This window comes from Ovis aries, chromosome X (assembly GCF_016772045.2).
Source record: "Ovis aries strain OAR_USU_Benz2616 breed Rambouillet chromosome X, ARS-UI_Ramb_v3.0, whole genome shotgun sequence".
In the NCBI taxonomy this organism is placed as follows: domain Eukaryota; kingdom Metazoa; phylum Chordata; class Mammalia; order Artiodactyla; family Bovidae; genus Ovis; species Ovis aries.
The window spans coordinates 123,538,056-123,781,848 of record NC_056080.1 but is presented as its reverse complement, the minus strand read 5'-3'; the positions used below and the strand labels follow the sequence as shown (position 1 = coordinate 123,781,848).

The 243,793-nt window shown below is 41.2% G+C and overlaps 2 protein-coding genes and 1 non-coding gene across 14 annotated transcripts; all 3 read right to left on the bottom strand.

Moving 5' to 3' along the window:
- Window positions 1-8,047: 8,047 nt before the first annotated feature.
- Window positions 8,048-32,787, bottom strand: CAPN6 (calpain 6). Of its 3 annotated transcripts, none has more exons than XM_004022417.5 (13): window positions 32,676-32,787; window positions 26,094-26,273; window positions 17,570-17,701; window positions 16,316-16,524; window positions 15,608-15,800; window positions 14,860-15,053; window positions 14,516-14,593; window positions 14,224-14,410; window positions 12,195-12,317; window positions 11,794-11,996; window positions 11,096-11,217; window positions 10,231-10,367; window positions 8,048-9,663 (listed from the first exon to the last, which is right to left on the bottom strand). In XM_004022417.5, the coding sequence occupies exons 2-13, from the start codon at window positions 26,256-26,258 to the stop codon at window positions 9,481-9,483; spliced, it is 1,926 nt and encodes a 641-aa protein (XP_004022466.1). In that variant the 5' UTR covers window positions 26,259-26,273; window positions 32,676-32,787; the 3' UTR covers window positions 8,048-9,480. The 3 variants fall into 3 exon arrangements, with proteins under 3 accessions (XP_004022466.1, XP_060263225.1, XP_060263224.1); XM_060407242.1 differs by having other exon boundaries at window positions 26,094-31,428; window positions 31,863-32,705; XM_060407241.1 differs by having other exon boundaries at window positions 31,986-32,705.
- Window positions 32,788-56,724: 23,937 nt separating this feature from the next.
- DCX (doublecortin) lies at window positions 56,725-181,616 on the bottom strand. 10 transcript variants are annotated; one of them, XM_042241818.2, is made up of 7 exons: window positions 181,538-181,616; window positions 179,390-179,775; window positions 169,569-169,909; window positions 95,917-96,019; window positions 93,790-93,927; window positions 79,024-79,121; window positions 56,725-65,313 (listed from the first exon to the last, which is right to left on the bottom strand). In XM_042241818.2, exons 2-7 carry the CDS (start codon window positions 179,751-179,753, stop codon window positions 65,257-65,259), a joined length of 1,101 nt encoding a protein of 366 aa, XP_042097752.1. In that variant the 5' UTR covers window positions 179,754-179,775; window positions 181,538-181,616; the 3' UTR covers window positions 56,725-65,256. The 10 variants fall into 10 exon arrangements, with proteins under 10 accessions (XP_042097752.1, XP_060264415.1, XP_042097749.1 ...); XM_060408432.1 differs by having other exon boundaries at window positions 79,027-79,121; XM_042241815.2 differs by having other exon boundaries at window positions 79,027-79,121; window positions 93,805-93,927.
- LOC114111848 (U2 spliceosomal RNA) lies at window positions 127,386-127,576 on the bottom strand. Its single transcript, XR_003587585.1, has one exon. It is a non-coding gene; the product is annotated as a U2 spliceosomal RNA (small nuclear RNA).
- Window positions 181,617-243,793: the final 62,177 nt, after the last annotated feature.

The following is a 243,793-nucleotide window of genomic DNA, read 5'->3' as shown; positions in this document are numbered from 1 at the left end:
TGGAAGCAACCTAGATGTCCATCAGCAGATGAATGGATAAGAAAGCAGTGGTACATATACACAATGGAGTATTATTCAGCCATTAAAAAGAATATATTTGAATCAGTTTTAATGAGATGGATGAAACTGGAGCCTATTATAGTGAAGTAGGCCAGAAAGAAAAACACCAATACAGTATACTAACACATATATATGAAATTTAGGAAGATGGTAATGTAACCGTGTATGCAAGATAACAAAAGAGACACAGATGTATAGAACAGTCTTTTGGACTCTGTGGGAGAAGGTGAGGGAGGGATGATTTGGAAGAATGGCATTGAAACATGTATAATATCATACGTGAAACGAATCGCCAGACCAGGTTCGATGCACGATACAGGATGCTCGGGGCTGTTGCACTGGGATGACCCAGAGGGATGGTATGGGGAGGGAGGTGGGAGGGGGGGTTCAGGATAGGGAACACGTGTACACCTGTAGCAGATTCATGCTGATGTATGGCAAAATGAATACAATATTGTAAAGTAAAAAAATAAATAAAAGTAAAACAGAAAAAAGAAATTAACTAACACCTTCGGTATTGAGGTAGAGTGATCCTGTAACAAGAAGATCTCAGCCCAAGGACTTCCACCTATGTGCCTCTCTCTTAGGTTAACACCCGTGGCAGATTCATATTGATGTATGGCAAAACCAATACAATATTATAAAGTAATTAGTCTCCAATTAAAATAAATAAATTTATATTAAAAAAAGAAAAAAAATGAACACCATCAAATGGAAAAGACAACTCACAGAATGGGAGGGTATATTTCCAAAATTACATATCTGTAAAATGAATTAGATCCAGAATATATAAAGGGCAATTATGGTGGCGCTAGTGGCAAAGAGGTCACCTGTCAATGCAGGAGACATAAGAGACATGGGTTAGATCCCTGGGTCAGGAAGATCCCCTGGAAGAGGGCATGGCAACCCACTCCAGTATTCTTGCCTGGGGAATCCCATGGACAGAGGAGCCTGACAGGCCATAGTCCATAGGATCGCAAAGAGTTGGACACGACTGAAGCAACTTAGCACACACACACACAGCTCAGCAATAAAAAGACAAACAAATTAAAAAATGGACAAAGGATTTGAATAGATACTTTTCAAGAAAAGATGTACAAATGGCCAATAAGCACATAAAAAAGATGCTCAACATTATTAGCCACCTGTTCTGTTCAGTTGCTCAGTCGTGTCCAACTCTTTGCAACCCCATTAATTGCAGCATGCCAGGCCTCCCTGTCCATCACCAACTCTCAGAGTCCATCCAAAGCCAGAGAAATGCAAATCAGAACCATGAGATGGCAACTTCATACCCACTAGGGTAGAAGTAATATAGAAGACAGATAATAACAATTATTGGCAAAGATGTGGAAAAATTGGAATCTTTATGCACTGCTAGGGGGTATGCCTGTTACTCCAGGTGTTTCTTGACTTCCTACTTTTGTATTCCAGTCCCCTATAATGAAAAGGACATCTTTTTTGGGTGTTAGTTCTAAAAGGTCTTGTAGGTCTTCATAGAACCGTTCAACTTCAGCTTCTTTAGTGTTAACTGGTTGGGGCATAGACTTGGATAACTGTGATATTGAATGATTTGCCTTGGAAACGAACAGAGATCATTCTGTCGTTTTTGAGATTGTATCCAAGTACTGCATTTCAGACTCTTGTTGACCATGATGGCTACTCCATTTCTTCTGAGGGATTCCTGCCTGCAGTAGTAGATATAATGGTCATCTGAGTTAAATTCACCCATTCCAGTCCATTTTAGTTCACTGATTCCTAGAATGTCGACGTTCACTCTTGCCATCTTTTGTTTGATCACTTCCAATTTGCCTTGATTCATGGACCTGACATTCCAGGTTCCTATGCAATATTGCTCTTTACAGCATCGGACCTTGCTTCTATCACCAGTCACATCCACAGCTGGGTATTGTTTTTGCTTTGGCTCCATCCCTTCATTCTTTCTGGAGTTATTTCTCCAATGATCTCCAGTAGCATACTGGACACCTACTGACCTGGGGAGTACCTCTTTCAGTATCCTATCATTATGCCTTTTCATACTGTTCATGGGGTTCTCAAGGCAAGAATACTGAAGTGGTTTGTCATTCCCTTCTCCAGTGGACCACATTCTGTCAGACCTCTCCACCATCATGGAAAAAGCAAGAGAGTTCCAGAAAAAACATCTATTTCTGTTTTATTGAATATGCCAAAGCCTTTGACTGTGTGGATCACAATAAACTGTGGAAAATTCTGAAAGAGATGGGAATACAGACCACCTGACCTGCCTCTTGAGAAATCTGTATGCAGGTCAGGAAGCAACAGTTAGAACTGGACATGGAACAACAGACTGGTTCCAAATAGGAAAAGGAGTACATCAAGGCTGTATATTGTCACCCTGCTTATTTAACTTATATGGAGAGTACATTATAAGAAATGCTGGACTGGGAAAAAACACAAGCTGGAATCAAAATTGCTGGGAGAAATATCAATAACCTCAGATATGCAGATGACACCACCCTGATGGCATAAAGTGAAGAGGAGCTAAAAGCCTCTTGATGAAAGTGAAAGAGGAGAGTGAACAAGTTGGCTTAAAGCTCAACATTCAGAAAACGAAGATCATGACACCTGGTCTCATCACTTCATGGGAAATAGATGGGGAAACAGTGGAAACAGGGTCAGACTTTATTTTTTGGGCTCCAAAATCACTGCAGATGGTGACTGCAGCCATGAAATTAAAAGACGCTTACTCCTTGGAAGGAAAGTAATGACCAACCTAGACAGCATATTCAAAAGTGGAGATATTACTTTGCCGACTAAGGTCCGTCTAGTCAAAGCTATGGTTTTCCTGTGGTCATGTATGGATGTGAGAGTTGGACTGTGAAGAAGGCTGAATGCCGAAGAATTGATGCGTTTGAACTGTGGTGTTGGAGAAGACTCTTGAGAGTCCCTTGGACTGCAAGGAGATCCCACCAGTCCATTCTGAAGGAGATCAGCCCTGGGATTTCTTTGGAAGGACTGATGCTAAAGCTGAAGCTCCAGTACTTTGGCCACCTCATGTGAAGAGTTGACTCATTGGAAAAGACTCTGATGCTGTGAAGGATTGGGGGCAGGAGGAGAAGGGGACGACAGAGGATGAGACGGCTGGATGGCATCACTGACTCGATGGACATGAGTCTGAGTGAACTCCGGGAGTTGGTGATGGACAGCAAGGCCTGGCATGCTGCAATTCATGGGGTCACAAAGAGTCAGACACGACTGAGCGACTGAACTGAATTGAACTGAACTGAGGGGGTATGCAAAATGGTGCAGATACTTTGGTAAATAATCGGTCAGTTACTCAAACAGTTAAGCATACAGTTATTGTATGATCCAACAATTCCACTCCTAGCTACATACCCAAAAGAATTGAAAATACATGGCCCAACAAAAATGTGTACACAAATCTTCATAGCAACATTTTTCACAATAGCCAAGAAGAGGAGCAACCCAAGTTTCCATCAAGTGGTGAGTCAATAAATGAAATGTGATATGTCCATACAATGGAATATTGGGGCTTCCCCTATAGCTCCATTCGGAAAGAATCTGCCTGCAATGCAGGCGACCTGGGTTCAATTCCTGGGTTGGGAAGACCATCTGGAGATATAAAGAAATGAAATATTAATCCATGCTACAGTGTAGATGAGCCTTGAAAATATTGTACTAAATAAAAAAAGCCATACACAAAAAGTCACAGTTTGTATAATTCTATTGACAAGTAATGTGCAGAATAGGCAAATCCATAGACACAGAAAATAGATTGTGAAAGTGAAAGTCGCTTCCTCATGTCTGACTCTTTGAGACCCCATGGACTATATAGTCCATGGAATTCTCCAGGCCAGAATACTGGAGTGGGTAGCCTTTCCCTTCTCCAGGGTATCTTCCCAACCCAGTGATTGAACCCAGATCTCCTGCATTGCAAGTGGATTCTTTACCAGCTGAGCCACAAGGGAAAGTAGATTAGTGGTTTTCTAAAGTGGAGGAGAAGGGGATTAGGAAGCAGTGGGGAGTATAGCATTTCTTTTTGGAAGTGATGAGATTGTTCTAAAAATTGATTGTGATGATTGCTGCTCAACCCTGGAAATAAACCAAAAACCATTCAACTGTACACTTTAAATTGGTGAGTTTAATGATATATGTTATGTTTTTTATTAAAATTGTCATAATAAAAAATGATATATGTTCATTACAGAAACTTGAGAAAATTCAGAAAAGCAAAAAGAATAAAAAAGAAGCTAAAGAGAAATTAAGGAAACAATCCCACTTACCACTGCAACAAAAAGAATAAAATACCTAGGAATAAAACTACCCAAGGAGGTGAAAGACGTGTATGCACAAAACTATAGGACACTGATGAAAGAAATCAAAGATGACACAAAGAGATGGAGAGATATACCATGTTCTTGGATTGGAAGAATCAATATTGCAAAAATGACTGTACTACCCAAAGCAATCTACAGATTCAATGCAATCCCTACCAAATTACCAATGGCATGTTTCACAGAACTAGAATAAAAAATTCCACTGACATTGAATTTTTTTTTTCTGCTTCCCAATTGTCCTCAGGATATATTAAGCCAAAACTTCCCCTCCTAAAATATACAACCTCTCATGATTCATTCTGTTTACTCCTTGAACATCACCTTTCATCATTTCCACACTGGCACCATATGTTTCAACTGAAATGAATTGCTTTTCTCCAAACAGTGCATGTTCCCTTGCAAGTCTCTGCACTTGCACACATCATTCTCACTACCTGCAACTGTTGGTTCCTCCCTTCTTCATTTGGCCAATTGTATTCATCCATCAGATTTCAGCTTAGACATCACCTTCCAGAAAGCCTTTACTGATCCCTGGGATTGTGTGTACCTCCTTGGTATCTAACAGTTCTCTATGCGTATTTCTATCAAATCATTCACACTATGTGGATTTTCTAATTAAAATCTAATTATGAACAAAACTTCCAAGATCTCTGGGACAGTGTAAAAAGATTTCATATTCACATCACAAGATCCAGAGGGAATGGAAAAAGGAATTGGTGCAGCAATTTTTGAATAAATAACTGCTGGAAATGTCCCAAAATTTGATCAAAGACATATTTACACATTCAAAAACTCAGTGAAATCCAAATATGTAAACATAAAGAAAATCCTGCCTAGATAGATAACAATACTGCTGAACACTAAAGAAAAAGAAAAATTTTGAAAGCATATAGTGCAAAATGACACATAATACACATAATATTAAGAAAAATTTGAAATACTGTGGATTTCTCATCAGAATCCATGGAGGGCAGAATAGAATAATGTCTTTAAATCACTTAAAGGGAACAACTGCCAACCTTGAACTCTATATCCAACAAAAATATTCTTCAGAAATAAAGGCAAAATAAAGATATCCTCAGATGAAGGAAAAACTAAGAGAATTCATCAACAGCTCTAAAAGAAATGCTACAGGGAGTTCTTCAGGGTGAATATAAATGATACTAAAGAGAATCTTGGAACTTTGGGAGTAAAGAAGTGAAACAAAATGGTAAATATAAAATACTATTTCATCTCCTCTAAGTTCTTTAAAATATGTAGGCCTGTTGAAAGCAAAAAATTGTAACATTGTCTGGAGGAATTGTTTATGTACTCAGATATGATATGCATGAAAATTTGAAAGATTAGAGGGAGATGGAAAAGTGTTATAATGCTTTATTTCTTAAAAATTTATTTATACTAAAAATTCAGTTGCGTTTGAGAAATGTAGACAATTGAGTAGGCTTCCCAGTTGGTGCTAGTAGTAAAGAACCTGGCTGACAATGCAGGGGACCTAACAGACTGGTTCCATCCTTAAGTGGGGAAGATCCCTTGGAGGAAGGCATGGCAAGACACTCCAGTATTCTTGCCTGGAGAATCCTATGGGCAGAAGTGCCTGGTGGGTTATGGCCCATAGGGTTGTGAAGAGTCAGACAAGACTGAAGTGACTTAGCATGCACATAAACAGTTGTGTAACCAACTGGACAATTGATACACAAAGTTTCAGAATAATGAACCTAATCATTACTCCCCAAATGATCCTCAGGTTACTTTGTATTTCTTTCTTCTCTCCTGTTCCCACCTCCCCAGGCAACCAATGAGAAATTTTACATCCCTATAGAGTCGAAGGAAAGTTATGACCAACCCAGATAGCATATTCAGATGCAGACATTACTTTGTCAACAAAGGTCCGTCTAGTCAAGGCTATGGTTTTTCCAGTGGTCATGTATGGATGTGAGAGTTGGACTGTGACGAAAGCTGAGCGTTGAAGAATTTATGCTTTTGAACTGTGGTGTTGGAGAAAACTTTTGAGAGTCCTTTGGACTGCAAGGAGATCCAACCAGTTCATTCTAAAGGAGATCAGTCCTGGGTGTTCATTGGAAGGACTGATGCTGAAGCTGAAACTCCAATACTTTGGCCACCTCATGCGAAGAGTTGACTCATTAGAAAAGACCCTGATGCTGGGAGGGATTGGGGGCAGGAGGAGAAGGGGACCACAGAGGATGAGATGGCTGGATGGCATCACTGACTCAATGGACATGAGTTTGGGTGAACTCCGGGAATTGGTGACGAACAGGGAGGCCTGGCGTGCTGCGATTCATGGGGTGGCAGAGTCGGACATGACTGAACGACTGAACTGAACTGAACTAAACTGATAGAGTAGTCTGCATTTTTGAGATTTTATGTGAATGGAACCAGGCAGGATGCACCCTTTTCTCCCCTTACTTCTTTCACCCAACGTTATTATTTTGAAAGTCATTTATGTCGTTATCCAATACATATTGATACATGTTCATGCACTGGATTTATTCTGGGAAGACCAGGTTGACTGACATTATATATGTGCATACTTAAGTATACACATGAGTATATAAGTTAGAGAGGTAAGGATTCTGAGAGAAACATTTGGTGTGCTATTTGCACACTTTTTCTATGGATACACAGGTGGTAATACAGATGTAGGGAATGTTACCACTTTCTGGAGACAGCATATTTTCATGAAAAAGCTCAAGTTTTAGGCATCAAATGGACATTATTATCTGATTAATAATCATTATATAATTACTGACCAGCAACCTTGAGTTGTTATTTATTTATGTGTTATTTAGCCTCTCTGTTCCTTCATGTCATTTTTGAAAAACAGAGACAATGACAACACTTCATACGTTTAAGTGAATTCAGATGAGTTCTCATTTTTAAAGCATAGCGCCTGGAGTCTGACAGATAGCAGGCAATCAAAAAACTGTTAGTCCTTTTCTTTTTCTACCTTTTTATTAGGGAAAAAATTTCTCATTCTTAAAATGGTAGCGCATTTGAGTTTAATCATGATATCATAGTGCCATCTGGTGACCATAGAGAGCTATTACATCATCTGTATTGGATACTTCATTTCTGACAAAGTTTCTGCCTGGAAACACCCTGGACTTAGGAATTCATCTCTAGTGTGTCTGGGTTAGCCTTGCAAGGACAGGGAATGAGAACTGTGCTTGAAGACAGTCCTGTGGAGCTTGGGGATGCCTCCTTTGCGTGGGCATCCTCTCCTGTCGGGAGGCAGAGCTCAAGGAATAAGGAATTTTCTTCACAGCCTACCCTAAAATGGGCAGAGGTGAAGTTGAGTGTGGCAGGAGTGAGTGAAGTCTTGAATGACCTGGCCACTGTAACTTTGGCCTTGAGTCCAATCTCAGAGGGGTTTCAAAACCATGTAACCCCGGACACCACACAAATATCCCAACTAGAAAAGGAACCCCCTTCTCCAATCTACCAGCCCCACCCCCACCAGGATGAATAGAGCCAAGGCTTCCACATTCATCAGACTCGTGCCTGGACTCAGGTTACACCAAGTATCCCTTCCCTCACCCCACATCCCACCCCTTGAACAGCTCCCAAATGAGTCTCTGCAGATGGCTACTCTTGCCATCTCTCCGGTGCCGCCAAATCAAGTCAAGACTAGTCAGTTAATTAAATGTGAATTTTATTGTGCTTTGGATTATATAAGGCATTGCGGTGGAGGCAGTGGAGAAGTTAGAGCAAAAAACGCGATAGGAAAGAGAGAGCTAAAAATAATCAACAAAATGATTTTTTAAATGATTGCGTGCTAAACTAGACTAAGGGCTACAGCTATGTCATTTTATTCATTATTGCAGAAGCATTGAGATATTCTAGGAGGTGGAGGTTGGAGGATGGGGAGAGGCTTCATGGAGGATGTGGCATTTATGCTGGGCCTTGAAGGAGGGATAAAATGTTGATAGATGAAGTGGAGGGAAGAACATTTCAGAGAAAATTCTGTAGAATGACTGAAAAAATACAAGAGGACAAACAAACACCCCCAGGGAGTGATGCTTCCCAGCTGGGAAGCCTGAGAGGGCTCAAGCCCCCAGATGGGGTCTTCAGTACCAATGATATTAGAAGGCACAGGGCAATGGGCTTGTTTGTAAACCTAGCAGCAGCAGGAGGTTTCACAATGCAGTCAGGGGCCCCGAACTGGCTGAACTACGCCTGGATGGACTCTCATTCTTTGATCCTGTGTGGTCCTTATTCATCTTTCCTCTTGCCCACTGACTGCCTGAATGGTAGTTCGTGCGCGCCCATGTGCGCGTGTGTGAGTGTAGGTGTGTGTGGATGGGTGGGGGACAGAGGCTTTGTCTCCCACTGCAGCTTCTTCCACTTTTCCCTCTTGTGGCACACAGCTGGTTTCCGTGGAGCTGGAGCTCGGGCCCTTTCCACTGTCTGAGCCTCAGGGAACTCTAGCTCTTGATTAAGCACCTAGGAAGCTTCCTCAACATGAAGGTAAAACCTACTGTAGGGGGTGACTTGAATTAGGGCAGGACTACTCTTTCCAGAGGTGGAGATTGATGGTGGTGTTGGCTGATGGTGGTGGTAGTGATCGCGGTAAGGGCTGGGGACGTATGACCAGACTCTGGGTGCTGTATAAAATGCTGCTGGGACTGCTGTAGTGTTCAGTCAGGAGCTGGGATGTCAGGCTAGACCTGCTTGGCCTCGATCACCCCTTCCCCTTCCTCAATATGCCCTACAGGGGAGACATATTGGGGACCTGAAAACAGCAATGACATTGGTAGAGTATCCAGGCTGATGTTGTCCTGCTCGACTCTCACCCCTAGAAGCCCCAGAGATCTTTTATCTTGGCCAACATCTGTCTAATCTCCAGATGGGACTGTCACCTCCCCCTGTCCAGCTGCTGGAGGTAAATAGGTTATGTAGCTACTTATGCTACTCAGATCGAGAGGTATAGGGAATTTATCAGAAGAAAAGGAAAGTTAATTACTGTTAATTTTTCTCTCAAAAGATTGGTAATCTTAGATAAAATCTAGCATCTGACAGAAAATGAAAGGATGGAAGAGCTCTGTCAGGCTTCCCTGGAGCTGGACATTTAGAGCTCAGTGAGGTCATCGCTCGAAATAACCTTGAAGCTGATGTGGCCTTGTTTCACCTTGGCGGTTGGGCCACCCTTCTTACGCAGGTACAGCGACTTTAGTTCACGGCAGTCGCTGGGGTCAGCATCCAGGGTAACTTGGCCCAAGAACTGATCACAGAACTTTCGCTTGTTCCATACCTGGAGAGACAAGCCAACAGAGTGAAGGTGAGTAACCCTCTCTGTGACACTGGACTCTGCCCCTGTGGCATGTGGAACCTAATGCTGGACTTAGAAAGGGCTGTTTAAAAACCAAGGACTTTTCCCGAATACTGCTCTGAGTAGGGGGAAAGTACCTCAAAGAGCAGAGATGAAAAGCAGAGTTCAGGATCAAACTTGGCAGCTGGTCAGAAGCAGTAAGTCAGGGGAACACAGCCAAACCATAGTGATCCATCCTGACCTAGCAGGTTGAGGGCCATGTGAACTGGCATATGCTTCCCTACATGGGAATTTGCCGTGCCTATGTTAGCATGTGAATCTGACAGCATGTGGGTTTCTAGCCACAATGAAATATGTGGAGGAGAAGATATTTAGAATGGACATTCATAAGGAAGTCAGTGATTGTGCCTAGTGGGAGGTATCTGAGTACAAAACAAATAACCCAAAATAACCCTTGCTCTGTATCCTAGTCATCTGTGATGCACTTGGGATCATCTAGTATCTAGTAGTGAATAGGAGCCATAAGCTGGTCCCTGTTCACATCCTTACCTGAATTATAATAGGAATGTCAGTGGTCCTTCTGTAGAAAATGGCCTGGGTGTCAAAAATGGCATGAACGGTGTTCTTTTGGACAGGAGAACGAACTTCTTCCTTTCCACATTTGATGATCAAATATGGGTTTACAGCTGAAACAAAGTAACCATTATTTTGAATGCAATGATGAAAAGTCCTCTTCGTGGATAGTCAAAATGATCTCACTAAGTCTACTCAGGGACTTTTAACACAACACCTGGTTAGTAGAATGACCTAGGACTTTGGTGTCTACTTTCCTTTTCTTTTCTATATTTTATAGAAGGATATAAAAATGAATACTAGACAGGCCTCCCCCAAAGACACTTATATCCCATTTTCTCCTTTTTAATTGAATTATAGTTGATTTACAACATAGTGTTAATTTCTACTGTATAGCAAAGTGATTCATTATAGCCAAAATGTTTGTTCAGGTTTTCTGTAAGATGTCGTGGAAAAACCCAAACAAACTTTTCTGTCAATCCTTTATATATATATACACATTCATATATATATCCTTTAACTATATATACATACATATACAATATATAATCCTTTAAATATATATGTATATTTATATATTTTATGTATACAATATATATACATTATTTTTAACTATTCTTTTTGATTATAGTTTATCACAGGATATTGAATATAGTTCCCTGTGCTATACAGTAGGACCTTGTTTATCTATATCCCATTTTCCTAACTTGGTTGACAGCCATTCTGACTTTTCTACATTGAAAATACCACTGGAGAGACTCATCTGTGACCATCTTTTCTAATCATATATGCAATAAGTGAAGCTGCATTTTGCTTTCCCAGACAGCCCTGCATTTCTTACTTTCATTGGCATACTTCTTCTCCAGGCCCTCAGCGCTATGCACCGTGATCTGGGTGACAACCTTGGGGTAGCCACGAGCCAGATTCCAGCAGGACATCTTGGGCATGTCCATAGTCAGCTCCCTGGAACATCAAAAGGAAGACACGTCATCCACGACGAATGCCCTTTGATGAGGAGAAAGGCTAGCCAAAGCAGACCTCATTGTTGAAAAACATGAAATGCCAAGGGGCCTAGCCCATTCCTCCCCAGACATGGCTTATGTTTTATGGGTATGTTTTCCTTTCCCCTTGCTTTAAGGCCCAGAAGATAAAGATCAGAATAGGCAGGGCTGGGGTGAAAAGGTAGCTTTGGTGACCCAGCACTCAGAACATAAGAGAGATGCAATGAGGAGGGCCAGCTGTTTAAGAGAAGAGAGAGTCAGCCAGAGAACAGAAGATAAAGTATAAGCGGAAAAACTTAGGCTATAGGCCCGTTCTCCTTAAACGGCAGCTCAGAGCGCTGAAGCCCAGACCTCCACGAGGAATTCCTCACAAACCACCCCTTTTTGAGACACAGTTCTCCTGCCATCATTTCAGTTAAACCTGACTTGCACAACTTGGCCCTCTGAGTATCCATCTAGGGGGAGAGGGCCAATGGGGTTAGGACTTGAAGGCAAAGCCCAGAATAGGAGTTGGCAGGGCTGGCCAAGGAAACGGCACCTGAGCTGGACAGGCACTTCACAGAAGATTCTCAGGAGGAACTCGCTAGTACGGCCATGTTGGAACATGGTTGGGACCAGCACGTAGTTGCCCTTCTTCAGGTACTTGCTCAGAAACACAGTGCGGGTGTCAATGTAAGTGGAGGTCCCGGCACGCTCCTGAATGTAGAGGTGGTGGAGGCGGAATTTGCGGTTCAATTCCACCTGGAAATGCAAGAGAAGGAAATGCTCCATTGCACTCATATCATAGTTGGTTTTTTTTTTTTTTTTTTTGGTTTTAGAAGATTCTAGGTCCTCTTACTAGCTTCATCCCTCCACCATTCTTAATTCCCTTAACCCCAAGGCATTCTAATTTTGACACTGTTTGCCATTACTGTCTCTGCTCCAAAGGCCTATTTTTACCTTGAAGAGCTCAAAGCCAATGATGTAATTGTCAGGTCTTCCCATGCGGCGGTAAGTGCGCAGGTCCTTTTGCTGTAGAGACATGATGACCTTGTGCTCATCCTCTGGCACAGTGAAGATGTACTAGAGAAAAGAGGCCACCAAGGAGTTTAGTTAGCACACTTCTGTTTTAGCTGGGTCAGCTCAAATGTCAGGGTGGAACACTCTACCTCTCAAAGCAGAGAGCTGGGTTATGTTCTGGGCTTTGCCACTGACCAGACAATGAAACCTTGGATAATTCATTGACTTGCTAACTGTGAATTCTAATGTTTGTTTCTCCCTATGGCATTCAGCATGTGTTGAGAGACACAACTTCATGCCCAGGCGTCTGATTCCAAAGAGGGTATGCTTTCTTTTAATCAATTATTGCTTAGGCTCTTGGTCTTTTTTTCCCCAATTATCTCCTTATTTTTAAAGTTGTACATAGGAAAAATCAAGAATATAAAGACAGAAAGCATTCTTGTTTGACTTAACCGGACACAGCAGCATTCCCCCAGGCTAACCTCTTTTTGCCATCCCAGATGTGTGACTTGTGGGAGCAGTTGGATGCAGTTCCTTGGTGAATTGATGCTTTGCTATCACTATTATAGGGAAGCTACAGGGCTGTGTTGGAGACTTTCCAAACATAATTTGGGGAATCATGCCATTGGGAAGTGAGTCCAAAGGGCCTCCTATTTTTCTCTCTTCCTCTGTCTCTCTTTATCTCTCTCTTTTTCTGTTTCTGTCTCTGTTTCTGTGTGTGTGTATGTGTGTGTGTGTGTGTGTGTGTGTGCGTGTGAGTGTGTGTGTGTCTTTCTTTCCCTCCTAGAAAGAAACAGGAAACAGATGCAAAATCATAGGTTCACAAGGCCCCCATAGATCTATCCTGTGAAGACACTTAAACACTGAAGCCAAAAAAGCCCATTTCATCAGTTTGGTATATGTGCCTGACAAAGAAAGCATTTCCAGGGTTGTAAATGAAGGGAGGTGGTAATACGAGCTTTCTTCTCTTTAGGGACAATTAAGGTAGAAGGAAAAGAGAAAAGTATGAGTTAAGTAAAGCAGCCCACCAAATTTAGTATCTTTCAAAATGGCTGCCAGTGAGGTTCATGGAAAGAAAACACTCATGGCTAAGGCTGCAGTACAGTCAGAATTCTTGTCTCCTGTGGATTAGCTCATCAGCACATTTGTGGATCAAAGCATCAAGGTTATTATAGGTTCAGGCTTTGGATGTTTGTAAATTTTGCTTTGAGACCTCTAATGTGTCACCTGGCATAGCATTGTAATGGGAGGTGAAGGGAATGGGTTCATCGATATCGTAGTGATTCAAATCCTGGGACTAATGACCTGGGATTCTAGACCAGAAAAGGGAGTCATAATGAGGGGGTTCAGGAGAATCACCTGCCTGAGAAAGAGGACACATATAGTAAGTGTGCACCCCAGGGAGCAATTCGGCAGTAAAGATATAAAAAAGAATTGAGAAAGCATCAAAGGGCAGATCCTTTCTCTCCAATGTGGGGCCATCACAAGGAGGCAGGGAGTGTCAAAGCATACCAGCAATATAGCCAAGAGAGAGGCAGCCAGAGGAGGTGGCTTGGATTTGATAATGTTGCCAAATTACATCTCTGCAAAAAGACACAGTCTACTGTGCCTTACAAGCATCTGAGCCCATCCCTCTTCATCTTGGTTGATGAATATTATACAATAGTGGCCAGTGGGAGAATTGATGTCAAAGAAACATTCCAAAGTGAGACCTGGCTTCCTATTGCCTTGATAGTGAAAAGTGAAAGTGTTAGTTGCTCAGTTGTGTCTGACTGTTTGCAACCTGTGTCCATGGAACTCTCCAGGCAAGAATACTGGAGTGGGTTGCCATTCCCTTCTCCAGGGGGTCTTCCTGACCCAGAGATTGAACCCAGGTCTCCTGCACTGCAGGCAGATTCTTTACTGTCTGAGCCACCAGGAAAGCCCTATTGCCTTGATAACTTGAAGACAGAAAGAATTTGGTTCAAACCTGGGGGTTCTGCAGGAAGGTATCACGGTTGTTATAGCAGCCTCCTGAACGATTCATTAGGGGATCATCATTCACAGTCCAGCATCCCACCACCGACTCCAGCTCCTTGTGGCCAAAAAGTGGGTTGTTCACATTGCGGCAGACATTGAGTTCATGGAAGTTGCGGCAAAAGTCCTCTAGGCTCATCCTGAATGGAAGGAGTGCAGGAGAAAGAAATGAAGATGGTACTTAATACCTACCCCTGCAGTTCCATGTGAAAGCCTCAATTCTCTTAGCACAGAAAACTTCTTACCAAAACTCTCCATCATCAGACATAACAATCCCCAGGTTCTTGCGATCTGCTGCAGTCAGTTGTTGCCACTCCTCAGAACTAAAGGCAAATGAACAAAAGAATAAGCCAGTATGTTTGCCACTGACGTCCTACAGGAAGCAGGATGCCAAAGGAACAGAATGCATGAGGACTGGGACAGCTTTGGGACAGCTTTGTTTCACTGTTAGCTAAGTCACAGACTCCATGCCCAAGAAGGACCCACAGATGTCAGTAAGCATTGACAGCCCACTAGCAGCCTGAAGGATGGGATTGGGAGAAGGCATAGTGTTTGGGGGATGCAGCCATCAAAGTAGAAAGCCACTCACATCTCACTCCAGGGGCCACTCCATTCCTGTCTTCCCAAAGGGTTCCTCAGACGAATCATATACAGCTTCTCAGTACTGAAGACTTCCACAAGTCTTTCTCCAAGGCGGATCTTGCGAATATCAGTCATGGTGTAGGTATGGCCCTTCAGCAGACCCCAATCAGTTTCAACTTCTTGTTCCTCCTGGTCAGGAAACTGAGAACAAAAAAACATACATAAGGGCACAAGAATTGGGAGAGCCAAGGCTTGGCTCCTCCTCTTCCTTGATTGGTTTACACCAGTATGGTTGATACTAGTTCTCTTATGTACATGAAATTTGTTCCTGCTGCCTAACTTGACACAAAGAAAGGCAAGGAAAAGAAGCAAATAATTTAATATAACAACTCAAACAATACAAATGACTCCTGGTAGTACATTGATGTGAAGAGCATCAGAATTTCGGGGGACTGGTTAATTCTTTGAGCAAACAGCTATAACCTCCACATTCAGGAGCACAGGTAGGAGGAATAATTTAGCAGAGGCTATTTATATCTGCTTGAATGCTGCATCACCAGGTTGGAATGACTGGTACAAAAGGATGATACGTTACATATCCTTAGCCTCTGCACCAGGGCTCAGTGTCTATTGTTAGCTTTCTGAGTTTCACAGTGGCTTGTCTTGGATCTCCAGGGTTAGGGTCATGTTCCACACTAAATGTCATGGTCTCCTCCACCAAAAGTGAGTAAAGAGTCGTTTTGATGAGTACAAACCTCAATGGAGCAACAGATCAGACCTCCTTTGGTAAATGTCTTGTACAGTTCTTTAAACAGCTTGTACTTCTCCTCAACAAGATCAGTGTATCTTCCCTTCTGCATGTCAACAGTTTCAGCCAGTGTACCAGTGAAGTCCACAATGATATCACTGGTGGTCAGACCATCAAGGGCTTCATAACAGCCAAGGAGCCTAGGGGCAAATATGCAAAGTTATCTTTGTAAAATTATTTTTCCAAGTCTAGGACATCTCATTCCCTCAAAATTAGAACACTGCTTGCACAGGCAGTCCTTACCAGCTAGCTTTTCTCTAGGCACAGAAGGAGAGAGATTTGGAGACCATAGTCATATTTCTAGGCTTAGGCTATGTTGATCTAAGTCCATGCATGAAACTTCTTTCTACCAGTAAATATTAGACAAGGAGGAAATCTGAGGCCATAATGTCATGTGATCCTTAGATTAGCCTCAGAAAGGGGGCACCTTTTTGAGGGAGCAGGTAGGGGTTTAATGGAAATTGGAACAGCTTATTTCTTTCTTATCTAAAATTATGGAGGGCCAGTCCCAGGTCCAAAGCACTGCCTTGGATCTGCCTGACATCCCACCCGAAGCTAAGCTGGGAGAGCATGAGTATGAGTTCCCAAGGATGAATATGACCTTCCTTCCCTTGTGTAGCCTGACCACTGACTAGTCAACCCCCCACCTCCTTACTTGGCATAAGCTTTTTCCAACAGAGCATTCCAAAACTCATTCATGGAGGTGGAGAAGGAGAACACAAGGTCTCCATTGATGGTGGGCAGCAAGTCATCAATCACCACCTCAGTCCATTCTCCAAAATGCCAGAACCGGAAGTGAAATATCCCAGCATATTTATCTAGTTTTCGAGGGTCCCATTCCTGTTCCTTATAGTTGGGGATTGTCTGGAAATATAAGAACATTCAATCAGTCAACTTTTATACACCAGGCCATATTCAGATATTGAGATTACAGTTGACTTCTGAAAAATTCATGGGGCAACAGAAAGCACACCAAATACATTTGGCTTGGGTCTAAGTTAGGAAGTCCCTGGTAGGGCTTTTTTCCCCCACAATTTTTGCTTCCCCAGTTCAGTTTTGCTGAGAATAGTATTACCATGCTTGCCCTGAATACACACAGGATCATGGGGGGGCAGCAAGTTGTGGCTTAAATTATTTCCCACAGATAATCTACAAAGTTGATCATGAGAAACTGTCTACACAAACATATTCATGGTTGCATATTCAGCCCTAGAAACCAGGCATTTTAAAAGGCAAAAATTATTCAAAACACAAGGCCCCCTGTGGTTTTAGAGATCCACCCTAGAGAGTTTATGCAGATTCTATAGATGATAGATTTTATTCACACCTTTCCACATTTTGGAAAGTCTCCTTTTAAAATTCAATTACACTTTCAGCTTCTAAAATTGTTTTTCTGAAGAAAATGCTCTACCTTTGTCCCAAATCAACACTTCATTGCCTTGAACTCTGCCTAAATGCCATAGGAATTTTTGTACTCTTAATAATTTATTAGAACCTTTTCAAGGATATATTTCCATCTTTCTCACCTTTTCTTTTATTTGTATCTGTCAGTGAATTCCTGGCTCCCAGTGGGTTTTTTTTTAACCCCAGTAGGTACAGAGAGTGTAAGTATGCAGAGCTACTGAGTCAAAGTACTGCAAGTGAACAAAAGATCAACTAATACGTGTGACAAAGCAAATGGAGCCAAACGTTACTGGCAGAACGCAGGTGAGTAAATGGATGTTGACTGTAAAAATCATTCAACTTTCTGTATTTGTGAAACTAAGTGGAGGAAAGTCACCTCCAATCGTGAATACTTCTGACTTCAAGAATTAAACAAACTAAGAAAGTTATGAGCTGACTTTTCCTAAAGTTACTAAAGAAGACAAGAAGGTAGAAGTCAAGTGAGGTCCTGCAGAAAAGAGAATACCTTTGTCCAGTGACACTCCTGAACAGCCAAACAGGAAAATGCAGAGACCATTGGCTTGTGCCCCAGTCTCCCTTGGGTCAGCTGGTGGTTGCTGATGTTGCCCACAATCAGACGAGGGTCATCACAGATGTCCTGTGGATACAACAATTGGTTCTAAGAATCTGAGATGTGTTTCCCATCAGACAGTGTGAGCTCAGCTGCACAGGACAGACCTCACAGATGAGGTAAGATCAAAAGACGACCAGGCCTTCCATGGGTGGGAGAAAGGGAAGGTTGTGGGGTGGTGAGAACAAACACAAAGCAGTAGATCATCAAGCCACAGGAAAAGGGTCATGGGAGGGGGTGGAAGGAGAGGGTGAGAATGAGACAGGATGAAACGTGCTGGTGCCCTCAGACATAGTTTTTGCAGTAGCGGCCAGCTTGTAAAGAGGAGAGCAAGGGATTAGCACATTACATTTTGATCCTATTTGTCAGGATGAGATTTCCTGAAGTGCCTGTACTTGGAAGGGTGATTGCATTTAAAAGACAAGGTCTGATGGAGGTGGACATTAATACTTCTCCCTCTCTAGGAAAATTAGTTAGGAGACCTTATATATGAAATCCATTCCTAATAAAAAGCAAAGGCAACAGTGGTCTCCATGGCAACTAGATTTCCCTACATCCTTGGATGAATTACAGATGGCAGCGGCACTAATAGCAGGTGGTAATAGACTGTTCTGAGGAGCACTTCAACAGACACTCTTTTTGTCCAGTGGATATTCCAAGGGAGGCTGGACAGACTGGCTGCAGTATTTGCTAGGGGTGTATGTGTGTCTTTCCCTAATGTATCATTAGTTGTGCCATTCCCACTGCAAGGAGGAAAATGAGGCCCAAATAATACAATTACAACACGAAGTAATAGAGGCATTTTCAAAGTATAACCAATGCCTGAAGGAAAGATCCCCAAGTTTCCCTTCTGGGAGGTGGAATAATTTGAATAGCAGTGGCAATGCTCAGGTTGAAGCCTTAAGAATGACTAGAGTTAGCAATTGGGCACAGGAGTGGTACGGAGGTATAATGAGTAGAGAGACAGGCATGGATAGAGGCATAGCCACATACATGACACTGTATAATTGAAGACACGTTTGCGTGACTCAGAGTATCAGCCCTTGGAGAGTTCAAAGGCAGGAAATACCAATGAAGTCTTGGGTAGTTGGAGACAGCTTCGTGGAAGAGGCCTTTGGCCAGTACCTTGACATTCTGCTTACCCAGCAGAAAATAAATCCTAGTCTCAAATGGAAAGAAAATCTAGACATATATCCTTTAAAAAATTATTAAATAGACATCTATATTTTTCTGGTTCTCAAAACTCTTTTTAAATGGACATAATTCCCTTTGATGAAGGGTCTGGTCTACAGAATGAAACATTCCATATATTCTTTAAAAGCCAAAATAACTCTGGAAAGGAACAGACATTCTGGGCAAGGACAAGACCAAACTGAAGATTAATTGGTCATCCTTTTGCCAAAAGGAGAGAGTTAGGTGGGTCGTCAACTTTGTATTTTCTGGCATTTTCTTTTAGGTGTCTCATCATTGCTTTTTTGTCTTAGAAGAAGACAAAATTTTTTCGTGAGTTGGGAACTGCCTGGTTTTTTCTACTTATGGAGCATAGAGCAGGTGTGTTGGGTGAATTCAGTTTTAATATTCTTTCTCTTCTGTTTGTTCCTTTGCCCTTTCTAAGATGAAATGAAACCCAATTTTTCCTTTCTGAGCTATGCATTACCATTTTATGCAGAGCAAGATGAAAAGTTATACCATGATTTCCTGGACTTAGATAATCCATATAATAATTTCCTAGCATGAAAAATCAGTAATGTGAACACTGATATGTGGAAAAGTGTGCTTTTAGGTTATTAAGGCAAATTACTTGCTGGTTTTGTGTGGAGTTATTAGTGGTTGTGGTCACATTAGTCTTGAATTTCCACAAGGCTTTCATTCATAGCAGGGATCTAGGCTCAGCAAACACTTTTGGTATGTCAACTTCTATTTAAGACCTAAAGGATCATATAAATAAGCGAAGAGACGTGGAAGCAGAACTCAAATAGAGGCACTGTATAATTATTCTCTTGTTGACTACTCTGAAGGTGATTATTTTATATACAATGTGTGTGTATGCATGTGTGTGTGTGAGACAGCACGTACGTGCATTTGTAAAGCTATGTGTAATCATGGGAGAATATATATTTGGGCAAAGGAAAACTCACCTTATGTTCCATTTCCTCTCATAACCTGACCCATGCCCCAGTTTTACTTCACCACTCTTCATACATGATGGGTGGCTATTTAACAATGGGTTTAAAAAAATAAGTTAACAGTCCATAGACTGTCAAGCCTGAAAGGAATTTAGAGACTAGTCAACCTGTTTATTTTACGAATGAGGAAACAGCCTAGGAGAAAGGCAGTAACTCACCCCTCCTGGCATTCAGCTAGTTAGTAGAACTAGGATTAAGTCTTCAGATTCCTCACATACAGATAGAGAAGGAATCTCTAAACATCAACTAGCCCATCCTTTTCCCTTTAAGTTTATTAATGGCCACCATGTAAAGGATAATACTGTGCAGTTCTTCAGGGGTGGAAATACAACCAGCTCTCTGTCATCCATCCCAGGGTTTTATGTCTCTGCTTAATGCTCCCCGAAAAGCTCTCCCCCAGTCTGGCCTAAGACATGTTTTAGCTTTTGGTTCCAGGCTAAATATAATATTACCAATGAGCTTTAATCTCTTCAACCTCATCCACTAAATATGAATCAAACTCTTATGTATGTCAGCACCATGATGTGAAACATGGGAGAACATTTTTATCAAGCCACTTTTTTTTTTTTTACCTCTTTAAGGAAATGAGACTAGAAACAGCTAAGGAGGTAAGAAGGGTAAAGGGTAATGAGCCAATACAAATCTACAGCCAAGTGGACTTTTTGGTGACAAATTTGAAAACAATGAAATGGCTTCTCATTGCATTTTCCCCTAGATTTGGACAACTGGGTATAATTCATGTCGGGGTAAGGAAGCAAGGCTGGAGAAATTTTCCTGTAAGTCAAAGCTGAGATGCAGAGTGCAGATGGGACATGTCAGCCCAAGCTCTGCTGAAATGGTAGGGAGTGGAGTTGGAGGAGAGGTCACAGCTCACACAGTCACATATTTGGGTGGCTTGAGAAGTAGGAAGATTGCTGAACCCCTAATGGTTCCCAGCTGTGTTGGCGTACTCAACATGATCCTGGAACTGGGCTGTTTCTCAAGGCAAATCACTTATTAGCAGGAAAACACACAACTAGGAAGTCAAGCACCAAGAGTAAGTCCAGGAATGTTCTCTGCAGACCCCCATCCCAGAGCCAAAGGCTTCTACAAGCAAAGTAGCGTCTCTAGGCAATATGTTGCCTTAGCTGAGCACCGAAAGACCCTCTCATTGTCCTCACCTCATCTCCCCTCCCAGACTCCTCGGGGTCGGGGGAGAAGGGGGCTTACCATTATAAGGTTTGGAGCCCCCTCAACTCTATATGGCACTTACCACATCCACATCTTTAGTGATTTTTTTTTTTTTTTACACAGGTGAAATTTGCTGACAATAAACACTGAGGTCCAGGGTAAACCTCAAGAACCACAGTAAAGTGAAAGGCTGCCTAGAAAACCAGCGGCCAGAAGAACAGAGGCACTCTCAAAAGCGCTACGGGCTGTCCAGCAGTCCTGTGGGACTGGGGTCAGTGTGGACACTTACAAGTGAGGCTGGCCCTGTAGCAGGTACATTACGAGTAAGTCTAGGATTCTAAGTCATCCTGAAAGGCCTAGGGTTTCCATTCGGGATCCGAGGGCCTTACCAGCTAGTTCAAACAGTTATCTTATGCTTAGAAAAGTGTACCATCTCTGGACACAACATGTAGGTGGACTTCCTCTCAGGGGCAACGTTGGCCCCTCTGCTAAAGGAATTCACTTTCCAGAAACATGGGTTCTATCCTTAGGTTGAGAAGATCCCCCTGGAGAAGGAAATGGCAATCTACTCTAATACTCTTGCCTGGGAAATCCCATGGGCAGAGGAGCCTGGTGGGATATGGTCCATGGGGTTGCAAAAGAGTCACACATGACTTAGTGACTAAACCACCATCACCACCATATGTAATCTACCACCGAGGCTTGTGTATCCAGCTTCTAAAATCTCCTCTCCTCCTTTTCCTTCCATTCCTCCCACCTTTGCTTTAATACAGAACTTCATCAGCCTCTTCCCATACAAGGTAGCAAAATGGCCCCCAGGGAGAGCAAGGTCAGTGGTAGTGGAGGCTGAACTCAAAACTTGACCAGAAGAGCTAACAGATCTTGTGCAGGTGCTGGGCCTTCTCCCACTACTGGCTGTGCAAATCCCTACAAGGCCTTGCTCCATTTTAGTTGGAGATTAGTTGAGTCTGACCCGAGGACACGATTGTAGTAGGGTGTGAGTCAGTCAGGAAAAAAAGCCAGAGGCAGGCTGGAGGGGAGAGTGGCTGGAGGGAGCTGGAGAAGAGACTGTCTGTGGGAATTTGGTGGTTAGATTTGAGCCTAAAAATCCTACCTGCCATTTTAGGATCACATGGTAACTCAGTGGAACTCAGCTCTTCGAATTTTCTAAGGTCCAGGAGGACAGGAAAGCCCAGGAATACAGGTCTCGGGGAATATACCTGTGTACCCAGGAAGCAAGGCCAGTAGCTGGGGTCATTGGACCAATGGAGGCCTTAAGGAGAAGGATTTTCCTCTGGAAGATATGGGCCAATGAACTGGCATTGAACAACTGAAAAACCTTCTCATAATCCCTGTCAATCTAAAATGGCTCTTCAGGACACAGCAGAGAAGTGGCAAGTGGGAAAAAGAGGAGCTCAGTCCTGCCCTAGGATGGTGGGGCTTGACTGCAGTTGGTTGGTTCAATTAGCAGTGATGTTTACAGACATGGAGGCCATTCAACCCGGGAGGGGCAAGAGACAGAAAATTCCAGGTTAATCGTGCTTCTTCCCTTTTAGAGTCTTCAAAAAATAACCCTGCTTGCCAATGAGGCAGTGAGTCCAACGACCCATTGGGTCTCTCAGCTTTCCTAATGGGAAGCCAGAGAACTTTGACGTGGTTCTTGACCACAGGCTTGGCCTCCACTCTGACTGGAAACTACTCTCCAGCTTTTTGAAGATTCAGATGGTCCAGAGCCTTGTTTCTTCCCCTACTCCCCCTCCGCAAGAGGCCCCCCTCCCCAACCACTTCAATCCACCATGATCTCCCCTTCTTCAAAACCCTATGTTGATTTACTGTCTGTATGCCTAAAGTAGCATTTCCTCTATCCAGCATTCATTTATTATTTAACTCTTTGATAGCTCAATATCTATCTCTTCAACTATAATGGGAGTCCCTCATCTCAGATCTTGTCTGTATCTTGCATAGAAGCTGGCATAGAGTAAGTGCTACATAAATATTTCTCAACTGACTCTCCCTTTGGGCTGAATAAAGACTAAGCTCAGAGTATGCTCTCAAAAGGGAGGGTATGGGTCAGTTAATGGATGTGCAGCATCAACATGGTGAGGAGGAATGTGAGAACTCACTGGAGGGAAGCTATGTATTTTATCAAAAGACACACAAGCAAATCTATGTTCCTTACATGGCAGTGTGGTTGAGTAAAAACTAATACAGGCTTTGAAGTCAAACATGGATTCAAATCCCAGCTTGTTAGCAGTCCACACCTGGGAAAATTCTCAGCTTCTTCCTGAGACACAGTTTCCTCATCAATAAAATGAACATAGTATCTATCTTTCTTTTTCACACTGGGAAAAAAGAATTATATCAAAGTGAATTTTTCAATACCTACCTTGCTTTGCTGTTGTTGTTTAGTTGCTAAGTCATTTCCAGACTTTTTGCAACCCTAAGGACTGTAGCACACCAGGCTCCTCTGTCCATGGGATTTCCCAGGCAAGAATACTAAAGTGGTTTGCCATGTCCTCTCCAGGGGATCTTCCCAACCCAGGAATCAAACTCAGGTCTCCTGCATTGCAGGTGGAGTCTTTAACCACTGAGCTACCGGGAAAGCACCACTTACCTTGCTAAGCCATTGTAAATTAGTATGGCATTTAAAAAAATGTATCGAAAACTCCACACACAGTATTTGGGCAAATAGCAGCCAAGCCCTAAATGGCGATTCCTTCTTCTACGATCCCCATTTCCCTTCTCTTTCTGACACTCCCTTATCTCCAAAGGAGTATCACTTACCTCAGAGGCAAGATGGAAGATTGCCTTGGTTATTTAAGTTCTTTCTTCAGTGCTAATCCATCTAGGACTCAATCCACAGAATTTGAAAGATGAAGGCAAAGGACGAAGGTCTGAGCCAAGAAAGAGTGGGGAGGATGTGCCTAAAGATGGGCCAGTACAGGAAGCACTGCTGGTTTGGTTCACAACTGGGGAACGGCTTCATGTTGGCTTGTGATTTTATGGCCCATCAGATCCCCTGTCACCTCCTCCAGGACCTCACCCCCATCCGTTATCCCTTCTTTCTTCTGAGTCTTTAATCTCTTCTACTTTACTATTTCTTCCTTAGCTTATAAATATGTTCAAGTCTGTCCTATTTGCAAAAGACACCCTCCCCTAGAAAACCTCCCTCAATTTCCTGCTTTCTTTTCAGCTACTTCTAGCCTACTGACCTCTTTTTTTTTTTTTCATAACCAGTTATCAAAACAGAGTGATGGCGCTGAATATCACCATCCAGAGTGGCTCTCAAACAGCATATTTCTATTTTCTTCATGTGTTTTTGGGGAAAAAAACTTACCTCTCTCTATACTGAATGTATGGCTAATGAATTCTGCTCATGTTTTCCAGGTTTGTTGATAGGTCAGTGATCTACAAGGGTGTCAATAACTGGAGGCATAGAAACCCAGCAGGGGTTGTAATTTTCCTTTTGATGGAGAGAACTTCTCCAAGTCATATTCTCAATGGCTATCATACTTTATGGGCAAAAACAGAGACATGCCTTTGAATGATAAAGAAGACAAGCAACTTAAAGTGATCCATGTGTCTTGGCACCCCCTGGTGGCAACCTACATAAAGTGAAGTAGCTCATGCAAGAATCCCTTTTAGGAGTTCAAGTTGTGGAAATTGACACTAAAGAGTGACATAGCTTGTTCATTGAAGAAGGCAAATCTTGAGTTGCTGACTGAGATGGTTCCACAATAATGCTCAAAAAGGTATAATCATGAAATAAGATCAAAAGGTCTTCAGGATATTGTGAAGGTCTATGAATTTGCATTTCATAACAACCCTAAGTAACCTGTATACCTGGTCACCCACTTTGGGAAGGAGCCCAGATTGAATATCCTTCTATCTTGGTAGACTCTTTAGATTTAACCAGGTTACTATTTATTCTCCAAATGCCATCATCCTATCATTTTATACATTGACCTCCTGCTCACATAGGACTTTTGAAGGGATTCTGACACTTGCTTTAGAGATACCATCTACAAATGCTCCACAGAGAACCACAGTAACTATTAATAAGTGGTGAGAGAGCTACAGTCTTACTTGGATCCCACGTTGCTAATAGTGGGGGATGCAGATGATGATATCTAAAGAGCAGCAAAGAAGCCTTCCTCCCCCCGTTCAAACTCCATCTTGTTCCTGTTGAGTTCTTTTCATTTATGCTCACCATATATAAAGAGTAAAGAAAAGGTAAAGAATCTGCCTGTAATGCAGGAGACCTGGGTTCAATCCCTGGGTTGGGAAGATCCTCTGGAGAAGGAAATGGCAATCCACTCCAGTATTCTTGCCTGAGGATCCCATAGACAGAGGAGCCTGGTGGGCTACAGTCCATGGGGTCACAAAGAGTCGAAAACGACTGAGTGACTAACAAGCCTATATAAGGAGCTTTCTCCTTGCTGGTCTGAGATTATCTTGAAGTTGCTGTGAGTGGTAACTTAGTAAAGAGATGAGAGTAGAGCTTTTTGAGTTACCATATTTACTCAAATGAACTTCCGAAAGAAAACAAGAACAGTATCTCTTTTGGTTCTTTCTAAATTACTAAATCTGATACAATGTGATTAAAATTCAAGATTCCTCATGTTAGAGTCAGAAGCCCATATCAATAAAACTTCTCATTATAAAGTTGTCTGCTGGGAATTTTTAGGGGCAGTGAAAATATTCTAATACTATAGAATTATGGATGTATGTCACTATACATTTGTCCAAACCCCTAGAATGTATACTAGGAGTGAACGCTAAGGTCAATAATGAACTACGTGTGATAATGCTGTGTCAGTATAAATTCACCAGTTGTAACAAAAGTACTACTCTGAGAGGCGGCATTTATATGGGAAATCTCTGCACCTTCCTTTAAATTTTGCTGTGCTCTAAAAACATAAAAAGGATACTGTGGTATAAAAATTAAAGTTGTCTGCTAAATTGGTCTATACACAGCAGGCTGTATGAGTGAAATAGTGAACCAAGTAGAATTGTGGTGAAAGAGATAAAGAGGGAGACAGGAATTGAAACCACAAAGTTACCTGGGGACGTTTCCATATCACCTTTCCAGGAAGCAGTCGGTTGTAGAAAAGTGAATCATTCTCAGGCAAAAAGGTTGGATCACAGAAAAGTCTACCATCCCTGATGCATTCCTGCTTCAGTTCCTGGTACTTCTGGTTTTTGAAGAACTTCAGAGGAGGACCCATAATGTCAAACTACGTCTAGAATGAGAAAATTGTTGTTATTGAGGGAAGAAGTTCTCAAGTTTTTGAAAGATTATATGAGATTAGACCAACAGATGCCATCCCAGTGATTTATTCCTGGATCTAGGCAACTTGAGTTTAGTTTTAAAGGAGAAGTCACCATTTTCAGGGAAAGGAGATCTCAGACTCTGCAACAAATTAGCTTGGGGCTTGGGGTAAGGCATCCAAATCATTTCCAGGTCTCAGTTTCCTCATCTGTCAAATGGGTTAATCTGCACTTTAACAATCTTACTGGAAAAATAGATAATAAATGTTAAGATTGAGAGTTAAACACGAGCCATTATAATTTAAAGGGCAATGTTCCAGTTTCCACTGGCAGAGACAAGTTCAATCACAGAACAATTCCGAATTTGAAGAGAAAGTGGAAAAAATAACTTTATTATGTTCAGAATAATTTGGTGCCTTGAAGGGCCACACACTTTGTGCTTGAGGAAGAGAAACAGCCCCTTTCACTTCTAACGAGCCCTTTTACACAATTCCTTTCCTCTTATCATTAAAGAGTTCTGCATTATTACTGGCCAGGGAGACTGACACAAAAAACAGAGCTCAGCAGATGGCCTCCAAAGACAAGGAAAGATAGAAAGTTTGTATGTGTCTTTCTTCTTAAAAGTCTAGTGTGCAATCATTTGCCTGCGATAAAAGGCAGACTGTAAAATTCAATTACACCAGTTCGGTAGACTATAGATTCTTATCCCATGGCAATACACTGTTGCTTTCTTTTCTGAAAAAAAAAAAAAATAATCATGGCTAAATAGAGAATTAATACAGTGGCTCTTTAGGCAATGTCTATCAGAATGCCCCACACTCAGATGTCCCTAACAACTGGTTTTTATGAGGGTAATTTGAAAGGCAAATTTGATTTTAAATAGCTGGGTTTTCAATGCCTTTTCATGATTCACAAAGATATATTTGTAGTGATTTTAATGATCCTCTCATGACAGTCAATGTTTAAATGTGCAGGGATGTAAAATTTATATGGCACCAAATATTTCAAAAATTTATTTTAAGGGTAACTGTGTCTACATTCTGTGATTACATGAGGGGTGAAACAAAAGAATCAGGCTAAGGTCAGAGTATCTGCTAAAAAATGGACCAAATTTGGCAGGAAGCTAATCAGCACTTTCAAGAGTACCTGTGTAGTAACACAGTTCAAAACTTAGTTATTAATGAGGCAGTTGCTATTTTATAACAAGTGTAATATTAATCAGACCTCTTTATCTCATTTTGTGTTCCTTCAGCATTACTTTGAAATGCCTTACTGGTGAAGAAGTCTCCCCACTTGAAAACCGTAAAAAATCTTTAATTTGATGTTATTTTCAACCTCCAGTATATGTAAACAAACTTACCCTTTCTCTGAAGCCAAGGACTAAGAAGCTGAAAATAATTCTTTCCACCAGTACTTGTTTATTGGAAATTGTTTTTCAAACAAAAGGCTACAGGACGCTGCAAATACCAAAATGCTTTCAGTCTTCAGGTTTAAGTCTGTCTATAGGTTTGAAATATTAATGTTTATTTCACTGTACGTGAAATCCTGGATGGTATCAGTAATACTTTTCTGTTAAGCAGCATCGGAGCCAGTCTGAATGTGTGCCCAGGCTCCCTTCTGGAGCCTTTTACAAATGGATCCCAATTTTCACGTGTGCTCAAATTTATAACAAACACTACTGTGCCTCTTGGCTTTTCCTGGAAGGTTGGGTGGATTGCCAGAGGCTGGGGACCACAAATGGGGGGTCGTCTGGGGTAATTAAGATATTTAGTTTGCTAGAGCCTCCTGGTCCCGGAACATTTTGGATAAATGAGTATTTCCTGTTCTTGGGAAGCCCCTCTGCCCCTGCCAGTCTCCCTTGTTAGCCGGTCAACTGGGGAGGCAGGCAGGAACCTGCAAATGGAATCCCCATTATATCAAGAGGGCCTGTCTACAGACAGGAATGGCATCAACTGAGAAGAAAATCAAGTTTAATTTTCAAAACTGGTATGATCCCAGTTGACTTTAACAGAGGCAGGATGTACAGCTGGTGCAGATAATTCAGGCCTTTGAGTGAGGGCACAAGTATTCTGGAGGAGCACAGAAAATAAGGAAAAGCAACCTACCAGCCTCAACTTTGACTGGTTCTGGTTAGAGTACAATTATAGTCCCACGTCCTGTTGGACTTGCAGACTAGAATCGACCCCAATTTCTGATTAGGCAGCAGGAGAACTATATTCCATTTGTTGTGACCTTGGTTTCTTTGTGCCTCAATTTTCTCATCAGGGGAGTGGGGCTATTTATCCTATCCTTACTCTGTGGCTGTCCCTAATGAGATGGTTAGTGTCTAGGTTTTTGAATACAAAGAAAGGGCTCCATAAATGCAAAATATACACTGTAAGCCCTCTCACTGCTTGGCACAGAGCTAGGCATACAACCATCATTCAGGAAACATTTGTAAAATGGATGAATGCCTTATGGAGAAAATTCATGTTTGTGTGGCAAATTATTGCTTGATGGGTGCATTTCAGCTCATATTCCCTTCATGAAAGCTGTGTTTAGTAGATGTTATCTGGGTCCTTCATTTTGTATCTTCAGAAATGGCTGCTCAGACAAGGAGCAGCTAGAAAATGGTGGCTCTGTGACACCAGATTTAGTGTCCTGACTTTTTCCACACCACACTGCTTCCTTTGCTCACTGCTTTCTTAAATAAGGGTTTGTTTTTTTTGTTTGTTTGTTTGTTTTTAGCTCAGATGAGGAAAACCCTCCAAAGTAAACATGATACCTAACTTTGAGGCACTCTGCCTAGAATTTATTGCCGTGGTGAATATTTAAAAGGCCCTTTATTTCGATGGTTTGATAAGCATGGGAGAATCTGAACCCTTCATATCCCAAGGTTCATCCCATTGCATTTCAGAAAATTTTCAGAGACTCAGAAACTTGGAATTGGGTTCATCATCAACAACTTGCCCTGTCAGGGCACAAGAGAGTGAAGAAGGGAATGTTCCTTCTTTGCTAACTTGCTGCATCCAGCTGTGAAGACCAGGGAGCCTCTAGGTTAAAGACCACATATAGGAAAGTCGGTAAACAGAATCAAAGCTGGGGCTGCTTTGCATATCAACGAAAGAGAGCCTTCAGCTAACGAAGGGAACGGAGCGAAAGGAACCTTCGCATTTAAGAAGAGGGACCTTGCGTCTCAGACGGCTAGTATTATGGGAGGCTGGGTGTAAAAGAGTGTGGAGTTTTGTATTGAGATAATGGTCTTCAGCCGTTCCGTTTGAGCAGGGCTCCTCCACACCCCAGGGTGTGGTGAGTTCAGAATTGCCAAGGGAAATTGAGGGAGCCTGCCACGTAGAACACGAGGTCGCACTTAGGAGAGGGAGCTTTTGCTGCTCCCTCAACTGGAAAGCTTGGGCAGCTGGACAAACTCTTAGGAGGAAAATCGCTTGTTCTTTACCTGTGGGTCAGCCTTAGAGTAGAAACCAGATTTTGCTCTAAGAAGTGTATTCTTCTCAGTTTATTCAAGAGTGATGATCAGATAGGAGAAATTCAGTCTGCGGTTTATAAACTGGTTTCGATTGGGATGAGAGAGAAGGGAGGGGAAGGCATTTAAGGAAGGGAGAGAGGGAGGGAAGGGGGCCCCTGGGGTGTTGTTTCTGGCGGGTTTCTCCTTTCCCCCCAGTTTTCCCCATGCGCTCTACTTGGGGCACATTTGGAGGGCAAAGCAATTAGGTGTTTGCAGAGCAAATTGAACACTCAAGACTTGACTCTGCCCTGACATGAAGTCACAGCCACTTTCAGCACAGTGAGCGACCCCTTATCCTCACTCCTGCAGCTGTGTGGGATGAGAGAAACAGGGCTTGCAGAAGGAGAATTAATAAAAATCCAGCATCCACATGTTATACGGCAGAGTATGTTCCGGGTCCACACAGGCAGAGGCATAGCCACACCTGTGGGCACATATCTGCTGTGGGGAACATACGGCTGTTCTGATTCAAACAGTTGGCCAGATATCCTGAGGTCTGAAGTGTTAGTGTTAGTCACTCAGTTGTGCCCGACTCTTTGCGAACCCATGGACTACAGCCCACCAGGCTCCTCTGTCCATGAGATTTTTCCAGGCAAGGATACTGGAGTGGGTTGCCATTTCCTTCTGCAGGGGATCTTCCCAACCCAGGGACTGAACCCAGGTCTCCTGTGCCGCAGACAGATTCTTTTACCGACTGGGCTACAAGGGAAGCCCCCACAAAAGTCGTATGACCCAAACTTACATAGGACACATCTACTCTGCCCAGAGAGAAGACTCTGTTCAAAGAAATTCCAAGAAAAACAGAAAACACAATTTCCTTTAATTACGTTGTTGCAGACCTCTATAAAAAAAAAAAATTCAAAATCCTACAAAGAGCACAGGTAGTCAGGAGATCCAGGGTCAAGTCCCAAATACCATCATTTAGTGTAAATCACATCTCTGTCCCTCAGTTTCCCCATAAGAGCAATGGGACTAAAACAGCTGTCCCATTCACTTCGGGGTGTTACTGGGGACAGCTAACAAAATTAGGAATATGAACTTGCTTTTTAACTATTACAGAGAAGACCAATGTAGGGCAGTAGTATTAGGAAACACTCATTTTGAGCAAATTAAATCTTTTTCTTGTCCTTATTGGGAAATGAGGATATTTAATCATATATAAGACACTCACAAACATTCAAAAGACCAATGTAAAATGGCCCCTCTGCCTTTCAATACCTCCCCTCTGTTCCACCTCTCCATTCTGGCTGATTTGCCCCCCTAACCCTTTTCTCCCCCTCTTGGCTTGAATAAGCCCATCCTATAATTCTAATTTTACAGTCTTTCAGAAACCTACTTTCAATTTTTCTAGAATGTTATACTGGATGGACTCTTAGAGGCAGATTGCTTAGTCCAATTCCTTGCTTTTACAGGGAAGTAAAGGGACTTGTCCAAGGTTACACAGTTAGTGACTAAAACCTGGACCTCCTGAATCGTCGTTTTCTTTGTTTTTAACCACAGTTTTTTAAAAGAAAGCGGGGCTTGGGGGAGCATGCAAACGCAAAACCTGAGGACATCGCTTGTGAAAATGTGTATTGTCCTCTTCTTATGAGAATGCACTCAGGAGTTTTGTTTTTGAATTGCTGTCAGAAGGCGAGATGATTTCAAATCAAGGCTAATCAAAGAAACACTGTTTGGGGGTCACAAAGGGGCTTTTTCTGCTTTTAATTTGGGAACTGAAAACACCCAAGGATACAGAAAGCCAGAAAGGATACAAAAAGCCTGCTTTTTAACCTATTCCTGACGACACAAGTGCTTAGACTCCCTTGCCTGCTAAGGACTCAAGGATAAAGAAAGAATGCTATTCAAATCCAAAGTATTCATACAGGCACACGCGCGTGTGTGCGCGCACACGCACAGACACACAAACTGCAAGAGGAATGCCAGTTAGCCGTCCTCCATAGATTCTTTTTCTACATTCCTTCAGACTATAACATGTCCTTAATGTCACAACAACGATTAGCAAATGAGATATTAGCTGATTTTCGATAAAAACATTAATACAGACAAAGGATACTTTATCTTGAAGCCAGAAGTGACTGTCAGAATGGCAGAACCTGTTGAATTTTCCTCCGTGCTTTTCACTATATTTCAAGTCTCAGAACTAATATTCAATTGCAATGCTCCAGTCCCTTCTCACCTCAGCCTGCTCTGGTCAAGTGGCCCAGCTGAGCCCCAAGAACAGGGCAGTTCGGGGTTGTGGAGAGAGTCCCAGCTGAAAATCAAAGTTTAAACCAATGCAAAAATCAGAGGAAAATAAAACCAAGGCTATCCTGAAATTGTTGAGATCAACCTGTCACCAGGACAGGAGGGTCCCAGCTCTGCAGACAGGAAAGACCTTACAGCCATTCCCTCCCGCGCTGCAGTGCACCGTCCAGGCACCCCACTGCCAAGGCTTAAAGACCTTGTGCACAGAGTGTGGCTCCAAGATTTTGCCTGCATTTCCACAATGTGTCCATGGTTGGGGATCAGCAGAAGCTAGAATAAAGCCCTGACAATGTGGTCTCCCTCCTACACTATCCTCCCAGGAATGGAAAATTAAAAAAAAAAAAAAAAAAAAGACAGCAACCAAACAAACAAACCCTGAGCAGATATCACCAGAAAAATCTCATGGTAATACCCACCTTAGACATACCAAAAGAAGCAATCCAAAATTCCATTAGTTTTGAAGTTTACAAACTGTTATGCACACATATTCAATCCAGACAAACTGTAAAACGATAGCTGTGGAGTTTACCTATAAAGTTCAAGTTTCTTCACTTCATTTAGATACTCAGTTATCCAGCAAATAAGATTGCAGGATGAGTTTGTGAATGTCTGCTCTCCTCACCTGAGTTATCCCAGGAGACTTGCTGCTGCTGCTGCTGCTGCTGCTGCTGCCGCCGCTGCCGCTGCTGCTGCTCTGCACCAGGTAACCCCTACAAAGTCTGTCCAGTAAGTGCGGCTGAACAAAGATTCTGGCTTTCTTAACCTGAAAACTATTTGGGCTGTACCAAGCTCTGCTCACAGGGGGAGGTGCCCTGCATTAAATTCAGGAGACTTGGCCCCGCCTAACAGTCAGAAACTGATCCTGAGTCATGAGGAAAATCTGGAAAGTGCCCCTACCAGATGTGCAAACGGGATGCCCACTCCAGATCCACCCACCAGAAAATTGAAACAAAACAAAACAGGAAAGCCATGTTTGAAAGTGCTTTTTGTTCCAAGGAGAAAGAGGACTTTTCAGGAAGGGGTCTGAGAGATTTCTGGCTTTTCCATCCCAAGGTTAAGAGTGCAGACCTGAGCATGACTCAAGGGAGGACATGGAGAGAAAAATCTCGAAGTGCCGGCAAAGTTCTGGTGGGCTCAGCTGCAGTCCCAGCCCTGGTACACAGATCTATGCTGGTGATGAACCCCTCAGAGAGTGGGTGGGAGTGAAATAGGACCTGGTGCGGCACAGGGAAGAAAAGGTTGTTTTGTAAAGCAATAAGTCACCTCTGGCCAAGGGCAGAGAGAGGGTAACAGTAAGAGGAAAGCAAGTGGAGTTTGACTCCATGGCAGCTGGAAGAAGCCTAATTTCCAGCAAAGGGGCTGTGGAGAGTCTGCCTGGCCATGTTTTGTGTAAAGCAGAACCAATAACTGGGTTTGCACTGTCGACCAAGAGGCTTCAGGGAGATATTCAGAGCCCTGTAAATACTATAGTGCACCCTCGCTAGGGCCCTATCCCCTGAGACATTCCCTGGGCCGCAGTTCCAGGGACTAGATTCTCAAGTTTTCTTTGTTTCAATTTTCAGAAAGGGTGAGGGCTCCATATCTCATTCCCCAGCTCTCTAACCTCTGATCTGAAATTACCACCCTCTGCGCCATCCCTGCATCAAATGTGCTGCTGGCTCATTGAGTCTGAGTGGGGAGAGACCAGGAAGGAAAGGAAGTGTGCTCACCCTATGCACTGGCCCATACCAGTATTTTCATGAAACAGATGTGAGCAGTTCTCTAATTCTGGTGTCTGAGACCTCCTCCTTGGCACTTCCCCACGCTCCCTCTGTGCCATCTCACCCTGTATGCCAAGACTGAAATTGAACGAGAAGTTTGAGTGCACCTGATTTGGTTCCTGAGTGACAGATTTCTCAAGCAAGTATCCTCCATATTGTGGGGTTACAGCTTTGAAACCAAGAGGAGAATGTTTTGTCTGGGATCATCTTGGTCAGCCATCTTTTCCACCTCTGTAACTTTCAAATGAGTAGGGAATCATTGAATCTGAGATTTAGAAGAAATTTTAGAGGCCATACCTACCGTCCCACTCAGTGCAGAAATACCACCCTGATAATCTAGAAAGCTCCCTCTCGAAGGCAACTTCCTTCACATTGGGACATCCTCTAATTGCTAAAAAAAAGGGGGGGGGTATTCCTTAGGCTGAGCAAAAATTAGCTTTACATAAATTATTTTTAATTCCTCTTTAATATGAGAGATATCTGTCATGTCAGCTCGAGTCTTTTGGCCCCCAGGCCAAATATCTTCAGTTCACTTAAATCATGCCTCATGGGACACGGTTTGCAGGTCTCTTGTCTGCTCAATATGGAGCTTGTAACGCAATTAAAACTCTCTTTTGCTTCTTACACAAACTACTATTGTTTGCCAGATTCTATGCTTATACAGTTGACTTTTATTTTAACCTAGATTCTGGGCTTTCCATACATCCTTGATAACCATCACCTGTTCATTTTTTATTTCAATTTATCCTTTTATGATTTTTCTAGATTTTGAGTCTCTCACCTAAAATATTGTATTCTTTATACAAATGTTTTTCAAACTTTTAAAAATTATCAACCCCCTAGGGAGACTTTTAAGACATTTTTTCACCTAATCTTGTCCCATGAAATTGTAATAACACTGATAAGCTGTGTGTTTATTTACTCTCTACAGATCCGTGCTCTTTATGTATGTTTCTTTTCACTCCTCAAGAACCGATTTTGCCCTCTTGGGGGCGATATCGCCTCCATTGAAAATGCCTGCTCTGTATTACCAAGTTTCTTTTATATGCATCTTTGATCAACTTGACTAATAAAAGTATTGAATAAGATAGGGTCCAGGACAGAATTCTGCAGTATGACCTTAGGGCCCACCCCTTATTAAAAATCACTTTTAATATGATTGCTCAAACTTGAAGCAATCCATGTAAATTCTGCTACCATTCAGCTTCAGTTTTTCAATCTTTTCCACGAGGATATAAGACTTTTTAAACTATCTCTCTGAAATCCAGATACATTACACTGCAGTATATCCCCTTCATCTACCCTTTAAGATACCCATTCAAAAAAGGAAATGGGCTTAGTTAAACATGACTTGCTTTTACTGAGCTCATGCTTACCCCTAGTGATTTCCGCTCCCTTTCTAAGGCCTCAGAAATGATCTGCTTAATAGTGCATTCTATGCCTTTGCCAAAGACCAATGCCATGCTCACTGGTCTGCAGTTTCCGGAATATATTTGTACTCTGTAACACCAACCTCCCTCTCTCGCTTCACTAAAACTTGAAACATTTGCCTGCCTCTTTCTGTCTCTCACCTCTTCCCTTTGCCATAATTTCTCAAAGGTTACTAAGACTGGCTCCGTGATCACATCTGCATGTTCTTTCAGTAGCCTTGGATGTAATTTGTCCGGGCCTGGAAACTTGAACTCATTGAAGGCAACTAAGTACTCCTTTATTATCTCCTCATCTATCTTAGGCTTTAATTCTCTTTCCAGTTCAAAGATCATGTTCCTTGATGGAGAGGTTAAGTAACTTGCCCACAGTCACACATCTAGTAAATTGGCAGAGCTGGAATTTAAACCCAGCCCAGTCTGACTCTAAAGTCTGGCTCTTAACTGGCATGCTAGGTAGATTTCAAGTATCAAAAGAGTGGTATGGCCCATGGGTGCCATATGAATTCCCAAGTGGGAGAGAGCTCTTTTAGCAAGAGCAGTCAGCGCAATCTTGGTAAGAGATGAAATTTGCACTGAATCTTTAAGCAAGAGTGGGATTCTAATAGGAAGAAAGGAGTGATGTGTGTGTTAATGGAAGGATGAGAGGATACTGAGGATAGCATCCCAGGCAGGGGAAGTAATCAAGAATCGTCACTGTGGGTCTGCCTCACAGTACATTTGGTTGATCATTATGAACACAGAGAGAGCACAAGTGGTCAAGAGATAGCCAGGGTGTTCCTGCCTTCCCTTAGGAAGTAACCATTCAAGCTTGGTGGCTGACTGCTACTGCTAAGTCGCTTCAATCGTGTTCAACTCTGTGCGACACCATAGACAGCAGCCCATCAGGCTCCCCCATCCCTGGGATTCTCTAGGGCAAGAACACTGGAGTGGATTGCCATTTCCTTCTCCAATGTATGAAAGTGAAAAGTCAAAGTGAAGTCGCTCAGTTGTGTCCAACTCTTTGCAACCCCAGGGACTGCAACCCACCAGGCTCCTCCATCCATGGAATTTTTCAGGCAAGAGTACTGGAGTGGGGGGCCAGTGGCTTACTAGTCGTGGTATATCCTTGGGCAAGGAACCATCCTCTTGAGCCTTGCTTTCCTGTGCTATAAAATGGGAATAATAATGAGCCTACATTAGAGGGTTGTTGTGAGGATCCAATTAGCTAATTAACACATGTAAACTCCTTAGGGCACTGCCTGGGGTACAACTGGGGCTCAACAAATATTGATTAGTGTCATTACTATTATTACTGTGATTCATTTATTCATCTAACAAGCACTGACTGAGCATCTACTATGTTAGGTCCTGGGGATTTGATGAACAGTAATAAGAAACATGATCTCAGCTCTCCATAAGTTAAAGACAAGCCATTCACTTATCTTGTGGAACCTTTTAGTCTGTGCTATTTTTGTTTGTTTGCTTCATATTCCAGATAAAGGGGGTACATCTGACTTATTCTTTCACAAATTTTGACCTCCTTCAAAAGTTTGTGGGTATAGTTGTAAGAATCCTTTTCATTCCGTAGCCCAGGATTGCTAGAGTAAGTTGGTGGCTACTCTCTCCAAGAGGTTCCAGTTAACTCCATGTCAATCCACACCCAGGTCTTGGATTCTACCCTTTTGCACCCTCCAGCTGCATTCCGCTCCTGATCTCTTCTCCCATCTCGGGCATTTTCCACCCTGAGGTTGTAAAATCGAGTTCTCCTATGGGGAAAATCCAGCTACACCCAGAGTGGAGTGTCATGGGGCACTGTGGGGCAGCAACATTTGGTTTTGGCCAGCTAACTGCAGCCTCTGCTTCTTTTGAATTTACAATCTCCCAAGGCCAGTAAGAGTGTGAATAGAAGCCACAGAAGAGGTTGGACTGTCAGTTTCCAAACCAAATAGCTTTGGGCCAGTGTGGGGTGGAGTTCAACCAAGACTTTGGGAAGGGGTAAATTGGATGTCTTCCCTGCTGGCCTGGTTAACACAAAAATAGGCTTCACTGGGCTGTCGGCTGAACTTCCTTTAATTAGGGGAAGCAACTCATTTGCCTTGTCAACTAAAGGGCTCCAGTTTCTTAATATTAGTCAAAGGAAAACTGTGTCCCTAGTAATAGAAATAAATGGTCACGGTGGTTCCTAATCTCTGACTATATCAAATCTATACCCCTCTGCTTGGTGACCAAGGCCCTTCCTCCACCATGGGATGTCATTTTAGCCATTTCCCATGACTGGTTTTCCCACTACTCTTTGGTGCTAGTCTAGCTCTCTTTTGCATTCCAAATCTCAGGGCTGGACAACATTTTCAAGAACATCCCTCCACTGTTGGGTGCCGGGGTAGGGAACTCAGGTCTGGGAAGGTTGGATGGGATGATACTTTGGATACTTTGGATACTTTGCAGCTGTCATGCAAAACTTCAGTATACATTGTAGCTGAGTGTCAGCCCCAACAAACTGAGCGCTGGGTACAGGGTGAGAGTGGGCAAGGCCATAGAAGGCAAGATGAGGAGTCAGGAATTGAGGTGATCCAGAAGTCAAGTCAGGAAGCATGATTCACTCCTCCCCCACTCTCATGGTTTTACTCAAGATGTTCCTCTCCTAAGACTGTCCTTCTCACTCTTCCATCTATCCAAGTCTGGCTTATCCATCGATTCCCCAACCTTACTTTCTCCATGAAGCCTTCTTTCCCCCTCACTGACCTTCAACCTCTCAGATGGATCATCTCACTTTGGGTCAGTGTCCCATCTCACAGAGCTCTTCTTGATCACTCTCCAACTGTCTCACGTGGGTACTTGGATTTCCTTAAACTGCAAACCCCTGGAGGACAGCAGCTCTGGCTTTTGCATTCCTCACAGTGTGAAGCACAGGGTGAGGCCTCCCAGTAGATGTGCAGCAAATAGTTGGCAATAGACTCCAAGGATATTGGGAATGAAGTCAGTAGCGACTTGGCAAGACTCTCTGAGATAGGCCCATCACACAGTCACAGAAAGTCCTCAGAAAATCACGCAGAACTATCTTCTGGGATTTCACAACAACAACAACAACAACAAAAACAGGGAAAGTCTGAGGAAAATGATACTATCTCTTGGCCCAAGCTATAAATATATCTGTACATAGCTCTTTGAGTGCTGGGAAAGCTTATAAAATTGAAATACAAAGTGTGGAGGTAGTCTTGAGCTCAAGCGCGAAGGAAATGGGGAAAGGACTCTTTTTCAGTCCTCATAAAATGTTGTTCATCCGGGCTCTGCTAATTTAGGAGTCTTGAAAAATTGGACTAAGGAAGGCTGTAGCTTCTTATAGCCAGATCTTGAAAGAAAAGAGTCGCTAAAATAATTAAGCCTCCCTGAAGTTGGGAGAGGGAGTGGGAGATGGGACAAGGTCTTGTTTGACTTAGTTAAGTCTTCCCAGCTCCCTCCTAGAGCTCTTTAGAAGCCTTATTAAGCTAATTGCAAGTCCCAGTTGTACAGTCATTCTTGTCCCATTTTCCCATTGTTGTAAATGCTTAGGAGTATTGAAACAGCATTTTCAAAGTGCACAATTTCAACTTCCCACTATATTTAATTCATTTCCTCTTCTTAGCTGGTCAAGGGAGCAGGAACTCTGGAACACCCCAAAGTACTGGGAGCTTTTATGTGCTATCTCATTTAGTCTTTACAAAAACAACTTTGCACAGAGGTATTGTTTTTCCTGGTAAACAGAGATAGGGGAGGTGAGAGTGGAGACTGGGGTGATGGTGGGAGTGATGGTGGTGGAGTGTTAAGTAACCAGCCTCGGGCCATGCAGGAAGGAAATAATGGAGCCTTGTTTTTATAAAAAACAATTCTTCCAACTCCAAAGTCCTACAGCTTTCTCCTGGCCCAGGTTGCCTCTAAATTGAAAAGAATCATTAACTGAGAGGGTATTCAAAGACTTTTCTCAACAAATCTTGCTTTACCAACTCATTTAAAGTGGTCATGAATTCATGAGGAGAAAACATGGTAAAAAACAGAGGTGATATTCATGATAGCCAAAACCTGCAACCAGCCCAGATATCCTAATTTTAGAAATGGTGAACAGATTAGTATTTCCCATGGGTGGGAAAGAAGGTTGTGGGAGGGATGTGGGTGCAGCCATGAAAGGGTAATACCATGAAGGATCCTTGAGGTGATGGCACTGTTCAGAATTTTGCCTGTGGTGGTGATTACATGAACCCACCTGTGATAAAACTCCAGAGAACTAAATGCATACATAGATGAGTATAAGTGAAACAGGAAGTTGGGATAAAATCTGTGAATTGAAACATGTATAATATCATATAAGAAACGAATCGCCAGTCTAGGTTCAATGCAGGATACAGTTTGCTTGGGGCTGGTGCACTGGGATGACCCAGAAGGATGGTATGGGGAGGGAGGTGGGAGGGGGGGTTCAGGATTGGGAACACGTGTACACCCGTGGCAGATTCATGTTGAAGTATGGCAAAATCAATACAATATTGTAAAGTAAATAAATAAATAAATAATTTTTTAAAAAGAAAAAAAAATCTGTAAATTAACAAACCAAACCAATTAACAAACCAAACCAAACAAAAATAAACATATAGATACAGAAAACAGAGTAGTGGTATCCAGAGGGGAAGGCTGAAAAAAAGGGGGTCAACTGCATGATAACAGATGGAAACTAAAGTTCTAGTGAGCACACAATAGTGTATACAGAAGTAGAAATACAGTGTTGTACACATGAAACTTGTATAATGTTGTAAACCAATGTTACCTTGATTTTTTTAAGGGAGATTATATGTAATGGGGAGGTTTACATATATATATATATATATCAAATGTATTCTGTCTAATAAGACAGAAACCACTTTTGAAAGTCGAAGTGCCAGTGGTCTGGTAGATTTGAGCAACATAGCCAAGACTTGGAGGTACAAGGGCACTCGGCTCAGGGATAAAGTTCACACAGGTCAGTGAGCCTGACTGATTACAAAAGAAGGGGAATATGGTGTGAAATTCACAGGAACAGATTTCATGCTTGGGGGCCTTCCTTCAAGGCCATAACTTTGCAGGTTCCTCTGCTTTTTTCTGGGAGAGTGAACCCTGCTCTCAGAGAACTGTAGGATGGGCCTCAGCCCAAAACAGCTACATCATTTGTGAGGCCCAGTGCAAACTGAAAATGCAGGACTGTTTGTTCAAAATTTATAACAAATTTCATGATGATGATGGCAGAGCACTAAGCCAGGCCCGGGGCCTCTCGAAGCACAGGGCCCCATGTGACTGCACAAGTCCTGGCCCCAGTTAACATTTCTGCTAAATCCCCACAGCTGCGATGTCTAGAGGATACAGAACAGTACCTCCTTCCCAACCCCTCCCTGCTGGTCTGGATTGACTGGGATGACTGAAGTCTAAGTGACCTTTTGGAACGTATTTACTGTGAATTCACAGTACTGGGCACTTGGAAAGTTCCTGCCAACTGATCTAGTGCAAGAGAGAGAAGAAGGTGAAGTCTTGGAGTAGCAGGGGAAGGCAACCTGGAAACCCCTGGGAGTCCACTCTCAAAAGGAGGCTGGTGAGTGAGAAGTAGATCTGCTTGGTGGCCATTTTTGATGTGTAGGTTGAAGGGAGCCCTAAACTGGGGCTTGGAGGCCTGGGCTTAAATGTCAGCTCTGCCATTACTGGGCAAATAAACTCATCTCTGGGTGTCTCCTCAACTATCAAATGGAGATACTAACAATAGTATGTATCTCATTGAATTGTCATGAAGAGCAATTAAAATCCTGGATATAAAAGCTCTGCTGAAACTCTCATGATGTACAGAAAGGTACGAAATGCTTATTATACACACATCCCAAAGCCTCTCTTAGCAGGTGGTGGTGACTGACTTGATCTAATGTCTAAAATGAGATGTCAGGTTACAATTCATGGTCCAGACTTCTGGTCTTGGCCAAAACAGAAGGATACTGTTCCCCTCTCCTTTCCTCCAGATCCTCCTTCCAAAAACTAACAAACACTGGACCTACCACAACAAACAAGCATAGGAAGACTGAAAGATGTGAAGAAGACAGGCAACCTAAGGACCTCTTGACTTGAAAACCAACATAACCTTGAGTTCTCTGAGTTTTCTTTTTTCCTCCCATATATTCCAGATAGGACTCTTCAGAAACACCCAACTCCAAACTTCCAACAGGCACCAATCAAAAAAGTTCTAAAGAAAGTCCCTTCCTCCTAGCCAAAGGCCTAGGAAAAAAGTAACCTAATAATAGAACACCTTTTGGGAAGCACTTCCCACCCTACTCTAACCAAACATCAGTGGAACAACAGCACACCACTCCCCTGGGGGTTCAGTGGACCTGAATGGGGAGCTGATCTTTAAGCCCTGAGTGGCAGAAACAGTCAGCACTTCAACTCCCCGGCCATAATCCCGCTGTGCTGAGTCTCCACGCCCACCTGCAGGGAGGAGACTGAACAGGCAATGTGAGGCAGGGCTAGTTGGCCTCCATGAAAGTATTAGTAGCTCAGTCATGTCTGACTCTTTGCAACCCTATGGACTATAGCCCACCAGGCTCCTCTGTCCATGGAATTCTCCAGACAAGAATACTGGAGTGTGTAGCCATTCTCTTCTCTAGGGGAATTCCCAACCCAGAGATAGAACCTGTGTCTCCTATGTCTCCTGCATCTGCTTTACTGTCTGAGGCACAAGGGAGCTGCACAAGCAATTATGAATTCTTTTGAAACAAATGAAAAACATAGGAAATCCCAGCAAAGAAATAAAAAATGTAAAGAAGAACAAAAGAGCAATTATAGAACTAAAAAGCACAATCACAGCAAAAGTACTCATTGGATGGGCTCAGTAGCAGAGTAGAAATAGCCTAGACTCAGTGAATGTAAAGACAGATCAATAGAACTTACCCAATCTGAAGAGCAGAGAGAAAATAGACTGAGAAAAGTGAACAGGGCCTCGGGGATCTGTAGGACAATAGCAGAAGAGTTAATATTTGTATCATTGGATCTCAGAAGGAGAGGGTAAAGAATATGGGGCTGAAAAAAATATTTGGAGAAATGGTGACTAAGAATTTTTCAAATTTATCAAAAGATATAAACCTACAACTCAAATAAGCTGAATGAACCCCAAACAGAACAAGCCTAAAAAATCCAAGACACACCATAACTAAACTTTTGAAAATTGGAAGTCATGATCCAAAGGAGAGAGTTGATTTGGGGAAGTTCAATACAGAAGATCTTCAGGGCTATCAACCTCCTCCTTCTGGCTCTTGCCAGGCAAGAAGAAATCTCAACTACTTCAAACCCTAGCTTCCTATCATCAAATCTACCATTCACTCATTCAACAAACATATACGGGCACCTAGTATTTGCCAGTCATTCACCTAACTGCAGGGGAGACAACAGTGAACTAACCAGAGTCCCTGGGGGAGGCCATGGCAACCCACTCCAGTATTCTTGCCTGGAGAACCCTGTGGACAGAGGAGCCCCGAGGGCTATAGTCCATAGGGTTGCAAAGAGTCAGGACTAAAGTGACTGAGCACGCCGGCATACACACAGTGCTCTAATGATCCTCAGAACTCAACCTGACTTTCCCTTTCCCCAGGCCCTCCCATGTGCCCTTTTCTCTACCTCAGATACTTTCCCCTAGCCAGTGACCTCAAATGGTGTAGCACTCCTCTCAAATCTTTCTTTGAGGTGTTCACCCCACTTTGAGGACAGGGATTGTGTCAAGTTCATTTCTGTAGCTCCAGAGCCTAGCATAATGCTTGCCCATTGAAGGAATGCAACAATATGAAAAAGGGAGATTTGACTGGCCCTAGCTCTCAAATTGGGCTTGAGCCTCCAGGAGGCTCAGTGGTAAAGAGTCCATCTGTCAATGAAGTAGATGTGGGTTTGATCCTTGGGTCAGGAAGATCTCCTGTAGAAGGAAATGGCAACCTGCTCCAGTATTCTTGCCTGGGAAATCCCATGGACAGAGGAGCCTGGTGGGCTACAGTCCATGGGATCACAAAGAGTCAGACATGACTGAGTGACTGAGCCCAAGCACGCACGCGCGCGCACACACACACACACACACACACACACACACACACACAGCTTTCAAATTGCCTCCATGCTGCATGGGGGAGGCAAGGCAAACAGAAATGAAGCAGTCACATTTCATACAACCCAGCTTGTTAAAAGTGAATACGTGTAGAATGTATTGATCTTAACAATGATAGAGCATGGGAGGAGGATTCATGAGATGAGGAATTTGAACTGGACCTTGAAGTATAAGCCTGGCTTTGATAAGATCAAGGGGAGGGAAGAATAGCTAAGGGATGGGGGTGGGAAAAGATAGTGGAGCACAGCACACTCACCAAACGGCAAGAAAACTAAAGCCCAGAGAGTACAGGCTGAGACCTGCCCCATGGTTCATAGGAGGTCAGCTGCAACTCTGAAGTCTGGCTAAATCTTGGCTCCTTTAAGCAAGTAGCAAAGGAGAGGGTTATAAGCGTGATGAGAGGGCTTCCCTGGTGCCCCAGTGTCTAAGAACCCACCTTGCAATGCAAGGGACACTGGCTCAATCCCTGGTTTGGGAAGATCTCACATGCCCGTGGGCAACTAAGGCCCGTGAGCCACAACTACTGAGCCCATGTGCTGCAACTACTGAAGCCCACGTGCTCTAGAGCCCGTGCTCCACAAGAGAAAGCCACCACAATGAGAAGCCTGCACAACACAGTAAGAGCAGCCCCTGCTCACTGCAGCTAGAGAAAAGCCCAGGTAAAGCAATAAAGACCCCCCACAGCCCAAAATACGTAAATAAATCTAAAAAAAAAAAAGAGTGATTGGAACTCTAGACTAGTGGAAAATACTGGGAATAATATTTTAGAGAATGAGCACAAGCACAACGCCCCCCAAATGAGCTGATGTTCCAAGCACAAGAAGCGAATCCTTCCTTAGCACCTCCACTTCAGCTGACTTTGACGGGACGCATGCAATGTACAGTGTGCTTCCTGTTCATCATCAAGTTTAGTTTTCACACCAGTAATGGTCTTTCCATGGCAGAGCTGAGATTCAGATCCAAGCTTCTGGATGGAAGACCTGGCCACTTCCTCTGTGTCATACTGCCATGGTGAGCTGAGCCCAAGTTTGGGACCTACTGGCAATCTTGTCATGCAGGACCCCAACAAAGAGCTTCTTGTTTCCCTTGAGGTGAGAGGTAGTGCCTATCCCTCAGTAGGGAAGACCCTGAGGCTTCTGTAGTTAGTGCCTCATGGTGAGTGGAGGGGGTGGGGTGTATTTCTCTCTCTCTCCCCTTTCCAGAAGCTGAGGAGCGGGAGTGCTGTCTACCAAGTGGTACTTTGTCCAGTTTGGCCTTCAACCAACATAGTTCTGCCACTGCTCATTTCCTAAAAGCGCCTGCAGTCTCTCCTCCATCAGGAAGTCAGCCTCTTCCTTTCCCAACAGTACAGACATTCACTCTTCTCTGCCATTCCAGGGGCACTTTGCTTGAGTTGTGCATTTCCGCTTTTTGTCAAAGCTTTTCCCTAGAGAATCTTCAGCCTAAAGAAATAGGGACAAACCCTCCGTTGGCGCTTACTGACTCTTGGATCATATTTAAGGTCCTGGAACAGAAGGGAGTAGTCCTGTATCAGGTGTTTACATGCATGGTTTCACTGAATTTCTCCATTAGCCCAGTGAGATAAGTACTGTTCATTTCCCCATTTTATAGATGAAGAGACTGAGGTTCAAAGAACTTGAGTGATTTATCCATAATTAAGCAGGTAATAAATAGCAGAACCAGGATTTGAACCTACTAACTCCATTCATCACACTTTTACTACAATTGTCTATTTTATTGTCTATATCCTCCAGTAGATTGTGCATATTTAATTATTGTTTTCTTTTCACAGAATTTAGAATTGTCCAGAGCTTCTTCATGCAGTAGATGAGATAATCCTGAAGGATCATAGTCCTTTGAGAGAAAGTAGGCATTTGAGGAGGGCTTCCCTGGTGGCTCAGTGGTAAAGAATCCACCTGCCAATGCAGGAGACAAGGGTTCAGTCCCTGGGTTGGGCAGATGCTGTGGAGAAGGGAATGGCAACCCACTCCAGTATTCTTGTCTGGGAAATCTCATGGACAGAGGAGGCTGGTGGGTTACAGTCCATGGGGTCGCAAAGAGTCGGACATGACTGAGCGACTAAACAACAACAACAGGCATTTGGGGAATGGGGTAGAGTGAGCTGCAGAGTTTCTGAGCTTCAGAGTTTCCGGCCCTGAGTCAGTCAGATGGGAATGTGGTGTGTGTTGGGGATGCGCTTCAGGAAGAAAACAATGAGGTGGATTGACGGGGCTGGATTTCAGAGTTCATGTTGGCAAATAATGGAATGGGAGATCAGACAGGGAATAACCCACATCTGGAGGAGTGAGGAGTTTACCTGAGTTCCCCAAGCTGGTATGTGTAGACACAGCAGGCTGCCTAGCCAAATATAGCTGTAGGTAGTCATGGATTAGTTGACCGGGGCAGCTGGGAAGCTGCCACTGAGAATGGGTATAATTGAAACTTGAATGGAGGCAGTGAGCAAGGGCCCACCCAGGGTGGGATCACGTGCCAGGGATCTCCACACCTGTGTATTTCGCCTAGCCTTCTCTTTGGATACCCCAGTGACATCCCACCTGCTCCTTGCAGAACTCTCACCTTCTATCACTGGCCAAGTCTCACCCAGGACCACCTTGTCTACACTGCCCTTTTTTCCCTCCATCCAAACCATATTATTTTTTTCCTCCAGGCTCTATCATGTTAGGAGCATAAACCTGATAGGCAAGTGTGCAGTAGATGTTACTGGTTGATAATGTCTTAATAACATTTTCATTTGAATGGGAGCTTACAATGCCTTTGCTAGAAGCAGGGATTATCAAGGGGACTTGGGCTTAGAGAAAAGGGGTGTTGGGATGGGGTGAGGATGGGGGTAGAGGTGGGAATTTGAGAAGGGGGCCTTTGGGTGACCTTTGCATAAGGATAGTCCTGGTTATCTCTTAAATACTTGGAAAGAGGCTTCCCCCTTTCCCCTCCCTGCCCCCTCCACATTCTGCCTACCTTGTTCCTGCATTCCACTATCCTGCCAGGAATAACTGTATTAATTTAAAAAACCTTCAGATGCAGAGAAAATGCCCAATTTGGTTTGGAGATAGAAGCTCTTCCTGAGTTGTCCAGGACCGCACAGAACTAAAGCTGGGACTCTGAGAGCTCATGTTCACAGCTTCCTTGGACACTAAATTTAACAGATGGGACACTTCAATCCAGGCCACAGTTGTCAAAAACCACAGTTTAAATCAGTCACAGACAACTGTTTCATTCCCCACACTTGCCTGGGTGTAACAACTGCAGGAATGCCTCTGCTTAAATTACACTTGGTGACACCACAGGGAGAGACATGTCTCGGCCACATTCATTCTCCATCGTTTCTGAGCTTCTTTTATAGCAGGGGTCAGTGCCCTTTCCCAAATGGGGTGCCAGGGCACTGAACTGTGCTCTTTTATGGTCCCAGTGTTATGTTGGTATATATATTCGATCATGGCAAGGTGGGAGGGTGATGAGGTAGGAGGGAGAGGACAGGGTTATACTGAGTGTCACAGAAGGGGGTGTTTACCCAAGGATGAGCTAGAGACATGGCAGCCCTGGGAGATGACTTACAAAACTAAATGGTGAGGAGCAGTTATACCTACGGCCTGTGACCTGTGTGCCTGTAATAACCAGTCTATGGATCATCACCTGGAATCCAGCTGCAAGGTACCATCTCTGGCATTATGGAATCCACTCACACATCCATCCATCCAGGCATTTACTGAGTGACCACTCTGGGCCCATACACTGTGCCAGGTGCTGGGAACACAGATGTGAATGACATAGTGTCTGCCTTTAAGGAGCTTGGAATCTAGCTCCGAGAGTTCAACTATTAACCCACCCTAGAATGCACTGTCAATCATTCCACTAAACACATGCTGGTACTTGGCTCTGCACCGCACTGACTGGTGGAGATGTAGAGTTACAAAGAAAAAGAACCAAGTCGTTGACCTTAAGAAGATTCCAGTATGGTAGCACAGAGAGACAGGCTTCCCCGGTAGCTCAGCTGGTAAAGAATCCACCTGAAATGCATGAGACCCCAGTTCGATTCCTGGGTTTGGAAGATCCCTTGGAGAAGGCATAGGCTACCCGCTCCAGTGTTCTTTGGCTTCCTGATGGCGCAGATGGTAAAGAATCTGCCTGCAATGCAGGAGGCCTGGGTTCGATCCCTGGGTTGGGAAGATCCTCTGGAAGTGGGCATGTCAACCCACCCCAGTATTCTTGCCTGAAGAATCCCTGTGGACAGAGGAGCCTGGCGACTACAGTCCCATGGGATCTCAAAGAGTAGGACACAACTGCGTGACTACACAGCACAGCACAGTGTGGAGAGAAACATAGACATATCCATTTATTCCATGTGGCTTAGATGAGTTTCCAAGGCACCATCCAACAGAAGATCCTTAGAAGTTGGGAGCAAGGGATCTGGGGGAGGCAGACTCATGTCTGAGTCTTGTCCTGTCATATTACCAGGCTTCTAGGAAGGGGCTTGGTAAGCATTTGTTATTTTTGTTTGAGGAATGATCCCTTTCATCACTCCCTTTGCATGAGAAAAAAATGAAACACTTAAGCTAGAGAAATACGAGTGAAATAAAGCAGGGAGGTGTCCTGATAAACAGATTATTGTCTACTTCTGGTTCATGGACTTTGGAGCTTCTTCAGCTGGTCGTCACCCTGTCAGGGCACCCACTACCTTGTACTGGCAGTTCTCAATCTGGAGGTCTCTAAAGGGAGTAACTGGTGCTCTTAAGTTATTTTTTAAAAAAACATTTGTAAAAAGTCTAATAGAAATTGTACATTTGGCCAAGACAAAGCCACAGAAAGCTAAGTACAATATCATGTTTCTTCGCTTTTGACTGGAATTATATTGGCTTGGTATAGTTATCTCATGCAGATCTGAAGCACTGAGCGAGTAAAAATTGGGAAAATGAATTATTCCATAATAAATGTAGTTTTGCTAGATAAAAAAAAATTTTCCAAATGTGGGGCCCACAGGGGAAAGAGTAATAAGAGGGATCCTTAGTGGTGAAAAGGTTGGAAATCGCTGGCCTCTACGTCTGGATGCCAAAGTTTGGCTGCATATTCAAAGCCTATGACCACAGAATCCTGGGATTATTGGCAGCTGACACCCCTGATGTGGTTCCTGTTGGAAAAGCAAACATGCTCCCTGCCCAGCTTTCTAAAGTGTTATACATTAACCGGCTCACAAAGCACCATTCACGGGGGGACGGGGTTTTTTTGGATCACGGTTTACTGTGTTTTCGTACCTGCAGTGAAAGAACATTTCAGAGGAAGCATAGGCTTGCCTGAAATCTACAAAGCTATGCTATTGCTGGGCAAGCGCAGAGCTCCTTGTAACTTAACGGGGCTGGAATAAGTTGTCCACACCTTTCTCCTCATCAACAGTTTTCATCCACTACCTCTGAGAATACACATTACATGAACACACTGGAAACAAGAACATTCATCGGGTATAAGCGAAAAAGGAGGGTCTCTGCAGGCTGGCAGGATGGTGTGGGAGGAGATTTGGAAGTGGCCTTGTCAAAGAATCATTCCCACTCTTCCCATTGTCTGAAAAAGTTTCCTGGAGGAGGCTCAGAAATGCAGGCAAAAGTAGCGCTGAGGTTTCTGCAGAGAGAAGGAGCTCTCTGAAATATGTATTCTAACCCACATTTGAAATTTTTTTAAGACTGTAATTGTGATAAAATACACATAACATAATATTTACCATCATAATCATTTTTAAGTATAGTTGACCCTCCAACAACACAGGGGTTAGGGGTGCTACACTCCATGCAGTTGAAAATCCAGCCTCCATATCCACAGTTCTGCTTTCACAGATTCGACCAATTGAGAATTATAATCCTGTAACATGTATCTGTTGAGAAAAAAATGTGTATATTAAGTAGGCCTGCACAGTTCAGAACAACAAACCCATGTTGTCCAAGGGTCAGCTGTATATGGTCAGCTGTGTTAAGTATATTTACATTGTTCTGAAGCAGATGTCTGAAAATTTTTATTTTGCATGACTACAATTCTATGCTCATTAAACAAAAACTTCCACTTTCTCCTCCTCTCACCTCCTGTTAATCACTGTTCTACCTTCTGTTTCTATTAATTCGACTACTTTAGATATGTCATAGAGACGAATCGCACTGGCTTCTTTCACTTAGTGTAATGCTCTTCAAGTTCATCCATATTTTAGCATGTGTCAGAATTTCCTTCCTTTTTAAGGCTGAATAATATTCCATTCTATATTTATGCCACATTATGTTTATCCATTTGTCTGTCAGTGGACACTTGGGTTGCTTACACATTTTTTGGCACTTGTGAATAATGCTGCTAAGAACATAAGCATGCAACTATCTCATTGAGCTCCTGCTTTCAATTCTTTTGGATATATACCCATAAGTGGGATTAATGAATCATATGGTAGCCCTATTTTTAATTTTTTGAAGAACTGCCATACTGTTTTCCAGAGTGGCTGCACTACTTTGTATTCCCAGCGGCAATGAATAAGGGTTCCAAATTCTCCAAATCATTGACCAGACTTGTCATTTTCTCTCTTTTTTTGTTATATATGTATATATTAAATGATAGCCATCCTAATGTCTGTGAGGGGCTTCCTAGGTGGCCTAATGATTAAGAATCCGCCTGCCAAGAAAGAGATGTGAGTTCAATCCCTGGGTCAGGAAGGTCCCCAGAAGAAGGAAATGGCAACACATTCCAGTATTCTTGCTTGAGAAATTCCTCAGACAGAGCAGGAGCTACAGTTCATGGGGCCACAAAAGAGTCAGACACAATTTAGCAACTAAACAACAATGGGTGTGAAGGGGTATCTCATTGTGGTTCTGATTTGCATTTCTCTAGTAGTGATGTTGAGTATTTTTTCATGCATCCATTGACCGCTTGTGTATCCTGTCTATTTGAGTCCTTTTCCCATATTTTAATTGGGTTATTTTGTTGTTGCTGAATTGCAAGAGTTATTTATGTATCCCACACATTAACCTCATATCAGATATATAATCAGCAGATATTTTCTTCCATGCCATAGGCTGCTTTTTCACTTTGCTGATTGTGCCCTTTGATACTTCAGCCCACATTTTTAAAGACAAGGAAAATATGATAAAATGAAGAAAGAACTGGCAAGAATGATGCCTCGGGGCCTCATTGGGTGATTCTACCAAGTCCTTTGAACTCTGTTCTTGGATTCCAGTCTTCCTGGTGATGTTCCTACCAAGCCTTTTGTACACTGCTTGGTCTTGATCCCATTAGCTCTAGCCTGCTTCTAGAGAGAACATGCCCCATTCTAAATACCATCTGCCTTTAACACCCCACCACTTTCTTGCTGCTTCCTCCATGCCGGTGAGATTTGCTTTGTCATCCTGCAGTAGCTTCAGCCTTGGGTGTTGTAACACAGCAGCCTCAAATACACTTGCAACCTCACTGTCATGCCAGGCAGAGACGAGATTGAACTCTCTGCTTTTATGGCAACCTTCATGGTGGGACTGAGTGTAGAGGCGGTTTGCTGTATGTATCAGAAGTTCTCCGAAATTTGATGTATGACCCAGGAGGGCACCCAAAGCCGGTGATCTGTGACAACCTGGAGGGATGGGGTGGGGAGGGAGGTGGGAGGAGGTTCAGGGTGGGAGGGACACATGTATACCTGTGGCCAATTCATACTGAGGTATGGCAAAAAACCATCACAATATTGTAAACTAATTATCCTCTAATTAAAGTTAATAAAGAAAAATGTAAAAACTTAAAATAGCTAAGGTGGTAAATGTTATGTTTTGTTTATTTTACCACAGTAAAAAAAATACATAGGTGATAACTGGAAAAAAAAGAAAAAGAACATCATTCTATCACTTCCTGACTGTTGACAGGTCATTTCAACTCTCTGAGCCCCTCTTTCCTATTTGTAAACATGAGGATAGCACCTCCCCACCCCACTCTGCTGGGATTTGGTGAGCCTTGCTTGGGATAAAGCTTGTGGGGTTCTGAGCTCAGTTCCTGGTGCATCTCAGGAGAGCTGGGCTATTGGAAGTTTCTCCTTCTGGGCCCAGACCCTTCAGCCAGAAGGAAGCTCACCCAGCCAGGATGGGGTCCACACAGAGGCTGCACAGCGCTGAGAGGCAGGAACAGAAGTACCTCATCTGCCCTTGGCCTCTGGTAGCTCTGTGCCCCAAATAGCCCAGACTCTGTGAGAGACTGGTGCTGCCCAGCAGAAGGCCCCTACATGTCCGTCTCTTGGTGACTCGTTTCTGTGGCTCTCAGATCTCCCTGGCCTGGAGTTCTTACTATCTTCTGACTCATTTCCCTCCAGCCAGAACTAAAACCTTTTTTGCCTCACCTTCCCTCCCTTGGTGAGATTTCATCCTCAACAAGCCCTGTAGGGTCTACTTCCTGTTGGCCTGCACTGCCCTGACCCTTGTCCAAGCTGTTATCAGTTCTCTCCTGGATCAAGGATGTCAATGCCCAGGGCAAATGCTCTCCTTATCTCTTGCTCCAGGGTCCCTCCAGTCCAGTCTCTACAGGAGGAGAGCAGGATTGACCTACCTTCAACTTGTATCTGTTCATCTAACTCTCCTGCTCAAAACTTGTAAATACCTCCCTGGGTGCTCTTCAAAGGGGAAGTTCAACCTCCCTAACTTTGCCTACAGGCCTCTGTGCTCTGGCTTCTGTCTAATCTCCACACTCCACAGTGCAGCCATGTTGGAGATCTTTCGGTTGCTCCAACTAACTTTTTTCAGGGCTTTCATATATTGTTTCCCCCTAACCTGGAACATCCTGCTCCCTCTGGCTAACTTTTCTTCATCTATAAGTCTCAGTTAAGAAGTCACTTGCTCTGTGAAGGCTCTTCAAACTACTCCTCAGGCTGAATTAGGTGCCCTACAGATAACCCTGCCATTTTGCATTTTCTCATATTACTGTCTCCCCTAGCTAGACTTGGAGTTCTGTGAGGTCAGGAGCCATGTCTGTTTACCCCAGAACAGTACTCAGCATGCAGCAAGTTGTACGTGGTCAGAAGAATGAATCCCTATTTACCTCGGCAACGTGGTCTTCATCTCCTTACTCCCCTGCCCTCCACCTCACTGGAGGACTTTCAGACCCCCAGACACATTGCACATGGACCAGACCCTTTGACTTTGTGCATACTGGTCTTTCTGGCTGAAATGCCCCAGCTCTCCTCTCCCCCTCCCCCAGTCCTCCTTCACCAAACAAACTCTAACTTGTTGTTGAAACCTCGGCTCAGGTTTCATCTCAGTGAAGCCGATGCCTGAAGGGGATCATTAAAATAAAGATTTATTCTCGGCAGGGTAATTCTTAGCTCATTCTTCATCATTAATGGTTTATTATTCTAGCTCCAATATCTAGCAGCCTTCATCACCCCACCCCAGAGGCCAGACTGCCCCTCCTCTGGGCTCTCCCATCTCCTTGCAGCACCTCCATTATAGCACTTTCTCAAGGCTTTGGGTGATGGGGTTTTGTTTGTTTGCTTAAGTCGGTTGGTTTCACTTACTTTTGTTTTTTTCCCTGGAGAAGGTAGGAGGACATTGTGTGACCTTAACCCTTCTGGCTCCTTGTAAGGGGACCTTGGCTCATTTCTTCAATTAAAAGGAGACATAAATTCTGTCCCCTTCCCCACCCTTTGTCTTCTTGCAACCAGTGTACCCACTCATTGCTGAGACAAACCAGGGCTGCTTCCCTTTCAGGAAGCATCATTTTTCCAATTAGCCTTTGATTAGAAGCAGTACCATTGCAGCTGGGCTGATTTTAGTGCCTGCTAGTGATAGGCAGCCTGGTCATATGGAAAGAGCACACATCCATGTGTCCCCAGTGCTAGCCCATCTCTGCCTCTACCCCAGTGTTTGAATGTGGGCAACTTCCCTTCCTTCCCTGGGCCTCACTTTCCTTCTCTTCTGAATGATGGTGGAGTTTGAATGTAATGTTTTGCTGCTTAAAGTAAGATCTGTGCACCAGTGGGACTTCCCCAGTGGCTCAGTGGCAAAGAATATGCCTGCAATGCAGGAGATGTGGGTTTAATGCCTGGGTCAGGAAGATCCCCTGGAGGAGGAAATGGCAACCCATTGCAGTATTCTTGCCTGGAGAATCCTCATGGACAGAGGAGCCTGGCAGGCTACAGTTCATGGGGTTGCAGAGTCAGACACAACTGAGCAACTGAGCATGCACACCCACACCACGCACCAGGAGCATGGAACATCCATAGGTAGCTTGTTAGAAATGCAGAATCTGCCCCCAAACCTTGTAAACCAGACTCTACATTTTAACAAGATCATCAGGTGTTTCTATCCACAACAAAGTTTGAGAAAGTGCTGGGAACTTCCCAGATGAAAGAATCACTGAGGCTCTTGTTAAACATTCAGTTTCCTTGGCCACTGTCCTGGAGTCCTAATCAAGTGGGACTGGGATGGACTCCCAGAACTTGTAATTGTGACAAGTACCCCGTGTGACTCATATCCCTGGGGAAGTATGAGGGACACTGGGCGAGTGGTTTATAAGGGTTCTTCCACCTTGGACATTCTACAGTTCTGTATGCAGCTGGTTCATTACTGAGGATAATCAGTGTGTGTGTGTGTGTGTGTGTGTGTGTGTGTGCGTGCTCAGTTGTGTCCGACTCTTTGCAACTCCATGGACTGCAGCCTGCCAGGCTCCTCTGTCCATGGAATTTTCCAGGCAAGAATACTGGAGCAGGTTGCCATCTCTTCTCCAAGGGATCGTCCCAACCCAGGGGTCAAACCGGCGTCTCCTGCGTCTCCTGCATTGGCAGGTGGATTCTTTACCACTAGCGCCACCTGGGAAGCTGAGGAGTCAATAGTGGTACAGAATGCAGACCCCTAGGACTTACCCTTCTTTAAATTGGGTAAAGAATTTTCAGAAGCATTTAGGGCTATGTAGGTGGGGCATGGGGTGAAGGAAAAGGGATTACAGCAACTGAAGGCAAGTCTTTTTGAGTGGGGAAAATCAGCAGCCTCCAGTGTTCAAAGAGAAATTACCTGCTTACTTAACACTGTTTGCTTGAAGCAATCAGGCTTGATACAATCAGACTATCTGAAAGACCCTCTTGGAGCACTGAAAGGGAGGACTAGAGACAGAGGGGCAGCATCTCTCCCATACTGGCAATGGGATCCAGGAGACAGGGCAGACGAGTTAACAAGGAAACCTAGGGAAAGCCTCTCCCGGAAGGGAATCACAATTTCCGAATGCTCAGTGTGGATGTGTGTCCTGACAAGGGATGTTTTCCCATTTGTTGAGTGTATTTATATAAAGACTTTAAGAAAGGTCTAAAAATGAAATCACATTTAGTTATATGTTTAACAAATCACCTTTATTTGGAAAAAGAAAAAAATTACATAAGATCAGGACTGCCCTGGAAAGTCCAGGATAGAAAGTCGCCAGTTTTTCTCCAAGTTAGAATTTGTTTTTCTTATAAATATGCTTTAAGTTCCGTTGCTGGTAGGTTTTGGCTACATCTGAGATTTAGACAGGTGGGGAGAATGTGGAAGGGCATTCAGAGGGTATTTTTCTGGGCAGAGAAAGAAGGGTAGACTCTGTCAGCAACAGTGAAGTGTGAATGAGCACAGCATATCCAGGGCTCGAGTCAGGGGAGGAGGTGGATAAGAAGGAGGCTGCTGAGCTGTCCGGAGCTGAGGACCAAGTCTGGTGACAAGGGAAGCCAGGACTGAATTGCTCAAGTCAGGGCTTTCCCTGGGTCGTATTCTCCCATATATCCAGTTGGCCCACCAAATCCTGCTGGTTCTGTATCAACTGCTCTTTCCTCTCTGCCTCCACTGCGTGCTGCATGCAAAGTTGCTTCAGTCGTGTCTAACTCTTTGCAACCGTATAGACTGTAGCCCACCAGGCTCCTCTGTCCATGGAATTCTCCAGGCAAGAATACTGGAGTGGGTTGCCATTTCCTTCTCCAGGGCATCTTCCTGACCCAGGGATCGAAACCAGGTCTCCTGGACTAGCAGGCAGATTCTCTTCTGACTGAGCTATCAGGGAATCCTCCAGAGGGCTTATAAAAACAGGAATTGCTGGGCCCCACCTCCCCAGTTTTTGGTCCAGTGGAGGTGGTGTGGGACCTGAGGATTTGCATTTCTGGCAAGTGCCTGGGTGGTGCTGATGCTCTGTGAGCACTTGAAGATAAAAACCCATTTTTATCTCTATATCCCCATGGTCTTTGCATAGGGCCACTGTTGAAAGAGGGCTTCCCAGGTGGCGCTTGTGGTAAAGAACCTGCCTGTCAATCTAGGAGATGTAAGAGATGCAGGTTCAATCCCTGGATCAGGAAGATCCCCTGGAGGAGGGCATGGCAACCCACTCTAATATTCTTGCCTGGAGAATCCCATGGACAGAGGAGCCTGGTGGCTATGGTCCATAGGGTCATAGAGTCGGACATGACTGAAGAGACTTACCTTGGAAGAAAGTGACACTGTGAGAAATCATCAATGAGAAAGGCCTGACGATATTGGGGACGAAGACTGGCCTGGCCTGTCCGATTATTAGATCTTTTCTTTGGATTAGAATCACTAAGAAGTCCTCCCCGTTTACTTTCATTGTCTCCACCAAAGTGATGGTCACGGGGCTAGTTGATAAAATACTGATTGGAGAAAGCATTTTTAATCATCTTAGTCCTTGGGAATAGCTAGGATACTGGCAGTTTGCTTCTCCAAACACAGGTCAGATGCAAGCTGCAGGGTTGACCCTCATGGCGAGGTTGGTCAAACTATTTCCCAGGATCTCTGCCTCCTCTTTCTGTGCCCTTTCCTCCCTCCCTCCCTCTCCATCAATCTCTTCACAAGCCCAACACCTTGTGTTCTGTTAATAAAATCCTAACTGAGAAAAACACTCAATTAGTCATTTATGCCTGAAGGTGAATAAGATACGTAGGTGTTCCCTCTCCTGGAGAGTAGCTGCAGATCAAATCTTGGAGAGAGAAGAGCCACACTGTCAAGGAATTGCAAGCAGCAGGAAAAAGTGTTTTGAAAGAAGCCATATGGAGACTGTTCTTGGGCCTCTGAAATAATCGCAGCACTAGAAGTGACCACCTATTCTGATGACGTGGACTAACCTTGGCTTATGCATCATTAAACATAAAGAGGTCATTTGATTCCTGCTCAACTCCGGAAGGGAGATCTGAGACCTTACATGTTGTAAATGTGCAGTGCTGTTAATTATGGTCTTTCCATCCCACACTGACCCTCAACTTCCCTATCTATAAAATTAAGGGGTTGGACAAAATAATGTCTAAGTTTTTCTGCCAGCTTGGACATTTTGTGGTTATATGATCATTGCTTCAATGCTTCAAAAAAAAAAAAAAAACAGGGAGCGAGAGAGAATGTCAGCCAGAAATATTGAAATTGAATTTTATTTTTGGAAAATGACATTACACACATCTTGCAAATGTACACAGAAATGAGCATGAGATGAAGAACAGAGCTTGAGAGCCAAAATGATTGCAAGAGCAGCTCTGCGGCTGCCCGGTACCGAATGCTGTGAATCTGCAGCATTCACAGTTCACAACACATTTCACACATGGAGAACTTCTCTAGACTTTGAAGTCCTCTGACCAAAGAAAGCCCTCATCAAATTGTGGAGGGAGGAAGAGGGATATTAACAGGCACAGGAGATGAAAAGGGTCTGCTCCAGCTGGTTTACATGGGCCTCACCAAACCTACCAGTCCAAGTGGGAACAGCAAACCATCAAGGAGGATGCCTTCTTGGAACACTGCTTTTGCATCTCAGGCTAAGAGCAGGCTGGGCATTGCCTGGGAAACTGACAGCAGTGCACATAAACCCGTGTCCCTGTCTTTTCTCACTATAACTGTTCTAAAGGGGCAGCTAAAAATCCCTAAATATCTATTGTCTTTCTCTTTTCTAAAACACAATTATTGGTCATTGGTCAAGCAGAACCTTCTGAGAGCCTCTGAATATCTCAACACTGCTGCAAGGATAAGTGTTGCCCACTGTGTTTCGATTATGGGTGATTCTGAGAATTATTCAATTTGCAATGTCATCAAATGGCCAAAGAGGCTCCCAATTTGCCACTGATTTTTATTCAAAGGTGAGCTGAGTCTTTGATCACAATGCCATTCCTTGAGAAATGGTCAATAACTGCTGAGAGACCATTGCGAAATGTCTTTCTTTCCTCCCCCTTTCTGGTTTGTTTGTTCTTTGCTGACTTTACTTGGCAAAAATTATTGGGCCTTAAATCAGTTATTTACAACCATAAGACATCTGGGAGCAGGGGGAGGGAGAAGGCAAGGGAGGGAAGAGGGACCACAAGGAAGAATATATTCTTTTCAGAGGTTAAAATGAGTTATTTAAGAAATGTGATGTACAATAATACCATGCATTTACTCTCCAAAGCTAGTCACTAGCAAGCTAACACCTCTAACACTACAACCACCAATTACAGCTGTTTCGCTACAGTAACTGAGTTCTAACTACAGCTATAGGGTAGAAAGGGTGGGCTGTTCCATTTTGAACTTTCTCCCTTTGAAAATGGCCATAAAAGCGTTTTCTGTACAAGTTTAATGGCACAAAAAGGTGACCGAAAACATTGTAAAGAACTTACCACACGTGAGAAATGCAAAATTCAATCAAAACATGCATTAGTTGTGTACAAGTCATAAGGGATCATTGGCTTCAAGCTGCAATATATTACAGGACCATACATTGGAGACATTTTGGTACAACCTCTTACTTGCTCAAATCCCTTTAAGAGAACTTAAAAAGAACTGGCATTGGAAAGGGCATTCCATAAGGTCTTGCTAAGCAGTGACATTCCCAAGGGCTATGCACCCTGTTGAATAAATTAGTACCTCCAAGATGGCTTCTTTAGTGCCATTAATTACTCTTATATGGATTGCCTGCATGGGATCATGAAGAATTGGCATCAATAGTAAATGTTTAGGTGGATTTAGTAACAGAAGGAAAAATAAAATTTAATTATGTGAATGCTTCTGTTTATATTATGCAATTGCTAAACACCCTTAACATTTAAACCAATCCCAATCGCCTATAAGTTTAGCTTTAAAAAATTCAACATTTGGCAAGCCTTAGTGTTTATAAGATTATTGTGGAGAGCTTATTGTGTAACAGTAAAAGTTAAAACAAATTGCCCCCCACCCCACCCAACACCCCTGTCCAACCAAACCATATGACAGGAGAAATTACCTGTGGTCTCTCACTATATTATATTGCAGCTTTTAAAATTATGAGGAAATTAAACAAAATCAATTCATAGTATTTAGCTGGTATGAATCCATAGGTGGATTTTTCTGTTCAGCTGATTGTTTTTCTGAGCATACTTCACTGCACCACAAAATGGTGGACTAAAATGAACCACAAAGTATTCTGTACAATGCTTGGAAGGCAAAGACCCAAAGATATGTGAGCTATAATGAAACTGTGTGTGAGGATCTGCTTCGATGAATTACAACTGAAATTGTTGGAGAAAGGGCCAGGCTCGGATTGCTCCCCACCAACAGACTTCTAACGGGACTCTCGTAGGATCAGGGCTCATTAATCTGGAAATAACTACTCATCACCAAGGCAAAATCACAGGGCTAAGAAGAGGTATACATCCAATACTTAGATAAGGAGGAAGGAAATATTAAAAGAGAGAGAAAGAGAATTGCAGAGGACAAAGGATAGATGTCTATAATGCGGGAAGTATAAAACTGAGAGCAAATATGGTGAAGTGGAGAAATAAAGAAAAGACTGAGATACACAGGGGAGGTAAGGTAGAGACTGGCAAAAAAACACATTGATTTCCTCAGATTATTAACCTCGAAATGAGAAGTTCCAATACTTTTAAGTCTTCATCTTAGTTTACAAGATGTTTGCTCTGACTTCTCTGTGCCATCTTTCCTCTCCCAACTAGACTGTCCTTCTCTTGGGAGCAGGAAGATGCCTTAATTCCCGATGAGAATTCTATACACCCCCAGCCCCAGGCATCCAAGGTAAGACAAGATAGCTTCTGATTCCAGAAGATGTTGAAGTCTATAAACTAAGGAATAAAATGTTAGGCAGTTAGAAGGGGTAGGTGATTCAAGAGTCTTGTCATATGATAACCAGTGTCACACTAGGAGGCCTGAAAATAAGCAAGAAGCTTATTTACACTCAACTCAAAAGGTTGAATGTAAAGATCACACTAGAACTGTGGGGATGGAGACAAGTTTGGAGACCAGGGTAGGAGAGACAGAGGAAGAAGTCACCCTTTCCTGAAGAGATAGGAGGAGCAGAATTCTTCAGCCAGATATACTCAAAGATTGACTGATGGAGAAGCCTTCTTGTCTCTGAAAAGAAAAAGAGGAAGGGGCTTGGTGAAGCTGTTAAGTCTCAGCCCATAGTAGGTTGCCTGCTGGAGCCAGTGCTCTGTGGGTTTAGAAATGCATTTTCTTTCCTGAAGACGTGTCTTGCCTGCTGTGTAGCAAGAACCTCCAGCCTTGTATCTACTAGGGAAGTGAGTTCTGCTAGCCAGAGGAAGAAGAGAATTGGGAATTTGTTTTTAAGAAATGATTTGTGTTGTCTCAGCCCATTATCATGCCACTTAGAGCTGACTATGGGCAATCCATTGAGTGTCAACATCACCGGACTGGGTCTGGGCCACCCAAAGCCAGAGAACCTGCTGGAGATGTATCTCTAGCCAAAAGGTAGGTGAGCGGAATCAAGGCGGTATCCTTGTTCCAGGTGGTCATACCTGTAACAAAGAGTCAACCCTGAATGGGATTATCGAACTGTGGATGAAGCTACATATGGGGTCTCCTTCTTGGGGAGAGGCAGAGTGTAACAGCCTCAAAGTTCCACATCAGGAGAGAGACCCAGGAAGCCCAGCAATTGTAAGGCTCCATGGCTACATAGGAGGTCTCAGGTCATTTCTGGCATGTCAATCGCTAGGCCTTTATTCTTTCTAGGTTCCCAGGACTAAAACATTAAGACTCTAACCCCTTGCTACTCCCAGATGAGCTTCAAAACACAGATGGTTTACTTAGGAAGCCAGCCTAGGCCTCTAGGTCAAATCCCTTAATGCAATGGCAATACAAGAGTGAGGCCTGGTCTTAGAAATCCAAATGACTCCATGTGGCCAAGGACAGGTTCCAGTGGCTTTAAAAGAAAGAAATATGCATGTTTTTATTGCCGTGGTAAACTGGACAGTAGGGGGAGGTCATTCAAACACCACTATCCCACTGTGTCTGTCTGGGGAAGTCCCTTGGCACAGATGTTTTTGAGGAGCACTGAGCTGGGGGAACATTCTCATCAGTGTGCTGGAGCTCATCTTGGAGACATGGCATGCTTGTACCCTTGTCCAAGGGAGATGTGTGTGTGTGTGTGTGTGTGTGTGTGTGTGTGTGTGTGTGTTTAAGATAAGCTATTCAGAAATAAATATGAGGGGGATTAGGGACATGTCCATCCAGAGTACTAAAGGGACTAAGAAGCTGATGTAATTTTGTCCAAGGCAAACATTCGATTGCTGGCCTAAGACTTGGGTTGGGTGACTCAAAGAAGAAAGAATCTGGAGATTCAAACCCGCTCTTCCTGCCTTCTTCCGATAACAATACATTTCATTTAAGGTTCCTTGATTACCACTGAGGGAGGAGGAGAAGCAAGAAGGAGAGAGAATTTCCAGAGGAGTGAGGTAAGCCTGGAAGGAGGTCTTTCAGAACTAAACTGATGAATACCTAGTTCCCAGGAAGAACCTCACTGTGGGGAAAGCTACATGTTCAGACCCCATTGCCCTGGTTTCTGCCATGGAAGGCCACATGAGCAGTGTACACAACAAGATAAGTATGGTGTATACAGCGCATAGCTTGCTATTTTAGTGCAAATACAAGGAGTCAGTGTTTAACATCAGCCAGGGTACATTTTAGTCACAAAGCCCCTTGCTTATACCTGGAAATTGTCTCCATCGATGCTGGATGGCTATGGGAAAATTGTGGATGAACACAACCACCGCAAGGTCAGGTTATTTTCTCTAGCTAGTCTCATCCCCATATTTTAAAAGAAATCATCAAAATACTGTAAAGTAATTAGTCTCCAATTAAAATAAATAAATAAATAAATAAATAAATCATTGCCAGGGAATGGTGCTGTGCTGTGCTTGGTCACTTCAGTGATGTTCGACTCTTTGTGACCCCATGGACTGTAGCCCCACAGGCTCCTCTGTCCATGCGGATTCTTCAGGCAAGAATGCTGGAGTGGGTTGCCATGCCCTCCTCCAGGCCAGGGAATGGTAGCCACACTCACTTAAAAAATACTGAAAAGTCACCTCAGAAAGTCAGGATAAACAAAGCTATTATTTCTCCCTCCCTCTCTCCCTTCTTTCCTTTCCCTGCTCTAGGAACAAGAACCATTTACCTCAGCCTACAAAGACCAACCCGTATGAGATGAGATGAAGTGAACTGACAGGAGAAACCAGTCTTCCCCCATCCCATTTGAACAGAGCAGGAGCTCCAGGGACTGTTCTGAGGACTCCTCAAGGTGGGCAGGGATCCCAGGTGCTTGATGGACAAGGGCAGCAACCCCACTATTCCTATTGGTCCTCAATGCCTGCTTCTCTCTGAGGACCTCTGCAGTCCATGTGGATGGGAACCATGTGAATATAGGGAGAAAGAGCTGTATTAGGTTGCTGGGTGGATTTCCCACTGAGATCAGGGCAGCAGCATATGGCTCCAAGATGCAACATGACCCTGGGAAAGAATTCTCAGCAGCCTAGTGGAAGGCAGTACAGTTCAGTGGGAAAGGCCTTGGAATGAGAGCCAGGAGATATGGGTTCTAATCCCAGCCCTGCCCCTAGCCAGCTGTGTGACCTTGGGGAAATTACTTTACCACTGCATCTCCGTTCCTGGCCTGAAAATGAGGAATTTGGAGTAATGATATGATCTGAAGATTCCTTCCAGCTCGAAAACTGTATGATTCAGTCTAGGCTAATACTAAAGTCCGTAAGGACACAAAGCAGTCATGCTAATGGCTATCCTTTCCAAAACAGTGAAGAGAAAAGGAACTTTTCTCTCAATTTACCCCTAGTTAACACTACTTATGAAGTTGTTCAGCCCAGCCCCATATATACATTTTCCCCTTCTTTGTCCCTATTTCTATTTCTGTAAGGGAGAAAAATCAGGAGGTAGGAACAAGCAATAGATGGATTGTGTGTGTGCATGTGTGTCTAAGAGGGAGGGAGAATAGGGGGAGTGGTGGCAAATCCTTGTTGACTGACTTGCTATTTGCTGACTGTGCAGAAGGTAATACAACGGGACATTTGTGGTAAAACTGGATTGGGTAAAATTGTGAATGACAGGACTGAAGGAGCTCAGTAACAACCAGATTTTTTCTCTTTTGCCTTGAAAATGGGCCAATTTAAAATGCAGTTGTTAAAGGCTTGAAGTTTGAACTAGACCAAAGTCCCCTAAATTGGCAGTACAGAAACATTTCCTGATTATTTATTTTTTTTAAAGATAGAAATTCTATTATTATTATAGAAGATAATAATAGAAATGCATTGATTATTATAGAAGGTTGAAAGATCATTCTGAGGAAAATATGGCCACTGAATATTTTCTAATGATACATGTGGCACAAGCAAGGGAATGCTCAGAGAGGTAGCCTAGGGTGTGGACATGAGGAAATCTGAGTTTCTTCTCTGGTCCTGCTCTTCACCAGATGGTCATTTGGCTGCCTCCGCCTGCCTTTCATTTTAAATGGAAGGAATTGGACTAAATGATATCTAGAGAAAGACTGTGGGTGGAATCTTTGGGGAATCTGGTCTGTAATTTAGATACTGACCTCCTACCCCTCTCTACAGCCTCCAACCCAAGTACCAATTTTTCCCAGTTAACTACAAATTTTTCTGGGAGGCACTAAGCAAAACTTTAGCTTCCAGAAAGAAGTGGCGGGTAAGTAAAATGGGCTTCTTAATGATTTCTAACAGCTTACAAACAAAGGAGAGGGGGCAAAAAGAGATTCTCATACTTTGGGGTTTTTCAATGACCAGTTTTACCAGGAATCAGTACTGCCATTATCTGGATTTTCCTTGTAGCTAAGGACAACTGAAGCTTGTCTCGGGGCATCTGATCTACCCCTTCCATCAGTGCATTTCCTCCTACACAGTGCACATCAGCAATGCCATAAAGTTGCCACTGATTCATGTCAGGGTGTCCTGTAATATCTCCTAAATATGAATCAGCTATGTGTGTGTGCATGCATGCACGCATGCATGTGCATGCACGCGCACACACACACACACACACACACACACACACACACACACACACACCTCAAGCTCATTCCAGTTAAAGCAGAGGAACAAATGCAAGCCATTCAATAGCCAAACAGCAGCTTGACTTTGAATGTTGCACCTTTCCAACTATCTGAACAATTACAATGAAATAAGGATATCTTCATATCTGCTAAAAGCAAACACAGAATTGGCATGCATGGCTTTCACTTAAATTTAGTTGTCTTTGCCATTATGGGCTATGATTATAGACAAAAAGCAGTGTTATGAACCTGTACCTCAAAGACTGAGAACTATTTCAAATGATCAGTCCTTATAGCAAAGAGAAAGGATTCTGTGTCTTCAGTATGAAATATCAGGAATATAGATAAAAAAGCTGCTTAAAATATGCCATAACATTTCATTTAAAATATAATTAGAATGTCTGGTCCACATTGAAATTATTAATGTAAGCATAACTGTTAAAAAGTTATCAAAAGACTGATTCTATTGAATTGGCCTCTGCTATTCATTTTTTTTTTTTCCTGGAAGTTTCTGTTTGGCAGTGACAGCATGGTTTCTAAACTACGTTATTCTTCTGCATTTTTTTTGGTAAATTTTCTGCATGTGTTTTTTAGACAAAAGAAAAATCACCAGTTTATAAAAAAGGAGCTTGAAGAGTTTGCTCCTGAAATACAGACACAAGGTTTTATAAAAAGGATATTGGTTTCTTGCTATAAAAAGCGACTGAAAGGTGTCAGACCTGAAAACAAATTCTCACAGTGTTTTCAGTGTTGGCTGTTAACAAGGCATTCAATAGAACAGAGATAGATGGATACCGTACAGTTTGTGTCCTAACTCACTAGGTTAGACAGCTTCTTAGAGGGCCCAGGTATATGAAAGCCCCTCACCCCCAACTGTTATTAATTGCTTATTGACTCTAAATTGCCCCAGTGGAGATGTTGACAAGGAATTCACTGTGCTTTATAAACACTATTGAAATGTCTACAGTGTTTTCCAATTTTGCCTAGTCTCTTTAAGCGATCCTACACCAGGGTCCTAAGCCTTTGGTGTCAGAATGACAAGTTGCTGGTGTTTCTCCCCCTTGGCAGCCAGAATTAGTGCTAAAAAACAAACTAGAGTTTCAATCAGGAGTGAAGTGTCAGGCTGGGGAGCTGCCTTGCTGTCCTCCCAGGATCCTCCAGCTTTCTTGAGATGGAGAGACAAGGGACACTTATGTTTGTCACTCTTGGATTTGCCAATGATTTTCCCCTCCCCACCCCCACACACATCTTAAGTGCTATGTGTGTAAACAACTCTCTGCAGAGGGAAGACTGTCATGGATGAGGAAAGCGAGATGGGGGAAAATAATGCAGGTGCCTAAGTATCCAATAGAAAGATCACAGACTAGTACATTTTGCATCCCTGGAAAGTTACCCCCAAAGGATGGTTATCAATCTATCTCTTATAACTGGTAACTGTGGATCAGTGGCCCAGAGGAGAAATCACAGGAAAATAAACCCAACATATTACAGTGTGTTTTTAAAAGTAACAACAACAACAACAAAATAAAAATTTGAAAGCACCAATAGCCCTGTTGGACACTTGAGCAGAAGTACCCTATTGTAACGGTAAGCTTGCATTTGTACTCTGGACTCTCTCCTCCTTCACATGGAATCACCAAGTGAGTCTGAGTCATCCAAGGACAGAGGCAGGTACAGGTCCTGTAAGAAGATAAGAGATAAAGTTAACTCTCCTTTTCTTAACATCTTGGGCTCTGCAATGGGCAAGATTATGTGACTGCTTTTTTAAAAACTAACATTTTTTCTAATTGTTATTTTGAAATATAGATTCACAGGAATTTGAAGTACAAATAGGTAGCAATTTCCCCCAATGGTAACAATCTTGCAGTTTTCCATGCATTCATGTATGTGTATGTGTGTGTGTGTGTATAGCATAGTTGTATGTGACTTTATCATATGTGTATATTTGTATGACCATCATGACAGTCAAGATACAGAACTGTAGTCTCACCAAAGGGCTCTTGTGTGCTACCCCTTTATAACCACATCCACTCCTCCCCTATCCCTAAGCCTTGGCAAACAGTGTTCTGTTTTCCATCTCTACAATTTTGTCATTTCAGATGTTATATAAATGGAAGCATACAGTATATAACCTTTTGGGATTGGCTTTTCCCATCAGCATAATTCCCTGGAGATTCATCAAGCTGTTGCCTGTAAGAGTAGTTCACTCCTTTATACTGCTGAGCAACATTCCATGGATGTACCACAGTTTATTTAACCATTCATTGGTTGAAGGACATGTGGGATGATTCCAATTGAAGGCTATTATAAATAATACAGCTATAAACATCCATGTACAGGTTTTTGTGTTGACATAGTTTTCACTTCTCTGGGAGAAATGCTCAAGAGTACAATTTCCAAGTTGTATATTAATTACATGCTTAGTTTGGTAAAGACTGCCATATTAGGTTTTCCAGAGTGACTGTACCATTTACAGTCTCACCAGAAAAGTATTAGTGATCTAGTTTATTCACATTGCCACCAGTATTTGGTGTTTTCACCACTTTTTATTTTAGCCAGTCTTGTGGGATTGTAATGATATCCCATTGTGGTTTTAATTTGCATTTCCCTGATGACTAATGATGTTAAACATCTTTTCATGTGCATAATTGACATCTATAATTCCTCCTGAGTTCAGTTGAAGAAAACATTCCTAGAAATGTTTTTTCATGTCTTTTATTCATTTTTAACTTGATTTTTCTTATTGTTGAGTTTTAACAGTTATTTTTATATTCTATATATGGCTTTGGTTAGATACATGGCTTGCAGTCTGTAGCTTATCTTTTCATAACTTTTGCATAGCCTTTGAGAGCAAAAGTTTTTAATTTTTATGAAGTCTAATTTGTCTAATTCATCATTTTTTCTTTTACAGGTTGCACTTTTTGTTGTAATATCTAAGAACTCTAGCCAAACATCAGAAGATTTCCTCCTGAATTTCATTTCTAAATGTTTTACATTTACAATTATAATCCATTTTTTCGTTAATTTTTATGTAAGATGTGAGGTCTAAGTTGGGATTTTTTTTTTGGCCTAAGGGTATCCAGTTCCTCTAGCACTATTTATTGAAAAAGCTATCTTTCTTCCACTCATTGACTTTCGTACCTTTGTAAAAAATCAGTTGTAGATGTATAGGTGGATTCATTTCAGACTTCCAGAGAGCTGCCAGACCCTGAACAAATGGATAACTCAAAAACTGTACCCCGTCACCTAATTTCAATTTATTTCTTAATATTTTCATTTCCCACCATGACTCCAATACTGCCCCAAGTCTTGTCTATGTCTTGAGGAGATGAGATGATATAGCAAAGGTTTTTTCCACTGTTCCCAGAGCTCTATTTGGAGATCCTTGTGATTACTTGTAGACTTACTTCCCATATGGTCTAAATCAGTGCTTTTCAAATCTCTCTCATTCTCAGTCTCTCTCTTTCTCACTTCTCGTTTAAATTTTCTATTCAGATGAAATTTTTCTTGGAAGCCAAACACACGAGACAAATAGAAGCGTAGTTATTTTGGTCAAATCAGACATGGGGGAGGCAGAATCTCACCCATCTCCAAATGAAGTACTGTTTGAAAACCACTGTTTTCATTTACATTATCAGCAAGATACTGAAGGAAACTGGAAATCTGAGGGTCAGGTCTCTGGGTGATTAACAGGCTGTCTTTGGTATAAACACAGAACTTCAGTAGAGAACTGTCCAAGAGAATTAGAGAATGCAACTTCTTGAGGTAAAGGAAAAAGTGAAGATGATGAACGGGGACAAGAGTAGGGAGGAGAGGGACTTATTTATGTAACATTGAGAATGCTTTTCGCTGAGAAAGGATAGGAAGTCTGTTAGGCCACTTAGAATGGAAACAGAAGTAAAGTATACTCAGAACTCTGAGGGTGTAGTTAAGTAGTACTCTGACACCGAGTAAGTCTTTATGTCTTGGTTTCTTCATCACAAAAATGCAGAATGTACAATCTGTAAGGTCTCTACCAGCTCTGAGGACACTCAAAGAAAGACTGAATCATTAACACACACATGCATGCACACACACACACACACACACACACAACAAAGGCAACTGTAGCAAATGGATTCACTTCTCACCAACCTGCCATCCCTACACTGTAAATCAGGGGTTGGAAAACTTTTCTGTAAAGGGCTAGATAGTAAATAATTTAGGCTCTCTTTACTGGTCACATATGGTCTCTGTCACACATTTTTTTGGGGTTTTGTTTCTTTTACAACCCATTATAGATGTTAGAAACATTTTTTTACATTGGGGTGCCATCCAAAACAATCAGGCCATACACAAGATTTGGTACTCCTGCTCTTAATTACCAAACAAAATTTCTTAGAATACTGATAAACAGGCAGGGAGTACAACACTGAGGAGACAAGAGGAGAGCAATAAAAACATGTAGAATGAAGTTGGGGCAAAGTGGCATACTATGGAGTTGCATCTCTGAAGGGATTTAGTTCTCCAGAAATTGAGTAAAGTGAAAATTGGACATACTCAAAGTATCTTTGAGCCTTAGACTTTAAGAATAGTGGAGAGACTCTCTGAAAATCTGATCCTGCATAAATGCAGTAACACTGGAAAAAATTGTCAAAATCAACTTTTTCAGAACTCCAGAAATTAACCAAAGGCTTGCAACAACCCCAAAAGTATTCCTTCAAGAAAAATGGCTGACTCTCAGTAAGAATACCAAAGTCTGTGGTGCTTTAACAGGTCCTATTTCTGTTCTCTCTCTCCCCAGCTCCAGTATGTCTTTGAAAACCAACAGCCTCAGAACTACAGTATCTGAAAAACAGCGATCTAGACACCACTAGAGGATGCAGAATGGAACTGGAGTTCCCCCAAATGCCATCTTTCCAGAGAACTGTCACTATTTGACCTGTTGGTTGATTCCCACTTATGGGGCTCTTCTTTATTTGACCTGACTCAGAGCACATTCACTGTGAACAGCCTTTACAGGGAGCATTAATCAATTGCAATTGTTTAAAATCACAGCTGCCTGATGTGGGGGAAACAGTTGGGGCAAATGAAGCTGCTCAAAACCTTAAAAGGAAAAGCTGGAGAATTCATGTTCATAGGGGACTTTGAAAAGCTCTGACAATATTCCCAGGAACCTCTAGGGCCAGGCACATGTTCAGGGTGTATTCTCAAAAAAGACCTGAGAAATTCTTAATCTCTCACCTCTGGTTGGCCTTGAAGCCCTGAACAAACAGCAAGTGAAGGCTAAGGCAAGCCGCCTGACAGAGCATTGAAATCAGGCTCCAACACACACACACACACACACACACACACACACACACACACACACACACACACAGCCCTTCAGCAGAGGCTGGGAGACTTACTGAATCAAAGTATTTAAGGAAATCTAGCAAAATTATCCTTTAAGAATGAAGGAGAAATCAAGGCATTCCCAGATAAACAAAGACAGAGCTAGCAGGCATGTCATGTAAGAAATACTAAAGAGAATCCTCCTGGGAGAAATGAAAGGACAGTAACCCACATGACCCATATAAGTAACACACATAACCCACATAAGAAATAAAGAACAATGAATGATAAAGGTAAATATGTAGGTCAAGACAAAAGAAGTTATTATAAATTTATTTTTCTAACTCTTTTCTTCTATTATCCAGTTCCAAAGACAACTGCATAGAATAGTAATTATCAAGATGTGTTGGTGGACTTATTATGCATGAAGATGTAATTTGTATGTGAATAAGAACACAAAGGGGTGGGGGTGAACAGAGATATACAATAGCAAAATTTTTATATCAAATTGAAATGAAGTTGATAGTAATCCAAAGTATATTGTGTCAAGATGTTAACTGTAATCCCCAGGGCAACCGCTAGGAAAATAACTTGAAATAAAATTAGTAAAAATACAGCAAGGAAATTAAAACAGTATACTGGAAAAATATCTATTTAACACAAAAAGGACAAACATCCAGGAGTGAAGGAACAAAAAAGACATATACAAAATAGCAAATGGCAGATGTAATTACTAATTTACCAACAATTACATTAAACATAAGTAAATTAGGCACTCAAATGAAAAGGCATAGACTGACAGAATGGTTTTTAAAACATTCAGCTCTATGCTGTTTGAAAGAGACATAATTTATATTCAAAGACATAAATAGGTTGAAAGTAAAATGATGAGAAATATTTATCATGCAGTTAGTAAGCAAAAGAGAGCTGGAGTGGCTTATACTAATGTCAGAAAAAAATCGATTTTAAGGCAAAATCTGTTACTAGAGATGAAGAAGGACATTCATAATAATAAAATATAATTAAAACATATCTGTGCTTTAACAACAGAATACCAACATACATGAAGCAAAAATTACTGAATTAAAGTAAGGAATAAAGAATTCAACTGTAATGGTCAAAAACTTCAATACCCCATCTTCAGTAATGGATAGAATAACTAGGCAGAAGATCAACAAGGAAACAGAAGACTTGAAAGACAGACACTACAAGAAATTACACATCTAACCTATTCTGTCCAACAACAACAGAATACACTTTATTCTCAAGGTCCCATGTAATGTTCAACATGACAGATCATATGTTAGGCCATAAAATGAGTCTCAATAAATCTGAAAGGGTTTAAAATCATACACAGTATGTTCTACAACTACAATGGAATTAAATCAGGAAGCAATAACAGAAAGGTATTTGGGACGTTCACAAATATGTGGAAATTAAACAACACACTGCTGAATAGTCAGAAATCACAAAGGAAATTGGAAAATACAGCGAGATAAAGGGAAAGGAAATCACAGTATACCAAACGTTTTGGGAAGCAGCTAAAGCAGTGTTCAGAGGAAAATTTACATGAAATGTTCAGAAGATGCTAACTCATAGAAACAGAGAGTAGATTAGTGGTACCAGGGATGTGGGTGGAGGAGAAAGAGGCTGTGACTACTAACAGGCATAGGGTTTCTTTTGAAGGTGATGAATACATTCTTGCATAACTTTGTGATTATTCTGAAAGCCACTAAACTGGGCATTTTATTTAAAAAGGTGAATTTTATCTCAATAACATATTGTTCTAAAAAGTAGTACCTTTGAAAAATCCTTCACATTGACAGTTGAATACTATATATTTCAAATTTACTTTTTAGTGTAGTTGAATTATAATGTTGTGTTAATTACTGCTATATAGAAAAGTGACTCAGTTATACATATATGCTCTTTTTCATAGTTTTCCATTATGGTTTATCACAGGTTATTGAATATAGTTCCCTATGCTGTACAGCCTTGTTGTTTATCCATTCTATATACACCAGTTTGCATCTGCTAATCCCGAACTCCCAATCTAACTCTCCCACCCCTCTCGTCCTTTGCAAACACCAGCCTGATATCTATGTTTCTGGTTCTGTTTCATAGATAGGTTCTGAATCTTGTTTATGTGATTCCTGAGCAGCTAACCTTATAGAGCAATATGCATATATTGGTATATAGTGTATACAGTAATATTCAGTGTGTAGTGATATGTACAAATGTAAAATACAGTTTTGTAGTAGTTTTGCTCTATGGCTACATTGTGACCACTGATGAATTCCATAAATTTACACATAAATGCAAGTCCACTGTAGTAGAAAGAGCACAGGATTAAGAACCAGGACAACCATCCTAAGCCTAACTTCCTCTTTCAGGATCTTTGCTTCTATATCTGAAAATTGAGGAAGATGAAGACTATGAGATCTTTACGTTTTGTTCTAGCTCTAAAATTTTATAAAATATAACATATATTTTGCTTTTCTCTAGTTATACCAAAGCCAGGGGAAGGGAGGCAGGCCCTGCCAAATTAGTGACCTCCCTGGGCACTCTTCAGGCCAGCACACAAGGGTCTTTTCATGATGGAAGTCACTTTGAGTCCCACCACACTGAACACTGAACCACTGGACTTCAGTGTAGCTCTGAATCATTCATGTAATAGACACTTTAGTGTAGTTGGTTGGCTAGTGGAAATAATTATATGAGAAGATTGTTCCAGACTGTTATCTCAGAGGAAGAGGAGACAGGCCTGGGGTAGAAATGGGAGGCTGTGACTTGTAATGGGTGGGGTGAGATGTAGGCTATGGAGAAAATCCAGAGAACTAGGCCTAGGTATGAACTTCCGTACTTCTATCCTCCATCAATTTCTTTAGTATTCAAAATATATTTTCTTGTATGAGTAGAACACTGTTCAGGGAAAGAAATTATCTCAACATTCTGTTATTGTTGATTGATATGTAGAAATACAGAAACACACATATTGCTTAACAATACAAATAATTTGCACCTGAAATTCATTTGCTTAGTCCCCTGGAGCCCTACAGAACAAAATGTTTGTAACAAATGCAGCTGTGCTGGCGATACTATTGCTTTAGAGAAAACAAAAACTTGGTCTCTGGTCCAAGAAGCTTATAGTCCAAAGGAAGTCAGAGAGAAGTTTTGAGAAACCTGGCTTCCAGTTTGGGTTTGCTTTTTCCCAAATGTGCCCTGTGCTTTTCTGATGGTGTGGCTTTGTTCTTGCTGATTTTTTTTTTTTTTTGAAAGCTGGAATGCCCGTTCTCTTCACCAGCCATCAAAAGCCTACCCAGGCTTTAAGGTTCCAATGTCACCTAGTCTGTAAAGCTTTTCTGTCTCCCACAGTTGGATGTCTTTCCTCCTCTCCTTTGTGCTCTTGCAGTTTTTTGTTCACTCTTGATTATACTACCAAAATCCACTTAGAGTGCTGTCTGTGATTTAAGGTTCAGGACCCTGCTTTATTCATCAAACTATCTCTGTAAGCACTTCCAGGATGACAGAAGAAAAGAGTTTGGAAACAGAGGATAATGTATATTTAAATAATGTTTGTTATGTTTTGAAATACTATGTCAAATACATTTTCCTTCAATCTCCAGGCAACTTGGCAAGCAAAATGCCTCCAAGTTTAAAGCTATGATGGTGATCACTAATCTGGAAAATTTTTTTAAAATAAATGAAAAAGTTTCCCTGTGCTTCTAGGCATTTTTAACATCTTTAATATGGTGTGTGCATGCTAAGTCACTTCAGTCAAATCTAACTCTTTGCGACCCTAGGGACTATAGCCCACAGGCTCCTCGTTCCATGGGATTCTCCAGGCAAGAATACTGAAGTGGGTTGCCATGCCTTCCTTTGGGAGATCTTCCTGACCCAGGGATCAAACCCATATCTCTTATGTCTCCTGCATTGGCAGGTGGGTTCTTACCACTAGCACCACCTGGGAAACCCCCTTTTATATGGTAACTTCTCTGAAGGGTTGAATCATACTGGGGTTGTCTTTATGACTGGGCACTTTCTTTTTCTCATCTGTAAAATGGAAACACTAATCTGCCTTATCCCTTTTGCAGGGTTATCACAAGGGTAAATGAGAAAATGGATATGCAAAAAAGATAAAGCAGGATGAAAATGCAAAATGTTGTTCTCATTAACTATACAAGGATTTACTTCATGTCCATATTGCAGCATTCGAGTATGCGGACTTTGGCTAACCTCATCACAGCTGCATTAAAAAGGATTCTCCATGAGTTGCTTAAGAGGAGAAGCCAAGCAGCTGATTACAGCTTAGGGCCCTGACACAGCCATCAAAAGTAACTAAAGGGATGCTGGGACTTCAAGTTTGTTTCCAATTGTGCAGAAGGAAAGTCATGGCCTCAGCCACCTGCTTCCTGTCTCCACCATGACTCACACCTTTCAGGTCCACTTGGATGGAATTTCAGATGAAATCTGCTCAGGCCCACTGCCCAAGGACCTCGATGGTGCTAAGGCTCAGGTAACTGTGAAAGGAGGAGCAAAAAGCTGAGCCTGAGCCCCAAGAGGACTGAGTCAAGGTCACAACACACTTTTTAGCTTATTTAGAAAAACCAATTTGTCCTCTATCACTGGTAGTGTAAGCATAAGGCTACTGTTTCCGATAGGATGCACCGAGTGAGACACAACATCACTTCTATGACATTTCTGTTCCAAACGCAGTCTGAATTTAACCACAAGGAAACATCAGACAAACTTAAATCAAAAGACATTGCACCAAATAATTAGCCTGTGCTCTTCACTTCTATAATATACTTCCCTAAAAGATTTTTGAAAAGACTCAAGAACTTTTCTGAATCAAAGAAAACTAAAGAGACATGACAACTGAGAGCAATGTGCGATCCTAGGTTGGATCCTGGACCAAAAAAAGAATGCTCTTGGGACAACTGATAAAATTTGAATATGGATGAGAGAGCATATAACAGTATTGAATCAATGCAAACTTCCTGATTTTACCATTGTACTATGGTTATGAAAGAAAATGTCCTTATTCTTAGGAAATACAGATTGAAGTATTTAGAGGTAAAAGAGCATGATGTATGCAACTTAATTTCAAATGGTTAAAAATTTAGTAAAGTGTATGCATAGTGAGGAGGGAGAAGACCCACAAAAACAAAGTAAATGGGGAAAATATAAATAACTGGTGAGTCTTTATAAAGAGTACATAGAAGTTCTCTGTATTATTCTTGCAACTGTTTAATTTGAAATATCAAAGTAAAAAGTAAAAAAATTTATGAAAACTATACCAAAATCTAAATGTTTTTTAAAGTTTGCTTTAGAAAATTATATAATTTGTTACTTAATGTTGGTTTCATTAACTGCCATAAAAAGGGCAATTTTTCAAATATAAATTTATTTATTTTAATTGGAGGCTAATTGCTTAACAATATTGTATTGGTTTTGCCATACATCAACATGAATCCACCACGGGTGTACACGTGTTCCCCATCCTGACCCCCCTTCCCATCTCCCTCCCTGTACCATCCCTCTGGGTCATCCTAGTGCACCAGCCCCGAGCATCCTGTATAATGCATCGAACCTGAACTGGCGATTCATTTCACACATGATATTATACATGTTTCAATGCCATTCTCCCAAATCATCCCATCCTCGCCCTCTCCCACAGAGTCCCTAAGACTGTTCTATACATCTGTGTCTCTTTTGCTGTCTCATATACAGGGTTATCATTACCATCTTTCTAAATTCCATATATATGTATTAGTATACTGTAATGGTGTTTTTCTTTCTGGCTTACTTCACTCTGTATAATCGGCTCCAGTTTCATCTACCTCATTAGAACTGATTCAAATGTATTCTTTTTAATGGCTGAGTAATACTCCATTGTGTATATGTACCACTGCTTTCTTATCCATTCATCTGCTGATGGACACCTAGGTTGCTTCCATGTCCTGGCTATTATAAACAGTGCTGCAATGAACATTGGGGCACACGTGTCTCTTTCAATTCTGGTTTCCTTGGTGTGTATGCTCAGCAGTGGGATTGCTGGGTCATAAGGCAATTCTATTTCCAATTTTTTAAGGAATCTCCAACCTTGTTCTCCATAGTGGCTGTACTAGTTTGTATTTCCACCAACAGTGTAAGAGGGTTCCCTTTTCTCCACACCCTCTCCAGCATTTATTGCTTGTAGACATTTGGATCACAGCCATTCTGACTAGCGTGAAATGGTACCTCATTGTGGTTTTCATTTGCATTTCTCTGATAATGAGTGATGTTGAGCATCTTTTCATGTGTTTGTTAGCCATCTGTATGTCTTCTTTGGAGAAATGTCTGTTTAGGTCTTTGGCCCAGTTTTTGATTGGGTCGTTTATTTTTCCAGAATTGAGCTGCACAAGTTGCTTGTATATTTGTGAGATTAGTTGTTTGTCATTTGCTTCATTTGCTATTATTTTCTCCCATTCTGAAGGCTGTCTTTTCACCTTGCTTATAGTCTCTTTTGTTGTGCAGAAGCTTTTAATTTTAATCAGGTCCCATTTGTTTAGTTTTGCTTTTATTTCCAGTATTCTGGGAGGTGGGTCATTGAGGATCCTGCTGTGATTTATGTCGGAGGGTGTTTTGCCTATGTTCTCCTCTAAGAGTTTTATAGTTTCTGGTCTTACGTTTAGATCTTTAATCCATTTTGAATTTATTTTTTGTGTATGGTGTTAGAAAGTGTTATAGCTTCATTCTTTTACAAGTGGTTGACCAGTTTTCCCAGCACCACTTGTTAAAGAGATTGTCTTTTCTCCATTGTATATTCTTGCCCCCTTTGTCAAAGATAAGGTGTTCATAGGTGTGTGGGTTTATCTCTGGGCTTTCTATTCTGTTCCATTGATCTATATTTCTGTCTTTGGGCCAGTACCATACTGTCTTGATGACTGTGGCTTTGTAGTAGAGCCTGAAGTCAGGCAGGTTGATTCCTCCAGTTCCATTCTTCTTTCTCAAGATTGCTTTGGCTATTCGAGGTTTTTTTGTATTTCCATACAAACAGTGAAATTATTTGTTCTAGTTCTATGAAAAATACCATTGGTAGCTTAATAGGGATTGCATTGAATCTATAGATTGCTTTGGGTATACTTATTTTCACTGTATTGATTCTTCTAATCCATGAACATGGTATATTTCTCCATCTATTAGTTTCCTCTTTGATTTCTTTCACCAGTGTATAAAACACTGGTTTTCTATATATAGGTCTTTTGTTTGTTTAGGTAGATATATTCCTAAGTATTTTATTTTTTTCATCGCAGTGGTGAATGGAATTATTTCCTTAATTTCTCTTTCTATTTTCTCATTATTAGTGTATAGGAATGCAAGGGATTTCTGTGTGTTGATTTTATATCCTGCAACTTTACTATATTCATTGATGAGCTCTAGTAATTTTCTGGTGGAGTCTTTAGAGTTTTCTATGTAGAGGATCATGTCATCTGCAAACAGTGAGAGTTTTACTTCTTCTTTTCCAATTTGGATTCCTTTTATTTCTTTTTCTGCTCTGATTGCTGTGGCCAAAACTTCCAAAACTACTATGTTGAATAGTAGTGGTGAGAGTGGGCATCCTTGTCTTGTTCCTGACTTTAGGGGAAATGCTTTCAATTTTTCACCATTGAGGATAATATTTGCTATATGTTTGTCATATATAGCTTTTATTACGTTGAGGTATGTTCCTTCTATTCCTGCTTTCTGGAGAGTTTTTATCATAAATGGATGTTGAATTTTGTCAAAGGCTTTTTCTGCATCTATTGAGATAATCATATGGCTTTTATTTTTCAATTTGTTAATGTGGTGTATTACATTGATTGATTTGCGGATATTGAAGAATCCTTGCATCCCTGGGATAAAGCCCGCTTGGTCATGATGTATGATCTTAAAAAGGGCAATTTGAAAAATAAAGTGATACACTGAGAACTCAGTGATACAAAGAAAATAGCGAGGCTCTGACAAGGCTGCCATCTGTAGCTTATTCTAGTCCTTCAATGGTGAAATTTGTTTTTAGAATGGAATCTAAAACAAAAGCAAAATGAAATACAGCAAAGAATGCCCCCCCCTAAAGCCTGAAAACCCAACCAGAAGAAATAGTTTAGCAATGCACTCATCCAGTGGGCTTATGGGTGGTGGAGCCTCAGCCTAAATGAACTGAACATATCAATTAAAAAGTGGAAAGACTCAAGTGTATGGGCCAAATAAATGCCTAGACTGCACCCCCACCCAGCCGTTTGAGAAAGGTACTGGTGGAAGGTACTGGGATAGGTCACACTTCCCAGAAGGAAAGTAAGGGCAGAAATGCATGGAACAAGGACATAGTAGGAAACAGTGGAGCATCCCTATGCGGTTCTGTGTAGACAATAGAACAACCAAAGTAGGCTATTCCTCATCCTGGTATGTCCACATGAACAAGCCTTGTTGCTCAGAAGAATCACTGAAAGTTGAATGCTAAAGCAGTTCTCATCCATCTCACAATCTCGGGGTAACATTGGCTACACAGACAGTTCAGCAGATCCTCCTTTGTTAAAACCAAGTAGCTCAAGAGAACAATCCAAAGGTTCCAGCCAGGGGCACTAGCAGAAGTTAAAAGAGACATTAAAGGAATGGAATGAGCATTAGGAATTATGGTGCAGGTAATGGTCGAGTTAACCAGGAAATTAAAATCCTGATGTAGAGAAATGGAAATTTAAATGGGTGGCAGGTAGTGGTGTGCTGTTAAATGGGTAACAACCAGCTTTCTGTGTGAGAAAACAACAACTCTGATTTATAGCATTTGCTGAATTCCATGGTGTAAATATTCCCATCATGGCTGAGCTCTAGTTACTAGAGTTGGGAAGCAGTGTACACAGTCAGCTCTCATGAGCTAGTGTAAACCAGCTCCAGTACACCAAGGGTCATAACCTTGGTTAGGACCTTATGTCTACTGCTGCCTAGCCATGTCACTCCAGTAAGTAACTTCACCATTCTGGGTCTCAATTTCCTCATGTGTAAAATATCAATCCCACAAGATCATTGAGGAATCAAACTAAACAAATTTACCTCTGTCTCAGATCTTTTCTACCTCTGACTCTCTATGGTTCCGTGATGGAACTGGCCACATTGGTGGCTTTTTTGCCTTTCTCCATCTCATGCCAGGTCTTGTGAGCCAGGGGAACACAAGAGAATCCTAGAGGAAGCCACTCTATGGTGTGGTAATCAGAGCAGAGGGCTTCTGGTGGCTCAGGAGTAAGAGTCACCTGCCAATGAAGAAGATGAGGGTCTGATCCCTGGGTCGGGAAGATCCCCTGGAGAAGGGAATGGCACCCTGCTCCAGCATTCTTGCCTGGAGAATTCCATGGACAGAGGAGCCTGGTGGGCTATGGTCCATGGGGTTGCAAAAGAGTTGGACATGACTTCGGGAGTAAACAACAACAGTCACAGCAGAAACCACATCTATGTGGCCTGAAGTGAGGTGGAAGGCAATGGCCACTGCATATTTTTGATACAGAAGAGATTTCTAGGTGGAAATCAGTTTGGAAAGTGGAGGTAGAGAATTTCTACAACATCTATTATTTTAATGGTATATTTATTGGGGCTAACTCAGAGGTGTAAAGGGTACCTAAGGTCAGTGCAATGAATATATGCCCTCTCTCCCCACAGTGTACCAGAATTGGCCTGAGCACGAAGAATACACAGTGAAATTAGGGTCTGTTCATATTTGAATGTCCCACGAATCTAAAGGGAGTAACTCAGGACTAACTTTCTTTATGACCTTTACCGGACCTAGGAACTTAAGTTGCCCTCACCATCCTGTTTGCTGTGCCTCTGAATCAGAGGGACAAAGCTCAGTTTATCCCTTGGGCCATCATTTGGTGACACGATTAGCTCAGAATGGGGGTATTTGGGTCCTTCATACCACTTCCTTTTGGGTAAATAGAATTAAGCCAGGGGCCAGAAGAATAAACACAATGATTGGAAGCTTGACCCCTGCTGGGATTCCTGAGGCTTCAAGCTAATGGACCAAAAAGTCCAAGTGAAAGGGAGTTTAGTAAGGTATAAGAGACATAATACCTTGTGCTTCCGGAGGCTGCCAGGACTGGTGGGCGTAGAGATGGGAGACTGCTTAGACTTGGGGGTAGAGAGCTGGCTGCTGGAGGTTCCGTTTGCTAGCCCAAGGCAAGAGAAAAGGAAGGGAGAAAAATCAACAGCATACAAAGGAACATGTTATCCTTCCCCTCTGAAGACACTAAGAACATTCAAACACGCTACACAGACGACCAAGTGATTTGATGAGTAGAACAAAGGTGAAAAGAAACACATTCCTCAGAAAGGCAAGAACTACAATCCTCAGTTAATTAGATCCCCTTGTGGTGCAAAGCAGTAATCTAACTCCCGCCCCCCCCTTCTCCCCGCCTCACCTCCTCCCAAGTACTTCCAATTACAGGGATCTGGTTCTTTTCAAACCTTTTTCATATTCATTCCCAAGTCTGACCCTAGCAGCATCTCTGGGAGGTAGTCCGGGAACATGTTACTCTGTTTCAATTTTATAAATGACATTAAAAAGGCATGAAGAGGTCATATGCCTCACCTTAAAGGGGAAGGCATCTGGGTGATTTGGGCATGTCCCTTTTGGTGGCAGATGATGTGGTGCAGGACAGCCCTATTATCTATCTCTTCCCCTCTCTATTTTCCTGCTCATCTTCCCCCCCCCCCCCCACTCTCTCTTCCCTACCTCATTATGGGTGCAAAGACCAGAAGGAAAAAAGGAGAGAGAAAGAGCTAATTAGGAAGCAGAATGGAAAAGAAAATGGAGGAGAAACAGTGTGAAACATAAAGAGAGGTGCATACAGCAAAATGGGCAGAGGAGAGAATTGAGAATGAGAGAGAGAGATCAGGAGTGAAGGAGACGAGAGACAAGAGGTTGCTAGGAAAGAGAAGGAAGAAGTTTGAAATCAGGAGAAAGGCTTACAGACAGAAAAAGGATGATGGCATTAATAGCCAGAGTCAGGGTGCACCTCCATTTGTCTCTAGTCAGTAAAATGTTGAAAATGCAATGATTTAGTATTTAACATCTCTATATTCCATTGTTGTTGCAAATTGTCTTATATTCCCTTGCTGACCAGATTTTTAAAAGATCCAATCATGTAAAAAGAAATGTGGTGCATTGAAGTGGAACAATTAAACAGCTTTCAAAGGGAATTCATGTTCAGACATCTCATGCTTAAGTTAATTTATTTTAAAATGTAAGGACCTACATTGTTCCTCAGATATTCTGAAATGTGCTTTTTAAAAAAGGCAAATATCCCAAGGGCACTGTGGGGAGAGGGGAGGAGACGAGAAAGAGGAGGAAGGGAAGACAGGGGAGAGCGGGTAGAGGAAGAGAGAGAGTAGGAAATTGAAAAAATTGAGCAAGAAGATGGCCTGAGAGTGTTGCTGTTGATCCCATAGGTAAAGCTTAAACTGATGTATCATGAATATTTCCTGAAGATATACTTCCTCTGCACCACTTTGGTAATGTTTCCCTAGGTTCTGGAACCTTCACATCAACTATAGAGATGAAAGAGACATCAGTGTGGTGGTAGCTGAATTTATCCAAGTGCAAGTGAGCTGAAAAATGGGCACTTAGGCATCCACCATCTGGTTTTACCTGTGTATTCACTTGTCTTTAACCCACTCACTGAGAGGCCTTTCTCCCTGTCAGGGCTTCCTGGGAGTCATTCATTAAATTGGCCAGTAGTTCCAGAGTACTTTCTCTAAACTGAGCCAAGAATTAGACACTGGGGTTTCAGAGATGAGTAAGTCACTTCAAATGGGGAGGCAGATAAGAATACTGGAGAATAAGTGCTATGACAGAGCCAGACAAGTGGTGTTACTGGAGCCCAGCAGAGATGCTTGGAAATCAGGGAACTAGGAGGCAAACAAGAGGAGGCAACACCTGAAAAAAGTCTGGAGAGATGACTAGAGAATAGACAAATCTACAGAGACAGAAGGTCCAATAGATCAATGGTTGCCACAGGCAGGCCAGCGGGAAGCAAGGAGGCTGGAATGGAGAGGGTCTGCTAACAGGTACAAGGTTTCTTGGCGAGAGGTGGATAAAGATGTTCTGGCATTAAATACTGATGGTTGTACAACTCTATAACTAAACTATCAACATCCAGTGAATTGTACATTTTAACTGAGTGAATTGTTTGTTATGTGAATTATATCTCAATAAAGCCATTAAGAGAAGAGGAATTGGAGCTAGTTAGGCAGAGAGAGTAGAAAGTGTGGTCTAGATCAGAATTTCACTGGGAGGGGCAAAAGGAATGGCAGCGTGAAAGAATACAGTACATTTACAGAAGTATAAACAGCTCCAAATGGCTCAAGCATACATGCCAGCAGTGAGTTCTGAGAGGTGAGACTGGAGTTGAGGATAAAGACCAGACCCTGGGGGCCTCTTGTGAGGACTTCAGTTAAGTTTGGGTTTGATGTGTGAAAGAAATCATACATTGTCAAATGTACATTTGATAATACATCACAAGTTTGAGACCATCAAAGTTGTATTTAAAAACTATGACTCCAGTCGTGGTGGGTGGACTGGATTAGGGTGGGGTAAAGGTAGAAGCAAAGAGATTGGTTGAAAGACAATGCATTCATGCAGGTGAGAGGTGGTGATGGCTTAAATTGAAGCACTGGAGAGGTAAAGCATGGACTGGGAGAAGAAAAGAGACCTAGAGGTCAGGCAAACTTAGGGTGTTATGTACACATACGATGCAAGCCACCCAAAGAGGAACACGACTTGTACCAAACAGCACAGAGACTGGGGGAGGTAGGCTTTGCCAGGGCACTAGGCTTTCTGGCGAATAAAAGAGACACTTTGGAAGAAGCAAGAGTCCATGGAGACAATGTGGCAAAGGAGTCAAATACTCTGCAGGAAAAAGCAGGAGTTACTACACCACCTGCAGTGCCTCAGGGTCTCCAAGCAGGACCTGGCCCCCTAGAATTCAAGATGCAGAGCAATCTTGGTCATGAATGTGAACTGACATAATGCAAGTCTTTCAGAAGAGCCCTGACCTCAGCCAGGAAGTCTCAAAGATGTAGGTATCCCCAGGTAAGTTCTGCCATTTTGTTCTACACGGTTGCTCTGTCCTTGGGCAAGCAAGTTTCCCAGCGTTCCTCAGCCATGGTACAAGAGGATGACTACTATACTTCCAGTGTGAAAACTGTCTTTTTTACCTACCCTTTTATCTAGCTTTTTACCTGAGCATGAGCCCACTGGTCTTGCCAAAATGGGGGAAGTTATTAACCATAGCATGTTTGCATAGGAATCAGTTCCCACTTATTGGCCATAGAGCTACACACACAGGTTGTTGTTTTTTTTTTTTTTTCCAATTTCTAGTTCTTTTCTCAACATTCTCTGTAACTCTCTCACCCCAAAATTTTAGAGCACTAAGGTTCCATCTATACCTCTCTATTCTCTGTATGTCTGTGTATGTTTATATATGTTCCACTGCCACTCTCCCAATCAATCAATCTCCAGATCAATCTTAAGCTACCTGCAAATAAAGGATTTAGTTTTGTCATCAGCATTCAATAAGCATTTTGAAAATCAGTTTGTAACCATTTAACTACAATTAACAATTTAATTGTTGGGGAAAAACACGGCAGACACTTTCCCAGACTTTCATGATGGAGTTAAACCCAAAGATGGACACAGAGCAATGAGAAAATGTAAACACGAACAGGCAAAGGTCCCCCTGGAGTAGGAAATGGCAACCTGCACAAGTATTCTTGCCTGGAAAATTCCATGGACAGAGGAGCCTGGCGGGCTACAGTCCATGGGGTCACGAAGAGTCAGACATGACTGAGAACACACAGCACACAACTCAGGCAAAGGTCAATTCCCTACAAGCTGAAGGAGCTCCTACGTCTACAGAGGACGTAAAACATATTCTTATATGCATTTCTTCTATGGGTTCTGTGGGAAAAAAAATCTGGAAGAGTGCCATTTGACTTGAATTATTAAGCCAACTCATATAAATGTCAAGTAAAAGAAGTAGCAGGAAAAGATGAAAATAGGGTCTGATGAACCGTGCTTAGTTTCGGATTGGCAAATCCACATGGAAGGCTGTCGCACATCATTTTGAGCGTGACTGGAAATAACACCAGTTTGATAACCCTCATTTTTACTTTATTCTGCTCAGACATCTTTAGCTTCTGTCTTGGAGGTTCCATTTCTCAGCTGCAATTTGAGAATGTACTGGGGGAGTCTTTGCCATCTTTCACTGGTCTCTCTCATTTCCCTTCTCATAACCACAGCCTCGCTGTTGGCATCTTTTATTTACTCATATTCCAAATCCTTTCATCCCTTTCTTCTCATTGTACAGTTCATTTTTACTCCTTTACAACAAGGCACATCAGGAACTGTTCAATCTCCTAGGCTGCTTTAACAATCTTATCAACAAAAACCAGGATAATAATGCTTATTTTGTGTCTGTGATAAGCCAGGAACTCTTTTTCTCTCTTTCTCATCTCTCGCTCTCTTTCCCTCTGTCTCTCTCTCACACACATACACACAACCTAGTCTAGTCATATTCTAATTTCTGATAGGGAAACAGAGGTTTGTTCCAGTTAGAGACAACAAATCCTGTGTCCAGGATTTGAACACAGGTCTTTCTGATTCCAAAGCCTATGTATGTTTCGGTTTGTTTTCAGTTTTTGCTACATTGCTCTTCCCTTTTCACACTTTGCTCCTGGGGCTCCTTCCTATGACAACTTTCTGACATGGGTAGGGAGGAGGGAGAAGAGTTGTAACAGAGAAAAAAAAGAAAGAAATAGGAGCACGTAGAAGCAGACACCAGAGCTTACACCCATCTTCTAGGCTTTTTATCCTACTCAATCTAGTTTAGATTGGAAAGTGATTAGCAAGAGCTATCTTTCATTCACCCTGCCAACATTCATAGACAATGTCCTGAAACAATAGCAGAGAGAGTGGCCAGCCAGCCATGTAACTACCCTCATGCCACAGAATCCTCTGAGAAGATGGTATCTGCGCCCTGTCTGCCACTTCCCTCAGCTTTGCAGCATAATTGCCAAGCTTGGCTTGGCACAATCTTGGCTTACTAGCTTCTCTGAAGGCTCATGCTTGCCCATTTCCCAGTGCTTGTCTTTAAATCCTTGGCTCCCTCGAATGGAACAAGACAAGCCCCAACAAAAGATGGTGGGTAAGGTCGCTAAGTTGAATTAACTAGATTTATAGGGACCTAAATGTGTAGGGGAATAGGAGCTCCCAGGAGTCAAGAACAAGGTAGAAGGAGTCAGTTTCCGAAGAACAAGGAGAAATTTCCGTTTCTGGCATGGGTGGCCAAGGGCAGAGTATGGTCACCAGCCTGGCAAATTGATGCTGAGCTCTTAGACTCTGAATTCCCTTGTCTGGAGGCTGGACTGCTTCCTGGAAATCAAGATGCAATCATGTGAAAGGTGGGTATAAGTAGCCCCAGGTACAGAGATTAAAGATTTGTCTGGGCAATGAGTTAAACAAGTCATTTACTTTCTGGGTTCAAGTTTGCATGGTACAGGAAGAAAAGGGTCAGTTTGACATGTGCTTTTCACCCAGCCTTTGACTGGAGAGCAAACTGATTTAGTATTACTTCTCACTTAGCTCTGGCTTTCCACCCCCCATTCGAATCTCCACATTTGAGCTCAATTCAAAATCAAGTCTGCTGGTTTGGGTTTGAGGTCTATTTTGAAATACTGCTCACTGAAAATAAATAACTCAGTCTACAAAAAAAGCTATGACAATAATTTCAGAGCCACCTTTAAAATTGCAGATGTATTTCTACAATTGTTTTCAAAGCATTTTGCACTATATGAATTCACATGATTCTCCTGATAAGCCCAAGAGATGGTAGCCAGGAATTAATGGTCTCCTTTTAATCATAAGAAGAGCCTCAGAGAGTTTAGGACTTGCTTCCTGGGTATAAACTGCTTCTTCTCAATGGATGGTGGACTTCAGGATTTGCTTACAGATTTATTTCAAAATTCCCCCAAAGTTAGCATATCACATACCACCATGACTTTTCAGTGATTGGTTCTCTGTCTTGTCTTTTCTAATTTCCTAATGTCTTGAAGAGGGAGATCTCAATATACAATTCAGTCACTTCCTCATTCTTTTCTCATACTGAGATGCTCTAATGTTCCTTCCTTCCAGTCCAAAGACACCCTGGTTTCTTCCTACTTATACAGGGAGGTTTTCTGGAAGGCCATCCAAGTAGAACCAAGGTGGTTTCAACTTACTTCAGAACAAGGCCAAGAGACTGAGCCTGTGGTTTTCATACATTCATTCCAAAGAGCCCTTGGGCGGGGTGTGTGGATTGGTTTGGCTAATTATTTCTGCTCAGTGGGAAAGCTTTTGTCCTTCTCCCCAGACTCATCTAATAGGGAAGCAAAAACTAAGGGCCCAACAACAGTTTTTCACTGATTTGATCACAAGTCTGGTTCTCAGGCCAAATTCAATCATAGGTTGTAAGACTCTGTAACTTCAGAAGTTGGAATTTGAATTTTAAATCAATTCCCTACAGAGTCTTGGACAGCATGCAGTGGTGGATCTTTTAAATAAAGGAGAAAAGTAAGAGTCTTCCCTATAGCAAAAAAAAGAGTGTGCACCCATTTCTGCACTATTTTGACACAGATCAGTTTCCTTCAAGAAGAAGACAACTGTAAGAAGACTGACAGATGTGCCAGGATTGTTTCCTCCGACTTGATAAAGCTGACAATATTTATTTCTAGCTGAAGGTGGTTTTGCTGAGAACATGTTTCTGGTGGAGCAAGCCTGTTGTCAACACTCACTCCCAGTTTTATGGGGCAGGAACTAGAAAAAAACTACACTGCCCTTAGTCTGTGGAAAGAACATATGCTTTGGAATCAGCCAGGGTTTTAAACCCGGGCTTAGCCATTTCTTAGATGTGTGACCTCAGGTGGAACCTACCCTCTGTGAGTCTGTTTCCTCATCTGTAACATTTGAATAAAAATAATGTGGATGCCAATTCTTGTTGTTTTGAGCATTACATGACAGACTACATATAAAACACTTAGTCAAGTGCCTTAGCAGATAGAGAGGGCTCAATAATGACAGCTTCCTTTGCTATTACTACTGGCCACTACTAGAAATGGAAGGAATTGAAGCATTGAGTTAGGAAATCCCCTTCCACGGTGTGTGATTCACCAACTTAAGGAGGCTGAGGACTAATTCTTTAGCTAGCAGGTCAGACATTAGAAGACTGAAGTTTTCCTGAGTGAAGCCCATTACTTTTTATTTGTGCAGGTTATGGCTGTGTTCCCCAAAGCAGAGCCCTTGGTTCTCGACTCTCTCAGCGGTACCATGGGGGTAGGGTGGTCAATGAACTCCATGTGGAATCATTGAAGGTTTCGGAGCAGGGAAGTTATACAATGGCTGTGTTTTAGGATGAAAAATGTGGTGGCACCACAGCAAACGCCTAAGTGGATAGAGATTTGAAGCAGAGATACGATGTAAGAGTATGTTGAGCAATTCAGGCATCAGGTGATGAGGGAAAGGAAGGGATTTTTTTGTGAGAAAGGTGAAGACGTTTTAAAGGTTCAACAACAACAACAGGCACAGGATATGGTAGACATGAAGGACTGAAGAGTGGGAAGAGTCAAAGATAATGCCAAGGTGCTGGGCCTAGGGAATAGAATTGATTCTATTGTCAGGGGGTTGGGGAAGGGAAATATTTTTGTTTTGTAGACACATTGCATTTGGCACATGGAGGCAGAATTGTCTGGTCAGCATTCATGGCGCTGATATCCAGAAGGAAGGTGGGGGCTGGAGATGTAGGTTCAATGGCAGCCTGTCTGTACCTCAATATGCTATACTCATTACCACCTCTGCTCTTTTGTTCATGTTTTCTCTGCTGCCAGAAACATCCACTTCTTTACCAATTGAAACCTTCCTTCAAGCCCCAGTTCTTTCAGGAAGCCGTAACACCCTAGCCCACAGTAAACTCACTTTCCCACAAACTCCAATACTTCCAACAGCACTTACTGCCTGTGTCTCTCATGTACTCGGCATCTAAACAAATCATAAAGTCTCATTTTCAGCACCACAGTTCAATGGTTGAATTGTAGAGTGTGGGGCCAGATTGCCTGGGTTCAAACCCCAGCTCTACTACTTCCTAGCTGTGTGGTTCTGGGTAGGTCAGTCCACTTCCATATGCCCTAGTTTCTTCATGTGCAAAATGGGGACAATAGCACCTACCTCATAAGGTTGTTGTAGGAATTAAATTAGTTAATATATGTAAAATGATTAGAATGTTTGCTTGACACATAACTGTGTGAGTATTTGTAAATAACAATGTTTGTACTCCACCAAAAATTTGGAGAATCACTTGTATTTAAACACAAATCCCAATGTACAACATGTTGCTAGGACTCCTACTTCAGGGATATGGGTCAACACCACCACATCCCATGGCCTGTGGTGTGCTCTGGGCCCCCATTATACTGCTTCTCCAACCATTTCCTAAGCAATGGAAAAGTTGCCTTAGATATAGGACTGTTCTTCCACTTCAACTAGACATAAGTCGTGGTGTTAGAAAGAACCAGAATGGGGGAGGAGGTAAGGGAAGTCTTTTTCTCTTCCTATGGCTTCACCAAGGGCACAGACAAAGAGCACCACTTCCCCTTGGATGGACAGGAGGGGAGCTGATGGAGGGTCTATGATGGGAACTGGAAACAAAGGTGCTTAATTTATGGCTATGTTCTATGCTGCACAAAGAGAATGTCACACATACCACCCCCACCCCTGCCTCCCTACAGCTCTTTTCTGAAAGCCGAGGAAGGTAGAAGGAGCAGAGAGGCAAGGGCCATCCAAGAGAGACTGTTTATTCACCACTCTGGAGCCTCTACACCCTGCCTCAAGGAAAATGCAAGGATTATTTTCATGGGAGTCAGGAGAGCTGAGCTCTCATTCTTGAGTCATAAATAGATATTGGGAAGACTGCAAGATTTACTGAACCTCTTTATATCTTTGTTCTCCAATCTAAAAAAAACCGACTGGATAATTTTCTTTTCCCAACTTAATTTATGGTGCTATTATGAGTGACAACTGAGATGATGGATTTGGGAATATTTTGCAAAGTGCAGAGCATTTACGTCACATAAAAGATCACTATCTTGAACTTCTCTCAGATGCAGAAGAAGGATATTGTGTGTTGAAGACCTCCTGGAGAAGAAAATGGCAACCTACTCCAGTATACTTGCCTGGAAAATTCCATGGACAGAGGAGCCTGGCAGAGCAGGTTATAGTCCATGGGGTTGCAAAGAGTCGGACATGACTGGGCAGCTGAGCCCACACACACAGTCACATGTGGCAAGTGAGCATTTGAAGTGTGGCTAGTCAATTGAGGTGTACTGTAAGTATAAAATACAATCCCATTTCAACGAATGTAAAACACCTCAATAATTTGTTACATTGGTTACATGACAAAATGATAAGATTTTGGATGTATTAAATAAAATAAATGATCAAAACTAATTTCACCTGTTTCTTTGATCTTAAATGTGGCTATTAGAAAATTTTAAATTACATACAAAGCTTGCATCTGTGGCTTGCATTTTATTTTTATTGGACTGAGTTGGTACATCCAGTCACATTCAGGACAGTCAGAGCATTCGGTTTCCTCCATCTTAGGCAACCCAAAGCAACCTGTTTAGTTCAGAAAAGAAGGACTCCTGGATACAGTAGTCCCATGGACATCCTCCCTCCAACCTGGCTGTTTTGTGGTCCTTGATCTCCCCTTTTAAAAGATGTGCATTTTGGTAGAAAAGACATTCATTCTCGGGAATTTGGGAACAGGGAAGATTTGACTTTCAGGAATAGGTGCTCATAGGTTGGGGGACAAAGGGTGGGGAACATTGGGTTGCTACAACAATGACTCACTGTTGAAGAATAGCAAACTAATTATTACATTACAATCCTCTCAGCCTACCAGGGTGGGTAATTAGCTTCCTTGGAGGCTCCTCAAAAAAAGAAAGAAAAAGAAAAGATTCCTTCCCAGCATCTGGCTGAATTTGTCCTTTTAATCCAATCCAATCCAATTCAATTGGGAGGTAGTTGCATACAGAGAGAAATTAACACATTAAAGGCTGAAATAAAAATAGAGAGAGATGCGCAGAAACATCTTCCTTTAGTTCTGAAGCCAGCCTTACCTTTGCCCATCAAATAGCAAGTCCTGGGTTAATCAAAATGGAGTACTGCATAAACTTCCTTCACACATTCCACAGGAGTCCTCTGGGCTCAGGTTTCACCTGCTTTCCACACAGTCCCTTGCCCTACTTTAAAGACAAACTTGGCTAATGGGACTTATATTCTCAGAGTCCATCAGCTTTGTCCAGCGAGAATGAGCGCTCCTTATAGCTATATTATATAGACAATCAGATTTTTCCTTAACTCAAGTTTAGGCTTAGCAACAGACATCCCATTTGGGGCAATACTGCCATCAATATTGGCAGGCAGGCGTGGGACTGAACTTGAGGGGAATAAAGTAGAAAGATTTTGATTTATTCATGGGCAGAAGAGGAAACAGACAACTTAAACACTAAGGAACAAAGAATCAAATTATGATGCACATTACAGACCAAATAGCATCAATTTACTAAACCTCAATTCAAACTGAACGCAGATATTAACTGAATCATGAATTGGACTATATATATGTATATACACATATGTTTGTAAAGCTAGAAAACTGTTCAGACCAAAATCAAACCTACATATTTTCTAATGAACTAGAACATCAAAACATTCCTTTAACTGAACCTGAAATGAGCCAATGTTTCATTTGGTTTGAATCCCGACTAAAGAGGAACATTTTTGGCTTTCATTTGCCATCAAAGGAAGGTAGTTAAAATTCCCTGGAAATGGCCTATCTTCCGCAACCTTTAGTTACTCAGGCTAAATGAAGAAACGTGGATCCATCCACAAGTCTCAGATCCAAGACAGACTGACAGAGAACAGAAACAGGGCAGAATTACCAAGCCCTAAAAAAGAACAAAGTATTTCAGCTCAACCCAATGCCATTATTCTTTAATGAAGTAAGTGTTAGTCGCTCAGTTGCGACCACCTCTTTGCAACCCCATGAACTGTAGCCTCCCAGGCTCCTCTGGCCATGGAACTCTCTAAGCAAGAATACTGGAGTGGGTAGCCATTTCCTTCTCCAGGGGACCTTCCTGACCCAGGGATCGAACCCAGTCTCCTGCATCGCAGGCAGCTTCTTCACATCTGAGCCCCTAAATTAATCTGTATATGTTTTTCGCTGACAGCTCAGAAAACCTTGATGCTTTATGAAAACCTGTGTATTGTCTATAGCTCATCCTTCTTATTATCTAATTCTGTGGAATCTGGTTAACAATTCTGGAAATAACTGATAACCATGGAGAACGATTTTTGTCTAGACATGCAAGTTCTGTCTTATCCAAAATGGGAACCAAGTCTTAGAGAAGGTAAGAAACTTGAACCAAGTCACAAAGCTGGGAAGTGGTAGAGTTGGGTTTTCCTAGAGGGATGTCTCTCTTTCCTCTTCCATATCCTATCCCCCTACGCCTCCCAGCTCAGAATAGTCCTGAGTGAGGAGGAGCTGGAAAAGGGAAAATGGGTATGTCAACTCCAAACTTTACCTAAAGTACTGGTTTGCCTGAGATTGGCTTTATCCCTGTGGAATGTTCACTGAGCGAATGTCCTACTCTTGACCCTAAACTCCCTTTTACCTTTGTGGGCTGAAATCATGTGAAGGCCCTAAACACATCATCTAAGATGAGTGCAAATGTTCTGAAAATTGCCAGAACATGAAGGCTGGCTAGATTAGAGTTTGACTTCACTTATGTTCATGAACTATCTGAAATGAAGATTTAAATAGTCTCTACTGAGGATACCACTTTAGGTGTTTTTGTTTGTTTGTTTGTTTGTTTTTTACTGGTAAGAAACAAGGGCTGTTAATAATTCTGATACCAAGTAAGGTCCCATTTTTCCTACCTCAAATTGGTTACTTTGTTTATCTTGTATGTGTGAGTGCATCCTCATTCCTTCTCTTTAGCAAGGGACTTTTGAAAGAAAGAGTTCAAGACCTAAAAATAGGTCTTGCCTGTTTAAGCCTAGGTTGGGATCTATTAAAACTCAATTTAATACATGCTCATTGAGTCCTAAATGCATTCCTTCTCTGTCTCCAACACATTATACTCAGTGAGGCGCATCTATTTTAGAAGGGAAATTCTGTAGGTAGCATGTTGGAGATCAATTATTTGACGTATGTATAAACTGTGTTTAATTACAGGTAGTCGTATTCATGTGTGCTGGGTAACCCAATTGGATAGTCTGCAAAGAGAATCTACTTACTTCAAACTTTTGCCACCCCAGCCTTTCTAGCTAATGGATTATGTGATGGCTTAAGAACAGGCCCACAAATTCTCAGATATCTTTCCCTTCCAGAAATGGAGGCTGCAACCCCTTCCTTGAATGTGGGCTGATCTTAGTCACTGCTTCCCAAAAAAAGGCTAAAACAGAAGTGACAGTATATGGCTTTGGAGAACAGATCATAAAAGGAACCACATCTTCTTTCTTCTTCATTCTCTTGAATCACTGTCTGGAAGAAGATCCTGCCAGTGGCCATCTTGGAAGTTAATTCTACCATCCCAGTTGTGTCTTCAAATGACTGCATCCCCTGACACCTTGACCTCAACCACATGACAACTACATGAAAGATCCTGAACCACCCGGCTAAACCACCCCAGAATTCCTGACTCACCAAAAACGTGAGATAATAAATGTTTGTTAGTATGTTTTAGGGTGATTTGTTTTATAGCAAGAAATAAGTAATACAGGTTAAAAATCCCAGAAATAGCCAGTGATACTCTGAAAAATTGATTAGCTAAGTGATTATTGCCAGGTTTTATGAATATTTTTATTCATGTATGTATTTGGCTATACTGCACGGCATGTGGGATCTTAGTTTCCTGACCAGGGATTGAACCAGTGCCCCCTGCAGTGGAAGGGCAGAGTCTTAACCACTTGGCCACCAAGGAAGTCCCCAGACTTCATGAATCTTGATCAAGTGTTTCAAGTACATTTTTTTGCAAGGCCCTGCTTCGAACCTTTACAAACAATTTCATTCTCAATCCAAGTGTTAAAATCTAAGTCTTTGTAGTTTGAGCAATATGAATTTGCTTACATAGTTTCATGTGCTATTATGTTTAACCAAAATATCACAAAACAGCTGTATTTTTAAAAGTTCCTTCAGCAAGTATTACCTACAGGTCTACTGGGTTTCTAGCACTGTGCAGGGTGAAATAGGTGCTCTTGTGCTTTACAAACACTGTTAACATCTACTAGGACAAAGGTACTGTGCTCAGCACTAAGAATACAAAAATGAACGTGACACCTTGCCCTTGAGGGACCCAGGATTTGGTTGAGGAAGTAAATACATACAAGCAAATACATACTTTACAACACAGCTGTGACTATTACCCCAGAGATATGAACAACATGCTATGATATTGTGGAAAATGGAACAACTATTTCTACTTGAGGTATTGAAGGATTAATAGTTTTCAAGCAAAGAAGAGTGGTGGGTTTGAGGGATGGCATTCCAGGTGCAGGAGAACAGGGTATGCAAAGACATGAAGGTATGAAAAGCCTGAGTTGCCTCTTCACAGTTGGGTTCCTTCTTCCTGAGAATAAAGAGATGCCCAGTGATAGGCATGGTAAGATGAGGCCAGCAGGACCAGCTGTTTTTCTAGGCCACGGACATTTCAAAGCCAAGAGAGGTTGCTCAAGCTGCCTCAAATCGAAGATGTGATAAGGAGTGCTTTTGTTCTCTGCCCCAAGGCTCTCTGGCTAGAAGAATTCTCATGGTGTACCCTGAGCTTTGGGAGGATAAATGTGTAAGTCTTCCGGATCATAGAATTTGTTATACATGAAGAATTCAAATTGTCAGTGCATGAGTCTACTGAGCTTCTACACTTGGACTTCTGTGGCCCTTTTGCTTTTTAGATCAGTGCCACTTAAAATGTGGGTGCAAGGCCTTGCACCAGAATGTAAACCAACACACTGCTGCCTTTATCAGTAAAATCATACTATGAAAAAAGAGCTGGCTGAAGTAAATGGTTTGCTCAGTGGCATGATTTACATTTGGCACCAGCTCCAGTCTCTTCACAGACTGATAAATAGTTCATGCGTCAGCAGTGATCCCTAGACCCCTAGATCACATTTTTTACATCATGAACTATCCACTAAATAAAATCCTATATATCAAGTCTCTTTATTTCCTTTGGGAACCTGACCTATATGTCCTTTACTCCTGTGAGAATGATGCAGTTTATTTTGTTTCCCTTTTTGTTTTGACTTCTAAAAAATTCAAAGTTACATTTAAAGCTCAAGGGCATCTACCATGTTGACACTTTGAGGTAAGTAGCTCTTTTTTTTTAACCTTCTTGTTTTTGATTCTGATTTTCTATTCCAAATTTATGTTTGACTTGATTATATCACTGACGATGCATTTGCTGGATGACGTTGAGAATAATGGCAATGAAGAGAACCATAACAAACAGCATTACAGCAAGCATGGAAAGTGGGCCAGATTTCTGGTCTGTACCCATCTGAGTAGAATCGGGGTTGTAGCTGTATCTCCATGAGGCCAAACAAATTGAACTGGTTAGTCTCTGAATGGATAGGATTGGTCTCACGGAGACACAGTGGTGTTCATGAGGAACTCATTCCTCTGCATGCAGAGGGTACTGCCCTCCATAAATGAAGTCAGCGTGCACAGTTAGGAGAAGAGCACTCACCGTCTTGGTCGTTACCTGAGTCAGCTGGAGACTTGCTCCGGCGCGTGGGGCCAGGGCTCTTAGCTGAACTCTTCTGAGGTGTTGGGGATGCCTTAGGGCCAGCTGTGGCTGATGGGTTTCCCTTCATGACTCGGCATTCTGGTGGAAAAGGACACAGATGGCTTAGTAGAGCTGGGGAGAATCAAGACTCAGCATATTACCAACTTCTGGAAACTGGAATAAGCACCTCATGCCAAAGCACTTCATGTCTCAGGACTACAAGGTGGTCCTCAATGTTTGAAGGAATGATGGCTCTGGAGAGAGAGGCAAGGGAGAAACTTTCAAAGGCACCTGGGCTAAGCCAGATGTTTCAACTCCTGGATCATGGAAACAAGGGCAGGAGTTGAAAAGTAGTCCGAGCAGGTAATTAAATAGTCAATGGTCAATCATTTTTGGACAACTTAGTCATGGCTCAGAACAGCACCTGTTGACAAAATTGATTTCCTTGGAGAAGAGATTGACAGCTCAGAGGTTGCAGCCACACAGATGAAATATTCATGAATAATTTAAAGGAGGGGGTAGGCGCCACTATTTATTATTCATCACGTCATTTATTGCAATAGGCATATTAAGGACGCCATGTCATTTTATAAGTAAGCAATACTACCACCACCACCACCACCTTGCATTTATAGAGTTCTTTATGATTGTCAGTCTATCTCATCATAATCCGTTCTCCTGGTTTAATGAATAAATGGACCAGTAGAGACTATGCCACTCATGACTTACAGAGAGAAAAAGGCCTTGGGTGTGTAGGAGAGTCTGCCAAATGTTTCTGCTACTCCCCCAAGCTCAGTCTGACATGTTTGGAGTACCCTTTCTATGCAGGTCACTCAGCATCCCTACCATGGTAATTTGGGACACTGATGGTGCTAGTATGTTAGGAGGATTATTATAATCATTTTGCTGATGAGAATGCAAAGAGCTTAAATCTCTTGCTTAGAGCCACAAAGGAAGAAAACAGCAAATAAGGATGCACAGTCAAGCTTCTTGAGTCCCAGTCTAGAGCTCTTTCCACTATCTTTCTCCAACCTCATGTGATCATGCTCAAAGTGGAACCAAACAGCTAGGCACTGGGTTATCTCTTCATTGGACACCACCTCATCACCTTCTACTTAAAGACACACCAAAAATATTGGTTCTCTGAAAGATTAGGAGATCTTTTCTGGCATATTAAGCTTTGGTGGAAACTGAATTAAGCAGAAAGCTCATTTTTGTTTTTTGTTTTTTTACTTCTTGTTTTGATTGACAAACTTTAGTGATCACTGTCCAGAGCTGGAGATATACAAGATACAAGAAACTGGACAGTCTGGGATTTGTTTACCTATTATATGGTCATCTGCCTCTTCTCAAAGGGAACACAGCAGAAATGCCACCTCTTTCAGGGTCCTTGTCACTTGAGCTGTTTGTAAAGTCTGTATTAGTGCAACTTGATATTTTCCCCATACTTTTCTCCTCATGATTGGGAAATACGTTTTGAATGTGTTTTTCCGTCAGGATCATCCCCTAACTCTGTGACTGTGTGAGCTAATTCACCAATAACTTACTCACAGAGCTTGGACTCAAGTAAAGGGAGATGGGCAGATGTTCACCTCCTTCCTGAGATTCACAATCTTCTGGAATCTTGAGTCACAAAGTGCGAGGAATGGGGCAGTAAGCCAGGAGGTAGGAAGAGGGAAAATGTTTGACACTAGGAACACAGTGGAAAACAGTTCTAAAATGGAACTACCAACCTAGGCCAAATAGCTGGAGGATGTTGACTAGAAAAAAATATATACACATACAATAACTAACTTCTGACTCCAAATGTTCCTTCCCATGGTCTGATTGAGCCTGTCAGCCCAGGTGAAATAATATATGGTTCAAGAAACATGGTCACTATGGTGGCAGGCAGTGAGTTTTATTGAGTTTGGAGGGTCAATGCATCTGAGATAGGCAATCAACTTTCACTTAGTGGCTCCTATATCCAAATATATGGGACAGAGGGACCACTCATGGATGTTCTCCAGGTCATATGAACCCATGAAAATCCTAAGGTATAGAAGGAGTGAGAACAATGAAACAATACAATTCAGTGGTTGTCCTTACCATTTTCATCCAGAGAAAAGTCATCCTGAGCATAGCGAAATTTTTCAGGACCGCAGGCAATAAACACATCATCATCACCAAAGAAATCATGGAGACAGGTTACCTACAGAGAAAGCAGAGACAGTGATTTGATATTCGATGGTCTTGTGACAATGAACTTCATACATCATTTTAAGTCCCCAGGGATCTCCTTTTTCTCAAAATACCAGGCTCATAGCCTGCGCCATAGCCCCTGGCGAGTAAAAGATACACAGAGAGCCATTTTCTTTTCATGGTGCGTGTGTGGTATTTTATTCCCATCTTATCAAGAGTAACTTCAAGACCATGTCAAATGGAATGTTCCCCTCTGAATAAAAGTCAGCAAATAGATAGCCCTGTAAATGTCACCTTTCCTCAGTGCTTCATAGATGGAGTGTTGCTAACTCAACTCTGGAGTCAAGGGTGTAGGCCAAGGAAGATGAGAAAGATCTTCCGCAGCTTGAGGTAGACTGACTCCGTGGCTGACTGAGATGTGGAAGTCCCTCTCTCCAGCTTCATGAGTTTTGAAGGAAGGAGACCAGGTTTTTTTTTTTTTTTTTTTTTTAGACCAGGTTTTAACCTCTCTGGACCCACCCAAAATTGGACCTTTTCCTAAAAGTGTACCAAAAACCTAGTAGTGGCCCGAAATACCATCCTTTCCTAAAGAAAAGGGAGGGAAAACCTGTCCTGACCACTTAACATTTAATCAAGAGCAATGGGCCCCTGTAGGCACGAGGCTCTGCTGGTAAATTGATGTTCCCAGGATCCTTCCCACCCTCTTGTGTCCTATGCGTTGCTGCTTCTCCACAGTAGAGAGACAGTCCCCCCAACTCCTTTCTGCACAAACAAATGAGGGTCCCTGGGAAAGTATGCTACTCCCTGCAGTCTCCCCACTTCTCAGCTTTCCTAATTACATTTGATAATTAGTCCAGCACACCAGGGAAACCCCAGGAGAAACCATAGAGTCAAAACATTCTTATCCCAATCCTTAGCTTGAAAGTGTTCAAAGCTTCTAATTGTTTTAAGCTACCCATTCAAGCTGCTTTCAGTGGTTTTCCAAAGGCACAGTGCTCACAAACTAACAACAGCTTGCTGGGTGCAGACAGCAATATGTTACATTTGAAAAATGTTTATATTAATAACATCATTCCCCACCCAGGATCTATTCAATCCCTATTCCCCCAGCCAAGATGATTGCAAGCCTTACACAAAGCAAGAGAGGCTTAAAGATTATCCCCATTGTCTCAGCCTCCCAATCACCCAAAGGATGCCAAGAGAAGGGAGGGAGACTTGGAGCACTGCCAAGGTTGCTCCTATTAAGCCTCTTCCTACCCTGGGTCCTGATCTCATCAAATAGGCCACCATCCTTCTTTAGCCCACTCATCCTCACCCATTCATTCCACAATCATGTAATGACAAACAGAGCTACCACTAATTGAATGCTTACTCTGAACAGGCACTCTGCTAAGTACTTCCAAAACTGTCATCCCATTTACTCTCCGTCAATGTTACTGTCATCACTATGTTACAGATGAGAAAACTGAGGTCCAGAGACAATAAGTAAATGAGTCAGGTGGAACGTGATGAAGTCACATAAGTACAAATTGACGTGATCCTAACCTGTGCTTTTAGCCACTCAGTAATAAAAGCACTTACACGTGGTTCAGGCATTGGGGAGACAAAAATGAGTAAGACTTAGGCCACGGACTTCATGGAGCTCATAATCTGATGGATGAGATACACTGAAATAGAGCATTTCAATATTGTGTCAGGAGTGCTAGGAATATTTGCAGGTGCCATAAGAGCTATTTAGTACCACATCCAGGTGACCCAGTCACTAGCTGGCATGTTAGTTCAATAAGCAGCCTGCATATTTCCCTGGTGGGTTTCCAAGGTGGCTCAGTGGTAAAGAATCTGCCTGCCAAGGCAGAAGGCGCAAGAGACATGGGTTTGATCCCTGGGTCGGAAAGATCCCCTGGAGGAGGAAATGGCAACCCACTCAAGTATTCTTGCCTGGAAAATCCCATGGACAGAGGAGCTTGGCAAGCTACAGTCCATAGGGTCACAGAGTCAGATATGACTGAGAGAACACACACACATATTGTTCCGGTAGTGGAGACAATTATAGAGGCTACACACATGGCTTCGAACCCTTTTGCAGACTCCCACTGACATCTTGGATTAACTTTGAAACATTGTATGTCTCTGAATTATTTATGCCCCTGCTGCCTCTTGACCTTGAAGATCTCTGCCACACTCTGTATCTGAGGTTGCCCCCGACTGGCTTCATTTAGTTGTGGTCATGAGTGAGGGAAGCCTCTCCCTTGGGTACCCCTCCATTCGTGGTGTCTAGCATTTAGCACTCTGTTTCAAAACCTGCCTGTATTTTCATGAGTACTCACCTATTCCTTCCCATTAAATCACAGGTCCCCTGACTGTAAAGACAAAATTTAATCCCTCCCTCTGTATCTTCCCATGGTTCCTGGTAGAGCACTTAATCACATAGTAAGAATTTAGTCAGGGTTGTTTTTGCCTCAATTGAAAGTACAGAAAATAAGAAGGAGGCTTTGAAAGGGTACAGAAAGGCAGAAAAGTAGAAACAAGAACTCAACAGTGACAGACAATGCGACCTAGCATTCAAAGGTTTTGACAGGTAACAGAAATACAAAAATTTAAGAATAAGAAAGGAGCAATGACTGTGAATTAAGAAGTTATTCTTTGTATCATTATGCCAATTACTTTGAAGACAGATGAAATGAATCATTTTTAAAGGAAAACACAAATAAAGAAATTAGCAAAAAAGAAATGGAAAACCTCAACCAACTACTGGTCATAAAAAGAATTTAGTAAATACTTCAAACGGCAACCCTTCCCCCAAAGGTACCAGACCATTCATTTTGGAGGTACTTGTGAAAACCATTTCCCCAGGAGAAAGCCCAAAAGCTCAAAAGCAGCCATTGTGTTGGCATGCCATGCTATCCTATTGTAGAACAACAAAGCCTTCATGGATTGCTCTTGGGGTTGCTGTAAAAATGACCCACCCTTCTCCAACTCCAAGCCTCTCTGCCCCCACCCAGGCTTTGGGAAAGCCTTTGGATAACCTCTTCTCTGGGGAGCTTCTAAGAAAGGCAAAGCCCCTATGCTTCTGACAAACTCACAATGGTGTGGCTGGCTTCAAACACGTTCATTTTGCAATCCAGCTGTTCAGCATCAGGTTTCGTGCGTGATCCCACCCCACATTTTACTGGCTCCTGAATGTAGACAAATTCACATGGTGCATGTGGATACCCAGCTTTCCCAAACGCCTTGAATACTGAGACACAACAACCCTTCCCTGCTTGGTTACAGAGTTGGGAAAATAGAAAGCCCTCCATGTTAAATATGAGGAACCCAAAAACATAGAATGTCAAAGTGGCTGAAGGACACCCAGATGGATCATAGCAGAGCTGAGACTAGCACTCAGGTATCCTGATTCAATTCAGGACAAAACAAATCAATTGCCTGAGAGGACATGCCCCTAAGCCCTGATTTCAAAGGTTTGTATACAATGCCCGATATATATTAGAATGTTTTAGTGGATTGAAGAAAAAAAAAAAAACATCTTCATGGATCACATTTTTAATCTATGGATAAGAAAACTCCTTTTCATTACCATAACTGGTAACTGAGTACGCAGTAGAGAAGGACAGGAGGAGGAAAAGAACAAAGAGGAAGAAGGAAAAAAGGAGGGGAATGGAGTGTAAGGAATAATTTCCAAATCAAACTCACATTCATATCTGCTTTGTAAAATTTCATTCAGGGGCTTCCCTGGTGGCTCAGTGGTAAATTGCCTGCAACGCAAGGGACATGGGTTTGATCCCTGGTTTGGGAAGATCCCACATGCCTCAGAGCAACTAAACCCATGCACCACAATTACTAAGCCTGTGCTCTAGAGCCTGTGCTCCGCAACAACAGAAGCCACCGCAATGAGAAGCCTGAGCTCTGAAACTAGAGGCTAGCCCCTGCTCGCTGCAGCTCAAGAAAAGCCTGAGCAGCAATGAAGACCCAGCATAACCAAAAAAAAAAAAAAAATCTGTTTGGTTAACATAATACAAATACACTTTAGGTTACGTTGCAAATATCTAATTTTGCAAGCCAGTTTTTTTGTGATAAAACTTCTGTCGTGAAGGGGCAATGAAAGTGGTAAAAATAATAATCATTATGATACCACTTACAGAATCCTCAGAGATCAAGGGTCTTGCTGACATCAGCTTTTGTTTGAAACACACTTGGGTATTTAAGTCAGAGAAGGGAACACAAAAGCTTGACACCTGTCTGTGTAATTAATCAACTGCCAGCACAAAATCAATAAAATCAATCAACTCCTATTAACATTAAACCATTTATTCCCTGTTCTTCCTTAAAAAAAAAAACAACCAAACCAGCATGAGTTGGGGGAAGAGAGGCTAGCTTGGTTGTGCATTAGCATGAACAATAGACTATATGGACCATCCAGTGGCTTCAATGTCGAACTACAACTGGGGAAATGGAGACAACAGATCACTGTGTGTGGGCAGCCTGAGTCCATCAGCTGCAAATGGGAATTTCACTCTGTGATTCGATATAAGCTTGATTAGATTTTCCATCCACATATTACAGATGCTGGTAATTATTATTAGTTCTCATACATGTCTGCTGCTGGTAGATTCTACATTTCACTATCTAACTGTTCAGAAAGAAATGTTATCTCAGGAATTAAGGCCTTGCTTGTCTATGAGACTCACTTTCAACATGCAAAATATTTTCATTGAAAGTTAAATTCCACTAATATTCATTCATAAATTACTTACTGTGGCAAAGGAACTATGTGAGAGATATAGAAACATACAATAAAAGGCCCCTGTGTTCTGAGTTGACAGCATAATACGGAAGTCAGAACTTCACAAATAATTGGACTACAAGGCAGACTGTTGTTAGCACTATAGAGGCACTCAGAGCAAGTGGAGTATGGGAGACAAAGAGAAGAATTCTAATCAGGAGAACTGGGGAAGGCTGCCAGAGAAGACGACATGAAGTCTGACTCTTGGAGGATGGTTGGCATAGAGATTGATGAGAGAGGAGTAAAAGGTATTCCAGATAACTGCAGAAATAAATGCAAGGAAGCAGGAACCTGCCTTTTCCTCTTTCCTTTTAGCCCTCGAAAAAGAACTGAATCTTGTCCTCTAGAGACACAGAGATTCTAACTCTCTATGGCACAATTGCCCAGACCCATCTGCCAGCCTTCTGCACAGACAAAACATTCAGTTGTCGACTGGTGGAATTCAGGGTGAAGAGAGAGTGTCTATGGGGAGAGGAGTGTCCCCAGTGGTGAACAACAGGGAACCTTGTGGCGAGGAAGTCAAACCACACTGATTTCCTGGTCTTGCCAACAGTGTGCCCTGCCCATAGTGTGGTTGGCAAGCTTTCCAAAATGAGTTAATGAAAGATTCAGTAAACATTACGGGTGAGGCTTTTTCTAAAAGTTACTGCTAACTCTCATTCTGGAACATTTCCTGCCTGTCTGCCTTGGATGGGCTCCAATCACAGGCTGGCACAGGGTTGGTGTGGTGATCTGAGATGCTGTTCCTTATCTCTAGACTCCTATATTCAACTGCTTGCTTGATAGTTCCACTTGTTTATCTGAGAGGCATCTCAGATTTAATAAGCCCAAGATGGAACTCTCATTGCTCCCTCTCCAAACCCTACTTCCCTTTCCGCTTTCCTCATCTCATGCACTGGTACCACAATTCCCCTAGCTTCCCAAACCAGAAACCTGGGAGTCCCTTTTGACCAGAAGTCACATTTTACCTTTGTCCATTGTCACTCTTCTAGTCCAAGATACAATGCAGTAGCCTCGTAACCAGCCTCTGTACACCCACTCTTGGCAGCACACCCCCACCACCCAGTAGACATACACTCGCAACTCTTCTTACTGTGGGCAGAGTAATACTTAAAAAATTTAATAAGGCATATCACTTCTCTGTGAAAAATCCTCCAAAGCCTGTCAACCAGAGGTAGAATAAAATTCACTTTGTATCTTGGCTCTGTATTATCCAGTCTGTTACCTCACATGTGCTAGCTAGCTCTGGTCACACTGGCCTTCTTTCTTCTTCTCAAACACATCAAGAACTTTCATGCTTCAGAGCCTCCCTCTTGCAGGTCCCTCTATGTAGAAAGTATCGTCCCAGATAGTCACAGACCTAGCCGCCTCTTCACCAGCAAATCTACCCTGGTGACCCAGTGGTTAGAACTCAGAGCCTCCACTGCTGGAAGCCTGGGTTCTGTCCCTCATGAGGAAACTAAGATCCCACAAGCTGAGGGGCTCAGCCAGAACAAAACAAAAACAACAAAAATATATATGAAAAAAATAAAGTACCGTATACTATATTTAAGCCTGAGCAACCCTCAATTTGGGGCTTCCCTGGTGGCTCAGAAGGTAAAGAATCTTCCTGCAATGCAGGAGACCCAGGTTTGATTCCTGGATTGGGACGATCCCCTGGATAAGGGAATGGCTACTCACTCCAGTATTCTTGCCTGGAGAATTCCACGAACAAAGGAGCCTAGCGGCTCCTCTGGGGAGTGACAGTCCATGGGGTCACAGAGTTGGACACAACTCAGCAACTAACATTTTCATTTTTCAGCCCACATGCCATCCTCACTTAGAGTTTCAGATCTTTTATTTAGCCCCACAAATTAGTCACTATTTTAAATAATTAATATTGTTTTAATTTATCTACATACATGTTTGCCAGTTTATTTGATCACCATTTATTGTTAAGCCTCAGGACTTTCTTCTGGGGCCATTTTAAAATTATGTACCTGTTTGACCTTCCTACCTACTCTTATCTTCCATATCTCAGTCTCACCATATTTTCCATCTTCTTAACTCTTAGGGCAACATTCTGGAAAATATCTCCAAATCTGAGGTTTGCTCTGTCTTCAGATATATTTAACTTGCTGTTTTAACCCACTCAAACAGCTTCAAATTTCAACAACAATAATTTTGACTTTTAGAAATTCTATTTTATTTTTCTACCCAGATTTTCCAGGTCATAGGTGAGTCCCTTTTTCTTATCCCATTTTGATTACATATTTTGTTTATCTAAACAATCCATATTAAGTTTCTTTAGGTCCTTACCTGATCATTCTAGTATCTTCGGTCCTACAGAACCAAAATCTGTTGTTTCTGCTAACTCTCCCTCATGTTGATTTGTTTCCTTGTGTGTTTGATACTTTTAAAATGTGGAGCTCCCACTTGATTAAGTTAAATCTTTGGGACCCCTGAGGGGTCTAGATTGGGGATGCTTTCCTCTGAAAAAGATGGCAATTTATTTCTGCTGGGTGCCAGGGGCACTAACAATGTGGGGGCACTTTTTATTCACTTATGGTTTCTCTAGTGACATGAATAGTATGAATTTGTTTTAGACCTGAGCCAGAGCAAGCTTTGGGCTGCAAATTCTCAAGTGAGTACTTCCAGTAGCACCAGTCACAGCAGCAGTAAGAGTAGTGCTCTTGTTTATTTTGTTTCTTACATACGGTCATGACAGAGACAAACAGTTTATGTGTAGGTTTTGGGAGTATTCGCTTTTAAGGGTCCTGATTAATGCAGAGATTGCAGCTTCAGGTCCCTCACTTTTTAAGGACCTTGTGTCAACTGAAAAAAAAAATACAGTCCCTGCATAACATAAGAGTATGAGTCAAGTTTATTCAGTATCTTACTGAGGACTATAGCCCAGGAGACAGCCTCTCAGACAGCTCTGAGAAATTATTTTAAATAGGTAAGGGAGGAGGTTAGCAGATAGGTGATTTCAGGGAAGGAGGTATGTGCAGCTACGCACACATCTTGGTAGAAAGTTGCTGCTAGTCACAAGGAACAGATAGTTAATGGTTTTAGTGCTTTTCTAAAAACAAAAAGATGCAAGAAGCCAGGTTCATAAAAAGTTGCTCATGAAAATAATCTACCTGAAGGCTTGATCTGCCAGTTTCCTGGAGCACTGAATGCCTCATCTTGATCTCTGTCATGAACTCCATTTAGGGTGGGTTGAAGGTCAGTGACTGAAGTGGCTAATGACTCCCCTTGTAGACCCAGATGATAAGTACATTCTTTAGTTTGCACCTGCATGTCCTGCATTTCCGATAATATCTAAAGCACTGGCTCCAATGATGGGGGTTTTACCCTCAGGGACGCTTAAACTTTTACATAGTGCCTGCTGTTCTGGTTTTAAAATCTCTTGCCGCTTCCCTCTCCTGGGTTGGTTTTTTTTTTTTTTTTTTTGGTTTGTTTTCCCGAAAGTTTAGAAAAACATTTTTAAAAGTGTGTTGCAGGTTCCTCAAAACACTAAACATAGAATTACATACAACTGGATTCCTGAAACCAATTTCAACTTCTGAGGGTGTGTGTGTGTGTATGTGTGTGTTTTCTTTGTCCATGCCGCCAATAAGTAAAACCTGGATACCAGCATGGTGTCCTACAGTTCAACTCAATTATGACACTATCTGGAGATAGCATCAGATTCCACTGGTTAAGGGTTCAGTCTTACAAGACTGCCCCTAACCCCTCAGAGATAAGTCACAAGCCCAGGTTGTTGTTACCTATACTTCTGACCAACTGGCTATAGGTCAGGGGTTAAATTTCTTCCCATTGGAGTAAACAGCAGACTTGTTTGGGGTCTTCTAATGCTGGGGAACCAGCAGGAGGACGCTTTGACCCCATCAATGTCAGCCTCATTTCTTAATGACCATCTAAAGATTTCCACCTTCCTGTCTCCTCTTTGTTTCACTCCTATGAATATTTACTTTATACATCTCATTTCTCAATAACCATTTCAAAATGTTCACCTTGTTGGAAAGAGTCCCTTGACTCTCCCCTCAGCCCCTCTCTAATCCCTTGTTAATTAACCTAATGATTTAAAATTTTTTTTCTTTCTTTATTGATTGTGCTGGGTCTTCGTGGCTGTGCGGGCTTTTCTCTAGTTGGGGTGAGCAGGGGCTACTCTCTAGTTGCAGTGTGAGAGCTTCTCATTTAGGTGGTCTCTCGTTGCAGAGCACAGGCTGCGGGGCACAAGGGCTTCAGTAGTTGCAGCACAGAGACTCAGGACTTGTGCTCCTGGGCTCGAGAGCGCAGGCTCAGTAGTTGTGGCACATGAGCCCAGTTGCTCTGTAGTATATGGGATCTTCCCAGACCAGGGGTCAAACCCATGTCTCCTGCATTGGCAGGTGGATTTTTTACCACTGAGCCACCGAGGAGTCCAAACCTAATGTTTTTATTAGCATCTGTAATACCCCTGCAGGGAAACTGAGGCAGAAAATTCCATAAGGCTTCCAGAACTGTTTTTGTAAGTTTTGCAACAGTAAGATTATAAGGGGTATCCATGTGAAAGAGCCCTGGATAATGGGCATAATCAGCTAATGGATATTCCTGTCATCACAAAGCCAGTCCTCCATGGCTTGCATACAAGCATCAGCTGCTTAATCTGGAGTACTCTACTTGACATTCACAGGGGGAGATGGACAGCCCTTTTTTTCAGGGTAAATGGACCTTACAGTGCACTTTACCCAGTCCACCAGACTGGCTGTTCCCTTGGAAAGAACCTGCTTTCTGTCTGAATCACATATAGACATTGGTGATTGTTTCATAGTGACCTGTAGGTCCTGTGTCAACACAAGCATGCTCTTCCACTAAAACCAAAGACAAAGACACAGTTTCTAAATTAGTCACTCTCATAATCCATTTTGGTAAAGATTTTTCAGGAAGCTGATGATACTGATTCATAAAATGAGACAACTCCTTCACACTACACTTCCTAGTATCAGTAGTTCCTTGGTTTTTCCCTCTTTCCACGCTGACTACCTGTCTTGATAGCCAGAGGTCTTAGAAGGTACTTTCTGTTGTCCTTGCACAATTTTTAACCTTGGTGGTGATGGTGGTGGTGCAGTTGCAGCTCTGAGTCACTGAAATCTGCTTTTCGTCTAGCATCAAAATCTGACACAATATTCTTGTTTACTTTTAGTTTATCTACTATAGATCACAATAACCAAGGGAGTGAATATTTTGCCTGTCTTACTAGTTTACATTTCCTTATGCATCCAGTGACTAAATTCCAAGAGTTGGATCCATCTCTAAATTCCACTGGTAACTTTTACCTTTAGGAAATGATTGCAGCATGGTGGCTGCTCTGTACTGTGGGTGACCAGATGACCTTTGATTCCACATTGTTCTCCTATCCTTTTATCCTTTTTCTTTCCAAATCACAAGTTTCTGCGAGCCAGGGCTCTTTTAGCAAATCCCACTTCACTGACACCAGTCATCAATCCTAAAGTGTGTGTGTTTGTTGTGTGTGTCTCTGTGTGTGTGTGTATTGGCAGGGACGGGGTGGTTTTCCACACTAACAAACAACTCTTGGACACCAGCTGGGTGCTCTACAATTCAACTCAATTCTCACACTACCTACTACCCAGACATAGTAACAGATCCTACAGGTTAAGGGCTCAGTGCCACAAGTCTGCTCCCAACTCCTCCATTTCCTATGCCAATCACAAGTCCAGGTGGTCATGGGTGCTTCTAAATGTTTGACTATAAATCAGAGGTTCCCAAGACCTTCCTTGTGTTTAATTTGCTAGAGTGGCTCAGAGAGCTCAAGAAATTATTTACTTACTAGATCACCAGTTTATAATAAAAGAATATAACTCAGAAACAGCCAGATGGAAGAGATGTTTAGGGCAAGGTATGGAGAAAGGGCATGGGGTATCCATGCTTTCTCTGAAGGTGTCAATCTCCCTTGCTGTCCATGTGTTCACCAACCCAGAAGCTCTCCAAACCCTCTCTTTTGGGTGTTCATGGAGGCTTGATTACATAGGCATGATTAATTAAATCATTGGTAATTGGATAGCCTTTCATTCCCCAGTCCCTCTCCCCTCCCAAGAGGTCTGGGTGTGGGACTGAAAATTCCAACCCCTTAATCACATGACTGATTCTCCTAGCAACCAGCCCCCAACCTCAGTTGCTTTCAAAAAGTCACCTCATTGACATAATAGAAACATCCTTATAGCTCTCACCATTTGGAAAATTCCAAGAATTTGTAGAGCTCCTTGAAAAAAAAAAAAAAAACAGGGACAAAAACCAAAGATTCATTTCTTATTATGAATCACAATATGAATTATGAACCACAGTTCAGTTCAGTCACTCAGTCGTGTCTGACTCTGTGACCCCATGGATTGCAGCACACCAGGCTTTCCAGTCCTTCACTATCTCCTGGAGTTGGCTCAAACTCATTTCCATCGAGTCAGTGATGCCATTCAACCATCTCGTCCTCTGTTGTCCCCTTTTCCTCTTGCCTTCAATCCTTCCCAGCATCAGGGTCTTTTCCAATGAGTCGGCTCTTCACATCAGGTAGCCAAAGTATTGGAGCTTCAGCTCCAGCATCAATCTTTGCAATGAATATTCAGGATTGATTTACACTAGGATTGATTTCCATTAGGATTGATTGGTTTGATCTCCTTGCTGTCCAAGGGACTCTCAAGAGTCTCCTCCAACACCACAGTTCAAAAGCATCAATTCTTCAGTGCTCAGCCTTCTTTATAGTCCAACTCTCACATCCAGAAATGACTACTGGAAAAACCATAGCTTTGACTATATGGACCTTTGTCAGCAAAGTAACGTCTCTGCTTTTTAATATGCTGTCTAGGTTGGTCATAGCTTTTCTTCCAAGGAGCAAGTGTCTTTTAATTTCATGGCTGTGGTCACCATCTGCGGTGAGTTTGGGGCCCAAGAAAATAAACTTCTGTCATTGTTTCCATTGTTTCCCTGTCTATTTGCCATGAAGTGATGGGACCAAATGCCATGATCTTAGTTTTTTGAATGTTGAGTTTTAAGCCAGCTTTTTCATTCTCCTCTTTCACCTTCATCAAGAAGCTCTTTGCTTTTTGCCATGGGGATGGTTTCATCTGCATATCTGAGATTATTGATATTTCTCCTGGAAATCTTGATTCTAGCTTGTGCTTCATCCAGCCCGGCATTTCGCATGATGTATTCTGCATATAAGTTAAATAAGCAGGGTGACAATATAGAGCCTTGACATACTCCTTTCCCAATTTGGAACGGCTCCGTTGTTCCATATCTAGTTCTAACTGTTGCTTCTTGACCTGCATACAGATTTCTCAGGAGGCAGGTGAGGTGGTCTGGTATTCCCTTCCCATCTCTTGAAGAATTTTCCATAGTTTGTTGTGATCCACATAGTCAAAGGTTTTGGCATAGTCAATAAAGCAGAAATAAATGTTTTTCTGGAATTCTCTTGCCTTTTCTATGATCCAACAGATGTTGGCAATTTGATCTCTGGTTCCTCTGCATTTTCTAAATCCAGCTTGAACATCTGGAAGTTCATGGTTTACATACTGTTGAAGACTGGCTTGGTGAATTTTGAGCATTACTTTGCTAGTGTGTGAGATGAGTGCAATTGTGTGGCAGTTTGAGCGTTCTTTGGCATTGTCTTGCTTTGGGATTGGAATGAAAACTGACCTTTTCCAGTCCTGTGGCCACTGCTGAGTTTTCCAAATTTGCTGGCATATTGAGTGCAGCACTTTAACAGCATCATCTTTTAGGATTTGAAATAGCTCAGGTGGAATTCCATCACTTCCACTAGCTTTCTTTGTTCATAGTGATGCTTCCTAAGGCCCACTTGACTTTACGCTCCAAGATGTCTGGCTCTAGGTGGGGTCATTAAGATCTTTTCTGTACAGTTCTTCTGTGTATTATTGCCACCTCTTCTTAATATCTTCTGCTTTTGTTAGATCCATACTGTTTCTGTCCTTTATTGTGCCCATTTTTGCATGAAATGTTCCTTTGGTTATCTCTAATTTTCTTTAAGAGATCTCTAGTCTTTCCCATTCTATTGTTTTCCTCTATTTCTTTGCATTGATCACTTAGAAAGGCTTTCTTATTTCTTCTTGCTATTCTTTGAAACTCCACCCTCAGATAGGTATAGCTTTCCTTTTTTCCTTTGCCTTTAGCTTCTCTTCTTTTCTCAGATATTTGTAAAGCCTCCTCAGACAACCATTTTGCCTTTTTGCTTTTTTTTCGTGGGGATGATCTTGACTGCCTCCTGTACAATGTTACATATGTTCGCACATTGTTCTTCAGGCACGCTGTCTGTCAGATCTAATCCCTTGAATCTACTTGTCACTATCACTGTATAATCATAATAGATTTGATTTAGGCCATACCTGAATGGTCTAGTGGTTTTCCCTACTTTCTTCAATTTAAGTCTGAATTTCGCAATAAGGAGTTCATGATCTGAGCCACAGTCAGCTCTAGCTGCTGGTCTTGTTTTTGTTGACTGTATAGAGCTTCTCCATCTTTAACTGAAAATAATATAATCAGTCTTATTTTGGTATTTACCATCAGGTGATGTGCACGTGTAGTCGTCTCTGGGAAAAGGGTGTTTGTATGATCAGAGTGCCCTCTTGGGAAAACTCTGTTAGCCTTTGCCCCACTTCATTTTGACTCCAAGGCCAAATGTACCTGTTACTCCAGGTATCTCTTGACTTCCTACTTTTGCTTTTTAGTCCCCTATGATGAAAAGGACATCATTCTTTGTGTTAGTTCTAGAAAGTCTTGTAGATCATCATAGACCCATTCAACTTCAGCTTCTTCAGCATTAGTGGTTGGGTATAGACTTCGATTACTGTGATTGGAAACAAACAGAGATCATCCTACTGTTTTCAAGATTGCACCCAAGTACTGCACTTCAAACTCTTTTGTTGACTATGAGGGCTACTCCAGTTCTTCTACAAGATTCTTGCCCACAGTAGTAGATATAATGGTCATCTGAATTAAATTAATCCATTCCAGTCCATTTTAGTTAATTGACTGCTAAAATGTTAATGTTCACCATAAGGCCCAGCAATTCTACTTTTAGGTATATATATCAAAAAAATGATAGTAACTCAGTATAAACTTGTATGTAATGTCCATTATAGCATTATTCACAATTTCCAAAACGTAGAAATAAATATCCAACAGATGAATGTATAAACAAAATGTGGCATATACATACAATAGAGTTGTACTGTATTGATGTATTCATACAATTCAGCCACAAAAAATGCAGTTTTGATGCATGCAGATTGGACTTTGTAAACATTATGCTAAATGAAATAAACTAGACACAAAAGGACAAATATTATATTTAATTCTACTTAGGTGATATATATAGAAAAGACAACATCATTGAGACACAAAATAGATTGGAGGTTACTACAGGCTAGGAGAAAGGGGATTGGGGAGTTATTGCTTAAAGGTAATAGAGTTTCTATTTGGGTGATGAAAAAAATTCTTGAACTAGGTAGTAGTGATGATTGAACAACACTGTGAATATAACTAATGCCGCTAAACTGTACATATGAAGTGGTTACATGATAAATTTTTATAATATACATTTTACCAGAATTAAAAACATTAATCATATAGTATATAAAAACTATTGAATTTACTTTAAATGAGTTGTATATTATATAGATTATATATCAATAAAGCTGTCAAAAAGAGAGAAATGTAAAGAAAAATTTTTCTCTAATTTATCCAGGATTTAGTTGTAGCAGGAAGATTTGTGGAATACTTAGTCTGCCATATTGCAGAAGCAGAAGTCAAATTTCACCTATTCAATTGTAAAGTCTTCCTTATGTACCAGTCTAAGAGAACCACCACCACCAGCATCACAATATAAGATCTAAGTGAGTAGAGCCTCATCTGTCTTGTTCACTGTTGTATCTCCACTAAGTTTAAAGTGTCAAATATTTTAAAAAATATTGTTGTAATATCTTGTAATAACAAGAGTAGGAAAAGTCTAAGAACCATGATAATTAAAACTTAGTGTCATAATTAAGGATATTAGAGTATAATAAGGTGATTCTAGACTACTAGTGACCATTAGCACCACTTATTAGAGAAAATCATAAGAGATAAAAGATTGACTTGTTTACTAAATTCTAGATCTATTTGTGTTCTAATTATATGCATTAAGAAACACAATGTCAATGCCCTCCCCGACTAAAGACCATTTCTTTAAGTACCTTAGTTACCCTATGGGTTTTACCTTTTCTCTCCCTTTCAACTGTCAAAGCATGCATTTCTTTTCTTTTTTTCAAGAAGTTTTATTCATGCATATTTTTTTTCATTTAAAAAATTATTGAAGTATAGTTGATTTACAATGTTGTGTTAGTTTCAGCTGGATAGCAAAGTGAGTCAGTTATACATATACATGGATCCACTCTTTTTTTTTTTTTTTTAGATTCTTCCCCCATATAAGTCATTACAGAGTATTGAGGCGAGTTCCCTGAAAGATACTTGAAATGTTCTTGAAAGCACTGACCATGATTTGCCTTGTGGTACCTTAGGGTTTCCTTGGTGGCTCAGTGGTAAAGAATCCACCTGCCAATGCAGGAGACATAGGAGGCTCGAGTTCGATCCCTGGATCAGGAAGCTCCCTTGGAGGAGGGCATGGCAACCCACTCCAGTACTCTTGCCTGGGATATCCCATGGGCAGAGGAGCCTGGTGGGCTACAGTCCATGGGGTCGCAAAGAGTGGGACATGACTGAGCAAAGCACGACACACCTTAGGAAACAGTGTGGACTGGCTGATTGTGCAGGGAGGGATTGATAGTCTCTTCCCACTATCTTGCGCCACCCTCTGGAAATTCTCTGCAAGCTAGTTTAACTACTCCTATGGCAAGTCATATTAAGGTTGACTCCCTCTTATCCTCCAGCACCAGATCTGATTGGATCTCTCTTCTTTTCCTGGTGAAGAGTGACTAGTCCTTAGAAGCTCTTCTCACAGGTGTCTAGGAAGTAAAGTATCATGTGAAACTCTAGGAATAAATCACACTTCTGTCAACTGACTCCTTCCACTGGTCTTGGACTCAAAGCCAATGGTGACTTTTCATCCCACTTATTCTAGAATTTCCCCCCGGAAAACCCAGTTAGACTGAAATCTAGGCAGCTAGATCTCTGCTGGGCTATTAGCCCTCAGGGTTATTCTTTTCAACTTTCAAAATAATTTTTCTTTGAGTGGTGAGAGGTCATAACGACCCCACACATCTTTTGGTATATTGCATTTGTCAAGTGATATCACCTCCATTACTTCATTTGGTTCATCAGCCTCATGTTTTATTAATGAAGCATGAAAGCCCATCAGGATTAAGCAACTTGAACAAGATCACATTGCTAGTTAGTTACAGAGCTGATACTAGAACTCCAGATTGCTTTTATTCTGCTACACTGGGTATCTAAGCTAGATGGCAAAGGTACTCATTTTCTACATGGGGAGACAGAGGTAAGGAAATACAGTAGGGGATCCTGGATAGTATGAAAAAGACATGTGACCTGGGAAGGAGAGCCATAGAAGAGGGCATGGGAAGGAATAAGACTTTATCCTCTGTTTTACCAGGCGCTAGTGTGATTTAATAACCTGAGCAAGGCTGTGCCAGATCCCCTGGAAGCCTGGCAACCCCTCAGTGCTAAAGGGTGTTTTTCCCTTAGCTTTTCTTTGCCATTTTCCAAGAGTCTCTGTGTCAGCTCCCACTTGGGGCCTCACAGGGATGAGAACAGCTGCAGAGGCTCTGGAGTTGGGCTTCTGAGTCCATGCCCAAGACCGACACCTGCCCCTCCACAGGGCCCTGGGGACAAGTTGGCTCCGAGAAACAGGGACGAGACAGAACTCCATTCATCAGAGGGAACTGGGATGGAAAAACCCTGCCTGATCCCTTGGCACCACTAAGCTCTCAGGTTGGCCCTGAGCCCCACACAGCACCAGATTCTGTTCAGTAGGGTCAATTAAGAGAAGCAAGTGTACTTATAGGGCCCACTGCAATTATCAGTTGCATGTTAACAGTTATCTGGTGTCTACTGGGCACAAAGTAGAATGGGAATATGGCTTTGGAATTAAGTAGAGGAAGGAAGGGTTTGCATTTTTTAAATTTATTTTTTATTGAAGGATAATTGTTTTACAGAATTTTGCTGTTTTTTGTCAAACTGCAACATGAATCAGCCATAGGTACACATATAATCCTCTCCCTTTTGAACCTCCCTCCCATCTCCCTTCCCATCCCACCCCTCTAGGTTGATACAGAGTCCCTGTTTGAGTTTCCTGAGCCATACGTAATCTCCACCTTGGTTCTAAGGTTAAAGCTTAGACTCAACTTGAAATCTCCAATAAGTTGCTATCTCTCTGGGCCTCAGTTTCTTCTCCTATAAGGTGAGCATGCTGTTCTAGAGCCATTTGTGGTCTATCTTTCTTTCTGTTATAAGCCTTTTTGAGAAATTTGATTAAAATTATGAATTTTCCTCCCAGAAAAATACATGTGTGTACAGAAATAGCTAATTTTGCACATAATGTAGGGAGTTTAAGGATTTCCCTGTGGCCAATCTATAGACCTTAAGTTTAGAACCTCTGGACTAGTTGATTTCTGAGGTATCTTCTAGCTCTGACAGTCTACAAAACATTCCAGGTTGGACACGGTTAATAAGCAGAGACATCAGGGCCAGAATGCTGGCAGCTGTCATGGAATCCCAGAGGCTTAACTGTACCCCCCTTCCCAGGCTTCCTGAGACTCCAGTCCAAGGGAAGCAAAAGGATATAAGCTCATTCTCTGCAAACTTAGTCCAAGGGAAGCAAAGGGGTGCAAGCTGATTTACAGCAAACCATAGTCTGGAGTAAGCATCAGACAGTTGCCTCCCAGGATGCTGGAATTTAGAAGGATACAAACTTTGTGGGAGAGTGTAGGCACGAGACTTGTGGCCTCTAAATGTTCCTCTGTAGTTGGTTGTGGATAAGACAAAGAGAATGCATGGTGCAATTGGTAGGGAACAGATAGCTTGATTATAGATGCTCAGAGGTGGTGACTTAGGAGCTAACTCTCCACATGGCTGCACAGAATACTAACAACCAGAAACCTACTGCATTTTCTTCTATAATGTTCAATCCTTTATAAGTATATATTTTACTACAATAAAAAGTCAGGGGAGAAGTAAAGAAAGAGATTGGGGGTATATCAGTCAGGATATTAGTAAAAACAAACAAACACACACATGACATAATCAGAGCAGATAGAGTTTAATAAAGGCAACGGATTACAAAAGTATGGGCAGGGTATAAAGAAACCATAGGACATGCTGAAGTATCTCAGGACTAGTAATAATGGGATCCATTACCACCTTTAGAGCTGAAAGATAGAGGAGAGGTAATAGATACCAGAACCCAGGAGAGAACATGACAATTATACAAAGAGAGCTTCCTGATAGGAGCTGTGACCTTCAGTGAAGGGATGACCAGCACCCTTGCTGGCAGGGTACCAGGGAATAAACAGCCTAACCTCACTGCTCTCTTCCTTGCCAATGTTTCCCATTGACCAAACACAACTGGAATTTTGGAGACAAGGGAGCCTGTTGATATGGGGCAGCCTCCCAGGGCACAGAGCAGGGTGGAATAGGGTAGAAAGGAGAGAGTAGATCTGGAGAGGAAGGCCTAGAGAGTAGGTCTGCTGCTGCAGGTAAGAGAAAAGAACTGTTATTATAGCCTTGACTATGACATCTATCTGGTGGGCACTGTGACACTTGGGGAAGGATAACTGAAGATGTGTGAACTATAATTAAGTGATAATACTAATATAATTTTGCATTTGTAAAAGCTCTTCCATGTTGCATACTGCTTTCCATCCCATTGTCTCTTTGGAACCATATAGTTACCATGGAGGCAAACGGGTAGTTCTATTTTACATGTGAGGAAACTGAGGTTCAGCCAAGGGAAGGTGATTTGTAAAATCAAATATCTATAAAGAGGGAAAGAGACTAGAACCTAGGTTTGGACTCCTGGTCCAAGGTCATTTCCACTATACCCTGTCCACAAAACTGTTCTGACAGGCCTTCAGAGGACTCTTCTGACAGACATGAAAATCCACCACATGAGCAAAAATGAGGAAAAACAGTGCATAGACTTCTTCCTTACTCTTTAAAAAAAAAAAGTGGTAAGAAAATAGGCTGAGTTGGAAGACAGAGAAGCGAGTACAATATTCTTTGCAAGTATTTCCCAGAACAGAGGTTCTTAGACCTAGTTCTTACCAAATGACCCCAGTCAAAGTTCTCTAGCCTCTCTCCTTTATTCCTAGCCTCTGGGTGTTCCACCTCATCAGTTATATACTTCCACTGTAAATGATATGGTTGAATGAAAGTAAAAAGAAATGGAAATGAAGAAATTAAGTTCAAGGCAAAATGAATACAGGAACTTAACATGTTTTTTAGAACTCATTTGCAAGAAGTATTTTCACATTTGTCCCAATTTGCATGTAAACCAGGAATGAAAACCATGAGGAAATCTACCCTTCAGTTTGCAATTAAGTAGGATTTTAAGAAAATTCTGAGGGCTCAATATTCTTAGGAACTGCAATAGTGCCTAATGGGAGAGATTGAGCCTGGCACTGGATGTGAAAGAACATGTGTTGGGATTAACTTCCCAACAGATCCTTAGACCTGCTACCTTAGATTTCCTGCTCTGAAGATAATTTAGAAGTCTGTGGACCCTAGAAGGCTTCAGACCAAAAAGCTTTCACAATCCATAGCTTCGAGAGCAGTGGTTCTCAACCAAGGGCCATTTTATCTCCTAACTCCCCAAGGACATTATCTGGAGACATTTTTGGTTGTGACAGGTTGGATGGATGCTACTGACATCTAGTGGGTAGAGGTCAGAGATGCTGCTAAATATCCAACAATGCACAGAACAACTCCACACAACAGAAGAACTATCCCTGCACCAAACATGTCAATAGTACCAGGGTTGAGAAACCATACTCTAGGACATTTCTTGACAGTCAAGGTAGCACCTTTCCTGTGACCACCACACTCTCCACTCCCCACCTGTAAAGATGGCTTCCTTACTCCCACCTATGGATCTCAGGCTGGCCACTCCCTAAAATCAGTTCAATTTTAGCAGGCTTCTGGGTGAAAGCCGAATTTATCTCATTTTCTAGGGTGGTATTGTTGTTGTTACCATTGTTCATTGCTGTTTAGAGTTTTTGACACTTGGCCTTGCTTTAACCCCAGTAAGAAGCTTATTTCCTAGTTCCTAACTGTTTTTTTTTTTTGGTTAATGACTCACAGCCTGCCTAGACCTCTGGTTTTTGCAAAGTTCTTGGCTCTTCTAGTCCTGGCATCCTTCACAGGCTCTGAGGTCCAGCTTCATCCATGGTTCCAGTACAACACTGCCTTACTCATTCCATTCCGGGACACCAAATAGGGTTTGGGCTGGTAATTACACTAGACCTGCTGCCTCTTGAATCTGTGTGAGAAAGTTGCCAACTCCAGGAAGGAAAAGACTCAATGAAATATCAGCAAGAGGTCCTCTTGCCATAACTGTCAAAGAAAGCTGTAAGAGAAAGAGAAGATATACTCTGGGGCAATACATTTCAGAAGACTTCTATGTCAGCTGGCTTAAGCAGAGACAGAAAGAGGTCCTACCCAATGTTGTTTGAAATGTATTAAAGTGTGCACTTCATATTTGAAGGGAAAAAAGCTGAGGATAAATTGATACCTTACAGTTGCTATAATGTCTGATTTGGCAATTTCTCAAATGTCAGGCTCATAGGCCTAGAAAGGAGTATAAAGAAGGAATTTGAAACAATATAAAAAGTATGAGGATTATAACCATGAAGACAGTAGCACTATCTGCTGTTTTCCTAACAAACCTCCATTGCTGAATTTTGAGACTTGGAGTGATATTGCACCAAGGGATTTACTTCCAGTTTTGGTTCAGTCACACATTGCAATGTGATCATGACCGTCACCTACATACTCTACACCACAGATTCCTCATCTGAAAAATGGAACTAATACTACTTTGACTGCTTCATAGTGTTTTTTTTTTTTTCAAATTCAGAACAAAAAGAGAAAGTGTGTATGAAAATGCCTTGAAAAGCACTAATGCTATATGAATGCAAATTATTATAATTATTTTGCAAAAGCTGTGTGACCTAAGGGGAAATAAGGTAGGGCCAAGAAAAGTTGGCAAAATTTAACACAACATGGTAAATCAACTGTAGTTTAATAAAAAGAAAACTTAAAAAAAGAAAAGCTGGTAAAGTAAATTAGGTTTTGGCAAAGAAACAAAAAACAGAGAGAGACAGACAAAAAGAGACACCCGATACGAACTATCTTCACCCTATTTCATAGCACTCAAGAACTAGAAGGAAAATCCATTGTCTTTCTCTGCCCTTTTTTTGTGAAGAAAATAATTTATTGACTCAGGGAAACACAGAGCACTTCACTTTCACATTCTGTGCATAGTAGTAACTACCTTCTTTCATAAAATCTCTGCAATACAGGACTCCCCAAAATTATTTGGCAATACATTCCAGAATCAACTCTTCCATCAAAAAATTGTTCTTTGTTCTGACTGTGTTTACTTCCTGAATAGCACTCACTGAATGCTTGTGAGAAGGCAGCCAGCATGGTAACTGTCAGGGATACAGAAAGCAACAGACACAGCTCCCATCCTCAAGGAGCTGCTAGTCTGGTAGACATTTTTGGGTTGAGTCCCTTCTGTCACAATTTAGTTTTCTTCTTGCATCTGACCTACATTTAATGGCCTGAAAAATTGACTTCTGGACCTTGTTTATACAAGCATTTAAACTGCATAGCCATTCCAAGTTTTTACTCAAACCAATTGCTTTTTGAGTCTGTTAAGATTGCGAATTTACACAATTAAATTAGTTCCCTTAAGAATGGGGGACATCATCCAAGTCAAATGTACTGGCAAGGAACGCCGACTGGTTGCTGGGAAAGGATCAGTTGCCTGCAAATTTCTGATAAGCTAAATCATGCTAGAGTGTTCATAGCTTAATAGTGCATCCCACCCAGCCTTGGAGGTAACGCCTAGAGAAGACCATAACTGAACCCTTAGGAATAAAGCTCTAATAGTAGACAATTCATACTCCTTAAAATCTGCTGAAAGATATTTGAGGGCTTTTGATGGTCCCTTGAAACACTCTCTTCATGTAAACCATCTTTAAAGTTGTTTCCACCTTTTTCTTGCCATTCACCTTCCCATTACACAAATCACCATTTTTTTAATGAGCCAAATCGGTTCAAACTCAGCCAAAAGTCAAATGCATAAAGAAGTAAGGCTTATACCCATGCTAAATGAGTGCTTCTATGACAACCCTCAAGGAAGCCAGGAGACAAAATGCTTCTCTCAAGATATCCAGGAGGAACAGCCGGTGAAAGTCCTGTATTCTCCCCCTCCTCACAAAAAGGCTTTTCTTTTCCCTTCTTCAAATCCATTCCACCTCCCACACAGAGAGGCAGGACTAGTGGCAAGTTTAAGCAGGAATGCAAATTGAGGGATGTGTACAGGAAGACAGAAATAGACTGTATAAAATGGCAGCCCGTGTGATCGCCTGGAAGGAGATCAACTCAAACCTTTCCACTGAGAGCAAAGCAGCTTCTGTTTACATTTGTCCCTTGCATGAGCTGCTGGGATCAGGAATCGGGCTTTCAGTGGTTTATAGCAACAGGGCACAGCCCCTTAGAGGGCTGAAGGCCCACTTCTCACTGTACCTCGGACCAAATAAGTAGTAAGATTCACACTGACAGGGACAAGAACCTGAGCTGGGCTGAACCTGCATGATAAGATTTCCCAGTCCCAATAAAAATCAGACATGCTGCAGCTTCTGCAAAGCAATCGCAGTGCTGGGTGGGGAGACAAGCTGCAGTCACAGCAATGTCATTTTCTTTGTGTGTACACAGATCAAGGGTCATTTAACTAATTCATAGTTGGAACAGAGAGTTTAGATGAATTTCATTTTCCGGTCATTGAAGGTTAGCCTTTTTAAAAATTCACTTGCATTTTGGTTCCAATCTTGTTCAAGAAAAGCCTTCTTAAAAAAAAAAAAAAAAAAGCCTGAACACCGGATTTTGGCTATTTGCCACTCTCTTATTAAGGTGGTGGTTTAGTCCCTAAGTCGTATCCGACTCTTGCAATGCCATGGACCAGGCTCCCACCAGGCTTCTCTGTCCTTGAGATTCTCCAGGCAAGAATACTGGAGTGCATTGCCATTTCCTTCTCCATGGGGTCTTTCTGAGTTGAACCCAGGTCTCTTGCATTGCAGGCAGATTCTTTACCAACTGAGCTACGAGGGAAGACTTATTAAGGCAAAAGATTTTACAAAATTACTGCAATATCTTTAAGATCATTTCCTTGTCTTCTCTCAGTGTCTAGCACAGGACTGGGCACATGGTAGGTTCAGAAAAAATCTGTTGCTTTTAGTATTCTAATGAATCATCATTTTACCGTACTTTTTGTGTGTATATACATAGCTGATATTCTTTTTCACATATATACAGCTGCAGTGTGTCTATTATTAACGTAATATCTGCAATTTCTTGCAACTGTTTTGTTTATTTTCTCTGTCACTAACAGTCACTGACCTAGGTCCTCATCTGGAACTCAAGGGCAGATGTGCATTTTTCTGGTCATTTTTGTGCTGAGGTTACACTTTAGCCATCCAAATTCAGCTCAGAGGAGACAAACTAGAGCAAGAGGAGAACACAGAGCCAAGAGAAGGGGAAGGGAAGAGAGACAGGAAGAGCCATCTGAAATGCTTGCTGGGCCAATGTTCAGAGAAAACTGCCTCCCTAGACTTGGCTGTCTTTCTAGGCCAGGCCTCTGTCAATAACACATTTATTGGCCATCCTGACTTCAGCCTCTGATTTGCCCAATTCAAATAGACATTTTCCAAGAAACAGCTCTCCTAGTCATGGCCCCTGACCATTACAAACAATGCTGTTGAAAGGTCCGAGTGAAAAGGGCCATTTTCTCCAAATGAGTCACCACCACCTGGAAAGTTCTTGGAAAATGGAAGAGGCGCCAGAAGACTAAAGACGAGAAAATGTTGTCCTAGTTTTTGAAAAGGGCAAGAAGTATATCTCAGAAAATACAAACCAATAATTAACTTGATGTTGGTACCCAAAAGAAAAAATATCTTAAAAGGGTTATTAGAATATTGTTTATGAATACTCAAGAGAAATTATGATAGTAGACACAAACAGAGGTTGACACAAGCTATGCCCACTTTACTTTTCTTTTGATAAAGTAGGCATCTCAGGGTGTGGATGCAAAAATACATTTAAAAACATACTTGAATACTGACTATGCCCTGGGCCAGGGCTGGCAAAACATTGCCTCCTGAGCTCATGGCTCATGCCTCACAACACTCTTGCACTGAGTTCCTACCCAACCTCACAGTCTTCCTCAGTAGATAGTCACCACAGTCCACCTGCTGACCCAGACTCAGGTCCTGGGGATGCAAAGAATATATAAGACCTGAAGGAATTCATAAAATAGCAGAGGAAGTATGTTATTTAATATAATTATACTGTATAGAAATGGGGCCTGTCAACACTGCTTAAAGGAGGAGGAATTTGGACATAGTAACATTTTACAGTGCTCAGCCCCTCAGTCATGTCAATTCTTCATGACCCCGTGGACTGTAGCCCATGAGGCTCCTCTGTCCATGGGATTTTCCTGGCAAGAATACCGTAAGTGGGTTGCTATTTCCTCCTCCAGAGGATCTTCCCCATCCAGGGATTGAACCCACATTTCCTGTGTCTCTTGCATTGCAGGCAGATTCTTTAGTGCTGAGCCACCTGGTAAGCCCCAACACTTCACAGAGGAGGTAGCAATTGAAATGGGTCTCAATAGATGAATAGGAATTCTCCAGGTAAGGGAGGAGAAATGCCACAAAAATAAAATGTGAGTCTGAAGTTTTTGAAGTTAAGTCTTGGTTATGTATTTGTTGGTAAATTGAAGAACTGGGGGTTGAATATCAGTACAAGTTAAAGTCTTATGTCAAGGGCCTTGCCAAAACAGATTGATGTTGGATGACAGAATCAAGATTTAGAAAAAAGTTTAAAGGCAGGACTGATGGGCCAAAACAAAGGATTTCTAACACTCCTTTGAGTTCTAAGAGAGAGTATATTTAAGGCATTTAATAAAGTTCCATGTTTAAATCTCCAAATTCAACAGTATAAGATGGAACAAAATGGATTTAACAGTGGCCCTAGGATTTTAGTTGATCTTAAGGTTAATATGAGTCATTACAGTGGGGGATGGCTAATAGTGAGGAATAGTATGACATCATTAAAAGATCTATGGAATGGAAATTAAGAGACCTAAAGTTTAGTTCTATCAGTTTTGCTAAGTAACTGTGTGGCCTTAGTGAGTCATTTCTCTTCTCTAGTCCACATCGTCTCTGAAGAAGGTGGACTCAATTCATGGTTTCAAATGTTCTTCAGACTCTCAGGAATCTCCTTGGGCTGGCTACTTGGGAAACAAGAAGGAAGTTGAAATGATAAAGGTTCTATAACCTCTCACCCTCCTTTTGTTTCAACAAAGAGAAACTTCACAGTTAGCTGTTTTAAGGATTAGGGTTCTGGCTAAGACTTCATTTATAAAAGGATTCCATTGCAATAAATAAATAAATAAAGCATTTAGCTTTAACATTGCAATGTATAGCTTCTCTATGTTCTGCAAGGGTCAGACAATATCTGAACTCTCTTCCAATTTGGACATTATGCTTTAAGAGGGACATTTACAAAATGGAGTGCAATTAAGGAAAGATGACTCAGGGTGGGAAAGGTGTATATATTGAAAATAATTGAGTTGCTCTTCTTGGAAAACTGAAGATGTAGAGAGTATGATAAACATACTCAAATATTTGGGTGGTTATCCTATAGAAGAAGGAATTATCTTATTCTGTTTAGTTCTAAAAAATTGAACTGGAACTATTGGACAAAAAAATTTCAGAAGAGATTTTGACTTATGAGAAGCAACTTTTAAACATGTAGCTTTACAAAATAATGAGATTACAATAAGAGTAGAAAATGAGGAATAAATTTTGCAAAATAAGAGAAAAAATTATCACTGTTTTCATACTGTATGATTGTCTACTCAGAAAATTAACTACAAACCATTTGCTCCAGAACGAGAGTTCAGCAAGGTGGCCACAAACAAGATCAATTTACAAAAATAATAGTTTTCTGGACTCCAGGAATAGTCATTTATAAACAGTTATAATAAAAGCATTCCACTCACAAAAGCAAGCAAAATTATAAGATACCTTGATATCAGAGGATGAGATGGTTGGATGGTATCACCTACTTAGTAACAGAACAACAACAAAGAATAAATTTCAGAAATGCATTGGACTTACTTGGGTTGAAAACTATAAAGTCTTTATTGAATAAAATAAGAGATTTTCATTTAAAAATAGGTTTTAAACATTTCAAATCTCCCTAAATATAGATATAAAATTCAAAGCAATGCAAATAAAAGTCTCAATAGAACATTTATGAAAATTGACAAACCAATTCTAAGGTTCATATAGAAGATAAAATATACAAGGATAGCAAATGATACTGGGGGGTAACTCCCAAGAAGTGGGGACTTATAATATCAGATGTCAAAATAGACTATACTATTTGAAATAGGGTAATATTAGGACAGGAACAGAGAAATTAGTATATAAATGGAACTTATAGATGAATTGATAGTTAAGATGAAATTTCTTATCAATAAAGAAACAAGTAATTATTTCATAAATTTGATTGAGACCTTGCCTATCTATTTGAAAAAAGGTAGACCCTTCCTCCCAGCTTACACCAAAAATACACAAAAAAGATGAACATAAAAGAAAAAAAATGTTTGAAGAAAATATAGAAGAATACTTTTTATCATCTTTGGGTAAAGAAGGCCTTCTTCAACAAGACCCAAAACACAGTAGCCATAAAATAGAAACAATAATAAATTTGATTTTGCCAAAATTAAAATATTTTAATTTCATTTTCTACAAAAAAATACATAAATAAATACAAAATTCTATTTATGCTTTAGGGTTGCTTCAATCACCCAGAAATGATAATGAGCTAACATATTATGTGTTTTTTTTAGACAATGAAAAGCAATGAGTTTCTTGCTTGGGAGATGTTCAAAGTTTAAAAGATAACTTACAATAAGAAGAGGTTTTGTTTTGCATGGAAAATGAAAGTGGGTGATGAATAAAGTCTTTGGCCCTAAAAAGTTTCATGCTTCTAAGAGGGGAAATTGTCAGTATCTTTAAAATAGCTAGACTTCAAACTCTTGCTTTTATTTCTATACCTTTTGAAGTTTGGTTTTATTAATTTCAGCTAAGCTCTTAAACTGTTATTATAAACCCAATCTTCAGGTCCATTGGGAACTATCTCCTTATAAAATGTGAAACATAAACCAATCCCAAATACCCAGCTAAGGAAATAAACAAGTTATTTTCCATCAAAGGTTCATTTGTAGCTTCTTGTTTCCTCTATAACTGATTTCAAATCATTTGTACCTTTCATTTACAGCAAAATTTACAGCTACAATACACAATGCTAATCCAGGGTTTACCCTTATCATATCTGACTTGTTTTTGTCCCTCAGTGAATGATGGCAAACATGAGCATAAAAATGAAATTAGTGATAACCAAGCCAACTGCTTTATCTACGTCTTGAGTTTAAGGGATTAGCAATGGTCTCCCTGGAAATCTCTGGGTTTTATGAAAAAGAGGTATTCCAGTCAGTAGCCAACCGTGGAGGTGCTGTGGTAAAAACATTCATGATTTCAGCTTGCTCTTCATTTCTGTATCAGGATCCTGGGTCATATGGGAAAGGCTAGGGATTCAGTTAGAATCTTCTTTTTTCTGTCAATGGGACAGAAACATAAGAAAGGCCTTGCAAGAATTCACAGTAATAGATAAGAGGTCAAGAAAAGGATTGTGGAAAAAGAGCAGGGTTTGAAGAGGTAAAATGGAATGGTTGAGAAGAGGTGGAGAAAGCATCACTACTTCATAAGAATTCTCTAGAATCAAAGTTTGAGTCAAAGTTTGTTCAAAATGCCATCTTTGTTCCATTTCCAGCATCTGCATTACCTTTCATCCTTTTCTCCTTCTGAGTCAATTCTCTTTGAGAGACACTGAGTGATATTTTGGCAGATTTTAGGAATAATTATGATACAAGAAATGTACTGGTATGTCCTTGCTTCAATTTTAATGTAAATATAGTTCCCTGGGGTATTCAGTCCCTACCTCCACTGGCCATCTCAGCTATACAACTTGCAGGCACAATTTTACCCTCAGGCCCCAAGGAGCAAGATAGGCTTGTGCCTGCTAATGAGCATTTGTTGTGGAGAAGACAGTGGCGTTGAGATCACAGGAAAATAGTAAACTATCAAAGGTAGGCTTCATTCAAGATCACTCACAACCTTCCTAGATGAAAGCACTATTGACAAGTTAGGGGATTACTGTGGCAAGTGCGTACGTGCTTAGTCACATCAGTTGTGTCCGATTCTCTGAGACCCCATGGACCACAGCCCTCCAGGCTCCTCTGTCCACGGGATTTTCCAGGCAAGAATACTGGAGTGGATTGCTATTTCCTTCTCCAGTGATAAAGTATGAAGTGAGTGAAGTGAAGTTGCTCGGTCATGTCCAACTCTTTGCAACCTCATGGACTGTAGCCTACTAAACTCCTCCATCCATGGGATTTTCCAGGCAAGAGTACTGGAGTGGGTTGCCATTTCCTTCTCCAGACTGTGGCAAGGGACAACCTTATACAAAGGCAGACTCACAGGGTGAGATGTCTCCCTGGGATGCGAGTAGAGAGATGGTAAGATGCCCTACCTTTGAAAAATGCCTCTTCCCACGTATGTGTTCATGTTCAGTTCCTCAGTCATGTCTGACTTTTTGTGACTCCATGGATTGTAGCCCACCAGGCTCCTTTGTCCATGGGATTTTCCAGGCAAGAATACTGGACTGGGTAGCTATTCCCTTCTCCAGGGGGTCTTCCTGACTCAGGGATCAAACCCAGGTCTCCCAATTTGCAGGCGGATTCTTTACTATCTGGGCCACCAGGGAAGCCCCTGCCTCTTCATATACTCCTGCCTGAATACCTGGCTTTTCTTCATTTTAAAAACATCTGAATCACAACTTTTTCGCTTTTTAAGTCAAAAAATTATCTTTAGCACCTATGTGGTAGATGCCTGCCAAGTGCCGGGGTATACTGATGAACAAAAACAGACATGGGTTTGGGCATTCATGTTACTTACATGCTGGGAGGGCAAACATATTGATTAAATGGCCACCCAAACAAATGGAAAATTACAATTGTGGTAAGGCTACCAAGGTGAGCTACATGACGCCTATACAAAGGAACATAATTTACACTACTTGTCTACCTATCTACCTTCTTATCTGACTCCCCCATCCCCTGCCACTGACTTAGAAAAGAAGACCATCACCATAGTAGTTGACGGTAAGGAAGAACTTAACCTGCCTAAACTCAGACAAAGGTGCAGAAGTCCTTCCCCTTCCCCTAATACCTCTTTGGAACTGGTGAGAACATCTGCTCCATCACAGATACAAGCCAACTGGGAGACTGATAAGGCAGAAGATGCCATGTACATGTGAGACAGAAGGATGGCAGCCAAGCAACATGTTGGTAGTGGTGATTTGAAGTGGTTTGTATTCACAGTCCCCTGGCAAAGATCAGGACCCCAGTGGACAGAGTAGGAGGGTGTATGGGATAGAGCAACCAAAAGAGCAAAGAGGACCACTCAAGAGCCAGTTTTGGCTGAGACTCTGGAACCCTCATTTGGTGATCTTGAAATTCACTAGGACTAATCATTCATCTTCTTCGCCACAAGGGCCATTTACAAGCACTCTGGTTTCAAATAATACTCAAGAGTTTTGAAGATGCTGTACATCTAATTTTATTCCTTAGTCAGTATATATCAGATGTTATACTTTTCCTGCTTTTCCTTGCCACATTTCTTTCAGTTTATGCCTGAGGGTGGGCAGGAAACTCGTTGATACAACTACTTATTGGGAGTGGTCACAATCACCCCACCCCATCTTTGGTTTTCTCATGTGGGCTAGACAACAGATGTTCTTAATGAAGATTAACTGAAATTTAATGGTCCTAATTGCCATTTGCACGGGCAGCAGATAACATTCAGTTCACACGCTGCCTTTCATGCTCCTTTATGCTTCATCACATATCAGATTTGTATTTGACTGGAGCGAATCTGACTGGCAGTACCTGCTGGCTATTCAGTGTCAAGATGCTGGCATAGCAAAGGCTCACAGTCCAGGGAAACACAGAACTGGGGTGAGAATGGGCTTTGCTAATTTGTTTCCTAATATAGCTATGCTCTTGAGTTCTCAGTAATGGCAAAAAGGGGTCATTTTGGTCTGGATCTGTGTTAGGGAGAAAGGACAGACAAGACACTCGGTAGACTGATTTCTGTGTTTTTGTGCAACTTGATCCTGCTCTCTTCTGTTTTTTAAAAAAAACTATTGGAAAGGTCTTATAAAAGTGAGCAAGGGATGTGAACATCACTGAGGAGAATATATGATAGATTCAACAAATACATGAGGAAGATGCTCCATCTCAGCAGTAACCAAGGAAATCCAACTTAAAACTAAAACAAAAGAATTACACTATTTCTCAACTATCTGATTGGCAAACATGAAAAACAAACTGTCGGGATGGCCAAAAGTTTCATTCAGGTTTGAACCCAAAAAATATCAAGTGTTAGTGAGGTTTTCAGGAAATTAAATTTGTTGGCTCTCTGAAAGGCAATTGCTTGTAACTGATAAAATTTTAAATGTGTGTTTTTTCCATAACCCAGCAATTTTTATACCCTTTTGGAAACCCTGGCAAGCATGTTCAAGGAAGCATGCACAATGCAGCATTTGTCATAATAACCCCAGACTGGAAGCAAACTAAATGTTTTTTCAGTAGGGAAATGGATAAACTATAGAATACTATGAATCTGTAAAAACCAATGACACAGTAGATATATTTCCATAGTTACACACAATATATGTATAAAAGTATAGATAAAGCTCTGAAAAGTTGTAGCCACAAAACTGGTGATCTCTGGGAAGGGGTCTGAGGTGGAAGAAACCAGATTGGTCAAAGGCATCTTCACAGTTTTATCTTTAATACTGTAATATTTTACCAGCACAATGTATCGATATTATTTATGTAATTAAAAATCAATTTAAAATTTAAAAGCAACATAGTTATGTTAAAGAATTTACAGACCAGAGAAAAGAAAAAAAAATGCATTATCTTGCCACCTAAACACTCCCCTATGATAACTATGATGTGTATCCTTCCAGTATCTTTTTTTTTTCTTTCCAGGAGATATGGGAGGAGCTTGGACAACAGAGAAAAGATGGGTGTGAGGCATGAGAAATGAGGATGGAGCCTGGTGAGACTGACCCTGATGGTTCAGATCTGAGTGTCAGGGCTTCAAAAATCCAGTTGCCTGTGAGTTTAGAACAGCACTTTCATTCAGACTGGCAGTTTTGTCCCCAGAGAGGATGCACCATTCCTGGAAGTACTGAAATGCCAGGCTGATGCTTGGAGTGGATGGAGCAAGCTCCTATTCCAACTCCCTGCTCCAAAAATCCATTTAATATACTGTCCTCAGATAGAGGACATATCAGGTATTAAACTGATAAGAGAAGATACTACTCTTGATCTTATTCAAAAGACTGATAAGCGATCCAGTATCTTTTTAATATTTCATATAGTTGTGATCTATAATCTGTATCCTGTGCCTCTAATACAGTCATCTGAGTTGGATAATTTTCTGCTGTGCAGGGCTGTCTTGTGCATTGTAGGATGTCTAGCAGCATCCTCAACCACTATCTACTAAATGATAGCAGCACTCCCACAGTTGTGGCAATCAAAAATATGTCTAGACATTATTAAATGGCCCCTAGCAAAATTGTCCCTGGGTTGGGAACCATTGATTGAATACATAATTAGCATAATGCCATGAAATGAATCTTCATAACCTATCCTATGTTTCCAAACTTAAATCCAGTGAGTTGTCTCTATTCTGTTCTCAGCTCCCTGGCCTGTGGATTTCAACCCTGGCCTTTAGAACTTGACCTTGCTCTCTGACTGCTCCTTTTCTAGGTAAGTTGACTTGGGACTCCTTAAGCCAGAACTGTACTCTAACTTATCACAACTAAAGCAATTAGACAGTAAAAGCCAAGTCTCTTCCCCTGACATCTGTGGACTAATGTTCAGCTCATGGGACAGGGAACAGGGAGAGCAATCAGGAAACCCAAAAAGACTGTAGAAAGTAATCAGTCCAGAGACACAGCTGTGGGTCAAAACCACTGGGCTAAGGGCCAAGGCTGAGAAGAGGAAGCCAACTAGATTTTACCCCAGAATCAGCTCTCAGAACAATCAGAAGCATGGTTCCCTGGCTAACAATGCTTGACTCTTCCTGTCTGTTTTATTTAGATATTTTCCAGGCCCCCGGGGCATAATCAATTCAGAGACCATGGAAGGGATGGCATCTGTGCTTATATTCCAAATCGATAAGGAGAGGTTAATGCCAGAAGTCAGGCTTACTCTATAAAGACACATTTACTAAGCACCACGTATCAAACATTGCTAGGCATTGAGGATGCCAAAATTACTCTGAATTGCTTTTGTCTAAAATCTGTTTGCCACGTGATCGCCAGAAAAAAACATCTCTCAGGAATCAAAATGTAAATCTAGTGAGAGCTCCCTTCAGTTTGAGCCCTTAATTAGACCACGTATCACCAGTATTTCACTTTGCCTCTTACAAGGGCCTGGGGAGTGAAAATTGCATTATGAGGTTCTGTGGCTCCGAGACCCCAATTCAAAGAGAGGACTGAGTTCATTTCCAGAGCATAGGGAGGGTGGTATCAGATTTCATCCTGTTAGCTCACAACATGAAAATTGGAATTTCCTGCTCCCTACACTCCAAAAGTGCTCATGTGGCCCAGGTTTCTGCAGCTCTGAGTGAAGTTGGAGGAACCTCCTCTTGTGTCCCTGTCTGTCTGGCCCCTCTCTCCGGTGCCCCAAGGGAGTGCAGACAGGTTGAGCACTTTATTTCCTCAGGGGCTGGATCACTTCCCTGTCTGCCCATCTGGCCTTTTCCTGACAAGATGTTCCCTGACAATTTGAGATCTGCAGACACAAAGGAAACAGAGCCAAGTGAGACTGACCCTGGTGTGAAATCTGGAGAGATGATAAAATATCCTCGTAGCAGGAAAGGGAACGTGGCAGGATACGCCTTGTAAATAACCCACTGTCTTCTACACAGTGAGATGAGTTCAATCAGGGGAGTTTCCACAATGCTTTCTTGAAATTTGGGGTTTTATTGTACCCAGGGTCAATCGCAGGCCAAATGCTGGACTGCCTCCTGTTGGAGTCCAATAGATAATTCCTTGCTGTGAAATACATATTTAGTAACTGTACTTAATACCTATTTCCTTTGTCTTCTTGTAGTCTTTCCTTTGTCCTAGGTTTCTCTTGCACTAATGGGGCCTAAGGGAGTCACAAATAACAATGTGCTGTGTAGTAGATTACTCAGTGGCTGCTGGCAGCAGGTTCACGATACTGGGTCCCAGGAATACCCCCTTCTCAATTTATATTTCCAAGTCCAAGAATTACTGGTCACAGTAATCAGGGGAAGCTTAGAGCAAAACTGAGAAAAAGATCAATTTGTTTTGTTAGCCCCCAAACTCCTAGTTGTCATTCCTTTCTTAGGACAGCCATTCTTTTCCTGACTTGAACAAGCCATCCTGTCCTACTCCTAAGACCCTTTATTTATAGCAAGATGTAAACATAATCTTGCTAAATAGCTAAATACATTATTTTTCCTTCCAAGGCATTTCCAAGACATAAGTTGGAGGGCGAGAGAGCTCTTTATTACATTCAAAACCATGCTATTGATACTTGCATGTTCAACTCGCACGAGCTCAGCCGTAGGAATAGGGGATCTAGGTTCCACGCCCTGTCATTTCTGTTTTCTCAAAAACATTTATTGAAGTCATTTATTGAAGTGACCCTGCCATTTATGCTTCATCTGTGACATGCCAAACTATTAAAATTACAGTGGGTTCATGGAAAGCCACATGCGGAGAGACAGGGATTCTCCCTCTGTGGTTTTGGAACCTTTAGCCACCAGGCTATATTAGATAAGTGTGGTTTTAACTTTGCCTCTTCCAAAACCATAGTCTCCATTTCAATGAAAAAAATATCCATTTTTCTTAGGCCTCAGGTCTTGCAGCTCTCTGTGGAAAACAACAATGGTCCAAGTGGCCTGACTGAATTTAAAGACCTTCCAGAACCACAGGGTAGTGCCAAACCCTACGCTTTATTAATTATGCCATGATTATTTTATCTTAGGGGACCTGACTCTTTTTGTTCACTACATTTGAATATTTCCTGGCTCCTATCAGTCTAATGTTGGAACACGTTGATAATAGTTGGGGTTACTGGCAACTGGATTCAAGAAAGTAGATATGAATTTATGGAGAATTGAAAATTGAAGAATCCCGATTACTACCCTGTATCTCTTGTTTCCATGTTTCCATCCCTGTGGATGGAACCATCTTTTCTCCCTTACATGAGGTTCTCCAAGATTCCCTTGAAAGTGAAAAGCAAAAGTGAATTCGCTCAGTTGTGTCCGACTCTTTGCGACTCCATGGACTGTAGCCTACCAGGCTCCTTCATTCGTCCATGGGATTTTCCAGGCAAGAGTACTGGAGTGGGTTGCCATTTCCTTCTCCAGGGGGATATTCCCAACCCAGGGATCAAACCCGGGTCTCCCACATTGGAGGCAGACCCTTTTACCGTCTGAGCCACCAGGGAAGTCCACTAAGGTTCCCCTGGTTATCTCTTAATCTGTATCTCCTAATGTAATTCATATATTTATGTATTTTTATAACAGCTTTATTGAGAGATAATCCACATGCTATTCAATTACCCATCTAAAGTATACAATTCAGTGGGTTTAACATAGTCACAAAGCTGTGCAACCATGACCACAATCAACTTTAGGATACTTCCATCACTCCAAAAAGAAACCTTAGGGATTTCCCTGGTGGTTCAGTGGCTAAGACTCTACACTCCTAATGCAGGGAGCCCAGGTTCAATCCCTAGTCAGGGAACTAGATCCTACAGGCTGCAACTAAGACCCAGTGCAGCCAAAAAAATAAATGATAAAAATATTTAAAACCAAACAAAAGAAACCTTGTACCTATTAGCAGTCACTCTCAAAATCCCTCCAACTTCCCCAGCCCTAGGCAACCAATCTATTCTTTCTGTATACTAGTTCCATATATTTTAACAAGAACTTTTAGAAAACCTGTATTATCCAAGGGAATGACTCCCAAAGGGGTACTTTCTGGTGTGCGGCAGGTCCACAAAAGGAAGCATGTGGCACAGTGGTGGCCCTATGGTTGGCACATGTCAAATCGCACCCATTTCCAAGAGTCAAAGGTAGTGGGAAAAGGTACCCTGACAGCTCAAGCCAGCACAGCTGGAGGATCCCTCTCTTTGGCCGTTTCTTCTCGTAGGTCCTGGGTCTTCAATCCTTTACCACAAAGCTTCCTTTCTGACAAAGGAACAGGTAAAGTGCCCCCCAAACGCCCACCACATACACACTCACCCTGCTCCAAAGATTTCTAACAAGAAACATTTTAAGTGATCCTGCTGCCATCCAAGGGGTAAGAAGTATATTTTGGGAAGATGCATCCAGTTTAATGATACCCATTCACATAAAAAGATGCCAAAGGACATTCCTTTCTGACCTTAAAGAGGTTCATGACAGTGCTCTGCCCCAGTAGATACTTTCCTCTGTTGTTCTAATAGCCAACGGTTTTTCAGAAGCGCAGAATCTCAGACCTCACCTCAGACTTCCTGAATCAAAAGCTGCACTTTCACAAGATTCCTATTTGACTCATAGGCATTTCTGAGAAGCACGGGTCTACAGCAGAGTTTTTCAGCCTTAGCACTACTAACATTTGAGACCAGATAATTATTTCTTGCAGGGGGTGGGGGAACTGTCCTATGCATTAGAGAGTTTATTAGTATCCCTATACCTACTGGATGCCAGTAGCACCCCTCCCACCACGTTGTGACAAACAAAACTATCTCCAGACATTGCCAAATATCCCATTGTTGGGTGGGGAGGGGGGAATAGATTACCTCAGATTGAAAACCACTGGTCTATAGCATGCTTTATTAATTTTCAGTCATTCAAGTATAACCTTCAGAATTTTTTCCATCTCCACATACACTTTTTTAAGAACTGACTATTTTTTGTCCATAGAAATTAGCCTCATCCTAAATAGTAATAGTGATGAAATAATAGGACAGATGTGCCATTTTTTCTAGTACATCTAAAGCCAAATATAGCTATTAGAATTTGAAATGCTTATCTAGGAAACCCATAAATAAATCACGCATCATGGGTGGAGTGTCTACCAACTTTTAGAAACCCTGGCCCTGAGTATAGTTGTGGAGTAGGGCAGGTCCAAGGCATTGGACGAATTTGGGTTGCCAGGAATGTTAACAGGGTACATAGTGCTTGGAAGTAGAGAGAAGCCATTAAAAGCAAATTTATTTCTCTACTCAACTTTGTTTCTGGTCAGGCCAAAGTAGTAGGTTTAGCTATTAGAACATTACACCTACCTAGATTATTTTAGAGACTCCAGGAGTAGCCGTTTTCACTTGATCTAGCATATGGCTAATTTCATTTCCCTCCAAACTACTGGTGACTACACTGGTTCCCCAAATGACTCCACTATAGTCTGAGACAAATTTCACACAATGCTTCTTTGGCCATATGTCAGTCTAATTAAAGAGTCTGTGCTTCTCCTGGCAGAACTGCCTTTCATATTCAGGGGAGATAATAATCCCATCTTTGAGTTGCATCAATGATAAAATGACCTGGTTCACTGCTTCTCAGCTGAATCAGCAGCCTGTGACCCCTGGCACATTGATTGCAGAAGGAAATATTTTTATGTGACTTTAACGTATGGGTCATTTACAACATGAGTTCCTTCCCACATAAAAGCCATTATAGATCCATGAAACTTGAACAGGGGGAAGGGAGAGAGGGGGGAGGTGACAGAAAGGGAAAGAAAGGGGAGGTGAGACACAGAGAGAAAGAGAGAGAGAGAGAGAGAAATTCTATGTAGGGTTGGCAGCAAATATATGCTCAGTGCACTTAGGAAAGCCCACAGGCTGAAACTCTGGGATTCTGGGGTTTCTGCTCCTGCTCCTCTAGAAGAGACCTAAATGATATTTGTTGATAACACAATCTCCCACCAGCTCCTTAAAAATAAGAGGCGGCAAGACAAGAGCTAAAATCCAAGCAACTTTGGGCTAACTTTTCTATGATCCCACAACCTGTGTTCAGCTCTAAGTGTCTGGTCTACCACTTAGCCAGAAGTTGAGTGTCTGCCTCTCCAGCAGCTGCAAAGTAGAGGCCTTGTTGTTGCTGTTCAGTTGCTCAGTTATGTCTGACTCTTTGCGACCCCATGGACTGTAGCTTGCCAGGCTCCTCTGTCCATCCCCAACTCCCAGAGCTTCTCAAACTCATGTCCATCAAGTCGATGATGCCATCCAACCATATCATCCTCTGTCGTCCTCTTCTCCTTCTGCCCTCAGTCTTTCCCAGCATCGAGATCTTTTACAATGAGTCAGCTCTCTGCATCAGGGCAGAACCTGGGGCTATGATCTAGTGGATGGGAGTGCATGGGAGAGGAAGGTGGCTTCTACCTATAATTTACCTGATGCTCTTCATTATAGTTCTTCCCAGTGCTGCTTTCAGTTAGAGGAAATGTTTGCAGTTGGGGATAGAGGGTACGGAGTGGAGATATACAAGAGAGAAGGAGGGATGGACTATCACTGACTGACGTTATCAGGATGCTTTCAGTTTTGAACCCAGGGACACTTATTGTGAGTTGGCTTTGAGAGTCCAGAGTACACTGTTTGTTTTAAAGGCCCTTGAGATTCACCTTGAGAGTTTTTTTTTAAAAACCTACACTTGGGCTCCCTACTCCAGACTAACTTACTTCTGAAACTGAGGGGATCCTATTCATCAGCATTTTTAAAAAGCTGATTCTAATTTATTTTTCCAATTTTTCTAATTTATTTATTTATTTTTCTAATTTATTTTTATTATGAACATATTCAAATACATAATAGTCTGTGTCTCCTAGATCCTATAATCAGCATTTGCTATATTATTTTAACATATACCTGTCCCTCTATCAACCCATCTTATTTCTGGATATGTTTCAAAATAGGCTGTAGACACTTCACCCTTAAATACTTCTGTAAGCATATAATTAATTAGAGTTCAATATCTGTTTCATTCAGTGAAATGTACAGATTGTAAATGCACCACTTGATGAGTTTTGACAAAGGCATGTACCTTTTATCAAGATAAAAAAAAAACAAACCATGAATCTTCCCAGTGAACACTCACCCCCACACCTGAGGGGCCATCAGTGTTCTGTTCTGATTTTTTCCAGATGATTTCAATTTGTAGCTGAGGTGGAGAACCCCTTAAGGACAGACACAAATTCCAGCTCCCCAGCCCTTTGTAATTGCATCAGTAAGAGCTTATTAGCTAATAGCGCTGGAGTCAGCTAGCTTGAGGGCAAGTCTGGCTCATCCAATTGCTATTTGTGAGATCTCAGGCAAGTTAACCTGTATGAAGCCCTGTTTCCTCACCTATAAAATAGGGATCATAATAGTAGCTATCACACCAGGTTGATTGGAAGACCTAAGTGAGATAACATAAATAAATTAGCAATAAAGTTAATGTTAATTAAGTTAACATGCTTACAATTGGCTAGGCACTGAGCTAATTGCATGGGTTATCTCATCTAATCCTCCCTACTGTTAGGATCCCCATGATAGATAGGAAAAGAGGCTTATAATGGGGAAGTACCCTGCCCAGAATCACACAGCTAATACTTGGAAGAGCCGGAATATAATCCCAAAGTGCTTTGATCTCAAGGATCAGACTCCCACACCGTTAACTAGTACACTTCTGCCTCTATGCCTCACACACATAGTAAGAGCTCAAAAGTGCTGTATGTTGTATTGCACATCGTATCATATAGATTTACCATTTATATTGTGTTCAGTTACAGAGTCCAAATGAAGGAATGGAAGCTTTGACCCAAGCACAGAAAAAGCTTAAATATCTCATCAGCCGAACGTTGCTGGTCCACACCTTGGCATGATCATCTGTATCTATTGTGTTCCTAATAATGTCCTTTCCATGGTGACTCCGAGAATCATCAGCAATAAGACCAGCCCCTGTACTGAACAACACACAAAGGTCCTTGTGAAAACATCCCTCTGGAAGAAAAAAACTAGGGGAAGCACGTTTTTTCCCATTAACACATTCAGCTCCCTGGCGCTCTGTTCTGCAGCTGTCTGAGTGCTGCAGTCGCTCAGACAAAGAGCTTGCTGGAATATCAGTGACATCATCCACTTCAGCTCTGACAGACTTGCCAGGAGCTGCGTGATTAACATCTCCACGGTACCAGAGAATAGGCAGGGCTCACTTAAGCTACACTATGCTACTCTTCCTCCTAATGAGAATCCCATTAAATTGGACACTTATCCACACCCTATTCAAGGTGGCTTTTTATGTGCAAACAGAGCCCATTTTCTTCCAAAGTAAGGCAGCATCACACAGAGCCATCTTATTCCTCAGTCTTCCTTATTGGGCCACTCCTTTCTAACAGGCTGGATGATACTGGTTGGTTGGCAAAGGGAAGAGAGTGGCATGCTCTGGGCAGGGAGCAGATGGGTGTCTAGTAGTCAGCTCTGTAGCCGAGCCTTAAGAGGAAGCACAGTGACAGCTGAAAAGAGAACAGTACATCTTTTATCACCATCAGAAATCCTATGAATGGCTATTAAATCTATTTCAAAGCTTTGGAAGCTCTGTTCAGCAGGCAGGCAGCAAAGGGAGGGGGAACAAGATGAGAAAGGGTGGTAAAACTTCAGGTTTGGTGCTCCTTTGGAATCTCAGATTGCCAGGCTTCTTTTAATCATGTGATGGCTATGAGGGACCCTTCCACCACGGAAGGGAAATAGCTGGCAATTTAGTTAAACAAGTGCCTGGGGTTATGATGAAGTCAGCAATGAAGAGGTTCTTTCCAATAGAGGAAAGCTGATAACAATGCAATGAAGTGAGATCCTCTGTTAGGAAGGTCAGTGTTCCATTATCACAACACCCACGGAGTTAATGTCCCCAGAGAATCATTACTGTGTATTTGATACAAGTTATTGAACTTGTGGAGAAAACACACCAAGGCTGGCCTTTCTAGCCAGTATCCTATTATCCTTCTAGTCCTAAAGCGGCTGAGCATTCCATTTAATTATAGAGCTGTAGGAACACAGGGAACAAGTTCAAGACACCAGAAATACCTTCCCTGGTTCCTAGTTGCATGTGCTGCATGCTCAGTCACTCTGTTGTGTCTGACTCTTTGTGACCCTAAAGACTGCAGCCTGCCAGGCTCCTCTGTCCATGGGATTTCCCAGGCAAGAACACTGGAGTGGGTTGCCATTTCCTTCTCTAGCGGATCTCCCCAACCTAGGGATCGAACCCATGTCTCCTGCATTGGTAGGCAGATTCTTTACCACTGAACCATCTGGAAAGCCCTCCTGATTCCACAGAAGGGGAAAAAAAAAATAGTTGTGTGAGTTTTGACGAACAAAACTGACTCAGTCCTTTAGGAAATTTTGCCTGTGTGGATACTCTGACCTTCAATCCAAGGAGTCACATATCTTAGGGAGTGGTCTAGTCCTCTCTCAAGGTTATTAGTACACAACAATGGTGTGTGCTGAGCCAAGAAATAGGAAAAACTAGTTGTATTTACTCTTGTTTCTAGGAAAAATTGTGGTTTCTGGGACAAATATCTCAGACTTGCTAACAGCTAACATTAGGCAGCATCAACTCCTGGCTGAAAAGAGAGTCCAAACTACCATGCATGGCCTAATTGGATCCAGGACCCTCAGAAGTAAAACAAATTTTAAAAATCAATAATACTATTAATAGATGCCAATTTTGAGTGCCTACTATACACCATGGACTCTATGACAGCTATGTTTAATTATCACAAGAGACTTCTGAAGTAGGAATAGTGTCTGGGATATTGTAATTACTCAATAAATACTACCTAGTATTATTGTATTTTATAGATGATAAGACTAAGGCTCAAAGAGGCTTAGTAACTTTCTTAGGGTGACAATCTATAATTGACTGTGACACTTTAAAGAGATTTTGAATTGGATACATCCTGCCTTATTCTCTCCTAAACAAACCCAGGCTCATTAGAGTAACAGCCATGGGCTCCTTGCATCTGCCCTTTTCCTACTTTGATCTCTGATTTTAGAGTCCATAAAATTACACTGAAATTTGAGAGTAGATGCCTATGTGGGATATATCACCACTATGGACACAAAGGAGTTCTCTCTCAAAGTTATTAAAGTAGTGCCTATGCCATACTGAGAACCCCAAAGGAGGCAAAGAAACCAAGGTCCATTGGGCAGGCTGGGAAAGAGTGTTAGTGTTAGGCTAATCCCCTCTACAGTCATTATGTGATTCCTACTATCCACCCACTCAAGCATAGCCCAGAGTAGATTTAAGAAGCTTTCTGTGAATAGCCTACGCAGCACTAAGGCAGCATTCTTGAGTTTCCTTACCCTTCAAGTTGATTGATGGTTAAAATGATTTGTGAGTCCTACTCTTGATTGCTAACTTCATATCTTAGGGTCCCTCCACTCATTTATATTTACAGTACAGCACCTGGAAAATGATCTGTTGCTCTTAAGTAAACACACACTTTACACAGAGTCCTCTCTATCAGAATAAAATATAGTTACCCAAGCTAGGAACACCTTTTTCTGCTACTTACTGGAAAAACACCAGGGAAAGGCACTGGCCTATAAAACAATATAATTGCCTTGGTCATCTTGACTAAGTGGCATGATGTGATTATCAAATTCATTAGGTTGTCTCCAGTGGGAAATGAAACAAATGACAGACTACTACAACAATCCAATTTCCCCTACTTTGCCTACACTTGCCACAAAGATTTCCAAAGTTAGAATTGACAACAATATTCAGCACCATGGACAACACCTCTAGATGTTAACTGTGAGAAACAGGGTATGGGACACATTTTAGCTCCCTGAGTTTCTCTTTATTCTGCTTGTCTCCCTTAGCAATCAGGTATTTAGAAAGATAGTGGAGTGGGTTTGATACTGTTCTATAGGAAGAACCAGGAATGAAACAGGGGAGGGCTTTAGAAAACAGAGTTTTAAGGAAAACATCAGAATTGAAGGCAGCCATGGCTCAAAGAACCAAGTGGATTGAAATGTGTTCTTAGCTAGTTATTCCTGCATTATCAACACTCCCACAGACATAGCCTTTAATCTAGTGATGAGATGGAGCGTGCAAACAGCAATTGGTAGCCTTGCTGATCCTTCCAGAAACCTTCACCTTGACACTGGTCTTTTGGCAAAATGGTCCTTAGAAGTCCCTGCCTAAGAAGGAAAGGGAATGTAAGAAAATAAGAGAGGCTATATAGATTTCTGTACTATGAAATACAGCCCAGACAAACTAATTTGGAATAAACCCCTATGGAGGGTAGGAATGAGGAGAACACGCCATTTCAAATAATCAGCTGACCACTGGGTCTTGCCAAACAGTGAACTGAACTAATGAAAGTGAGAGCTGAAAGGACCTTTATACATTCTCCAGCTCAGTGGTTCTCAAATGTGAGCTTGCATCAGAATCACCCACAGGGCTTTTTAAACCAGATTGAGGGCCCCACCCCTAGAGTTTCTGATTCAGAAGGTATCATGTAATCTGCTAATCTGCACTTCTACAAATTCCCAAGTGGTGCTGATGCTGCTGATGGAGGAGGAGCACACTACGAAAACCATGTTCTAGTCCAACCTCTTTCAGAGCATAGGAAAGTCAACAGAAGCCCTAAAGAGCAGTGACTTGTCCAAGGTCACACAGCTGGTTACAGTCCATCTACTGAGTCCTACATCCTGGGCCTCCTGATTATCAATCATATGTTTTTATTTCAGAGCATGACAATCATATTTAGTCACTATAGTAGCATCAAAGGGAAAACTATAAAGGAAGGTGATCACAAGAGAAATGGATTCAGCCTTTTCTTTGCTTCAGTTTCTAGCATACTTGTCAAAGCAGTGCCAAGCCAGGTGTGGGGCTTGACCCTCCATAACAGCATCAGAATGGCTCTCTCTACTTCGATTATTCTTTTGGTATCAACCCCATGCAAAATTCATACCAAATTGATTGTGTACTAGGTAGGATTCCAGATTTAGCAAATAAAAAGACAGTTACATTTGAGTTTTTCAATGTTTATCTTTAACTCAGATTGTAACTGGGTGTTCTGTATTTAATCTGGCAACCTGAATCCTGAAATATGAAACTGCCAGGCAGTTTGAAAAAGGGAATTACCTTCTCAGCTCATGGTTCAACTATGTCCTCCCCCACCCAGATGCTAAGAGTGTAAGAAACACCTGACCCCTCCACCTCCTGCCTCCACCTGCTGCCTGCCAAGCTTGTTGGGGCTCTATTGAGACACAGTAGAAAGGCTGTGATTTGATGAACAGCAAAAAAAGAAAAAAGCAGCAGCAGCTGAACTGGTATCCTCCAGCATTTTTCATTTCTATGAAAAGTTTGATTCTGGTTTCATGCCCTGTGATTAACCAAAACAAGAGGAAGACAAATAAAAATTCTGTACAGCTGTTTCACACTGACAGACCTGACCTTCCCAGCTGAGGGTTCTTTGTGCTGGGAAATTGTTACCTAGCAACCATGCCTTGCAGCTGCCAGACTCCAAACACTGAAAGCATGACTTACAGAAAAGAAGCAAGGAGAAAAAGGGTGGGGTGGGGACTGCTTCAATCTGAGCTTTGTCTTAGGGTCTAATACTATATTCCAGTAAGAGAAGACAAGCAGGAAATGAAACCCCCTCCTGCTGTGATTCAGTTGCCAACCAGGCTGCTTGAGCTCAGCTTCCTGTCACCTCCACCTGCTCCAGCAGTTAACTCTGGTAGGTTTGAGGGAGGAATGGGAATGAAGATGCTTCCCAGAGATGCCAAATATTCTGTGTGGTACACATGGTTCTTACTCTTTGGCAATGGAGCACATCTTCAATGCACATTTTTAATAATTAGGCATTTCGTTCTCCTTCCTCATCCTCCTTCCTTCTCCTCCTTCTGTCTCTCTCTCTCCCCTCTCACCCTCCCTCCTTCTCTTTCTTTTAAAATTACAAATAGAGGGGACCTCCATCTTTAATTTTTCTAACTGCAGAAGGTGAAGGATTACTAGTTCAATGAACTTCAAATATTAGCATTTATGTGAGTCATCTGGTCAGCATCTTAAAATGCAGAGTTCTGAATCCCATCCTCTAGCAAATCTGATTTAATAGATTTGGGTGGGGTTCAGGAAATCTGCATTTTTAACAAGTTCCCCACATGGATCGAGACTATGAACAACAAAATATTGGTTAGTGGTGTCTTTGACATACAGGTTTTTCAAAAAAAATGTATGCATTCAAACAGTATTCTTCACAACACCCAACAATCTCCTATAAGAGATAACCATCTTCCAACTTCACTTGTCCAATGAGGTAGTGGCTTAGTTTCTGTCTTTAGGCATGGAGGCCTCTTTAGGAGGCTTCACTAGTTTGCCCCTAATACATGCCCAGTTGTCTGTCTCTAAACATCCATTTTGTCTCTGTTGACTGCACTGCCCATTTGAAGACTTCCCGCTGATTACATTGTTCTTTGGTTATTCAGCTCACAGTCCTTTAGTAACAGCAAAAGCAGAAATTCAGATGCAAACATAGACCCCACATGCTAACTCCATCTCAGCTGTTCCATCTCACTCCCATAGATGTTCATGTAGTAGATTTCTATTGCTGCATAATAAATTTAGCAGCTTTAAACAACACCTACTCATTATCTCACATTTTCCCAGGGATCTGGAGTCCCTGCACAGCTTAATTGGGACCTCTGCTCAAGAGTTGCACAAGGCTGCAATCAAGGTATCTTCTGTATTGCAGCTCTCAGCTGGGTTCTGGGTTCTCTTCCAAGCTCACTCAGGTTGTCATTAGAACAGTTGCTTGTAATTATAAGACTGATGTCCTGATTTTCTTGCTGACTGTCAGCCAGGGAGCACTTTCAGCTTCTAAAAGCCACGTGCTCAATGGGCACTGTCACATGAAATTGGTTTACTTCTTCACAAGCAAAAGAAAAGCTTTCTGACTTCTCCCATCTGTGACATCCAGGCCATTTAATATTTTTACTTCAACTCTGTCATTCTGTGTGACCACTAGGAGTTACTGTGTTTCAAATTTAAAAGAGTGAAGCACTGCATATTGTAATATATAATATTTTAGTTTATAAGAGTACATTGTAATTCATACATGAACTATATTACTGAATTTGAATATTGTAAAAATAGAAACTTATTTTTAAAACTGACAGCTTTAAAGAGAGAAAATTTACATACCATATAACTCACCCATTTAAAGGGTACAATTCACTGGTTTTTAGCGTATTCACAGAGTTGTGCAAATACCATCACATCAATTTTAGAATATTCTCATTACCCCCCAAAAGAAACCCCATACCTATTAGCAGGCACTCCTCATTTGTCCCCAAACTTCCAACCCTAGGCAACCACTTACCTACATTCTGTTACTATGGATTTGCCCATTATGGCCATTTTACAAAAATGGAACCATGTAGTTTTGTGCCTAGCTTCCTGAACTTACCATAATATTTTCACAGTTCATTCATGTTATGGTATGTAGAAGTACTTCATTTCTTTTTATGACTGAATAGTATTCCAGTTCATAGATATAGCATATTTTGTTTATCTTTTCATTCATTGATGGGCATCTGAGTTGTTTCCACCTTTTGGCTATTATGAATAATGCTGCTATGAACATTTGTGTCCAAGTTTTTCTGTAAACATGTATTTTCATTTCTCTGGGGGTACTCCCCTAAGAGTAGAATTGCTGGGTCATATGATAACTCTATGTTTCCAGATCATTTCCAAAGTGTATGTGTCATTTTACATTCCCACAAGCAGCTTTTGAGGGCTCTAACTTCTCCATATTCTTGCCAACACTTTTTATTATCTGTCATTTTGATTATTGCCATCCTAATGGGTATGAAGTGGTATCTCATTATGGTTTTAATTTTAATTTCCCTGATGGTTAACGATGTTGAGCATCTTTTCATAGACTTATTGGTCATTTGTATATCTTCTTGGGAGAAATGCCTAGTCAAACCCTTAGCACATTTTAATCAGAGTATTTGTCGTTTTTTTGTTTTTACCATCGATTTGTAAGAGTTCTCTCTATATATTCTAGGTGCAAGTCCCTAATCAAATATATTATTTCCAAATATTTTTCCCATTTTATGAATTATCTTTCCATTTTCTTGATAGTATCATTTATAGCACAGGTTCTTAATTGTGATAAAGCCAAACTTTTCTTTGGTTGCTTATATTCATGGTGTCATAGCTAAGAAATCATTGCCTAATCTAAATTCAAGATTTATATATGTTTTTTACAAAAAGTTTTATATTTTTTACTCTTATATTTAGGCCTTTGATTCATTTTGGTGAATTTTTTGTATATGGTATTAGATGGGGTCTAACTTTTTATATGTTTATGTTTTGCATGGATGCATATCCATCTAGTTCTCTAAGCATCATTTGTTGGAAAGAGTATTCTTTGCTCATTGAATTGTCTTGGTGCTCTTTTTGAAAGCAACTGACTGTTAAGTGTGAGGGTTAATTTCTAGACTCTCCATTCTATTCCATTGATCTACATGTCAGTCTTTATGCCAGTACCACACTGTTTTGATTCATGTAACCTTGTGGTAAGCTTTGAAATTAGGAAATGTAAGTCCTTTCATTTTGTTGTTCTTTTTCAAGATTTTTGGCTACTCTGAATCCATTGAATTTCCAAATAAATTCTAGTATTAGATTATTAATTTCTGCAAAGAAGCTGGCTAGGGCTTCCCTGGTGACTCAGATGGTAAAGAATCCATCTGCAATGCAGGAGACCTGGGTTTGATCCCTGGGTTGGGAAGATCCCCTGGAGAAGGAAGTGGCAATCCACTCCAGTATTCTTGCCGGGAAAATCCCATGGACAGAGGAGTCCATGGGGTCACAAAGAGTTGGACACGACTGAGTGACTAAGCAGCACAAGATTTTGATAGGGATTTTATTGAATCTGTAGATCAGTTTAAGAATGTCATCTTAAAATTATGCCATCTTTCTCTTTTGAACTGGTTTATAATATCTGCCTCATTCACTGATTATACATTAAATAAATAAAATAGTTAACACGTATTCATTTCTTTATCTGTGCTAGAGTCCTGACTTTAACCCCTTTTTGAAAAATATCTTTGAACACCTGTAGTTTAGAGTAAGTGTATTTCTTCCATTTCATAGATGTGGGAACTGATGTCCTGATAGGTTAAGCATCTGACTTACAGCTGGAACCACAGCCTAAAGATAGAACTGCTTCTGAAACACAGGTTTTCTGACTCCCAGTCAAAGATGATTTCACCAGACCACACTCTCTTCCTTTGTTTCTTAATTAAAAAAAAATGGCATAAATGATGTTGTTGAAATAATTCTGTTAAGTTTCTGCTTGGAACATAAGTTCTCTTCCCGTTTCCCCTTCTCCAAACTCTTTATTAACAATAAGATTTTACTATGCCAATTTTGTGTCCTTATGCTTTATCTGTATATTTATTATAGATGAATTTATCAGGTTTGAAATATTTGTATAGCATTTGTTTCCTAAATCAAAGGTATCTGGAGATTCCAAAATTTGGTGCAAAGTATTAGACAGAAGACAGTGTTAAATGAAAGTACCAGTGAAGCACAGTCCATGGCACAGGAAACCCCAAAGGAACATACCTCATAGGAGAACTTTAAACATAATTTGGGTGGTGGAGAATTATCTGTGTATAGTGATATGGTGAAAGGTTCTTGTGGTGGTGGGTAGGGAAGCTGTCATGGAAGACTGTAGAATTGTTCTCAAGACTCAAGCAGGAGGCCATTTGTTCTGTTACATGAAGAAAACAACTCTGTCCAGAACATTCCAAAACCATCCTCTTTAGAAAACAAGCTTATCTTATCCTTCAGTTTTGTCTGTTCAAGCAAAATATTTCATTGTCTAGCATTTACTTGCAATAAAAAATGTCTGTGTTGAGATGTAAGTCCCAGTAACTGCTTGTCCAAAGCTGTAAGTCCTCAATATCCACTTACTCTGAAAATCAGGCTCTGTGTCAAGAAAAACAAAATTCAACAAAGAAGAGGCCTCCAGTTTCAGCTTGTATGAGAAAAGATATAAAGTTCTTATTTATAATCCATTCCAAAGGGTTTTTGATGATGAAAGAATATTATGTTTTCCTCATGTAGCCTTTGATTCTTGAAATGTGCATGTAATCCAACTGCCTGCCAGCAGTTGATAAGGCTTCTGATATATATAAATTCAAAACAGAGGAGTTTAGCTATGTCTCTCTGACAGTCACTGTATGCTTTAATTCAAGCAGATGAATAAAACCTGGACAGGTTTAAGATTTTTAAAGAAGGCTTCAGCTTGTTTCACATCTGTGTTTACAGTACCCTAACTAGCATGTAGTGAATATCTGAGATGACTTTTGCTTGATCAGTCAACACGATATGGGGAAAGAGTACTGACCTAGGTGTCAAGAGATCTGGATTCTAGTTATGGCTCTGCCATTAACCAGTTCTGTGACCTTGGGTGAGTCACTTCACCTCACTGAATATTGGAGCCTGCGTCTATCAGAGATAATCCATCGGATAATCCTTGTACACTATCTCACAGAGTTGTTGTGATGATTAAAACAAATAACAGAAGTGAAAGAACCTCTAAAGTATGACGCACCGGACACATTTAAAATGTTTTTATTACTATTAAACTCACATCTTTCATCTTTGGATTTTTCATTATCCGCAAGTCAATCAGTGTGATACACCACATCAATAAACTGAAGAACATCTTTCATCTTTTATCAGTGGAATATCTACAAAAGCTTAAAGACTTAGGTGAACTACTTCAGAATGCAAGATCTAAGAAAAAGGGGCAGGATTTGCTCAGAACCATAAATTTTCAACATACGTGATAGTTTGCAGAGCACTTTCACATACACTATCTCATTTAAGACACACAAAGCCTTATTCATTAGGCAAGGCAACGGAACTCTTCAAGGGCAGAGGATTTATCTTACTCATCCTAATATATTCCCAACATCCAATGGAAGGCCTGGAAAAATCAGTGTTGAATTCATGTTATTATTTCTATCCCCATTTTATAGTTCCAGGAAGAGCTGGGGACACAGCTGACATGTGAACTCAAGTTTTCCAAACCCATTGTGTCACTCCCTTGTACCTTGGATGCATGCATGCTAAGTCGCTTCAGTTATGTACTAATCTGTGCGATGCTATGGACTGTAGCCTGCCAGGCTCCTCTGTCCATGGGATTCTCCAGGCAGAAATACTGAAGTGGGTTGCTGTGCCCTCCTCCAGGGGACCTTCCCAACCCAGGGATCGAACCCTCATCTCTTACGTCTCCTGCATTGGTAGGTGAGTTCTTTACCACTAGCACCACCTGGGAAGCCCCCCGCCCCCCGTACCTTACTACTAGTATTATTTATAGTAGCAGTTGTCAGACTTTGGGGAAGATCAGAATCACCCACAAAAATTGTTGGAACTCAGATTGCTGGGCCTCACCCCAGAGTTTTAGATTCAGGAGATCCAGAGTGGGAACTGAGAATGTGTTTTCAAACAAGTTCCCAGATGATTCTGACGTTGCTGGTCTAGGAACCACATGTTGAGAACCACTACCCGACAGCCTTGTTTGTTCTTCTGATCAGCAGCATCAGCACCACCTGGGACCTTGTCAGAAGTGCACAATCTTGTGTATAAGTTCAAGTTGGACAAGCACTAGAGAACAATGAGGTCAGTGCCGGCTACACATCAGAATCATTTGAGGAAACAGAATCATTTGAGAATACAGATTCTCAAGCTCCTCCCTGGAGGGGAGGTGTCTGGGTGACTCTGATGCACAGCCACTTGGGGAAACATTGCTCTGGACTAGTGATATCCCAATATATTTTTATCACAACTCCCTCACTTTCCCCACCCCCCCTCCCCACATCTTATCCTCCCAGAAGCTTCCCTGGGTGATAAAAGAGCCTGGCAGAGAAACATTTTACTGAAGTACTGGAGTGGCTTTAGCAACTGGTACTTGCCCAGATAAATGGCCTAAGCACTGATTTTTGTAAAAACAATAATCTAAACACTGAGGTATGCTGAGGGGTAAAGTAAGTGCAAGGTGGGATCTGCAGTGGAGATAGACTTAATCACATCTTTAAAAAATTACAAAACAATGAATGATTAACTCCCTGACATTCTCAGTATGATTTATATTGAAATAGGATATGTGAATTGAAATAGTCAAGAAAGTTTCACAAAAGAGGTAGGCAGTGAGACTGCATAAAATTTATCTTACATTTGAATCGTTTTTTTCCCTACAAAATCATTCAACCAACAGTGTCTCAGACAAATAATATAACTCAACAACAAAATATAACTCAATATAACTCAACAACAGGAGCTAAACAGGGGAAGTAGAAAATGCACTTAACACCCGGCCTCACACTCTGGTATAGAAGGATGAATTACAAAGAGTGGATATGATGGAATAAAGAAAGGGTGGGAATGGGAAAATGTATCTTGAAAGGAAATTACCCTGACTTTCCATCCTCTGCAAAGTGAAGCATCTTCAAGCTCAGTGCAACCCGAAGTCTCCCAAACCAGGAGCAAGTGAAGGCTCTTCTAAGAAAAAAGGGCCTGATATCATGCTAAAACCTCATTCCAAATCTCTTCCTCTGCCTCTAGGGATGACTGTGCCCCAAACGGATGATATAAGATGGAAATAAGCTATAACTATCCTAATCAGCTCTCCCTGCTATGGATCTATGAACTCCTACATTTACACTATGCTTATGCTTCTTCTTGAAAAACTGTGACTTTTTAGGGCAATATTTGCCATCATTGGAAGGACTGATGTTGAAGCTGAAACTCCAATCCTTTGGCCACCTGATGCGAAGAGCTGACTCATTTGAAAAGACCCTGATGCTGGGAAAGATTGAAAGCAGGATGAGAAGGGGACGACAGAGAATGAGATGGTTGGATGGCATCACCGACTCGATGGACAAGAGTTTGAGCAAGCTCCAGGGGTTAGTAATGGACAGGGAGGCCTGGCGTGCTGCAGTCCATGGGGTCTCAAAGAGTCAGACATGATTGAGCAACTGAACTGACTGATGCCATCTTTGGGCTTTTGTGGTGGCTCAGCTATAAAGAAACTGCCTACAGTGCTGGAGATGCAGGAGACGTGTGTTCGATCCCTGGGTTAGGAAGATGCCCTGGAGAAGGGCATGGCAACCCACTCCAGTATTCTTGCCTGGAGAATCCCATGGACAGAGGAGCCTGGTGGGCTACAGTCCATGGTGTTGCAGAGTCAAACACGACTGAACACAGACACAAGCATGTGTGCCATCTTTATTTACCAATGATTCAGTCTAATAACTGGAATGGAACATTTACTCATTTGCTAATTTAGGGAGACCTGGAAAATAAAAGAGAATGTCCTTCTAGTGTAATTTAATGACAGAGGGGATGTTTGGCCTGCTTGGCAATGAACATTTTCTGATTCTGTTGATAAAATAAACACATGAATAATGTGTTATGTTATTAGGAGCACTTTCACAGTTATTTTGATATCCAAGGTCCCGTTTACCTCTAAAGTTTTATGATCTAATATTATCCTTCTAATGACCATATGAGGTAGGTTGAACAGGTTCCCTAACCTGCCCTGGGCCTCAGTTTATTCATCTATAAAATGAGAGGGTTGGACTAGAACAATGGTTTGCAATCTTGGCTGAACATCGCCTTACCTGGGGAGAGTTAAAAGATACTGATACTGTTACCTGGGCCCACTTCCAAGGATTCTGATATGATTGATGTGCAGCCAGGCCTGAGCACTGGAACTTCCAAAAGTTCTCCAAGTGTTTCTAAGGGGCAGCCAGGACTGAAACTCCCTGAACCAGATGAGGTCTAGGCCTTCTCCCATTTGACATTCTGAGTCTGAATGTTATTTGCAATTTTTTTTTGGATGAGGATACCGAGGCACAGAGAGGTTAAATGACTGCCAATAGTTAAAAATTTAAGTCAGTTCTAAGATGGGAGATAGAACTTACATCTTTCTACTTCCAAGCTTAGACCTCTATTTCAGGCTGGCTTCAGTTTACCTAATGTCGAAACATGTATGGTCCTTAAATTAACCCTTCTACCTTTATGTATAAAAATCCAGCATTTCAGAAATATCACCCTTGGGCCATCTGGCTTCCTCTGTTGAGTTCACTATGAAAGTGAAAGTTGTGTCTGACTCTTTGCAGCCCTATGGAATAGTCCATGGAATTATCCAGGCCAGAATACTGGAGTGGGTAGCCTTTCCCTCCTCCAGGGGATCATCCCAACCCAGGGATCAAACTGAGGTCTCCCGCATTGCAGGCAGATTCTTTACCAGCTGAGCCACCAGGGAAGCCCAAGAATACTGGAGTGGGTAGTCTATGCTTTCTCCAGCAGAGCTTCCGGACCCAGGAATCTAACCGGAGTCTCCTGCAGTGCAGGTGGATTCTTTACCGGTTGAACTACCAGGGAAGTCTGCCCAAATTTTCTTCCACCTGTCCCTCATCTAAGTGTGCATTCATTCCTCTAGTACTGGCTCAGTTGATAAAGAGTCTGCCTGCAACGCAGGAAACCCAGGTTCGAACCCTGGGTCGGGAAGAGCCCCTGGAGAAGGAAATGGCAACCCACTCCAGTATTCTTGCCAGGGAAATCCCATGGACAGAGGAGCCTGGCATACTACAGTCCACAGGGTTGCAAGAGTCAGACATGACTGTGTGACCAAACCTACCTACCTACTCACTAAGTCATTCTCTACTCTCTCATTCATTCAACAAACATATTAAGCGTGTACCATGGTCAAGATACTGTTCTAGGCCCTGAGGATATATCTATGAACAAGACAAGGCCGTGCCCTCAACAAGTGTTTGTATTTTATTCTACAGGATTTAAGGCTTTATTCTAGGTATGGAGCATGTCTGCCTAACTAGATTGTATCTTATTGGTTCTGTTTCTCTGAAGACTCCTGGCTAACACAGACCGTACAATAAATATATTGGGCTTTATGATCCCAACCAGTCTCCACCATGTATTTTTCTTCTTTTTAATTTTTAAACCTATAGTTTGCAGACCCTTGACCTATTGTATTGTAAGTAATGGAAAATCACATTCTCCTTTGTTTTCCAAAGGGAAGTTTCCTAGAGACTGCAAGCACTGTCTCTAGGAAATCCTATGGACGGAGGAGCCTGGTGGGCTGTAGTCCACAGTTCACAAAAGAGTCGGATATAAAGTGAAGTCGCTCAGTCGTGTCCGACTCTTTGTGACCCCGTGGACTGTAGCCCATCAGGCTCCTCTGTCCATGGGATTCTCCAGGCAAGAACACTGGAGTGGGGTGCCATTTCCTTCTCCAGGGGATCTTCCCGACCCAGGGATCGAATCCAGGTCTCCTGCATTGTAGGTAGAAGCTTTAACCTCTGAGTCACCAGGGAACTTCACTTCTTTCTAATTCTATTTCACTCTGATTACTTTTGTTTTGTATCCCCACCAGTTCTGCCTTTTGTGTGAAGATTCCCAGGGTCTGTATCTTTGCATTTATGCTGTATGTGCTAACATATACAAACCCAGCTACCCCACACCATTCTGTTCTATTTCAGGTCAGGACTTGACAAGGGCAAGGGCAGTATGGAGTTGATGCTGTCATCCTCGAAAGCCACATTCAGCTCGGGGGATGGAAACATATTGATTTAAACAGAATTTTTGCTTTACAAGAAGGGAGGGAGAGAGATTGCTCAATCTGAACTCAAGGTCTCAGCAAGGTCCCTGTGGAGTAGCCAAACTCCATACCACTCAGTGAACTGAACCAGAGCCAGGACTATTAAGCCAAGTGGGGCTAGGAGTTTTTAGCCTGCTCAGTAACAACTATTTATTTCCTCTACAGTGTGAGTCCCAGCCTAGTCCCAGTTGGAGGAAAATCCAAAAGCAAGAGTGGCTATGTAAAGTATACCCCATGGGTGGGGGACCCCTCCAAGTTCTCATCTATATCAGTTCTACCCAGTTCCAGCCACCATCAGTTTTCAGGTGGAGCTCATTAATAAACTCTTCAGCAGCCCATGTGACAGCAGTGGTAGCATTCTGAACCCCATTCCAGGCTGTTGCTATGGAAGATTACGGTTGGGGTTGAAAAAGAGGTGTCTATATCGATTACCACTAAAAACAGACATGGGTTAAAGCCAGCCCCAAGCCTGTTTTCTCCAGTTGAGCTGCAGTAATCTATCTCATTGTTAATCAACTTCCACAGCCCCTTTCACTCAGCTGCTTTCTGCGGTGCTCCAGGCTAAATGACAGAAGCAGTTCCAGCTTGGAAATGAATGATGCCATTCATCAATCCCAGAAGTCTCTCTGTAAAGATGCTGAAGAAGCAGATTCCTATTCCCAACACTTATCCACCAGGCCAGAGAAAATGCTGACTAAGGACGAAATTTTATCATGCTTTGTAACAGTGGGTAAAATATGTTAGAACTGAACTAGGAGAAGAGCTCTGCTTGGTACTTAGTCATTCACTGGGAGGTCTAAGAAGCTACCGCTCTTTAGTCGCTGCTTAGCTCATGCGAGCTCACAGTGCCAGCCTAGAAAACAGCCCATTGTATCTAGGGCTGATTAGGTGGGCTTCCCTGGTGGCTCAGTGATAAAGAATCACCTGCCAATGCAGGAGATGTGGGTTCGATCCCTGGGTCAGGAAGATCCCCTCGAGAAGGAAATGGCAACCCACTTCAGTAATCTCGCCTGGGAAATCCTATGGACAGAGGAGCCTGGTGGGCTATAGTCCACGGCTCACAAAAGAGTCGGATATGACTTAGCAAGTAAAGTGAAGTCGCTCAGTCGTGTCCGACTCTTTGTGACCCCATGGACTGTATCCTTCTCCAGGGGATCTTCCCGACCCAGGGATCGAACCCAGGTCTCCTGCATTGCAGGCAGACGCTTTAACCTCTGAGCCACCAGGAAAAGCCCTAGCAAATAAATAACAACAATTCATTAGGTACACTAGGCACAGTGCCTAGGACTCATCATATGTTTATGAACCCCTGTTTCTCTGGTGGCTCTGTGATAAAGGAATCTGTCTGCAATGCAGAAGCCGCAGGAGTTGTGGGTTTGATCCCTGGGTCAGAAAGATCTCCTGGAGGAAAAAATGGCTACCCACTCCAGTATTCTTGCTTGGAGAATCCCATGGACAGAGAAGTCTGGCAGGCTATAGTCCATAGGCTCACAAAGAGCCAGACACAACTGAAGTGACTTAGCACACATGCACGAGCATTATTTAATTTCTTTTAAAATCAGAAAAATATTAGATTATACAAAATATTGAAATATATAATATTAATATATTCATACCAATGTAGTGGCAATTATTTTTTAAGTGGAGAAAGGGGTCTAGCAAGACAAAAGTTGCCTAGGGCCACCCAGTCATCATGCATCTGTAAGTTTACCAACTAGTACTGGAGATCTGAAACCTAAAAGGTAGGATGGCCCACTGGAGAACCCACACTTCTCTTAATCAGAGGAGTCCCTGGGAAAGCACAAACATCAATTCCCAGCAGGCCACAAGCCAAACACTTGAAACTTCAAGCAAGGCAAGGCCCCATCCTCTTTGCAAACAGCAAGAGGAAGTTCACCTATCAACTGCCATATTAAATAAACTGTGGAGGCAAAGACTGCCAGAGGGAAGCTTTTTATCAAGGCTGTAATGTCTCTGGTGAGTAAGACCAGAAATGTCCTGACATATAAATATTTATATACGACTTCATCAGATGAGACAGCCCGTACTTAAAAGAAACAGGGCACAGCCATGCATAGGCAGACATAAAGAGACTTCAGGAGGTACTGGTCTCTGCCCCCAAACCTCTTTTAAGGGATATTATCATGCTGAGCGAGCTGTTCAGACCTCTAGGGTCTGCCAAATTGTTGCCAGTTGGAGAAGCCCAGACTTGGTGCAATAGGAAGTATGCAGCCTACATAAATGGCAAGCACCACTTATGGCAGTTAAGTCTCATCAGTGAACCTGTCTCTGATTCCTTACTCTGCAGCATGGGCTAGTGGAAGGAGTACTGCTTTATTCAGGACTAAATCTACTGTGAAGGTTCTAAACCTGGCAATGGAATTGACGTTGCTGACTCTTTATCACTCTTGTTAGCGAAGCCGAACTTGAATGCCTATGACCAAAAGGATTCTCCTAATCACTTACAACTCTGGGGGACTCTTGAAACATCTAGACAAATCTCCCTTTTGGTCAATTTCTTCTTTTCCCTCTCAAGTCTATATCAGAGAGAAGTGTGCTCAAGCCCTACACTGAACATGGGTAAAAAGGTGTTGCCTTCGTGGTGATTGTTGATACTCTATCTACAAAGGCTCCCATGCTCCAGTTTACCACCCCTGTCAAAATGTAATGGTGCCTGTTTTCTCTCCATTTAATTACTCCTTTGGGCCTTGAAGGGTTTTTCTTTTTTTTTCTTTTTAAGCTTCTCTAATTAAAATGCCAATAAATACCCAAGGCAGAGGCCATTGATTCCCAAAGTGCATTCTACCATATGGTCATAGTTTTTTATTTTCTTTTTTAATAATACGTTTGGTGTTCAAACAAGTTTGGGGAACACTGGTCTAAACAAAATCAAGCAGGTTTCTCTATAGAGGGCTTATTGGAGCCTTTTTTCAAGAGGGGAATATACTGTACAATGTTACTAAACTTATTTGATCAAAGAACTTCTGATCAGACTTAGTCCAGTTCAGTCGCTCAGTCGTGTCCGACTCTTTGCGAGCCCATGAATCACAGCACGCCAGGCCTCCTTGTCTTAGTATTACATATAACACAATTTTGGAAATGCTCTCTAAACTGATAGGAGATAACATTATAGTAAGGAATGACTTCCTTACCAACTGAATCTGTTAGCTGAGATGGAGGCTCTGAAAAAAGTCTAACTTATCTGCTGCTGCTACTGCTAAGTCGCTTCAGTCGTGTCCGACTCTGTGCGACCCCATAGACGGCAGCCCATCAGGCTCTTCCATCCCTGGGATTCTCCAGGCAAGAACACTGGAGTGGGTTGCCATTTCCTTCTCCAATGCATGAAAGTGAAAAGTGAAAGGGAAGTCGCTCAGTCGTGCCTGACTCTTAGTGACCCCATGGACTGCAGCCTACCAGGCTCCTTCGTCCATGGGATTTTCCAGGCAAAACCTACTGGAGTGGGGTGCCATATATAGCTTAAAGTTATAAGGCAGGACAGGGCACAATAGATAAATGGCTAGCTCTGCATATTAAAATGCAGAAGTTATACCAGAAGGGCATTTTGGTAATGACATATAACACAGGAGCTGACAGAGAGGAAAGCCCTGGGAAAATGAAACGTTGGACAAGCAAGTTATGATAGATCTGGAGCATGGGAACTGCCAAAAAGCATCAAATCCCATAGCCTGACCCACTCATGACTCCATCTGCCTACATGCCTCTGAGGACCTTCCTGAGCCAGACTCTTTCCTCTGATCGATTGGAAAATTTTGCCTCCTATAATCAGCCATAATGACTGTTCGAATGACCTGAATTTGACTGGTTTAATAACCTAAATTGCCATTTGAAATAGACATTTTCTGTCATATTTGACACACTTGCACAGTCCTATCTCAAAACTATTCTCTTAGCCTCTCTGGACACATCATCTAATTACCCACAGACCTCTTTATCAATTCCTGGGCTCCTCCTCCTACTCATCCCCTTAATGCAAATATCCCCCCATAGTCTTTTCCTGGAACAACTTCTCTACTTGCATTATTTTAACCACCGTTGTTTGCAGATTATTCCCAAATCTACACATCTCCAGCCCAGGCCTCTCTCTAGATGCCAGACCCATATATATCACTATATTCTGGAGATTCCACTCAGATGTAGCAAGGCATCCCAAATTCAGTACATCTAAACTCTGTTTCTTGCCCTGGATTTCCCTAGCCTAGTGAATGGCTCTACAATCTACCCATAAACCTCAGAGTCACCTGAATCCTCCTCCTTCCTCACCTATGACAGGCAAAATTATAAGAATGATCCTTGCCCTTGTATAATCTCCTCCCCTTGAATATGGCAAGAACATGGGAACATGATATGTTATTTTTATGATTATGTTATGTTGTATGGCACAAAGGGACTTTTCAGATATAATTAGGGTTAATAATCAGTTGACTTTGGGTTCATCAAGGGGGAGATTACACAGGTAGCAACAATCTAATCACGTGAGCCTTTCAAAAGCAAGAGTTTACTCTGACTGCTGGCAGAAGGGGAAATTAGAGAGATTCTAAGCCTGAAAAGGATTTTATGTAACTGTGTTGGCTTGAAGATGGAAAGAGCCATGTGAGAAGGATGTTGGTAGCCTCCAGAAGCTGAAAACGGCTCCCAGCTGACAATCAGCAAGGAAGTGAGGACCTCAGACCTACAGTTTCAAGGAACTGAATTCTGCCAAAAATCTGGATGAGCTTGGACCTAGGTTCATCCTCGTGTGTGCTGAATCACTTCAGTCATGTCCGACTCTTTGTGACTCCATGGACTGTAGTCCACCAGGCTCCTCTGTCCATGGGCTTCTCCAGGCAAGAATACTGGAGCGGGTTGTCATTTCCTTCTCCAGGGGATCTTCCTGACCCAGGGATTGAACCTATGTCTCCTGTGGTTCCTGCAGTACAGGCAGATTATTTATAGCTGAACCACTAAGGAAGCACAGATTCATACTCAGAGCCTCCCAGTAAGAGCCTTGCCCATATGACACTGTGACTTTAGTTTTGCATGATCCTAAACAAGGAACTCAGTCAAGGCTGCTTTAGCTCTGATCTATAGAACTGTGAAATAATAAGTGGCTGGTGCTCTAAACTGCTACATTTGTAGTAATTTAGGTGACTCAGTAGAGAATGTGCCTGACAGTGCAGGAGACGTAGGAGATGTGGGTTTGATTCCTGGGTTGGGAAGATCCCCTGGAGGAGGAAATGGCAATCCACTTCAGTATTCCTGCTTGGGAAATCCTACTGACAGAGGAGCCTGTGGGCTACAGTCCATAGGGTCGCAAAAGTCAGACACAACTTAGCGACTAAATAACAACAATGTCCAATACCACTCCCTGGGCTTAGATCCTTCTATTTTCTTTCCTATTCTACCACACAATCTTCTACTTGGTCTCCCTTCTGGTTTTGTCTTCCTCAAATCCAGAACAACAGTGTGACTAACCCAAATTGCAAATCTGATCACACTGTTCCTTTGCTTAAAATCCTTTAGTGGTTTCTTTCTCTACAGGATAATATCCAAGCTCCATAAGGTAGTTTTTACAAGGTTATTTCTGAATCTTTCCCTTGACTTCTTCTCAGATTCATCTTCTGCCATGTTTGCCTTGCACTATTTCCTGTAACACAGTTTATCAGTCATAGCCCTCCTGCCATTTTGGGTCAGATAATTCTCTGCTGCAGGGAGTTGTTCTGTGCATGGTAGGATATTAAGCAGCATCCCTGGCCTCTTCCAGCTAGATTTCAGTAACATCTCACCCTCATTTGTGACAACCAACAATGTCTCTGAAAGTGAAAATGAAAGTGCTAGTTGCTCAGTTATGTCTGACTCTTTGTGACCCATGGACTGTAGCCAGCCAGGCTCCTCTATCCATGGGATTCTCCAGGCAAGAATACTGGAGTAGGTTGCTATTTCCTCCTCCAGGGGATCTTCCCAAACCAGGGATCAAACTCACATCTCCTGCGTCTCCTGCATTGCAGGCAGATTCTTTACCATTTGAGCCACAAAGGAAGCCCTCAGTTCAGTTCAGTTCAGTCGCTCAGTCGTGTCCGACTCTTTGCGACCCCATGAATCGCAGCACGCCAGGCCTCCCTGTCCATCACCATCTCCCGGAGTTCACTCAAACTCACATCCATCGAGTAGGTGATGCCATCCAGCCATCTCATCCTCTGTCGTCCCCTTCTCCTCTTGCCCCCAATCCCTCCCAGCATCAGAGTCTTTTCCAGTGAGTCAACTCTTCACATGAGGTGGCCAAAGTACTGGAGTTTCAGCTTTAGCATCATTCCTTCCAAAGAAATCCCAGGACTGATCTCCTTTAGGATGGACTGTTTGGATCTCCTTGCAGTCCAAGGGACTCTCAAGAGTCTTCTCCAACACCACAATTCAAAAGGAAACTCTAGATAACGCCAAATGTTCCCTTAGGGGCAAAACTGCGTCAGATAAAGACCACTGAGCTAATAATGTATACAGGATTGCGGTGGCTCTCTACACCCAAACTTCTTTTTTTCCCCCTTAAGAGCTAATATCACAAGACCTGGAGAGGGTAGAATCTGTGATATCAAAATAAAAGAATTTTAAATCTAGGAAAAATAGATGGATTGGGGTTCTGGAGATCCCTTTTGGTATACTTTTTAAAAGAAGCTACAGTGGTTAGGGAAGAACCTGTAATTCTTTGTAGTAGAAGTTCCTTCTGTTTAGAAAGATTCTTTGATGCTTGAGAGTTAGAAAGGGCAGGGTGGGACTAAGATAAAAAGAAGAGGGAAATGACTTCTTTGCATTTGCTCTAGCTTTAAGGAAATTTGTTAAAGGGACCCTCATATTTCCTTCTAGTGTTCCCTTAGGCAAGAAATCTGGGCCAAATCTCTATATAGAAAAAAAAAAAAGACTGTCAATTTGTTTGCTTGGAGTAGTCTTTTGGGTACATGCTTTAGGAACATGAATTTGGTGGTTAGGCAAAAGGAAAAACCCCAGCACCCAAGAATTCTATTACTAGGTATATCTTCAAGAGAAATAAAAATATATGGCCACTCAAAAACTTGCACACATAAGCTCATAGCAACATTAGTAATAATAGTCAAAAGATGGAAACAAAACAAGTCAAATGTCCATCAACCAATGAATGGGTACATAAAATGTGGTATAATTATATAATGGAATATGATTCATCCATACAAAGAAATGAAATCCAAACATATACTAGAACATAGATGAGCCTAAAACATTATGTTAAGTGAACAGAACCAGTCACAAAAGACTACATGATTCATCTGCATAAAATGTCCAGAGAATGCAAATCTATAGACACAGAAAGTAGATTAATGATTGCTTAGGGCTAGGAGAAATAGGAGGTAGAGGAGAGGTAGCTAAAAGTTAACACAATTTCTTTTTGAGGTTATGAAATATTTAAAAATTGACTATGGTAATGCCTGCAACATGTCTATGAATACACTAAAAAATCATTGAACTGTGTATTTTGAATGGGTGAAATATATGGTATGTGAATTATATCTTAATTAAGCTTTTCCCCAAAAAAGCAATCCAAGAAATTCTTGACATCTCCCTACTCCGCAGGCCCAATCCTGTGTAACACCACCCTGAAGGGATACGACGGGGGATAAGCAAGTTTGGATGGGTGTGGGTTGAGACCAAGAGTCTAGAGCATGGGGGGCACTGCCAAGGAACAATAGGTCCTTTTAATTTCTCTTGAGCCCTCTTATGTTTTTCCTACTTAATGAGGCTTAGCCAACCTCACTGTTATAGCTTTGGATTGAGTTACTGTTCCAGAACATCTATACAAGAGAAACTTCTGTGCTGTTAGTTCACATCCAAAGTTCTTGGAAGAGAAAACTTCACAGAATTTGGCTGCTAACTTGAAGTCAAGGTACTTGCCAGATATATGGGTCACTGCTATTTCTAACTCTTGGATTAAACTCACATTAAAAAAAAAATCTGTCTTATCTTTTCAACAAATGGTGCTGGAAATGTTGGATATACATTTGCAAAAAAAGAAAGACCAGAAAGAAAGAGGGAGAGGGAGGGAGGAATGAAGAAAAGAAGGAAGGAAAAAAATTTTAACCCTTAACTCACATGATACACAAAAATTAATAAACTGGATTTCAGCAAAATAAAACAATTCATTCTTGAAAAATCAAGACAGCCATTAAAAAGATGGAAACACATACTACAGACTGGGAGAAAAATATTTGGCAATTATACATGTGATATAAGACATATCTAGAATATATAAAAAATTCTTATAACTCAATAATAAGGAAATAATTTAATTGTTAAATGGCAAAGATCTAAATAGACATTTTAACAAAGAAGATACACAAATGTCCAATAAGCATGAGAAAATATATTTGATACCATTAGTTATTAGGGATAAGAAAATAAAAAAAAAACACAATTAGATACCATTTTATATCCACTAGAATGACTCATTAAAAGATAGACAATAACAAGTGTTGGCAAGATGGGAAGAATCCTCATACATTGCTAGTAGGGATGTAAAATGGTACAGCCATTTTACAAAATAGTCTGGTGGTTTCTTAAAATTTTAGACATATACATACTATGCAACCCATCAGTACAATTTCTAGGTGTTTATCCAAGATAAATAAAGACATAAGTCCACATAAAAATCTGAGCATGAATGTTCATAGCAGCTTTATTCATAATAACAAAAGGTTGAAACAACTCAAATTTCCATTCAATAATAAATAAATAAAATGTAGTATATCCTCTTATAATAATATAATATTATTCAGCCATAAAGAGGAATGAAATAGTGTGATGCTACAACATGATGAACTTTGGAAACATGCTAAGTAAAGAAGCCAGCCACAACAGATCACATGTGGGATGACTTCATTCATATTAAAAGTCCAGAATGAGCAAATCTGTAGAGACAGAAAGTAGATAAGTGATTGCCTGGAGAAAGGGGTGGCTGGGGGATTGGACCATGATGTTTAAAGGGTGTAGAGTTTGTTTTCATGATGATAAAAATTGTCTAAAACTGATCCTGGTGACAGATGTCCAACTGTCTGAATAAACTAAAAGCTACTGGACTGTGCACTTGAATCGGGTGAGTTGTATGGTATGAGGTTTATATGCAGGAGACCTGGGTTCGATTTCTGGGTTGGGAAGATCCCCTAGAGGAGGGCATGGCAACCCGCTCCAGTATTCTTGACTGGAGAATCCCATAGACAGAGGAGCCTGGCGGGCTATAGGCCATGGGGTTGCAAAGAGTCAGACACAGCTGAGCGACTAAGCACACACAAGGGTTTATATCTCAATAAAGCTATTTTTAAAACTGCATTTGGAGACAATCAATTGTCCTTCACTTTGAGGGAATGGCAATAATGGAAAAGATGAAAATAAAGAACTAAAAACAAGAAGCCAGTTACTTCAAAGGTTGTTCATGGAATCAACTCCCTAATAAACTCCCACTTAATGATTCTTCTGATTACTTAAGAAATAGCTCTGATGCTAGCCTCTCGCATTGGCAATATTCCTTTTCTGTACTGAAAATAGCACCACTATGCTGAAGACACCTTAAGAATGGCACTGTCAAATGCTTGGAACAATTGGCAAGCTGGCTTTTATCTCATTTTGTTTCGTGATTCCTCCACCCTCTGCTTCTCATGTCATCCACATTGTTAAGAAAAGGAAGTCAAATCAAAATTACATTTGAAAGTATTCTCTGGTTATGTCATCACAGACATTGAAAGATCTGAATATAAGAACTGTGTAAATCCCTTTAGGAACCATCCTAGAAAATAACATATCCACCAAGGTGATTACTACATCAGTTTGGAGAGACTAGGAGCATAGAGAGGTGGAGGGCTTTGAGAAGAATAGCAGCTTGGTGAAAAATACCTAAACAGAAGCAACACTGTAAGAAGACTACTCTGTTAACATGGAGCTAGAAATACTCTTGTAGGTCATGTACTTATCTCAAAAACTGAGGTCCAGAAAAGAGATTTGATTGACTCCCAAAACATATAACTAGTGGAAAATAGAGTGAAGACTAGAATTCAGGTCTTTGAATCCCACTTTCAGGCTCTTTCCATCTGCTGAATGTTGGATATTGATAGACTAGTCAGTGTGAGAGACTGGAATACTGTGTCAAAGTTTTGATTGAAATGACCAAGCCCCAGCTCCATCACTGCTCAGAGCCTTCAGCATTTCATCAACAATAAAACTCTTAAGATAATAAATTAGATCTGATAGAGTACCTGATGAACTATGGACGGAGGTGCGTGACACTGTACAGGAGATAGGGAGCAACATCATGCCCAAGAAAAAGAAATGCAAAAAGGCAAAATGGCTGTCTGAGGAGGCCTTACAAATAGCTGTGAAAAGAAGAGAAGCAAAAAGCAAAGGAGAAAAGGAAAGATATACCCATTTGAATGCAGAGTTCCGAAAAATAGAAAGGAGAGATAAGAAAGCCTTCCTCAGTGATCAGTGCAAAGAAATAAAGGAAAAAACAGAATGGGAAAGACTAGAGATCTCTTCAAGAAAATTAGAGATACCAAGGAAATATTTCATGCAAAGATGGGCTCAATAAAGGACAGAAATGGTATGGACTTAACAGAAGCTGAAGATATTAAGAAGAGGTGGCAAGAATACACTGAAGAACTATACAAAAAAAGATCTTCACGACCCAGATAATCACAATGGTGTGCTCACTCACCTAGAGCCAATCATCGTGGAATGTGAAATCAAGTGGTCCTTAGGAAGCATCACTACGAACAAAGCTAGTGGAGGTGATGGAATTCCAGTTGAGCTACTTCAAATCCTAAAAGATGATGCTGTGAAAGTGCTACACTCAATATGCCAGCAAATTTGGAAAACTCACCAGTGGCCACAGGACTACAGAAAGTCAGTTTTCATTGCAATCCCAAAGAAAGGCAATGCCGAAGAATGCTCAGACTACACACAATTGCACTCATCTCACATGCTAGTAAAGTAATGCTCAAAATTCTCCAAGCCAGGCTTCAACAATACATGAACCATGAACTTCCAGATGTTCAAGCTGGTTTTAGAAAAGCAGAGGAACCAGAGATCAAATTGCCAACATCCGCTGGATCATGGAAAAGCAAGAGAGTTCCAGAAAAACATCTATTTCTGCTTTATTGACTATGCCAAAGCCTTTGACTGTGTGGATCACAATAAACTGTGGAAAATTCTGAAAGAGATGGGAATACCAGACCACCTGACTGGCCTCTTAAGAAATCTGTATGCAGGTCAGGAAGCAACCGTTATAACTGGACATGGAACAACAGACTGTTTCCAAATAGGAAAAGGAGTATGTCAAGGGTGTATACTGTCACCCTGCTTATATAACTTATATGCAGAGTACATCATGAGAAACGCTGGGCTGGAAGAAGCACAAGCTGAAATCAAGATTGCCGGGAGAAATATCAATAACCTCAGATATGCAGATGACACCACCCTTATGGCAGAAAGTGAAGAACTAAAGAGCCTCTTGATAAAAGTGAAAGAGGAGAGTGAAAATGTTGGCTTAAAGCTCAACATTCAGAAAACTAAGGTCATGGCATCCTGTCCCATCATTTCATGGCAAATAGATGGAGAAACAGTGAAAAAAGTGGCAGATTTTATTTTTGGGGGCTCCAAAATCACTGCAGATGGTGACTGCAGCCATGTAATTAAAAGATACTTACTCCTTGGAAGGAAAGTTATGACCAACCTAGACAGCATATTATAAAGCAGAGACATTACTTTGCCAGCAAAGGTCTGTCTAGTCAAGGCTATGGTTTTTCCAGTGGTCATGTATGGATGTGAGAGCTGGACCATAAAGATAGCTGAGCACCGAAGAATTAATGCTTTTGAAGTGTGGTGTTGGAGAAGACTCTTGAGAATCCCTTGGATTGCAAGGAGATCCAACCAGTCCATCCTAAAGGAAATCAGTCCTGAATGTTCATAGGTAGGACTGATGCTGAAGCGGAAACTCCAATACTTTGGCCACCTGATGTGAAGAGCTGACTCATTTGAAAAGACCCTGATGCTGGGAAAGATTGAAGGCGAGAGGAGAAGGGGATGGCAGAGGATGACATGGTTGGATGGCATCACCGACTCAATGGACATGAGTTTGAGTAATCTCCAGGAGTTGGTGATGGACAGGGAGTCCTGGCATGCTGCAGTCCATGGGGTCGCAAAGAGTCAGACACGACTGAGTGACTGAACTGAACTGAAGATGATAAATTGCTGAAGAAATAACCAATCACCAGACTATACTTGGTCCTTTCTTTCCAGAAGATCAGTATATTTGATGTTGGGCCACTTCCATCATAAGACCTATTTTTTGAGAGGAAAGGGGGCTATACCACGTGGTTTGTGGGATCTTAGTCCCTTGGCCAGGGATTGAACCCAGGCCCCAGCAGTGAAAGTGCCAAGTCCTAACCACTGGACCGCCAAGGAATCCCCTTAAGCCTGCTTTAAAAGTACAAAATCTATCTTTGTATGAGACAGCTTGAAGTCTATACTACATATGGCAAAGTCGTTTGCAAACTATCTCTTTTCAAAGGGCCCAGCCTGGCTCCACTTCTCTGCTCTTTTCTATTTCATGCTCAAGCCAATCCTCTCAAAACCTGTCTCCAGGAATCCAATTTGTAGAAGGTTGAGGAGAGGGAACTTTTGGTAATACAAACATTACCTTTCCAGCCTGGTTTTGTTCAGTGAAGGTCAATGATAAATGACCTCCCATTGAGGGCATAATTTATGTCCATGTGGCCTTTTCTATTGAGCCCAACGTTGACTGACAGGACATAGCGCTAGGAGGGGAGAGAGGTTGGCTATGTGAGACCTGAAGGCCAAGGAGTATAACTAAGACCAGATGTGGCTGGAGGGGGCTGAGATGTGGGGGAGAGGGGGGGAGATGGAGAAGAAACGCCTACACAAGCAAAATAAAGATATATCCACCTTGGGAAATGCACTCAACATTTCCAAGGTTAAGTCCAACTAGTCTTCCTGTGTTGCCTGCAATTACCTTTGTGCTTCCAGCACCCAGTTATTTAGCATAGCAAGATGGAAGGAGAAAGTCTTTCCTGGAATACTTAACAGCAGTTCAAATACCCTTTGTGCTCTCATTTTCCTATTCTACCATCTCATTATTCAAAACATTTCTTAAAATTCCTGTTCTAACTTCCAAAGCTCTGGGTAATCTGGGAATCATTTAAAACTATTTTCTGTTATTCTGAGACCTAAAATTCCTGGTTCAAGTAGTTGGTACTAGAAAGATATAGACAGAAACAGAAAATAAATTCATCTAATTTTAAAAGTTGGCCTAACAGAGCTAACACAAATACTAAAGGCCGTACTTATCCCTTAGGCAGGCATGTTGAGGCCATAGGGAATCTGTGACTGTATAGAACCTGGACGTGGACTAAACTGAGACTAGAGATCCCAGTAAGTATAACATGAAAATGGATGGTGTGAGAAACAGCTGCAGCTAAAAGTCTATTATTAAAGCTCTGAATCTCTAACAGAATCACCATGCCCTGTGCTTAATGGAAATGACTTCAAGGGTAGACCATGTATCTACTGAGCCACTACTACCAAATGAACCAGAAATTTGGGTTCTAGTTTTTGTGTGTCAATGACATTTAACCATAAAGGGTCAGCATGTGGCTTGATTATAGAGATTTATAGCTGGATAATTTAATATGTGAACCGTGAACTTCCAGATGTTCAAGCTGGTTTTAGAAAAGGCAGAGGAACCAGAGATCAAATTGCCAACATCTGCTGGATCATTGAAAAAGCAAGGGAGTTCCAGAAAAACATCTATTTCTGCTTTATTGACCATGCCAAAGCCTTTGACTGTGTGAATCACAATAAACTGTGGAAAATTCTGAAAGAGATGGGAATACCAGACCACCTGACCTGCCTCTTGAGAAATCTGTGTGCAGGTCAGGAAGCAACAGTTAGAACTGGACATGGAACAACAGACTGGTTCCAAATAGGAAAAGGAGTACGTCAAGGCTGTACATTGTCACTCTGCTTATTTAACTTATATGCAGAGTACATCATGAGAAACGCTGGGCTGGAAGAAGCGCAAGCTGGAATTACGATTGCTGGGAGATATATCAATAACCTCAGATACGCAGATGGCACCACGTCTATGGCAGAAAGTGAAGAAGAACTAAAAGCCTCTTGATGAAAGTGAAAGAGAAGAGTCAAAAAATTGGCTTAAAGCTCAACATTCAGAAAACAAAGATCATGGCATCTGGTCCCATCACTTCACGGGAATTAGATGGGGAAACAGTGGAAACAATGTCAGACTTTAATTTTGGGGGCTCCAAAATCACTGCAGATGGTGACTGCAGCCATGAAATTAAAAGACACTTACTCCTTGAAAGGGAAGTTATGACCAACCTAGACAGCATATTAAAAAGCAGAGACATTACTTTGCCAACAAAGGTCTGTCTAGTCAAGGCTATGGTTTTTCCTATGGTCATGTATTGATGTGAGAGTTGGACTATAAATAAAGCCGAATGCAGAAGAATTGATGCTTTTGAACTGTGGTGTTGGAGAAGACTCTTGAGAGTCCCTTGGACTGCAAGGAGATCCAACCAGTCCATCCTAAAGGAGATTAGTCTTGGGTGTTCTTTGGAAGGACTGATGTTGAAGCTGAAACTCCAATACTTTGGCCACCTGATGCGAAGAGCTGACTCATCTGAAAAGACCCTGATGCTGGGAAAGATTGAGGGGAGGAGGAGAAGGGGACGACAGAGGATGAGATGGTTGGATGCCATCACCAACTCGATGGACATGGGTTTGGGTGGACTCCGGGAGTTGGTGATGGACAGGAAGGCCTGGTGAGCTGTGGTTCGTGGGGTCGCAAAGAGTCGGACACAACTGAGTGACTAAACTGAACTGAACTGAATTTTGTCAACACACTGCAACCACTCCAGGAATCAAAAGAACAAGCTCACCTAAGAGTGAACTAATATGTATCACCATCTATCCCTTCATCATGTTTTCCCTGAAGTGAAGTGAAGTGAAAATTGCTCAGTCGTGTCCAACTCTTTGTGACCCCATGAACTGTAACCTGCCAGGCTCCTCGGTCCATGGAATTCTCTAGGCCAGAATACTGGAGTGGGTAGACATTCCCTTCTCCATGGGGTCTTCCCAACAGAGGGACCAAACCCAGGTCTGCTGCATTTCAGGTGGATCCTTTACTGTCTGAGCCACCAGGGAAGCCCTGGCTGCCTAGAAATCCATTATAGCCCCTGGGAGTAGCCAGGGCCCTACGAACTACTCCTTATTCCATTATCAATTTCTTATTGAAGTGAGGAATAAATTGGGACCTCATTCTATTAGTGATGGTTAGCTTCCCCATCTGAGCTTCCCTGGTGGTTCAAGTGGTAAAGAAACTGCCTGCAATGCTGGAGGCCTGGGTTCGATCCCTGAGTCAAGAAGATCCCCTGGAGAAGGAAATGGTTATCCACTCCAGTATTCTTGCCTGGAGAATTCCATGAACAGAGAAGCCTAGCAGGCTACAGTCCATGGTTCACAAAGAATCAGACACAACTAAGCGACTAACACCTGGACTTTTTTCACTACAGCTTCGCTGTCTACACAGACCACAAATATCTCAAAGGAAACTGGTCTTCTACATCAGCAAAACATAAGCCCTAAAAAGATCAAAGGCTCCAAAAGCACGTCCAAACAAAATAAAAACAGAGAGAAAGAGATGAGAGCCATATCCAGATTGCTTGTCAATCATTAGAGCCAGTCAGTCAAATGGTACACATGAGAACAGAAGCAACAATAAATCAGGTATAATCAACTGGGCTGTTTTAACTGGTGATTATTTAAACAAAGGGGCAGAAAACGACTTGATTTGGTCCATTTGGGATCCAGTTAAAGCAAGACTGAAATCAAGTGATGGTCCTGACTTCATGATAAAAACGTTCCATAACAAATAGCCTGGACCATACTTCATCATTTCTGCCTGGTGCCACTTTTAGCCAAAGACAGGCATGGAATCTCAGCCAAGCAAGTCCAAGTCATTGCAACATGTGTGCCTTCAGCATGCACAGAGGAAGGTCATATTCTCAAGTAGTAACAATACCTAGTAGTAATCAAAGTGACTGACAGGTGTTAACATGAGGGCTGTCATCACTAGAATTGGGAAATGGGCTGGGCTCCAAAATTTTGAATTTGGCTCCCACTTTCAGTATACTCAGTCCCTATTTTTTAATTAGTAGGTTTTGTCCCATACCCCTAAATTCTCTTATTTAATGTCCTTGCTGTAACCATATAACAATGTTTGATTTATGGGTTACCCTATGTATGACAATCTTACCAGTGAGGTAAGAGCAGTTAGTTCCTAATCATTCAGCATATTCTCTAAACAGTATTTCATAGTGCTCTCTCTCTCTGTCTTGTGTGTGTGTGTGTGTGTGTGCACGTGTGTGTGTATATCTGTGTATTCCATGAACTATGTTTGTGGTTAAATAAGATTGAGAAATGTGGTGGTTCCATCGCTAAGTTATGTCCAACTCTTGCCGCTCCATGGACTGTAGGCTGCCGGGCTCCTCTGTCCATGGGCTTCTCCAGGCAAGAACACCGGAGTGGGTTGCCATTTCCTTCTTCAGGGGATCTTCCCAACCCACATCTCCTGCATTGCAGGTGGATTCCTTCCTGACTGAGCTATGAGGGAAGCTTCAGATTGGGAAATACTGAGTCTAAATTAAATGGATTTCCTTTCTGCAGGACTTCTCAGAACATTTAGAGTACCAGTGGGCAATGTGAGTCTCTAAGAAAGGTACATAAGGTGCAGCATTTCACAATCTTATTTGACCACAAAACCCTTTCATGAAGAGCTTCTGGGAGTGGGGAAATGGGTTCAGTCCTCAGAATATACTGTGGGAAAAAACTTCTTTAAAAATCTGCCCTCAGTGACTTCTAAGTAAGTAATAGGAGCTTCCCAGGTGGAATATGAACCCCTTTGGAAGCCGGCTATGTCTTCTGATAGACCTAAGTGTAGTCTGGTGCTAGTGGTAAAGAACCCACCTGCCAATGCAGGAGACCCAAAAGATGTGGGTTTGATCCCTGGGCTGGGAAGATCCCCTGGAAAAGGAAATGGCAACCCACCCTAGTATTCTTGCCTGGGAAATTCCATGGACAGAGGGGCTTAGTGGGCTACAGTCTGTGGGGTTGCAGAGTCAGACACAACTGAAAGACCATTCAATCAACAAACATTTATAGAGCATCCACTGTGTATCAGGAGGTGAGCATTTAAAATAAAGATTAAAATTACTTTAACTTTGCATGATGGAGAGAAGTTTACAGAAATATTATTAGATTGGGACCAGACCTTAAAAGATGACCCCCAGGGGTCAGAGTAGGGAGAGGGAGACAATTTAAAGAGAATGAACAGTAAGTGCAGAGTCACTGATGTCTGCCAAGGCATTGTTCTGCTCCCTTGCACACTCCTCCCTGACGTGTCTGTATATGCACCATATCATACTTTGACATTTTGTAAAGTGTTCCCCAAATAAATGGGAACCCATGCTTGAAAGGAGTTGGATGAAAATCCACCATCACTGGACTGGAGCTTGCTTACCTAGGAGGTGGAGGTGTCCTTTATTATTATTATTATTATTATTATTAGGAACAATCCCAGAATGGCAAGGAATGCATAGCCAACAGAAGGCACATCCCATAAAATGCTGGAAATTTGTGGTAAGAATGATAGAAAGGTAAAGTTGAGGAAAGAGACATAACATTTATTAATACATATTTAAATTGTCTGACAATTTACATATTTTATCTCACTTCATGATGAACTGTATGCACACACATTTATATCGTGTGTTTTGATTTCCAGACTGCTTTCATATCCATGATTTCATTTGATCTTCATGAGAATCCTGTGAGCATGGAAAGGGCAGATGTGATTAGCCCCTTTGTGCAGAGAAGCGTGAGCCTCAGAATAGTTACCTGATGAGCCCAAGGTCACAGAGTAAGTGGCAATATCCAGATTAGAAACTATGCCTTCTAAATCCCAGTCTGATATTCCTGGTTTGTATTTGTCCTGTACTTCTTCAAGAGGCTAAAGGTACAGGGAAACGGAATTATGCCTAATGTTAGAAGAATCTTTCTAAAAACTCCAGCTGTTCAACAGTGAAATAGGCTTTTATGAAATTGAAATGGTTGTAGATTATATCCTTGCCATGGAAGGGAGACTAAATATCATGGCTTCTAAGGTCACCCTCAACTCTAAGATTCACTGATCATAAAATTCCTAGGCCGTACTTCTCTGAGGTGAGGTTTCTGATGAGTATTCCTATTCCTGGATAGCTCCTGTTCAATATATACTTGGTCCTCAAAAAACAGATACTCTTTGGACAGATACTTAGGAGTTAGAACTTTTCACACTGCAGACAAACCCATTGCTTTGGTACAACCAACACAAATCACATACAACTAATACCTCCAAGTTTCTCTCAGATCACAAAATGGTTGGGAACAGATAGAAGGCACACATTTATCCAAATCACCATGCACATGTATTTGCGTTTTCCCAGCAACTTAAAATCTTGTAGTGCACAGTATATAATAGAAATGATGGAAGGAGACATAGCTCTGCATTTGAATACTCATAATTCTGATATAGTGAATCAATTTTTTTTAGAATCTATATAGTTCAAACACAAAAGGTATTTTAAGAGGTGGAAAGTATGGACTGATAATAATCCACACTTGTCTTGTCTGATGATGGACCAGGATCCTCTTTAGAGGCAAAGGAATCAGCCACTGTTCCACTTTCCTTGGAACATTTTTTGTCATATATTTACAGCTCCCCATGCTCAAGAGAATGGTGCATCTGTCAGATGGAGACGCCTGGCTGCATTCTTTCCCAGATATTAATATAGGTGGTACTTTAGTACCATAACCAGTGACATGCAGAACCTGATTTGGAGAGGAACAGATGTCAGCATCTTTCTTGGGCTAATTTTAGGATGCTGAAATAATCCCTTTCTCACAGAAACCATCAGTGGAGCCAAATTAAGACAGCTATGTCACATGGAAAAGAGAGGGAAAAAATGTAGTCTTGTGTGAGGCAAAGACAACAAACCAGGGACTTCAGTGCTTCCCCCATATATGACTCCTTCCATAGAATACGGTGGCCACTTCAACTTCTTTTCATCAGAATGGATGTTGAGTACCAATTTAAGAGTATCAGACAGGGAATGAGTGCACAAATCTCATTTCCAGTCATATACATTGAACAATCAAGGTTGCCTCATGTAATAGCTAAATTCATATTCAAAAGAGTATGCAGTACCTAGGTTTCAACACATCTTTTCTTAGCAGATAAGGAAGCTAATAAGTGACCATTCTACTTGGTAAGTCAGAAGCAGATTGCATTCCAAAGCTTCAGATCCCAGCAGACATTGCATTGTCTGCTGAATGGACATTTCTTCCAAATGAGACATAACATATCAGGTAGGGATAATGAGAGGTGGAGGAAGGGTCTTCCAACCAAAAATGATGTTTGAGGTTTAAGATGGTCAACTAAGGATTCAGAACAAATGAAGAGTAATTTGGGGGAAAAAAAAAAAGTGCCTACCTGCTTTCCATCCAGAGTGTAGAGTTTCTTGACAACCCCGGTCTCCAGTTTGATGGCTTCAGTGATATCAGTGAGGACTTGCTCAAAAGAGTGGGCTGTCTTCTTGTTCAGAAGCACACGCACAGCCTTCCGAGGCTTCACCCCACTGCGGATGATGGTCACCAGCTTGGGGCGCACAAAGTCCTTGTTCTCTCTGGCCTGGGCACTGTTGCTGCTGGCCAGGGACTGAGGGGCTTTCATATTGGCAGATGTCTTCACATTGACAGACCAGTTAGGATTGACATTCTTGGTGTACTCCACCTTCTTAAAGAAGTTGTCTGAGGAGCAAACATAGCTTTCCCCTAAGGGAAGAAATACATGGTGATTAATAGCAGGTATATGGACTATTCTAACAAGACTAATAGACGCTGACCTTGGAGTAGGACTTTTGGAAAAATGATGATAACAACAAACCTCATGTGCCATTCCTAATTAGGCTCTCTAACAGTTTGGTCATTCAAATTCAAGGGCAAGTAATCAGCAAAATAGTCTTCATTATAATGGCATACTTAGTGAAAAATCCTATAAAGCTAAGGGTCCCAAGGACAATGAATATATCTAAGTATAATCTACCAAGTGGGGTTCTCAAGCTTGACATTGTTTTACTGGAATTGAAATGTCTATTAACTTCTAGGATATGTGTTAATGTCTAGGGGCATTACTGAAGTGTTTTTTAACATGGCTCTGTTTATTTTTTTATTTAATCTTTTTTTTAAATATAAATTTATTTATTTTAATTGGAGGCTAACTACTTTATTGTATTGGTTTTGCCATACATTAACATGAATCCGCCACGGGTGCACATGTGTTCCCCATCCTGAACCGCCCTCCCACCTCCCTCCCCATCCCATCCCTCAGGGTCATCCCAGTGCACCAGCCCCGAGCACCCTGCCTCATGCATCAAACCTGGACTGACGATTCGTTTCACATATGATAGGATAATTGCTTTACAGAATTTTGTTTGCTTCTGCCAAACATCAACATGAATCAGCCATGGGTATACATGTGTCCCCTCCCTCCACAACCTCCCTCCCGTCTTTCTCCCCATCCCACCCTTACAGGTTGTTACAGAGCCCCTGTTTGAGTTCCCTGAGTCATATAGAAAATTCCCACTGGCTATCTATTTTACATATGGTATTGTAAGTTTCCATTAACATGTCTCTATTTCTTAATGTTCCCATTCTATTTCTGGACTCACAGCCCCATGCCTTTGTTATATTATGAATTGGGGAGAACTTTCAAAATTAATTAATTTATTCCAAGTTAAAGTGACCACAGTAACCTTTCATATTGGGCATACAGTGCAAACTGGCCAAGAAGGCAGACTGTACTTTGGACAGAGTACATGGTTAAGCAGCAGAATACTAAAATGTGAAATGTGTGCATGTGTGTGTGTGTGGTGCATGTATGTGTATAACTGTGTCTTCTACTGATCATCCCCACAGACAGGCAGAAAAACTATCTAAATAATAACCTGGACACACACACACACAAACGTTTCACACTATTTCTTGTGTGTGCAGTCTAGTTCTTGCTTGAGAAATGCTTTCCCATTTTCACCACCCCCTCCCCATCTTTCCATCTTACCGAATGCTACACACTAGCTCTATGTGTTCAGGGCCGTCTTCACCAGTGCTCACTCTTGGCTGCCACAAGTAATGAGGTGGAGATGTGAAAATACATTATACAGCCTGATTATGGATCGGAGGGATCTAGCGCACTTTTCCCATTTACCATGGGCTAGAGGAAATGACTGGGCTTCCCCAGTGGCTAAGTGGTAAAAATCGCCTGCAATGCAGGAGATGTGGGTTCGATCAATGAGTCAGGAAGATCTCCTGGAGAAAGATTTGACAACCTACTCCAGTAGTCTTGCCTGGAGAATTCCATGGACAGAGGAACCTGGCAGGCTATGGTCCATGGGGTTGCAAAGACTCAGACAGGACTGAAGCGACTGAGCATGCATGCACAGGGGAAATGACTAATTCAGCGGAAGAAAGGCAGAGGCCAGAGGCAAGAGGAAGGGATTAGACACCTGGACCTAGAAGCTGGAGAAATGAAGAAAAGAGGTAGGCTCAGCTTGGAGAGGGAGAGACTATTGGAAAAGGTTGAATTTGTCAGGTAAAACACATTAGTCTCAAGGTATACGGAAGTTCATCCAGAGGTCGAGCTGCAGAAAATCAGTGTGATTTAATCAGGTTTAACTCATCAGTAAAAATGTTTAATAAATAAATAAATAAACCCAAGCTGGTGCAAAGAAAGCATTAAACACAATTATAATCTGATGGCTCTTCTTCCTTTGGTCTCAGCAGGAGAACCGAGCAGACATTCAGCTAGGCTGATACTTCACTCCTGGTGCAAATATTGATTGTTGTGCTGTAGCACCAAAGACTTTAAGTCATGTTAATTAATAAATTTCTCAGTTAGTGCTGAGAGAAGATTCAGTTAGATTCTCTAGGGCACCTTTGAGGACATTTAGATGTGAGTGTGGAAGGGGAAGGTAAGCTTCTAACCCTGTTCTGAGTCCCAGGAGTTGCTAGTGTTCCGTCTTGACAAAGAGACCAAGACCTGGGTTTGTAGGTGAGCACAGGCCCCCTCCTACACTCCGTGCCTGCATGCACAGCTAGGACGGGGGAAGTCAAAGACCTCAGCCGAAAGAAACCCTAATTTCTCTGGCTCCCACTGGCCAATTCAATCCAACCGAAGTGATTAGAGGGTTTGGTCTTTAGTTTTTGACTTAAAGGATGAAGGGACCCTTTCAATTCCTCCATATATTTATAGCCATTATTCCCCACATGCTAGAAATGGCCTCTTGCCTTACCACTCTCCCAGATGCACGGCACCTTCCACGAGGTCACTGCCTTTGAGTCAGATGTTTTCCATAATTTGTCATGTACTTTAAAACTCTGTCAGACAACTGGTGGTGTGCAAATGTATGAGGCTATATATTTATGATTTCACTCATCTACAGTCTCCTCTGGAGAGTCAGCTGTGTAGCCCTATTAGGACTCTAGACTTTTTTTTGCTTCCATCTCTTAAACCTCTTAAGCCTCTGAACTATGAGTATGATTAACCACCCCAGATGAAAATGAACACGATCGCAGACAGCTACAGTATCATATGGCACCCAAGAACTTTTCCGAGGGCCCAGCTCTCAGCCAAATCTATGTTGAACACTTTCCAACAGTACATTTTAGTCTCTCTACTCTCTTTCCTTTTGGCCCCAATATGAAGTAATGGAAAAAGAGCAGCTGATGTGATGTCAGTCAGAATGGGGTTCCCCAATATTTTCTTGTTGTGCACCCTTGGGCAAATTACCTAACTCCCCTTCACTTCAGTTAGTTGTCCGTGAAGTAGGGATGATGATAACAATATCTACTTCTGAAGGTTGCTCTGGGGCTCAAGCTGAGCCCACAGCCTGGTACCTAGTAAGCACTTGATAAATGCCGGCCATCACTATCTGAAGGAATAAAGAGAGAACTAGAAGAGCAAAGAGGGAAAGGAGGAAGAAAGAGTTTAGAGAAAGGAGATGAAAAGAGGAGGAGTAGAAGCTGAAGGAAAGAAAAGAAGCAGCAGCAAAGGGCAGCCATCTTGGAACTGTGCCATAATCCATATAGAATATGAGCACTGCATGGGACTCATGCTTCAAAGATAATATTTCCTGAGGCTTGAGAGAAGGCCTTCGAGTGCTTCAATGCCAAATGTGGTAACTTTATGGCTAACACCAAGCAAATCCACTTGCTGCCACTGCTGGCGCACACTGAGGGCAGAATATTTTTAAAGGTTATCTTTTTCTAGAGCAGTTTTAGGTTCACAGTAAAATTCAGGGGAAGGTACAGATTTTCCATAGGACCCCTGACCCCATAATACATACCTGCACCCATTATCTGCATCCCCCAACAGAGGGCAAGATGTTCCTGATGGTGGAGGGGAAGTCAGACAGACCTAGATTCAAATCCTACCCAACCCAACAAGTTGGGTTGACCTCGGGCAAATCATTTAATATCTCAGTCGCAGCTTTTCTGTCTATAATGGAAGGTATTGTGCTAGGTGACATTTCAGTTCCTTCCAGCCCTAAAGGTCTATAAGAAGGAATTTTCTTCTCTTCTCCATCCCAAACAGGCTTTGGGAGACAGAGTTGTTATGGTAATGGCCTGTTAAAGAAATAGGTGCCCACCACTAAGGACTCTCCTCTTCCAGAAAGATAACAAATGAGCTGCTTCTCTTGATCAAAGTTTCCTTGTTCTGATTTTGTGAGCATCTGCAATACGTGCTGCCAGAGCTCAATGCTTCTTGCAGGTCCAGCTGCCAGGCACTTGGAGCTGGGGTGGGGGGCAGTGGGAGGCAGGGGGGTGGGGGATGTTGCACCTTTACACAGCTGAGTCCTACTCCTGTCACAGCTTCCAGGAGCCATTTCCCACCCGCTGGAAGTCGAAAAGGAAAGCTGGCTTCAGAGCCAAGCAAGGTGACAATTTGCTGGAATCGACAATCTGCTTCAGGGCGAGGGGGTAAGGAAATGAAGTCATGGAAGCAAAGCTGAAAGGGCAGGAAGGGAACAAGCTGTGGCCTCAAGATGATCTAATGTCTACCTCTCTTCACTTTCAGGAGGACTCCATTTCCAAAAGCATTGAATATGTTTATAGTTTCTCAGTGCAAAAAGCACATCTGTCTGGACTTTCTCCTCTTTTTCTGGGCTTCCTCCCTCCAGAAGGAAAATATTAAATGGCACTTTATCGTATTATCAGATCTATTAGTGATGTATCACTCTCCCAGGTATCTTAAAATCCTCCTCTTTGGCAATGTGCTTGCTTTAGTAGTTAGAAGATAAACTAGTGAGAAAGTGGTTTCATTTCATTGGAACAAATGAGCTATGGCAAAGAAAGTGGATCATAGCCAGTGTCACCATACAGATCTTTCAACAAGGCTGTACCAATTTAAATATTTTGTCCCAAGATCTGCATAATAATGCTCAAGATGATACCGTGAAGATTGATCTGGGTACTTACATACAAGAAAGTAGGGAAGGAATTAGACAGTACATAAGGGAAGAACAATTCTCTAATGAAAGACTAAACAACAAAAATGCCACTCTTGGATTTCATTCGTTGATCCACTGGTAATGCAGCTCATACATATATGGCCACATTCTGTATGGCTTCACGAAACCTTTCATGTAACCAAGGAACTGTGGGAAAACTGACATCAATAACCTGACTTTGGTCCAAAACAGTCCCCTTACTACTTTCAGTATCTAGCGGGAGACAGTAAGACTAGAGAGGCATTAGACAAAGGAGTGCCACAAGGCCATAGTGATTATTAACCAATTGGTTTCAATTTTATTTTATTTAGGCTAACTATTTCATAATGTGGCCATTTGGAAACATAGTATGTTCCATGCTTCATTATTTCTCTAAGATAAACAAGTCAAAAAACAAAAAGATTTCTGTATTCCCAGGAATACCCACTAATGTAGGTAGCTAAAGGAGACCATCAAGATTATTTACTCTAATACTTTCCCAAGTTTAACTGCTTGTAAGGTTCACTTGGGGAAATCTGTAAAAACACATGCTGGGGATTCTGAGTCAATTCCTGGGTGTGGCCCAGGAACTGATATTTTTCTAAAGCCCTAAAAGATTCTGAAAAGCAGGCAGGTTTGGAAGCCACTAGCTATTCCAACCTCTCACTAGCATTATTATTATTATTATATCATGAACCACAATAGTCCCTTGGAGCTGCAGCTTTACCTTGTCAATGTGTTTCCATATCTATTATCTAATTTTATCCTCACAATCACTCTAATAGATACAGAAGGCAGGTGTTACTAGTCTCATTTTACAGATAAGAATATTACAATAGATATACAAAATGTGCTCTATACTTATGATACAATATTATTCCTTTAAAAAAAGGAATGGCGACTTCCCTAACAGTCTAGTGGTTAAGATTCTGTGCTTTCAAGGCAGAGGGCTTGGGTTCAATCCCTGGTCAAGGAATTAGATCCCACATGTCACCCAGTGCATTCAAAAAAGTAAAAACTTTTTAAAAAGAAGTGAAGTATTGATACATGGTATAAGTTAGTTAAGTGTTAGTCGCTCAGTCCTGTCCAACTCTTTGCAATTCCATGGACTACAGCCCACCAGGCTTCTCTGTCCATATAAACCTTGAAAACATTTTCTAAGTGAAAACAAGCCAGTCACAAAAACCACATAGAATATGATTTCAATTTCTATAAAATATCCAGTCTCAGCAGATCTGTAGAGACATAGGCAGATAAGTAGTCATCTAGGGCTGAAGAGAATACAGTAAGTGGGCAGTGACTGCTAATTGGTACAGTGTTTCTTTTGGAGATGATGAAAATGGGATAAAATTAGATTATGATGATGGTTTCATCACTTGGTAAATTTTCTAAAAATCATTTAATTCAGTTGGTGAATTTTACAGTGTGCAAACTAAACCCTAATAAATTTGGGTTTTTAAAAGTTGTTTTAAAAAGAGAGAACATTAGTCACAGTGATGATAAGAAGAAATCTATAGTCATGTAGCTTAACCAGCTATAAACTAGGATGACTCAAATATTGGGTTGGCCAAGAAGATCATTCGAGTTTTTCAGTACCATCTTAAGAAAACCTAAAACTTTTATGCCAACTCAATAGTAACATCTACCATTATTGGAATTTTCAGGTGGCGCTAGTGGTAAAGAACCCGTCTCTGCCAAGGCAGGAGAGCCGGTTTCAATCCCTGGGTCAGGAAGATCCGCAAGAGAAGGAAATGACAAACCACCCAGTATTCTTGCCTGGAGAATCCCATGGATAGAGTAGCCTGGCAGCCTACAGTCCATGGGGTCACAAAGAGTCGGACATGACTGAGTGACTAAACTACAACCCTTTATTGAGTACTGCTAATGTGCCAGGCAGAATACTAAACAATTTATAGTCATTGTCTCATTTAACCCTCAAAGCAGTTATGCCCACTTTACAGATGAACAACTGAGGCTTGGGAGGCCTAAATGGTTTCCCCAAGTTCACACAAGCTAGCAGGTGGCAGAGCTTGGATTTGAACCAAATCTGATTCTAAAAATTTATTTTCCTGTTATAACCTTCTGCCTCTAAGACAAGAACCCAATGAATCTGACTCTTCCCCCAGGGATCTTTCCAAACTTTTCAATTTGAAGTCTCTTGTAAAGCAACATGTAAATTATTTGTTTTAATCATTCATTTAACCTCTTCCAAAGGTGAACAAAGTAAAAGACTTTTATCCTCTATTCCTACATGAGTAGTTGCAAAAGGACAAAAAAAAAAAGGAGTGAAAACAACTGTCCCCCCTTTTTTGGTTGTACCATGCAGCATGTGGGATCTTAGTTTCCCCACCAGGGATTGAACCCCTGGTCCCTGCAATGGAAGCACAAAGTACCAACCACTGGACCACCGGGGAAATCCCAAAGACCCCTTTTCTTTATCCTCTTCATATCTGTGTATGTTCCCATTTGGCGCAATGGTGATGGAAAATTGGTCACAGTTCTCAGTGCTATCCCAGGAATATCCTACAATTTCCTTGACTGAATCGCAGTACTTAGGACTGAGAGGGCATTGAGGGCACAGCAGACTGTGACTGTAAGTGACATGTGAATAAATGCAAATGAGCTTTAGTCACATTCTGCATAAATTCACACTCTGCACACTCACCAGAAATTCACCAGGAAGTACTACTACTGCACCCAAGAGTGGTAAATGAGAGGAGTCCAATCTAGCAGAACTCAAAAGGATCAAGAGAAAAGAAAGCTGCAGTCTTCAAAATTGTATTTATTACATATATTCAGCTAAGATGATCACAACATACACCACAATACACATATACGTATGCACGTGTGCATACACACACACACACACACACACACACAAATCCAGGAAGGAAAATCAATACCAAGGGCCACTCTTTGAGCAAGACATGTTAAAAATGTATTTGGGGAAGAGAGGAATATGTGCATGAGATCTCACATTAGACACAAAAACACTGTAATCCTTGCTCCAAATACAATGGCACTTGATTCAGAATTCTGCCTGAGCATCTACGATGGTCTTTAAAAGACAGCAGCTAGTAGAAATGTGGACATACTGGTGATTCAGGTGCTTTGTTTATGAAAATTATTACAGAGAAAACACTCCCCCCACCCCAGTTTGACTGAGATGTGGATTTTACAGTGACAAAGGACGCAAGCCCTATCGATTACTCTGTTGGACAGCTCCCTGGATCCAGCTTCTAGTCCTTCAAGTTTGCCCGGACTCTCCTTTCTTTTAGGATATTTGCTAGGATGGCCAATCCTTCAATGTTCAGAAGCCTAGGATTAACCTCTTCCTGGCCCTCCAGCACCTGATCAAATAATCAAGCCCCATCAGCATTGTTTCTCAAGGTCCACTTGGAGAAAAACCTCAGACTTGAACCCTGCCTGAGACCCAGATCTGGCAGCCATATGGGCACCGGCTCTTATAAGTAACTGGCCCCAAATCACTTGACCTGACTTGAAAAACAGCAGCTCCTTGCGAGAATGTGCTCTTGTACAAGGGAAGCCCTCATGCTCCTTTGTTTAGGAATACAAGAAACCTAGAAGCAGTGAATCAGAGGCGGGGCACTGCCTATCAAGTCCTTTAATGTGCTGTTTCTCCTTCCTTGCCAGCTGTTTCAAAATTTGGTTTCCCTAGAGATCTGCCCGTTCTAAACTCATCTGCTCAGGGGAATGGAAAGAATGAGGAGGGAGGGTTGGAGAATGGGAAGAAGTTTGGTGGTGGGGGGGAACATTTTCATTATCACAAGGACTCTTGAAGGACTCCTAAAGCTGTCCTTTAAAGTATTGTCAGGTGAAACCAATCACACATTACACCCATGAAAAAGTGGGGTGGGGAGGCATCCTCAATATACTTGATTTGATAAAGTGAAATATTAAGAACATGTCCCCAGATCTATTTATCTATATGATCATGAAAAAGACTTCATGGCTGAGCAAGTTTGGGCAAGAGCTGGAGTTTTCCTTGTTTTTGAGTTGAGTGCACAGGTTGTCAGGATTTTCAGCAATCTTGTCATAAAATTCAATTGCAGAACCAAAATCTAGAAATCTGTTTAAATACAGATTTAGGTATAGCGGGTCAGTTCCTATTCTAATAGGAATAGTGTTTATTAAAATACCAGACATACCTACAGCTTTATTTGGCATTTCTCTTAATGACCTCAGCCTGAGGGACACACCCTGAAGTGGGCTTTTTAGAAGCAACAGCTGAGCAGTGACCACTTACCTAAAAGTATAATCCTTTGTGAATACGTTGGGGAAGTCCAGCTTTTAGGGTGCACGTTTCCATGAGTTGCCATTCACAAAGAGTCTCTCCGCAGTTTAAAGGATATAAGTATACAATGTTTTCTTTCTCTTAACCCAACCAAACCTCCTTCCTCATTTTATACCCCTAAGGATTTTACGGTCTGCCTCAATAGTGCTCTTTAGAGTTGATGATGAACAAATTCTAGAGTAAACGGTACAATTCAGATTTTTCTTTGTATACCCTGGGAGATCAACACAATGCATCCTCACAGTCAGCCACACTTCAACCCCAGCCGAGACTGAAGCCCACGGAGGGTAATGGCTAATGATTCTGACTATGCCTACAGAATCAGAAGTCTCAGCAGCACCCTCATGTTTTAACAAACATAGTTCCCAATTTCTTTTAATCAAAGCCAAGAAATGTAACCATAAGTAACAATAACCCCTCCCACTAAGGGCCACCACCCACTCCTCGAATTACCTTCCTCCAGTTCATCCATGCTTCCAATTTTCCGGGATCCATCAATGGTGTAAATGTAGCGCACTCCCTGAGGCAGGTTGATGTTGTCAGACAGAGATCGTGTCAGGTCAGCCAGCAAGGCATCGAAGCTGCGAAAACGGTCAGAGGACACAGCGTACACAATCCCCTTGAAGTAGCGGTCCCCATTGCGGTAGAAACGTACCTTCTTGGCTTTCTTCTCGTTGCTTAGTGCCTGCAAGGTTCGGGTTCGGTAGAAGCTACAATGGGCGCTGTGAGTGGGGCTAGGTAGCCCGTTCATCCGCGAGCCTCTCATGTTCCTGGATGTCTTATCTCTTTCGTCAAAATGTCCAAAATCAAGTTCCATATTTTGGTGGAACCTCAGAGACCTGAGTGTTGGAGAAAAGCGGGGAGGCGGAGGGGGATGAAAGGAAGCAAAGAAAAGGGGCGAGGAGGGGGAAAAAAGAAAGGAATTCAAATATTAGCGAGATCCAGATCTGCAATCTGCTGCTTGTGAAAAGAACTGGTTGAAAAAAGCCCGTGACCCATCTGCTGCTTGCCCCTGACCTGCAAGAATATTGATCTTAATAGAGAAGAGGGAGGGGCTGGAGGGGTGCTGGTGGTTGTGGGGGTGGGGGTGAGAGATGCAGAGGGAGGCACTTTGGGCACTGTTCCAAAGAGAGGAGAGGGAGGGATTTTGAAATCGCTTAAAATAATGGGACTTACTGACAGTGGCTCCTATCAAATTGTAACTTCAGGGTAAATACATTAAAACTGGCATCTGTTTCCTCACACATGCCCACATGACTAACGGTTGTAAATGAATCCATAGCCTGACAAAATTCCCCTTGAAGGGAACAGAAGGACCTAGCCAAGGTTAGCATCTCTAGCTCAGAAGTGATCTTTGCATTTCAGTGAAATAATTGTAAGGGTAGTGTTTTAATTTTATTCCAAGCCCCCTTTCCTACTTTAATGTGTGCATCCCCTCCCCCCTAGAATAAAGTAGGATTCTCCTTTAAAGCCACAGCCTCTAGGGAACAGCCAGTCTTTGTGCTATTCATCAACCCCCTTCCCCACCAAGCTGGTGCAGCTATCCGACATTCATAAGAAATAAGCTGGGAGAAAAAAAAAAAAGGATTACAAAAATCAGTTATTTAACAAGTTATTTGTTCTGCTTTAGCCCTGGTACCATTTGGCCACAAAATCCTTCCTTCCACCCCCTAGCCCCCCGCTTTCTCTAGGTGCTCTACCCTCCATCAACGATGCAGCCCCATCTCTTAATGGAATATTTTAATTGTGTAAAGATTCTCTAATGAGTCCCTGAATAGCATATGGGACCTTTAGAAGCAAGCACACCTTCCATTGTTCTGGGTTTCTACACTGAATGAAGGGGCATTTCACCCTCACAGCAGGCAGCACACCCCAAATTTGTCTATTGCCTAGGTGTGTTAGCTGAGGCAAAAGATAGTCATCTGTCAGATTTACTTTCCCCCTTTCTGCTGAAAGAATGAATGAAAGAAAGGAAATCACAATATGAAACCAAATACAAAAGAAGCCCCCAATGCTAGCAAAGGTAGTGACAGCCTAGGAAACAAACTATTAACATGCATTGCACAGACCGGGATAAAAGGACTCACAAAGCATGCAGGGCTCAGCTGCTACACACTGCCACATTGAGATATTTGCAGGGGACCAGGAGGACAGGCAATAAAGGAGGACTGGTGCCTAGCAGGTTTGCCAGGCTCGGTCCTTCTTTTCTTCCAATGTCACCATGACCTGTGCTGAGCTCAGCATTGTCTCTGTCAGACAACCTGCAGTGTAAGAGACCCCACCTCCTCAAAACAAGTAGCAAGCATCTCCCCAGGCATGCCAGCAACACTGGGCTTTGCTTTAGAATCTGGGGTGGTATTATTCTAAAATCAATATCACAGTGAAAACAAAAGAACATCAAACTCACTTTTCCAATGGAAAATCCCAGGTAGAGGCTTAGGGAAAAAATCCAATAGAATAAGGCAGAAAAGAGGGGAGAAGAGAAAGAAAGAGAAAGAGGACACACTGAGAGAGAGGGAGAGAGCGCGCACTTTGCCTTGTGCTTTTTCCCTTTGGCATCTCTTACGTTCTCCCTGAAAATCACTCGAAAGACCCACTCACCGGTTTTCTGCTGGTTGGGTGGAGATGCTGAGAGAAAGAAAACCAATCTCTCTATGCCTTTGTTGTCTGAGCTCCAAGCAAGAAATTCCTGCCAGGGTGGATAGATGCCTTCTAGGTCCTAGTGCCTTGTCCAGCTTCTCCCCTTTACCCGGGCTTAGTGAATCCCCCAACCTCCTTTGATTAATTACATGCTTTTTTTTTCAATTCACAGGCTGCATTAACAGCTAGAAAGGTTTCATTTATAACCAACAGGAAATTGCAGGGTAGCAAAAAGATTGCACAGGCAAGTTCAGAATGCCCTAATGAGCAACGTGCTAGTCTTTTCTTTTAGGCAATTGGCAATTTTACTTGGCCAAAACCTTGGCCTACTCTGCCTGGGGGCCAGACTCAGGCAGTCAAACCAACCTTCTTAGAAATTGTAGCTCTCTTCATTTAACGTTCTTGACAGAAAAACAATCAAATATATGAATTCTTTATGGCATTTTAGTTCATGCATCCAACAGCTAGTTGTTTTGAAATGAGGTTAGTGGAGTAGACTAAGAAGCAGTAGAAAAGGGACAAGACAAGGGAAAATCATTCCAGAATATCATGGAGGATGAAGTTGAAGATGGCTCTCAAAGACATTCTAGCTTGGTGGAATAGTTTTGTTCATGGGATCTACAGAGAGTTTCAGAGTTCCAATCTAACCCAGAGACCTTTCTGTGTGAAGTGAGCCCAGTCTGATGGCTACAAGATAAGTATTAATAGCTCTCTCTTCAAACTGCCTATTTGTTACTAATTGGCTTCTTTCTATCAAATATGTTATACAAAGCCAGGAAACATCCCTATTGAATTCAAGAAATCAGGCTGAACTATAAGACAAGAAAAGTGAGAAACTCCAGTGGGGGTGGGTTACCATCTTCAACTGAGGCTCCATGCATTAATATGCAGTGGCTTTGAATTATCATTGTTCCATTTCTGCTAGGCTTCCAGGAGGCTCAGAGATAATCATGTGCTCAGGATTGATATTCTGTCTGATTCTTAATGTAATTAACCCTCCTTTCTAGATATAATGTTAGATGACCTATAATTAAGCTCTTGCTATGCACGTGTTTTACTGTAAACTGCCTTAAAGTGGGATAAAAAAATATGATTTTTCTTCTCTGGAAGGTGCTAGCTCAGCAAAGCCTAAGCAATCTATCTTAGTTGGGTGGTCAGCATCAAGTGTGCCACCTGCCCAGTCAAGTCCTCCTAACACTTTGCTGCTGCTCTCCTGGTTTCTAAATAAGTACTTCAGGGGACAGCATCCCTGTCTTCTTCCATTTGTTTCTGCCTTACATTGTGGCCACCTCTAGGGAACACAAGGTTATTCAGGTCAAGGGCAGAAAAATATCAAGGAATAGAAGCAGGAAAATATGGAAATTCTAACCAATGGCTGTAACTTCCTGGTCCAGCAAGGCCAATATCTTAAAAATTGTTTTATTTCATGTAGTAAACATTCTGTAAATACACAACAATTGATTTTGTATCAGAATTCAAAATCATTTTATTTCTGGTGAAGATATAATAATAGATGGGACACTAAAACAAACATAAAGGATTTAGAATAGATCTTAGAGAAAATGTCCTCATGGTCTAAGCTTTAAACACTAGTGTGGATGCAAAATCCAAGAAGACAGTCTAGGATAGATGACTGTTTGCTTTATGTATACCAGAGAGCAAAGGGTGAATGAGATCAATGTTTCCCATTGTGAGGTATGTGGATGTTAATAGGTGTTCTTTAAGAACAGAAAAAAGGTTCCTTGGTCATATATGTTTGAAAAGTGGTGGGCTAAATGAAATTTGTTTTCCTTATCATAAACATCTCAGGGCCTTTAATATACTTAAAATATGGTACAAGTCTCCAAGAACGGAGCTTCCCCAATGGCTCAGCAGCAAAGACTGCCTGCCAGTGCAGGAAACGCAAGTTCGATTCCTGGGTTGGGAAGATCCCCTGGAGGAGGGCATAGCAACCCACCCCAGTATTCTTGCCTGGAGAATCCCATGGACAGAGGAGCCCAGCAGGCTACAGTCCATAGGGTCTCAAAGAGTTGGACATGACTGAGCGACTTAGCCCACGCACAGGCTCCAAGAAGTCAGTTGAGTATTAAGGGCTTCCTGCCTTTTTTTTTTTTTTTTTTTAAACTCAGGATCTTTTTTTTTTTTTCCTCCCAGAGCATTCAATAGACTTATGGGAAAACCTTTTACAAAAACAGGACTAGATTATTTCACCAACGTAATTCTTCTCAAAGAATTCTCAGCTACCAATCAAAACTTTTTGTCTCACTTCCTCAGAGAAGAAGGAACACGGCAGAAAACAATGTCTCAGGTACGAGTCCAGGGGGAAAGTGCATCTTTCTGTATGGAAGACAACTCTGAAGATGAAGGGAGAGTCATGATTGATGGTTCACTGGAGTTAAGAGAATGAAGAAAAAGTGCAGCAACCCCATTGTGGGAAATATCCCAGTAAGACCTTTTGAGTAAGTTCAGTGTGCCTACCCAGTACCACCTGAAAGCTGCAGCGTAGAAAACATCAGTCCACTGCCCCTGAAGAACTTGAAGATTCACTGAGAAGACAGGACAAGAATATGTATCTTTCAAAAATCATGAAGGAGAAGGGCTGTGGTCTGGGTTAATCAAACTCAGCTTTAGGATCAGGATCAAGAAATAAGACCATCATCTATCTCACACATACACACACAGACACACACACAATCATTAGTTTACATTACCTATCAGAAACACAATTACCTATCAGAAACACCCATCTAGGGTGGAGTGGGATGGGCAGATAGGAAGTGAGGTTGGAAATATATACAAACATTTTATAGGGACCAAAAATTATGAAGTACATAGTAATAAAGCCAACAAATATGTGTAAGATCTTTATTGAGAAAATCGTAATACTATTAAAGAACATAACAGAAGCTGTGAATAAATATAGAGCCAGACCATGCTCATGAATGGCAAGATGCAATGATGTAAGGGTGTCAGTACTCCTCAAAGAAATATATATATAAATGTGTGTGAAAAGCTGCAGTAGGAACTTCAACAGGAACTTTTGTGAAATTCACAAATATCAGTTAAATATCTTTTATTATGCCCCAAATATTCACATGACACCTCTTTCACTTCTTTAAAGTGAAATATCAACTTTCAAGTGAAATATCTTCTTTCAAGTGAAATATCAACCCCAAATATCAACTTCTCAACAAGACCAACCCAGATCATCCTGTTTAAAGTGACAACCTTCCTCCCAACCCAGCACTCCAACTTCCTTTACCCTGCTCTGTTTTTTCTATAACACTTATCATCTTCCAACATACTATATAATATACCTATTTATTATGTTTATTATATATCTACCCAAAGTGGAATATATAAGCTCCACAGGGCAAGCATATTCTAACAGTGTTAATGAAATATAATTTATAATGCTAATAGTAATATTTTGTTTATTTTTAATACTTATGCAAAGTACCTAGAACAATGATTAGCACATAGTAAGTTTGGGTATTTGTTTAATTGGACAGAGTAAAGAAAGCAAAAAGTATTCAGATGATATTGGGACAATTAACTTTTGTATGGAAAAAATTAAATTAGATCCCCACTTCATGCCATACATAAAAATGAACTCCAGATGTTTTAAAGATGTGAATATAAAGAACAGGGCTTGAATATTATTAGAAAAGAATGTTAGAGATTCTCTTTAGTTCCTTGTGACCAAAGATTTTGTTAACCAATATGCAAAAAGCAGAAATCTTATAGGAAAATATTGGTAAATTTGATTATATGAAAATTAAGCTTCTGAAAGCAAAAGATGGCATTAAAACATTAAAACATAAGTAACAGACTGAGAAAAAGATATTTGAATCTTACATAACTGACATAGGATTAATGTCCTGATTATATATATATGTATATATATCATATCAATTATAAAAGGTAAACCTTCAGTAAAAAAAAAAAATGAAGATATGCACAGATCGTTCATAAAAAAGGAAACCCTAATGGCCAATGAACAAGTAAATGTATGCTCAACCTTACACATAACTAGGGAAATCCAAGTTAAAACAGAAATTGCATCTTTTACAATTAGATTGATGGAAATTTTTAAAGTGAAAAAGTGAAGCTGAAATTTAGTCACTTAGTTGTGTCCGACTCTTTGTGACCCCATGGACTGTAGCCCACCATGCTCCTCTGTCCATGGAATTCTCCAGGCAAGAATATTGGAGTGGGTTGCCATTTCCTTCTGCAGGGGATTTTCCCAACCCATGGATTGAACCCAGGTCTCCCGCATTGCAGGCAGACTCTTTACCAACTAAGTAACCAGGGAAGCTGCTAACCAGATATAGGCAAAGACAAAAAGCACCTGGAACCCTCATTTATGTTGGAATAAACATAAATTAGTACAATTTTTAAGAAACGTTTTTGGTAGTAGCTGCGATGGACCTCGCAGAAGCGTGGCTGGGAGGAGCGACCCCACGCCCGAGGCCAGGGGCAGCGGCAGGGAGGAGCAACCCCACGTCCAAGGAGCAGTGGCTGCGCGGGTGCAGGAGGGCTGAGAGGAGATACTCCACGTTGAAGGTCAGGAGGGGTGGGGGTGAGGAGGTACCCCTCGTCCAAGGTAAGGAGCAGCAGCTGCACTTTGCTGGAGCAGCTGTGAAGAGATATCCCACGTCCAAGGTAAGAGAAACCCAAGTAAGATGGTAGGTGCTACGAGAGGGCATCAGAAGGCAGACACACTGAAACCATAATCACAGAAAACTAGTCAATCTAATCACACAGACCACAGCCTTGTCTAACTCAGTGAAACTAAGCCATGCCATGTGGGGCCACCCAAGACAGACGGGTCTGGAGAGGTCTGACAGAATGTGGTCCACTGGAGAAGGGAATGGCAAACCATTTCATTATTCTTGCCTTGAGAACCCCATGAACAGTATGAAAAGGAAAAATGATAGGATACTGAAAGAGGAACACCCCAGGTCAGTAGGTGCCCAATATGCTACTGAAGATCAGTGGAGAAATAACTCCAGAAAGAATGAAGGGATGGAGCCAAAGCAAAAACAATACCCAGCTGTGGATGTGACCGGTGATAGAAGCAAGGTCCAATGCTGTAAAGAGCAATATTGCATAGGAACCTGGAATGTCAGGTCCATGAATCAAGGCAAATTGGAAGGGGTCAAACAAGAGATGACAAGAGTGAACATCGACATTCTAGGAATCAGTGAACTAAAATGGACTGGAGTGGGTGAATTTAACTCAGATGACCATTATATCTACTACTATGGGCAGGAATCCCTCAGAAGAAATGGAGTAGCCATCATGGTCAACAAAAGAGTCTGAAATGCAGTACTTGGATGCAATCTCAAAAATGAAAGAATGATCTCTGTTTGTTTCCATGGCAAACCATTCAATATCACAATAATCCAAGTCTATGCCCCAACCAGTAATGCTAAAGAAGCTGAAGTTGAATGGTTCTATGAGGACCTACAAGACCTTTCAGAACTAACACCCAAAAAAGATGTCCTTTTCATTATAAGGGACTGGAATGCAAAAGTAGGAAGTCAAGAAACACCCGGAGTAACAGGCAAATTTGGCCTTGGAATACAGAATGAAGCAGGGCAAAGGCTAATAGAGTTTTGCCAAGAAAACGCACTGGTCATAACAAACACCCTCTTCCAACAACACAAGAGAAGGCTCTACACATGGACATCACCAGATGGTCAACACCGAAATCAGATAGATTATATTCTTTGCAGCCACAGATGGAGAAGCTCTATACAGTCAACAAAAACAAGACCAGGAGCTGACTGTGGCTCAGATCATGAACTCCTTATTGCCAAATTCAGACTTAAGTTGAAGAAAGTAGGGAAAACCACTAGACCATTCAGGTATGACCTAAATCAAATTCCTTATGATTATACAGTGGAAGTGAGAAATAGATTTAAGAGACTAGATCTGATAGAGTGCCTGATGAACTATGGACGGAGGTTCATGACATTGTAGAGGAGACAGGGATCAAGACTATCCCCATGGAAAAGATATGCAAAAAAGCAAAATGGCTGTCTGGGGAGGCCTTACAAATAGCTGTGAAAAGAAGAGAGGCAAAAAGCAAAGGAGAAAATGAAAGATATAAGCATCTGAATGCAGAGTTCCAAAGAATAGCAAGGAGAGTTAAGAAAGCCTTCCTCAGCGATCAGTGCAAAGACATAGAGGAAAACAACAGAATGGGAAAGACTAGAGATCTCTTCAAGAAAATTAGAGATACCAAGGGAACATTTCACGGAAAGATGGGCTTGATAAAGGACAGAAATGGTCTGGACCTAACAGAAGCAGATGATATTAAGAAGAGGTGGCAAGAATACACAGAAGAATTGTACAAAAAAGATTGTCACAACCCAGATAATCATGATGATGTGATCACTCACCTAGAGCCAGACATCCTGGAATGTGAAGTCAAGTGGGCCTTAGGAAGCATCACTACGAACAAAGCTAGTGGAGGTGATGGAATTCCAGTGGAGCTATTTCAAATCCTGAAAGATGATGCTGTGAAAGTGCTGCACTCAATATGCCAGCAAGTTTGAAAACTCAGCAGTGGCCACAGGACTGGAAAAGGTCAGTTTTCATTCCAATCCTGAAGAAAGGCAATGCCAAAGAATGCTCAAACTACACACAATTGCACTCATCTCACACGCTAGTAAAGTAATGCTTAAAATTCTCCAAGCCAGGCTTCAACAATACATGAACCGTGAACTTCCAGATGTTCAAGCTGGTTTTCGAAAAGGCACAGGAACCAGAGATCAAATTGTCAACATTCACTGGATCATCAAAAAAGCAAGAGAGTTCCAGAAAACATCTATTTCTGCTTTCTTGACTATGCCAAAGCCTTTGACTGTGTGGATCACAATAAACTGTGGACAATTCTGAAAGAGATGGGAATACCAGACCACATGACCTGCCTCTTGAGAAACCTATATGCAGGTCAGGAAACAACAGTTATAACTGGACATGGAACAACAGACTGGTTCCAAATAGGAAAAGGAGTACATCAAGGCTGTATATTGTCACCCTGCTTATTTAACTTTTATGCAGAGTTCAGTTCAGTTCAGTTCAGTCGCTCAGTAGTGTCCCACTCTTTGCGACCCCATGAATCGCAGCATGCCAGGCCTCCCTGTCCATCACCAATTCCCGGAGTTCACTCAGGTGTATACGCAGACTACATCATGAGAAATGCTGGGCTGGAGGAAGCACAAGCTGGAATTAAGATTGCTGGGAGAAATATCAATAACATCAGATAAGCAGAGGACACCACCCTTATGGCATAAAGTGAAAAGGAACTAAAAAACCTCTTGATGAAAGTGAAAAAGGAGGAAAAAGTTGGCTTAAAGCTCAACATTCAGAAAATGAAGATCATAGTATCTGGTCCCATCACTTCATGGGAAATAGATGGGAAACAGTGGAAATAGTGTCAGACTTTATTTTGGGGGGCTCCAAAATCACTGCAGATGGTGACTGCAGCCATGAAATTAAAAGATACTTACTCCTTGGAAGGAAAGTTATGACCAACCTAGATAGCACATTGAAAAGCAGAGATATTACTTTGCCAACAAAGGTGTGTCTAGTCAAGGCTATGGTTTTCCAGTGGTCATGTATGGATGTGAGAGTTGGACTGTGAAGAAAGCTGAGCACCGAAGAATTGATGCTTTTGAACTGTGGTGTTGAAGACTCTTGAGAGTCCCTTGGACTGCAAGAATATCCAACCAGTCCATTCTAAAGGAGATCAGCCCTGGGATTTCTTTGGAAGGAATGATGCTAAAATTGTAGCTCCAGTACTTTGGCCACCTCATGCAAAGAGTTGACTCATTGGAAAAGACTGTGATGCTGGGAGGGATTGGGGGCAGGAGAAGGGGACAACAGAGGATGAAATGGCTGGATGGCATCACCGACTTGATGGACATGAGTTTGAGTGAACTGTGGGAGTTGGTGATGGACAGGGAGGCCTGGCGTGCTGCGATTCATGGGGTCGCAAAGAGTCGGACACGACTGAGCGACTGAACTGAACTGAGTATAGTTAGAAAATATATATCAACTTATAATCCAGAGTTTCCATTTCTAGATATCCATCCTAGGGAAATCCTCACACATGTGCTCAAGGAGAGAGGTACAAAGATATTCAAAAAAGCATTATTGAAATGTTGAAAAGTGAAAACAACTGAGATGCCTATCATCAGCTTACTAATTTGATTAGCGGTTATTCATACATTGAATGCTACGTACAGTGAAATAGAATAAATGAATGCTAAGTGTAAGCAGTGATGCACAGGTTTCTTTGCAGCCATAAGATTTTATTTATCTGGAAACGAAATGCCCAAAAGTATAACTGCTGTGTCATTTGAAAATTATATGCTTCATTTTATTAATGTGAAGTGTGAAAGTGAACGTCACTCAGTCGTGTCTGACTCTTAGTGACCCCGTGGACTATACAATCCATAGAATTCTCCAGGCCAAAATAGTGGAGTGGGTAGCCTTTCCTTTCTCCAGGGGATCTTCCCAATGGAGGGATCAAACCCAGGTCTCCCACATTACAGGCAGATTCTTCACTAGCTGAGCCACAAGGGAAGCCCAATTAATTTCTTATTAATATAAGAAATTACCAGACTATTTTCCAGAGTGGTTTAATATTTTATATAACCCACCAGAAATATATGAGATATGCAGTTTTTCTGCATTCTCACCAGCATTTGTTATTTTTATTTTAGCTATTCTACCAGATGTGTAATGATATCATGTTGTGTTTTAAATTTGCATTCCCCTAATATATAATGGTGTTAAAGATCTTTTCACATGCTCATTTGCTATAACTGTATAGCTTCTTCAGTGATATAACCCTTTGTGCCTTTTGCCCATTTTCTAATTGAATTGCTTGCTTTTTATAACATTGAGTTTTGAGAGTTTATTATATAATCTAGATCTGAGTCCTTTGTCACACATGTGGATTTGCAAATGCTTTCTCTTAGTCAGCTTGTCTTTTCATTCTCTGTTAAGCAAATTAAAAAAACTTTTTAATGTGTTCATGGTTTTTATGGTTTGTGCTTTTGGTATTATGTCTCTTCATGAAGCCTAGGTCCTGAAGTTTTCTCCTATGTCATATTCTAAAAGTTTAAAGATGTGCATTTTATACTTAAATCTGTGATGCACATTGAGTTAATTTTTTGTGTCAGGTATGAGGTTTAGATTATAATTCATATTTTTTTGTCTATGGATATGCAATTGTTCCAGCACCATTTGTTGAGAAGATCCTCCATTGAATTGCTTTTCCACCTTTGTTGAAAGTGAACTGAGTATATTTTTGTAAGTTTATTTCTGTGTTCTCTATTCTAGCCCATGGATTTATGTATCTATCCATCCTACAATATCAAACAGTTTTGACTATTGTAGCTATAAAAAAAAAAGTCTTGAAATCAGGTAGACTGATTTCCTAGTTTATTCTTTTTCAAAATTGTTTCGGCCACTCTAAGTCATTTACATTTCCATACAAATTTTAAAATAATCTTGCTTATATCTATGAAAATTCTTGCTGAGAATTTTTGATAGGGATTGTAGTAAACCTATATACCAATTTAAAGAGAACTGACATGTTTACTATATTGAATCTTATAATCCATGTATGTGGTAAGTCTCTCTACTTATTCAGATCTTTGATTTCTTTCCTTAGTGTTTAGTAATTTTCAGCATACATGTCCTATATGTGTTTTGATGGATTTGCACCTAAATATTTCTCTTTTTTAAAAGATTATAAATAATATTTTATTTAAAGTTTTGCTTTCCACATATTCATTGTTACTACATAGAAATGCAATTGATCTTGTATTTGGCAATCATGCTGAATTCACTTACTAGTTTCAAAAGATTTTTATACTTATCCTGGGATTGTCTACATCGATCATCATGTCATCAACAAATTGTTGCTGTTGTTTTAGTCATTGAGTCATGCCTGACCCTTTTGTGACCCCATGGACGGTAGTCCGCCAGGCTCCTCTCTCCAGGGGATTTCCCAGGCAAGAATACTGGAGCAGATTGCCATTTCCTTCTCCAGGGGATCGTCCTGACCCAAGGATCGAACCCATGTTTCCTGAATTGGCACGTCGGTTCTTTACCACTGAGCCACCCAGAAAGCCCCATCTGCAAACAGAGATGGCTTTAGTCCTTTCCAATTGGAATGCCTTTTATTTCCACATTTTGCTTTAGGCAAAGCTTCTAGTTCTATATTGAATAGCAGTGGTGAGAATGGGCATTATTGACTTGTTCCTGATTTTAGCTGGAAAACATTTAGTCTTTATTGTTAAATGTGATATTAGCTGAGATTTTGTTTGTTTGTTTTTTGGTAGATGTACTGTATCAAGCTGAGTAAGTTTGTGTATTCCTAGAGTTTTCTGTGGTGGTTTTTTTAATTAATTCATGAACGGGTGTTGAATTTTGTCAGATGGTTTTTCTACATCCGTCAATTTGTGTGATTTTTCTTCTGTAGTCTGTTAACATGATTGATTACATAGACTGATTTTTCAGAGCCTGTATAATTTTGCATGCTTTGCTGTATTTCTTAATGATTTTTTAAAAATTTGAATCAAATATGAACTAAGGTAATTTTCCATATTTTGTCAAAATAATTTTCAAAATTACACAGACAAGTAAAACTTAAGAAGAGTGCTAGCAATCAGGTAATCAGGAAAATATTTGGCAGAGGAATATATAGCCTATTTAGGCAAAAAAAGAAGTATGTTAGAAAGTTTTACTAAATACTCTTCACTATGATTTAATTGATCTGGTGTAGATTTGAAGCATTAGTACGTTTTAAAGCTACCTTGGTGATTCTAATATACAGCCAAAGTTGAGCACCACTGGTATAGAGGAAAAGAACCTAACAAGGTAGACTTTGGAGTCACATCTGGGTTCAGACCCCAGTTCCATAGTTTATTAGTTATGTGACATTGAGCAAGTTAGTGGAGTCTATTTATAAAACAGGGATAAAGAAATAACCTCATATCTTCCTTGAACCACTGCTATTTACAGTTTCTTCACTTGCTCTATTCTACCTGACACAACAGGAAAATGATTCAATACATAGTCATGCTTGAAATCACTCTTGGTGGGCCAAAAACTGAGGAACACCTTAGAAGATGTTTTGGTTAAAGAAGGAAACCACAGTTCAGGACATACATAGGAGAGCAGTGGAGAGTATTCTTATAGGTAGTAAAAGTATCCCAGGAGTTCTCCATGTCAAAAGGTAAAACCTATGGCAAAAGAGTGGTCTTAGAGGCAACTACTCAGTATAACAGGAAGAAAAGCCAGAAAACTCTCCATTCCATTTCCAACCAGATGGACCAGCAAGCAGTAACAGAGAGATTTGTCTTCAAGTGAAAGCAATGAGTATGGGAGTTAGGATAGTGGGATAGTCTAGTATCATGAGTGATAGGCAATGGCAAAATAAGTGACAGTATTAATGAGAAATAGAGAGGTACACAGATTCATCAAGGCATCCTTATTTTGGCATGTTCTCCACAACACACACTTTGATTGAAAACAGCAGATAGATATTTTCCCTCTATTCTCTAAAACAGGTTATATAAATGGAAGGAACAGACAGTCTAAGAAAAATCTCAACTACGGAATGCAACAAACCTGAGTTCGATCCCTGGGTTGGGAAGATTCCCTGGAGAAGGAAATGTCAGCACACTCCAGTATTCTTGCCTGGAGAATCTCATGGACAGAGGAGCCTGACCGGCTACAGTCCATGGGGTCACAGAGAATCGGACATGTCTTAGTGAGAGAAGCATATAATAAGAATCACCTAACATTTAAACAAAGCAAATGCCATTAAATAGAGATAATGTGCTCAACAAATGAAAGGACTTTCCATTAGATAAGTAGAGTCCTCAGGACATCAGTATAAAATAACCTCAGAATGATAAAGAAAAGATATTACATCTATGAAAGAACAAGTAATTATGAATAATAATAGGTAAATATGAAAACAAGGGCTTTTAAAAAATAGATAACATAGGTGAAGCTAATAAATGGACCGAACTAAGACTTGTCATGGATGCAAATAGAAATTAAATCATAGATCTAGAAAATTGGACTGAGGCATTTACCCAGAGCATAATATTAAAGGATAGGAGGATGAAAAGTAGTAAAGAAAAAAATGAGAGGCATGAAATATAAACAAATCAAGAAATTTATGCATTTGTCTAAAGGGAGTTCCACTGAGTAAAAATGGAGAGAATGCATGGGAATCAATATTTGCAGATTAAATGGCAAACAAATAAACAAACTACTCCCTAGAATTGAAGTCACAAATCCTCAGATTGAAAGGACCCTGTAAGTGCCAAGGATAATAACCTGTTTTAAAAAAGAGAACAGTAATTTTTAAAAAATACTCGAAACCTGGATACACCACAGAGAAATTTTAGAGCATAGAGGATAACAAGAAAATACTGAAATCTTTCAAAGAGAAAATAAAGACCATCCACAATGCACAAGGATAGGTTTGACATCAGACTTTCCATTAGCCAGATCAGATTGCAGGACAGCAATGGAGCCATGTCTTCAAACTACTGAGTGAAAATAATGTTGAACCTAGGATTTAATACCTAAACAAACTATTATACGAGTGGGATGGAGGAATAAAGGTGTTTTGGACATATAAGAACCCAGAAAACTTACCACCCCCAGAAACTCTTGGAATGAATTATTACAGAATATACTTAAACAGAAAAATAATTCATATAAAGTAATGATGTTAAAGAAATAAAGGTTAATCATTTATGTATTACATAAATAATATGTATTTAGTTATATAAGTGACTAAAATTAATTTCAAAATATAAGGTATAACCTATCTCCATCTGGGAAAATGTTTGACAAGTGTAAGGTCAGTGAAAGGCGTCACCTATAAATTTTGCTTGAACCGAGCAAAACTGTGTTCTCAATACATTAACGAAGGGAATGTGAATCTTTATGTAGTTTTTCCAGAAGTTTAGAAGAGTGATGGTGCCTGTGGTCACTGGCCTAATTTAAGTCCCAGGAAACAACTAGAAAACTTGCTCATCTATAGCCAGTCTCTGGGATAATTTATCCTTGTATGGATCAAAGTGAAATAAGAAAAAAAAAAATAGACCTACAATAGAATACTCAAGAGTTTAATTCCACAGAATTTTTACTGAGTTTCTTCAATGCACCAGGCTCTGTGCTATATGATGAGGAGTGACATGACAAAAAGACAAACATAAAGTGGAAGATCCCTTGCTTTTTATTCTCAGTGAAAATTTTTTCTTAGAAGCCCCTCAGCAGATATCCCTTCAGGTCCCATCTCCAGTATTAATCCATTTCCATGCAGAAACTTACTACTGACAAGGGAAATGAGACTGCTGACTGGCTTCAATTAATTATAATTCACTTCCTCTGGATAAGAAAGAGTTTACTGCCCTCCACCACCATCATGGCTACACAAAGGAAGGTTAGAAAAAAAAAAAAAACAAAACAAAAAAAACTGGAGTTCTGTTAGTGAGGAAAAAGTGGAAGTTACCAATAAGAGTTGCTAAAGTATTTAACATTTCTGAACCTCATAGTGGGGTCATCATCATATATTTTTTCCTCAAAGAACAATTGTGACTGTTAAATGAGATAACTCTTGTCAAGTGCTCAATAAATGTCAGCTATTAATGTTGTGGTTGATGCTGTTTGGTTTTAACTCATTATCTATCAATAGCTTGTTCTTTCCATATTTCCCTTATGTTGCTCACAGTTTGACATCAATGTCTCAGAAGATGGCTATAGCAATTCTAAGCATCACGTGCAGATAATGTTTTTGATCTTCAGTTTCTCTGTCTGTAAAACAGATATAATCATATTTACCTCATAGATTTGTTGTGAGGAATAAATAAGATCATTCATATACAAACTCAATAAAGTTAGCTATTGTTGCTGTTATTGACATAAATACCCTCTTGACAGTGCTTGGCATAATATCAAGCTCAAAGCAAGTGTTCAACAAATGGTAGCTCTTGTTGTAAATAAACATGTGCATATCTGTATAAGAAAGAGCTGGCAAATCTCCCTGATCTTGGGTTAAGTTAAACTTTCTTGCACACAACATCAAAAACAGAAATGACAATAAATAAATAAATACATTGGATCTCATCAAAATTAAAAATACTTGTACTTCAAATGATACCATCAAGAAGGTGAAAAGACAACCCACAAAACAGGAGAAAATATTTGACAAATCATATAGCTGACAAGGAATTTGTATATAGGATATACAAAGAACTCTAACAACTCAAAAATTAAGAAACAAATAATCCAATAAAAATAGAAAAGGCAATGAGAGACATATCTCCAAGTAGGATACACAAAAGGCCAGTAACCACATGAAAAGATGCTTAACATTATTAGTTTTTAGGGAAATGCAAATCAAAAACAAATGAGATATGGGACTTCCCTGGTGGTCAAGTGGCTAAGACTCCATACTCCCAAGGCAGGGAGCCCCAGTTCAATCCCAGGTGAGGGAACTAGATCCCACATGCCACAACCAAAGAATCCCACGTGCCACAACAAAAACTGAAGATCCTGCATGCTGCAACTAAGACTTCATGCAGCCAAATAAATGAATAAATAAACAAGTATTATTTAAAAAAATGAGATACTACTTCATACCCACTAGGAGAGAAGAATCATAAAGGCAGATAATGAAAAATGTTGGCAAGAATGTAGAGAAATTACTAACTTATAATGGAAAAGAATCTGAAAAAGAATATATATGTATGTAACTAAACCAATTTGCCATACACCTGAAACTAACACATTGCAAATCAACTATACTTCAATAAAAATTTGAAAAAAAGAATATAGAAAAATTGGAACCATTATGCCCTGCTGATGGGAATGTAAATGGTGTAGCCAACATGGAAAACAGTCTGGCAGGTCCTCAAATGACTAAACACAGAGTTACCATATGATTCAGCAGTTCAGCTCCTAGCTATATACTCAATAGAAATTAAAACATGTGCACAGAAAAACTTGCACACAAATGTTTACAGCAGCATTATTCATAATAGCCAAGAAAGGTAGAAATATCATAAATACCCATCAACAAATGAATGGATAAACAAAATATTACATCTATGTGATGGAATATTAGGCAGCCATAAGAAGAATACAAATACTGATACATGAAACAACATGAATGAACTATGAAAATATTATGATAAGTGAAGAAAGACACAAAAGGACATATATTGTATTTGTCCATTTATATAAAATACCCAGAATAGGCACATCTTTAGAGACAGATTAATGGTTGCCAGGGGTAGGAATAGGGGAAAATGGGATTTACTGGTAATGGGTTTGGGGTTTCTTTATGGGATGATGAAAATTTTCTAAAATGGATTATGATGATGATTGCACAACTGTGAATATACTAAAAACATTGAAGTTTACAAATAAATGGGTGGATTTTATGGTATGTAAATATCTCGATAGAACTATTTTTTTAATGGATCAAACCTTGTTAGAAATACAAAGATGAATAAAACAGTTCTTGCCTTAGGGCACTCATATTCATAAGGAGGGCTAAAAAGTGTACAAAAATAGCATTTCTGAATCCATTTTATGTCCCCACCCTCGTTTGTCTTTCATTCCACTTTTAATTTACAGTATCTATTTGTATTCAATTTATTCTTACAAATCACTTAAAATATTTTCTGGAACTTGGTGGGTATTAAGTAAACAAATGACCTCAAACAGTGACAATACAGGGAAGAATGTGTTCAGTGTCATAAAAGAGGCACTGCTGAAATGCTATGGGAAGAAGTAAAGAGCATTTCGAAATGGGAAAAACAAAAGTGCTTTCCCTCCCAAACTATCCTGGTGACCTTACTCTCCTTATCAGCCACAGAAAAAAGAAGTCAGAAGTCATAAAATGGATCCCAGAGGGACATGAGCAGAGCCTGTCAGTAGATGTACGTGCAAATGTTATGAACTCTGAGAACATGGAGTGTGTTTAAAGATTTCATTCTCTGGAGGATTGGGCTCTGCTGGACTGTATCATGAGCTGCAGCTAACTCAGTGGTAATATGAGGAAACTGATGCAAGCCTCTGTAGCTGGAATGTGCCTGCAACCTGCACCTGATGAGCAATGAGCATGTGGAAATGTGAAATTCTTGGACCATTAGGCAGGCCTACTGATGAACAGCCCGATACTGAGAGGTGAGTTTTCAGCATGGCAGCTTCTGGCTGAGCTCAGCTGTTGGTGCAGCAGGCACTGGGCTCTGTGCTCAGAAACTGTCAGAAGCATTATAATTAAACCTCCCTGCCTCCCCCTGACCAAGGCTGACAGCTGTGAGAGCAGAGCTGCTAGAAGAAGCACTTACATCCTTGAATCAATTCTGATCCAGGAAGGGGGTGGGAATCATTCCACCTCCACAATTTCCACAACAAAGGGCACTTCTATTCCTGGGAAACCCATGAGTCAGAGATGCCTAAGGCATCTTGAACAAAAGAAGTATTTCTTCACATTTGGAAAAAGATATGACAGCTACTTATAAACTTCTATATACATATCTTATGATCCAGCCTTTCAACTATTCGGTATTTATTCAAGATAAATAAAAACATATATCCAAAAAAAATCATATATGATTTATTAGCTTTATTAGCCCAAACTGAAACAGACCAGATGTGCATCAAGAGTGGATTTGCTAACTGTGATCTATTTGCAAAATGAAATACTACTCAGCAATAAAAAGGAAGGAACTACTGATACATGCAACAGAGATGAATTTCAAAAATACATTAAATTAAAGTCTTGGGCTTCACTGATGGCTCAGAGGGAAAGAATCTGTCTGCCGATGCAGGAGACATGGATTTGATCCCTGATCTGGGAAGATCCCACATGTCATGAAGCAACTAAGGCTGTTCACCACATCTACTGAACCTGTGCTCTAGAGCCTGAGAGCTGCAACTACTGAAGTGACTCACCCTAGAGCCCATGCTCCGCAAGAGAAGCCACTGCAGTGAGAAGCCCGCACACCACAGCTCGAGAGTGGTCCTTGCTTGCTGCCACTAGAGAAAAGCCCGTGTAGTAATGAAGACCCAGCACAGCCAAAACTGAATAAATAAATACAATTAGTTTTTTTAAGTCAAAGCTTAAAAATAAGACATCTTCCATGAAAGAGTAATATTTCATTTATATCAGGCAAAATCCATGGTGGAAAAAAAAATTAGAACACTGATTATTATGAAGGGAATTAGGAACAGGGAATAATTGGAAGGAAAACAAGGGAACTCTCTAAGGTGATGACTATGTTGTATCACTTCATAGAGATTTCGTTTCCAGAGGCACATGCATTTTTCAAAACTCAGTGAATACACATCAAAAAGAAAAACTGAATGGAAAATAAACTGAGAGATAAGTGTCATGTTGAGGGGAAGGGGAGATATGGGCTATTATTATATTTTATTTTTTTTAAGTCAACAATTAAAAATGGAAAAAATCTTGAACATTTTACTGAAGGATATGCAGAAAAGCAGATGCTTCCACTCTAATGGCAGAAACTGAAGAGGAACTGAAGAACCTCTGGATGAAGGTGAAAGAGGAGAGTGAAAAAGCTGACTTGAAACTGAACATTAAAAAAAAAAAACCTAAGATCACGGCATCCAGTCCCATCAATTCATGGCAAATAGATGGGGAAAAAGGGAAAGTGGTAGCAGATTTTATTTTCTTGGGCTCCAAAATCACTGCAGACGGTAACTGCAGCCATGAAATTAAGACCCTTGCTCCTTGGAAGGAAAGCTATAACAAACAGATAGCATATTAAAAAGCAAAGACATCACTTTGTCGACAAAGGTCCGGACAGTCAAAGCTATGGTTTTTCTGGTAGTCATGTACAGATGTGAGAGCTGGACAATAAAGAAGAGCTGAGCACCAAAGAATTGATGTTTCTGAACTGCAGTGCTGGAGAAGACTCTTGAGCGTCCCTTGGACTGCAAGATCAAACCAGTCAATCCTAAAGGAAATCAACTCCGAATATTCATTGGAAGGACTGATGCTGAAGCTGAAGCTCCAATACTGTGGATGCCTGATGCAAAGAACTGACTCGTTCGAAAAGACCCTGATGCTGGGAAAGACTGAAGGCAAAGGAGAAGGGGGCGACAGAGGATGAGATGGTTGGATAGCATCACTGACTCAATGGACATTAATTTGAGCAAACTACAGGAGACACTTAAGGAAGGGAAGCCGGGCATGCTGCAGTCCATGGAGTTGCAAATAGTTGGACGTGACTTAGTGACTGAACAACAACAAATGCAAATAAGCACATGAAAAAATGTCCTGTATCATTTTCCATTAGAAAAATGCAAATTAAAGTCACAATGAGATTGCAAGCAACTGGAACTCTTGTATATTTCTAGTGGGAATGTGAAACTGTACAGCCACTCTAGAAAATAGTTTGGTAGTTTCTTACAAAGTTAAACATTCACTTACCGTATGACTGAGTCATCCCACTCTTAGGTATTTACCCTAGAGAAATGAGAACTTCTGTTCACACAAAAATCTGTGTATGCAGCAAGAGTGGTTTGTCTCTACTTTATGATGTCTGGGGCCTCAAGTGGAAAGTCTTGAATGGCTAGGGATGACTCAGAGGCCTGAGGACTGGAAGCATCTAGGGGCTTCTTCACCCACATGACTAGCACGTGAACCGGGATGACCCAAATACTGCTTGGTGGAAACTATAATTAGCTATAGCACCTACAAACGGCCTCTCCATGGGAGAGTCCAGACAGTGAGTGTTCCAAGAGATCCAGGTGGAAATTGTGTGGCTTTCTCTGACCTAGCCTTGGAAGTCATACAGTGTTACTTCCTCCACATTTTGTTGATTACTACAGGTCACTGAGGCTAATCTCAGACTCAAGGGGAGAAATATTAGACTCTACCTATTGATGGGGGAGTGGCAAGGTCACACTGCAAGAGAGTATGTAGGGTAAGAGATATGGTGTCTCTATCTTTGAAGAGTATAATCTGCTGCAGTGAACAAATAAATTAATCTGTGTATAAGTCTAAATAGCCTTGGTTACAAAATCCAACAGTAACAATAACAATTTGGGATGGTAAAAATAAAATGGAAATACAATATTTAATAGCAATACATGAAAAAAAAAAAAACCTATGCATGAATGTTTATAGCAGCTCTATTCATAATCTCCAAAACCTGGAAGCAATGCAAATATTCTTCACTAAGTGATAGATAATTGAACTGTATATCTATATAGTGGAGTATTGCTCAGTGATAGAAAGGAATGATGGAGAAGGCAATGGCACCCCACTCCAGGACTCTTGCCTGGAAAATCCCGTGGATCGAGGAGCCTGGTGGGCTGCCGTCTATGGGGTCGCACAGAGTTGGACACGACTGAAGCGACTTAGCAGCAGCAGAAAGGAATGAACTCTTGATCCTTGCAACAAATTGGATGAATCTCAAAGATATGCTAATTGTTCAGGAATTAGTGATGATGGCTGGGTTTTGTAAATGTACTAAAAATTTACCAAAAACAATGTATTGTATACTTTAAAAGGATGAATTTTATGGTATGTAAACTGTATGTCAATTAAAAAGTGGAGAAACATAATTTGCAGAAAAAGGTAAAATCATGGCTCTCAAATCTAAAAATGAATACAGGTTTAAAGAATGAAGGAACTGATTTGCAAATAAAGGCAAAACTTTTTTTCCACAAAAAGGAGGGAAGTCAGGCAAAACTTTTGGATAAGACAGAGTTTGAATATCCATCAATTATCTACAATTTAGAAAGCAATTTTGCTCTTTGCACAACTGCTCAAAGACAATGAACCAGCCTGAATCAGAGAGCCTGAAGAGTGTGCTATTGAGTATATATAATTTTCCATTAAAGGACAGAATTTTATCTACAATGTGTTATAGTTTATAGAAATGTATACATCCCAAGTCAACTTTATGCTAATTTAAAGTTTTTTAAATGAGTATTATTACACAGTGACTTTTTGATAACAGAGGACTAGAACAGAAATGGAATACCCAATAGGAACCTGTCAAAGTTGTCTACATTAAACACAGTGGAAGCCAGTGTTAGGGTGGAGCCTGTGGACAATTACTACTGAGTCCAAGCTCCTTCTGCTCTGTACACTACAGGCCAATAAATCCAGGAGTTGGAAGTGTTGAGGCAAGGAGCATGACTTCATTTGGAAAGTCATTGATTGAGAAAGTGGCAGACCAGTCTCAAGATAACCATCTTATGGAGGTCTGGATGGCAGGTTCTTTTATAGAAACAGGTGAGGAAATAAAGTTAAAAGGCCATTAATCTTGCAAATATCTCCTAGAATGGCAAGCCTCAGGGAGTGGATGTGTTAATTTCTTCCTTCCTGCCATTCACAGGTGGACAGGGCCCTGAACAAAAGCACTTTGGTTTAATACTCAGACAGAGGGGCAGGGTTCCCCTAGGCAGGCTTTTTTGCTCCTTTTAGTGAGCAAAAGCAATGGAAACAAAGGTTAACGGTAAAAGATCCAACATGGAGTCAGAATTGGCTTTTTCCTGCAGTACAATGAGAAAAACTGATTTGAGTTTGAGGGTTAATTCACACAGTCAAAGTAATTTTTAATACAGCAGTAAGGCCTGCTCAAACAGAGTAATTTATGAATTCAGAGGAAGCACATCCAGGGATGGATGTCCCTTTTCGAGACCACTCTGTGAGTGACCATCACTTTCCCCACCCCCATTCATGCAACTGAAATACCCTAGGGTATTTCCTCAAATAAGAAACATACATTAACATACACAAAAATACAATTATAGCAGCTTTATGCATAATAGCATAAGACTAGAAACAAGGCAGGTGCCCATTAACAGAAGAATGGATAAAATGTGGCGTATTCAAACAATGAAATACTACTTAGCAATAAAAAAGAAAGAACTACTGATACATAACAACAAGTATGATTTAAATGCATTATGTAGAGTGAAAGAAGCCTTCTATAAAGAGTACATACTTTGTGATTCTATTATATGAAATTCTAGAAGGGGCAGATCTAAGCGCTGGCACAAAAATATAAGAATTCTGGTTACCTCTGAAGGGCACTGAGGTCAGGGAATATCTGGGAAAGAGTATGAGTGAGATTTATGATGATGCTATTCTGTATCTGGACAGAAGTTTGGATTACACATTTGTATATATATGTCAAAACTCAGCCAACATAGCACTAAAAATTCATACTTTTGTTGCATGTAAGTTTCACATTAAAAGAACAAAAGAACCTTAGGAAATTAGTGAACTCTAGCTAATAACTTGCATTCTGAAATGATCTCAAAGGAGATCTCAGAATGATAAATACAACAGATTGATGTCTGTTTAATAAGGTGGCTAGATGGAAAGTATATTATAAAGCAAGTATAATAAAATGGAAACTCTAGAATCTATATGGTGGGTATACAAGTGTTCACTGAAAAATTCTCTCACCTTTTCTGAGTCTTTGAAAGTTTCCTAATAAAATGCTGGAAAAAAATTAACAGGAATCTTCCCCTCCCCTCCCCAAAAGCAACAACAAGATACTTCAAGAATCCCAGTCAGCAGGGCTCATTTAAAACTGAAACACATCACATGCTTTCAGCCTTAAGTAAGAACAAGGTGAAATAAGAAATTAATCAAGGGCAAAACTTGGTGTCTTTGCAAATGATTTTCAGGGCTTTGATTTATTGTTTAGGAGGGAGGTAAGCACTCATTCCTCAAAAGAATCAGCATTTCTAGAAGAGAAAAGGGAGCCAAGTGCCTATTTTCTGGATTCATTTGTAAAGCTGTGTGGGCAAGTGCAAAAAAATAAAAACAGAAAAAAAAACAACAACCATGCACAACCATATCCCCGGAGTCTTTCTCTCAGCTCCTGGTTTATGCACTGTGTATTTTATCAAGGATGTAGCAAAGGGCCTCCTGCTCCCTCTCTGAATCTTCCAAATTCTATCCCTGTCCTTTTCCCTAGATTGAAACCTGAAATCCATTTACAGATCCTAGCCTTAAGGTAAGGCTTTGATCCCAGCTAGATGCAGGAAAGACTGTATAACGTAATTGCAAAATCTAAAGGCAGATACAAGGATGTGGTGGGGTAGGGTGGTATAAGAGTCTGGTAGGGAGGTTGGTTAAACAATCTGGGAGTCTTGTGGGAAGGGCGAGAAGAAGAAGGAGGAAGGAGAAACCACTTTGATGATCCCCACACATCTGCACGAATAACCCAAATTAATACACAAATAATACAATTTATATTAGACAAATTCAAAAGTTGTTTAAAGCCCAAAGGAAAAATACATTCTGCAATAATACAGTCACTCACATATAGTACATCTCCATCCAGAATGGAGATATATCCATCCATTTCTTTCTATGCATTCTGAGTTTTTAAATTTAATTTTTTCTTTTGAGATAATTATAGATTCATATGCAGTAGTGAGAAAAAATGTGGAGAGGTCTCATGTAACAATTACCTAGTTTCCCCAAAGTTAACATCTTGCAAAACTATAGTGTAATATCAACACCAGGATATTGGCATTGATACAGTCACGAAACAGAACAGTTTCATCACTGAAAAAAATCCCTCATGGCGTTCATTTATAGCTTCATCCACTTCCTTTATATATCCACCCACACAACCTCTGGCAATCATTAATCTGCTCTCCATTTCTACAATTTTGTTATTTCAAGAATGTTATACATATGAAGGATATAATATGTAACCTTTGGGCTTGGCTTTTTTTCGCTTAGCATAATCCTCTGGAGATTCATCCAGGTTGTGTGTTTCAAGAGAGAATCTCTTGTAGAAATATATTATAGTTGGATCATGTTTCTTAAGTCCATTCTAGAGTTTAATTCCTTCGTTTGAAGTATCTGCTGATAAGGAAAGGCTTCTGCCATTTTGCTTTGTTTTCTATATTACCATAACTTTTCTGCCTCATTGCCTCCTTTACTGCCTTTTTGTGATTCATTTATTTTTCTAGCATACTGTTTTGATTCCTTTCTTGTTTGTTTTTATGTATATTTTAAAGTTGTTTCTTTTACTGGTTGCCTTGGGGAATTACAATCACCATCTTAACATGTTTTTTATAATTCTGCCTCCCTGACTCAATAGCTACGTGACCTTGGGCAAGTCTATGCTCCAGTTTCTTTTTTTTTTTTTTAATTAAAAAAAATTTATTTACTTATTTTTGGCTGTGCTGGGTCTTCATTGCTGCAAGTGGGCTTTCTCTACTTACAGTGCACAGGCTTCTCATTGCGGTGGCTTCTTTTGTCAGGATGCACAGTCTCTAGGCACAAAGGCTTCAGTAGTTGCTGCACATAGGCTCAGCAATTGTGGTTCAAGGAATCCAGAGTACAGGCTCAGTAGTTACGGTGCATGGGCTTACTTGCCCACAGCATGTGAAATCTTCTCAGAGCAGGGATCAAACCCATGTTCCCTGCATTGGCAAGTGGATTCTTAACCACTGGCCCACCAGGGAAGTCCCCATCTTAACTTTATAACAATCAGGTTTGAATTAATAACAACTTAGTTTCAATAGTATAAAAACTATTTTACATTTAAAACTTTTTTACAGTTGCATACTCTATGTTGTTAGTGTTGTACCTTATACCTTTACTCACTGTATGCCCAATACTATTGATTTATAACTATTGCTTTATTTACTGATTTTTTAAATCATACAGAAGGAAAGATGTAGTTTCACACAACAAAGTGCAATACTATTGGCTTTCATTTTACCTACGTGGCTATTAATATGTTTATCTTTGAATACATTCCATAGTTCATGATGTATAATTTTTTATATATTGCTTTGTTCTTAACTGTTCAAGGGTTTTTTCATCTATATTCATGAAAGATATTGATCTGTAGTTTTCTTTCTTCCTTCCTTTCTTTCCTTTGTTCTTTCCTTCCTTCCTTAGTGCTATAACTTTCCCTCTCAACTCTGCTTTAGCTATGTTCCACAAATTTTGACATATTGTCTTTTCATTTGCACTCATTTCTTTATATATATATTTTATTTCTTTTGGTCCCATGGATTATTTAGAATACGGTTGTTTACTTTCCAAGTATTTGTTGCTTTTCTTATCGTTATGTTGTTAATTTCTTGCTTGATTCCTTTGTGGTCAAAGAATACATTTTGTATGATTTCTACTCTTTTTCTCTGAGTGCTTTCAAGGATTTTCCTTTCTCTAGTTTTCATTACTTTAATTATGATGTATCTTGGCATAGACTACTCTGGGTTTGGCCTGAGGTTCACTTCTTGAATCAGTAGGTTTATGTTTCTTGCTAAATTTAGGAAGGGTTAAGCCATTATTTTTTAAAGTACCTTTCAAGGCTTGATCTCTTTTTCCTTTGCTTCTGGGAGTCTGAAGACACAAATATAAGATCTTTTGCTGTAGTGCCACATGACCGTGGCTCTTTTTTCAGTCTTTTTTCTCTTTGTTGCTCAGATGGTAATTTTTATTGCACTGTTTCCCTGTTCACTGAATCTTTCTTCTATACACTGCACTCTGCTGTTGAGCTATCCAGTGGAACTTTTTATTTCAGTTACTCTATTTTTCAATTCCAAAATTTAAAAAAAAATTGGTTCTTCTTTGTATCTTCTATTTAGTTGCTGAGATTTACTGTTTCTTGGCTGAAGCTTTCCTTTTTAAAGATGATTTGATTTAACAGTGTTCAAAATTATGTTTTGGAGTGGTTCTATAATGGTTGCTTTAAAAGTGAAAGAAATGGTCTCTAGTAGACAACATATATAGGGGTCTTGTTTTTGTATCCACTCAGCCAGTCTTTGTCTTTTGGCTGGGACAAGACCCCTATATATGTTGTCTACAAGAGACCCACCTCAAAACAAGGGACACATACAGACTGAAAGTGAAGGGCTGGAAAAGATATTCCATGCAAATAGAGACCAAAAAAAGCAGGAGTAGCAATACTCATATCAGATGAAATAGACTTTAAAACAAAGGCTGTGAAAAGAGACAAAGAAGGATACTACATAATGATCAAAGGATCAATCCAAGAAGAAGACATAACAAGTATAAATATATATGGACCCAACATAGGAGCACCACAATATGTAAGACAAATGCTAACAAGTATGAAAGGGGAAATTAACAATAACACAATAATAGTGGGAGACTTTAACACCCCACTCACACCTATGGATAGATCAGCTAAACAGAAATTTAACAAGGAAGCACAAACTTTAAATGATACAATGGACCAGTTAGACCTAATTGATATCTATAGGACATTTTACCCCAAAACAATGAATTTCACCTTTTTCTCAAGTGCACACAGAACCTTCTCCAGGATAGATCACATCCTGGGCCATAAATCTAGCCTTGGCAAATTAAAAAAAATTTGAAATCATTCCAAGCATCTTTTCTGACCACAATGCAGTAAGATTAGACCTCAATTACAGGAGAAAAACTATTAAAAATTCCAACATATGGAGGCTGAACAACATGCTGCTGAATAATGAACAAATCACAGAAGAAATCAAAAAAGAAATCAAAATATGCATAGAAACGAATGAAAATGAAAACACAAAAACCCAAAACCTTTGGGACACTGTAAAAGCAGTGCTAAGGGGAAGGTTCATAGCAATACAGGCATACCTCAAGAAACAAGAAAAAAGTCAAATAACCTAAATCTACATCTAAAGCAACTAGAAAAGGAAGAAATGAAGAAGCCCAGGGTTAGTGGAAGGAAAGGAATCTTAAAACACAGGACAGAAATAAATGCAAAAGAAACAAAAGAGACCATAGCAAAAATCAACAAAGCCAAAAGCTGGTTCTTTGAGAGAATAAATAACATTGACAAACCATTAGCCAGACTCATCAACAAACAAAGGAGAAAAATCAAATCAATAAAATTAGAAATGAAAATGGAGAGATTACAACAGACAACACAGAAATACAACAGATCATAAGAGACTACTATCAGCAGTTATATGCCAATAAAATGGACAACTTGGAAGAAATGGACAAATTCCTAGAAAAGTACAACTTTCCAAAATTGAACCGGGGAGAAATAGAAAATCTTAACTGACCCATCACAAGCACGGAAATTGAAACTGTAATCAGAAATCTTCCAGCAAACAAAAGCCCAGGTCCAGACGGCTTCACAGCTGAATTCTACCAAAAACTTAGAGAAGAGCTAACACCTGTCCTACTCAAACTCCTCCAGAAAATTGCAGAGGAAGGTAAACTTCCAAACTCATTCTATGAGGCCACCATCACCCTAATACCAAAACCTGACGAAGATGCCACAAAAAAGAAAACTACAGGCCAATATCACTGATGAACATAGATGCAACAAGTTACTTCAGCTCAACTGAGCCTTGTGTTTGTCACCTATGTCTTAAGGATAATGTTATATACCTCACAGGGCTGTTGTGAGACCTAAACTGGATGAGTGTAATGTGGCAGAGTGACTGGCACAGTAAGTGATTGACAGTAAGTGGCACACACTGTAACTCCCGGGAGAGAGAGAAATTAGGGATGGAAACTCCCTCCTCCCAGCCAGAGTAAGAGCTCTGGTGTGGATCAAGAGTAAAATGAAGTTCTGGAGTCCACAGAGCCACACAATTAGACCACCCTGCTAGGGGTGGAATATAGGAATTATAAATAGAACTGGCTTAAGGCAAACAAACCCTTGCTTTCTTTTGGCTCTCTTGGAGCCCTTCTTTTCTGCATAGCTTGTTCTTTTTATTCTTTCTGATCCCAGAGGGCTGGAGCAATAAGACACCATTCCCAGAATCTTGGAAATTTGGGCAGGACCAGGGTACAGAGACAGAGAGTGGGTGGCTTAGCCCATTTAGGTCTTATAGAAAAGAGAGGGTTGATGAGAGACAGAGGGAACGGCAGAACAGTTTTCCTTATGGCATCCCTCCCTTCCCCCTGTTAGGCCAGGTTCTAAGATCCAGTGATGGGAGATATGGTGAGGGCCATGGAGAGGGGGACCAAAGAGCCTCCTCAGCATCCTGCTCAGCTTGATCTCCTGTATGAGCTCCATGCAGGAGTGGGAAAAGGGAGTCCCTGGCTGCACACACAGTCCAATCCAGGATTGACTAAACAGTGTTCCCTCAGTGCTATTTATCTCCTGAGTACCGTAGAGGTTTTGAAAAATGATCAAAAAACCACTGGAGCTCCTCCCATCGAGATGTGGAGTCTATCTTCCCCTCTTGGAGTCAAGGTGGCTTGTAATGGCTTCAACCAATACAATCTGACAGAAGTGATATTACACTACTTCTGATGTTAAGTCCTAAAAAACCAGGCAGCTTTTACCTGGTTCTTTTAAGCTAGTCTCCCTGAGGGAAGTCAGTTGCCCCTTAAGAAGTTACATAACCCTGAGATTGCCATGCTGGAGAAGCCACATGTATAGTAGGCACTTTATGCAATAGCCTCTGTTAATGCAGTCTTCTAGCCACTCCCACCAAGGCACCGGACATGGAAGTAAATCCATCCCATCCATCACCTAAGTATCTTGAGTGCCCTCATCTGACATCACAAGGAGCAAACATCCCAGAAAAGCTCTGCCCAAGTTCTTGAACCACAGAATTCATGAGCACAATAAAGCTGTTGTTGAGCCACAAAGCTCAAAATGGTTTACTATGCAGCAACTTATACTGAAACAAGAACTTAAAGTCAGCAGATGGTTAGTTGAGGTTTGAGGGACCCAAGATACCCCACCCAAATCTCTCTTTTCCTATAGAACATGACCCTGGCTTGGTGGTGATGCTTCCCTGCCACCTCATTTTAGCTCATTTAAAAAAAAAAATAAGACCATAGCCAAACACTAAGTGGTGATAGAGCCAACTTGACCTGGTTCAAGAGATGGGCAAGTAGAAGAAGAAAAAATAAATACTGGGGGTAAAGTTAGTACTCCCTAGGTAATTTGTGAGAAGGAAATGCCAGGTGGACTGTGATCAGCTTCTGAATTTGTCCCTAGCTCTCTTCATCCTGGGAGAATTTACCTCTGTTTGCTCCAGCTCCAGGGGGACAGTCAAAAATGTTGGTTCCTCCCACTGTCAGCAGAGCTGCCCTCTCCTGTTGCTTCCCATGGATCCATTTTGAAAAACTAGGAATGGTGATAATCATGACCATTCCATTTCAGAATCCTCGGAAGGGCCCGTGAAGCTGGTGCAGACCAAAAGGAGGAGTTGGAAATGGCCAAGGTAGTCAGTGCCTTACCACTTGGATTTTCAATTGTAAACTTTGCTGATCTGAAGGAAGTCTAGGTGTTTTAGAGGAAGTTGTTTCATGCTAAAGAAGCATACAAGATCAGGTGTGCACTGTTCATTAGAATTCTAGAATTTGGAGGCATAAAGACCCTCAGACTTTTTCTAGTTCAATTCTCTCATTGTACCCAGGAGAAAACTGAAGCACAGAAAGCAGAAGTGATTTGGATACACTTTTTAAGCCACTAAGTGACAGAAGCAGAAAGAGAAACCTGGTTTTCCAAGTCCTAATCCAGAGTTATCCTCACCATACTTGACATCAATGCCTCACAAACTTTCATGTGCATACAGATCACATGGGGATCTTGTTTATCTTGAGAAATGCCATAAGGGTCTGAGACTGCATTTGTAATAAACTCTCAGTTAATGTCAATGCTGTTCATCCTTGGACCACACCTTAAGTTAGCAAAGCTATTGGGGATAATTAGAGGGAGAAGCTAACAAATCATCTTTCTCTCGAAGTGTCAGCATCACAATCACTGTTTTACCATTTGCATCTTTTACTACATGATTATTTTTCATTTGCCATCTCCTTATATTCCCCCTTCCTTTTGAGGGTTTTGCCAAGTGCCTTGGTATTAGCACCAGGGGAAGGTGAAACAAACATGCATAAGAAGAAAGATAAGAAGAAATGTGATGGTTCTCCTTAGAAATTTTGCTTCTCCTTAGTGGATTTTGCAAAAGGTCTGTTGAAGGTAGAGGTAGAAATTGGCTCCAAAACAAGTTTGGGGGTTATTTCTGGATTTCCTGTTCCCTGTATTCATGGAAAATCCAGAGCATGCAGTATGAATATATAATAGTGTGCCCAGTTTTCTTGTGTGGTTTGTGGAAACTGGTCACATTGCTTTACAGCCGCACCACATATATTTAAAGGCTATAGCTATGCAATGGGGCTTCAGTCCAAATGATTCAGAAAATTGCTTCAATCCTTTACTCTGTCAGTAGAGTTCTGGCTGGTACGTACAGAAGTGGATGAAGAACAGAAACTTATGCCTTCTATTTATGCTAGCGATGACCTTCAACTTAAGTAAGATTATTTCCCTTCCCAATTTTAGAAAATATATGCTCACAGTGAAGCTGGTTCGAAGTCTTTTCAGCTCTGTCACCCCATGATCTAACACAGTTCACTTTCCTCTCTGCATTTCAGTTCCCTCATTTGTGAAATGAGGGATCGGACTACTTCTAAAGTGCTAATATTCCAATAACCATCTTCAGGCCTGGATAGTGGTCACTGATGAGCAAGACAATGGTTAAGGCCAAGAAAATATGTGCTTCAACCTTGTCCTCCAGGTTCTCTTACTTCCTAACTTCCTAAAGAGAGACATATGCATTAGAAAGATTTTTAGCCACAAGAATTGAAACAATGCTTTTTTCTGTTTATACCTTGGTTACCCAGAAACATAAATAAACCAGAACACTTCTCTCAGACATTAAAAAAAGGAGTTCTGGTAACCTAAGGCTTCACTCTGTTGAGCTTTTCTGCTTGTGTCCTTTATGCTTGTTGGTGACAACAGCAGGACTAGGGATGGGACTGGAAGCAGCTGGAGTCTGAACTCGGTGGGCTGCAGGGCAGGCTGACAATCATGTTTTCTTAAGAGGTGTCAGGAATGATCTTAGTCACATTTAAAATGTGAGTGATGCCAGGAAATGTTTAGCAGTTCTTTCAAAGGAGATGCAGATTCAAATTCCTTTGTCACGAGTTTAGAAACAGAGCAGAGAAGGAAATGTCAGGCTAAGGTTGCCTCCCTTACCTTGAAACGCAGACCTTGGGGAGTGCCCTTGGTGAAGGAGTTCCGTGACTGCCTAGCGCACTCAGTGTTTTAAGAACTGACTTGAATGCTTCTGGTCTCAGAAGAAATAAAAAAGCAGTATTATATTATAAAATAGGAACTAACCCAAATGGAACTGCACCGTTTCTCTATAGGTCCTCACTTCCCTATGGGTCCTCATCCTGGAGTTAGACACTGAGTGATTCATCTGTGTTTCTCTGGTGGTTTTGGGGTTTTCTTTTGGGGGGTCTGGTTTTTTTAAAACTGGCTTCTGTGACATTATTTCTCTGGGATCCAATTTTATAGAGTGCGGGGTTTCTCAGCCTCGGCACTGTTGACATTTGGGGCTGGGTAATTATTTGCTGTGGGGGATCTCCTGTGCATCGCAGGATGTTTAGCAGCATCCCTGGCCTTCATTCACTAGAATCCAGTAGTACCTTCCTCACAGTGTGACAACCAAAAATGTCTCCGGGCACGGCCCAAGGTTCCCTGGGGTGCAAATCCACCCTCCTTCTTTCAATCCACCTGGCCCGTATATATGAAGCCCAACTTTCAATCAGAGATTATCAAAGATTTTTGTGCATACTGTAGAATCTGCTGAGGGTCTTCCTCTTCTGCCTGTTGATGTCTTTATCCATCAAGGAGCCTCTCCAAAGGCCCAAGTTAGACGGACAGAAATCTTTCATCTTAGTTTGACACTTTCATCTCCTACGTGGGCTCTCCCTTGCAAGTCCTTCACAACAGTGACAAATATATCTCGACACAGGGCTGAGGTCTGGTCTGTTCAAGAACGACATTACACTTGATTTTGAATATTTGGTTCTGAGAGGCATTGGGGGCTCCTGTATTTCAATCAGAGATATGAGACAGTAATGAAGGAAGGAAGGAGGGGAGGAGAACAAAGAAGCAAAGAGAAGGAGAGGAAAAAAACAGAGAGGGTATCTGGTCTATCTTTCACATCTAAAGAAGTAGAAACCTAAGCCAGCTCACACAGTCTAAGCCATATGATATTTTAAATTATTCATATAAGGAAATTTCACACTGCAACCTGTCAATACTGCCAGTTCTAGTCATGAATTTTCCAGTCCACTTGAGACTTCTGCTTTTTGGAGTTATAAAAGGAGAGGCACTTCTTGGTAAACATCTTATTCCAGAATATGGTAGAAAGGAACCAGAGTTGAAACTATGCATTTTCAGTGTGGCAATACAAGCTGATAGCCTTGAAACCTGGGTTTTCGGCCTAGGTCTTCTAATCAGCAGTGTGATTTGGGATAAATCATCTTTCTATGGCCTTGTTACTCTCATCTGGAAAATTAGAGTAAGTTGGACTGTAAAATCTCTAAGTCCTCTTCTTTGAAGATACTACACTAAATATTTGGTTCTCAAAGAGCACCTTGGAATTTGATTTCCAAGCAACTAATGCTGCCATCTTGTGGCCAAAGAAGGGTTTCTTTTTGGCCTTTAGATAGGGTACCAATGATGATTTTCCTTCACTCAGTACATTTTCTATCTATCCACTTGCCTACTTATCTATCCATCCATTCATCCATTTTTATATTTTATTTTCTATTAAAGTATAATATTCACAGGGTGATAAATTTTGACTGAGCACACCTAGCACTCAGATCAGCAAAGAGAAGATTACGAGATCCCAGAAGCTCCCATGTGTCCCTTTTCAATCACTCTCACCCCCATCCCCAAACATACATGCAGACATGATGAATTTCACAAATGGAAGGAACAGAAGGAAATGTATGAAGCAGAAGGAACCAGATGCATGTTACTACCTGCTCACTATCCTGATTATTAATAACATACCTTAGTTTTGCTTGATTTTGTACTTTATATAAACTGAATTATGCGCTGTGCACTCTTTTGCACCTGGCTTCTTTTGCTCAACATTATGCTCATGACATTCATCCATACTGTTGCATGTAGCTGTAGATCGTTCTCATTGCTGTATAGTATTCCTCAAGAGCCTTTTAAAAATTATTCTGTAATTAAATTTTATTTTTTAAATAAAAAAGTAATTATGTGTATGATAGAAAATATATTAAAAGTCATAACTCTCCATCTAAAGGCAACCATAATTAATATTTTGGTGCATTTCATTTTAATATTTTTCCTATGCATATTTTTCAACATATTAATAGTTATACAGAATCACATATGTAAATTTTATTACAGTAATACTATAATGTAGACACTTTACTGTGTAGTTAAAGTATTCATGGATATTATTTTTAATATAGACATTCTCTTACTGTTAGACATTTGGGATATTCATTTTACTTTGTTTTTTGTTTGTTTTGTTTTTTACTATTAACAAACACAATGAACATGTTTGACCACAAAATGTTTTCTGTTCTTTGAGGGAGTTTCCTTGGAATGAAATATCAGAAGTAGGGTTACTGAGTCAAAGCCTTTAGCAACAGGAGACCATTCCAGTTTGTGCCTAGAATGCAGTGAAAAGAGACTGAGGAAGGAACTGGCTCACACTGAACACCTAGCAGCGCATGACTCAGACACTGTGCTAGGTGCTTTGCTGACGTTCTCTAACTTAGTTCTCACAAGAACTCTAAAAGATACCTAGAAGCTGCATTTTGGAGGGAGAAAAATCAAGGCTCAGAGAGGTAAGGTCAGTTGTCCAAAGCCACACAATGAGTAAAGCAGCAGAAGCAAGATTTGGACTCATGTCTGTCTCCTACATCATGAGAAACGCTGGGCTGGAAGAAGCACAAGCTGGAATCAAGATTGCCAGGAGAAATATCAACAACCTCGGATATGCAGAGGACACCACCTTTATGGCAGAAAGTGAAGAGGAACTAAAAAGCCTCTTGATGAAAGTGAAAGAGAGTGGAAAAGTTGTCTTAAAGCTCAACATTCAGAAAACTAAGATCATGGCATCTGGTCGTATCACTTCATGGGAAACAGATGGGGAAACAGTGGAAATAGTGTCAGATTATTTTGGGGGGGGGGTTCCAAAATCACTGCAGATGGTGATTGCAGCCATGAAATTAAAAGACGCTTACTCCTAGGAAGGAAAGTTATGACCATCTAGATAGCATATTCAAAAGCAGAGACATTACTTTGCCAACAAAGGTGCGTCTAGTCAAGGCTATGGTTTTTCCAGTGGTCATGTATGGATGTGAGAGTTGGATTGTGAAGAAAGCTGATCGCCAAAGAATTGATGCTTTTGAACTGTGGTGCTAGAGAAGACTCTTGAGAGTCCCTTGGACTGCAAGGAGATCCAACCAGTCCATTCTAAAGGAGATCAGTCCTGGGTGTTCTTTGGAAGGAATGATGCTGAAGCTGAAACTCCAGTACTTTGGCCACCTCATGTGAAGAGCTGACTCATTGGAACAGACTTTGATGCTGGGAGGGATTGGGGGCAGGAGGAAAAGGGGACAACAGAGGATGAGATGGCTGGATGGCATCACTGACTCGATGGATGTGAGTCTGAGTGAACTCTGGGAGTTGGTGATGGACAGGGAGGCCTGGCGTGCTGCAATTCATGGGGTCGCAAAGAGTCAAGACACGACTGAACGACTGAACTGAACTGAACTGTCTCCTATGAAGCTTGGAATCTTTAAACTTTACCACACTGCCCCCCAGAGTGCAATTTTAATAATGCAATTGAAATGCATCCACTTTTTCCAGTTCTCTTTTCCACAAGCCTGTCAGTTCTTAATAACCTGCAAATGTTCTCTGGCAGGGGAAAATTACACATATTTCAGCCTTTACACTGAACCAAGGTATCAGAGTGGTTCTGGTCTTCTAGCCGGCCTAAGAGATAGAGATTAAGTACCAAGAGAGTGTGAGCCATGTTTCTTAACCATGTTCATACTTCTTACATTTCCTCTAGAAGGAAATGGGAATTTCCTTGTTTGTTCCCTCTCTATTAAAGCATCTGAGTGTTTTATCTTCTTTGCCCACTGCCACCCCCTCTAACTTTTCTCCAATGTTGTCTTGTAGCCACCTGTTGCACTACTAAAGTTCTTCTGCCCCTCCTCTCTACAAATGCTAAAGCCTCACTGCTGGATTTCTGGATGCCCTTCTTGCTCCTTCCTAGGTACTTTCTAGTTTCTCTAGTCTTCACCTCCTGCCAAGTCCAACTTCTTTATTTTTCCCCATCTCTTCTTATTATCTGTTGCTGCTACTACTACTGCTATCACCACCACCAATAGCATCTTAGTTGATCTCCCAGGTTACTTGCAGCCACTTTGGGAAACAGAAAGGGGAGAGTCCTGAGAGAATGAGAAGGGAAAGAAGAAAAGATTGGTGCTTGGAGCCATGAGCAACCAAAGCTTCAATCCAACCCATAAGTTGCACGTTAGATAAGTGTCAGGCAAGTGGAGAGCTTTATGAGCATTCTAAATGCCTGCCATGGAGACAATTGCCAGCCTTCTTTGCTCTCATTTAGGGCCGAGGTCTGAGGGAGATGTCAGTATGTCCTGCCTTGCTCTGAATTGCCCAACAAGCAAGACCTTTCTCAGAATGCTGCACACCCTGCTTCTTCAACCTGACACCAAAATAACACTCCATGCAATACCCTCATCCTGATGCTAAAGTCTACACAAAGTTTTGGAGGACTGATGAACACAAAGCTAATGGATGTCAAAATCCTATTGCTTTCATATCTGGTACAGGGACTATTGGATATCCATAGTGAAGTGAAGTGAAAGTCGTTCAGTCGTGTCAGACTCTTTATGACACAATGGACTATAGCCTCTGTCCATTTATGCAGAAATAAATAAACTTCAATCCTCCTCTCATACCGTAAACAAAATTAACTCAAAATGGACCATCGAACTAAATACAGGAGCTAAAACTATAAAAGTCTTAGAAGAAAACATAGGAATAAATCTTTATTACCTTGAGTCAGGCTACGGTTTTGTAGATATGATAAAAGCATAAGCAACAAAGGAAAATAGAAAATTGAACTTAATAAAAATTTAAAACTTTTATATGACAACAAATTCTTAGAATCAAATTACCAAATGAACTCAAGAATAAATGGAAAATCTGTATAGATCTATAACATTTAGGAACGATGAATTGGTAATTTAAAATAAAGTCTCAACAAAGAAAAGTCCAGGACCAGATGGCTTCACTGGTGAATTCTACCGAACAGTTAAAGTAGAATGAACACCCATCCTTCTCAAACTCTCCCCCCAAAATAGAAGTAGGGACACTTCTGAATTAATTCTATGAGGACTGTTTTCCCCTGATATCAAAGCCGGACAAAGGCATCACAAGGGAATTAAAGGCAAACATGCCATATGAATACAGACTCAAACAATTTCAACAAAATACTTGGAAACAAATCTATCAGCATATTAAAGGGACCACAATAAATGAAATTTATCCCAGGAATGTAAGGGTGGTTTACATAAGAAAATTAATCAATGTAATACAGTGTATTAACAGAAGAGAGAAATAAACCACATGATTTTAGTTAGGGTAGAAAAAGTAATTGATGGACTCCAACCACCTTCTCTTGATAAAAACTTTCAACAAAATAAGAATAGAAGGGAACTTCTTTAGCATGATAATGACCATTGATGAAAACCCCACAGTTAGTACTATACTCAATGATGAAAGACTGAAAATATTTCCCTAAGATCAGAAATAAAGCAAGGATAACTGCTTTTACTATTACTATTTAAAATGTTAATTATACTAGAAGCTTTAGTCCAGATCAGTTAGGCAATAAAAATCGTCTAAATTGGAAAAACAAAAGTAAAAGTATCTCTATTGCAGATAACATTGATATATATTGTTTTGTATATCTATAACATTCAAAAGAATACATACACACACACACACACACATACACGCACACACGCACACTACAATAAATATATTCACCGAAGTTACAGGGTACAAAAACAAAAACAAAAAATTAGTTGAGTTTCTACACACCAGCAATGAAAAATCTAAAAAGGAAGTTAGAAAAAACAACTCTATTTATAATAATATACAAAGAATAAAAGACTTAGGAACAAATTTAACCAAGGAGGTAAAAGACTTGTACTCTGAAAAGTACAAAACATCACTGGAAGATATTGAAGAAGATCTGACAAAATTGAAAGATATCTCATTTGTGTGGATTAGGAGACAATATTGTTAAGATGGCAATACTACCCAAAATAATCTACAAATTCAATGCAATACATATCAAAATTTCAATGATCTTTTTTTTTTGTTGAGATGGAAAAGCAAATCTTCAACTTAATATGAAATTGCAAGGGGACCCAAATAGCCAAAATAATCCTGGAAAAGAAGAACAAAGTTGGAGGACTCACTCTCCCTAATTTATTCAGCCCTTTAAAGAAATGAAGGACTGACACAAGCTACAACGTGCAAGATCCTGGAACACATTAAGTGAGTGAAAGAAGCCAGACACAAAAGGTCACATACTGCACGATTCCATTTATATGAAATAGTTAGCACAGTAAATCCATAGAGACACAGCATAGATTGGTTGTTGCCAGAGGCTAGGGGGAATGAGGAATGGGGAACAACTGCTTAATAGGTACAGGGGGTTTTTAGGGGGTGATGATGAAAATGTTTGGGAACTAGATAAAGGGGGGTGGTTGTACAACATTTTAAATGCACTAAATGTCACTGAATTATATTCACTTGAAAGTGGTTAATTTTATGGTATGTGACTTAACCTCAATAAAAAGTGTAAACTTTTGTGTTTCAAAAGATACCATCAAGAAACTGAAAAGACAACACACAATATGGGAAAAATATTTGCAAATCAAGCAAATATCCACAGTAATCACCTTTTACAACATAACAATTAAAAGAAAATACAATTATAAAATTAAAAACACAATGGCCAAAGATTTGAAAAGATATTTCTCCAAAGAAGATATAAAAATGGCCAAGAAGCACATGAAAAGAGGTTTTCTAATAACATCATTAGTTACTACGGAAATACAACTGTAATGAAATACCGGTTTATACCACTAGGATGGCTAGAATTTAAAAAAAAAAAAAAAACATGGAAAATATCTAGTGTTGGTGAGAATGAGGAGGAATCTGAACACATGCATTCCTAGTAGAAATTAAAAACGGTGCAGCCTCTTTGAAAAACAATTTGGTAGTTCCTCAAAAATTGAAACACAGAGTGATCATATAGCCCAACAATTCTACACCTATGTATATACCCAAGATAAATGAACATACATGTTCACCAAAACAGTGTGTACATGAATGCTCCTAGTGGCATTATTCATAGTAGCCAAAAAAGTGGAAACAACCCAAATGTCTATCAACTGATGGATGGAATAGAATATACTTCACCTTTTAAGAGATAAAGTCTGTAAAGCCTTTTCTAATTCTTTGCCACTCTAACCCCAGGGTTCACTGGGCACTCCCTCCTCCATGTTCCCTCAGTATCCCACATGCGCACCGACAGTGCTTTGTTGTACTTCTTTATGAGAAGTGAAACAATCTACCACCGCAACAATTTATTGTCTACATCCTTTGCCTTTACTATTCTACTGTCTTCATCAACATAACTTTACTATTTCAGGAAATTCTTGCCTACAAAGGTGAAAGTTGCTAATAAACTTTATTACCAGGACCTTGGGCTTCCCTGGTAACTCAGCTGGTGAAGAATCTGTCTGCAATGCAGGAGACTTGGGTTTGATCCCTGGGTCAGGAAGATCCCCTGGAGAAGGGAAAGGCTACTACCCAGTCCAGTATTCTGGAGAATTCCATGGACAGAGAAGCCTGGTGGGCTACAGTCCATGGGGTTGCAAATAGTCGGACATGACTGAGCAACTAAACCACCACCACCACCACCACCGGGACCTTACCAAGAGAACCATCAACTCCTCAACAGAAATCGTCAACCAATAGTTTACACCCCAAAACTCTTTGAACCCCTCTCCTCTAAATCCTTGCCTACTAGGTCCACCAGTCTTAAACTATTGCATTATGATCCAGGCCCTTCCCCATTGAAAGACGCACTATAAACAAGACTGCACAGTCTCCTGACTTCACCTTCACCCTTTATAGATGCTACTGAGTCTCTACTGAGCTAGTACGCCCCCTTACCTGGAGAAAATAAACTCAGCCTTCTGTCCTCAATGGGTGGTTTTGTTAATATTTTGAAGGAAATAGAATTCCACATTTGTGTGCATATTTATCTCTACTAGATTTGGGGTTCCTTGAGAGCACAGGCTATATCTGCTTCTCTTTTAACGTTCCATATCTAGCATACTGCCTGGAATATTATTAAGGATTTAAGCAAGAATTGTATTGAATGAATGAATGAATGAGAGGTAAGCAAATCTGTAGTCTGTTAAAACACTTAGGCTATTGAAATAACACAAGGTAAAAAGATGAAGGCTTCAATCAAGGTGGTCTAAATAGGGAAGAGGGTGAAATACATTTAGAAGGAAGAATTAATGAGACTATATAATATATTTAATGTGGTAGGTAAAGAAGAGGACAGAATTAAAACTGCCTTTGAGGTTTCTCTCTTGGGTGACTGGGTAGATGCCACATAATTTTTTTAATGTTGATAATGAGTTTAAGAGGAAGAAAAAGTGTTGGGGGCAAAACGATAAAGTCTACTTGGACATTCAATTTGAACTCTAGTGTTTTTATACTTCTATATTGCCATTCTGATTAAAAAGCACTGAACTTGGAGTCTAGAAGCTTGGATTTTGGTTCTGGTTTGACTGATTGTAGGCACTTTGCTGGACTTCCCAAGTGGCTCAATGGGTAAAGAATCCACCTGCTGTACAGAAGATGCAAGAGACTTGGGTTGAACCCCTGGGTCAAGAAGATCCCCTGGAGGAGGAAATGGTAGCCCACTCCAGTATTCTTTCCTGGGAAATCCCATGGACCAGAGGAGTCTGGCAGGATACAGTTCATGAGGTCGCAAAAGAGTTGGACACCGCTAAAGCAACTGAGCACACACATGGGCACTTTGCCATTATGTCCGTGCTTTGCTCTCATCTTTAAAATGAAACTAATGGATCTTCATGTATCATTCCCACTATAATAATCTTGGATAGAATGATGATTTACACCATGTCTCTTGCATGATCTGAAGTAAAGATATATAAGAGAACAGCAGAGGGCATCATTATATAAAAGGTACACAGAATATAAAAAAAAAAAACAGTTTTAAGAATAGATCAGCATTTTCAGGCTGTAATGGGTCTTTGTAAATAACCTTATATTTGCATAATATTTTATAAAATTAACAAATAAATTCAACTATGAGTTTTTATTTTTATTTTTTTTTTTTTTTTTTTATTTTTATTTTTTTTTTATTTTTTTTTTTTATTTTTTAAAATCTTTAATTCTTACATGCATTCCCAAACATGAACCCCCCTCCCACCTCCCTCCCCATAACATCTTTCTGGGTCATCCCCATGCACCAGCCCCAAGCATGCTGCATCCTGCGTCAGACCTAGACTGGCGATTCAATTCACATGATAGTATACATGTTAGAATGGCATTCTCCCAAATCATCCCACCCTCTCCCTCTCCCTCTGAGTCCAAAAGTCCGTTATACACATCTGTGTCTCTTTCCCTGTCTTGCATACAGGGTCGTCATTGCCATCTTCCTAAATTCCATATATATGTGTTAGTATACTGTATTGGTGTTTTTCTTTCTGGCTTACTTCACTCTGTATAATCGGCTCCAGTTTCATCCATCTCATCAGAACTGATTCAAATGAATTCTTTTTAACGGCTGAGTAATACTCCATTGTGTATATGTACCACAGCTTTCTTATCCATTCATCTGCTGATGGACATCTAGGTTGTTTCCATGTCCTGGCTATTATAAACAGTGCTGCGATGAACATTGGGGTACATGTGTCTCTTTCAATTCTGGTTTCCTCGGTGTGTATGCCCAGAAGTGGGATTGCTGGGTCATAAGGTAGTTCTATTTGCAATTTTTAAGGAATCTCCACACTGTTCTCCATAGTGGCTGTACTAGTTTGCATTCCCACCAACAGTGTAGGAGGGTTCCCTTTTCTCCACACCCTCTCCAGCATTTATCGCTTGCAGATTTTTGGATCGCAGCCATTCTGACTGGTGTGAAGTGGTACCTCATTGTGGTTTTGATTTGCATTTCTCTAATAATGAGTGATGTTGAGCATCTTTTCATGTGTTTGTTAGCCATCCGTATGTCTTCTTTGGAGAAATGTCTATTTAGTTCTTTGGCCCATTTTTTGATTGGGTCGTTTATTTTTCTGGAGTTGAGCTGCAGAAGTTGCTTGTATATTTTTGAGATTAGTTGTTTGTCAGTTGCTTCATTTGCTATTATTTTCTCCCATTCAGAAGGCTGTCTTTTCACCTTGCTTATATTTTCCTTTGTTGTGCAGAAGCTTTTAATTTTAATTAGATCCCATTTGTTTATTTTTGCTTTTATTTCCAGAATTCTGGGAGGTGGATCATAGAGGATCCTGCTGTGATTTATGTCTGAGAGTGTTTTGCCTATGTTCTCCTCTAGGAGTTTTATAGTTTCTGATCTTACATTTAGATCTTTAATCCATTTTGAGTTTATTTTTGTGTGCGGTGTTAGAAAGTGATCTAGTTTCATTCTTTTACAAGTGGTTGACCAGTTTTCCCAGCACCACTTGTTAAAGAGATTGTCTTTACTCCATTGTATATTCTTGCCTCCTTTGTCAAAGATAAGGTGTCCATATGTGTGTGGATTTATCTCTGGGCTTTCTATTTTGTTCCATTGATCTATATGTCTGTCTTTGTGCCAGTATCATACTGTCTTGATGACTGTGGCTTTGTAGTAGAGCCTGAAGTCAGGCAAGTTGATTCCTCCAGTTCCATTCTTCTTTCTCAAGATTGCTTTGGCTATTCGAGGTTTTTTGTATTTCCATACAAATCTTGAAATTATTTGTTCTAGTTCTGTGAAAAATGTGCCTGGTAGCTTGATAGGGATTGCATTGAATTTGTAAATTGCTTTGGGTAGTATACTCATTTTCACTATATTGATTCTTTTCTGACCATAATGCATTAAGATTAGATCTCAATTACAGGAGAAAAACTATTCAAAATTCCAACATATGGAGGTTGAACAACACACTTCTGAATAACCAACAAATCACAGAAGAAATCAAAAAAGAAATCAAAATATGCATAGAAACTAATGAAAATGAAAACACAACAACCCAAAACCTGTGGGACACTATAAAAGCAGTGCTAAGAGGAAAGTTCATAGCAATACAGGCATACCTCAAGAAACAAGAAAAAAGTCAAATAAATAACCTAACTCTACAACTAAAGCAACTAGAAAAGGAAGAGTTGGAGAACCCCAGAGTGAGTAGAAGGAAAGAAATCTTAAAAATTAGGGCAGAAATAAATGCAAAAGAAACAAAAGAGACCATAGCAAAAATCAACAAAGCCAAAAGCTGGTTCTTTGAAAGGATAAATAAAATTGACAAACCATTAGCCAGACTCATCAAGAAGCAAAGAGAGAAAAATCAAATCAATAAAATTAGAAATGAAAATGGAGAGATCACAACAGACAACACAGAAATACAAAGGATCATAAGAGACTACTATCAGCAGTTGTATGCCAATAAAATGGACAACGTGGAAGAAATGGACAAATTCTTAGAAAAGTACAATTTTCCAAAACTGAACCAGGAAGAAATCGAAAATCTTAACAGACCCATCACAAGCACGGAAATTGATACTGTAATCAGAAATCTTCCAGCAAACAAAAGCCCAGGTCCAGATGGCTTCACAGCTGAATTCTACCAAAAATTTCGAGAAGAGCTAACACCTATCCTACTCAAACTCTTCCAGAAAATTGCAGAGGAAGGTAAACTTCCAGACTCATTCTATGAGGCCACCATCACCCTAATACCAAAACCTGACAAAGATGTCACAAAAAAAGAAAACTACAGGCCAATATCTCTGATGAACATAGATGCAAAAATCCTCAACAAAATTCTAGCAATCAGAATCCAACAACACATTAAAAAGATCATACACCATGACCAAGTGGGCTTTATCCCAGGGATGCAAGGATTCTTCAATATCCGCAAATCAATCAATGTAATTCACCACATTAACAAATTGAAAAATAAAAACCATATGATTATCTCAATAGATGCAGAGAAGGCCTTTGACAAAATTCAACATCCATTTATGATAAAAACTCTCCAGAAAGCAGGAATAGAAGGAACATATCTCAACATAATAAAAGCTATCTATGACAAACCCACAGCAAACATTATCCTCAATGGTGAAAAATTGAAAGCATTTCCCCTAAAGTCAGGAACAAGACAAGGGTGTCCACTTTCACCGCTACTATTCAACATAGTTCTGGAAGTTTTGGCCACAGCAATCAGAGCAGAAAAACAAATAAAAGGAATCCAAATTGGAAAAGAAGAAGTAAAACTCTCACTGTTTGCAGATGACATGATCCTCTACATGGAAAACCCTAAAGACTCCACCAGAAAATTACTAGAGCTAATCAATGAATATAGTAAAGTTGCAGGATATAAAATCAACACACAGAAATCCCTTGCATTCCTATACACGAATAATGAGAAAGTAGAAAAAGAAATTAAGGAAACAATTCCATTCACCATTGCAACGAAAAGAATAAAATACTTAGGAACATATCTACCTAAAGAAACTAAAGACCTATATATAGAAAACTATAAAACACTGATGAAAGAAATCAAAGAGGACACTAATAGATGGAGAAATATACCATGTTCATGGATTGGAAGAATCAATATAGTGAAAATGAGTATACTACCCAAAGCAATTTACAAATTCAATGCAATCCCTATCAAGCTACCAGGCACATTTTTCACAGAACTATGAGTTTTTAAATATGTGATTTGTCCTCACCATAATCATGTGCTTTGCATTGGAAATAGATCACCCTATTTTATGGTTGAGGAAACAAGTTCTGAGAAACTTGTAAGTTTTCTTGGCCCATAAAGCTAGTAAAAAGCAAAGACAAGACTAAAGCCAGGTCTTTAAACTCATATGTTTTGATTCACTGGCTTGATATTTGACCAAAAGACGAGAAAGAGGGTTAAAATGGCTTAGTTAAAACTAAAGATGTTAATGTCCTCTCTTCTGTGAGGTAAATGATTTATATACTACACATAGGTATACAAAAAATATGGCTTCTTTATTTACTGTAACTAGTTTATTTTTTTCAGGAATCTTCCACCCCAGTGAAATATTGGTGGTACAGAAGAAAACACACATATCCTCTTAGAAATTGGAGGATGGCTAGCCAGTTTTCAGTGCCATCCCTTTCTGCTTGTCTCTGCTGGTATTTGCTGTAGGATGGCTGGTCTGATCTGGTATCTGGCCTGATATGTATTGCATGAGGCTTACTTGGTGGCTCAGATGGTAAAGAATCTGCCTGCAATGTAGGAGACTTGGGCTCCATCCCTGGGTTGGGAAGATCCCCTGGAGAAGGGAATGGCAACCCATTCCAATACTCTGGCCTGGAGAATTCCACGGACAGAGAAGCCTTGTCAGGCTATAGTCCATGGCGTTACAAAGAATCAGAGACAACTGCACGACTAACATACACACACTCACACATTACATGCATGTAGTTCCATTTGACTTTTTGACATGAAATAGCGTCCACTGTTGCTGCCTTATTACACTATTGCCTCTAGACATCGAGGTCCCCACCTTCAATAGCCCTGTCCAACTTCCAGGCCTCTGTTTGTCCAGTGGCCCTATTAGTATCTTCCTGATTCTTCAGTGGGTACATGGTAGGTGGTGAGTTTGGGTCTTTCAAAGAGCAGATACCAAGGTGGGTTTGGAGGTATAAGATATTTATTGGAAGAAATGCCTCTGAGGGATAAAAGGAAGGGAGCAGGACTAATTAGGGAGAATCTTCAGACCTAATGCAGGTCTGACCTTTGTAGAAAGAAAGAAGGAAAGGAGGCTTGGGTAAAAAGACTCTCAGACTGTAGCACCATTCTAAGAAAGCTTTAGCCAGGTCCATGGATAATCTCAAAGCCAAAGTTATTCAGCAGAGGAGTCCTGCATCGCTCAGTTCTGGGACAGCTATAGGGTACCTGTCATACCCAATCATTGGTTAGGAGCAGCCTGGGAAAAGCATGCATTTGGTATCAATGCGATAGTGTATCCAGTGGGGTGTAAGCTGGGGCTGTCAGTTATACTTCCTACAAGAGGTTCTCTTGAAGAAAATCTGAGAAGAGCATTTATACAGCTGCCACTACAGGGGAAACAAGAAAACAAATGCATAGACAACTAAATGTAGAATATAATACCAATATCAATATCACTTAGCAATGATTCGTGCCAGAAAGAAAATAAAAATCAGAGTAAGGCCATAAAAAGTGACTTTTGCTTGAAAGGGACAGGGGAGATCCTATGTTAAATGACATGGTCATAGAAGGCCTTTCTGAGGTGGTGGGGCTTCCTAGTGGCTCAGTTGGTAAAGAATCCACCTGCAATGCAGGAGACTTGGGTTTGATCTCAGAATCGGGAAGATCCACTGGAAAAGGAAATGGCAACCCACTCCAGTATTCTTGCCTTGAGAATTCCGTGGATAGAGGAGCCTGGCAGGCTGCAGTCCATGGGGTCACAAAGAGATATGACTTGGCAACTAAACTACCACCACTGAGGTGGTGACATTTGAGCAGCGGCCTAATGAAGAAAACTCTGAAAATCTCAGCAAAGAACATTCCATAGACTTATGGACATGGGGAGAGGGGAGGAGAGGGTGAGATGTATGAAGAGTAACATGGAAACTTACACTACCATATGTAAAATAGATAGCCAATGGGAATTTCCTATATGGCTCAGTAAACTCAAACAGGGGCTCTGTATCAATCTTGAGGGGTGGGATGGGGTAGGAGATGGGAGGGAGGTTCAAAAGGGAGGGGATATGTGTATACTTATGGCTGATCCATGTTGAGGTTTGACAGAAAACAACAAAATTTTGTAAAGCCATTATCCTTCAATAAAAAAAATAAAAAGAGTATTCCAAGTGGAATGAATAGTTAGTAAAAAGGCTCTGATGCAGGAATGAGTTCAGTGGTTTGAGGGAACAAAAAGAAAACCCATAGAGCAGAGTGAGGAAGAGGGGAGTGGTAGGAGATATTAACAGGGGCCTTGTAGGCTTTGATAAGCAGTTTGGATTTGATTCTGAGAAGGGGAATCATTATAGGTTTTCAGGCAGGAGAGTAACATAATCATCATTCTGCTTTGTAGAGAACTGACTGAGGGTCATATGACTGGATAACCAGTTGGGAGAGAAGTTAGGGAGACCAGTTAGGAGGCTATGACAATACAGCTGACACAAAGAGATGGCTTAACTAGAATGGAAGTGGTGGAAGTGAAAGGAGGCAGTTAGATTAGTGATATATTTTAAAGATAAAACTGTCAGAACATGCTGATGGATCTGATGAGTAAGAGGTAAAGGGAGGAGCCCATGATGATTCTTAGGCTTGGGGGTTAAAAATACTCCATGAGATCAATAAGAAAGAAGGTAGGGTGTTTGGGGTGGTAAAGTGTGAATCAAAGCTCTGTGCTACATTACCACGAATATTGTAAGAACTATCAAACTGTACACTTTAAATGGGTGGATTGTATGGTATATGAATTATATCTCATTAAAACTATTACCAAAAAAGAAAAGTCTGTGTTAGATCTGTAAGAGGCCTCTTAGCCACCCAGAAAAGTTAGAAACATGAATCTCAAGTTCAGGGGAGAGAGGTCAGAGCTGGAGATATAAATTTACGAGTCATCAACATGTTGATGGCATTTGTTTTGTTATCTATTGCCATGTTTTAAAGATACCCCAAAATTTACTAGCTTAAAGCAATGATGAATTATTATTTCTCATGATCCTGTGGGTTTCTCATGACTCCATGGCTACAGTTATCTGGGAGGTCTGCTGTCTCTGGTACATCCATGTCTCGGGCCTTGGTGCTTACTGTCAGCTGGGGCACCTTAGTCCTCCTCTACATGGCCTTTCTCTCCCCATGTGGCACCTTATCATTTTCTCAAATAGTGTAAGTTTCATACACGGGAGCTGGCAGAAGGTACCTGGTCTCTTATAGGCCCAGAATTGCCACATTCTAATTTCACCCATTGTATGGGTCAGGTCAAGTTACAAGGCGGGCCTAAATTTAAGGAGGAGGAGAAATCAGTTTCTGTAGAAGGCAATGGCACCCCGTTCCAGTACTCTTGCCTGGAAAATCCCATGGATGGAGGAGCCTGGTAGGCTTCAGTCCATGGGGTCGCTGAGGGTCAGGCATGACTGAGCGACTTCACTTTCACTTTTCACTTTCATGCATTGGAGAAGGAAATGGCAACCCACTCCAGTGTTCTTGCCTGGAGAATCCCAGGGATGGGGGAGCCTGGTGGGCTGCCCTCTGGGGTCACACAGAGTCGGACACGACTGAAGTGACTTAGCACCTTAGCAGAAATCAATTTCACATTTTCATTGGTAGTAATGTGCATGTACAACAATGGAAGGAATTATTGGCCATCTATGTATTCTTGCCTGGAGAATTCCAAGGACAGAGGAGCCTGGAGGGCTACAGTTCATTGGGTCGCAAAGAATCAGACACAACTGAGCAACTAATACACATACACACATCTCAATTTTTAAAAGATAGTAGATAATTCAACGTGTTTAAAATGCTGATAAAAAAATAAATAAAATAAAATGCTGATGAGAAGGAGCTAGTATAGAGGGAGTGGCTGAAACTATAAGAGAAAGAAGGAATAACACATAGGACATGGTGTTCAGAGTGTGAAAAAGATGGGATCCAAGTAGAGATGGGATGATTAAGTTTGGGCAGGAGTCAGGACTCCTGCAATATCCGAATGGAAACAGATAAAGGAGGAGTGCAGATAGGGATGAACCTGTAGGTAGTATCTGCTTTCTTAGTGACTCAGAAAAGAGATGGTCTGTGATGGAGAGAGGCTGGCAGTGAGGCAAACATCAATAAAGGCTGAAAGTGTATGGAGAATGAAAGATGGCTGAGGAGGGACAGACTCTAGAGTGGTTCCATGTTGAGGATTTAGATGAACTTGCAGATTATGCAGCACCAATGGGCATGCTGGTGTGGTGGTGTACAGAGCGCTGCAGTGCTAGGAAAGGAGCAGAGATGGCCTGGATAGGGGGGCATGACCCAGGATTGAGATTCAGAGGGCAGACACTTTGCTAATGTTAATGCTTCCTTTTAGAAAGACTGGGAATGAAAAGTCAGGTAGGAGGTTTGTGCTGGGCTTCAATTCTTGTTCTTAGGAAAAAACAGTGATCTGGAAATGTCCAAATATCCGGGAATTGAGAAAGAGGAGACAAGATTTCTGAGCATTTACCATTTACCAGGGCCACAGGATACATATGTGCATTTTCTCATTTAAACCTCACAACCACCATAAAAGGTGGGTAGAATTATCCTGGATTTACACATGAAAATGAAGGCTCAGGGAGGCGAAGGAACTTGCCTGAGCCTGGTTTTCTTGTTGTGTTTCCTTGGGAATATGAAAGCAGACGGAATACTGATGGGGCAAAGTGCACATTGGGGCATGATTAGCTATATATCATTATTTTGAGTCTCCACACATACTGTGTGTTTGGTGTTCCTATGGGAAATAACCAAGAGGGGGCCAGTCAGCCGGCCTGTCTCTGCCTGGATAAGGGGAATATGCTCATTTACGATTCTGTCTTTTAAGATACTAGTATTGCTTCTTAGAAATTCCATCGAGTCTTATTCTTTTTCATTATATTTTCATGAATTTTCATTCTATATATATTCATTATATATATTTTCATATTTTCATTATATTTTCTTCTTTCTGCCAGCACTAGCCCAGACCTTGCCTTTTATTTTTTTGACCTTGTCTTTTAAAGCCTCATTGAACAGCTCCTCCAGTCCCCTTTTTCAAATGATCTTTCTTAAATATTGCTCTGACTGGGTCAGGATATCATTTCTAATGATTATATCTTTATATCTGATTACTGACGTCACTGTTTCCTTTCCTTACCAACTTCCTGACCAATGACAAAGGAAGCCTCTCACATTTTAGAGACAGAGAAACCAAGACATAGTGTCAGCCAAAACCAGGTTTGGGGGAGGTTTACTGGTACCAGGTCTCTGTTGTGCCTGATCAAGCAACTAAAAAATCCTGAGTTAACTTCCTGCTGGAGCGTCCGTTCATCTTTAGCGCAGGGTTGAGAGTCAAAATAGGTTACTACCTGTGTTAGTCTGCAGTTACCAGTTAGGATGAACCATGGCTTAGCTCTGGAGCCCGTTGCTGAGCTATGCTTTAACCCTTTAGTTGCTAGATCATGAGTATAGTGCAGGGCAGAAGGGGATGGGCCAACTGGGCACGTGAGTGGGGGTTCTAGAGCTATAGCTACTTAATAAACAACATGAAAGAATTTCAAGGGTTTCACAACTGGAAGAGTGTCATGAAGACCAACTTCAGTGGTTAAAAGGTTGTCTAGGTGTGTTTATGATCAGAAGATAAGCAGGTTAATGCTTTTCTCCTAAAAATTCAATGGTATGAACAATTTTTGGACTGTTCATTGTTCCATTATGTCCATTCTCCCTTTCTTCCAAAGTTAAAGGATTATTAGTTGGGCATATGGCCACCAAGCTCAAGAGTACATTCACCAGGCTTATTGTGGTCCTTGATTAATAGGATGCAGCTAGAAGAGACAGGAAGAAACTGTTCAAACTTTTAAAGGAAGAGGGCACCTCCTCCTTCTCCTACTTTCTTCATCCTGCTAGTTGGTTCCTGGACATCATGGAAAGCCATTTTGAGCCAGGTGGACAAGGGAAATACTCTCAGATTGGTGCTTCCCTGGTGGCTCAGACAGTAAAGCATCTGTCTACAATGCGGGAGACCCAGGTTCAATCCCTCGGTCGGGAAGATCCTCCGGAGAAGGAAATGGCAACCCACTCCAGTACTCTTGCCTGGAAAATCCCATGGATGGAGGAGCCTGGTAGGCTACAGTCTATGGGGTCGCAAAGAGTTGGACACGACTGAGCGACTTCACTTTCACTTTCACTTTCACTTTTGATGAGCCACAGGATGAAAGGAGTCTGGATATCTGAAAACTCCATGCAGAAGAACTGCTAAGCAGATATGCAGCCAGGACTGACTGCCTCCAGATGTAATATGAGAGAGGAATACACTTTTGTTTAAGCCATGGTCAATTTGGGCTTCTGTTACCAATAGCCAAAACAATATCCCAAGTAGCTGGGTTTTGTGGGTTTCTCTCTTTGCTATTCTTTTGATTCACCTGAACTACATGCACATATGTGTATGTATTTCTTTCTAACTACCAAATTGAGAAGTAATGCTAGAAAGGCGCAGGTGCTGAGATCTGATATTGATTGAAGGTCTACTGTACCCTCTTATTGAGCAAAGATAAGGCCATTTCTTTTTCCACTCAATGGCATTTCTCAGGTGTACATTAGGCACCCTTAGAGGTTGATCATTTAGATGCCCCCACATACCTCTTTAACATTAGGAAACTGATATTAATGAACCACTCTGGAAGTGGAATGGAACAGACCTTGACTTTACTTTCTATAGTCTGTAAACAGGGACCAATTCATCTTCCCCTTGAGCCTTAATACTCCCATGAGAAGAAGTTGATATGACACAATACATGGAGTGGTGGGAGAAGAAAGAGCCACCTGTTCAGCCAGCCCAGGTTGAATTAACCCTTGGGGATCGCTGGGTGAGAGGTAACACAATTGGAATGGAATGTCTGAACAAATTGGGCAACGGGATTAGTGATTCCCTACATTAAATTGTATGTGATACCTGTTAGACATAATATTTACTTTGTTGCAGAGAAACTGCTTGCTTCTTGAAATAATCTATTTTAAGTCACAATTAGTAGAACTTTAAAACCCGAGATGTGAAATACTATAGAGCAAGATTTGTGTGCTCTGGCTGTAGAATTTAAGCTGCAATTCCAGAGATGCTTATCAAGATTTTATTGCAAGGTTCCAGTCAGGAATTATGATTTTATCAGCTAAGTCTAGGGAATCATAGGGCAGGAACTAGGCCTCCAAATAGATTCAACAAACATTTTCCAACTCTCTTAACATTTACTGAGCATTTGCACACGTGTGATCTCTTTTAATGTTCACAACAAACCTGCGAGGCAAATACTAATAACCCCATCTCACAGATAATGAAATTGAGGTTTGGAATGGTTAAACAACCTCAAAATCACCTCCAGCTAGTACTGGGAGAGAGTGAAGGCTTGGACCCAAGCTTGTCTTCCTCCAAAGCACAAGCTGCCAGTTAAGTTCTGCAGCTGAAGTCAATTTGTGAAGGACATGCAATGGGGCATATTTACTTGCACAAGCTGGTTGACTTCTTGAGTCCTGAAGCTTGGAGTCAAGCAGTTCACTGGAGGCATGCTTTCACAGAAATACCCCATTTCTTAGGATTCTTGAAATTGGAATGACAGCTATCAAAGATGAAATTTTAGCTCTAGTGGGGCTGCTGACCTGCTATGGAAAGTCCTAAAACCCAGCAGTATGGGGAGACTGGGGAGAAGCCAAGTATCTGAAGAACCCACAACTTAGATCATTAGCTAGCCTAGAAAGAAAAATGATTCTATCTCCAGTTGTTTGGAGCTCATCATAGGGAGAGAGATACTTGATCAATGGAAAATTTTATTACGGGAAACAGCTTCAGTTCTAGGTACAAGGATTGCTTATGTGTTTTGCAGAAAGTGGTCTTCTCCCCTCAAAGTAACTTGCAGTCCCTTAAAAGTAACCTGAAGGATCTGTAACAATCTTTTCGGCACTGTCTGCTCTGTAATTCTCCACATTCTCAACTGAGCATGAAGGCAGGAAACTCAGTTTTAACACAAACTCTAGACATCAAGAAAGGGAAGGAAATGAACCTATCTGTTTTGTTTTGTTTTTAGTTTATTTGCTTTAAGGCAATCACTTCTGCCCACCCAAGTTGGGTGGGCCTGGGCCTAGGGAACTTGCACACTGTCTGCTTCATTAGTGATTTGAGGACTTGGAGTCCAATGTGAGTGGACCATGTCTCTTTCCTCTGGGACCTGATGAGAAAGATCTGTTGTTTGGGCACTTAGCTCAGCCTGGTGATTTAACAACAAATAACAGGGAAAGAAAAGGTCCCTGAGGGAGGCAAGATAGAGTTTGCAAAAGAGTCTGAGTTTATAACACAAGCCTCTAGGGCAACAATCAACTCCTGTGCATATTCACCATCAAACCCACAGGCTAAGCCAGTCTGGTGAGGAATACACAGCCCTGCGGGTCAGTACCACAGAAGCGCCAAACCAGGGAGGAAATTATAAACACAAGTCATCAAATCAAGCAAAAATAACCGTATTCATTCATTAATCAAACGTTTAAGGGTGACTTCATAATGTACATGAGAATTTCTTTTCCTTGTCAGTTCCCTGTCATGCAATGACTGCCCATTATCAAACTCCCTAAACATGGTTGCTAGGTAGTTTTGAATTCACTGAGAGTCTAAACTTGGCTATTTTACTGTTGGTTTACTTGGTGTATCAATGAAGATGCCCTTGGCTGTAAATAACAACATGACTTGGCCTCTTTTCTGATCAGGTGATTTTTTTTTAATTATTATTGAGATGTATTTAGTGACACTCTTAAACTGTTGAATGAACCAACCCTGAAGCCTGCTCTGACTTAAACGATAAGGTAGCATATGTTTCCCATTGCTGCTGTAACTAATTACAACAAACTTAGAGGCTTAAAATCACTGGGGCTCCAAAATCATTCTGGACAGTAACTGCAGTCATGAAATTAAAAGACACTTGCTCCTTGGAAGAAAAGAAGTGACAAACCTAGACAGTATATTAAAAAGCAGAGACATCACTTTGCCTGCAAAGGTCCGTATAGTCAAAGCTATGTTTCTTTCCGGTAGTCATGTATGGATTTGAGAGCTGGACAATAAAAAAGGCTGAGTGCCAAAGAACTGATGCTTTTGAACTGTGGTGCTGGAGAAGACTCTTGAGAGTCCCTTGGACAACAAGGAGATCAAACTAGTCAATCCTAGAGGAAATCAACCCTGAATATTCACTGGAAGGACTGATGCTGAAGCTGAAGCTCCAATAGTTTGGCTACCTGATGTGAAGGAGCGACTTATTGGAAAAGACCCTGATGCTGGGAAAGATTGAAGGCAGGAGGAGAAGGGGAAGACAGAGGATGAGATGGTTGGATGGCATCACTGACTCACTGGACGTGAGTTTGAGCAAACTCTGGGAGATGGTGATAGGGAAGCCTGGCTTGCTGCAATCCATGGGGTCACAAACAGTCAGACATGACTGAACAACTGAACAGTGAATGAACAACAATAGAGGTTAAAGGGCTTCACTGGTAGCTCAGATGATAAAGAATCTGCCTACAATGCAGACAGACCTGGGTTCAATTCCTGGGTCAGGAAGATCGCCTGGAAAAGGGAATGGCAACCCACTCCAGTATTCTTGCCTTGAGAATCCCATGGACAGGGGAGCCTAGTGGACCCCAGTCCACGTGGTCGCAGAGAGTCACATATAACTGAGTGACTAATACACTTATGGAGGCTTAAAACAGCCAAATTTATTATCTTACAGCTCTGGAGACTGGACATCTCAAACGCATTTGCAAAACTAACATCAAGATGTTGGTGGAGCTGCATTCTTCTGGAGAATCTGGGGCAAAATCCATTCCCCTTTTTTAATTTATGGAGGCAGCCCCCATCCCTTGGCTCATGATCTCATATCTCTCTAACCTTTGCTCCCATTGTTACATCTTCTCTGACTCTGACCTTGCTGCCTCTCTCTCATAAGACCCCTGTGATAACATGGGGCTCACCTAACAACCCTGATAATCTTCCCATTTCAAGATCCTTATTTTGCTTCATGGGAAATAGATGGGGAAACTATGGAAACAGTGACTGACTTTATTTTCCTGGGTTCCAAAGTCACTGCAGATGGTGACCACAGCCACGAAATTAAAAGATGCTTGCTCCTTGGAAGAAAAGCAGTGACTAACTTAGACAGCATATTAAAAAGCAGAGACATTATTTTGCTGACAAATGTGTTTAGTCAAAGCTATGATTTCTCAAGTAGTTGTGTATGGACATGAGAGTTGGACCATAAAGAAAGCTGAGTGCCGAAGATTTGATGCTTTTGAACTGTGGTGTTGGAGAAGACTCTTGAGAGTCCCTTGGACTGCAGAGAGATCCAACCAGTCCATCCTAAAGGAGATCAGTTCTGAATATTCATTGGAAGAACTGATGGTGAAGCTGAAGCTCCAATACTTTGGCCACCTGATGTGAAGAACTGTCTCATTGGAAAAGACCCTGATGCTGGGAAAGATTGAGGGCGGGAGGAGAAGGGGACGACAGAGGTTGAGATGGTTGGATGGCATCACCAACTCAATGGACATGAGTTTGAGTAGGCTCTGGGAGTTGGTGATGAACAGGGAAGCCTGGCGTGCTACATACAGTCCATGGGGTCACAAAGAGTCAGACACGACTGAGTGACTAAACTGAACTGAACTGAATCACATCTGCAAAGTACCTGAGAGAACATATTCACAGACTTCAGGGATTAGAACATGGATATCTTTTCAGGGCCATTATTCAGTCTACCACAGGCAGTTTACTAAATTACATCACTGGGAGTACAAGGTCAGAGCAGGCATCAGAGTTGGTTGATTCAGCAGTTTAAAAGTGTCATCAAGTACGAGTCAATAATCTGTTTAAGGCAAAGGACTTGTATAGACATTTATTCAAAGAAGATATACAAATGGCCAATAAGCACATGAAAAAGTGCCCAACATCACAAGTCATTAGGGAAATATAAATCAAAACCATAATGAGATACTACTCCATATCCATTAGGATGGCTATTATTAAAAAGAAAAAACAGCAATAACAAAACACAAAATGACCAGCATTGGCAAGGACATGGAGAAACTGGAACTATTGTGCATTGGTGGTGGAAATGTAAAATGGCGCAACTGCTATAGAAAACAGTATGGCAATGCCTCAAAAAATTAAACGTAGACTAATCCAGTAATTCCACTTCTGGGCATATACCTAAAAGAATTGATAGCAGGGACTTGAACAGACGTTTGTATACTTGTGTTCATAATGACATTATTTGCAATAGCAAGAAAGCAGAAACAACCCAACCATCCATAGAGAGATGAATGGATAAACAAAATGTGGTACCGACAGACAATGGAATATTATTCAGCATTAAAAAGGAAGGAAATTTTACACATGCTACAATAAGAATGAACTTTGAGGACATTATGCTAAGTGAATAAGACAGTCTCAAAGGACAAATCTTTATAATTCTTCTTATATGATGTTTCTAGAGTAGTCAAATTCTCCGAGACAGAAAGTAAAATGGTGGTTGTCAGAGGCTGGAGGGAGGGATAATTGGGTGGTCAGTGTTTAATGAACACCAATTTTAAGTTGAGGAAGATGTAGAAGTTGTTGAGATGGATGGTGGTGATGATTGTGCAATAATATGAATGTATTTAATGCCACTGATGGTAAATTTCGTGTTGTGAGAATTTTGCCACAACTTAAAGTAAATGTCACCGAGGACCCAGATTCTTTCCATCATTGTACTCTATTACCCAAAGATCAGCGTCTATCTAAGGCTAGAGTCTTCTCACAGTCATGAGAAATTTGTCAACAGCAATCAGAGCCACGTGCTTTCTTGTTCACAACCAAGGGAAGAGTCCATCTCTTAAAAGCAAGGATAAAGTTTTCCAAAAGGCTGCAATAAACCTTTATGTGAATTTGAGGCTGTCTGGGTGTCTGAACCATAACTGGCAAAAGGTTTATCCTCAGACCAATCAGACTTACCCCTTGAACTGAGGTCAATTTCCCAAATTGCCTTGCTGCAATTCATGGAAAAGGGATGGAATGAGTCCTGAGGAGTCAACTAAAATGATCACTGTTGCCACTTTACAACTCTTGTAGCAACCTCAACTCCAGTGCACAGACTTGGATGCAAAACCTCTGGGTAAAATTCAAGCCATCTTTCCAACTCCTTCCCAATTAACCCTTCCCAGTGCCAGCAACTATCCCCTGCATCTCAATTCTAATGCTTTCCAATGTCTCACCCTATGGCAATAGGAGAGGTCACGTCTATGGGAGACAGGGGAGAGCAGAGCCATCAAGTTGGTGATGCCATCTAACCATCTCACCCTCTGTCGTCCCCTTCTCCTCCCGCCTTCAATCTTACCCAGCATCAGGGTCTTTTCCAATGAGTCAGTTCTTTGCACAGGTGGCCAAAGTATTGGAGTTTCAGCTTCAACATCAGTCCTTCCAAAGAATATTCAGGACAGATCTCCTTTAGGATGGACAGATTGGATCTCCCTGGAGTCCAAGGGACTCTCAAGAGTCTTCTCCAACACTACAGTTCAAAAGCGTCAATTCTTCAGTGCTCAGCTTTCTTTATAGTCCAACTCTCACATCCATACAAGACTACTGGAAAAACCATAGCTTTCACTAGATGGACCTTTGTTGGTAAAGTAATATATCTGCTTTTAAATATGCTGTCTAGGTTGGTCATAGCTTTTCTTCCAAGGAGCAAGCATCTTTTAATTTCATGGTTGCAGTCACCATCTGCAGTGATTTTGGAGCCCCAAAAATAAACTCTCTCAGTTTCCATTGTTTCCCCATCTGTTTACCATGAAGTGATGGGACCAGATGCCATGATCTTCATTTCCTGAATCTTCTCTTTCACTTTTATTAACAGGCTCTTTAGTTTCTCACTTTCTGCCATAAGGGTGGTGTTATCTGCATATCTGAGGTCATCAATATTTCTCCTGGTAATCTTGATTTCAGCTTGTACTTCATCCAGCCCAACATTTCACATGATGTACTCTGCATATAAGTTAAATAAGCAGGGTGACAATATACAGCCTTGACGTACTCCTTTTCCTATATGGAACTAGTCTGTTGTTCCATGTCCAGTTCTAACTGTTGCTTCTTGACCCGCATACAGATTTCTCAGGAGGCAGGTCAGGTGGTCTGGTATTCCCATCTCTTTCAGAATTTTCCACAGCTTGTTGTGATCCACACAGTCGAAGGCTTTGGCGTAGGCAATAAAACAAAAGTAGATGTTTTTCTGGAACTCTCTTGCTTTTTCAGTGATCCAGCATCTGTTGACAAATTGATTTCTGGTTCCTCTGCCTTTTCTAAATCTGGCCTGAACATATGGAAGTTCACAGTTCACATACTGTTGAAGCCTGGCTTGGAGAATTTTGAGCGTTACTCTGCTAGCATCTGAGATGAGTGCAATTGTGTGGTAGTTTGAGCATTCTTTGGCATTGCCTTTCTTTTGGATTGGATTTTCCAGTCCTGTGGCCACTACTGAGTTTTCCAAACTTGCTGGCATATTGAGTGCAGCACTTTCACAGCATCATCTTTTAGGATTTGAAATAGCTCAACTGGAATTCCATCACCTCCACTAGTTTTGTTCATGGTGATGCTTCCTAAAGCCCACTGGACTTTGCACTCCAGGATGTCTGGCTCTCGGTGAGTGAACACACCATCGTGGTTATCTGTGTCATGAAGATCTTTTTTGTATTGTTCTTCTGTGTATTCTTGCCACCCCTTCTTAATAGCTTCTGCTTCTGTTAGGTCCATACCATTTCTATACTTTATTGAGCCCATCTTTGCATGAAATGCTCCCTTGGTATCTCTAACTTTCTTGAAGAGCTCTCTAGTCTTTCCCGCTCTATTGTTTTCTTTATTTCTTTCCATTGATTGCTGAGGAAGGCTTTTTTTTAGCTCTTCTTGCTATTCTTTGGAACTCTGTATTCAAATGGGCATATCTTTCCTTTTCTGCTTTTTCTTTAGCTTCTCTTCTTTTCTCAGCTATTTGTAAGGCCTTCTCAGACTAGCCATACTGTTCATGGGGTTCTCAAGGCAAGAATATTGAAGTGGTTTGCCATTCCCTTCTCCAGTGGACCACATTCTGTCAGACCTCTCCACCATGACCTGTCCATCTTGGGTGGCCCCACACAGCATGGCTTAGTTTCATCACCCTCCTTATTTAACTTATATGCAGAGTACATCATGAGAAATGTTTGGCTGGAGGAAGCACAAGCTGGAATCAAGATTGCCAGGAAAAATATCAATAACCTCAGATATGCAGATGACACCACCCTTATGGCAGAAAGTGAAGAAGAACTAAAGAGCCTCTTGATGAAAGTGAAAGAGGAGAGTGAAAAAGTTTGCTTAAAACTCAACATTCAGAAAACTAAGATCATGGCATCAAGTCCCATCACTTCATGGCAAATAGATGGGGAAACAGTGGAAAGAGTGTCAGACTTTACTTTTGGGGGCTCCAAAATCACTGCAGATGGTGATTACAGCCATGAAATTAAAAGACACTTACTCCTTGGAAGGAAAGTTATGACCAACCTAGACAGCATTTTAAAAAGCAAAGACATTACCTTGTTAACAAAGGTCCATTTAGTCGAGGCTATGGTTTTTCCAGTGGTCATGTATGGATGTGAGAGTTGGACTATAGATAAAGCTGAGCACTGAAGAATTGATGCTTTTGAACTGTGGTGTTGGAGAAGACTCTTGAGAGTCCCTTGGACTGCAAGGAGATCCAACCATTACATCCTAAAGGAGATCAGTCCTGGGTGTTCACTGGAAGGACTGATGTTGAAGCTAAAACTCCAATACTTTGGCCACCTGATGTGAAGAGCTGACTCATTGGAAAAGACCCTGATGATGGGAAAGATTGAAGGCAGGAGGAGAAGGGGACAACAGAAGATGAGATGGTTGGATGGCATCACTGACTCAATGGACATGATTTTGGGTAAACTCCAGGAGCTGGTGATGGACAGGGAGGCCTGGCGTGTTGAGGTTCATGGGGTCGCAAAGAGTCAGACATGACTAAGCAACTGAACTGGACTGAACTGAACTGAACTCAGACAGCCAGTTTGCCTTTTTGCATTTCTTTTTTGGGAGATAGTCTTGATCACTGCCTCCTGTACAATGTCATGAAAGTCTGTCCATAGTTCTTCAGGCACTCTATCACATGGGAATCCATGGGAAATGCCTCAAAATTAGAGATTCCTGGATCTAACCCAAGAAGTACTGAATCAGAACCTTAAATAAAAATTAAATTAAAATTGTTATTTCTCTTTCATGAATTTGCATTTTAAGAGGTGCTCCAGGGACTTCTCTGATAGGCCAGTGGTTAAGACTCTGCCCTGCCAATGCAAGGTGTGCAAGTTTGATCCCTGCTCAGGGAACTAAAGTCCTACATGCCCTGTGAGTCAAGGCCAAAAGATTTTTAAAAAGGAGGTGTTCTAGGTAATTCTGATGCTGATCCATGGAATATGCTTTGAGAAGCACTGGTCCTAAGAACTGTCCTAGGTTCTATGGATATAGTAACAAAGATGTTCTGGGTCATATTCTGCAGGTGTTCACAGTCTATTTGGGAGAATAGATACTTAAATAGTTATGACAAGACCTAATAGGTGCTGTGGTAGAGATATGATCAGAAATCTATTAGACTGATAGTGTCTGAGGGAGTCAGAAAATGATTCACAGAATATGTGGTTCCAGTGAGATAGCATTACGGGGCTCCATCTATATTGGAGAGAGAGGGAGGGGGAACAATCAACTTTGATCATTCAGGCTACCACGAAGACTCAGTGAGTCCCAGATGTCGGTGATTGTGAGAAGACAGCTGTGCATGTGTGACTCCCTCATGGGATCTGAGTTCTCCACTTATCACAGCTTTCACGTTTTACTATACTGCTCTGAGTGTGATTCCAGTGTTTAATGACACCTATTTTCACATACATATTTATGTACAAGATTGTATAAACAAAACCTTGTATGATATACTTTGGGATGGTTTAGTACATTTTCATGGAGAAGGCAATGGCACCCCACTCCAGTACTCATGCCTGGAAAATTCCACAGACGGAGGAGCCTGGTAGATTTCAGTCCATGAGGTTGCTAAGAGTCAGACACGACTGAGCAACTTCACTTTCACTTTTCACTTTCATGCATTGGAGAAGGAAATGGCAACCCACTCTAGTGTTCTTGCCTGGAGAATCCCAGGGACGGGGGAGCCTGGTGGGCTGCCGGCTATGGGGTCGCACAGAGTCAGACACGACTGAAGCGACTTAGCAGCAGCAGCAGCAGTACATTTTCAAAGGTAATTTTCACTATGTGTTAGTTAAACCTTATATTTCTGCCCTTAAACTGAATCCCACAGCCCTATGCCTACCCTATCCTGGCACCTTAAACAGCTATTCTAGAAGAGGAGTGGCAGTTACCCAGATGGAAAAGTAGGAAGAGAGATTCCAGGCCGAGGGACCAAGTTGTCAGATCAGGGAGTTACTAAAGAACATGACACATTTGGTAAACAACCAATGAGAAGTTCACTAGGGCTCTCAGAAGGTGTTTCAAGTAAAGTAGCAGGAAATGTGATCAGGCAGGTCCAGTGAGGTCAGATTATTAAAAGACAAACTTAAGAATTTGGCCCTTCAATGGAAGAAAACTGGAAACCACTGAAGGACTTTAAAAGAGTGGATGACAAGATTGGAAACATGTTCTAGAGAGATTGTTAATTGGTCAGGTGGTGATCACTCTTGTGCAGCAGAGAAAGGGCTTCTCAGAGGTCCAGGGAGGCTCAGTTCAGTTTCATCTGACTGAAGCTTTTGATATAACAAAGACAACAAAATTGACAGAAGGCACCACAAGTGTGTACTATTCTGAGTAATTATGTTTGACAAATTAATACTTTCAACACATATCACAAACTGGATTGCAATTCTATTATCTCACTTGGAGGAGTAAATCTAAGTTGGAGACCCGGGCTACAAGCTGGTTTTATTTCCTACTTTTGAAAACCTTGAGTGAGCAGTTTTCTCTCTCGGACTTGGTTTTCTGACTATGGGAATCCTAGCCACTTCGTAAAGACTGGGTGAGAGAATGTGTGTACAGGGTCTGGCATACTTGAGTGCTCAGCATGGATTTGTTAATATTTCTTCACAGTCTCTGAGTACAGTGAGCCTGTGTCCATGTGTGCTCATATAGGAGCCTCCAAGCACATAAACACACCTACTCAGGTTCTGATAGGTTGCCCGGGGGCCAAGGTTGGAAGGGGGATACTTCCACCAGACCCTTCAGTGCCTCTGCCTGCTTCTGTATTGAGCCCCCATCACTGATGAGAGTATAACCTCTATATCGGGTACTTACACATTAGAGACCCTGCCTGCACATTCACCACAGTGTGGCTGAGTGAGGCCACCACCCAATTCCTTCTCCCAAGGGTGTTTACATAGCAATCTTAGCTCTGACTATAGAAATAAAGAATGCCCTTATTCATATTAAAGGGGTCTCATGTATCCAATAGTCTTTACCAGAAATCCATCGGAAGTAAGAGAGACCTTCTCACTGTTCCTGACATTACGCCTAGGAGGGCCCTTATCCTCAAGTGCTTTGGGGGCACTTGCCCTTTTCCCCTGCTCAAAGTTTGGCACTCCCTTTGGGCTCAGTGTTTTTGCCTGGGGCATGGAGACCCGTAACTCCCAGTAACAATTCCCCAGCTGAACAACAGCAATAATTCACAGTGCTGTAACAGGCATCCTGGGTTCCTGTTAACTTTTCAGAGTCAAGTCATTGGGCTGGCATAACACTTGGCACTCAGAATCTCTGCTTCATAAGGGTGATTTTAGAACATAGCATCAGCTAAATGGGTCCTTGGGCCTGAGCCAACCTCCCAGGGCTTCAGCTCCAAGACTCACTGTTTGCAGGATCCTGTCACTTAGAAGTCCTTAGGGATAGTGTATTTTAAGAGCTAGTAAAGGACTATTCTGAAAAGAAACTTTGGAGGATTATTCATCACACTATGGCAATACAATCTCCATTTATCATCATTACATGCTGATAATAGATACTATTTGACTGTGCCCTGATTATAGCCAAATCTCCTACCAGTGGACATGGCAGAACACAGGGATGAAAATAGAAAAGGCTCCTAGCTCCCATTCACTTCTAATTGTCCATTCTCCCTTTAAAAAGATGGAGCCATCATTCTTTATATCCTGTTCAAACATGAAACAACAGAATTCGTGGCTGAAAAAGATTGCATGAGGCCATACTGTCTATGCCCCTGACTTTAAAGAACTCTAGACTTTAAAGAGGAGAAGGCAATGGCACCCCACTCCAGTACTCTTGCCTGGAAAATCCCATGGACAGAGGAGCCTGGTAGGCTGCAGTCCATGGGGTCGCTGAGTCGGACACGACTAAGCGACTTCACTTTTACTTTTCACTTTCATGCATTGGAGAAGGAAATGGCAACCCACTCCAGTGTTCTTGCCTGGAGAATCCCAGGGATGGGGGAGCCTGGTGGGCTGCCGTCTATGGGGTCGCACAGAGTCAGACACGACTGAAGCGACTTAGCTGCAGCAGCAGCAACAGGAGACTTTAAAGAAATCTAGACATAGCTGAGTATCTAGTCATTTCTTGGTGACTCTCTTTGGGGTTTAACAATTTGTACTATCATTAATGTTTGCAATATCTCAATCCTAAATCTCTCCAGCTGCAATTTAATCTTCTGTTCGTTAGTCTTCAGTTTTCCCATTGAATCTCTTCCAGTTGCTAACTAGTCATATTCCATTGCTGTGGGTTTTCTCTCCAACAGTGCTTGTTCACTTAAATATCCCTGGGCTTCCCTGGTGACTCAGTGGTAAGGAATCCACCTGCCAATGCAGGAGATATGGGTTTGATCCCTGATCTGAGAAGATCCCACATGCCTCGGAGCAACTTATCCCTTGCACCCCAACTATTGTGCCTGTGCCCTAGAGCCCAAGAACCACAACTACTGGAGCCCATGCACCCTAGAGCCCATGCTCCACAACAAGAGAAGCCACTGAATGAGAAGCCTATGAACCCACCACCCAGAACAGTAAAAAAAGAAAAAAAAATGAATGAATACAATTATTTTTAAAAATCCCTAACAAGCTCTATGTGCAAACTGTTTAATTGACTCTGTCAATCATCATAAAAGCCTCTCTAAATCATCTTTGTTTTTCATGGATTGAGAGAATATGACGAACAAAAAAAGAAAGAAAAT

What these genes read in the sequence shown, in the direction of transcription:
- CAPN6 (XM_004022417.5), bottom strand. Translation starts at nt 26,258, where the DNA reads ATGGGTCCTCCTCTGAAGTTCTTCAAAAACCAGAAGTACCAGGAACTG. An exon ending in TGATCTGTTGCTCCATTGAG is followed by an intron (nt 15,054 to 15,607) that starts GTTTGTACTCAT and finishes TTTTGTTCTCAG; the next exon opens with TTTCCTGACCAGGAGGAACA. An exon ending in AGTGGCCCCTGGAGTGAGAT is followed by an intron (nt 14,594 to 14,859) that starts GTGAGTGGCTTT and finishes ATTTGCCTTTAG; the next exon opens with TTCTGAGGAGTGGCAACAAC.
- DCX (XM_060408431.1), bottom strand. Translation starts at nt 179,753, where the DNA reads ATGGAACTTGATTTTGGACATTTTGACGAAAGAGATAAGACATCCAGG. An exon ending in ACACTCTGGATGGAAAGCAG is followed by an intron (nt 96,020 to 169,568) that starts GTAGGCACTTTT and finishes CTTTCTCTGTAG; the next exon opens with GTAACCTGTCTCCATGATTT. An exon ending in CTTTTCTCTGGATGAAAATG is followed by an intron (nt 93,928 to 95,916) that starts GTAAGGACAACC and finishes CTTTTCCACCAG; the next exon opens with AATGCCGAGTCATGAAGGGA.